Source organism: Siphateles boraxobius, unplaced genomic scaffold (assembly GCF_051911475.1).
Source record: "Siphateles boraxobius isolate OS27281-9 unplaced genomic scaffold, OSU_SipBor_1 35, whole genome shotgun sequence".
Lineage (NCBI taxonomy): Eukaryota > Metazoa > Chordata > Actinopteri > Cypriniformes > Leuciscidae > Siphateles > Siphateles boraxobius.
This window is the reverse complement of record NW_027508975.1, coordinates 13,233,928-13,522,285: the sequence shown is the minus strand read 5'-3', so window position 1 is coordinate 13,522,285 and position 288,358 is coordinate 13,233,928. Positions and strand designations below refer to the sequence as shown.

The window sequence follows — 288,358 nt, the reverse complement described above, 5'->3', positions numbered from 1 at the left end:
ACGCATTCTCATCCTTTGGCGTCATATGTGGTTTAGGTGTGGGGTAGGGTCTGCGTCTCATATTCACGCTAAAGGATGCCAGTCAACTTTATGACGCCTTGGGTTCGCGTGTTATATTCACGCTAAAGGGTGCCATGTGCGTAGTATTTCGCCGTTTTGTCATATGGCGTCACATATGCCGCCAAAGGATGAGAACGGGCTCAAATATCGTACAATTTTGCCATCTTTTATGAATTGTTATGAGTTGTCATGAGAACATGACAGACGGTGTCGGTGGAACATGTTCTTAGATCAACATCCTAGTTGGTCCTGGAAATCTTTGATCAGATTTCAAGGTTAGCTTTAAGTTATGTCAGGTTTAAGACTGGGCACTTGAACACATTATCAACAAATCATCTCCCTCTTATTTTATGGGTTAATAGTTAATGGTTAAGGCAGTGGTTTTCAATCCAGTTCCTAGGGAACCACCACTCTGCAAATTTTCTATTACTGCGTGAATGCGTCCCAATTCGCCTACTTATACTACGCCCTAAAAGTTTGTACTGTTTTTTGTGAATAAAAAGTACATACTTTTGAGTGTGTAGCAGAATAGTAGGCAAGCTTTGAGATATTTTTCATCATAATTGCATCTTTAACAGACCACTCTGTCGCTAAGCTGCGTGCATCCTGTCACCATTTAAACTGCACTGTCAATCATCTTGTCACAGTTAAAATCCTCCACATTCAATTTAATTTAATTTCCTACCGTTTCGTAGAAATATATGTAGTAGCACATTGATCTGCCAGTCGTGGATCTTTCATGCGGAGACTCTCCTCATGTGTTTGCATAATGATGCATTTAAAAGTTAATGACTAAACATATCTTTACAAAAGTTCACAATGCTGTTGCAGATTAAATATTATGTGGATAACATTGAATAAATATCTTTTCATCAGGTTAGATACTAATTATTAGTCACTCAAACCTTTTTATTTTACTTTTTATTTATGTTTGTATTTCTAAACAAATCCTTATCCAACGCGCAATGGCTTGTGGGCAATATCAGCCGTTAGAGTGTGCCCGGATCTGCACTTCGGATTATAACCGGAATAAGTAGACCATCCATGTATCTTTGGAACAGGCCTACTCATTTCAACATACTGCGGTATGGAATACACTAATTCTAATTTCGAATACTATTTAGGACGGATAGTATTCGAATTGAGATTCAGATTATCAGCTCATTGGGAGAGAGCATCATGATCCATTCCCAAGACCGGGATTGAAAACCACTAGGTAAGGGTTTTCTTCAGGATCACTGTTTGTTGGACAGACAGGACTGTTCCATGACCAACAAAACATGGTCAATCCTTATGAAGGGCCCCACTCTCTACTCCTGATTCTGAACTTGATGTACTGGGGTTTCGTAAGAGCCTGTGAAAGCAGGCAATTAAAAACGAGACATCACACTTCTTTTTTAATTAAAAAATGATAGCCATGCAGAGACTAAATATGACAATTCTTATGATACTGAAAGCATTTCTCAACCCACTGAGGGAATTGTGTGTATATTATGTGTCCCACAGTGTCACTAATGTCCACTAATTCCTCTAAATGCTAGACATAACAGTTCAGAGAAGTAATGGATACCCGTCACCACCTGCAGGGGTAAAACAAATATAAAAATCCCCAAGTTCACACCACCCTAACAGAGGCTCTGCCAGTTGTCGCCAAGTTGAGTGTCTCTTTATAATTGCCAAGGCAGTTGAAGGGTTGTCTATATCTGAGATATTCTTCTGGAGTAACTTCAGAAAAGAGCAGATGGATGGAGCTGTAGGGATAAGAGTTAAGTACCTCAATCAGGTGAGTTCTAGATTGGCAAGAAGCTCCCGTGGCTGGAAGATTTGATGATAGACCAGGGCTGATTTTCTGGACTGAAACCTGAGGCCTGCACTAGACTGACTGTGTCGGCAGGAGAGAAACAGCATGTCATGTGCAATAAAGGACTGCAGCTCTAGTTCCATGAGGCAGCCAGATATATATGATTACAGTCCTTGTGCTGGATGGAGGAAACATGTAAAACAAGGAGGAGGGAGAGAAAACTGGACTAAAAAGACAAAATAAAAAAACTGCAAAGAAAAGGTAAAGCAAATGTACTGGACAGAAAAGAGTCAGGGACACAATACTGGAATAGACACATACATTCCTTAAATCTCTTTCTTATTCTGATTCTGAACATTTCTGACTAAATACATATTCTATGAATGTATGCTTGTAGGAACAAAGAAATGTGATTTTCAATTACAATTCTGAAGGAATGAAATTGTGTAATATGACAATTACACTCTGAAGGAATGAATATGTTCTTATTGAATTTTCATTTTTATATAATAATTATTTTAATTGCAACATTTTTATAGCTAATTGCACTAAATTAAACATTAAATGACAAATAAATGCAATTATGATCACAGTCCATTAGGGGTGGAACGGTACATGTATTCGTATTGAACCGAAATGGTATGGGCGTCACGGTTCGGTGCACGAATTCACACGTAGAATACACGGTATAGAAATAGATAAAACTCTAAATAGCGATAAAATTCGCTCAATTGGCGTTTGGTCAGCATAAATGAAGTTTTATTAACTAAGTTCGGGAGGAGCACGTTCAGATAATTAACACGAGTGGACAGCAATCAGCAATCAATGATCAGAGGGTACATATAGACTCAGCAGTCTTACCTCGATCCATTGACAGTTTGCAGCATCCCCCCTCCACCCCTTCTCCACACTCCTAGTTCTCCACACTCCTAGTTCTAAAAATCACTTACATACGGGGGAGTACTCTGGGTTCGGGCTGAATTCCGAGCTCGGAGCCCTCCCTCCGGACAGCACGCCAAATACGCATTAAATCTTACTCCATCAAAATTATATGTAAGTGTGAACTCGTGAATGAACAGACTGCAATGTCAATATTGCAATGCTGAAGTGTGTGTGTGCGCGCCAGAGAGAGGGAGAGGCGCGGGCGCGATCGAACTGTGTGCGTGTGTGTGTGTGAGAGAGAGAGAGAGAGAGAGAGAGAGAGAGGCGCGGGCGCGATCGAACTGTGTGTGTGTGTGTGTGTGTGTGTGTGAGGGAGAGAGAGAGAGAGAGAGAGAGCGAGAGAGAGAGAGAGAGAGAGAGAGAGAGAGAGAGGCGAGATCGAACAGTGGAAACAAAAACATACTCTGTAAACATATCATTCAAACTGCAAAGTGTTTACATATATTTGTTTAGGCCTACACTCGCAATAAAACCAAACATGTGCTTTTGTCACACTCTCTTGTCAAACTGTAACCTACAACTGTCACCCAACCAAAATCGCACACACACACACACACACACACACACACACACACACACACACAGTTTTACTTTTAAGTTACACATTCTACATTGATTAAAAAAGAAAATCAAATGTGGTTGTTAATGGTAGCCTAGTATTATTTTATACGGAAATCAATTAAGATGATTTAGATCATTACTTTTTTCTATAGCCAGATAAGAATAATTCAGATGAGAATAAAGTTAGGGTTAATTAAAATAAGGAAAACAAATGTATTGATCTGAAATATAGCAAATTAATTTTAAATTCATTTAAACATACCTGTTACGTTGGTCAGCCTGTTGGGAACAAGGTCTGTGCTGTTCTTTCTCGCTGTCTCTCCCCATAGGTCACGTGACGTCTCGCCAGCTGCGAGTGGGCGGGGCTTGCTGCTATAAGGACGCCGAGATCAACATCCGCTCTCTCTCACACCTGGTTGACGCTCTCACTTTCATTCCTGAGTCGTCTCTGATGGCAGCGCGCGCGCCCTTCAGAGTGCTCGCAGGCGCTCGTCTCCACAGAGGCGTCTACATGGTCAGCGTCATGTTTCATGTTTCTTTCTGATGCCGTTCTTAGCGGGACGCTTGTGTATGTACTACGTCTTACCCGTTTTTCTTTTGTTTCGAGCTGGTGGTATTGGTGTTGGGTTATCACGTTGTTTAGTGTAGGTTTAGCTAGAACAGCAGTCAGCGGACACGGAAGACTCACCGGAATATTGTCTTTCTTTTTGGACGGGAGGCAGGAGAGAGCTTTAATCCGAAAGACAGCTGTGAGCAGGGTTTTTCTTTCTGTTTGTTTTACTATTCATTTTACCACCATGCTTTCTTTGTGACTCAATTATTTATCATTTAAACCATTGACAATAAATTGTTTTTGTATTGTCATTTGACGTTTGAGGTGTGGTTTTTATGTGTTATGTTGTCCCTGTTCAAACTCATTCAGTGGGCACGTAACATATAAATGGGGGCTCGTTTTGCCGGGTTTTGGACCATATTTATTTATTTGTTCTTCTCGATTTTTCCTTTCGTAAAAATCTTTTTCGGTGGTGGTTGTAGCCTACTGCGCGCTGTGGGAGAGCGCCTTTTGTTTTGTTTTCTCTTTCGACTTTTGCCCATTTAGGGAATTTGGAATCACTCGCAATGTTTGATTTAGACGCGTTTATCATCGCTCCTTCGCAAGAGTTGTTGTTAACGATTACACGTGATGACCTTGTTAGAATCGCGGGCCACTATAAACTTGAAGTGAGTGGTAGCCCTTCCAAGGCTGATCTGCAGGATATGCTTGTGGAAAAGTTGCGAGAACTGGGTGAGTTTGGAAAAGTGTCTCCTGAAGTATCTACATCACCTGATCTGGGTAAGCGTCTTCTTATTGACTCTTCACCTACTAAAGCAGCACTAGAATTGAAACGTTTACAGTTAAGAGAAAAGGAAATTGAATGGGAACGCGAGAAAACTAGATTAGAGGCTGATAGACAGACAGTACGAGAACGAGAAAAAAGAGAACACGAATTTAGATTGAAAGATCTTGAATTTGCACAAGCGTTACGCATTAAAGAACTTGAATTGAAGGCTCGTGAGGCTGGTGTTGCATTTAAGCCAGATCAGTTAGACATAACTCGTAACATTCGCCTCGTTCCACCTTTTAATGAGAGCGAAGTTGATAAGTTTTTTGCGCATTTCGAGCGCGTGGCTACAACATTTAAATGGCCTAAAGAAATTTGGACCATGACGTTACAATGTGTCTTCACGGGAAAAGCGCAGGAAGCTTATTCCTCATTAACTCTCGAAGACGCAGCAGATTACGAAAAAGTTAAACATGCTGTTTTACGCATTTATGCTCTTGTGCCTGAGGCTTATCGACAAAAGTTTCGCAGTTATCTTAAGCCTGAAGCTCTCACCTATGTCGAATATGTTAGGGAAAAAGAAATGTTATTTGATCGTTGGCTTAGTTCACAAGAAGTAACAACTTTTCAATCTCTTCGTGATTTGATTATTCTTGAAGATGTTAAAAACGGTCTTCCTCAAGCTGTCGCTACCCATGTTAGTGAGCATAAAAATCTGACTCCTGCTCGCGCAGCCGTGTTGGCTGACGAGTACGTGCTCACACATAAGCGTGTCCTTCCTAATTTAAAACTTTCGCAAAATGTCTCGGGCCATTCAAATATGTCTAAAATGTCTAAAGAGACCGTGCCTGCTTCTGCTCGCTCTCCAGACCGCCGTCCGTCGGGGTCTAGTGTTACCGTTCCGGCCTGCGCCTACTGTAAGAAACGAGGTCATGTTCTGTCTGAGTGTTATACTCTAAAGCGTAAAAACAGGGCGACAAGTCAGCCCGCTTCTTACAGATCAGAGGTGGGGTTGTGTGTTTCAAATTTATCGGTGAGTAGGAACGACACTAAGTTGGATAGGCACGGTTTTGGGCCGTTTATAATGGATGGTTTTGTCTCTTTGCCCGGTGAGCGTGTAAAAACTCCGGTAAAAATTCTGCGAGATACTGGCGCTTCACAGAGCTTTATTTTACGAGATGTATTGCCTTTCGGTGATGAGACTTTTACTGGTGATAGTATTTTGGTGCGTGGATTCGAAATGGGTCATGTTAATGTCCCTCTGCATGAGATTTTTCTTATGTCTGACTTAGTTACTGGCAACGTTACCGTGGGTGTACGGCCCTCCTAGCCCATTGAAAATGTAGCGATGATACTGGGTAATGATTTGTGTGGGGGAAAAGTTTTGCCTTGCCCCATAGTGTCTCATGCACTTCCAAAAACGTGTACAGATGACTTGTCCATTAGCTTCCCTGAAGTTTTTTCCTCTAGCGTCGTTACTCGAGCCATGGCGAGAAATGAACTAGAGAATGGAATTGAGGAACAGCTTGACCTTAGCGATACTTTTATTGCTCGACCTTCACTCTCAAGCGATAGTGAGTTACTTTTGAATTCTGGTTCACTGTCGTTTCCCTCTGATGTTCATAATTTGTCTATGAGTCGAGAGCAGCTCATTAAGGAACCGAAAAGTGACCCATCTCTGTCTTCTTTTTTTTCAGAAAGTTTGTCTGAAGAAGATATTGAGCATACGCCGTATGGCTATTTTTTACGAGATGGTGTCTTAATGCGCAAGTGGAGACCTCTGATGGCCTCAGCGCAAGATGAGTGGAGAGTTCTTTTTCAAGTTGTTGTCCCAGTTGCTTTTCGGGATAAGGTTCTGAGTTTGGCTCATGACCATCACTTGGCAGGTCATCTTGGCGTAAATAAAACTACTGATAGAGTTCAACGCCATTTTTTTTGGCCAGGTATTAAGAGAGACGTTGTGAGATACTGTAGAACATGTCACGTGTGTCAGGTTACTGGTAAACCTAACCAGGTGATTCCACCTGCGCCTTTACAGCCAATTCCGGTTGCTTTTGAGCCTTTTGAAAATATTATACTGGACTGTGTTGGTCCATTGCCTCGAACAAAGACTGGGAATCAATGGTTGCTCACCATAATGTGTAGCTCGACTCGTTTTCCAGAAGCTGTCCCGCTCCGCAAAATCACAGCTCCGGTCATTATAAAAGCCCTGATGGGTTTCTTCTCTCTTTTTGGCCTCCCAAAAACAGTTCAGACAGACCGCGGCACCAATTTTATGTCTCGTGTGTTCGCACAAGTTATGCGTCAGCTCGCGGTCCATCATGTTACATCCAGCCCGTACCGTCCGCAGACTCAAGGTGCACTCGAGAGGTCCATCAAACTTTGAAGAGTATACTCAAGTGTTTTTGCCTCGAGTTCCAGCGTGATTGGGACGAAGGGGTTCCGTCTGCTCTTTTTGCTGTGCGCGAGGTGGTACAAGAGAGTTTGGGTTTTAGCCCGTCGGAGCTGGTTTTTGGGCACACAGTTAGGGGACCTTTAAAGCTGTTGAAGGAGTCTTGGGTTGCTGAGCCTAAAGATTGTCTCAGTTTGACGAATTATGTGTCTAAGATGCGTAGTAGACTCAGTCGTGCATGTCAGTTGGCTAGAGATAATTTAGGGGTCTGTCAGAAGAGAATGAAGCAGAGATTTGATCAGAGGGCTGTTTCTCGAAGTTTCAGTCCTGGGGATAGAGTTCTCGTGTTGATTCCTGGGTTGGGTTCTGCTTTGCAGGCTCGTTACAGTGGTCCCTATCGTGTCGAACGACGAGTGGGTGACTTAAACTATGTTATCTCTACTCCAGATCGAAGGAGAAAGACTACGTTGTGTCACATTAATCGTCTGAAGCTGTTTTGTGATCGAGGAGAAGGTTCAGTTACGGAGCTCAAATCGCCTTCCACTTCAGTTAACAGAACTGATGTTCGCTTGCCAAAAGTGGCGCTGTCCAAGAAGTGGGGTGCTGAAGTTGCTGCTTCGCTGGCGGTGACGGCGCATGTTGAGAATGTGTTTCCGTCGGTACAACAGGGCGCTGTGTTTAGTCCTTTGTTGGAAGATGAAGGTCGTATTCCCTCGAGGGAGGTTATTGAAGGAAGAATGAAGAATTCTGAGGTTCTTAATGATTTAGATTCATTTTTGTCTAACTTGTCCACCTTGGAACGTAACGACTTAGTCTCTCTGTTTAAGCAGTATGAGAACCTGTTTTCTGATGTGCCGCATCGGACAACGAAAATTGAGCATGACATTGATGTGGGCGCTACATGCCCAATTAAACAACATCCGTATCGTGTAAATTCACATAAAAGGTTGTTGTTTTCAAATGAGGTGAAGTTCATGCTGAGAAACGGCATTGCAGAGTCTAGTAATAGTCCGTGGAGTTCGCCTTGTTTACTTGTTCCAAAGAGTGACGGCTCCACCCGGTTTTGCACGGATTTTAGGAGGGTGAATGCTGTCACAAGGCCTGACAGTTACCCATTACCGCGCATTGACGATTGTGTTGATCGTCTGGGTTCCGCTGTATTCGTCAGTAAAATAGACCTATTGAAGGGTTACTGGCAGGTTCCGTTGACGCTCCGTGCCAAGGAGATCTCAGCCTTTGTAACACCTGATCACTTCCTCCAGTACACCACTATGGCCTTCGGCCTTCGTAACGCTCCTGCCACCTTTCAGAGGCTTATCAACGGCGTTCTTGAAGGGGTGTCCAACTGCGAGGCTTATTTAGATGATTTGATCATCTATAGTGACTCCTGGTTTTCGCATATGACCCATCTTTCTACTGTGTTTGGCAGGTTGTCTGAAGCTAATTTGACCATTAACCTGGCTAAGTGTGAGTTTGGCCAGGCCACTGTGGTCTATCTGGGTAAAGTGGTTGGTCGGGGGCAGGTGCGCCCTGTCCAGTCTAAAGTGGAGGCGATTTTGAATTATCCTTCTCCAACAACCCGCCGCGAACTCCGCCGCTTCCTTGGCATGGTCGGCTACTATCGGTCGTTTTGTAAAAACTTCTCTGCTCTTGCCTCACCTCTCACTGATCTGCTGAGTCCGAAGGTGTCTTATATCTGGACTTCACGGAGTCAAGCTGCTTTCGACTCTATAAAAGCACTGTTGACTACTGCGCCTGTGCTAGCCGCTCCTAATTTTTCTCTGCCTTTTTCCATCGCTGTTGACGCGAGTGATCTGGGAGCGGGAGCCGTTCTTTTGCAACAGGACGGGGATGGTTTTGAACACCCTGTCTGTTTTTTTTCGCGTAAGTTCACCCGCTGTCAGCGTGCTTATTCGACAATAGAAAAGGAAGCCCTTGCTCTTGTGCTTGCCTTTCAGCACTTCGAGGTCTATGTCGGAGGTGCTTTGTGTCCGGTGGTGGTCTATACAGACCACAACCCTTTGGTTTTTCTTGATCGCATGAGAAATTCCAACCAACGTTTAATGCGGTGGAGTTTGATCCTTCAAGGTTGCAACTTGGAGATTAGACATATTCGAGGACGTGACAACGTAGTTGCAGATGCATTGTCTCGGTCCTGTTGAAAATTGCCAAATAAATTGTTTAATTTTTTTTCTCTTCCCTGTTTTAGTTCAGCATGTTTGGGAGTCCTTGCTGTTTGTGGGTTTGTAAATGTTATTTATAATCTGTTTATTGGTTATTGATTTAATCCCAATTTATTTTCTTTAAGGGTGGGGGTGTTACGTTGGTCAGCCTGTTGGGAACAAGGTCTGTGCTGTTCTTTCTCGCTGTCTCTCCCCATAGGTCACGTGACGTCTCGCCAGCTGCGAGTGGGCGGGGCTTGCTGCTATAAGGACGCCGAGATCAACATCCGCTCTCTCTCACACCTGGTTGACGCTCTCACTTTCATTCCTGAGTCGTCTCTGATGGCAGCGCGCGCGCCCTTCAGAGTGCTCGCAGGCGCTCGTCTCCACAGAGGCGTCTACATGGTCAGCGTCATGTTTCATGTTTCTTTCTGATGCCGTTCTTAGCGGGACGCTTGTGTATGTACTACGTCTTACCCGTTTTTCTTTTGTTTCGAGCTGGTGGTATTGGTGTTGGGTTATCACGTTGTTTAGTGTAGGTTTAGCTAGAACAGCAGTCAGCGGACCCGGAAGACTCACCGGAATATTGTCTTTCTTTTTGGACGGGAGGCAGGAGAGAGCTTTGATCCGAAAGACAGCTGTGAGCAGGGTTTTTCTTTCTGTTTGTTTTACTATTCATTTTACCACCATGCTTTCTTTGTGACTCAATTATTTATCATTTAAACCATTGACAATAAATTGTTTTTGTATTGTCATTTGACGTTTGAGGTGTCGTTTTTATGTGTTATGTTGTCCCTGTTCAAACTCATTCAGTGGGCACGTAACAATACCAAACATACCGCAAGGTCTTTTTGTCTTTTTATTCATTTAATTAATAAACTAATTAAATTATATAAAACTATTGTCAGTGCACTACAAATAAACTGGTTCTAAGCCTTTATTAATAAAACTAAAAAATGCAAGGCTTAAGACATTTATAAAAATGCCTTCTGCATTTTTGTTTTGCTTTTCACTCCATTGTACCGAAATCGTACCGAACCGTGATGTCTGAACCGAGGTATGAACCGAACCGTGACTTCTGTGTACAGTTCCACCCCTACAGTCCATGCATATTAGCTTATGTAGTAGTATATGTACTATGCAGTTCTCTTACGAGAGGTTCTCTCGTATTGCGTAAGTTTAGCTTACGCTACGGGAAAGATTCATCTTCTCGAGATACTGAAGCCAAAAAATTATCCTTAATTTTGTATTCCTTGTCAACGCAGTGCAGCAGCTAGCAGACCTAGAGCAGGCCATCTCGCGTGCTCATTGGCTGCCCTGCGGGCAACTGCTGCAGCCTACCAGTGAGCCCGGCGTGACGTCACGCCCAATGAAGGGCGCCCGCGCCTTCATAGCGTCACAGCCCGCCAGAATGGGCGTGGCTTAGCGTATAACACTAGGGGCTGTAGGCTGAATTCCCTGATTTTCATCTCTTCAGCGAGCTCTTCGCATCGCTGGATCTGAGAGAAGCCACCGCCGCCGTCGAACAGCGGACAGCCAGCTTAGAGCGCTGAGGAAGCCGGCCGTCTTCGCCACCTTCAGCCATCCGTGCGAGCTACGCTATCCGGCGACGTATCCTTTACCTTGCTAAAACCTATTCTAAAACCTATTCTAAAAGAGCAGCGAGTGTCTTTTTTAAGACGCCTCGCACTTCCGGCTGTGAAGCGCTTCCGCTGTCGACCCTGCGGGCTCGACTCGAAGCCTTCAACACCCCCCGCCTCTCCTCACCGACGCGCAGCTGCCGCTCACGAGCCTCACTGCCGTCGCATCTGAGAATGAGGCCGAGGGACATGTACGAGCACGCGGCTAGCTCTCTTTACGTTACAAGAGAGCTACCCCGCCCTCGTGTCCCCGTTCGCGCGTCATGCAGAGCCCTCTCGAGCTCTCTGCATGACCCGGACGGGCTTGCGCGCCGCCGTCGAAATGTCTCGCCATGTCAGTCCCCTTAGATAAGGCTACTGCAGTGGTGTATTTGGCAGCCAACGAGCCGGTAATGCAACCCGCTCGCCTGCACACATCCGCGTTCTCACGGCGACCCAGAGAAATCTCAAGTGAGTATAATGTCAGATTAAGAATGTAAGTTACGTGCCCGCTCACGAGCGCTCACGCTTACTAACAGACACATCGCCTCAGAAAAGACGTGCGTGTTTAAGTTTATTCCCTGTCAGTCCCCTTCAAACAGGCTACTGCAGTGGTTCAATTAGCAGCCAACGAGCCGGTCTGTTGACCCTCTCGCCTGCACACAAACGCCGTTTTCACGGCGACCCAGAAAAATCTCAAAATGAGTAAAATGTCTGGTCCGGCTCATGCCGTCGGTGTTGTAAGTGTAATGAAAGTGGCCACGCCCCAGTGTTCACCACTACACATAAGCACTCCGAACCTCGCAGAGCACACTCTCATGAAGGGCAGAAAAGCCACTCGAGTGTTGAATGTAAGAAATGTGTCCACAAGTCTGTGCCCACTATCTGCCCGCTCTGTTACACGATCAAGAAAGCAGGTTATGAATGTAAGTCTCGTGCCCGCCAGAGTGCGTTCACGCTTGCTAACACAAACCTCCCCCCGGGCTCCGCCCGCGCGTTTAAGCGTTATCACAAAACGCAAGGCATTAATAAAACGTTCCCCATCCATTATGATCGGGGCGTCAAATACACTTGTAAGTCTAGTGCCCGCGCTCACGCTTACAGGAAGCTTTTCCACCCGGAGCGCTGCTCGCGCGTCAAAGAGTGAAAAAAGAATGTTCCCCATCCCTTATGATTGGGACATCTCACATAAATCAGCCCGTCTCGGCTTTCAGCGAGCAGCCATTGCCCAGGACCGAGAGCGCGCGCGCCGCGTTTTCGGCTCCGGGTCAGTTTCACAAAAGAAAGCAGGTTATGGATGTAAGTCTCGTGCCCGCCAGAGTGCGTTCACGCTTGCTAACACAAACCTCCCCCCGGGCTCCACCCGCGCGTTTTAAGTGTTATCACAAAACGCAGGGCATTAATAAAACGCTCCCCATCCATTATGATCGGGGCGTCAAATACACTTGTAAGTCTCGTGCCCGCGCACACGCGCTCACGCTTACAGGAAGCTTTTCAGCCCGGAGCGCTGCTCGCGCGTCAAAAAGTAAAAAAAAAAAAAAAAAAGAATGTTCCCCATCCCTTATGATTGGGACATCTCATATAAATCAGACGGTCTCGGCTTTCAGCGAGCAGCCATTGCCCAGGACCGAGAGCGCGCGCGCCGCGTTTTCGGCTCCGGGTCAGTTTCACAAAAGAAAGCAGGTTATGGATGTAAGTCTCGTGCCCGCCAGAGTGCGTTCACGCTTGCTAACACAAACCTCCCCCCGGGCTCCGCCCACGCGTTTTAAGTGTTATCACAAAACGCAGGGCATTAATAAAACGCTCCCCATCCATTATGATCGGGGCGTCAAATACACTTGTAAGTCTCGTGCCCGCGCACACGCGCTCACGCTTACAGGAAGCTTTTCAGCCCGGAGCGCTGCTCGCGCGTCAAAGAGTGAGAAAAAAAAAAAAAAAAGAATGTTCCCCATCCCTTATGATTGGGACATCTCATATAAATCAGACGGTCTCGGCTTTCAGCGAGCAGCCATTGCCCAGAACCGAGAGCGCGCACGCCGCGCTTTCGGCTCCGGGTCAGTTTCACAAAAGAAAGCAGGTTATGAATGTAAGTCTCGTGCCCGCCTGAGTGCGTTCACGCTTGCTAACACTAACCTCCCCCCGGGCTGCGCCTGCGCGTTTAAGTGTTATCACAAAACGCAGGGCATTAATGAAACGCTCCCCATCCATTATGATCGGGGCATCAAATACACTTGTAAGTCTCGTGCCCGCGCACACGCGCTCACGCTTAGAGGAAGCTTTCCCGCCCGGAGCGCTGCTCGCGCGTCAAAAAATGACAAAAGACTGTTCCCCATCCCTTATGATTGGGACATCTCACATAAATCAGCCGGTTTCGGCTTTTCAGCGAGCAGCCATTGCCCAGAACCGAGAGCGCGCGCACCGCGCTTTCGGCTCCGGTTCAGTTTCACAAGCCCGCAAATGGCGATTTCCCCCCTAGCGGCTCACATAGCTGCGTGGGAAACTATCCCAGGGATTTCAGAATGGGTGTTGAGCACAATAAAGCAGGGCTATACACTTCAATTCATTCGCCGTCCCCCGCGCTTTCAAGCCCGGACCGCGACGATTGTGAATGCGTTAGTAGCACGCCTACTTCACGCAGAAATAGCAAAGCTGCTGTGCAAAGGGGCTATAGAAAAGGTACCGCCTTCTCTGAGCGAGTCAGGCTTTTACAGCCGATATTTTCTCGTACCCAAGAAGGACGGAGCCTTCAGACCTATCCTAGATCTGAGATATTTGAACTAAGTGCTTGCGAAAAGACCGTTCAAAATGCTTACGACCAGGAAAATCCTCACGCACGTTCGCCCGAGGGACTGGTTTATTTCTCTAGATCTGAAGGATGCCTATTTTCAGATTCAGATAGTACCCCGTCACAGGCAATTTTTGAGATTCGCCTTCGACGGTCAGGTATATCATTACACCGTCCTGCCGTTCGGCCTGTCCCTGGCACCCTGTACATTTACGAAGTGCATGGACGCGGCGCTCGCCCCCCTGAGAAGTCAGGGGCTGCGAATAATGAACTATCTGGACGATTGGCTGATATTGGCACAGTCAGAGACAGAACTGCTATCTCACAGAACAGTGCTTCTCAGTCATCTGGAAAGCTTGGGTCTCACAATCAACTGGACCAAGAGCTCATTACTGCCCAGCCAGTCAATTTCCTTTTAGGAATAGCACTGGACTCGGTGACCATGACGGCTCGTTTATCGACACAGCGCGCGCGCCGTGTTCGCCACCTAGCCGCATCTTTCCAGAAGGGCAGCTTTCTCCCTTTGAAAACATTTCAAAGGATGTTGGGCTGTATGGCATCAGCTTCAGCGGTGCTCCAGCTGGGCCTACTGCGCATGCGCCCGCTCCAACGCTGGTTGAATGCTTGCGTGTCCCGCCGGGTGTCTGGCGGCCAGAAAATCAGAGTGACTCAGGCCTGCATAGCAGCTCTGCAGCCCTGGTTAGTGGCCGACTGGTACCAGCAGGGAGTAATGATGGGAACCATCTCTTATCGTAAAGTCATCTCGTCAGACGCGTCCAACTCGGGTTGGGGCGCACTGTTCGAGGGCAGACCGGCCTTTGGCCAGTGGTCAGACCAGGAGAAGGGTTTTCACATAAACTGTCTGGAAATGATAGCGGTCGAGAACGCGCTGAAGTGCTTCCTCCCGTTCATACAGGACCAGCATGTTCTTGTCCGCTCGGACAACATGTCTGTGGTATCCTATGTAAACCGTCAGGGCGGTGTCAGATCCAGAAATCTCTGCAATCTGACGGAACGCCTCCTTATTTGGTCTCCGATGCACCTGCGCTCGCTGAGGGCGGCGCATGTGCCTGGCCATTTGAACGACGGCCCAGACAAACTGTCCAGGGACAACGTTCCCCCAGGGGAATGATCCCTGCACCCCAAACGGTCCAGAAACTGTGGTGCCTATTCGGCAGAGCGGAAGTCGACCTATTTGTGTCAAAAGACAACGCTCAATGCCCGACGGTCTGTTCGAAGGATGAGGATGCGCTGGCCCAGGTTTGGCCCAGCCTCCCGCTATATGCTTTCCCTCCGGTCTATCTGTTGCCACAGGTGATCAAGAGAATCTGGGAAACGCACCACTCGGTGCTCCTCATAGCCCCGTGTTGGGAGAATCAGATTTGGTTCCCGGAACTAGCAGGGCTGTCACATACAGCTCCGTGGCCGAATCCGGTGAGGGCAGATCTCCTCTCTCAGGCTCGCGGCACGATCTGGCATCCCGATCCAGAGCGCTGGTCTCTGCATTTATGGTTGATCAACGGGTACTCGTTGCCCTGCCAGAAGGAGTGATGAACACGATCACGCAGTCTAGAGCCCCTTCCACGAGAAGGCTCTACGCGTCTAAATGGTCGGTGTTCTCTGGATGGTGCACCGACAGAGATCTGGAACTGCGGACATGCGGGGTGGCGCATCTGCTCATCTTCCTACAAGAGCTGTTGGATAAGGGAAGTTCCCCATCCACGCTCAATGTATACGTGGCGGCCGTGGCAGCGTTCGCAGTCGCACGGCCAGTCACTGGGAAGACACGAGTTGGCCATCCGCTTCCTTAGAGGAGCTAGAAGGATGAATCCGCCGCGCCCCCCGTCGGTTCCCATGTGGGATCTTTCATTGGTCCTCGAGGCCCTGAAAGCTTTTCCATTTGAACCACTAGACACCGTGGGGTTGAAATATCTATCACTGAAAACCGTCTTTCTGACTGCACTGTCGTCAGTAAAACGTGTAGGGGACCTGCATGTACTGTCTGTCAGCGCGTCGTGTCTTGAGTTCGGACCGAATGACTCTAAAGTCATCCTCAGACCTAGACATGGCTATGTCCCTAAAGTGATGGGCACTCCATTCAGAGCGCAAGTTATTTCGTTGTCAGCTTTCCCAGCATCTGACAGCGAAGGTGATGTGAATCTCCTCTTCCCTGTCAGAGCGCTGAGGTTTTACATTACGCGCTCCGCCTCCTTCAGGCGTTCGGAACAGCTTTTTGTTTCGTTGGTGGGCGCACCAAGGGTCTCGCCTCCTCGAAACAGAGCCTGTCCAGATGGATAGTAGACGCTATAGCGGCCGCTTACGCGTCAAAAGGTCTGCAATGCCCTCTGGGCATCAGGGCTCATTCCACGAGAGGCGTGGCCTCTTCGTGGGCATGGTCCAGTGGAATTTCTATCCATGACATATGTGTAGCGGCGGGCTGGAGCTCCCCGTCTACCTTTGTCAGGTTTTATAACCTAGAAGTTCCTGCCTTGCAGGCTAAACTGTTGTCAGTCTGAAGGAGAGGTGTATTCTGCCCAGATCTCCTGCTCAGATCACTCTCACATGACTCAGCTCTCCTGGTTGAGCTGCACTAAGTAGGGTATGTGCCATGTGCCTATACAGACCGGCGCGCTGCTCTGTATTCCCTATGTGTGCTTATGTACAAGTGATGGCCCGCGTGGCTGGCCACCTTATTTTTTCCACTTATGGGGTTCCCCTGAAAGCTCGGGGTCTCATGTGGATGCGTGGCGCGCACGGCGTTGACAAAGTGTTCCCGTAGCGTAAGCTAAACTTACGCAATACGAGAGAACCTCTCGTAAGAGAACGATACTCGGTTACTAACGTAACCTCGGTTCTCTCTAGAGAGGGAACGAGTATTGCGTAACCGGCCGTGCTCGCGCCACGAGCGAATTCGCTTCAGTCGACGAAAACCAGGGAATTCAGCCTACAGCCCCTAGTGTTATACGCTAAGCCACGCCCATTCTGGCGGGCTGTGACGCTATGAAGGCGCGGGCGCCCTTCATTGGGCGTGACGTCACGCCGGGCTCACTGGTAGGCTGCAGCAGTTGCCCGCAGGGCAGCCAATGAGCACGCGAGATGGCCTGCTCTAGGTCTGCTAGCTGCTGCACTGCGTTGACAAGGAATACAAAATTAAGGATAATTTTTTGGCTTCAGTATCTCGAGAAGATGAATCTTTCCCATAGCGTAAGCTAAACTTACGCAATACTCGTTCCCTCTCTAGAGAGAACCGAGGTTACGTTAGTAACCGAGTATCGTTTTCTGTCAGTGGTGTGTACTATACGAATATGCAGTTTTCTGTGAGACAGGAGCAGGAATACTGTTTGTCTGAAAAAATAAATACGGGGAGAGTGTTTTTGAAACATCTTGCCATTTCAGGCCTAATTAAATATATTTTGGTATTTTCTTAACTACCTATGAAAGTAGGCATAAATGTTATTTGGACACTATTATAATTCACAACAGTACCTCCTAAAAACATTTGTACTAAAAAGCAACTGGTTCACTTTTTTGAATCACACTGTCATTAGACACTTTAAACAATTGAAGGCTAAAACATGAGGACATATATTACTGCCTGCTATTTTCCTAAAGAAAACAGCCTGAAGAGACGAAAACTGTTAGTGTTTTTCTCCTTTAGACAGGGAGCTAATTATCTATGGAACACTTAATAACATCAACCTCAACATTTCTGGTGCTGGAACAGATCCAGTCTGTTGTTCAGCCTTTCTTTCCACGTTAATTCCGTCTCAGCGAGTGTAGCGCCTGCCACGCAAATCAATCTGAACACAAAGTCTTGTGCAAACAGAGTCCATGGTACAGAGATACTGGAGACACAATAAATAATTGTGTAAACACAAAGCATGTTTACGTGCTGGCTTCAGAGATGCAGATGTGCGTGTGGAGAATGTGAGGAGGGAATACTCTGACTGCTCTAATAAAGCCATGATTACTATCAGACTGCTACACGCCATCACAAATAACAACAACAACAACAAAGCAGAAATCGATTGTGACTTCACGCTTTTGTACACTTGTCTGCAACCCGCCAGAAGCCCACCCCCCAAAATGTGCTGCTTCACGGAGCCAAAGGAGATGGGAAGAAACGAAATATCATACATTATTAATATAAAGACAGCACAAGATATGTACCCGATACAAAATCAACTGTCTTTTCTAAAGCTAACACGGAACTCACACTTGTCTTAATCAATATTGCAACACTTAGCTGTATTTAGCTCCTGTGACATCACAAATGGCCCCCTTCTCTTACATAAAATCTCTAGTTACCCATAATGCAGCGCACATTCTAAACCCGGGCATTCTAACATGTATTCCTAATAATGATGGTTCCAAAAGGGGCTTTTCACAGTGCCATAGAAGAACAAATTTTTTTCTTAGTGTGAAAATCATTTTAATAATCCAAATAATCTAAACTTTTTGCACTATATAGAACCTTCTGTGCATTTTTTTTTTGTTTTTGTTTTTTTTGTTAAAGATTATGCATAGAATCATGCCAATAAAGATTCTTTATTTTGCGAGTTCGGAAGAGCATATTGCCTTACTAGTATGCTATTCTAAATTTGGCCATGGGAAATATTAAGAAATTAATACTAGTGTACTGCTCACTGTGGAGTATACACTGATTTTTAAAAATAGTATCGTAATGGTCTGAGTGCATTAACTTAAGGCCCATGTTTGGGGTGTCCCAAGCCCTGCATTTACAGGGTACCTACTTTAAACAATCGTTAACAGTAACCTGTCATGTGGATCATTTATAACACACTATAGGTTACAGTTTGCTAAATAGTAAGCATTAACCAATAATAATTATTAACAGTAGTGTGCTACATAGCAGTCCTTAGCATGGACATGTTTGCTTCAGCAGATCGTGTCCAATTATCATTTTGAAGAAAAAAAAAAGCCTATTTTGCATTTTTTTAAATCAATCCTTCAAATATTAAAGCATCTTTTTTATAGGCAAGTGCTTTGCATTGTGGGACATAGTGCCTAGTGCAGTATGTTCTTTTGTACACTGCTCATTTAGGCAAATACACTAAGTCAGATAATTTACTTACTGAATACATTTTACATACTACATACTGAAGAAAATATATACACACTACATACTATGAACAGTATAGTAGTATGCGTTTTTGAACATCATGTTCAGTCCTTCTTGTCCACTGGCCGATTTTTGTCCAGCAACACACACACATACACAGTCTTGTCATACAAAAGCTGTACACCAGGGCTGAAAATTCATTTTGACATTAAGGCCTCGTATGAATTGAGTGTGATGGAGGGGTCATTTTTTCATTAACCATGCATGACAGGGACTAACTTGCCTGTTTATTGTAAATATTTGCTGGTAGGTGCCAGTATTTACACCCTCATTCCTGCACAACCTCACTGACAAGTGCACACTGAATTAAATTGAGAAGATAAAATAGGCCTAAGTTGTATTTGTTTGTGGTGTAATCATAAGGATTAAGCTGGTGAAGAAATGCATTAATGTCTAATCCCCCTCTGCGCACATCCCCTCCTCACCTCCAGCTCCGTGGGTGCAACCCGCTTTCAAAAAGAGAGAGGGGGGGGGGGGTGGAAAGGGGGAAATGGAGGCACTCGTTTGGAGCAGCCTTGAGCTTCAGCCAAGCTCTCGTTGGCATTGTGTGCTTACAGCTGGGCTTGCTTTCCTTTTATCTTACTCACTCTTTCTCTGTTTTCCTCCCTCTTGTTCTCTGTGAAGTGCTTTTCTTCCTGGCCCATCTGACAGAGGGGTGTGTGTGTGTGTATGGGAGGGTCAGGGCTCTTGTGTAGGTTGCCACTGGGCCAACTCCTGCAGCTTCCTGCCCATTACAGCCCACAATGACAGACTGTAAACAGAGAAAGAGAGAGAGAGGGAGAGAGGGACAGAGAAAAATCTCTGTACGTCTCGATTCACAGAATACAGCGTATAACTTACACCCTGAAATTTTCTCTTGTGTTCTTTTTTGATTTTTTCTCGGACTGTGCTTGATATAGCATAAACAACTAGCATAGCCTATAATATTACGCATGAAAGAATTATAAATAGTATTGCAGAAATTATTTGTTAAGTGCCAGTGTTATTGTAGTATTATATGCTATTATAGTATTCATCATATTTATTCAGTCGCTCAGTGTTCATTTTAAGTTTTAGTTATTTTGTAATGTTCTTTTTTCATTTTTATTAGTTTGCTCAAAATTACATCTAGCTTTATTTTTATTTTATTTTTGGTAAATTTATTACTTAAACTTATTTATAATTTACTTTAAAGTGGTACTTCACCACTGGCAAAATTTGCTTTCAATAAAACTTGGCTGCCGATACAGCTGTGGGGGGGGGGGGGGGGGGGGGGGGGGGGCAATGAAATCAGTGATACCTGACTAGAGAAAACAGAGAAAAGACGCTTTAGTAGTGCTTCAGTAGGAAATACTTTTAAGCAAACTTTTAGGTGTCGATTAGTATTGTTCCCAGGTACAAGAATTCAGAGTAAACGTTAAGTTATTTTCGTTTTCCAGTGAAGAATTCCAATACGTTGTAGGCTGTAGAAAAAAGCTGCAAATAATCGTAAATACGAAGAGAACTGTAATATGAAAAACCTTTTGTAAAAATCCAGTAGACAAAGTACGATACAAATTTCAGTGATAAACCTACCATATAACTGTTCTGTTAATAACCCTCCGTCAATCCGACTGATCGTGGGCGGGGATACAAAAATACGGAAGTATAATCTGTAGTTTTCAGCCTTTTGGCTGAATTTTGCTGACAAATAAGGTAGGCCCAGGTAGGCTAGGTTAATTTACATATACTACCTACATTGCAACAATACAAAGCAGGTTTAAAATCGACAAAGTTATACTTAGTTTTTCATCAAAAATGTATAATTTATTTTATTTCAGATTTAATGCATATACATTTTAACAGTTTTTAGCTTTAGTTAATAATATGTGGCATTGTGAGAGAGTATGTCATAGAGGCAAGGTATGTGCCATCTAGGTGGTTGCAGCAATGGGGACTACAAACCAAGATGGCCACCTGGTCCCGGACTACAGTTACCAGGATCCTCAGCGGTGGGGACACAGCTGTTGCGAGTGAAGGAGAAAAGCTGTTAATGAGCTGAGAACAGAGAGACTGGCTGTTTTTTGTTAGAGAGCATAGAGAGAAGCTGGAAGAGTGTTTTGGTTAAAAAGGTTTTGTAGTTTTGAGTTGATTATTAAAAAGAAACCAGTGACATGATCCCTGCCTGGACTCGATTTGTGAAGTAACCCACACTTTGGTGATTCCCTTCCTCTCACAATGCCACAAATAACAAAACTGGTCCATGTCTTTGAGGTCATGTACATGCTCATTTACAGTACTATGAGAATTGAATAATTGAACTTTCAGCAGATCAAATTTTAAAGAAAAATGGAACATTCTTCATGCTCTTTTGAATGACCAACCCATTAATATCACCTGACTCTGACTAACTATAGCAAGTAGCAAATCTTTACTCATAAATATAACATAAGGAAAATGCTATTAGCTATTTTAAAAAGGGAAGGTCCCTTTAATAGTTACAAAATTTCAATATGAAATATGTCAACAAAGGAAAGTAAACTGTGCTTGTCCAGCAATTTCTTAGGGTCTGTAGCAGTATCACACAGGAGAGTATACCAACATTTCTTCTACACTGTACTTTACAATATGAAATTATAACCACATAATATTATATATTGAGTTAGTAACCTTAGTTGAAAGGAAAAGTTTACCCAAAATGAAAACTGTCATCATTTAATTTCTTAAGAACTAGTCTGACCAACTTGCAGTTATCCAAGCCTTAACCAATCTAACTTTTCAGATTCAAATTAGACCAATATACCTTTTTAAGTAACTGACATTTAAAAAAAAAAACAGATGACTTGTTAGATGAATATAAGCCTTTTATGCAAATGGCCACAGCTTTTCACAGAAAACATTGCCCTTGTGTATATACTGTAGCTCTGAAATCTTGGCATCTTGATCAGTCACAAGAGACGTAAGAACCAATGGCATTGTGGTATAATTGCCATCAAATCTAGTGCAATGCGTTGTGATGCAAAACACTGACATAATTTTATTTTTGGAGTGAACTATTGCTTTTACTGAAAAGGTTAGTGGTTCATTTGATTTAAAAAAAAAATTCAATTAATTAAATTTAAAGTGGATAACACACGTTTGTGCCAGTAGAGTTATACGCAAAAGGATGCAACATTATAGCGTTTTTGGCCTTCTCTCCTTCCACTTTTTTGGTCTTTCCTCTACATAAAATTCATAAATAAGTAACTACTGAATATTTGAGGGGAAAAAATGTGAATAATATTGGAAAAACTATTTAAAAATATACAATAGAGTACAAAGTACGCAACCATAAATTATTTTGTGGAATATCATGCGTTATATACAGAGTGCGCCGTGTAGTTTTCCCTTTCTGCATATTGCCTCTCTCTGTTCTCTCTACCTTTACAGATGATGACAAACTGTTTGATGTGATACAGAAAGAGAGTGACAGCTGTGAACTAACAGAAGGGAGACGCGGAGAGTGATGGAGACAGTGAAGGTGAGGTGGGTGCAACACCACAAGAAGACCGAAAAAGAGAAAATGTCATCTAAAACTGAATATAATAGAGTGATATGCATCATATCCTGTTCATGAAATTACCATAATTCACACATTTTAATGTTGACTGTTCACTGATGTACACTGATATAAATCGTCTCGGTTACGTATGTAACCCTAGTTCCCTGATAGGGAACGAGACGCTGCGTCAAGCTGTGGGAACGCCCCTGCGTTGTGCGTCATGAAGCACGTATGGAATCAGTCCAATGGAGAGACGGAACGTCATAGGCGGGTGACGTCATCGACCAGGAAACTATAAAGCACCCCCAAAACACAAGCGCGACAGCTTCTGATAGGCCTGAAGGAAGCGCTAACGGGCATGCTGGGAGTATGGCAGAACGACGCAGCGTCTCGTTCCCTATCAGGGAACTAGGGTTACATACGTAACCGAGACGTTCCCTTTCAAGGGAACTCGAGCTGCGTCAAGCTGTGGGAACGGCAATACCCACGTCGCCATAGGAGCAAATGACCGTCATGTGGGAACTAGCGCACAGAGGACGAGAGCACCTGCGCCCCAGGAGTGGAACTTAAGTCCAATTCATAGAACTTAACAAATGTATGCGCTGAGGACCACCCAGCCGCATCACAAACATCACTTAGCGATACTCCTGACAACAAAGCCTTAGAAGCAGCCATACTCCTAGTAGAGTTGGCTCGTACAGCCAAAGGTGAAGGCTGACCAGCCGACTCATAAGCAAGTGAGATGGCCTCAACCACCCACTTGCTCATTCTCTGTTTAGACGCGGGATACCCTTTCCTGGGTGGCCCAAAGCACACAAATAACTGTTCTGATTTCCTCCACAGGGCAGCTCTGTGGACGTAAGCGTCTAACGCCCTAACCGGGCAGAGAAGGTTAAGTTTCTCCTGATCTGATGACAAAAAAGGAGGAGGATAGAAAGCCTGCAGAACTGTAGGTCTAACAGCATTAGTAGGGACCTTAGGGACATAACCTGGTCTAGGGTATAGAAAAGCCTTAACCATACCAGGCGAAAACTCCAGGCACGAGGGTGCAACCGACAGGGCCTGCAAATCTCCGATTCTCTTAAGTGAGGAGATTGCAAGCAGAAAAAGAGTTTTATAAGTGAGAAATTTCTCAGAAACTTCCTCAATAGGTTCAAAGGGGGCCAAAGAAAGGCCCTCTAGTACAATGGCCAAATCCCAAATCGGCACCCTCTTACGAACTGCAGGCCTCAGCCTCAAAGTGCCACGAAGGAAGCGAGTTATAAGTGGGTGTCTCCCAAGAGAAACTCCACTGAAAGGGACATGGTAAGCAGCTAGTGCCGCCACATACACCTTTAGTGTGGAGGGGGATAACCCTGCAGAGAAAAGATCCTGCAGAAACTCCAGCACTGCACCCACTGGGCCGTTAACTGGGTCCTGCCGGTGTTCTGCACACCAAGAAGTGAAAAGTTTCCACTTCAGGGCATATAACTTCCTCGTGGACGGAGCTCTGGAGTGAAGGATGGTCTCAACAACCTCAGTTGAGAGACCAGATTCTATGAGCTGGGCCCCCTCAGAGGCCAAGCCCACAGTTTCCACAACGCTGGGCGGGGGTGAAATATCGTACCACCCTCCTGAGAGAGTAGATCCCTCCTGATCGGAATCTCCAAGGGAGAGCCGTCCAGAAGAGATATTAGGTCCGCGAACCATACTCGGGCCGGCCAGAACGGGGCTACTAGAAGTAGGCTGACCCCGTCTCGGCGAACCCTCTCCAGAACTCCTGGTAGCAGAGCAACCGGGGGAAAAGCATACAGACGTGACCTCGGCCACGGCTGTACCAGAGCGTCCAACCCCAGAGGGGCTGGCTGACTGATGGAGAACCACAGATGACAGTGCGTTGTCTCCTTGGAAGCGAATAGGTCCACCTCGGCGCGACCGAAACTCAACCAAAGGAGCTCCACCACCTCGGGGTGGAGCCTCCATTCCCCCGGCCTCGGCCCCTGCCTCGACAGGGAGTCTGCTACCACATTCAAATAACCAGGAAGATACATAGCTCTCAGAGACCGTAACTTCCCCTGGGACCACAGGAGGATCTGACGGGCCAACTTGTAAAGTGGACGCGACCGCAGGCCCCCCTGATGATTTATATACGAGACCACCGACATGTTGTCTGACTGAACTAGCACATGATGACCTCTGAGGTCTGCTAGGAAGTGTTTCAAAGCTTGGAACACCGCCAACATCTCTAGACAATTTATATGCCATGATAGATGATGGTCCTGCCACAGACCTTGGGCTGGACGACCACTCATGACCGCCCCCCATCCTGTGAGGGAAGTATCCGTCGTTAGCGTTACGCGACGACAAAGAGCCCCCAACACAGGCCCTTTCGATAGGAACCAGGTTTCTTTCCACATGACCAGAGCACAAAGGCAGCGCCGCGTGACTTTGATCGTGCGGAGGGGATTTCCCCTCGGGGAGAATCCCTTGGTCCGGAGCCACCACTGCAGTGGTCTCATGTACAACAGGCCGCAAGGTATAACGTTGGAAGCTGCTGCCATCAGACCCAACAGTCTCTGAAACTGTTTTACAGTGCGTAGCTGGCCTAGCTTTACTTGTTTCATAGCTGAAAGAATCGAAGCGATGCGGGTCGGAGAAAGTCGCGCCCGCATCGAGACCGAATCCCAAACGACGCCCAGAAAAGTGGTCTTCTGAGAAGGAGATAATACACTTTTCTTTGCGTTCAGCCTCAACCCCAACTTTCTTATATGAGCGAGAACGACATCTCGATGCCGAACCGCCATCTGCTCTGTCTGAGCTAAAATCAACCAATCGTCGATGTAATTGAGGATACGAATGCCCTGAAACCTCAGGGGCACTAAAGCTGCATCCATGCATTTCGTGAAAGTGCGGGGAGATAAAGCTAGGCCAAATGGAAGAACCTTGTACTGGTACGCCTCGCCCCCGAAGGCGAACCTCAGGAACTTCCTGTGTTGTGGAAGGATGGAAATATGGAAGTACGCGTCCTTCAGATCTATCGTGACAAACCAGTCCTCGGATCTGATTTGTGACACGATCTGCTTGATAGTGAGCATCTTGAATTTTAGCTTCCCTACCGAGCGATTCAACAGGCGCAGATCTAAAATTGGACGCAACCCCCCATCCTTCTTTGGAACGATGAAATATCGGCTGTAAAAACCTGACTCCAAACTGGGAGGAGGAACCCGTTCTATAGCCTCCTTTTGAAGGGGCGCTTTCACCTCTTGTTCCATTACCAGAGCCTGCTCGGGGCCAACCACTGTGGGCAGAACCCCTCTGAATTTTGGTGGACGACACCTGAATTGGATAGCATAACCCTTTTTTACTGTGTGCAGAATCCACTGAGATATTTTTGGAAGGCTTTTCCACTCTGCCAGAAATACTACTAAGGGTACCAGTCTCTCGAGACTGGCCTCTGGTGTAGCTTGAGCAGCAAACACAGCGCCCTGTAACGGCGCACCGGCAGGGAACGACTGGCTTAACTGCTCTGAGACCCTCCTCAGAGGGGGCGAGTGTCCCTCGGGAAAGCGCTCGCTGGGACCGTCTGTGCCCCGGCATGAAGGCGGGGTTGGCAGAACGGGCCCCTGAGGGCACCGAAGAAGAGCGGGCACCGTGTAATGCGGTGAACACCTCTCTCCCATGGCAGGGACCACCCTCAGCATCCTGACGCCACTCTTCTTCTTTGCCGAAGCCTTCTTGGCCATAATAACTGTCCTCAGATCAGTTTTGCCAGAAGACTTCGGCTGAGAGTGCCGCGTCTGGTCCCACTGTTTGGAAGGGGGAGCGCGAGACGCCACACTCTGCTTCTGTTGCGCCCTATGTGAGGAGCTGACTGACGGCCTGGACTGCTCCCGCCCAGCAGTACCGAGGACCTGAATTTTAAGAGGCATAAATTTCTGAAACGCTGCCGACTGTTTCTTCTCTTCCTGAAATCTATCTATGACAGTATTGACAGAATCACCAAAAAGACCATGAGGAGAGAGCGGAGCGTCCAAAAGAAAAGCTTTGTCTTTTTCTTTCATGCCAGAGAGATTTAACCATAGATGCCTCTCTGCGGCCACCAGGGCTGCCATAGTACGGCCCATTAGCTTGGCCGACTCCTTGGTGGCGCGCCGAGATAAATCTGCAGCCTGACACAGTTTGCGAACTACGTCAGTGCTGACCTCTTGAGTGTCACTCACATCCTTTAATAAGTCAGCCTGGTATGCCTGCAAGATGGACATCGTTTGCAGGCACGCCGAGGCTTGACCGGCCGCCGAATACGCCTTACCCACTAAAGCTGATGTACTTCTAAGAGGCTTAGAGGGTAAAAGTGGTGCTTTAAAAGAAGATGCAGCTTCAGCAGAAAGGTGACTAGCAAGCGCCTCTTCTGCTTTGGGCATCGCCCCATAACCATGAGATTTTGCCCCCACAATGTTTGAATAAGTGGACATTTGAGGGCTAAAAACACGATAAGAGACCGGCTTTTTCCACGATCTCGAAACCTCTGTGTGGAGATCAGGGAAGAAGGGCAAGCACCGGCGTGGAGGTTGAGAACGGGAAGGCAAAAATCTTTCATCTAATTTAGATTTTTCTCTTGACTCCTGCCTAACAGCTGGCCACTCGATGCTTAACTTAGAAACAGCACGAGTGAGCACCTCCATAAGCTCCCCACTTTCGGGAGAGTGAGATGGCGAATCATCGACATCTCCCGCATCCAGACTAACAACATCCAGATCCTCAGAACTGGATAGTTGCAGTACTGGGGCCTCAGTTCGGGGGGAAAGAAACCGCAGAGCGTGCTTCCGAACTCGAGACTGAGGCACTGGATCTAACAGGTAAGGGCTGAGATAGGGCAGAGCCCGTCTCAAGCCCCGCTGTTAGATCCATCTGCGATCCCCACGAATGACGTCGCCGCTCAGCCTCGGCATAAGCGGGACCCGATCCGCGGGGATCGCGAAACGAAACCACTCTCCTCAAAGAGTGATCGGCGGGAGCGGAGCGTTCTAAGAGGCAAACGCTCGCAATGCTCACAATCAGCCCCCTCGAGAGCTGACTGGGCATGCTGCACTCCCAAACAAACAACACATAAGCTGTGTGTATCCCCGCCCGTTAAATAGCGCGAGCAGGGAGGAACACACTTCTTAAATTGTTGTTCGCTCGCCATTGTCTCTCAATATAACACATATATATATAGTTTTTTGAAATAGTGAAACTCCTGCTTAGTGACAGACAAAAACACTTGAGACAGATCCACATATAGCGCTTACTGAAGGCATAGAAGCTGTCGCGCTTGTGTTTTGGGGGTGCTTTATAGTTTCCTGGTCGATGACGTCACCTGCCTATGACGTTCCGTCTCTCCACGTGCTTCATGATGCACAACGCAGGGGCATTCCCACAGCTTGACGCAGCTCGAGTTCCCTTGAAAGGGAAATTATTTTAAGTCAACATGAAATCAAAATAGAGCCTATACTTAATCCATGTTACTGGTGCATTTATCATTATATACAGTATATAATAAATATATATATATACAGGTATATATTTATTCTTTTATTTTATTGCCACCAGATTTTTTGTTTCCCCACTTCCAAATGCCCATTTTAAGTGCTTGTGAACGGGTTTCACGCTAAAGTTAAAGCTCAGAAAAAGAAAGTTTTTTGAGACTGAAGAACACGGGTCACTATTCTAATAAATATAGAAGCTTACAAATTCTGATAAATGTAGCTTTCATTCCAAACCTGTAGCACGCAAAACCCACCGACAGCACTTACAGCTTGTCCAATCCATTTTCTTCTCGCTAATCAAAACCAAAATTGAATATATTTGACAGCATTAGCCACAGCTAATGCAAAGCAGCCTGGTGCAAATTCATTTTTAATTTGAATAACAAATGAATCCTTTTAGTGGCCGTGTTGTAATTTTCCAAGTGTGCACTGATAATGATCCGACTTCCACAGGATCACTTTTAGGACAGCAAAGGTTGCATCTCCATGACAACTTAAAGAACATGGAAAGGAGAAGAAACAGGCCAATCAGAGCACAAGAACATGCAAGAGCTCTTTTGCTATTAAAATGCTCATTTTTACAATCCTAAGAATTTCATTTACAATCCTAGAAATGTCATTTTCATTCTCAACATGCATTTAGACATCATGCCAAGGCATACAATTAAACAAAAGAAATGTAATAATGTTTTAATGTAAGTATATGGGACTGGCAGCTGTTTTATGGACCACCAGGCAAAAATAGTCAATCTAATGGTCTAGTCATGTTAAAAACGTATAAGATGTGAAATCTATGGTCAAACGGTGTGGGAAGAGTTACAAACCAAAAGTTTAATATTAGTATTAGGAGTCTTAATATTAGTATTAGGAGTCAAATCCCTAACCCTGTTCAGCATACTTTTAAAAATAGTAGGCTACTTATTTCGGAAATAATATACTTTACAAGAATATGCTTGAATGTAATGTTTTTAAACAATTTCTTTCACGTTAACCGCAATTAAATGTATTGATTGTATGAAAATGTATTGTGGTTTAAATTTAAATTTGATTTTTGAGTGCCTTATTTGACCAACTTAATAGGACTTAAGTGCATCTTTATATGTAATTTCATAATTACTTCAATTGTTTTAAAAATATGGTTAAAGTATGCTGCCTAATGTACTTATAAGCATTTATGGTAAACTATAAATGTCATTTAATTTGGAAGTTGTGTCATGTATTTAAATACATTTGTAAAAACAAATGGTTACACTTTATTTCGATAATCACTTTAGACATTCTACTAACTATAAGTAACTTTTCAACTACATGTCAACTAACTATCATTAGAGTATTAGTAGACTGTAATAGACTGTCAGTAGACTGTTAGGTTAGGGTTAGGTGTTAGGGTATGGGTTAGGAGAACAAGTTGACTTGTAGTTGCTAAGTTAGGACCAACAAAATAAAGAGTAAGCAGATATTAAGCAGACAGTCTACTAATACTCTAATGACAGTTAGTTGACATGTAGCTGCAAAGTTACTTATAGTTAGTAGAATGTCTAAAGTGGACTATCGAAATAAAGTGTTACCAAACAAATTTGTAATGATTTAGTAGTTTGCAAATTAGTTCATTTCAAGTATATACATTTTAAATGTAATACTGAATAAATCTAGTTAAAATTGTAATCAAGTACTTGTTACATGTGCTTTATTATGTTAGTCAACACATTAAATAAGAGTACTACTTTAAAGCACGACAAAAGATCATCATGTACTTTATAGTAAAAAGTTCAATTTGACATTATTAAAAAATGTACACAAGTTTTAAGAAACATTGTCATGAAAGTGTACACACTTTAAGTGACAAATTATTTTATTAATATTTGCAAATACAGTTTTTTGTAAATACAATTAAGCATACTTTTTTCACAAGGGTATGAACAATTTTGCCTTGAAAGCCTTAGCTAGAACCACTAACAATATTTATGAACTCTCATAAGCTTTGATCCATTCTACCATAAACAAGGCTTTGAATTTGCCAGTAAAAACAGAACTAAGTTCACTTATGAACTAAAAAGAAACAGAAATCATCCAATATAATAAGTCCATATTAAATCTCTATCAAAAACCAACTTGCCGGATCTGAAGTAGCGCATTACTAACAGAAACCGGGCACGCTGACATTGGTTTCTCTTGTGTGTTGAGCTCTGTGCTATCATGAGACTTGCACAGGAAATTGCAAGTGTGGGGGTGTTTGTAAGGTAGTCATACACTTTGTAAACCTTTTGGCACCTCCAGCATAGCAAGTCACACTTCCGGAGTTAGTTACTCCTTAAAAAGGTATCAGTGTGAGCTGTTTGAACAATGAGTGTTTGGTTGCAGTGCACTGTGATTTAGAGTACCGGTATCTCTCGCTCACTCCCCCTCAGGGGAAAAGAGTTATCTGGGAGGAAGGACGACCTTGCAGTGACTCCCAAATCTCACTCCACGACCTGTGTGCCTGGGAAAACAGGAAACTGCCATCTTGGAAAATGCAATGTTTGGAGCCATTAATATGGGCCCAATGCCCTGCTGTCTGCCTCTGATTAAAGGGAGCTGTGGCACGTGAATGATCAAACAAGCCAGGGCAGGAGACGGGTTTACTCTCTACTAGCTATTTTGATCACAAACAAATTAAACCAAGATGACTTTAACAGCTGTATCGTCAACACTATTGTTTGAAGAAAAGGTGTGCATGCTATTTTTCTACAAAGTGTCAACTGTCTCCTAAAATTCATCAGGAAAAATAAGAATAGAAGCAAGAGACTGAGAATCTTAGACTTAAAAGCAGTAAAGAAAAAATAAGAGGGGAAGAGAAGGGGAAGTGTTTTCACTGACCAGATTTGAATCTGCATTTTCTGCAAAAGCGCCAAGGCTCGAAATATCTGGAGCACAGTACATGGCTCAGACAAATATATTTTAACTCAAACTCAGACTTCAGCCCACCATGCTGTTTTCCTGCCTGTCAATGAATTTAGTTCAACCCATTTCCACTCCTCCTATCTGTTGGCTTCACCTAAATCCATCCCTGCCCATGCACATGCTCACTTTTTAGTCTATAAAGCTCATTTTATGGATTGTGGATTTCCACATGCCCCATGCACACAGAGACTTATGACAGGAGACAGGACATGGTGAGATTGGGTAAGATTATCCAAGGCCTGGGAGAACTGTATGTGTCTACTGAGGGATTTCAAAAAGAAAGCAAGGTGAAGACCCACCCAGACCATTGTGGCCATGCACTACCAACTTTCCTGTATGCTCCAATAGAGACTTAAGAGTGTACTTGCTCAAAAAAAAATCAGTAGCAGACTCCGGTAGAGGGGATATAGGCTATGTATTCATGTCACATTGTGTCTAAAGCACCAAAATCACAGCCAAATTTTAGGGTTCCCAACTCTAAATTCTTGAATGTAACAATAAGTGTTCATTCTAGTAAATTGGTTTCTTCAAATGCTTCATGAAAGCTGAATTTTCAGCAGCCATTACTTCAGTCTTCAAAGTAACGTTCACATCTTTATTAAGGTAGTTATCTACTTTTTTTGCAGTGTTGCAACTTCTACAAAAGAGTAACTTGACTGTAGCTGAACTACTGCAAATTATGAGTAGTTTGAAGCTTAGCAAGCTACATTATCAAAGCACATTCAACACTTAAGCCAATGATATGAGGCTCAGTGTGTTTGTAAGCCTCTTGGTTTACAGGCCTTGAGGTAATCTTCAACTTCACAAAGACCTTGGAAATGAGAGGATGGGAGGTAAAGCAATGTGCAGCCAGTGGATGAATGACTCTTACTGGGTCACCACAGACAAATTGACTTGTTTAATAACATAGCCAACAAATGCAAGGCCTTTTACAGCCCTGTAAGGCCACTGACCTGGCCAGTACTTATGCTGGAATATAATGCACCAAGGCTAGAGGAGTCAGTGCTATTCACTCCTTCTTCCCCAAAGAGACGTAGCAAATAGATGGAGGGGGAGGGGTTTGACAAAGACAGATTTAGGAGGAAAAAAGAGGGGCTGGGGTGACCATAGACAGACGTTTATGGCCGATGCACAGGAGGCTCCTGGGATACGTGACGGACCCTGTGATTAGAATAAAAATGCAGGCAATCTTGAAGCTAGCAGCGGGAGGTAGGAAGGGGGTTAAGTGGCAGGCTTTTACATGGTTTAAACAGCAAGCTTGATTTACCCTGGGCTGTGTGGCAAGCTATCATTTGCAAATCACACCATGTCTCTAGGGCCTGCTAAGACGAGTCATGGGCTTTACCCTGAATGTTTGTTGTGGCCTTTTTTGGAGGTTTCACACAAAATTAAATGAAGTTAAACGAAAAATTGCTCTTCTGGCATGCACCCTTGCCATGCATGACTTAAGGATGTGAATGTGCATCATGGCTAGCTACGTTTCCATGTAATGACATGATTTGGTGTGTAAACATGTCATGAACCCTACTCAGATATTATATGTGAGATCAGAAAACCTGTCAGTTCAAGAAGCAGAATGCTTTTTCCAAAAAGACTACGGGGCCGTTTACACAACACCGTTTTCCACTAAAAACAGAAAACATTTTGTATGTTTGGCATGTTTTTACATGACAACGCCGTTTTGGATGTGCATGCATATTACGCAGTCTTTACAAAGTGACCTCGCCAACTATTGGCCCTGCTTGCATAATATAGCGCCTAGGGATCTACCGATATTACAATTCTGTCTGATAAGCAGATTATTTTCACATTGTGGCCAATGAACGATAAATAAATAAATTAAAAATAAAACACTTAAAAATGAAATCATCTGTTGTTTTAAAGACTAAAGGTAATCAAAACCTATTAATAGGGGACATTTCTTCTAAAACTCCGGAGAAAGGGCTTCTTAGGCTATGTTCAGAGGTGCGGACAGTCTGCCTGAAAATAGCTAATTTAAGAAAAATTCTGATTTGCCCGCAGTCTTAAAATAACCTTAAAGTCACCTTTCTCTCCTATTGTGACTTATGAGACGAGACTAGAAACCAACCACCACCCACCCGAATTGAATTAAAATATTTGTTTTCGTCACGTCATCCGCCCGATCCGCGGTTTATCCGCGGAGTCCGCCGCTATAACTGCCAACCGCGCATCTCTAATGCACACCTCATCAGAGATGGTGAGAAGAGAAGTTAATGTTTTTGATTAAAGTTTTTGAGGGCACATATATTTTTTAAAACATAATGGTGTGCACAGATAAATAATTTAATAAACAATGAAATATAACATAAAAAAAAATAAGTGTCAATTTTGATTTCAATGTGACTTTAAGTAAAAATATCCAATGGCTCCCCATTTAATCTCGCTGCTGTCTAGAAACAATTGTAATATTAAAGAGATCTGTTCGTATAGCATCCCTCTCTGTAAAATTGTGCGTTCAAAGTGCATGGCAACCCCCTCACCTTTAAAAGGCAAGAGATGACTCATACAGTTTTTGCTTATTTTCTCACATTAACACAAACTATAGTGAAGAAGTATAGAAGGCATAGTTCACCAAAAATAACTTTCTTCAGCAGATCACAAAATAATTTATTTTGAAGAATGTTGATAACCAAACAGTTTTGGTGACCAATTGACTTCCATTCCATGGACAAAAAACACTGAGACTTCTCTTGAAATATCTTACTTTAATTTCCAGAAGATAATGACAAAATTTTATTTTTAATCTACACTGAGATTGCTGAGATATCCTTCTCGTAACCTGAACGTCAAAGATCTTTGTGAGTGAGAACATTCCCCTTCATTTCATGGGCTTCTTAATGTGACTGTGTCACAAAATGCTCCGAAACACGAAGGTTGAGGATCAAAATGCAGTATTTATTGAACAGGGTAATCCAAAAACGTAATCCAGATAACAGGCAAGGGTCATACTCAAACAAACAATCCAAACAATAACAGATCAGGGCTGAGGCACAGGGGGAAATCCGAGAGAACAGGCAGAGAATCAAGAGACTTAAATTACTGTTAAGACCACGCCAAGTTTCTGAGTTGCAGGCACTGTGAGGTAGCGTGAGCCCTTCTTAAAATAATCTGAAAACCTCTGGTGTCAAGACAGGAAGTTCCACAAACAGTAGTCATCATATTTAAATAGAGCAGAAGAATGGGCTGAGATAAGGGCGAGATCTTCACTAGGAGTTCTTTGCACTGTTATAAATAACCTCTCTCGATTTCATTCCCCACAATGGGCATGCGGTCATAACACTTACCAGCAGATAATTATCTTTCCAGTTTTGACCACTTCACCTTTGCTTGTGGGATTTGCTTTATCCAGAACTATGTTCCAGCCAATTACACACATGAAAAGTTTTATTTATACATATACATATCTATACACACACTGAACAAAATTATAAATGCAACACTTCTGTTTTTGTCTCCATTTTTCATGAGCTGAAAGATCTATGACTTTTTCTATGTACACTAAAGGCCTATTTCTCTCAAATATTGTTCACAAATCGGTCTAAATCTGTGTTAGTGAGCACTTCTCCTTTGCCAAGATAATCCATCCACCTCACAGGTGTGGCATATCAAGATGCTGATTAGACAGCATGATTATTGCACAGGTGTGCCTTAGGCTGGCCACAATAAAAGGGCCCTCTAAAATGTGCAGTTTTATCACACAGCACATTGCCACAGATGTCACAGGTTTTGTCCACCAGAGCTGTTGCCCATGAATTGAATGTTAATTTCTCTACCATAAGCCGTCTCCAAAGGCGTTTCAGAGAATTTGGCAGTAAATCCAACCTGCCTCACAACCGCAGACCACGTGTAACCATACTTGTCCAGAACCTCCACATCCAGCATTTTCACCTCCAAGAACGTCCGACACCTCGTCTGAGGTGTTGTGTGGGTGAGCGGTTTGTTGACGTCAACGTTGTGGATCGAGTGGCCCATGGTGGCGGTGGGGTTATGGTATGGGCAGGCGTATGTTATGGACAACGAACATAGGTGCATTTTATTGACGGCATATTGAATGCATAGAGATACTGTGACGAGATCCTGAGGCCCATTGTCGTGCCATTCATTCACGACCATCACCTAATGTTGCAGCACGGTCCCGTGTTGCAAGGATCTGTACATGATTCCTGGAAGCTGAAAACATCCCAGTTCTTGCATAGCCAGCATACTTACCGGACATGTCACCCATTGAGCATGTTTGGGATGCCCTGGATCGGCGTATACGACACCGTGTTCCAGGTCCTGCCAATATCCAGCAAGTTCGCACAGCCATTGAAGAGGAGTGGACCAACATTCCACAGACCAAAATCAACAACCTGATCAACTCTGCACTGCGTGAGGCAAATGGTGGTCACACCAGATACTGACAGGTTTTCAGAATGTATGCGCTGAGGACCACCCAGCCGTATCACAAACATAACTTAGCGATACTCCTGACAACAATGCTTTAGAAGCAGCCATACTCCTAGTAGAGTGGGCTCGTACAGCCAAAGGTGAAGGCTGACCAGCCGACTCATAAGCAAGTGAGATGGCCTCAACCACCCACTTGCTCATTCTCTGTTTAGACGCGGGACACCCTTTCCTGGGTGGCCCAAAGCACACAAATTACTGTTCTGATTTCCTCCACAGGGCAGCGCTGTGGACGTAAGCGTCTAACGCCCTAACCGGGCAGAGAAGGTTAAGTTTCTCCTGATGTGATGGCACAAAAGGAGGAGGATAGAAAGCCTGCAGCACTGTAGGTCTAACAGCATTAGTAGGGACCTTAGGGACATAACCTGGTCTAGGGTATAGAAAAGCCTTAACCATACCAGGCGAAAACTCCAGGCAAGAGGGTGCAACCGACAGGGCCTGCAAATCTCCGATTCTCTTAAGTGAGGAGATTGCAAGTAGAAAAAGAGTTTTATACGTGAGAAATTTCTCAGAAACTTCCTCAATAGGTTCAAAGGGGGCCAAAGAAAGGCCCTCTAGTACAATGGCCAAATCCCAAGTCGGCACCCTCGTACGAACTGCAGGCCTCAGCCTCAAAGTGCCACGAAGGAAGCGAGTTATAAGTGGGTGTCTCCCAAGAGAAACTCCACTGAAAGGGACATGGAAAGCAGCTAGTCCCGCCACATACATCTTTAGTGTGGAGGGGGATAACCCTGCAGAGAAACGCTCCTGCAGAAACTCCAGCACTGCACCCACTGGGCCGTTAACTGGGTCCTGCCGGTGTTCTGCACACCAAGAAGTGAAAAGTTTCCACTTCAGGGCATATAACTTCCTCGTGGACGGAGCTCTGGAGTGAAGGATGGTCTCTTCAACCTCAGTTGAGAGACCAGATTCTCCCCCTCAGAGGCCAAGCCCACAGTATCCACAACGCTGGGTGGGGGTGAAATATCGTACCGCCCTCCTGAGAGAGTAGATCCCTCCTGATCGGAATCTCTGTGTGGAGATCAGGGAAGAAGGGCAAGCACCGGCGTGGAGGTTGAGAACGGGAAGGCAAAAATCTTTCATCTAATTTAGATTTTTCTCTAGACTCCTGCATAACAGCTGGCCACTCAATGCTTAATTTAGAAACAGCACGAGTGAGCACCTCCATAAGCTCCTCACTTTCGGGAGAGCGAGATGGCGAATCATCGACATCTCCCGCATCCAGACTAACAACATCCAGATCCTCAGAACTGGATAGTTACAGTACTGGGGCCTCAGTTCGGGGGGAAGAAACCGCAGAGCGTGCTTCCGAACCCAAAACTGAGGCACTGGATCTAACAGGTAAGGACTGAGATAGGGCAGAGCCCGTCTCAAGCCCCGCTGTTTGATCCATCTGCGATCCCCACGAATGACGTCACCGCTCAGCCTCGGCATAAGCGGGACCCGATCCGCGGGGATCGCGAACCGAACCACTCTCCTCAAAGAGTGATGGCCGGGAGCGGAGCGTTCTAAGAGGCAAACGCTCGCAATGCTCACAATCAGCCCCCTCGAGAGCTGACTGGGCATGCTGCATTCCCAAACAAACAACACATAAGCTGTGTGTATCCCCGCTCGTTAAATAGCGCGAGCAGGGAGGAACACACTTCTTAAATTGTTGTTCGCTCGCCATTGTCTCTCAATATAATATATGTATATATATATATATATATATATATATATATATATATATATATATATAATATATATAGTTTTTTGAAATAGTGAAACTCCTGCTTAGTGACAGACAAAAACACTTGAGACAGATCCACATATAGCGCTTACTGAAGGCAAAGATGCTGTCGCGCTTGTGTTTTGGGGGTGCTTTATAGTTTCCTGGTCGATGACGTCACCCGCCTATGACGTTGCGTCTCTCCATTGGACTGATTCCATACGTGCTTCATGACGCACACACGCAGAGGCGTTCCCACAGCTTGACGCAGCTCGAGTTCCCTTGAAAGGGAGCACATTTTTACTCAAATTAATCCAAATGGATTTATTGCGTTTTGGAACCAAACTCTTCATATGTATATATTAGTCAGTCACAAGCCGTCTATTTTTATGTAGTGCACACTGCACTAGTTCTATTCATGTTAACAAGGTAAGTTGCTAAGGTGCTAAGTGCGTGCTCCAAGACGAAGTGGAACATGGACAAGCAAAGTATACTTTGGGCTTTGGGTTCACACCTAAACGGTCAAATCCACACGGAAATATGTCAAAATGCCCAGACAAGTAAACACAGTCAGTTATTTCTTAAGTGAACATAAACAGAGGGAAAAGGAGGGAAATAATTAATTGCATGTGTATCATGTGTATATTGGATCTGTGCATTAGGTCCTACAGTGACAGCAGCCTAATATACCTGCTGCTACTGTGTCAGTAATGTTAATCAAAAAACAAAAAAACAAAACAAAAAATTACTCACTTTTCTTTAGTAGATTTAATAGGATTAATCTGTTTAATTACTTTGATACTTTCTTATCTCTTAATTTTAATACTTAATATACATTGTTGTTAAGAATAGCTGAATAAAAAAAATAATACTTCATGGTAAATAGAAGTGATCAGTGTCGGCCGATACTGCTTTCACTGACTGGCCACAAAATCCTAATTGGAGCACACTTACGGTCTGACATGCTGTAGCAAAAATATGTCAGGGACAAGAAAAGAAGTTGTATTATCATGTCACTGCATGAGGGTTTACAGCAATGGAAAATGCCCGCAAGAGGAAGTATTTTATATTCAGGGTGAATGACATTTGTTTGATGACCCTTATGGTTTGAGCCAGAGCACCATCATCTTCAAAGCGTGCATGTTTCCTTATGAGTTTATTCCAAGTTCCTTACCACATAAGTTTAAGCCTTACAGACTCAGCCAAAGGAGGAAGAAGAAACATTTGCACAAGCATATGAGACCCAGGAAAAGGCTGCACTTCAAACGACGGGACTTCATCAATGTTATCTGTAATCGTTTCAGGCTGCCCCTCTGGTTTAATCGCTTCCAGAGAGACAAAGAAAGAAAGAACGTAAAGTTAGTAAAGATTCATTGTAAGACCATCACAAAGCCCATGAATCCAGATGTGATCATGGCTCTTAAGACCTCCATAGAGAAACACAATAGGTACTAGTGAATTGTCAATAAGCATTTATGAATTATTATCATTACAGTTACGTATACTTTAGACTTCCCTGGATATATTGTATCAGTAGATCTGTAGAGTACCAATTGTTCTCATAAAACTATTGTGTGGCCACAACACAATGAACCGGCTGTGTGACTTTCAGAAGAAACGTTTGGTCTGGATGTCACAGATAAATGAATACATTAGTTAGGGCAGGACAGGATGTGTGTGTTGAGCTGTGTGGACTCACTCTATGTGGTAGAGTTAATCTCTGGGCAGCAGCTATGTTGGGTGGAGGTTTGGGATGAAACTGGCAAACACCCGTCCAGCCACACTGGATACCACTAACACTCACACATCACTATAAACACACACACAAAATACTTCATCATTTCAAACACTGGAACACAACATCTCTGCACAAATACAACATCAGCTAAAGTTGAGGTGTATCACACCGACGACTAAAAACCCCATGAAATCGCATGACAAGCAGTTTTATTCATGTTGACATTTTGAAACACCTCAAATTGCAGAGCAATTAAATGACTCCAGGTCGCTTTGATGTTGTAATTTAAAAATGAGAATTCCCCTCATCCCATGCAAACCAATCATTTTCCACATTTTCACAAACGTATAAATATATTATTAGTGCTGACAATCAATTAAAAATGAAAAAATGTTTCTGATTAATCACATCTAATATTAAAATGTGCCACATATTTTTGACACATGTAACATTCTATTTTAATAAATAAGTTTTTGACATTTCAACTCATGTGACTGTGCTCACAAGGACCCTCGTCAAAAAGGTCGGTTTCACATAATTTTGTGTTTTTGTTTGTTCAAGCGTGCCGCGTGTGGTATTGTGTGTTTAATGTGTGTGTGCACATGCAGCCAATTCAAAAACAGCAAGCTAATACCGAATTGAGCTCTCTTTTGCATCTTATCACACTTAAATGGTTATGAATCACACGAATGAAAGATTGGTTGATCATATGATAGGCCTAGATCCAGACCATCCTCAGTCAACTGCTCTCTCTTGCTTCACGGAGCTGGTGAGTGGAACCCAGAGAGCATGATCATATATCATATACTGTAATTACTTAAGCCCGATGATGCCAGAAAAAACAAACAAAACAACAACACTGTTGTCACGTTTGTGTCTGTCTGATTCTGTTCTGTTAAGTCCTTCTGTTTGTTTTCAGTATTAGTCACATGTCTTTTGTTTTCCCGCCACTCATCTGTTGCCATGTCAACCTTCATTAGTCCATCTTCATCACCTGTGTCTTGTTAATCACCTTCATCTGTGTCACCTGGTTTATGTTAATCAGTATCTGTATTTAGTTCCCTCTGTCCAGTCAGTCTTTGTCCGTTCTCGTCTGTTACGTTGATGTATTGTGGCTCCTGAGTTTCTTTTTCATTAAAATCCTGTTTCCTGTTCCTCATCCACCACGTCACCTGACAGTGTAAATTGCATTATATATTTCTAACGAATTAAACAGAAAATAATAATCACAGAAATGAAAGCCTTATATTTGACAGCACACATACTCAAATATACATACACATACATACAAACAATGTTAAATTATAGTTTTACACAAATTCAATTTAAAATTTATTTATAAAGCGTTGTGGAATTTTTTGGTTCGCGTACCTACCCAAAGTGATAAGATAAAATAAAATTCTGCATCAAAATTTATAGACAAGACAAGTAGTTTGTTTAGGCATGGTTTGTAAGGAATTACAAACCTGCGCACATATATTCAAACGCACATAACTATAGAATCAATTCTTAATGCGCATGTGAACGCCATAAGCGTCTATCACAGGTTCACGTTTAAAGTATGTTTAGAGAGAACGGTGTCGTCTTAGCGGCCCCTAAGTTAATAACAAATGATCATTTAGACGGAAGTGAATCAATCAAAACTAACTTTAGCTGGAAAAAACATTTTTCAAGAACCATTATAAAACCAAACCAATCTCCGTAACCTTAAATTATATGTTAATCTCTGTAAAGCTGCTTTGAAACAATCTACATTTTTAAAAGCGCTATATAAATGAGGATGACTTGACTTGACTTGACTTATAATTTACTTTCTTTTTTTTCTTTTTTTTTTGGCTGTGTTGATTATTACTGTAAAATTTATATTTTCGTAAATGTGTATCGGAATCAAACCAGGAAATGGATCCTACATGCATAAACACTGGTTATCACAGCTTTCCCATGCACTCTTTCAAGCCTTATTCACAGGTTCAATAAATCTCCAAAAAACACATTTTCATATGAAGCAAAGTTAAGGTACATTATTAATGACATCCCTTCACCCCAGAGACTGAACTCTAGGCAACACTGTGAGGAAATGTACCAAACCCTGGTTTCCAATTCAAGCTCACCACACTCAAGCTCACCACACAGAGGTATGACAGCATGCATCAACACTGAAATTTCTGAAGGTATAACTGATAGTCTGAGTTCAGTAAAGTTGCAAATTTCTGAAGGACTTCTCTCATTATTGCTATTCATAGTAAAATTGCTGAGTCAGCTGTGACACCTCACATCACTGTAAAGGCTTTGGATTGGAAAGGTCTGGCATCACTGTCCTCATAAAGTGCATATCATATGCACGCGAAAACTGCGTAGCCTATCATATGCACGCAAAAACTATTTTTGCCGTAAAAGACACGAGAAATAAAATTCGTTCTATAGATATGTACTTTCATGGGATCGTGGCGGGCTTAAACGAGGACCAGGGGGTCTGAAATTTTAGGATGAGCAAGCCAACCTTTGATATGTTGTCAACGTGTGTCCATATTCCTCTCCTACGACGACACAATGTTTTGTTGGGCTATGCCATCCCTTTGCAGATGCGGGTCGGGGTTTCTCTTGTCATTAAACCGCGGATGCGTAGCCTAATGCATCAGAAAATCCTATCTGCCTGTTTACATGACAGTCGCATTGGTACATATCTTCATTTCTACATATGAACGAGGCCTGAAACCGATCTCGAATTATCCTAAAGTATGCATTTTTTTACTGTTTACACTGTCATATATAATACATCTGATCTGTGTCACATATAAGCAAAAAATCGGAATTGGGTCACATTTCATTTCACAATTAAACGAGGCCTAAGTCTCTAGCACACCACTGATGCTTTATCACTCGAACATCAACAAATACTGCAAACTCACATTAGCCCCAAGAAGCAGGTGGGCAGTGTTAGATAATATGACTCATCCAGGATGCAAGATTTTTTTGAGTTTGCCTGCTAAAAATTGACATGTCAGACAGAAAGACAGAAAGTTATTCAACTGAGCAAACCAGTGAAGATCGACATGTCTTATGCCGGGCGTACACCAAAGGATTTTCACAGTCCCAGACTAAAGACCGGCAGCCTTTAGGAATCTTACTGGAGTCTCGTCACGCTCCCGTCGTCTTGATCGTTAAATGTGAGGTGATAATCTGCAGTCGGCGACCCGATTTATGCCAGTCTTTCTCTAGTCTTTCATATCAAACATGTTTGATATTATCGCAAGTCTTTAAAAACTGTGAACCCAAGTCTTTAGATGTGAGCTGATAATCTTATAAAGTATTTTCTAAATCTTTTCAAAGTCTTTAGGTGTACAGAAAGCATTAGTCAACTTTTCTTTTACATCTCTCTTTATCTCTCTCAAACATCTCTACATGAACTATACAATCATCAGTGAGTAGAATAGTAAAGTGATCATTCTTCTGAAAACTGCTGAGAGATGCATGGCAAACAGAAAACTGCGGACACTGAGAAAGTGGTTAATTCAAAGAACCAGCCGTAAATGTATCTTCAAGGCTACACTATTTTCACACCAACTGACTGTTCACGCATCGTTTAATGTATACTGTACACTAAAATGACAAGGACTGGAGCAGTCCACCTGTTCCCAATGTGTCTGGCAACTGTACATTTTCTGGGAAATTAAGGTGTACAGGTTTTTATCAGTCTATCATGAAGCAAAACTTTGCTTTCTGTCACAACTAAGGATTCTAGGAAAGAAATACTTGCTCGAATTGCTGGAAAGATGTGAATGATGGAATAAGTGGTCAGACAAGAGAGCACACTGTGGAAGACGAGTATGAACAAACTTGTATCAAAATATTTTAGATCCTGTTTCTTTTAGTGCTGACCGCTTGTGATTCAGATTTAAACTATCAAAATACTGCATATAGTGTTGAATATGATGTATGATAATGCAATGGGGGGAATTGCAATTTGTTGGAGGTAATGCCTAATGTATGATTTTACCAGTAAAAATAGTAATATTATTTTACTGGATAATCATGCACTGCAATGACACTTTTTTTAAGTGAAAATAAGTGACCATACTTTTAAAAACGTACTTACATTATATATATGTAAGTACGTTTTTAAAAGTATGGTCACTTATTTTCACTTAAAAAAAAGTTTCATTGCAGTGCATGATTATCCAGCAAAATAATATTACTATTTTTACTGGTAAAATAAAAATAAATTTATGTAATCAGTGACAGAGCATGTGTCTAACATAATTTTGTATTTTCAGCTGAGCAGAAATATGAATTGCTCTGTTCTGGTGTCACCAGGAGTCCAAGTCTATTCAAGTCCACCTCCTGCTAATCATATGTCTTAAAAGGAAAAAAAAAAGAAAGAAAAAAAGAACCTTCATATTTTAACTCTTTTTTTTTGGCTTTGTTATGATACGAGTATTGAACTGAACCTAGTGATGAGTAAATGAATGAGCATGAATAATATGAGTATATGTACAAGCGATGATGATCGAGGGAAAAAACAAGCGTGTGATAGAGTATGCAATTGAATAAATGAGCGAGGGTGATCAAGAAAGCACATGTCCTGGTGACTGTCTGTAGCTGTGTGTGGAGCAGAATATTGATCAGATTTAGGAGGTGAGAGCTGTGTCATGAACAAGTCATTCTGCACACCACACACTGCAGTGGGAAGAGCTTACATAGACCCGTCACAGCACACTGAGGGGCATGTGACTCAACCCTTTTACAGAGCCTATCAGCCTGCACTGGCCCATTCCCACAAACTTTACTCAGAAATGCTCAGTCATTGCTTTCTCTCCCAGGCTGAAAAACCTCCTACAGGATGATACATCCATCATACACTCACCAACTATTACATAGTCAAGCACTAGCAAGTTCTCGGTGGACACCTGCAGCGCCAATGCGTAGAAAACACAAACTCTTCAGTGTAGTGTATACAGTGGCTTTCTTCCCTTCCACTCTCACCATTTCATTATGAGGCATACATAAAGTCCTGTATTTCACCATTAACACTGGACTATGTTAAAGGTAGCTTGGAGATTAGCATTCCCTCTCACCTCCCATTGTGTCAAGCTTAAGAGCAGCCGCTCCCTGCTGGAGAGCTCACCGCCGAACCCGCTGACACAAACCCCACCACACGCCTGTAAACTATTCATGAGCACTCCATTTTTCATGGGCAGAGAGTGATGTTTCATGTAGGGCAGGATATGATGGCAAAAGAAGGAGGGAGGGAAAGAAGGAGGGAGGGAAGGAAGGAGGGAGAGAGACTTACATGGATGGCAATATTTCCAGTGGGGAAAATGTTTTTTTCTTTGAGTATCGAGTTCCTGAGTTCTGTGCAAATTAAAGAATCATGGCAAAAGCTGATTCCAACATTATACAAGTTAAGTTCCAAACTTGTACGTTGCCATGTCCTCCTCCTCCCCAGAACCACCGGTCTAGATCTGCTACAAGGTTCTCCCTACTTTACCTTGCAGCAGCAGCACATTTGTAATTCCGAGTGTGCCATCCCTGTAATTCTGAGCAAGTAAGTCTTCAGTAAATCCTACACACACTCCATTCTAATCAATAAATCTTATCTTATTACTGCTGTCGATTGCAGAACAGACCCACTATCATGCAAAGTTTTATTCTTTACACAAGTACTGACCTGCTTCAAAACACCTGGCTGTTATTTTTAAGCCAACCAGAAGACCTTGATTAGCAGGTTCAGGTGTGTTTTATTAAGGCTGGAGCTAAACTCTGCAGGGCAGGGGTCTCTAGGGGCTGGTTGCACCAACTGTGCATAAATTACTTAGCCTAGTTGCTACATAAAAGGGGTTCAAAGTTACAAATTGTGCACTACTAAATATTTTTTGATGCACCATTAAACTTTAAATTTACAATTGAATTGATTGGATTGGATCAGTAAGCTTATGTTTAACCTGGAAGTTTGGCATTCTTAGACATATTTGTTGAGATTTACATTTTAATAGAACATTATGTGAATAAATGACGTTACCTGCACTTCAACAAAAAACCCGATCTAAACAGTGCACCTCTTTAAGCATTCTCCATGTGCATGCCAAATAGAATTATAAAATAAATACATATCTTCCTATGTTTTTTTTTGTATTTGTATTTATTTATTGCTATTAATTACAAATACAGTTTAAAAATTACATAAATACATTATGCTATAATACAATTAAATATCGTATTTCAGCAGAAACTTATTTTTACCGTGAGTTACGCGAGGTGAAAAAAAAATACATTTAAATTCACAGTGTTTCAACAACTTCTACTCATGAATTTGAAGGCTGATAGAATCACTGAATGTAAACATCATATTATTGAACAAGAAGCACAATTTATTAGTATGCAAGATGCATTAGTTTACAGAGGACTTAGCATCTATTATCAGCATTCTGACTTAAGAAGAAATGGTGCAACCAAATTAAGTACAGAGTAGGTTACAAATTAGCTAATAGTTCCTAAACCTATAGGCCTGGTTTCCCAGACAAGGCTTAGATTAAGCCAGGATTAGGCAAGTTCAATTAGTAGTTCAATCAGTAGTTCAATAGTTCAATTAGGATATTTAAGTAGCTTTTATAAACGTGCTGTAGAAAACCACATTAGCCTACTGGTGTGCATCTTGAGACAAAACAATGTCACTGACATATTCTTAGATATGTCAGTGCAACTTGTTTTCAGTTAAAACAGCTAAATAATGCATTTTAGTCTGGGACTAGGCTTAAGCCTTGTCTGTGAAACTGGGGGCTAGTGTTCCCGTTTAAGTAAGGACAGCTGGCGTAGCCCTACAATGATGCAGAGTTGAAGATCTCTGGTCTCAGAATATAGTGCATGATTCACATGGACTACTTTCATTTTTTATGGTATAATTTGGTCATTTTTGGAGATTCTTTAATTTTTAATTTCTAAATCTACAATAAATAAATAAATAAATAAATAACAGGTTTAAATCATCATGAGGGTGAGTAAATAATTACTTAATTATCATATTTTCAACTGTCCCTTTAATCATACCAATTCCAGACAACCCACACACATATTCTACACTCCCCACGTTGAGCAGTGTTCTGCTAGACTCCTGAGTTTTTATTTAGTGTTGCTGGCAGTAATGGACTTGAGATTCTGATTAGTTGTAAATGGGCGTGAGGCGAGGTATAGCGCCGTGCAATCACACCATGCTTAATGATGCTCCGCGGACCCTTCTTCTCTGCAGGGAGCACCGCCTCAGAACGAATGGGTCTGCTCGCCACGTTTCTAATTGAAAGTAATGATAATTAATATCATCATAATCACAGTTTGTTGTTGAGGATGTTTATGGGCTTTTGTGACAGAAAAATGAGGAAGCACTTTATAAAATGGCTCTTGTTAACCTTTTAGCTTACTGCAGTCTCATTTAGCATCTGGAGCATCACTTCCATGCTGGCTGTGAGCAGAAAGTAAGATGGTAATTTGTATTCAGTGCCCGCTTCTCTCTTTGGGGTGGTGTGACAAAGATAAATCCTGATAAATGTAGGCTGATATCTACTTTAATGAGCTTGGATTAGAATACGTTCTGAAAACGTGGAAGTGCTTTGGTGCAAAGGACAAAGCAATACCTCTGAACATGCACTCATGAGCTCATGAGGATTGATAGCACATCAAAACTGCATTTGACAGGCAAATCACCCTCACGTTCCACTTGTAACTGATAGGAAGTGTTACTGAGTCAGACATTTATAGGCCTATGACTATGACCTCTGTTGAACTTACTGTAGATATTGTCTTTTATGATGAATGATGAACGAGTAGTCTTGGAAGTACTGGATGAAAATGTTATTATGTAATTATTGATGTAGAAATACTTAGGCCTATTTCAGTTTATCACTGCAAGTCATTAATGGAATTTTACCTCAAAATGGGTAACACTGCTTTTTTGTATACGAATCATGATTAAACCAAACTGAACGGCCCAACCAATGGTGTGAGTTTGGGCCAGAACCATCAGTTTATCCAACAAATGGCAGACAGGAGTGTTTGGGAAACATAAATCACTGCTTTAAAAAATTTTTTATTATAATAATAATAATAATAATAATAATACATTTGTTGATGGTAGTTCCCCTCTGTACCATTAAGCTTACCATTTGAAGCTCCATTTCACATATTTTACATTATTTAAATCCATTCTAGATCATTTTGCAGATTGACCACCAAAATTGATGTGAAAAGTTTCACAGAAATCAGTTTGAAAGTAAAGAGGTGATCCAATTAACATTCATTATTTTCACAGCACTGTCAAGAGTGGACTTAACAGAGTCCTAAAACATATGCACATAAAAGTCGAGCTAAAATAAATGTGAACAGAGAGAGAAGTTTGCAGGGAGCGGGCAATAATGGCCAACACCAACGAATTCCACTATTTTGCTCAGTGAATGCTTATGACAGTCACAATAAGACGTGAGATTCCCATATCCAACGGCATGGCGGACATTCAAAAACCACCTTTCCTCTCCACTGTCCTCTCTTCAAACCAACCCTGTGCTTATTCAGCTAGTTCAATCAGTCCCTTTCAATTGCAAATAAGGCTGGTACAGCCATGGACGAGACAAACAGGGCATGTACAAAAAAAGCAACTCTTACTGTAATGAAAGAAAGAGTGGGTGTGGGGGGAGCAGCTTCTAAGAAAAAGGACATATGTAGCTAAATTACAAGAGCCCTGAGGATATGCAAATGAGAGGGACCTCCCACAAGAGTTACTTTTTTTCTTATGCACACCATGCTGCTCAGATAAGCCCTGTGTAGAAGAAACACAGTGAGGACTGGCCTGTGTGTCAATGCCCCTTTTCTGCTGGAGAGTTATAAACTATTCTTCACAGAGAACGCACTCGACTGACCCACCATTAACAATCCTTGAGGATTAATTAACATGACTGCTCGATGCTTGAGGACAACAGTTGAATTCAAACGTCTATTTAAATGTCCCTACAGCTGGGGCCACACTAAAAGACTTTTAAAATCTTATACTATTTTCAAATTGTGAGAGACCACAGACATGACGATAGTCATAGATTTAACTGTTTTGTTCCTTTAGTGTGTGGAGTGCCGCGATGTGACTAGAAAAGCATACCACACACTAACAGATTTCATTCACAAACAACCAGAGTCCCATCTGGGAACGTGGCAAATCTCGCAAAATCTCTCGCATTAGTATGTGACTTTAGAGTAAACAAACATGGCGAACAACCGGCAAGAAGAAATGGCGCTTATAGTGTATGGACTGCTTTGCGGAGGGGACAAACTGTGAACGGTAACTGTTTAGATGAAGCCGCGGATACGGTGTGAACATGGTCTTTACATGTTACAGCACGAGCTGGAGAAGAGTCTTCCGTCAGCTCGCTTTCTGATTGGGTAGTTTCGTTTCACGTGATCTCCAGAGCGATGCGTTTGTTCTCGAGGTTCCCCCACACAACAGGATTTCTGATCATAAATATTCAACATCTTGAATATTTACGATTTGAGATCGGGGCAGCTCTGACGTTCTTCCGAGCAGATTCAGTCACTCTAAATTTGAGTCATTGGTTGAGTCAATGTTGATTTTTTGGGATGGTTGGGACAGTCAAACAAACAGGGCAATGTTTTGATAGCACCACAGTGTTTACACTTTTCAGGGAAATCAACCTACAAATGATTTACTTGTAGTTGTCTCTCCATATTAAGCTAGGTTATGAGGAAGTATTCTGACATCAAAAATCAAATGGCACTTCAGCTTCAACTTTGCACATAATGGAAAGTGTGCTATATTGACCTAATTTACAATTATAGCATACTGAATTTAGTATGTGTCTTTAGCTGTGATATGTACCATACCGTCTCACACTTAACCTTGACTTGAAGTGCTCTGGCACTGAAGCATATAAAAGGTTTCATCAGGTACTGCACTTTAAGCGCTTTCTTGGCTGTTCTAGTCATTAGTCGTATCTTTACCTCTCTCTCTCTCTCTCTCTCTCTCTCTCTCTCTCTCTCTCTCTTTCTCTCGGACCACCCACACTGGTGTCCATCACTCTTCTCTCCAGCTGTGGCCTGCCTATGGCCCATTTGTGTTACTTTGTTTCTTTGTGGCTGAGGTCAGAAACACACCAACCCCCTTCTTCTCTCTCCTTTCCCCAACACACTCTCTCTCTCTCTGTCTATCTCTCTCTCTCTCTCTCTCTCTCTCTCTCTCTCTCTCTCTCTCTCTAGTAACTCCAACAAAAGCTCAAGCTGGCCTTTGTGCCTGATGCAGGTGTCCAGGGCCATGAAAGGACTCGGGCTCAGAGTGGGAAAGCTGAGGGGTCCATTCACCCAAACACCCACCTGTAGGACAATCTGACCCAGATGAGTCACTCTTTTACAGGCTCAAATCGCTTCCTGACAGACAGCCGGTCCCATTACTTGTGTGGGTGGAATCCGTTCATTAATCTGGCAGAAATAATTTGGCGGAGCTTCTGTTAAGTGGCTAAAGTTATAAGGTCACAGATGGCATTGAAGTATTAAAACTTCATCCTTGTTCCTAATAGCACGTCCTAACCAGGCATGCCATGATAACAGGGCCTAAATTTAACACTGTACCGGTACCAAATGTAAGTAAAGTTCACCTGTTCACATCAAGAATGATAACTATAACCATAAAGTAAAAAAAAAATTCCTCAAGCCTTAAAAGAGCGGAGTCCACACCACAACAAATGATAATGACACAAAAGAACAAAATTAATAGAATCACTTTCAGACTTTCAGCAGATAATCAATAAAATAGCTTGACATCCTGTCAAAGAAGCACAATATAAAAAAGCAAAATAATCCAATGTCATAAAGGTATGATCAGTTTTTTTTTTAAATTATTATGCCAAAAATTATAATTTTTACTCAATTCCCATGCTATTGGCAGATAAAGTGATAAAAGCATCTCTTCCAATGTTACAGTCGCAATGAAATGGAAGTATAGCAACTAGTAGCAAATATATTTTTTTATTGAACTTAAAACATTTATGTGAGCTTTGAGTCAATGGAAGTCTGGCACATGTCACCAGAGTGAAGTCTGCCGTTTTCCCTGGAAGTTGGAGTTATCACAATTTTATTAAACATTACAAGGTTAAAAATAAATAAAAAAATATTAAAATGATTAATTGTTTACAATACGATCAATAAATACATAAAAATAGATGGGGTAAATTCTAATTTAATGCCTAATTTAATTTGACTTTTTGTTTTAACTACCCATCTAATTCTATTTTGTCAGTTGTTTGGTTTCTGTTACTGCAATGTTGTACAAGGCAGCCCCTCCTCATAGTTATATAATAAATAATTATTACAAATTAAAACATCAAATATACTCTGATTGGCTGTGATTGCCGCATCAATCTGCACTTTCAGCGTGTACAGACATCAAAGTGTATGTCTTTATGACAACTGATCCCTCCATTATTTGACTAAGGCCTGTTTCTATGAGACTGCAAGCTGTGTCTTCCCAGAGGATCTAGCTGTAAAGTAGAGATATGACTGACACTCCTCCCTCAATACTGATCACATGCCAAAACTATCCTGCACTTGAGCTATAAATGTAGATAATGGTGATTCACATCTCAGTACTTGGTAAATTAACTGTTATGAAGGATTACAGAAAATCAAAACAATCCCTTTTTTCTTATAAAAAGTAACAATGGTTTTGTGAGTGCATTTAATATTGTGCATTTCAACTTGAACAACTCATATACTACTCTATAGAGACCTTTTTTTTTTTTTTGCAGCGCAGCCTTAGCTCATGATTACAAATGTTTGCATTTCATTTACCTGATGCAATTACCCAAGGAGAGTATATTTCCAGAGGGGATGTTCTTATTCAAGGTGTCCAATTATCATACACTGGGACTGGAGTCCCCTGTGCTGGGGCGGTGAGCTGTGCTAAAAACCCAGCATGTTTGTGATCTTGACTGCTCTCGGTAGTGCACAAGGCTGGATAAAGGAGGGCCTAACACCACTTTAATGAAAGAAGCAGAGAGAGTTCAGTCTCAGCACTGCATCGTTGCAACTTTGACCTTCTTACACCATCTTGTTTTTACATTTCTGGGGAAAAGTGACTTTAAACAGTAACACCCTCTCCCAGCTCAGCTTTGCACTGCAATTGCAGTCTACAGGAGTTGATTAGTACTCAAGGGATGCCTTATCCTTATCATGAATGTTGAACAATTTACTCAAAGCAACAGTTTGCCTTGCATAATGACATTTTTCTAAAACAAAATGTATTGTCTAATTACAGACAACCACCAAAACTGATGACATATTTCCCCACAAAAAATTGTGCTTCAAGGAGAGCCTGATTTATGCCGCAATTTATTTCAATTTAATCTTTTAACATGAATATAGATTTTATGCTTAGCTCATAAATCAATCTTGATTCAGTCTCTGTAATTCGCCCTGCTCCCGGTCGGCGAACATCAACCTGAATTAGCCAGTCTGCTCAGCCTCACCGTACAATTAGTTCTATCAAGAGTGAAAGCTTTAATCAATGGCTGGCTTGTCCTTCACTGAGCCCTGTGGCTACAGCCGCCGTAAACACGCATATAGGCAATAACACCACGCTTAAGCCTTAGATTAACAGTTCTGTGCAGTGTCATGGTGGGAACTTTTGATAAGACAAAAAAAGAAAAAAAAAGAGTGAAATGTGCTGCAACCAGAATGCTGGTAAACTCCTCTGGGTGTGACTATGTGTGTGTGTGTAGCTGGCTCTGTCGCAAGCGGTACCTGGGAGCGCCAAAGCAGTCTGTCTCATTGATTCAGTTGGGTTTAAATGTCACTCACAACAGAGTCTGGGCAGCCCTAGAGAACACAGCAAACTACAAGCAACAAAAGGGGGAGAAAATTACATTGGTGTTCCTCGAAAACAACTGTTCTCTATGCTGTGACAAAGGCGGTGGGCAGAAAACCAAAGAATTATCTTCACAGCTTAAATTTTCAGAGTACACTTGATCCTTGAATGGTCTTTTTAGATATGGTGCTATATAGTAGGCATGATACTGTAACATTTGGTCCTAACAAATGCCCCTAAGCATTAAAGTGAGTTTAAAAAGAAAGGATTGCTGTGATGTGTTTTCTTGAAACAAAGTCGTTTTAATGTTTTACCCGAGCCATAACTCGTTTCTCTTTAAAAGACATGAAATTCTAATGATAATCAACATGAAGACACCACAATTGTCTGGGCCAGTACTCAATTTAGTAATCTAATATTATCTTTCATGCCTTTTAATTAACTGCCTCCTTTACCAGCTAGAAAAACCACAGAAATTTGCCAAAATTTGTAAATATTTCATGATTGAGTAATTATAATAATGTGGATTTTGTGCTTTTTATTTAAATGTAATGTTGACCACCTCAAGGGCATTTGAGACTCATCTATCTCTGAGTACTAAACAGTTTTTTTTCACATGACAGTTGTCCTCATTGTGGTTGTATTGGATATCTCTATGTTGACATATAGCTGAGACATCTAGCTCGCTCATTGGCTGTGCTGCGGCAACTGCACAAACCTATGGCGAGTCGGCTAAGTTATAGCTATATAAGCCCCCATTTTCGCCATAGAATTCAGTATAATCTCCTCCAGCAAGTTCCACTTTGCTGACCTCCTTCGCTGACCTCACTGCCGCTGTTGAAAAGCCTTCAGCGGAACAGAGCGACCTGCTAAGCAGTTCTGAGGACGCCGGCTTCCTGGTCTTCCGCCTTCAACTCGCCGTTTTGATGTGCCATCTGGCGCGCATATATCCTTTTAAAAGCAAATCTAGTGTGTTTGCCACTACGAACTGCGCCTCGTGCAGAGGCCCTCTCTTCGGTGCGGATAGTCACATCCTGTGCGCTCCCTGTCTGGGCCGCGACCACGCTGAAGCTGCACTCTCTAAGAGCGGCTGCCCAGAGTGCGACGAAATGGCTCTCTCCACCCTGCGGGCTTGACTGGCCAGCTTTGCAGATGACGACCCTGCGCCTTCCGCTTTCCCTTTGCTCGGGCAGCGCAAGAAGAAGCGCCGCGGACAAAGAATGTCAGAGCCGACAGATGTGAGCGAGTACGCCCCGGCCCAGTCCCCGCGTGCCTCGCTCTCACCCAGAGAAACCCCCTCGCCGGTCCTGTTCACACAGGCAGACCAGCTCCCCTCTCAGTGAGCGGTGGGTCTCGTCTCTTTTGGGGGATCGGATGAGGAAGAAGAGATGGATGACAGCCTTTCACTTGCTGCATCCGAAAGGGAGGGGTGGACGGGCTCCATGACTGACCCCGCACCCTCAACACAAGCCACGCTTGCTTACACCTCCAGGCTCGCGCTGGAGGTGTAATACATGTAGGATGTGTGCCCACGACATAGTACACACCCCTGCACATATGCACTGTTCCCACAGTATCAGTTTGCCCTCTGGCTCACACCGGAAGTGTAATAAATGTAGACGGTGTGCCCACTATGAAGTATTCACCGCTGCACATAAGCAGTGTTCCCACAGTATCAGTTCTCCCTCCAGCTCGCACCGGAAGTGTAATAAATGTAGACAGTGTGCCCACTATGAAGTATTCACCCCTGCACATAAGCAGTGTTCCCACAGTATCAGTTCTCCCTACAGCTCGTGCAGGAACTGTAATGAATATAGGCTGTGTGGCCACTTTAAAGTACGCACCCCTGCACATAAGCACTGTTCCCACAGTATCACAAACACAAAACAACTGGGTGGCCGTGTCCCTATCACAAAGCGGCCCGTCCCCAGACTTCATTCAACCCCTATGTTGAACATAATAAAACAAAGCTACTCACTACAGTTTGCTCGCAGACACCCACGCTTTCTAGCTGTGGTCGAGACATCGGTGAGCAGAGACATGGCTCACGTCCTTTCGCACCGAAGTGTCAAAACAGTCTTTTACAGTGGCTTTTACAGTCGGTATTTCCTCTTTCCAAAGAAAGATGGCGGCCTCATGCCCATCTTAGATCTCAGACACCTGAACAAAGCGCTTATGACGCGTCCGTTCAGAATGCTGACAACCAAACAAATCCTTGCACAGATTCGCCCAGGGGATTGGTTTTTCTCAATGGATCTGAAAGATGCTTATTTTCACATTCAGATAACACCCCATTACAGGCCATTCTTGAGATTCGCCTTCAAGGGGCAGGCTTATCAGTACACTGTCCTACCATTCGATCTATCCCTATCACCCCTAGAACATTTAAGAAGTGCATGGACGCAGCCCTCACCCCCCTGAGACAACGAGAAGTGCAAGTGTTGAACTCCCTCGGCGATTGGCTGGTTATAGCCCAATCGGAGGCGCAGTTAATAACTCACAGATCCTAGCTCCTCAGCTATCTAGAATGCCTAGGTCTCAGGATCAATGCTTCAAAAAGTGTACTGTCTCCCAGCCAGAGTATATCTTTTCTGGGGACAGTCATAAATTCTATACAGATGAGGGCGCAGCTTACTTCAGAGCGCGCGCTCACCATCCAGCGTCTAGCAGCATCATTCAGAGCAGGCGCTTGTGTGCCTCTCAAGAGATTTCAGACTATGTTAGGCCTCATGGCCTCAGCATCAATAGTACTCCAGCTGGGTCTACTGTATTTGTGTCCCCTCCAGCGCTGGTGTGCCGGCTCACGTATGGCGATCTGGCCACTTAGGCATCAAAGTGAACCACGGCTGTGTCAGAGCCCTGGCTCCTTGGAAAGCAGCCGACTGGTATCAGTCCGGGGTGAGTATGGGCGTGATTTCGAAGAGGAAAGTGATCTCGACAGATGCTTCCAACAGATGTTATATATAACCCTATACGAGGGCAGGCCCATCTCCGGCCTACACATAAACTGTCTAGAGATGAGAACGGTCGCTCTATCACTAAAAGCTTTCCTCCCATACATAAAAGGTCACCACGTCTTGGTCAACATGTCAGTGGTTTCCTATATAAATCGCCAAGGTGGGCTCAGGTCGAGCAATCTGCACACCATGGCCAAACAACTCTTGCTATGGCACTATGCTGAGAGCAAGTGTGCAGTGCTGTTGATAGCCCCTCTCTGGAGGAACCAGCTATGGTTCTCAGAGCTGACTCAGCTGCTGGAATCAGCCCTATGGCCGATACCGCGTAGACATCCTCACGCAGGCGAATGGGACGATCTGATATCCCCGTCCAGACTTGTGGGCCCTCCATGTATGGCCCCTCAACGGGTATCAGGGAACCTTCCGGAAAGGGTGCTAAATACCATTACTGAAGCAAGAGCACCTTCAATTAGGCATCTTTATGCTCCAAAATGGTCAGGGTTTTCAGGCTGGTACACAGCACGGAGCCTGGACCCCTACTCATGCGGAGTGACATGTGGCCGGGCAATCACTGGGAAGAAACGACCTAGTCGTGCGCTTCCTCAAGGGGGCCAGAAGGCTGAACCCGCCTCGACCCTCCTCTGTACCTATCTGGGACCTCTCCACGGTCATGGAGGCCATGAAAGGGGTCCCTTTCGAGCTGCTTCAGTCTGCTGACCTGAAGCCTCTTTTGCTCAAAACTGCTCTCTTCCTAGCACTAGCATCAGTCAAGCGAGTTGGTGATTTGCAAGCACTCTCAGTGAGCGCTTCCTGTCTTGAATTCGGGCCCAACGACTCAAGAGTCGTTCTTAAGGCACGGTTATGTTCCTAAAGTGCTCTGTACTCCGTTCAGAGCGCAGGTCATTTAGCTGTCAGCTCTTCCCTCATCAGAAGACGAAAGAATCTACTCTGCCCTGTGAGGGCTCTCAGAGTCTATTTGGAGCGTTCTGCCCCCTTCAGACAGCTCTTTGTATGCTTCGGTGGCCGCACCAGAGGTCTCGCGGTAACTAAGCAGAGATTGTCACGTTGGATAGTAGATGCTATCTCGTTGGCTTATGAGTCTAAGGGCCTCCATTGTCCCATAGGCATCAGAGCTCATTCCATGAGAGGCATGGCCTCGTCATGGGCATGGTCGAGTGGAATACCAATTGAAGATATTTGTACGGCGGTCGGCTGGGTCTCACCGTCCACATTTATGAGGTTTTATAACCTTGAAATTCCCGCTTTGCAAGCACGGATTCTTTCCATACAAATAAAGTGTCTAAGCACAATTTCCACAACTATAAGGCCCAACGTCTAACTGGTCCTGGGTGAACCTGAATGTCTCGGTTACGTATGTAACCCTCGTTCCCTTAGTAGGGAACGGAGACGTTACGTCGGATGACGACGAATGGGGTTTCGCTTAGAACACCTATCGACTTCGAGTATTACAAAACGAGCCAATGGCAAAGAAATGCCATGGGTCTGCGGAATTTGCATGGCGTAACTCCGCCCCACCTCGTGGGTATAAAAGGAGGAAGCCGGCAACAAGCAGATATGTTTCTTCGCTGAGGAGCCAAGACTGAGCTCAGGCGATCCCCGCGGTACAGCGGAAAGTGGCAGGCAGACGTAACGTCTCCGTTCCCTACTCAGGGAACGAGGGTTACATACGTAACCGAGACGTTCCCTTTCGTTGTCACTCCGAGTTACGTCGGATGACGACGAATGGGGTTACCAGTCTAATCACGCCACCTTCTCGGCTGTCTTCCAGTGCCCTGCGTAAATCTGAGATCCTTGTCGTGAGACTGGCACGGATGAAGGACTCCTATTTAGCACAGGAATACCAAGGTACACTGGGGAGCATATCCCATAGCTTAGAGGAAATATGCAATTATTGCCAACCCAGAGGGGGGGTCTTAGAGAATACACATGTGACCCGAAGGAGACATGGAGAACACTGGGGTGTCCAGCCGCAGGTGGAATATTTCAACCCCAGGGGTGGCAAGGTGGCTTGCAAAGGGAAAGACACATGCTCAAGAGGCTTACAGTGGAAATACACATGTGGGGGTCGCTCAGGGGAGGGACCAGCACACGGGAGGCACCTAGCCGACGCACAGGCAATAGACACTGGCGCCAACGTCAGGAGTGCTGGAGGAACTCAGGGCTTTCGGGGAAGCTCACCTGAGGAGAATATCGCACGTATCCAGTCCGTGGAGTGGAATGGCGAGCAAGCGAAGACACCTGAGCGGGTCCAGTACTAGCTGGTTGAAGCGAGTACATGAGAGGACACTGGCTCCACTCGGAGATTGTAGAATCTGGCGAATGTGTTAGGTGTCGCCCAGCCTGCAGCTCTGCAGATGTCTGTTAGCGAGGCGCCATGCGCTAGAGCCCAAGAGGATGCCACACTCCGGGTGGAGTGGGCAGTCACACCAAGGGGGCACGGTTGACCCTGCTGCTGGTATGCCAAAGCAATGGTGTCCACTATCCAGTGAGACAACCTTTGCTTGGAGAGAGCCTTTCCCTTCAGCTTCCCACCATAACAGACAAAGAGCTGGTCAGAGGTCCTGAAACACTGCGTCCTGTCTACATAGGCGCGGAGGGCGCGTACTGGACAGAGCAGTGCCAAGGCTGGGTCTGCCTCCTCCGGGGGCAGCGCTTGCAGGTTCACCACCTGGTCCCGGAACGGAGTGGTAGGAACCTTGGGCACATATCCAGGCCGGGGTCTCAGGATCACGTGAGAGTAAGCCGGCCCAAATTCCAGGCACGCTTCGTCAACGGAGAATGCGTGCAGGTCCCCCACCCTCTTGATGGAGGCCAATGCAACCAGGAGCGCTGTCTTCATAGACAGGAACTTAAGCTCCACTGATTGCAACGGCTCAAAGGGAGCACTCCGCAGGGCAGTTAGAACCACTGAGAGGTCCCAAGAGGGAACGAGAGGAGGGCGATGAGGATTCAGTCTCCTCGCTCCTCTCAGGAACCTGATGATCAGGTCGTGCCTTCCAACAGACTTACCTTCGACCGGGTCATGGTGTGCGGCAATAGCGGCAACATAGACTTTCAGGGTGGAGGGAGACAGCCTTCGCTCCAGCCTATCTTGAAGGAAGGAAAGCACGACACTAATCGAACATCTCCGGGGGTCTTCTCGGTGAGAAGAGCACCAGTTGACGAAGAGGTTCCACTTCAACGCATAGGCGTGTCTCGTGGACGACGCTCTAGCGGAAGTGATGGTAGCCTCCACCGCTGGTGGTAGGGTACTCAAACCTGCCTCGTCCCGTCCAGGAGCCACACGTGGAGGTTCCAGAGATCGGGACGAGGGTGCCATAGGGTGCCCCGTCCCTGAGAAAGGAGGTCCTTCCTCAGGGGAATCGGCCAAGGAGGTGCTGTCGCGAGGAGTACTAGTTCGGAGAACCAGGTCCGGGCGGGCCAGTATGGCGCGACCAGAAGGACCTGCTCCTCGTCCTCCCTGACCTTGCGCAGGGTCTGCGCAAGAAGGCTCACTGGGGGAAGCGCATATTTGCGGCCCCGCGGCCAGCTGTGCGCCAGTGCATCTGTGCCGAGCGTGCCCTCGGTCAGGGAATAATACAGGTCGCAATGGGTCGAGTCGTGAGAGGCAAACAGATCTAACTGTGCGTCCCCGAACTGGTCCCAAATCAGCTGAACCGACTGGGGATGGAGTCGCCAATCTCCCGGGAGGGGCTGAAGCCGTGAGAGCTCGTCGGCTGCACAGTTCAGGGCTCCGGGGATATAAATGGCATGAAGCGACCTCAGATGCTTCTGACTCCATATGAGGAGGTGGCGGGCGAGTTGCGACATACGGCGGGAGCGTAGACCACCTTGATGGTTGATGTACGCTACAGTGGCGGTATTGTCTGAACGGACTAGTACGTGTTGGTTCTTGAGCACGGTCCGGAAGCGGCGCAAAGCAAGACGTACGGCCAGCAACTCGAGGCAATTGACGTGCCAGAGGCGTCGGGGTCCTGTCCAGGAGCCCACGGCAGCACGTCCATTGCACATGGCACCCCAGCCCGTGGAGGAGGCATCTGTCGTTACAACAACATGCCGCGAAGCTCGTTCCAGGGGCACTCCGGCCCGTAGAAAACTGAGGTTCGACCACGGGGTGAAGGTCTGACGGCAAGTCGGAGTAACTGGTACTCGGAGGGTGCCGTGTTGCCATGCCCACCTCGGGACTCGGTCGCGGAGCCAAAGCTGAAGCGGTCTCATATGAAGCAATCTGAGCGGCGAACCGCGGCTGCAGATGCCATATGCCCCAGGAGCCTCTGAAGAAACTTCAGTGGAACCGCACTCTTGTGCTTGATAGTCTCAGGCAAGTCAGCAATGGCTGAGTGGAGAAGGCGACCAAGTCCAAACCGAGAAAAGAGCTCCTCTGCACGGGGCAAAGTTTACTCCTTCCCCGGTTGACCCGAAGGCCCAGACGAGCTAGGTGCCGGAGCACTGGGTCCCTGTATTCGCAAACCTGGTCTCAGGAGTGAGCTTAAGACAGCCAGTCACCGAGATAGTTCAGGATGCGAACCCCGTGTTCCCATGGAGGAACAAAGGCAGCCTCAACAACCTTGTGAAGGCGCGAAGAGACAGGGCTAGCCCGAATGGGAAAACAGCGTACTGATATGCGCGCGCCCTGACAGCAAACCGTAGGTATGGTCTGAGTCGAAGGAGAACGGAGACATAAAAGTAGGCGTCCTTCAGGTCGATCGCTGCAAACCAATCCTGTGGCCGCACACATCCAGAAATGCGTTTGGCCAGGAGCATCTTGAACGGCAGCCTGTGAAGGGAGCGGTTCGGACCAGGATTGGCCGTAACCCACCAGACTTCTCCGGGACAATGAGGTAGGGGCTGTACACCCGGACCTCCTTTCGGCTGGAGGGACAGTCTCAATCGCACCCTTCGCCAGTAGGGTAGCAACCTCCGCTCTCATGAAAGGGCATAGCCATCGACCAAAGTGGAGCGGACTCCCCTGAAGTGGGGAGGAGACCGTGCGAACTGAATCGCATAGCCGAGCCGATGGTTCGCGCGACCCAGCGGAACAGATAGGGAAGCTCTAGGCAGGCTCCCAACTGTGCCAGCGGCGTCGAGAACCACAGATGTCCCCCCGGTGGTGCAGCGAAGCGGAATGACCGGCCCAGACGTGGACGGCATAGCGGCCCGGTGTGGGGGCAAGGTCAAAACCGCACCCTGACCGAGGAGGCCAGGGAAGGACCAGCGTTCCACGGGGGCCTGCTCTGTCAAGGGTCTGGCGACAGAGGGGGACAGGGGCGAAGCGGTCGTGGACGGCACGCCGTGTCAACCACCTCCGGGACAGAGGGGGACGAGGAGAGCACGGCATTTGGGCGGCGCTCTGTGATGTCCGAACTCTCTGTGCTCAGAGACGGGAGAGTCAGTTCTTTGGAGAATAAGGATTCTTCCCCGGCCCTCACCCGGGGAAAGGAGTGGTCCTGCTACCAGCTCCTGGAAAGAACTGAGTCCCATCTCTGAGGAGCCCATCCCAAGAGCGCCGCTTAACCCGGCGTGTAGCGGGGGGCGGGGCTGGAGAGGACTGTTTTGGCGTCCGATCGCGGCCTCCAGAGCCGGCCCAGCTGAGCGGGCGGGGTGGGAGCCGCGGGGGGGCGCCCTCGGCGGTGGGCAGACCGAGGGATCTGAGCGGACGGCGGGGCCGTCGGGACAGAATCAACGTCAGTCTGCTCATGAACGGGTGAGAGCTGTTGGTCAAGCCCTCAACCGCACCGCCGGAGAGGACGACCTGGGATATGGGAATGTCGGACAGACGGGTCCGCGCGACATCCAGCACATCAGACAGGTTCAGCCACAGTATGGTGAGCATCACCTGACCCAGGGAGCGTACGGCCACTTTCGTCGCTCGGAGAGCAAGGTCAGTGACGGTGCGCAGCTCAGTGAAGAGCCCTGGGTCAGTCCCGCCCTCGTGCAGGTCCATGAGCATCTGGGTCAGGTGGACCAGCAGAATGACCATGGCATGCAGTGAGGCGGCTGCCAGTCCCGTGGCACTATAGGATCTCGCCACAAGCGTAGACGAAAAACTACAGGCCACGGGCGGGTGCTTAGGATTGCGCCGAGAAGAAGCACTCTGAGGACACATAGCATCGCAACAGAGCGTTCAGCCGGGGGAACCCCAGTGTACCCAAGGGCAGCGGCCCCATCGAGGGGAGGAAAGGCGAATGAGATCAGCGAGCGGTCCTGAGAAGACAAGGGGGTCTTCTAGGACTTCGAGATCTCATCATGCATGTCCGGGAAGAGAGGTATTGGGGTTTGCCGCGGACGAGGGTCGGCGGCCTTACCCAAAACCAATCGTCCCAGGAAAGCATGGCCGTCATCTCCGGATCAGACTCAGGCACAGCCGTATGCACACCGGAAGGTGGCAGCTGTGACGAGCCCTCACTTCCAGAAGACTCAAGCCCACCTAGTGATGCTGCAACAGACATGGCATCTTCCTCTGTAGCTTCAACTGAAACACGCGGGCCACCAGAGGGTAGACTCGCGGGAATCAGCAGTTCACTAGCGGGCACCGTCATTGAAGAGGGGGGCTGGGGTCACGGACACATAGTCGGCGCCTTGTTCCAGACCGTAACCCTCAGGTCACCCTGGCCACCAGCCGAAGATCGGGGGGTGGATGAGGGGACTCTCACTCTTGCGAGTTCACCGAGTCTCGACCTATATATGACGCGATGATCACGTTCCCTTGCTAGAACATGAGTCACCCACGAGCGCTGTTCAAGCATGATCAAACACACTAGACAGCGCTCGTGCCCATCAGAGTCCGATACCAGTCCGCTGCAACCAGAAATGCACGGGCGAGCCGTCTTTAAAAAGACGAGCTCTTTTATGAGAGGAGAGAAAAAACTCTGCGATGTTGAAGCGCACAGGGAGACACACACACACTGGCAGATTACTGCACAGATCAGCAGGCACTGTGAGCTCGCTGCAGATCGCCGTCACACCAACACCGGAGAGAGAAGCTCGTCTCGTAGAGCGAAGTCAGAGATGACTGTGGAGTGAAGAAATACTCTTGGCTCCGAAGCGAAAACATATCTGCTTGTTGCCGGCTTCCTCCTTTTATACCCACGAGGTGGGGCGGAGTTACGCCATGCAAATTCCGCAGACCCATGGCATTTCTTTGCCATTGGCTCGTTTTGTAATACTCAAAGTCGATAGGTGTTCTAAGCGAAACCCCATTCGTCGTCATCCGACGTAACTCGGAGTGACAACGAAAGGGAACTACAGTTCTATATACCTATACAGTATATCTATATCATAAGGCCCATTCTATATTTCCCTCTATGAGGCTCATTACTGATCTGGCCTCTATTAGGACTCATAACTTTACTCTTCTATGAGCCTCAGGCGCTTGGCCCTAGGCTATAGTATTGGGCGAAGTTTTTAAGCACGCACGGCGTTTTGAAAGGGGTTCCCATAGCGTAAGCTAACTTACGCAATACGAGATACCTTTCGAAAGGGAACATCTTGGTTACTAACATAACCTCGGTTCCCTGAGAGTAGGGAACGAGTATCGCATAACCCACCGTGCTACTGTGATTCGATCAGGGGATCGCTTCAGTTGATTTAACCTGAATTCTATGGCAAAAATGGGGGCTTATATGGCTATATGCCACGCCCATACTGGCGGGCTCTGACGAGAAGCGACCTGATTGGTTCGTGCATAGCCGACTCGCCATAGGTTCGCGCAGTTGTCGCAGCACAGCCAATGACTGCGCTAGACGCTCAGCTATATGTCTGCTTTGCGTTTTAAAAATTTGGCTTCAATATTCTTGAGAAAACGAGTTTTCCCATAGCGTAAGCTAACTAACGCAATACTCATTCCCTACTTTCAGGGAACCGAGGTTACGTTAGTAACCGAGACGTTCCTGAAGCTCTCCTGAAGGCAAAGTGTAGCCATAATTTTTGCTAGGTTACTAAAAATCCTATACAGTTATTATGGACTTAGCAAGAAGCATGCACTGGCAAAAAAAAAATGCAGCTGCTGCATGACAAGGAAGTGCTTGTGTTTCACATTTTCTCTGTCTGTCTTTTATCCTTGTATCTGGTGTCGCTTCCAAATAAAAAATTAACAGACCTATGTGTGTAATTATGTTCCCCCAAATATGTATTATTGATTGAACATGCTGAAGTGCTGCCAACACTATTGAAAGATCTCCATTTGAATTTTGGAGGCTAGGCGATGAAATTTGATATATGTGAAAAAAGAGGGCTAAACTTAAATTATTCATTAATTTATTATTCATTATTATATATTGATCCACCATGATCCCTGTTCATGCAATTCATCGGCAAGTTGAGGCTTTGATCAGCAGGATTTGTAAAACAAATCTACAGAATGAATCATGCTTCTCATGTTACTATATGGACGATAAAACTACACCAAAACAGATATATCCTATCCATAACATGTTAAGACAACATTTACTCTGTCTAAAAGATGAACTCTAAATTAGATCTAAGATTAACAATAAACTGCTTGATTACAGACCGGGCTGAATTCATGTATGCACTAAAATAAATAAATAAATACATAAATACACACACATTCAGGCATCATCTTACAATGGAAGACAGCTGTAGGCTAACATCTTGCATTATGCACTCACGAACGAAGACCAGGAGGTTTTTCTTCATCTGTCATGTTTTTTGTTCCCATGCAAGGGTTATTCCACCATCACCCATGATGACGAAAAATGTGAATATTCCGTTTGGTGTGACAAAATTGTTTTTGTGAATCACTTGTGCAGTCCGTTCAGATTCCTGTCACTGTTTCAAGATCTGATTGTGACTCATTTCTAGAGATTCATTTCACTTTTGTGCAATTACCAGAAGTGTTTTAGTATAATACACTATTGCCTGGTTTCACATACGAGGCTTAAAGGTGCTCTAAGTGATGTCACGCGTTTTTTAGGCCAAAAAACTTTCTGTCACATATAGCAAACATCTCCTAACTATCCGCTAGCTGCCTGTCCACTGAATACACTGTAAAAAAAACAGGGTCTCTGCAGACACCCCAGGCTCCACAAAATGGCAACAAAAACATTTTGGGCTAACCCGCAGAAACTGTTCCAGCCAGAAGGATTTTGGGGGTTAGTACGCGGATGAGGAGGAGGGAGGGTCTTTACCATTATACTTTAAACATCAAAAAGTGACGTCACTCGACATCGCTTAGAGCACCTTTAAGCCTAGTCCCATCTAAATGTCAGAGCCATTGTTTTGTCTCAAGATGCACACCAGTAATGTTTTTTTCTAATGCATGTTTATAAAGGCTACTTAATTGTCCGAATTGAACTAAGGCCTAATCCTGGCTTAATCTAACCCCTGTCTGTGAAACCAGACCTTTAAGTCTAGTGCACACTAAAAAAGCGTGTAGCCATATTTTTTTTTTCTAGTTTGTGACCACAAGATTGTAGTCAAGTTCTTATATTTACGTGTATTTGTGACACAGGCTTCAACTAGTCACAGAAGCGCATTTCAATTCGTCTTTATTTATTTGCTGATCGTGGTGCGCACATTGTCCAGACTAGCAAAATAGTAGTAATGAGCAACATGTTAATGCAATTTTGACAGATTGAAAGAACACCAGAAGGGCAAGGCAGGGAAACTGGGAGCAAATATAAAAAGTAAATTAAATTAAATAACTAAATACATCAAATTACTGCCCAGGACTCCAAAATTATGTTTCGTCTATATACTTTTTCTTTGAAAATCAGCACAAAAACTGACCAGGATAAATAAATATAAATATAAATATAAATATAAATATAATATATATATATATATATATATATATATATATATATATATATATATATATATATATATATATATAATTTTTATTTTATTTTTTGCTATTGCTTAAAGTCCAGTATTAGTTGTTCATTGTATGAACCAATGACAGAAAACTGCGAGTCTTTAAAATGTGTTCTTTATTGTCTTTATTAAGTTGAAAAATAAAATACTAATTTAGGGCGTTTTACCAATAATGCACAGTGCAGAGTTAACTAGTGGTCTAATCAATTCTAAGATGTTCTGTAACAATTAGCCAAAACTGTTTAAATTTGAAAACGGGCCTATCGTGCAGGAAAACCCGGCCCGCGTGCTTCTTTTTCCCCCACGATGAACACAAACATTTCTAGAGAGCAAATGAGTATCTTAGAAGGGGCGCAGTGAAAATTGTTCTAGCTATTTAAAAACGCTCCGACACAAAACGTGCATCTACAACTGTCTTGAATTCCTCGGAGCTGGAAAAATTTAAACTCTCTTCCCTGTCCATACTGAACCCATGTTGATTAAAACGCTCATTCTTTTATTCGGTAACTTTTAAGTGGTGTTAGTTTCCGTGCCCCTGCACGAAGGGTCATTTCGCGACGCTCCCTAAGGCGGCAGTCCTTTTAAAGTTACCACTGAGCGTGCTGTCGGGTGTGTGTGATAGGCTGCTTAAAGAAAGAAGCTTCGCCTTGTGTTCAGATGAGCCCGTGGTTCTGCTGGAGAGTTCACTTACCGTTTGCTAGATCCAGCCAAAACGGACCACGAACCCTTTGCTTTTTTAAAATTGTATTTATTTCATCCTATCATCGGATAAGCCTTTTAAAAACAAGATGTAACTCACGACCGAACATTTAACGTTACCTCCTCACGTGAATAAACCTAACGTTACGTGTTTTAAAGAGCCGGGATGAACATCACTGATGGAAGTTATTGTGGCGAATGGTTTTAACTATGGTATGCCGATTCGATTGTTTATTTTGCCCTTTACCCTTGGCGATGGATCCCTAATTTTGGGATTATCGGTAATTCCACGATTCTTCTAGGATTCATCACCGATCGAAGAGGGAATTCTACACAGCCAAGCAAACTACAGGGGATTTAAATCGCATTGCTCCCGGAAAAAGGAAAAGAAGCAGGAAGAAAATTCATGTGGCGATTCTCTCCTTAACAGTAAATCATTTTGGATTGCAGAATGAGCAAGGAAAGACCTAAGAGGAATATCATTCAAAAGAAATACGTAAGTATTGATCGTTTGTATGCGGTTGACCTTAAGTTTGTTTGATTGTCTCGCGCTTGTGTCGATGTTAAATGCGTAAACTTTGATCACGGATGGCTCTTGTTGTGTTTACGTTAGTCTTCAAAGCAAGGCGTAAATGCATCCACTGTTCACAACACTTAAATATATTAAAAAGGTTTTTATTCCCCTCAGACGTCGATTTTCCTCGCCTTTGCCTTGGTATCCTCATTGGGAATGCTTATGTTTTGCACGACAGATGTTATCTTACAGAACTCGTTTATAAACCTGGATGTGTTTTGTTCGGTGTTATTGTTACACAAACTCCAGCGTTAAAGCACAATTGTGACTAGAATGGCTTTGTTTGCTCTTCATTGCTTTCCGTCTCAAAGCCGCGAGGACAACCATGTCTCCTTAATTCTTTTATCCCGAGAATTGTTTTCCCGAACTGAAATCTGCAGGAATACCGTCATAAATTCAACTACCCCAACTACACCGGTATATTTGATTCGTGTCTATTGGATTTAACTCGTTCTTCGTGTAGCCTAAGCAGTGGAATCTTTAATGTATTTAAAGTAGCCTAACTGTGTAGGGAACTTGACAACTGAGAAAGCTCGAAATTGGTGGCAGATGTTATCTTTGTTTTAAAAGATTTAGAATAGTGGATTGTCCTCAATCTTTACAATTTTAAGTACAAACGCCGAATAACGTTAGTAAACAAGCTTGTGCAGCAGCCAGTATTGTGGGTATCACTGTTCCTGAAACTCTTCTTTCTTTTTGTCTGCTTTTCTCTGAGAGTTTCTGCACGTTTTATTGTGTAAGCAGATTAAACCTTGAATGTTAACGTATCGTAATATTACAAGATTGATTAGATTAAGCGCACGGAATATCGTTTATAGTGGAAGATACAGTCGCATTGCAGAGGTTCGCGTGCAAAAGAAACCGACCATTTTACTATCTCCACCAGTACGATGGGTCAGTGAACCGGCGAGCTTGTCGTGGTATATTGGAGAACATATAGGGCTTGAACTTCTCTGGATGGGGATTTTATCTCCTCAGGAGCGGAATTAAGCAATAAGGCTACCATAACAAAAAACCGAGTCTCTTCAGAGACAGCCGACCAAACCCCGTATTAGTTAACCCTCAAAGTACTGGCTGACTCTTAACCCAAGTTTTCCAGTCGCTTTACCTGTAGTTAAGAAGTTTCTTTATATCAGAGTTTGTGAGACTGTTGTTACATCTCGCACTGTCCGCTTCCTTACTTTAGTTTCTTCTCAAACCAAGCCTGCCCCGGGAAATAATTTTTTGTTGGAGCGTGAAAGGGTTAGCTCGTGCAACCAATTTTGTCTGCAGCTTGAAGCTTGTAACGTGCCATCAAATTGAACTTTTTCGTTAAAGTGCCATATTTTGAGCGGAATTGCTACATGGAAATTACCTTGTTGGGCGTTAAATATATGTTTTAGTGATATTTTTGTTATTTCAGTTCATCGGCAACAGGTTAACAGGAATGAAACAAACATTGGGGGGGGTATAGGTTATGATGACGCAACACGGGGGCAGTTTCCACGCACATTATAGTGCTCGAGCTCCATGACATCTTATCGAATTACATAAAGGTGATGGAAATTGTCTTAACTTTGTGTACTTTTGTTCAGTGTAGCTGTAGTGCAATGTCTCATATTGACATGGTAGCACAAGGGAAATGAAAGTGATGACAAAAGTAGCATATTACACCACGTGGTGACTTGTTATCCCCAAGAAGAATAATTCAGTTCAACCCACTGTACTACTATTATTTTAAAAAGCCTTACTTGTATAAATTGTCAAAATATTGTCAGCTTAAGTTTTGGATTGTATTATAATGTATACATGTTTTGTATTCTATTAGTTATTTGGTTTATGACCAATTCTTATTTAAAAACAAATTTTATATGTACAGCTATCCCACTCTCATGGAAATCTGGACATGTCTTGGAAGTGAATAACATCTTAAATAATGGAAACATTTATTTGGCTGAAAATTTCAGTTTAGAGTGCTCTATTTTGAGAAAAACTTTACCTATGTAATCAAGAGTGACTGGGAATGTGAATGAAATGTATAGGTCAAAAAGGTGTGAACCCCCCCCCCCCCCCCCCCCCCCCCCAAACACTATGTTTAGTGTTTTTTTGCAATTTGACCATTCATCAAGTTCATTTGAATTATGTATGGTTGCATGTCTGACAGAGATCTGCTTCATCTCATAATGACCACACGTCTGTATGATCAGAGTCAGGAGCCTCTGTGTAGGATGTGTGGAATGGACCTGAACCGTTCAGAACATGGCTGATCATGTCACATCTGTGCAGTGCATACAGCTGTGCTAAAATCTGGTCAGGCAAACAACAAAAACAACCTGAAGGATCTGTCCCCCGGGCCTGCAAAACTCTTGGCCCCTTGGATTCAGCCTCCCCTTAATTAGCGTAAGACAATTATACATGCTTGGCTTAACCATATCCCCTGGAACATGAGTGCAAGGTTTTTTTCTGTTGTTTTTTTTCTTTCATTTTTTATTACCCCCTTTTCCTTCACATGTGCTGTGAATATTATTAAAATTTATTTAGTGGAAAACGAGAGAGGGAGAAAAAATTATGATAATAGATGTTAATAAGAGCAAACAAGAAAATGCAATTAGACCGTCCCTGATTGATAGACGTGTGTGAAAAACAGGGGGGGGGGGGGCAAGTAGGCACTTCTGCTTACAGAAGAGATCTTTTTAATGGCTTTCAGGCCATCCTGACACTCTCTGAAACAAGTTCTCTGTATAATTATTTTTGAGGGCTGTTTTTAGAGCAAAGAGTTACCCTGGTTTTGATTTCAGACTTTGGCTAATGAATGCAGCCAGAAATCGCGTTTGTGTTCCTGTTCTGTTGAAGTGAACATGGCACATGGTTTGGGGGGAACGGGGGGTTACCCATGGCTATTCTTCCTCTCTCGTTCTCCCTACCCCACTCTCTGTCTCTCTGCAGGCCCAGCTGGGGTCGGGCCCTGATTCATAGACGTGTGGTGAGATAGGCACAGCTGCTGTAGGGGTCTTTACAAATGTAAAGAAGCTGTCAGTGTTTGTTTCATCAGGCGTACAACTGATGAGGGCCAAGTTGAAAAATCCACTGCAGTGTGTGGCGCACAAAAAAAGCTGGAAACAAAAATAGAGAGCAGGGCCAAGGCTCACCGAGCCCTCCCTCTGACCCCTTCACCCGCTCTGAGTCCTCCAGCTTTACAATGTAAATCGTCCATTGCGAGGCTCTGTGTGTGAGAGATTGTATGTTTGTGTTTCAGCGCCTGCCACTAGCACCACTGCACTTCATTTAACCCTCTGTTTTAATGCAAATAGTATTTTTCCCCTTGCATTTTCTAAGGATGTGACAGCAAAATTCATGGATCATACCTCATGGTGCCAGCTGTTATAAAAGACCAGAGTTCATTTTTTGAGTTTGTTAGTAGAGGGTCGTATTTGAATAAACTAGACATATTTAAATGAACCACTTTCAATATCCTAAAACAGTCTGTACCTACTTTGCATAAATGTCACTTCATCATAGACTCATTATAGATAAGAATAATATAAATTCTGATATGATAAAAAACAGCCTTTTATCTTCTGATATCTGATATTTATTTCTGATATTATAAGTGATTTAATGAACCACAAGTTAGTTGCAAATAAACTGTTTTTGCATGGGTATAATCAGAATGGTCAAGGAAAAGCAAGAACATATATTTGATTGATTCTAGGGGATACTTAATAAACAACTCTTAATAATAACAACACTCAAACTCTTTAATAACATTTTAGTTAATTAGCTGTGTGATTACTTGATGTTTAGGTGTATTTGTGTAAATGTGTGTATGCAGGTATATTATGGTCTTTTTCACATTGACAAATGTGGGTAATTTACAAACAATTGTACAAAATTGCATAGCTGCAGAGGCTATGTGTGAATATCTTAATGTAAAATGCCAGATCACTTGGGCAGAAAGGGGCTGGCACCAGTGACAGGTTATTCATTTTATATTAATCCTTTTCATTTTCCAGATGGAAATTTCCTCCAAAGCAGGTTGCCATAGTCCTCTGCCAAGTGACGATGTCCTCACGACATCATTACGAGAATCAAGCCTGGTGCAGCTATGGATAAGTGTTGCTTTTCTCCTTTATGGCTGTTGCGTCACCAGCTTGGTACATTATGCAATGTGACCTTTTACTTATCGACCTTTACAATCATATGTGATGATTGTGATCTAACCTTCACAAGTGTTGGGCTCCTTGGTCAATGTGTGACTGCTTGCACAGGACACACTCCCACATCACCAAACATGCACAGGCGGTTACATACGGATGTGCCCACGTAATGTGAGGAATTTGCTCTGCTGACATTAAAACAGGTGCAGCAGCGCTTTGATAAGTGGTACAATTGTTAAATGTTGCGCTTAAAAAGAATGTTCTCACTCCCTGCCTTTCATTCCTCTGTCCTGAACTTTGTAATATGATGAGATAAGAGGGCAGGGCAGAATATCAGATGGAGGCTTTCTCAGTCAGTGGTTAGTAAGCTGTGGTGGTGGATGATGCAAATCATGCATAATTGGATAGGTCTTGGGCATGAACTTGCCTTTGGTCTACATTTCCTTACTTGATGTATTGTTTTGGACCAAAAAAGTGAAGTATTGGTCTTTGTCAGGATCTTGGCATAAGGTCTCTTACAAGGTCGCTGTCAATTTCCAGCTTACTGAAGGTGAGGTCACATTAGCAAAATTGTCTGGCTATTGTCAATAGTGTAGCATTTTATGAAGCACAGCTCGCACAGAAGTCACTTTCAAACCAAGCAGTTTTCTGTTGGTCAACATGGCAAATCCGTGAACTTGAACCCTTTGTAAAATCTGTGTGGGTAAATCTTCTGCCCTCACGTGTAGTGGTCGACCGATATGGGTTTTTTGATGGCCGATGCCGATATCTTAGAGAGCAGGGTGGCCGATATAAAGCCGATATTTATATATATATATATATATATAAATATACACACACATATACACATTATATATATATATATATATATATATATATATATATATATACTCACACACACTTTATATTTATATAAATCAATATTTAATACATTTGATAAATGTAATACATATTTAAAAACCTTTAAAATAAACATGCTTAGGCCCTATACTAGATGGCAACTTCTTGAATCTGCAATCCTATTACAGAATTTTTCACAAATAAAGTAGGCTAATTGTTTAAAAATATATGAATATGTGAATAAAAAGGAAGTAAACAATGTAACAGGGCACTCACTAACCTGGTAATTAATCAGTAATCACTGATAATCATATTTTTTCAAATAAAGACTTTTTTTTACTTTGACTTTTGACAAGGTAACGCTAATTTTACATACAGCACACAGTAAAAACGACATGAATATGACACAGTGGGCCACTGGATATAGCACAGCATATTTTAAAAAGAAGGATTTAAAGTGTTTTGATCGCATCTCCTGTGAAGCTGATCTTCTGTTCGCATTCACTCACTGCGCATGGACCGTCACTCGCAGGAACACGTTTATGCAGGCTACAAACGCACACTTCACAAGATATCACAGCTGGATTCGATTAAATCTGCAAGGTTTGTGAAATTAAATGTTTATTAGATATTCAGAGATTTGTTTAAATTATGTAGATGCGCATTTGCTGAATGTTGACGGTAAATGAGAAAGTATTTTAGGCTGATTGTTTGCCTTTTCGGTTACAAATAATATAAAAAGCAAACAAAAATACTTTTTCGCATACCATTTACTTTCTTTGACCAGTTCTGTAGCCACCGGTTCTGTCTAACAAAATATTAGATCTGACTGACAGAGATCGTAAACTAATGAAGACGGAGAATGGGAGTGAGCGCTGTCTTCTCTTCTCAGGTGCTGGTGTTCTCAGCGCCGCCCGTCAAAATAAAAGTCTGTAGTGCCGTCAAAATAAAAGTCCCTCTTCCAACACATCGGCCAATCAGAAAAACTTATCGGCCGATGCCGATATTTAAAAAAAAACAAATATCGGTTCGACCACTACTCACGTAAAATTCTTGATTATGTGGATTTCTATTGAAATGACTTTCATCTGTTAAAATGTGAAAGTTCCGTGAAAAAGGTGAGAATGACCTTTACCAGCTCCATCTACTTTGCCGTTTTTATTTAAGCTTCTTTTTAATGTTGCAATTAACTTCTAAATTGGGCTGGGTCTAGATTTTAGGGTTAAGTCTTCAACTAGATCTGGACAAAAGGGTAGAACTAGATTTTGTTTAAGTTATGCTAGGTTCACACTATACAATTTTGGAATCATTTTGCCATCTGAGACAAATGGTGAAGATTTTTCTTGTCGTAGGGCAAAACACTGTCTAAATAATTCCAAATGTAAATGTAATTCCCTGCTATAACGATTGTATAAACCCACAGACTTCTTTCTGCAAATCTGAATTCCAAGCACCAAGCATTTTAATCCGGAATATCAAAGGTGTTGGAATTTATATCCCTTGAACTATCCAAGCAATAGAGGAAGTTGAAATGGTGAGATCCACAGATTCAGTGGACCAGTATTCTTCAGTAATGGTAATATTTATTACATCCATTCTAATAAATGGCAGAATTTGCACATCAAGGACGTACAATGATTTGTTCCCCTTTCAATCTGTATTTCCAGACATGCTCTCTCGGTTCCTTTGTATTTTGTCTTGCTTGCACTTGGCTCAAGGCAGGGTAACCTCACTGATGTTGTCGTGAATGCTGACATGTGGCCAAGACGTGGCAGCAACAGGCAGAACTCTTGGCAGTAGTACTTCCCTTTCACAACTGTTACCCTCTGTGACGCTGACGGACCATTCTGTTCTCTAGAGGTGTTTTTTGTCTTTGCTTCTTTTTTTCTTTTATGAATCATTGTGGCAATTTTCTTCGGAATTGCAGAATATTATCAGACGCGTTCCAAATGCGCTGATCAGGTGCGGACTGGAATCGACTGTACGTTGTGAAAGCAGCCATATTGAAATCATTTACTGTAATGAGGAAGTGGCTTATACCGTAATCATTTCAGGCTTTTAAAAAATCAGCCTCTGTGGTTTCATATATGTGTGTGTGTAAGCGAAAGAATGAGAGAGAGAGAGAGAGAGAGAGAGAGAGAGAGAGAGAGAGAGAGCGCTTTTAGATGGAAGACCTCCCCCTAAGAGCGATGTAATGGAAGTGTCTTTGGGTACGCTAACCCTCCTGCCAGAACATTTGTAATTCAGTGCTGCATCTCTCATTAGCCGGCGAGATGCGTGCCACTGGGAGCCATGTGGCTGCTTTTGTGCAAGTTCAGCTGCTTGAGGAGAGGCCAGTGGGGCCTCTCATAGGCCTGACACTGGGGTTAGTCATTTTGTTTAGTGTTGAGGGCCCTAGCAAGACATGTAGTGTTTGACTTGCTATGACGACAAAGTGTGCTTAATTTTGCAAAGTTGCTACTATGTTAGGCCAAGGATGTTAGATCTGTTCGAGGTGTTGTGATGACACGAGCACAGTGGAAACCACTGTCGAACTATTTACACTGTGTACATTCGGCTTCGTATACAGCATTAATCATTTGTTTTGTGGCTCATCTGGATTGCCAGACATCTGTGCTTGATGTTGCTGTCGGCCTGGTGATTTTCTTTGGTTGGTGCCAAAGGAAAGTTCCAGCAGCTAAATCTTTACCCATTTGAATTCATCCTCATCTCCACATTAATGTGACCCGGATAATACTATAAGCAAGATAACTAAAGATGTGATTTTAGAAAATTATAGAATCTTCATTGTGATTTTGAAAGTTGTGCACTATTATTTGGACAGGTTATGTTAAGAGACAAAGTACTTTGGTTTTTATATTGGATGTTTAATAGAAGATGCTATTTAGACTGAGTAAAGAATGTTTGGAGCCAAGTGTAAATGGCAACAAATAGCATATTTTTTTACACCAAGTGCAAGATGGATGCTAGTCACACAAGTTTCATTAGTAGTGATTTGGTTTTTGTACCAAGAGTAAATTGTTGACATGGTAGGCATGGTTACTGAAAGGCCTTTGCTCTTTTATTTATGTTGTAGGCTAGTCCTTTTTGAACTAAATTGACTTGCTAAAAACTGCAATGGTGTCTCTAAAATAGATGTTTAGCCTTAGTCTCAGGAAAAAAATGTACATCAGGGCTCCAGACTAACTTTTTTCAATAGGAGCACAGTGGCCCCCAACTGAAAATTTTAGGGGCACAACCAGAAAATTTAGGGTCACACACCGTAAATCAACATGCTGACCAAATATTCACATTTCTACTAATTTCCACTGTATTAGGCTACTAATAAAAATATTTGATAATAGATGCAGAAATTACAATGTGCTGTTTCAAATTCAGTGTCATTTTATTGTGCACTTGCAACATTCGCAGTTCATCGAGATCGTCTCCTTACAGTACTTCAACCATCTGAATTCTAATAAAACAAATTCATAAAATGGTGAATTTTGGCCTTTTTCGCCACGGATTGGCCTCTGAATCACCATCCGACTGTGACACTGTAGACCAGGGCTATTCAATTAGCCTCATTCGAAGCCTGGGTTAATAAATCGACAACCCAGTTGAGGTGTGGGTTTATCTTATTTATTGAAACATAACAGTATCAATAAGTAAGCTAAAGTAAACATAAAAGTATTGTGTTTACTTGGAAATGTGGTACCCAGCAGTATGCAGATTTATAAGATTATAATAAATAACTTATTTACAGCTATGTACAAATATATGAATTATACAAGATCATAGCTATTGGTAAGAATTATTTTATTATTAATTATTATAGGCTTTAATTAAAATATTCTGACAGTGAGACTTTGTAACCATAGGTAAAACCATGCATGGCTACTCACTCACTCCCACTGTATAAAAAATGCCTAAACAGGTAAAAACTATACACACAATTGATTATATATTCCTCTAGCCCCCTAATAAATCTAATGCAATATAAATGACTAACATAGTATTCAATATAAATATTCCACATGTCTGCCCAAACCATGGTAAATTACTACAGTAGGCCTACATTCACGGTAAATGTTTGTAAGGGTGGTGATTAGGGAATTTATAGTCTTATCTAACTTCGTTCATGGCACAATGTTTCTGCTATATACCTCATCAGTCGTGTTGGGAATGTTGAGGCTGCTTCATCCGATTTAAAACTAGTGTGTCAGATTGAAACGCTTCTCACTGGATGTCGCAACACTGTTTAATAATAGTGTCCGGAACCGGGAGTAAACGCAACTCCTTTAAGCTTGCATTCCGTTATCCACTGGGTCGTGCTGCGTAGTTCAGAGTAAACTAGTGAAACAACTGAAAACAGCGCTATTTGTTCTCTGTTTGTTGTTCCTGATGGAGAAACCGCTTCAGATGATTCAGTGACAGAACGGTCCGAACGAATCCGAATCGTTTCATGGTGCGTTCACACCGGACGCGAATAGAGCGTCCAGCGCGAATGATTTCAATGTTAAGTCAATGCAAAGACGCGTTACGCGCGTAAAATATTCCTGCGGCGCGAATGAGGCGCAGAGCGCGGCACGGTAGACGCCAATTCGCCTCATTCGCGCGTCAAGTTCACGCGAATGGCGCGAAAAGCGCAAATTGAGCGTCTGGCACGTTACGCACGAATGATTTATTTAGTGCTTTTTGTGCATTCACGCGTTTGACGCGAATTCGCATCTGCCGCCCGAGTTGAAAAATCTGAACTTCTTCGTCAAATTCGCGCCGCGTTAACCAATCAGGAGCCAGCTTGCTGCTGTCACCTGGTGAAGTAAATATTTTACCACATAAAAACTTGATTCTAATATACGAGAAATTAATTTTGTATGTTATTTATTCCATATCTAATCTAGATTATATGAAACGTTATTATTATTCTAATGTAAAGAGAACCAACATACTTTAGTGAAAGAACATAGTTCGTGTCTGGACAGTGTTGTGTGAGGGGAAAAAAAACACATGACAGTTTAATCACTTTTGTAGTAGCCTAGGCTAGCTCCATTTATCATCAAAACAAAAATAAATTACAGATTAGGTGGGTGAGCTCGAGGGTGATCCTCACTCCGATGCGGGACAGCAGGTCATTGAACTGGGCGCGGGACAGGCGGAAGTACCACTGAAAGTCGTCGTCATCCAGGCGCAGCTCTTGGAGCAAATGGTGAAACTCGCCGAACTGGGTTCGCCTCCGAAGGGTCTGGTGGACCCAAATACGGCAATGATGATTCCTACGCCGCTGTTCTGCTCTCCAGAGCAAATACAGAGCGGTGACTCTCTCGATAAATGACCCATCAACAACAGACATCTTGTAAAAAGATGGCCGCCAACGGGGTTCGAAACTTTTGAAACTTTCGCCTCTGACGCGCGTAAATTTCGCAAATTTGACGCGTTATTCGCGTCCGGTGTGAACGCACAGTCAGACCGTTATGCAAGCGCGTTTGGCCAATTCATGGAAAGGAAATAATCGAACCAAAGCATGATTAATGATTGGTATCGCTGGTTCAGTCTACAGAAATACGGGACACGCATAATAATGATGAAATATTCGGACTGAAAACGTTTCTCAGGTCAGTCGGAGCGCTCATACACAAACAGTCCGTATAGCCGTACAGCTGCAGGCGCCACTGTGGCCACGCGCATATCTAACCAAATTTATCCGCACCGCCAGGAAAAGAGGAGGAGAGAGGTTGAGGTGCCCTCGAGCCGGATGGAGATGATTGGCGGGTCGGACCTGGCCCGCGGGCCGCCAATTGAATAGCCCGGCTGTAGACTCTGGCACACTAGCTGCAGGTCGGAAGAACGAGTCAATAATTCGCTTGCTCATTGCTCAGACGCACATAGATGGTTGTGGTATTTTTCTCCGTATCCTTCCCACAAAAAAAAAAAAAAAAGGGGGGCAAATTTGCTGGTCGGTAAAATTCAATACACTCTCAAATTTTGGTGGCAAAATGCGACCATTTGGTCGCAGTCTGGAGCCCTGTCTAAGGTATTATTATGGGGTGGGATTAAAATATATATATGGGATTTTATATAAATAAAAAATGTCATGAATCTTTATTTACTCTTCATTTGCTTCTTTCATTTATAAATCCTTATATCCAATAGGTCAATGGAAAAAGGCATTAAATCGCACTTTGCTAGACTCTACCATCTTTTTTGTTTTAAATTACTATTGCTTGTTCCTTTTGAATGCACAAAACATACATTTTAAAGAAACGTATAATATATTTTAATATATTTATATGCCTAATTGTTTTTAAGCATAAGCTAACCCTTATGGCAAGGATCTCCGGTGTCTGTTTAACACTGTTTGAGGTCCTGAAAAGCAAACCTGTCCATGGATTTAATGACAGTCTCTTGTTTAACGCACAAAACCTTTTGACAGTCAAGGACAAATCTGACAGGATCCAGATAATATCATTAAATCCAGTTCCAGATAGAGTTTCAGCCATGGTGACTAATGGTGCTGTTAGCTCTGTAAAGTGATCTGAATTTAAATCACTTTTTACACCACAATAAGCTCATCAAAGTCATTGGCTCCAGTCCTCTTGGCACGTGTCCGTATACAACATTATAGCATTTATTTAGAACTTCTCCAATTCTCACATTTATTGTCAGGTTGGAAATGAGCTTCTCTAAATGAGCTACTTGCTGTTATTTCGAGACAGAATTTTCAAATTAATGAACATGGAACAAACAATCACTTTACAAGTAAATATAGCCTAATTGAAAGTATAATTTAGCGTTTCTGCAGTGACTAAAAACAGTGTCTTGGAAATAAAGGAACCTTGATCACACATGCACTTTGCCATCAGAGGGGCCTAGCCACTATGTTTCCATAGTAACCACCCCAGTGCCAGAACACAGAGTCCCTTTTTTTTTTTTTTTAATCACCACTTGAGTGTCTTAAAAATAGTGGTGCTCTGCAGATGCTGAGAGCTCATAATGAGCTCTGGCTGCTTCCGGGGAGACAGAACAAGCTTCTTAACTGCTCACTCATAATTCAGATATTTTCAACAAATCCACCTGTGCTTTTTTTGCAACATGTGAAAGGAGAAAAAAACACTCAACTGACCAGACCAACTGAGGTTTCGTTTTAATGGGGCCTATTCACACACAAATGCACGCGTGTATGTTAACACTGAATGCGTGTATAATGCCGTCTGTTTTTATGCAGGTACTCAACAGCAAGGCTGGGCTGATATTGATTCTGTTGCTAAAAAGTAGTGCTTTAGTCCAGACTTGTGGTTAATGGCAGCGTCTGTTAGTTGTTTGTCTGCTGAGCTGCAAGCTCCTCTGATCTTCCTGTCGTTTTTGTTTTTATATTATCTCACTGCTGCTCTACTGGCCACTGAGAGCAGCAATTGAATCAGTATTGCTCTCATTGGACATACATGTACTTATCGGTATCTGCAACTTTGTGTTTGAAATCACATGTAGCCGCTTATACAGCTCCCTGCCATTCTGGGTATGAATTACGTGGGTGGTGGGGGTCTGACTGCCATAATTAAAGGAAGATTGAAAATTGTTGATGAAATTTGTTTCTTCACACAAGGAGATATTATGAAATTTGTTTCAGCCTTTTTCGTTGATGCAATAGAAATAATTTGGGTCTGATACAACATTGGACCTCACTGACTTTCAATGAAACAAAAAGTACAATATTTTATTTAACATTTAATTTCCATTACATTTGCAACATTTAATTTGCAATAATCTGTATGGTTTAACATGTATTTGCATGAGGCACCAAAAGACCATTTGGTTGGATTACATGAACCTCAATCTGAAACATTACCTATAGGAAAGCTGGCCTGATTAAAAATCATAATATAATTCAGATGTATAATATAATAAGAATAATATAATTCAGGAGTCTAGGTGAAGTTGCCTCGGATATGCGCTGACAGATTTATGAGCAAACACATATTATAGGATGTCAATCCTGTCACAGTTAATGCAATAATATTGAGTGACAGCATCATGTTTCCAGTAAGCATGTTTTAATGTAAACACACAAGGTAGAATTTACAGATTTAGTCGGCTGTTTATTTCAACTGCTATACTTTAGTAGGAATGAATGGGCTCACAATTTCTTGCGAGCTGAAGCGTCAAATTAGTCATAGTCTCGTATTTGGTGTCTGTGAAGGGCCAGAGATTCTAGGCTGGCTTCTTCCTGTGGAATGTCTTTGCCACAGGCGTGGAGAAAAAGAACAACTTCTGTTTTTATGCAGCCTCATTCATGCACAGATGTGGGAAATCACCTTGTTTTTTGGCCTTGAATATTTCAAGTCAGCAGCTATTTGTGTTGTATTAAAAATGAGGGATGTAACCTTTTTGTAGATTTGTTTTGCATTTTGACTGGAAAAATCTAAATCTCCCCCTTTCCACCATGAGCCTTCAAGTGAATGCTGGAGTTATTTAGTGCTTTTTTTCCCTCCCACCTGTCAGGATCTTTCTTTCATTTTGTACACCATCACTTTAGACATATGCTGATTGCTCTACTAGCCTACTTTCCTGGTCACCTTTTTTTTAACCCTTTTATTGTTCTTTTTTTTTCTGTTTTCTTACGTTAACTGGCCTTTCCAGTGCCTCCCTGCTGACAGACTGTGAAGGAAATCATCTGTGAGAAAGTCACAGCAATCCATGAGGTGAAAATCTGTGATTTAGGCAGTGACCTGCTTGTGAGAATGGGTTTAGTTTGATCTGAAAAACGCCCTGAGCGAGCTTCTAACACCTGGCTGTCTGTCTGAGGCCCACACTATAATCGGGCCCAAAAAAAAGCTGGTTTGGTAGGAGGAAAACAGCGGATGCTTTGTTTGGCTGTAGCTTGTGTGTTAGCCTAAATGGGCGGCTTGAACATTATGATCTATTTTCCTCTCAGACAGTATGGATTTTTTTGCTCTGCGGTGTGATAATTAATGGCTAATGTGTAGAATATAATCTGCTGCTCTTCTATTTATTTAACACGCCTTAATGAAACATGTTCAGAACAGGCTCATAGATAGACCCCAGTCACCATTTCAAATGATTTTAATTTTCTCTTTGTAGTCATCTTGTCTTTCTTTTTTCTTTCTTTTTTTAAACTGGCATCTGGGAGACTTTGCTGTAGTCTAACATTCTATGCTCTATCTAAAACGTTTTTATGGTACAGTTATTGTACATGCTGTTCTTTGTTAAAGTGTTTATATAGTACTGTTCAAATGTTTGGGGTTAGTAAGATTTATTTATTGTTAAAAAGGTGAATAGTTTTATTCAGAAAGGGCACATTAAAAAGTGAGGGTACATATATTTATAAAGTTACAAAATATTTATACTTCAAATATATGCTGTTCTTTTAAACTTTCTATTAATCATAGAATCTTGACAATTTTTTATGAAGCTGCACAACTGTTTTCAACATTAAAATAATAAGAAATGTTTCTAGAACACCAAATTATCATATTAGTATGATTTCTGAAGAATCATGTGACACAATACTGGAGTAATGATGCTGAAAATTACATCCCAGGTATAAATTGGATTTATTATTATAAAATATATTGAAACAGAAAATATATTGTAGATTGTAATATTTCACACTATAACTGTGTACTATATGTTTGATCAATGAGGCCTTGCTGAAGAGACTTATTTAAAATTACAAAATCTTAGTCTCAACTTTTTTAATGGTAGAGACTAGACAATATGTAAAATCTCAAAAGAATAAAATAAAAAGATTTAAAAATAATACATATTCATTTTAACTAAGTAAAATGTTAATGCCAGCTACTAATCTGCTGTTTTGCATTGCTGAAGTCTTTGTGAGCTGTACTTGTAGAATATGAAGAGATGGAAAAATTGAGAACGATGAGTGCAAAGTAGGAGAGCTCTTATTTTTTTGCATGCTACTCTATTTCTTTTTTGGTGTGGTGGAGAGACAGCAGGTCTTGCGCAGTGCCTGTCTGTGGTCACCCGGCCACTGTGCTCCTGTCAACTGTCACTTTCTGCTGTGGTTGCATCCTTCAGCACCGGAGTAACTGGTAATCTTATCTCACTGTCAGTTCGCCTTACTCTCTGCCTGCCATCTGAGCCCCCTTTAACCCCTCGAACCTCAAGCTGCGGCCAGTCTGTCACCTCCCCTCTGTCTTACGAAGAAAGATTGAGAGAATGAACACACATTGAACTCCCATATTTGACCTTATTATTCTTTGACAGTTTCTACGCTAATAAATCCAGCTCTGCTGTGCTGACTCACAATTCTGTTTATACTGGCCTAATTGTGATTATTATTAAAGAAGTTATTAGACAAGCATAGCACTTAACCATGGTAAAATAACTAATGTATTGCTTTGAATGGTTCATTGTTTTTCTATATCAATTACAATATAAGGAAATATTTTTTAATAATAATAAACAAAGTAAACTGTATAACCTGTATAACTGGCTACTGTATAACCTGTATAACTGGCTACTGTAAAAAAAAAAAAAAAATGAAATGTACCTCATCGGAATTTAGAGCTCATTTCAGGAAAAATTGTGTCCAGCTACTAAATTAAGTCAGTCCAGGCCCCAAATATGTTCCATTGCCTGCAAACCCAACAACCCCCACCCCAACAATGTCAAAAAACAAAACAACAACAACAAAGTAGGTATAATCTATTCAGTGCCTGTTTAGAAACACAAAATCACTTTGATGTATGTGGTCTGAACAATGTTATTACGTTGAGCAATCTCTACTGAAAGACCCACTCTAACCAAAAAAAGGCTTAGCAGGTCTGCTGACTGATTTTTGAGGGGTTTGGGCATTTCCGAGAAGCCAGATTAAACCAGTAAAGACTTACTACCATCTTAGGCTGGCTTTAGCCGTTTTGTTAGCAGGGATTTCCTTTTAAATCATAAAAACCTGATTAAACCAGTTAAGACCAGCAAACCAGTTTAGGTTGGTTTTAGCTGTTTTTTCAGAGCGAAATATGGCTTTTAAATGATATGCTAGCATACAATTAAAGCTATAGATCATAAAAGCAGAGCTGTTATCTTTTTTTGTCTGGCAAAAAACGTTTGGCAAGCTAACTCATTGACGTGATGCTAGCACAGCATAAGCTCTTTTTATATAATTCAAATAAAACATCTCTCAGAGTGTATTTTTAGAAACATAAAAAAAAGAGTCCTTGCTGTGGTTGTTTTTTTATTTTTATTCTACGGGCGCTTTTTACAGTCCTTAAAATAAAGATGGTCAACTAATAGCAGGCCAGCTAATCGCTAGTGGTTTGTCAGCCACAGACCAGTGGCATTGAAATCCCGTAGAGGAGAGCCCCTTCCAAACTTGAGATCAGTTTTCAGCCTAACTCTTTTTGGCTCTGTATTATCCCACCAGATTGTCCTCTTCCTCTAGCTAATGCACTGTTATTTGATGTAGGCTAATGTAATAAGGATGTCTCGGTGAGAATGGTCAACTTTCTCTGCCTCTTTTTGGAATATGAATGCTGTTGTCACGAACTGTCCCCTTGATGTTGCATAACATGTGCAGTGCGCAAACCGTCAACCCCTCTCACAGGGGAAAGACCATAAATCAACCAGGCACTGTGGTGACACAAATGGTCACAATGGCTTGATCTTTCATGCTTGACGACGTGCCTGAAAAGCGCAAATTGAATTTGTGCTGAGCGTTCACGTAACCACAGTTCCTGAAAAAATGGTGGGCTTGCCTTGTACCTTTGAACTAGTTGACCTTTTAGTGGGTGTTTACCTCGGAAGAACAAAGCAGTAAAAGGCCTCCACTTAACACTCTCTTGCTTTCTAGCCACAATATGGCCTGGCTGGGTACAATGTTGCATTATGGAACATTGAGGTAGAGAGGGAACTGTGTGTTCTCCTCACCCTGGCTAGTTTTGGTCACTGTGTCTATGATGTTTGGGCCTCTCCTTCAATTTAAAGGAATGAACATTCTGTCATGTACTCGCCTTCATACTATTCCAAACCTGTAAGACTTTCTTTCTTCTGCAGAACACAAAATGAGATGTTTTGAAGAATGTTTCATTCTGTCCATACAGTCAAAGTCAAATGGGTCCAAACAACAGAGCCCATTGACTTTCATTGTATGGATAACCACACAGAGACATTTTTCAGCTTTTGTGTTTCACAAATGAACAGTAAAGCCCCTTTCACACACCGCGTTGATCCCGGGAAATTGCCGGGAAATTGCCAGAACGCCTTCTGTGTGAACGCAAACACGACCCGGGATTGATACCGGAATCGATGCCGGGTTGGGGACCTAGTAACATTGCCGGAATCAGTCCTGGAACGCGCGCTGTGGGAACAAAAGCCAGGACCAATGCCGTAAGGGGTGTGTCATAGTGATGACGCTCGTGCCATCGTGCGACTCTGTTGCTCTTAGAAGAAAGTTTGTGTTCGTCATCAACAAAGAAAGGACGAACAAATGTCTGCAAACTGGAACGAAGCAGAGACCAGGAGCTCCTCACTATCCGTGCTGAAGCTGAGATCGTTCGCCAGCTTTGTGGAATGGTATGTGCGTGTACATGTTTTCGATGCGTACATTACACGTCTCATCCTGACGTTATTGTCTTTACGGGATCTTTGTGGGTTGTGTGTGAACGCACTCACAGATCCCGACAAATAACTGGCACTGTGAATGAACCGAAATAAAACAGTCCCGGGATAAATGCCGGGTCACATTATCCGTGTATTTTCCGGAATCTCTGTGTGAAAGGGGCTTAAATCATACAGGATTGCAATGACATGTAGGTGAGTAAACTTTTTTTATTTTATTTTTTAATTGCCCACCAGGTAAAATATCATCTTATCACAAAGAAATGTAATAGCACACTTTTCAATAACATTTAGGCACCATTCTGTCTGTGGCACAAATGGTGCAAGATAAGTTATGCACTAAAATTTGACAGCTACGTTTAAAGGACTGAATTCCCCAAACTCCAAGAATGAGCAATCATAATGTGTTGTGTTTTTCTCTAAAACGGCTTATTATTCTTTTGAATACTTACCTCAGATGTGAAGTTTGACCAAGGTTTGTAAATTTGAGTGGATTCCCTCTCATGTACTGTTCATTTGCTGCTCTCCTGGCAGGAGACCAGATCATTATACAGTTAGGATGATACACTGAAGGTCTGTTTTGAAGAAAGCCATTAAGTCTTCCTTTAGTGTGTTTTTACTAATGGCTAAATTGAGGCTTATAGCAGAAGAAAATAGAGTGTGGAGGTTTTGAGGTTTTTACTTGACGGGCTCTTCTGGGAGATTACTGGCACACTTTCAGGGCCTGCTTGTTTTTCGTCTGTCAGGGAAAGATTGGACAGATTGCACTAATTTATAATGTTTTCCCATGTCTTCTCCAACAAAGGAACTTGTAATGCTAAAATAAGAGAGAACATGCTCAAACCAACTCTGCTTTTCTTTACTGTTGTGAGGCAATCTGGTAGGTCTAAACGGTGGTATTCGCAGGTGGGGCTGCTTAACTGTCAGGTCAACCGTGCATGACTGTGTAGAGACATCCTGTAATGTGAGCGCCTCAATCACGCCATCGTTCTTACCACTAACGTCCAGTTAGTATCATAGAGCGGTAACTGTTATGATGGAAACTACCATGGTTAACATCATGGATATTGAATGCTATCAGTTTGCAGGCGTCATCAGTAATGACAAGGAATCAATTCCTGGACAGATCATTTTCCATGAGTTGGAAAGTACCTGGATTTGCTAGTTTCTCTAAACTTTTTATCACATGTCGTTGTGTATTTTATCAGATTAATGAGAATTTTACACTCACAACACTTATTGTAACATTGAAATTAGGACAGGAAATGATGAGGAGAACAGCAGTGATGCATTGATCATGATTTTTGATTGTAGATTCCGATATTTTTAAGCAACTGGGCCGATTCTGATCCAGTGTAAAATTCTGGAACAGAGATCAGCTAATATAAAACAAAACAAAAAAACGTCCGGTTGTTAATCGGGTGTTTTAAGCAAAAACTGCCCATTTCCTTTGGCTGGTTGGCCGGTGCATCTCTAGAGAACAGGATCAGGAAATGTTGGAAGTTGCATTACCTTTATGAACACCATGGCTCAATGTATTGGAGAACATGCTTTAACAATTCTAGATGGCATGCGTTATGTATTAGGCCAGAACATATGACACCAGTTTTGTTAAATTTCCCTGAACAGGAAAATGAATTGGTGTTCTTGGCCATGAGCAACTGTGTCTTTACCCTTAACATGACTGTTAGGTCATGCTCTGAGAGACCCATTTAAGGTCCCTCTGAAAAATCAGAAGCACTGATGCACAAGTGTGCCATAATTTCCTGAGGAAAATAATGTGTGGGGAGTAGGGTTTGGCGGTATTACGGTAATATCGTATACCGCGGGGTCTTATAATAGCAACGGTATCAGTTTCAACACCGTCATTACCGGCACTTATATAAAATATATAAATATAATTTATTCAATGCCTAAAAATGCTTATGTAGTTGTCATCAAGTGACAGTGTGGAGGAGAAAGAGAGAGAGAGAGAAGGGAGAGGCGGTAAATACTGACGAGGCAATTTGTAAATGTTGCAATAAAAAAGGTGACTGCGAGAGATGGAAACACCTCTAACCTAATGTCGCATCTCCGGAACAACCACCCACTCACTGCTGCGAGCATGCATTTTGCCCCGAGTTCATTAAATAAGCACATTAGTTTATATTTGTTAAAATATTATAATGTAATTTTTTTTTACGTTGATAATGAAAACTGAACAGCACGAGTAAGATGGGATGCATCGGGAGTCAGACATTGACCACTTAATTAAGTTTCAATATGTAAAAGGCCTTTCTTTAAAGTGAATTTCGTTTTGTATAAATTGTATCTTAATTTTAATAATTTTTTTATCAACCAATTGCTTGGATTTTATAAATACGAATCAAATATAGCAGACAACAAAATCATGACATGATCGTGCGCTGGCGCGCCGCGGTCACTTGCATTGAAATCTCATCATAAATTAACCAAAACTCAGTGTATGTCTCACAGACATGACAGATAGGCCTATATCTAAATAAAGCTTTAAATTTCATTAAACAAAATAATTCAAAACGAAAATAAATAGTCCACTCGCTGATTATTTAATCCATGATGTGCATTTCTCTCTATGCGCGTTCATACGGAAATGGCGATCATGAAATTCATTAAACGAAACTATTCAAAACGAAAAGAAATAGGCTAGCCTACTCTCTGATTATGTAATCCATGATGTGCATTCATCTCTATCGTACATTATGGAGATGGCGATTCGTCAATTGCTTTAAACGAAAGAATTCAAAAGGAAAAGAAATATAGGCAGCATACTTTCGGATTAATCCATGATGTGCATTTCTCTCTATAGGCGCGTTCACTACGGAGATATCAATCGTCAATTTCTTTAAACGAAACAATTCAAAACGAAAAGAAAAAGGCTAGCCTATACCTTCTGATTATGTAATCCATGATTTGCATTTCCTCTATATATGCGCGTTCACTAGGAGATGGCGATCGTCATCTTAATCTTTGCAGCACTGACAGAAAAGTTGTATTAATAAAAATCAATGGACGCGTGTCACCGGATTTACAAATGCACTTCTTGCTTGTTGCTTGTTAATTTAATTTAAATTAATTAATAAAATTAATACTTTAATTGTCATAATTAAAATAATTAAATATTATTAAGTGTCCCATTTTTTCTCATTTATAAATAGTATTTATATCTACCACCCCCTCAGCACCTGGGTTAAAAAATTATTTGGCGCCACTATATTATAACGGCCCAGGTATTGAAAATAGTCGAGTCTAAATAGGGCTCCGGCTCATAATTACATTTAATGCCGTCAGCCGGGATCAGACACAACATGCACGGGTTGGGCTTGATTTTTGTTTTGTTTGTTTTTTGCCCGATCTGGTATTCAGTTTCTGAACGGTGTAGGCACAAGCCAACAGTTTGGTGACGCTGTCTGAGCCTTATGTCATAATTTTTAATTAGTCACGGTAATACCGTATACCCCGGTAAAATAGGGAGGAGGTGTGACGGTATCAAAATGTGGATACCGCCCAAGCCTAGTGGGGAGGAGTGTGTATTACTCCAATAAAATGCTGGTGTGAATTCAAGTGCAAGGATCCACGTTATAAAGGAATCATTTGCATACAGGAATACAGATAGTTGTTGCCTGTAGTCAGAACTGAATTTAAGATGGCCTCTGAAGGCTCTCTTCCTGTCAGGCTGCTGTTAACACCTCTCCCCTGCTCATAGGGGGGGCTTTCTTTGTTGCATCTCACCAAGAGAAAAAGAAAAAGTGGAAGGAGTATACAGAGCCTGAAGCGATAAGAGCCGTGATGACAGACCCATCACTCCACCCAAACCCACACTTCTTCAGAAAGATACATCGGCTCATGTTCAACACCATTAATATTTTTTCCTCTTTCAGACCTGTATACTAAGGAAGTGCAAAATTACATTTTCAAAACTGATTAGTCAGTGGGTTTTTTGAATAACTAGTTGACCACAGCTGACTTGTTTGGGCTTCTTTTGATGTGAATGCACACGTTTCTTAAGGACCATTTAAGTTTAAAAAATTTCTAGACATGCAGCAGGGAACAGGAGCGTAGGAGTCTCGAAGACTCATTCTAAATGGACATTTTTTTAAAGGAGATGCATTTAAAGATTCAACTTTCCAAGAGAGTTTTACATTATGCGTCCAATAAAAATAAATAAAAAAATGAACAAAATCTTGATCAACGATTTGACCTCTCTAATCAGCTAGTTGCGTTTGATTGCTAGTAATTTCTAGCATATGGAAGTTACACACTTCTTTGGGTCATTTAAGGGTGTTTTAAGGGTCATGAGAGAAATTGCAGGACTTAATTGTTAATAGAAGAGAGAACGCATTTTACTTCCTGCATAAACCAGCCTGACCTCCCACGGCTGCTGCCAGATTAGCCAGACGGCCAGGAGGCAGCTTGTGCGAGCGTGTATTATTTGTGTATTCATTGAGTGTGTGCGTTAGAAGCCATTCAGTCTCTCAGTCTCCCGTGTGCAAATTTCTGTTGCCACATTGCTGGTTACCTCCTGTGAGTAAACATAAAGCTCAGAGAGGTTAAGAAGAAGAGTCACTGTGTCTCCTGCACACGGAACGAGTTAACTACTCACGCAGCAGTGAAGGAGAGTGTGCGAGCGAGCAAATGGATGGCTGTGAAAACGAGCAGCATGCTGTTGTTGTCAGGCTGTAGGAGGGGAAGATAGGTAGGCGGAGCTATGCAGATGCCTGGCCAAGTCTGTGGTCGCTTGCTGTCACTCGAGGGCCTCTGATTGGCTGGCACTACATTTGGAGAACAAAGTGCTTTTGATGGGTATGCTGCACATCCCTGGGTCTAATGGGGCTCTTGGGGGGCTGCTAAGAGGCCCTAGCATTGCTGTGGTAATTGCACACAGGGCAATGTTTGAGATGCTACCATTTTTCTGCAGCGTACAATGTGTATACTATTCAAAGCACGCACATTTTCTGAATGCATAGTGGAGTATAGAACCAATATACACTGCTCAAAATACTTTATCCCACAATGCAAATGCACTTAACTTGATCTTCCATTTCCAATGTGACTAATGAACCAGAAACAATGTCAATTGTGATAATGCCAAATAACCACATCATTTTATAGATAACAACTGGGCGCCACTCACAGAATTAAACTTACTACAACATGAGTTGTAATGAACCCAGTGTTGCTGTTTGAAATGTTTATTGTTCAATAATGTGCATTGTTAAAATAGTACACCATATTCTGTATTGTGCACTGTCATTTTGAACAGACATTGGTAAATGCACTGATGCTCAATCCAAGAAAAGTGTTTTTTGGCCAAGAGGCCTTAGTTTTCACAATTAGTAGTAAATCTCCCTATTTGCGTACTGTTCCTTATTTGACAAGTATTGAGGGATTCTTTGAAGCTTTGTCATTTTCAGCATCTTATTTTCACTGAGCTGAATGCCGCAGCAAACTTTGAAATTCCTGCCAGTTTACATTTTGCAAAATTGCCTTTTTTTGGCCTCACTGTTAGCGACATACAAATCAATTTTGCTTTCTTGCTGTGTCTTTTTTTTGACACTCAACACTTTCCCCCCGTGCCAAACCATCTGCCATTGTTGAAATTTTCTTTAAACAGCCATAAACATTATTCATTCAGTTCATTTGACTCCAATAAAAAACACTTATCTTCACACAGTAGTGACAGAAGCTATAAATGCACCCAAATCAAAGGCTCTCTGTGAAGAGAGAGTGAGCGAGTGACACTTGTAAACATGCCGAAAGCTTGACGTTACAATTTGCTTTCATAATAAAAACAGGAACATTCAAAAGACTTATTTACCTATTAAAGGAGGAACTCAAGCCATATCTAGAGAATTGAAGCTACGGTCTTTTAGCTTGATTGAAGTAACCTTCTATTAACACTGTAGCAACCACCAAGAATTTTAGCAACTAATTAACTATATTCTAGCAAACCACCCAGAGCACCTCATAAACCACATAGCAACACTTTAGCGTTGTGATAACGACTTCTGTACAGGCAAGGGCCACTCGTGTTTTCAGCAGAAAACATGTAGTTTCACCACAGTGCCCAGTCATTTCTCAGTAGTTTCCATGGGATTTAAGTGCTCATACCTCAGGAAAAACTCATTCAGATTTCCTCATTTTTTTCTATGTCATGACCTAACACTACTGTTAAAAGGAGAGAGTGGAGAATGATGGTAAATTCTGAGCATTGATGATCTGTGTTTCCCCCTCCCTCTATTTTTAATCTGCTTCTCTATTACAGTCACTGTTTCCTCTCAGTGAAAGTGTCTGAGTCACCGGCACCTGAATGATCGCTCCGCTTAACCTGGATATTTAAATTCAGCGTGGCGTTAGCAGAAGCAATTGCCTGTTATTGGGGAGAGACATTGTTTCCTGTCGTACCTTACCCCCACCTTGTTGTATTGAGAATGTTATTGTGAGTCACTAAAACATGTTGGGATCCTGAGCTAGTTTCAGATCTTAATCTAATAACCTAGCCTTTACTGAAATGCATGCTAGCCCATTTGCACCTTATATAAAAAGGGGTAGGGGATATTGTAGACGTTGTTTTTAAACATCTGTTATGATTGACTTGGCTAAAATTTTATCTGTGGTTCCCTGTAAATTTTTACTGTACCACACCTCAAGTGGTGAGTGTATGTGGAGTGAAGGGTACTCGTGTTTAAGGTTAAACTTCTGTAAGCTTTGCTAAGGAAATGGGGTTTCCCTCTGTGCTTCCCTATCTGTGTCGTTTACCAGGAAGTTAGTGTTGCCTGTCTGAAATCAGTTTCATTTTGACTTGTACGGATTGTAAATATATGCAGATTACATGTGAAGAGTGGTGTAGAAATCAGTTTGGGGTTGAGCAGGCTCTAGCCTAGAAACATGAGTTTCCATTTTGTTTTTGATGACCAAAGCAAAACTAATTTTACCGTATACACCAAGATTCAAATGTAAACTTTACATGTTTAGTTTAATTAATCACAGTCTTATTGAACCGTGTTATGAGTTTGTTCATAAAATAAAATGGCAGAAAATAAATATAATCTGCCATGCCAACTGTAAAGTTACAAGGCTTACTGGATGTGTTTGTAGCATTTTTACTTTGACACTTTTATTTTGCCACTGTTACTATTAACCATGGATGATTGTGGGTGGTTTGTGACGTTTTAAAATCTCTCATGGAAGCTTACATTGCCGCTGTGCATTAACTGATTAAAAAGTACAGTTACACATGTTTAGGTGGAAGTGAGTAGGAGTAAACATGATGAAAGGCTCATGCACGCAGCGGAATCTAATCAGCACGGCTTCCTGCCGTTTCATTGATTTTCTTGAAGGCACACATTGGGGGAAATATCTAAATGGATCTCCGTGTGCGTAATTAATTTTCCGACCGAGGTTGGGTAAACTTTTGGGGTTAAAATGCTAAGGCTCTAAGGCTTTTTTTAACCTTTTCATTTGAGTCATTATATTTGGAATAGGATGTTCCTTTTGACATTTTTCCATTTTATTATTTTGTATTTTGTACAAACATCAGAAGTTTTCTGTTCTTCCATTACAAGTATCTCACCCAAGACTGATCCGAAGTGATGTGGACATGTTCTGTCCAAATCCAGTTGCTGTAAAAGATGTTGGTTATTGTCCCCTTGCTGCCTTAAACATCAGTCTCTTTTCCACAATCTCGCTCATACCTTGGCCAGCTCCATCCCACTTATGGTTCAGAGGTTCAGTCAGTGGTGACGGCACATCCGTTTACCCCCCACATCCCCATCATTCTTTTCTTTCCACGTCCTTGCAGAATGGGAGCATTTGTGTCAAGTTTCTCCCTCAATCACGTGTGGGTGACTGGCCCTTACAATGGGAACACTGTAGGCTCGGTTCCCAGCAGAGAACTCAGAAGTTCCTGCCGCTGAAGGAGTTAGAGATTGGATGGGAAGGCTGGCTGATACGTGTGATCCATTCCTCCCCCAAGTCAGCTTGCTGAATAGCACTGTGTCTTTGGTGAGAAAGCCGGGCTGTTTTGTAATTCCAGCGATGTGACTTGCATATCGGGGCATTACAGACCTATTCTCATCTTGCACCAGTGTAAGACTTTTGCATCATCTTATGTTAGAGCCTTAAACATTTAGCTCCAAGTTCTGACTTGTTTGAATCTTTCTAAGTCTTAAACTTATCCTGCATTTCACAGCAAGCTTTGTTGAGTTATAGTGAGAAAAAAGTGTTTGAGATTTGTGACTTTGAGGCTTTGGTATATCAGTAGGAAGTATTATAATTTTTTTCTCTGAGGGCTGTGTATCCAAGCCAACCATTTGACCAGCATATCTGGTCATCTGAAATACTAGGCTGTGACCTCTGGTTCCTGTAAGACCGTGGCAGAGATTAATGAATGCTCTCAAGACAACAGATGTTTGGCCAGGTCTCACTGTTACTGCTATAGTTCACTTTTCTGGTCTCTGTAAATTAGACAGTCCGCTATACCAGTACATTGTGGAAACTGGTGTTGTAAGAGAAGGAACAATGGTTTAAAAATAAGGTTGCTGTGCTTCCTGTGAAATGTCTGGTGATGCCAGAACAACAGCTTCAACACAGAAGAATCAAGCATGCACAACTTATCTATAAACTCTTTCATGCATAGTATGAAATATCTAATAACAGTTATGTATTGGCATACAGAGCTGATCGTCAGAAGCCCGGAACACTTCTCCTGTTACTGTATTCAGTCGGCAATAGAGCCCATGTTCTCAGTTTACCTCAAAACAGAAGACTGTATGGTACTGATGGTGTTAGATGTGTTTTAATGTACGTGCCCGGGGGAGGGAGAGGTTGAAAGAAGAGCTTGTGAGAAAATAATCCAATTAGTCAAGACACTACAGTAATTGTGATTTCCGCAACCAACTTTTATCACAACTCTAGTGTCATTGTGCCAGTTTAAATGACAGAAAATGTGCTCGTCTCACATTGTTCAGCGTTAAATTTCACTTTTTGGAATTTGATGCTCAGCGTTCAATGGCTACGTCTGGCGTTAGGAATGTGTGGAATGAGAGTTTGGAGTGTGTCAGTGTAACATCAAGAATTCCTTGGGATGTTACCCATGACCTCATGAATGACTTAAATAGCTTCCTCCAGCACCCTTAGTGGCACACAGCATATTTTTAGCCCAGTAAGAAGTTAACTGGCCTGATATTAAAAAATGAACCTTTTAATGCTCGGTCTTAATGGTGATAATTTGGATATTTAAGTCTGAAAGGGCACAAGTCATGTGCAACTGAATTTTCACTGAAAGTTTTAAAAGGCTTATGTGGTGGAAGAATGAATTAAGTGTCTTTCTCACCTGAGGCTACAGTATATCAGTGCTGCATTGACCACCAAGCTGCAACCTTTCTGTAGGCATGGAGTCTTTAAACCTAGAGGAATACATCTCTGTAATCTGATTCTTAATGGGCATTCCCTGTTAACAGATTCCGATCAGTACCTTTACTGCTGCTTTTCAGGTTGCTTTGAGATAAGGCTAATGTTTGGAGTCCAATTTCAACTCCAAACAGTTGTGTGAATGTTCCAGTTATGGTTCTGCTCAGACCTGGTTAGCGACCTGTCAGGACCTTGAAACATGAGTTGTCCCAATCAACATATTGCCAGGACAGAACAAGAATAAAAACAGGGACTTCGAGGTCTGGTGGGGACAGGGAGGGGAGGGATGTTTGTTGAGATAAGGCAACGTGTGATTTGGGATTTAGTTTAATGTACTTATCTAAGACTTTTCCAAGGAATTGTTGGAGCACTCAATCACTTGAAGCTGAGGTTGTAAATATTATCACTTTTTTGAGGTTGCCTTTCAAATGATGCATATCTGGTTACGAGATCTATAGTAATGTAGACCTATGATGTTTATTTTCAGCCATCTCCCCAACAAGATACAATCGAGCTGATAATCATAGTAGTCTTATCCCAAATGGTCACCCTCAGCCCTTGAAATCCTCGTTCGAGTTCTCACTTACTGGTTATGTAATGTTGCATTACCTGTCAGGTAGTTGTCCATTGTGAAGTCCACACCAGTGCACGCTCAGCGATATGTTGGAGCGAGGCATCATAGCAGCTACATGGGGCCTTCATGAGCACCCTTCTGAATCATAAAAGTAAAAGATTTGAAGTCCATTAAATTCCCTTTTTCAGATGGGGAAAATTTCCTTATAATCCAGGGCTCAGTTCTTCAGTTTTTTTTGTGTGATAGTGTTTGATAATTAAAATAATGTTTATGAGTCATGTGCATTTTGGTAAATTGTTTTGGAATTATTTGCTTGAAATGTATTTAGATGTTTCTCTAACAAAATTGGTCTTCCGTTAAATTCTTGTATCTGTGTTAGCAAAAGTGGAAAGATTTGTTTCCAGATGTTGAGCCTTCTTTTGTCATTTGCGGCTCCATGACATCATCAACTGGATGATGTTTTTCTGTGCATTCAGACACAAACTCTCGCTACTGTTCTTTGACTCATCACAAAAAATGTTTCTTTCATGTCCGCTTCAGTGATATGACTCATTAGTAGCATAGAAATGACTTGTGTGATGTGGTTCAGTGTTTGAGGCTATGACTTCATTACTGCTAGTGTCTCCACTTGTTTATGAGGGGAAGTCTGTACAAAGCAGCTGGGTAGACCTCCCGTACGCTGTCCCAGGGTGGCTTGGTCCCAGGTTGTGGTTGAGCTTGAGTAAGGGTGACTGGGAGAAAGACATCTGGGTGGGCAGAATTATATAGGACTGAGGAGACGAGTCAGATGGTGGTGCCAATTGGACAAAAGCCTGGCAAATCCTGAATGATAAAATGTCACGCCAAACACCATACTGGTCATGTACACCTTTAATGACTGAGTGAGCCGAGTGAATCCACCCATGGCCACCTAGAGACAGTGTTCACTTAATCACAGTCATTTATTTACCCACCCCACCAGAAAAAGCCCCCTGTGATGAGTGAATGTATATTTAAGCCCACACAGTGCTTTCGCCATGACAGCTCCAAACAGTAGCGGTGTATTAAGGCAGAGCCGTGGGCTTGGGTTCAGTGAAAAGTGAACAGAGGATGTTTGAGCTCAGATGTATTTTAGAAAGTGCATCCTGTGCATCTTCAGCCAACATGACTGTGGACAGGACCATGTCCAAGATACCTCCTCCATGAGAAAAGCAGCTTCAGATGTTTCTTGAAATGGGCAAGCTAGATATGTTTAGACTGGCACTTGATAGTGAAGGGCAAGTATGAGGTTATGGACCAGCTCTACTTGGCATTCTCCGTAATTCTCCTTCATAATATCTAATTCTTACACTCTCTCCTTCCTTCTCTCTCATTCTTTCCCCATCAACCCTCTTCTCCTTTATCTCTGATCTGCCTTATTCCAGATTATGTTCTTTTTTTTAGTCTCATCCATTCTCCTATTGTCCTCATCCTTTACTTTCCTGGTTTTCCTCATTCTCCTCTGTCTTTAGCTAGTTCTCCATCATTCTTGTTCTTTTTTGCACTCCTTTATTCTTCTTTCATGTCTTTTATTTCTTCCATGGCCCCTTTTGTTAGGTCCAGCCGAAGACCACAAAGGGCTGGGTATCGTGAGAGAGTGGTGAGAACTGAGATGTTTTAACAGTTCCCCTCATTATTTATGTGTATGGTTAAGCATTCCCTCAAACCTCACTACTTCTCCCTATTCTGAATGTCTGCAGATGAGGGGGATTTTGACGAAAGGCCCTTTGAAGTATTATAACTGTATTGAACAACTCACACCATGTTTAATGTTGCCCTGCGTCCCTTTTTGAACTGTTTACATTAAAAAAAAACTTTGAGAGAGAGGAAAACCCTCTACCTTCAGTATAGTGTCCTTTTTATTTTATTTTTGCTGTATTGGGAGTTATCCAGTATGAACACATTAATGCCCACAGTCACCCCCCTACACTGCACTAGAAATCCTTTCAAGTGTGTAAGCACAGAAACTCTATCTTTTAAGCCAGTGTAACTGCTGAGGGTGAGTTCTAATGCATTGGGCCACTGCTCACTCTTTGGAGAAAATCTTTCAATCTTTAGATATTCACTGGATTTAGGTTTTTAGAGAGTCTGTTTTACTGAAGGAACCATGTAAAAAATTTAAGGGCTTGTTTAGAGTTAATTATGTCATTGTTCTAAGATCAGCCTGAGCCATAATCTCAACCAGTGGCATGGTCTATTTCTTAGCCATCTATGAGCAAAATGAGTTGAGGTTGTTTTTTACTGAGCGACGCATAGGAAACTGTTAATATTTTAACAGTGCTTGTATGTGTTTGTTTGTGCAAAAGTCACTGAAGGAGTGTTTTTGTGTAATGTAGGTCAGTAAGAGTGGAAGTGGTCCATGCCAGCTCATATCATATAATTGTAGAGCTATCGGATGCTTCCATAATTCACAATGCTGCTTTTATTTTGATATAACCTCATTTTGACTCTCTACACATTAGGAATACTGCTGCCTGTATTGGCTTGTCTGTACACACTCTCATGAATGTAAATCCTAGCAGACTAGTGTGTGTGTGTGTGTGTGTCTGTCTGTCTGTCTGTCACTGGGGACACACCCTGCCCATATATTTGAGTGCATAATCAAAGCAGAGTTTCCAAACAGAAGCTGAGAATATAATTACATGCTTTCTTTCATCCTAATGGAATTGTGGCTGTACTTTTTGAAGCTGTTTTGCTTCTACAAGATTTCTGGCAGTTTAGCTGGTTTATGTGATGCTGTTTGTGTTCTGAAGATTTTCAGACGCCTGTCTTGTGACACACTGACGACGAGCGAAAGAAAAAAGAGAACTCTCATAGTTCTGTACTAAGTGTTTTTTGTGTGTCCTTTTAGCAGAAAATCTGATCATCTGTTTCATGTGCTCTTTCACTGTCTTGCACCTCAGGCCGTGTGTAGAGGTCTGTGGGAGATGCCAGTGTCGGTGGCTGTTGATTCAAGCCTATTGAGTAGCACGGGACAGGATGGGACGTGTCCGTGCACCTTAATCAGCTGACATTAGCACTACTGTTCCTGCCAGCTCAGCTGGGTTATAAAGAATAATCGATGGCAGATTATTTGCGGTGACCCTCTGGGCTTAAGGGACAGACTTTAATCCTGTTCGCGTATTGGCGTCATTGATCAGTGCACAGCTAGCACTGACCATAGGTGTTTCTCAGTTAGTGTGCAGCGCAGGCCAGCGTGCTAGAAGAGAAGTGATTATGTGAGGGAAAAGGTTGCCAGACGCTCTGAAAAATAACAGTGCAGCTATTTTAAGAGGCTTTGATTAGACCAGTGACTGTGTGTACTGGAGAAGATGTGTTCTAGCCTGACCGCCCTCTCCATGTCTTTTATATTTTCTAACTTTTGTCCTATATTGTCTCCACTGTTGTGTTTTAATGTTTTTGTTTTGACTTTTGGTTCTTCCTGACTTCTAAGCATTTATTTTCTCACTTCAGCTTTCTCTTCGCTGCATCTCATGATTTTCTCTCTAGATTTTCTGCACGCTCACCTAAATAAAGTATTGACCTCAAGAAAGACTTTCTCTTTCACTCTTTCGAACACACACACACACACACACACACACACACACACACACACACACCGATCCAAATTCTTATGCTGTTTTAGTGTTTTTTTTTGTGGATCTCAGAAGAAATTTTGAATAATCTTTATGCAGCTCTTTTCAGTATGACTCTAAAAGCTCTTGTGCTCTTTATTCAGTCATCTGAAGCCATAGGTTTTTGTTAGGAAAAGAGATAATTATCTCCAATTGCTTTAACTGAATCAATGAGGCAGTGACTCAAAGTGAGAGTCTGATCAGCTAATGAATGATTCTTTTCAGCTTTTTTTTCAATAAAGTGAATTATCCAGTTTACAAATCAGACTTTACAAAGCAGACTTTTTTATTTATTTATTCACAGTTTTAAAACTGTGTGAAGGAGTAAATAATGATCTTATTCTTGTTTTTGGGTGAACCATCCCTTTCCTCCTTGCATTCATTAACAGGACTGGTGTGTGTGCCTGTCTTGTGACCTGCTGCTCTCTCTCTCTCTCTCTCTCTCTCTCTCTCTCTCTCTCTCTCTCTCTCTCTCTCTCTCTCTCTCTCTCTCTCTCTCTCTCTCTCTCTCTCTCTCTCTCTCTCTCTGCGCCCTCTCTCTCTCTCTCTCTCTCTCTCTCTCTGCGCCCCTCTTTCTTCTCTTGTAGACTGACGTGCTGTTGTCCTTGGGCTAAATTAGGTGAGAGGGGCTGGAAGGACTACTTCACTTTCTGTATCTGCTCTCTCTATATGTTAACTCTATATTTCATGCTCAGGGTCTTGTCTGTCAATACTTGATTTACATCCACAAGGGCTTGTTTCGGTTTGGGCCGAATAATTTAGTTATTGATTGTTGTAACATGCAGTGTATTGATAACTGAATCATTGTAGCTTCAATGTTCACTTCTGTTTAAAAGTTTGGGGTCTCTGTAAAATGTTTAAATGTTTTTGAAAGAAGTCTCTTATGGTCCCCAAGACTACATTTATTTAATAAAAAATACAGTAACAAAAGTAATATTTTGAATGATGGCAAAGCTGAATTTTCAACATCAAAACATCATTCTAATATGACGATTTGATGCTCAATAAACACTTTTTTTATCTTCAATGACGAAAACTTTTTTTTGTGGAAACCGTGATACTTTTTTCAGGATTCTTTGATTAATAGAAAGTTTAAAAGAACCAGCGTTTATTTGAGAAAAAAAATATTTTGTAACATTAATTATAAATGTTGTTACTGTAATTTTACTGATCAATATAATGCACCCTTGCTGAATAAAAGTTTTAGTTCCTTATACTTACCTCAAACTTTTCATATTTTTAAGTTAAGGTTCCTATGTTCTTTTTCAAAATCTACTTTATGTAAGATTATTTGTCATCAAGTGGTTGTTTTAACTCAGTTTCATCAATCGGATAAAGCACTTTAAGATTTTAAATGATTGTGCAAAACACGTGATTCTATACAGAGCATAATGTGGCAGCTTTTCTTTCGAGCTTCATTCATTGTCCTTTCAAAGGCAGTTTAACAGAATTTGTCTGCATGTGATTTGTACTCATTTGGAAGTGGAAAGTAGAGCATTCTGGGAATTAAAGATATAGCCTATTGGCACAGACTGATATGTGCTTGAGAGGATGTAGCTTGATGACCTCAGTCTGATTCAAGCATCCACTATGCCTTCTCAGAAGCCGAGTTCATCTGTTTCAGTGACAAGGTGGATATAACTCATCTTTCCCCGTTTGTCTGTCCATCTCTTTCAGTTTTAACAGTATCATTTATAACCCTGAATAGCTGTGCCATGTCAAAAAAGAGGCAGTGGACCACTTTCATTCTTATAACAGCCCAATCCTTCCATCCCATCACTGCCCGCCTGTCCAGAGTAGATGTGTATGCTGAGTTATGTGTGTGTTTTCTCCTGGTCTCTGTAAACTCATTAGACCTTGTCTCCTGGCTCTGCTGAATGGATGGCTGTTTTTCTAAAGTACCCTCCTCTCACCCCAGTGCACCATCAGCAGAACAGCACTCTGTAAAAGACTGGCAGGACCAAGAGAGCGGGGCCGCCTACAGTCCTGGCAGGCGCCGGCTGCATTATTGGCTGGCTTAATTGTGGACAGGAAATCTGGGAGTCGAGTATCCCATGTGACCCTTGTGGGATGATGTCTGGCACAGTAGAGCATTGTGGGAAAGGGGAGGAGCTTTGACTTGTACAAAATCATCAGTATAAATAGTTTTTCTAGGTTTGTTAGTGCTGGTTTACGGTTAGGCCGCGGTTTAACCAGGAGTGTGACTGACCCATTAAACACTAGTGGTGGTTTGTTGTTTATTTGGTGTTTTCAAAGATATTTCACTTCTACATGGTGTTTGTTAATATTTGTCATTTTCACCTCATTGATATCTTGCTACCAATGGTTAATACAGTGTATATATATATATATATATATATATATATATATATATATATATATATATATAAAACAACAACAGTCAATATACTGCAACAGTCTGGTTCTGAAAGTAAAAACGTAGTCATACATTTTCTTCATTGGGAAATAGTTATTTTTTTTAATGTGTAGGCCTACATAAATTGATTTTTAACTTATAAACCTATAAAAGACAGACCTAAATCTATGGTATGCGTGTTGAAGGCATTAGTTTGTATCATTTTACATCATTTTAAGATGAAACAATTGTTTAGTAGCTTTAATCGTAGTGAAAAACTACATGACCTGTGATGCTGTAAGGAAAATTCCACCAATCAGAGAGTCGGAGCGCTGTCACTCCCATGAAACACCATGAATTATGTAATCGAGTCGTTCTTACTATGCTCTCAAAATACTTAAATATTTGTAAATATATGCATATTTTGCAATTAACTAAAAAATTGTTTCTATAAATTAAAATCAACTTGATTAATAAATAGTTATGTATTTCTCCATCATTTTAATTTTCATTGTCATTGGTAGGCTTGGGTGTCGAGTATCGATTGGAACCGGGACTAGCTTTGTGATTTTCCCGGTATCGTTCAAAAGTTTAAATTTCGATTCCTAATTTCGATTCACAGTCCGCCGACCGGAAGAAGAAGCCGCTCTACACCAACAAAGAAGCTTCCACTGGAAGTGTTGGCATAACCGAGCGAAGCAACTCAAGAGTCGTCCTAATGCTGCTAATAGCGCGTCAAATTCCCGCCTACCGCGTCTAGTTATACGCTTGAACACTTTGAATCCATTTGCGCGTCAAGAGCGAAATTGACACACGTAAAAAAGGAGTATTCGCGTCTATATAAACAGACATTATAAACTTAAAAGCGGGCCTGTCCCCATTCGCGCCGCAGGAATTTTTTAAGCGCGTTACGCGTCTTTACATTGAAATCACTCGCTCCAGACGCTCTATTCGCGTCTGGTGTGAACGCAGCATCAAACCAAGGCATGGATATGTTCCAAAAGTGCTCTCGACGCCGTTCGGAGCACAGGTTATTTCGCTGGCTGCTCTCTCCTCGCAAGATGACGAAGGTTTTACAAGTTGTTTCTTATTGTTTATTTGCTATTCTGCACTAGGTTAGCCCATCAGTGGGAGCACGGTAACATGTTTAAGTACCTGTAGCATCATACACTCATGTGTAAATGTGTTTGCATGAGGTTTTCAAAAATAAAGCTCTCTTGAGGAAAGTGTACCCCTGTGAAAATATATTCATAATTTATCATATTTATATTCAAGTTCATAGATTTGATATTTATATTGTAGTTGAAAACAACCCTGTGAGAAATTCATAGTAAAGTTCATAAAAAGTAAAAAGTTCATAGAATTAAAATTGATGGAGAAGGTTAGACTATTTCCTTCAGAAAGATCGTTGGTTAGCTAGCTCATTTAAAATATCCTAAACTTTTTTGACCCTGCCTCTTAAAAGAATCGGAATCGAGAATCGTTAGGAACCGGAATCGAAACAAGGAATCGAAATCGGAATCGTTCAAATTCAAACGATACCCAACCCTAGTCATTGGCAATGCTTCATGGTATTGTAGTTCCCTATTAAAGTTAAGTACACAGTCCACCTTTGTACCTTTGTCCAATTAGATGCTTTTTTGCTTCAAATAAAACGTTGTAGCTGATTTGTTTGGTTAATGGCTTATGGCGCATTAAGACTCCTTTTTTTAAATCCCTAAGGAAAAAATTAATTTCAGTGCTCAGACTATAGAGTGCATTAATTCCTAAGATACTCTGCTAGTTCCTACAAATCCTAAAAAATAGCATCAGTGCTAAGAGGTTGCTTATACGGATCCTCCATGAATGGTGTCTGTGGACTGCTTTGTTTTCTCTACAGGAGTAAACTGAGGCTTTTTCTTTTTTCTTGAGCAGTGGCACCAGCTGTCTTAACAGCTAATCTTTCTGTAATGGAAATTGACAAGCTACCAGCATGACTCTGCTATGCCGTTATTGAATGCTTGTCATATTTCTGCCTTTTTTTTATCTGCACGAGCAAATGTGGATTATATATAGCCTGGTAAACAATTTTTCCCCAAAAACTTTTCTTCTTATATGCTGAACTAAAAATATGTGCTTGTAACTACTGTGAGCTCTGTTAGCAAATAAAGGGAAGTTATTGCAAAGTTTGGTTACAGAAAAAACAAAACAATACAAAGGAACTAAAATTGATTTATGGTGAACAATAAATCATGTCGAACACATTTTAAAAGACTGGATTTGAATTACAGACTTGTAGAGTGCAATTATACGCCTCCAACTCATGAACACTGCTGGCTACGATTTACTAGATGGAGTACTAAACATCATTAATTGTTAATGAACATTGGATTTAAGCTAGAACAAGGATCTTGCACCTTTTTTAACCCCTGTAGTAATGGAGCAAGTCTACCTCCATTTTAAGCCTATAGTAACTTGCCCATAGTACCAAACTAATGTATGTACAGTACATATGTCAATGCATATTTAAATTGTCTTTTAACATTAGTTTTTATTTTTACCTTCGGTTGAAGTTGAAATATTTTCTCCAACCCTGTCTTAAAACACAGAGATGTAAAGTATTTGTTGGTTGATTTGCTGAAAATGTGTAAGAACTTGGGTGCAATTCCAACCAGCCATCACACACAAACTCAACACACATTCACCTCATCTGTTCATTTCAGGCCAACTTTGCTGATCTGTTTGTTTCTGAAGTAGATACCTCTCCATGACTGAGGCCCTGTCCACACGGAGACGCGTTTAGCTGTATACGTACACATTTTTTATCGGATCGGCATTTCGTCCAGACGGATACTGCGTTTTGGGAGACTGAAACCGCTATTTTTTTTAAACCGGGTCCCAGGGTGGATAAATCTGAAAACGACACCCTTTATCGTGTGTACGGCCAATCCGTATATTTTATGAAACGATGATGTCATCACCCCACGTGTCGACTAGTCAGACGCGCTAAATTAATTGGCTAACAGCAACAACAACCGCGACTACTTGCTTGAGTTCATGCTTCAGAAGCTACTGAGCCTCTTTTATTTATTTATTTATTATGTAGGCCTACTTTAATGTATTTTTATTTTATTTCTTTATTTTACTTCTTTATTTGTTTATATTTCTTTCTTATACTATTATGCTTGCATTTTTTCTGATTAAGACATTTCATATTTTGTAGGGATGGCCATTTCAAGCAAAAATAATCTTTGACGATCACTGGGAATTATTTGATTATTATTCAAAAAACGCACCTCTGCCCCCGCATGCTTACCGGTAACATGGCGTTCGCTCCGACATTAAATTTATCTGTAGGCCTACATGTTGTAGCCATTAAAGAAAAGTTAGTTTCATATTTATGTTTAAATAATACATGTTATTTTTTCCATTTCATGTATGTTGATTATATGAAAAGTGAACAGCATGAGTAGCCTATCATAAGATGTGCAATATCGAGACATCTTTTTGACCACTTCATTAAGTTTTGTTTTATATAAAGCCTTTCTTTAAAGTGAATTTCGTTTTGTATAAATTGTATCTTAATTTTAATCAATGTTTCATCAACCAATTGCCTGGATTTAATAAATAAGAAGCAAATATAGCAGACAATAGCCATCAGGCGCCGACGCGATATAACTTGCATCCCACGTGACCTGGAGCTTGTCTCATAAATGAACAGAAACTCAGAAATATATCTAAGCTTGAAATGTCTACTTTTAAACAAAACAATTCAAAACCAAAAGAAACCCACAACTCTCTTATAAACCGTATGAAGTGTGCATTTATCTCTATAAGCACCTTCACCTACTGCGAAGGTGGCCAATCAGCATCGTCACAGAAAACATTAGTTTATTAATAAATAATTAAAATGTCTCCTTGCTATATTTGACACATTCATAATGATTAGGCTATTTGCCGGTTCTTTGTGGCAAGCTTTATGCGTCTGCTAACTAATCGAATATCGTGACTCATTCCTATTTTGTACCAGGCCATTTATGGTTTTTCATATTGTTCAATAAAGTTCTTGGTTAAAAAGAAAGAAAAAAAAGAAGCTACTGTTCCTCAGGGGCGGATCTAGAAAAACATTTATGGGGTGGCGAGAGGGAGGCAGGAATTTTTGAGGGTTGGCAACATATGGCAGACGTATATACTGAATTTAATCACAGTTATCACTGTTTGATGAGAAATGGTATGTACACACTACAAAAGGGCACAGACTGCCATTTACAAACTCATAAATCAAACTCCGGTGTGTACCCAGCATGCAGGGTGCAGACCCTGACCGGTGCTCTCCCTAGGGGGGTCCGGGGGTATGCCCCCCCGGGATTTAAAAAATAAATAAATAAACCATTAAATGGCACTTTCTGGAGAGTTTTGTGCAAAGAAATGGAGAAATTGAGTATTATATGATATGTGAAAAACTGCAAAAAATGGTTAAAAATGGTTAAAAGCATGTACTTTGCATTGTTGTAGTATCAACAGGCATTAGGACATTTAGCATTTACATTACTGTTAATCAGTCATCACTTGATTACAAATTGTATTACCTTATGATATAGTGACCCATACAATGTGCCAAACATAAAGTGCCACATGAAGAGACAGTGCAGCATATGACACTAGCAACAGCTGAGAAGATTTGGGTCTGTGGTGACCAGGTCCACCTCACACACACTTCCTTCTCCCATTCTCTCTCTTTACTACTACACACACACACACACACACACACACACACACACACACACACACACACACACACACACACACACACACACACACACACACACACACACACAGCCTACTCTGCATCATTTCACATCCAGGTATGCACAAGTCACAAAAATTTTAATCAATCTATCCTTGTGGAAAGGTTGCTTGGTAGCTAAAAGTAGGTCTAGCTAGCAAGTCTTATATTTCTTTAATTCACAAAGATCAAATACAAATATGCTGACTGAATAGATTGTTAGTTTATTTTGAGTAGCCAGCTAGCAGTTCTCTTGGCAGTTTGCTGATAATCCGGTGTCTGAAGTAAAATGCTCAAAACATCTCCTGAGAAAAATCATCACATGGTCAACCTAGTCTTGGTTATTTAATTTTTATTTAATTTAATCTTATTTTCCTTACCTTGTCATTCAAGGCCAGGGCACTTTTTGTACATTTCTGGAACTTTGCGCGCTTCCACATCCCGCGCAACTACGGATCTCCCAGGAACATTCATTACATATTGCTGCGTACATTTATCCGTGTCACCTAGATGCGCGTGCGCGATCATGGTCGACTGACAACGAGATTAAGCCCCGGCCCAATTTAACCACTGGGAATAAGTGACCATACAATGCAATCTCACGTAATAGGAGATAGAAGTATGATAGAAATAAGGGGCATTATCACAGGAAAAACATTAAGGTAAGATACGGGTGATGAGTGGCAGATGTGTGAGAGTTTTCAAATCAAATCAGTCTCTTGCCGCTCTGACGTAATCTCGTGCTGCATTCACTGCAGTCGGACATTGGAGATTCGTGCTCGTAAATTGTCAAATTGGGCACAAATTTTAATTTGTTGCTGCCATCTGGGGTGGCAGCAAGGGTGGCAAGGCTTTCTTTTAGGGTGGCATTTGCCACCCCGGTAGATACGCCCCTGCTGTTCCTAATATTATTGTATACAGCGCGCAAGGTTTATGCGCAAGTCTTCTTCTCTGTTTTTAGTGTATCTGTGTCAGAAATACAGCCCCTCATACTGGTGTGGCATGTATACTACATCGGTTTCAGTGGCAGATATTTCTTGAGGCGGCGCCGTGTTTACGGAATTTTTTTTTTAGAACGTGTGGACGTGGCCTGAGAGGGTTGTGGAGGCCGGTGTGTACCCAGCATGCAGGGTGCAGACCCTGTATGATTTCAGCTGACAGGTGCTGGCCTCGTCCACAACGTTTGGCTTCCACTGCGCTCATAAATCAACGTGTCACATCACACCGAAGCGTTCCTACTGCTAACGTGTGAATTTAATAGGAATGGCATGTGCTTAACCCACATGCAAAATTGTTCATAGTTTACAGTGACGCACAGACGTGTAGTGACAAGGAGTAGTTTTGCTACATCAGTAGTAGGCTATTCTGGTTTGACAAGTAAAAGTGGTAGTGCAGATGCATTGCTTACAGTGTTTGTGTTTGGAAACAGGCTTTTTTGTTTTATTTATTTGTATTTTTGTTTGAAGATGAGGTAATGGTATCCCAATATCCAGGTCTTTATAATAAAATAATTTCAAACATTAAATAATCGTTAAGTTTTAGGTACTGAGATAATCTGAATTTTAATTACTATATCATTTTTTTAATGTTAAAATAATTTTAAATGCAACAACTTTATCTCTCCATTCATAAATTACTACTGCAAAAATGTGTTTTGCTCCTTTTTGTTTGAACACCATGACCAGCCCAACATGACAACACAACCAATGACATGAGGACTATCTGTTTGTCCAACCAACAGTTGTTATTGTTTTAATTTAATTCCTTTTGAAATTTCTAGATAATTCATTTGCGCATATGGTTAAAACACTTTGCACGCTTTCCCAGTTTCCCTTGACATTGAGCTTGTGCCTGGACTGGTTTGGCAGGTTGTTTATGTAATGATGGTGTGTTGTGTGTTCGTACTGTACTGCTGTATTATAATCTCCCCTGTAGATCAGTTTTGCTTACTGAAACTCCTCAGTGGTGTCTCATATGAGTAATGTAATAAGTAACAGGGATGGTCAACCTTTTTAGCCTACATTAACATTTGGTGCAGTCAACATTAATTGTCCAATCAGGACCATTGGACAATTCACCTGTATAGATGCACAGTGTGTTTTGGCAATGTAGAGTTTTTGTTTGAGATCCTGCCTGTCAGAGTTTGGAAAGCTCTTTTCCACTGGTTTTAAGTTAAAGCCGAAGAATCCGCAGCTGCGCAAACACGCATCAGAATGAAGGACGTGGCAGCAGAGATGTGGCTCGGTGCTTTGAAGTCCTGTCAGCTCTGCAGGGTCCGGTTTGTGTCGGTCTCGCCAAGTGCTCATACATAAAGAGATTTTTTTGAGGTTAAAGGTCGAAGGAATGCATTGAGAAAACAGATTCAATTGGTTTAGGGATTAGTTGCTTGCATTCATTTACAGTTATTACTATTCCACTTTATTTATGTTATGGTTTAGGTCCAACATTATTCCTTACATTGTATGTGATTTGCAAATGCTTTGTGTATCAGCCCAGCCATTAAAATTAACATTCTCACTTGCTTAAGAGACATAAGACCCAGAAAAGAGGTGACTCTGGGTGACCAGATATTGACAGCCTCATTTTCCTCTTGAACACTGCAGGCTTTCAGCCTTCCCCGTTGTGAAAAAGATGGCAGTCATGTGCGACACCTGCGATCGAGTGGAAAGCTACTTATCCTGCTACTGGCTCGGCCCTGCTGCCAGCAGCCGCTGCTGTGGAATAATGCCGGTGTGAAACTGAGAGAAAGGGACACAAAGTGAGAGAAGAAGACTTTCAAATTTAAAGCTTATTTGCAGGAATCTATAGTTAGCTTTGTACATTTTTGGGGTATTGTGGGTGTTTTCCAGGGTGTTGCGGGGTTTATGGAAAAAGCCAGTCAGGATATCTCACTTCCAACGGTAGTTAAGCAAATGGTTTATTTGCTCACTCTTGTTTAAATGTGGAATATTTAAGCTCTGACACAGATCATCACTCAATGCTCTGCTCCAGATAAGAGAGGTCAGAGGTCATGTGAGCTAGGGTGACTCAAAAGGCATCTCCTTTTACACCAGAGAGAGAGAGAGAGAGAGAGAGAGAGAGAGAGAGAGAGAGAGAGAGAGAGAGAGAGAGAGAGAGAGAGAGAGAGAGAGAGAGAGAGAGAGAGAGAGAGAGAGAGAGAGAGAGAGAGAGAGAGAGAGAGAGAGAGAGAGAGAGAGAGAGAGAGAGAGAGAGAGAGAGAGAGAGAGAGAGAGAGAGAGAGAGAGAGAGAGAGAGAGAGAGAGAGAGAGAGAGAGAGAGAGAGAGAGAGAGAGAGAGAGAGAGAGAGAGAGAGAGAGAGAGAGAGAGAGAGAGAGAGAGAGAGAGAGAGAGAGAGAGAGAGAGAGAGAGAGAGAGAGAGAGAGAGAGAGAGAGAGAGAGAGAGAGAGAGAGAGAGAGAGAGAGAGAGAGAGAGAGAGAGAGAGAGAGAGAGAGAGAGAGAGAGAGAGAGAGAGAGAGAGAGAGAGAATTTTTGTATTCACTGGCTCTTTCTGCCATATGTTGGAAAGGATGTTGTTTGGTAGGGCTTTTTTCCAGAAGAACCTCAGACAGAGGAAGTAAAGGTCTTCACCGCCAGTCATTCATAACCATCAGAACCTGGCATCAATGTCCTGTTGATGTATTAATGCACCGAATGAGAGCTCTATACAAAATAAGTAAACTTATTAATACTATTACTCATACTAAACTTGAGAAGATATAACCAAGTGATAACTCCAATCATACAACTCACTGAAGAGAGGTGTACTTAGTCACCTTGGAATCAAAATTGACTTTTTTTTATGCAATATTGCAGAATTTATTATAAATAATTCATCCGTGCACATCCTTTTAATTAATGTGCCCTCGTAATCTTTAACCAGTTGCAGCAACTTTTCTCTTCTCTTCTCTTCTCTTCTCTTCTCTTCTCTTCTCTTCTCTTCTCTTCTCTTCTCTTCTCTTCTCTTCTCTTCTCTTCTCTTCTCTTCTCTTCTCTTCTCTTCTCTTCTCTTCTCTTCTCTTCTCTTCTCTTCTCTTCTCTTCTCTTCTCTTCTCTTCTCTTCTCTTCTCTTCTCTTCTCTTCTCTTCTCTTCTCTTCTCTTCTCTTCTCTTCTCTTCTCTGATGATGTTATCGGTCACTCACATTGAGATCACAGCAATGGCAAACCACTATTCAACGATCCAATCATTTCAAGATGAACAAAATCAAGTCCTGCCCTACAATATTTCTTGTCCGAGAAGCCGGTTCACTCGGTTATATGTCACAGTAGGGAAAAAAGATTAGCGCAACTTTTCCTCCGTTTAGTCCAGACTTTAATTGTATTGAATGTGCACTTCTGGTTTACTTCCAATCTTAAAAGTACATAAAAAAAAAGAACTGTTAATGAAATAAAACAGCCCTTGAGTGTACTTAAAGTGAATAGCCTACACTTTCATGACCCAGTTTCTTAACAACATATAATTTGCATAGCAAAGAAAATGTAAAATTGTAGTTGATGTGTGTATATTAAACAAAAACAGCATATTTGGCAGCATATTGTCAGTAACATGGCCATTTGTTCTTCAGTGAAATCTGAATTGCAGCTCCCAGGAAATCCTCTCAGCACGGCTATTTCTCTTGATAGCAGGGAAGTGGCTAACGGAACCTGAATCGGGTCTGGCTTGCCCTCACACACTGGTATTAAGCGCCGTTGTTTAAACAAGGTGAGCATAATCGCTCTTGTCACGGGGGCTTCGACACAATTCAAACTCAGTGTTATTGTAATTGGTTCAGTAGTAGAGTGAGAGAGAGCCAAGCAACGTGTGTGTGTGTGCGCGCACGCGTGTCTTATGCTAATCACACATTTGCACCACATTTTTTCACTCTAGTTGTTTTTTCTTAAGGTGCTGATTTCCCTCTCACTGAATACTTAGTTGAAGTTAACACCTGCAGCGTTGGTGATCGTACCCTCCGCTGAGACCGTCGGATCCTCCTCGTTTTGCCTCTGAAAATCAACAAATGCCGTTGTTTATTAGAAAGCAGCGCAGTGACTTTCTCTGACATTTGAAGGCTGAATGCGTCCACGTAATATATTGGATAAATGTTGTGGGGGGAACTCCATAGATTAAATAACGGGTAGGGGTAACCTTTCCAAACCTTTCTTTTATTCCCAAAGTCCATCCTTTTGGGATGTATGGGGGTTTGTGGGACCCCAAAGGGATTCTTTATTTCATTTTCTCTTTCTTTTCTTTCTTTCTTCATGAAATCCACACCACTTTGTCATGCAAAGGCTCTTTTCTTTAGCGGGGGATGAAGAGAGGGCCGCGGGGGGCGAGATCAGCCCGGAGTGGAGGGGCAAATTCACCCTCTCCTCATAATCAATCTTGATTGACAGGCTCTTTGAGCACTGGAGCTTAGCCATTCGCCGCAAGCTGTCTGGTGGGTGTGACCTCTAACACCAGGACCACCTGGCTGCCCTGACCCCTCACACCCACGCATGGACACCCCAACACGAGCGTGACTGCTACTTCCTCCCTGCTTAATCATGCTTTGTTTGTTTCCAAACATATTTGCTTAAGTAAATGTACGGATCATATGATAGGTTTCCAGGGAGTGAATGAACAAGACACACCCAGTGCTAAAATTCTTGCACAGTAAAAGTCAGCATGAAATGAAAATTGATTGAAATTGAAAAATAATTTTCTAAAAGCAAGACACCTCAGGTGAACAGATATCCCTACTACCCCAGTTGATTGATTACATTAAGAGTCACAAACGTTTTTATAGTCTTCTACAAGTTTTCTGAAATTTAAATAAGTTTAAATAAGCAAATGAGGCACCATTTTCAGAACCGGAATCTGAACACTGGATAAACCCAGGTTAAAAACTGTAAAAGTTTGGTATATGTGAGTGCTACTGAAGTGGAGATTTCTGGCTTAGGGCATTAAAAAAAAATGAATTTGGGAAAACTGCCTTTTAAAGAGATTTTCTTTCCACTAGTAAAATGCATTATGAATTGCAAATAAACTCAAATCTCACAATTGACCTGTGCATGAAAAAAGTGCTTGCCTGTTGTGTCTTGCATTAAATGTCTGTTTTTGTTGTACCCAATTTGTCAATTTACATAAAAATAATTTTAGTTGTTGTATTAAGGTGGTAATGGCTCCATGGTGTGAAAACTAGCAAAAAATTCATTATCTAATAAAAATGCGATGCCCAATTCCTGCCAAATATGTGATTTCACTCAAAAACCATGCTGCAGAAGTTAAATTCAAATGTCATTTCATGTTGTATTGAACTTATAGTATGGCATTTTGCCAAGTTCGTCATTTCTAAATAGTTAAACAAGCCTTACTGTAACTACAAGACGTGTGTCAGACTTCACACCCAGCGGGGACTTTTCTTTCCTCACTCGTTCCTCGAATCCTTCTCACTGCATGCTTCTGCACATAGCGCTATATCTTGCAGCCCTTGGCATGCTGTGAATTTGTTTTGTCATGTCTTGTAACTACCCGCTTTCTTTGACAATTTAATAGATGAACGAAAAAGCCACAATACTTGAGAGAGGCAGATTTTATTTTCTATTGGACTGAAATTGGGTTATGTCAGAGAGAATAAAGGCATGTCTTTGGTTTGTGATAATAAAATGGCCACAGCGGCGATTTAAAGCACACAGCTGCCGCTATTTTCTCCCTCTCACACAGTACGGGTCTTTTTATGTTTGTGTGTTTCTCTCGTAAAATTATTAATTTGCTCCATTCAGCAGTATTGGTCCTTTTTTATGTTCAGGTCAAAAAATTTTTTGGTTCGTTGCTGTCTGGGATGCTTGGTCAACTTTATTAATAGTTATGAAATCACTAGTTGCACGTATATATTGTAAAGTTACCCTTAACTGTATAGCTTTGTATTTGATTCAATAAAAGAAAGTAATATTTTTGTTTTGTGTTTTTGTGTGTTTTTGCTTTGTTAGTTTTCTTTTTTTTATTAATTTTTTTTTTAATGTAGATTATTTTTCATCAAATATTGACCTTGGCAGTGAGAAAGAGAACAGGAAATTATGAGAAAAGAGGGCGGATTTTGCAATTGTTTCTAGCTGGATTCAATCTGACTTGTGCTTACAAGAGCACCACAGCTCAATGAGCATGTGCAGTATCTCCGGAGTTGTTCAAGGCTGGTTTTAGTGTTTAATCAGTCTTTCCAAAGATTGTTTTATTAAGAAAGATTGTTGTCCGTGTGTTTGTGTGTGTGTGTTTGTGTGTTTGTTTGTGTGGCCGACATATGTTTACCTTGACCCCAGTTGGTCTCAATTAATGCTTGCCCATATGTATCCAGGGTGAATAATAGAAGCTGCTAGCATGTGTGTTGTCGTGTTAGTCAGGAAATGCTTCATATCTGTGTGTGTGTGTGTGTGTGTGTGTGTGTGTGTGCACACAGCACACATGAACTCTACAGGATCTGGCTGGCACTTCTCCTGTCTGACCTGTGCTGGGTTGATGGGGCAAGAGAGAATGTAATTACATCACTCATAAAGGACAGAATGGAAGACCTACAGTAGATGTGGTTATGGAGTGTGAGCACACATGGTGGATTCAATTACAGCACTCATAGGTTAACTAAAGGGAACAGGAAAGGTTAGTTGATCTCAGACATCTATGACTAAGGGCCCTTTCACACCTACCTTGTTTGGTCCGGACTTGCGGACTTTTCAGTTTGGTCCGAATCAAAATTACAGGTGTGAAACCTCCCCCGGACCACGGTCCGGACCAAACAGATGAAATTTGGTCCGACGAAAAGAGGTAGTCTCGGTCCGGATCAAGCTGAACAAAGGTTTAGTTCGTTTCTAGTGTGAAAGCATTTCTGTATGGTTCGGATTTTCAGACCTTTTACAGGAAGTTCCGGTGGTTCCCGCATAGCCGAAAAAACAGAAGGTGGCAGGAAAAATGAGCCGTACGCACATGGGGAGAGGAGGAGACGAGGTTTTTAATTGAAGTATGGTCTGATGACATAATTAGAAGTCAACTGGAAAACATGCACAAAAAAAAGAGCTTGCATGATTGCTTGCAGTCTTCTCCTCCTTTCCTGCCGGCGACGATAAAATGTTCAAACGACGAGGACGTTCATTTGGCGAATTTGAACTAGCCTTGTGTATAGTTGGTGCTGCAGGTAATTGTGCCATAAAAATAACAATACAGTTGCAACGATATGCGTCGGTTCATGTTGTCAAAGTTACCCGCCGCATTGACAACACGCTGACGTCAGACGCACTTCCATTTACAAACCAATCAATGTCGAGATGCAGCCCACATAGATGATGACGACAGGACGCAAGTATGTCACGTAAAGTTCTTTAGTGCGCTCGCATAATTGCAGTGTGAAACCAAACCAAAACTTTCTGAAAGTATAAAATGTATCAAAATGTGAACTTTGGTTTGGACCTTGGTGCGGACTTTCAGGTGTGAAAACGCCCTAAGATCATACCCATTTAACCTACCACATACTGTGCAGGTTATTCAACGACACTGTAGTCCTGCGCTGTAAAATACTTCTGTGGCAGCTGTAACTATCACATAAAGTAGACTCATTTGCATTTAAAAATATAGGTCATGGAGTGTAGATGATTCCCTGTTAATTATTGGTAAGGCTAATCAAGTAATTAGCATGTCAGTGAAGTAATATTTGTGTAAGGTGTCCATTGTGTAGCCTATTTATTGGTGGACAATAACCGTTATTTGCCTGGCGCACTGATCCTTTGAAACCTTTTCTATGTTTTTTTTTAAGCATAAACGTATTTTGTAGTATGATATATATAAGTTATTAATTGTAAGAGTTCAAAATTTTATTTAAATTTTTGAAATGAATTGGACATTTAATCTACATTTTGTATTTACTCATTCAATCAAAAATAAGTTAATCTGCTAAAAGGTTCATTAATATATTTGTCGATAATGGGCTAATGCCAGTGGACGCTATGACCATTATACTTTTATATCACAGCGAGTAATTTTATATCACAATAAGTGCTATTTTTTGCTCAAAATGTAACCCTCGAATGTTGTATATTACATAACAGTATAGTAATGTATTTTTTTTATTTTTCTAGTTAAATAGATACTTTATAGAGAAAGAAAGGATCTATTTATTTATGCATGTATTTTAGATTTATTTTATTTATTTTGCATTTAAATTTTTATTTAAAAAATATATAGGGGTCCCTAATATTATAATACTTTTCTCGTGGACAAACCATTATTTTTTTAATCATAAATGAATGAAAGGACTGGGATCATTGCTAAATTATTTACATGAATGTAATGCTTTATAAACAGTATAGCTGATTTTCTTAGGACTGACACTGACACATACACACCGTTGTTGTATGGTATAGATCGTCATACCGCACTGCTCGAAGTCACCCTAACCGAAATATCGCTCACATTTGTCCCCGTCTCCTGTATGCTTGCTGTGTGTCTTTAAGGTGCACTGTTTCATCTATAAAGAGAAGGGTGTTTTAGGTGCTTCGACGCCGAGCCGAGTTTCCCCCTTCTTTGTCTTGTGATTGACATGTGGCCTGGTGTGATGCACCATGCCAGGCATGTAGGTAATGAAGCGGGGAAACGCTCCTGAAGGGATCGCTTGTTACTCCGTGACAGTTAAAGAACCACTCGCTCTGCCTAGGTGTCCAAATAACAGAGCTGATGTATATTTATGAAGCTTGTTAAAGGTGGAGTGAGAGAGAAAATAGAGGTGAGCGAGCGGAAGTGTCTGTTCAGAGAGAGGGCTGGAAGATTGTCATAATGTTTCCCTAGGATTGGGTTGGACGACTTAGTGCATCTTTAATGTTTATGGTTGAGCAAATAGACCTGGTGCTGTTTGCGTCCCTATTTGATCATTTTTATTCTTGTGTGGAAATATAACCTCAAGCAGTTTATTTTTAAAGATTCTGCCACACTAGGCTCTCATTTGAATCAATAGGTACCACTATTTTCCTCCACCATATACAGGTCCTTCTCAAAAAATTGGCATATTGTGATAAAGGTCATTATTTTCCATAATGTAATGATAAAAATTAAACTTTCATATATTTTAGATTCATTGCACACCAACTGAAATATTTCAGGTCTTTTATTGTTTTAATACTGATGATTTTGGCATACAGCTCATGAAAACCCAAAATTCCTGTCTCAAAAAATTAGCATATCATGAAAAGGGTCTCTAAACAAGCTATTAACCTAATCATCTGAATCAACTAATTAACTCTAAACACCTGCAAAAGATTCTTGAGGCTTTTAAAAACTTCCAGCCTGTTTCATTACTCAAAACCGCAATCATGGGTAAGACTGGCGACCTGACTGCTGTCCAGAAGGCCATCATTGACACCCTCAAGCAAGAGGGTAAGACAGAAAGAAATAGGCTGTTCCCAGAGTGCTGTATCAAGGCACCTCAGTGGGAAGTCTGTGGGAAGGAAAAAGTGTGGCAAAAAAACGCTGCACAACGAGAAGAGGTGACCGGACCCTGAGGAAGATTGTGGAGAAGGACCGATTCCAGACCTTGGGGGACCTGCGGAAGCAGTGGACTGAGTCTGGAGTAGAAACATCCAGAGCCACCGTGCACAGGCGTGTGCAGGAAATGGGCTACAGGTGCCGCATTCCCCAGGTCAAGCCACTTTTGAACCAGAAACAGCGGCAGAAGCGCCTGACCTGGGCTACAGAGAAGCAGCACTGGACTGTTGCTCAGTTTTGCATGTCATTCGGAAATCAAGGTGGCAGAGTCTGGAGGAAGACTGGGGAGAAGGAAATGCCAAAATGCCTGAAGTCCAGTGTCAAGTACCCACAGTCAGTGATGGTCTGGGGTGCCATGTCAACTGCTGGTGTTGGTCCACTGTGTTTTATCAAGGGCAGGGTCAATGCAGCTAGCTATCAGGAGATTTTGGAGCACTTCATGCTTCCATCTGCTGAAAAGCTTTATGGAGATGAAGATTTCATTTTGCAGCACGACCTGGCACCTGCTCACAGTGCCAAAACCACTGGTAAATGGTTTACTGACCATGGTATTACTGTGCTCAATTGGCCTGCCAACTCTCCTGACCTGAACCCCATAGAGAATCTGTGGGATATTGTGAAGAGAAAGTTGAGAGACGCAAGACCCAACACTCTGGATGGGCTTAAGGCCGCAATCGAAGCATCCTGGGCCTCCATAACACCTCAGCAGTGCCACAGGCTGATTGCCTCCATGCCACGCCGCATTGAAGCAGTCATTTCTGCAAAAGGATTCCCGACCAAGTATTGACTATTGAGTGCATAACTGAACATAATTATTTGAAGGTTGACTTTTTTTTTTTGTATTAAAAACACTTATTTTATTGGTCGGATGAAATATGCTAATTTTTTGAGACAGGAATTTTGGGTTTTCATGAGCTGTATGCCAAAATCATCAGTATTAAAACAATAAAAGAACTGAAATATTTCAGTTGGTGTGCAATGATTCTAAAATATATGAAAGTTTAATTTTTATCATTACATTATGGAAAATAATGAACTTTATCACAATATGCTAATTTTTTGAGAAGGACCTGTATATACAGCATAGTATAACAGCATAACATAGCATAGCATAACATAACAACAAACATGTAATAGCCCTGCCTAATTTTTCATGATCCACTCAAATCCTGACTAATAAAATCAAGTCATGTCCTATATTATTTTTTAACTGAATATTCGGTTTAACTTTGGAATATGTTACAATGCTGTATGCATTGTTAATGGCAGTATCTTCAAAAATGACTTCATCCCTAAAGTAAAAAAAAATGAGAAAAGTTGATTTGGAGCATATTAGCTGAATTTTTCCTAGTGCAGGGTGGTCTAGCAGTTCATACCGGCTTAACCCGGTAAACCGACTGAAAATCCAATTATCTATAGGCCAGTCAATGATCATAAATAACCAGTTTGGACCAGCTAGAAAACTTATGTTTCACTAATTTTAGCTGGTTTTTACACGGAGTATTCTCGTTTAAGTTACAGCTCAAGTTCACGATCTCTGAAGTCAGATGGTTTGTGTCAGTCTGTAGAAGTGCAGTCTCGAGAGTTAATAATGTGTAGTCTCTCACTGTTCAGCCCCCAGCTGTCCAATTTGTCTCCCAGTGCATGAGTCAGGAGTGTGGCCTGGCATAAACACCTCTGAAATCTGACGAGATCGTGCCAACCTCAGGAGGGCATCCCAGGACGTGGTGCTTTGTTTGCCTCGCTGAGCAACATCATGGTGTTAGCTAGCGCGCTCTGCGCTGCAGTTGCTGCTTTCTTGCCAATGGTTTGGAAAATATTTAAAGCAGCTGTGAGCAGAGAAGCTAATCCTTGCACGACGTGCTGCGCTCTCATGCCTCTCAGCCCCATACAGGGTATGCATTGTCCTTGCCCTGTCTGTTTGCTGCTTTTCGTCGTTCTCTTTTTTTTTTCTGTTGCAAAATGTTTTTCTCAAAGTTCAATCAGTAGTTTTCTTAAAAACACTTTTAAGGGGGAGATAGAAAAAAAAACAGTAGAGCTCAATTTTGCCTCCATTAACTCTTAGCATTTTCTTTGTCTGATGACTTTGTTTAAAATGGTTTCCAATTCTGTCACTGAGGTGTAAGTTATGACTTCAGATATGCCTGCTGGCACGCTGTGACCTACAGAGGCTGATGTCAGCAGCACGGCAAAGGAAATCGCTTTACTTGAGTTTTGTTGTGTTTGCAGTCTGGATTAAGTGTGATGAGATCGACTATAAATAAAACACGTTTGCATCAGTCTAACAAGATATTAATTAACATCAGAATAACTGACTAGATGTTTAAATGGCAACATAGTTATACACATTTGACAAGTGTTCTTGAAATAAATCATATTGAAGAGTGAAATTTCACTTAAATTTAAAGACACCGCAAATATAAGAATGAGATCAGAAGAGAAAGAAATGGTGTATTAAAACTACTTACTCTTTCATTTCCACAGCAGAAATTATCAGAAAAAAACATTCGACATGAAGTCCGATCAAAATTAAAATATTAAGTCACTTTTTTATTTTTTATTTTATTTCGTAAAATTCCAGTTTCATTGAGAGATGAAGAGCTCATCTCACATATGTTGCTGACACCAGTGTTATTTTAGTATTATTTATAGTATTTAATAATGTTTTGAATTGGCTTTTTAATTTCAGTTCTAAAGTTTTAGTAATTGTTTTATGTGCTCGTGTCATGTTTTCTTTAAAAGCTTTAATTTCAACTTATTTTATTTCATTTAGTTGGCCAGGTAAATTTTCTAATTTTAGTTTAAATTAAAATAAAAAATATTAGATGAAAAACTTAAAAGATATAGTTCACTTAAAAATGAAAAATTCTTAAAAAAAAAAAAAACATTTTAATAAATACCCCTCGCACACCTGGATGGTCTAAAAATAACGCAAAATGCAGTTTGAAAATAGGCCTACAGCAGATTTCCCAGTTCATTCTGCATTGGCATAAAGTTAAATTTGCCCCCTGCCGTCCCTGTTTAATAAATTCAACTAGAGTTTCCAGGCATATTCACTGTTGTTGGCTTGCAGTGGCATATTCTTGTATTTTGCTGATGCTAGTTGACGGGACCATTGTAAAAAAATCTCTCTCTAAGTGCTTAAATGCGAGTCCCCAAGTATTTTTAGTGCTGAACTGTCAGAATCGACCGATAATGCTGGCGATTGCAGTGGTTATGAGTTTATGAGCATAATTCATACATTTTATGACTCTGGTTTATAGACTGAAATAATGGTCTAGTTCTTCTGTTATTACTCTGTAAATGGAACTGAGATGTTTTAGAAGGGACATTTATGTTGAGTTCTGACTGTCTGAGACAGCTTTGGCCAGTATCAGTAGAAATCTGCTTTACTGTCCCCTCACGTTCTTACCTCAACACACACACACACACACACACACACACACACACACACACACACACACACACACACACACACACACACACACACACACACACACACACACACACACACACACACACACACACACGCACAAGCACACACACACACGCACACACACACAATGGGAGGACGGATGGAGATACTGAGAGGAGGAGAGGTCAGGGCCACGGAGAAGTGCATGTAAGACATATTGCTGTGAGGAGGACACTGGCTTCTTGCTCACTTATCCAGGGGGGAGAAAAAGTAATTTGGAGGAAAATTAAAAAATGTTTGTGCATTTACAACGGAACATGACACATCTCCCATGTTTTGTCAGCTTAGGTAATAAGTGTTTGACAATTGAATAATAAACCTAAACGTGATGTCACTGTTAGTAGTCTGTATCTTCTGTAGTAAAACTATCCCATGTTCTTTAGAGGAACAGTTTTAGATGTTCCAGATTACGTTGTAGTTTTGGGATTTCAGAGTCTTGTATGTGTACAAAGATCTCATAAACAACTTGAAGCAGATTTACTGATCGCAGATCCCCAACAGAACCGGAAGACAATACAATGCTGAATAAAGTCATAGTTTTTGTTATTTTTGGACCAAAATGTATTTTCGATGCTTCAAAAAATTCTAACCAACCCACTGAGGTCACATGGACTACTTTGATGATGTCTTTATTGCATTTCTGGACAAGGACAGTATACCATACATAGATTTTCAATGGAGGGACAAAAAGCTCTCGGACTGAATCTAAAATATCTTAAACTGTGTTCTGAAGATGAACGGAGGTCTTACGGGCTTGGAACGACATGAGGGTGAGTCATTAATGACAGAATTTTCATTTTTGGGTGAACTAACCCTTTAAGCTGAACATCCACTGCCGTGTGTGCCAGTTGATGGCCAGAGTTAAATTGCTTTGTGGACGATTTAGGATTTGCTTTTGTCTCTTTCTTTCTGAAAATAATAGCTGCATTTTGTAAGTGAAGGAGTGTTTTAACAGCTGACTTTTGCTAAGCGGTAATAAGCATGCTGTTTACTTGTTTTGACTTCTCTGTAGTTACTCTGATTTGAGCAAAACCATGTGTTTCCTTACATAGATTCCCCAAACCCTCCGCCGCCAGCTTAAACTCTTACATATGACTCGGAGAAATTCATGTTTGTCTGCGTGTGTGTTTCAGCATTAAGAGCTTCCGCTAACTCTGCACATGCTCTTTAGAGGCCCAAACTGAACAAGGCATTAGGATGCATGAAGGGAAATTACTGTTGACAGCTCTAGAAGCTGAGATGTTGCAAGATGTAACCTGTTTTTGAAATCTTTTGTGGTCCAAGGTGACGTAGCAGCTTTAACCAGTGTGACCCAGATGGCATACCAGGTCAAAACTAGGTCCACCAGCTGGCAATCAATACCAGTTTAAACCAGCCATGAGCATAAATTACCTACACTATTGAACCTGCCAGAAAACAGCAACTTCCTTGCGTTAGCTATAGTTGGATTTGAGGTATTGGGATATATGATCAGATCTTGTAAAATTTGATAATTGTTTCTGTTTGTTCTTTTTTCAGCAGAATAAATAAATTTGTTATTTTTTCAGCAGAATATATAAATATATATTTATATTTAGGGAGCATTTTCTGAAGTCTTTCATCTAAATGTTTTTTAAGGTCCCCTATCATAATGCTTTTATCAATCAGTTAAGCCCAGCCTTCTGCACAAACTGGTTCACACACTTCCATCTGTGTGTGTTTGTGTTATGGTGGGTGGCATGGCTGTTGTGGGTTTGTACACATCTTCCTGTGCCACCCAGGAGAAACAAGAGTTGCATTTCCTCTTAAATCCCTCCATGTTGATTACACTCTTTGATTTTAGCTTTGTTCCTCTCCAACTGCTGCCGGAGTGGAGAAATCTCTGTGTTTATTTATTAAAGGCTTGCACAGGCTGTAGGGCGACCTGTCAGGTCCATTAGACAATCTGTCATCAAAAGAAAGAATGTGAAGGAGAGGTTTTATAAATTGTGGAAAAGGGGTGTTAAAGGCATGGAGAGATGGGGGTCTAGGGTGTTTGGTTACGATGTGGTGCTATAAACGCGTTTAGCAGAGCTTCATTAAGACTTCACACAATGCCGACAGGAACTCTCCAGTTTCATAAGGCTGATCTATGAACCAACTCCCCAAGGCGTTTTCTCCACAAATGTCATCTAAAAGAAAGAAAAAAAAAGTTACATTTAGGGGTAGATTTACGATTTAGTAACTAGGCTTTGTTATAAAAACAATAGAAGTCTGATGCGTCCTCATTTAGATAAATGTATATAGGTAAACGTACAGTATACGTGCATGTGTAATCTTTTACTTTAATAAGGTGTGTGTGTGTGTGTGTGTGTGTGTCATTGAAAGCTACATTACAATCTCCCTTCATTGTACTGGTATCGAATTTATTGATCCAGTAAGACTGTGAGCTCTGAGATCTCTCATGCTTTACACATCTAATGTGTGGGGTTTCCTTCCAGTCACACATTGCTGCCTCTGTCCAGAGCGCTCACACTCCTGCTAATGTTTGTGTGTGTGTGTGCGTGCATGTGTGTTATTCTGCACACTTTAAACCAGAGGTGTGAGTAAGTCACACATGTTCAAATCACAAGTAAGTCTCAAGTCCCATACCATCAAGTCTCAAGCAAGTCTAAGTCGCATGTACACGCAGTCAAGTCAAGTCAATGGTTCACTTCAAGCAAGTCAAGTTTATTGATTTAAATTTAAATTTAAATCAATTAAATTTAAAGTTAAATTTATTTTTGATTACCTTGATTACCTTTCTCATACATGTATATCGTAATATTAATAATATTCGTATAATTTATTACAGCATGTATTTATGATTATCAAAATTTGGAATTATGATGATAATAATAACAATTATATGAAAAATGTTGAAGATAAAACATTTGAAGGTAAATTCACAAGTGTGATGCATTAATTATATTGGTTTTATAGTAAATGTCATATGTTTAACTTTGCTTATATATTTGTTTATGCAATATTCCCCAGACATTAACTTTCCCATTAATAGCCCATATTTGACCCCTTAAATTGATTTCCAGGGGCATTTTTTTCTAACTATGTTATAACCATTTTTTTTTCTATCCATGCATTTACACTGCAATTAAAACACTATAAATAAAGTTATGAGATTAATTAATTATTTAAATATAATAATTTTAATATAGAAAAAATTAGATGCTAAAATATAATAATTTATATTTTTTTAATTATGAAATTAAAACCGCCAATAGGTGGCGCCAAATCAACGTCTTAATGTACGAGTCATAGAAGCATTCATTCAACTGATTTGTTCAAAGCGGCAGATTCAATCTGGAACTAAACAACTAGGTCACTCAATCACAAAACTACTATTTTTCTGTGGCTTGTTTGAAACTACTGTCATTGGAGAAATAGAGCAAAACAGAGAATATTTACAATATTACATCTAAAATTTCACACCACAATATTCACTCTGTTTACTGGACTGTTGAATAAAATCATTATCATCACATTTGCAATCGCGCCAATATTCTGGAAATATTTTTTAATATCATTTGTTATAAATTAGAGGTGGGCATAGATTAATTTTTTTTAATCTAGATTAATCTCACTGGAATCTTGGAATTAATCTAGATTAAAATGGCTCATTTGAATTCTGCCGAAGGCATTCAGAATATGTGTGCTACCCAAATAATGACTAAAAGTAAGTCTTTGAGAATAGTTCGCCTCGCGTAGGGATGTGAATTTCTGCCAAAAATGCCATTCGACAATAGAGGAGCAAAAGTCGAAAGTCGAAAAATTATAAAATAAAATAAATCAATAAAACGCACAATGACAGAAAGGGATGCCAATTTCATCTTGAGCGATTTCTCATCAAACAAACTTTATTAATTGAACAAGTAACATGTTTTCGTCGTTTTTTTTAACATAGTAGGCTAATTGGAAGAAGAAGAAAAAATAAGCACGACGTAGCTCCGTTTTTGCATCGCCAAACCAGATGCTCGTTAGATCAAAAAATAATGTCATAGGCTATGTCATATGATTTTATGTGAACCTGCCTTTACCCGCAATAGCCTCCTCCTTTTTAAACAAATTAGTTTCAATCAATGTAAACTATTCGTGTGACTATATGCCCCTGCGCAATACACAGACATTACCGCGGGATGGCGGGTGTTCATTTCATAAACTGTACACAATGGTAGCTTATTTATTTTGTAGCCTATAAATTAATGTATATGTCCAACGGATAATGTCATACTTTTTAGTAGTGCTATCGTTGCGTAATAATCTGTTTGATTTTAAAATGTATTACCTGAATGAAATGAAATCGAATGTATCGTCCTGTGGAATCATTCATTCACAGACAGCTTACGAAGATGTTCAACTAATAAATATCTTCATCGCTGGCAAAAATATGATGCATTTGCAGATTTGCTTTCACTAAACTAAACTGTAGCCCTTGATGTTCTTAAATCTTCCTGTTACGACTCCGTGTCGAGTGTGATTGAACGCGCTTCAGAGTTCAGACGATTCAGTGCGTGAGGAACTGAACAGAACTGATTCGCGAACCGATTTAGACAGATCTGCCAACTTGTTTGATGAAGTCTTTGAACAGAATCGACCCAAAAGAGTGATTAATTTGTAAATTGAGCATCGCTCATGCCCATAAAAAAGATATACACCTTGTGTACCTGACAGGAAAATACCCTGCTGCGCGATTTGCGCGAAAATATAACGATATTCGAAAAAGCTATTTTATGATCCCAACCCAACTTTGAGAATAGATTAACGGCGATATTTTTTTTATCGCCCGATAAGAGTCTCACGATAACGCAGCACGTTAACGCCGATAACGGCCTACCCCTATTATAAATATAAAAATAACTTGTACTAGGGACATTTTTTTCTACATCTTGAATTTTGGGTGCACATTAATTCTGCTCACATTGCCCCCCAACCACCTGATAACATCTGACCCTGCTTCAAGAGAAAACATCAGTTTTCTATGCTGTTTTTCGTCATTGGAAAGAGCGACATATTTGGCTTTAAAGCATGATTTGAAAGAAACTGTGGCAAATGTCAGCGTGAATTCATGCACTTTATACAAAATATATGCCACAATTATCATTTGAATCTACTGACAGCCTTAAAGCTACATTTGAAAACATAATATTGTATAAAGAGGCATGCTGTTTTGACCACTATTCTCTCTAGATTTAACGTTAGTCAAATTAACTATAACAACAAGCCACATAGCTTACTTTTAGACGTGGTGAATGAAGTTCGAGATTGTGATAATCGTGTCCGATATCCCTTGCCAGTTATTATGCGTACAGCAAATCTTCTTTTATGAATATGGTCAATTTCTAGTGTTTAAAGCCAAAAAGAAACGAAGCTGGGAGATGTTTTTGTATTTAGCGCGCTCACCGCGCTGTATGTTTTTCTGTGCTCTGTGCGTCACGCAATCGAGCAGAATCTGATGACTGGCGTCAATGGTTCCGTTGCTTCATTTTGGTCATCAATATTGCGATGATTTATATAATATTGTATGAAGTCATTTTCGAGTCATACAGTTCAAGTCAAGTCTCGAGTCTTTGGATCTCAAGTCCAAGTCAAGTCATTTTCTTAATTTAGTCAAGCAAGTCTCAAGTCCTTAAATTTGGGACTCCAGTCAAGTCATGTGACTCGAGTCCCCCATCTCTGCTTTAAACGCACACATGTTGTGAGTACATGACGGTAAATCTGCACCTGCTGAAATCCACAGAAAGCCATGATCTGCAGAACAGTCAGAATTCCCAAAAATACAACACTTTCCCAGCCCAATTATGTGTTTATTACATATTTTTGTTTTAATGAATTGGCGAATTAATCATTGGCTAATTAGTTTTTCACATTTCGATACATTTCTCTCAAAATCTACCCACAAAATGTGGAAAAAAAATCTGCAGGTCCCATCTGGGTCTAAATGATCTTTATAAAATATATCACATTGGTCCTACAAAATGACTGATGTCAGTCTTGTTTGCTTTGTGGCAATGAGACTTAATGTTTATTAATGTAATTTTGTGGGGAATTGTAGACAATGCAGGCTTTACCGCAGTGTGGTTGGTGTCTTCAAATATTGAGCTATTTTAATAGATCATGTTAGCCTAATTTGGGTTCTTCAACCCTTTTGGGAGACTTTGGAGCCGTTTGCACATGCGTGTTTGGAAAACTCTGTGTGTGTTTGTGGTGTGTGTGTGTGGGAGAGTAGGTTATGGTCTTCAATTCTGTTCAGTTAATTTATGACATCACATCAGAGGAACTTGGTCACAAGGCCACTGTGCTAAGTTCAACATTACATCAGATACACAACTCCCTGTATCACATGCAAACAACCATTCATGTCCAGCTCAAGGGGTCACATGTCTGTTATGGCGCTTTTCCATTACCAGTACCAGCTCGACTCGACTCGACTCGCCTTGGCTCGCCTCGACTCGGCTCGCTTTTCGTTCCGTTTTCCATTGCAGAAAGTAGCCACAAATAGTACCCGGTTGTCATAGCGACGCCTTTCGTTCCTCGTTGCCCCATCAAGCTCTCGCTGGATCCTCTCTTCGGCAACCAAACAAAGGAATGTCTGCACCTCCTCGTTTGACCACGGCGTATTCTTCCGAGTTGCCATAATAATAGTAGTAAGTTTAGTAACTATCTCTGGCTAAACTATTTTAAAAAGGCGGGGTTATTCTGGATACTCCATCTGGTGCGTGCAATGATGACGCAGTGAATAGTGACGATTCTCTCTGACCAATCAGCAGTCGGCATTGTTTTCACGTCACATTTTAGTATCGCCTTAGCTCGCCTCAGCTCGCTTAGAACCTCGCCGGAGGTGGTACGAAAAAAAGTACCCGAAAGCAGATACAGGTACAACTTTTACACAGTTGAAAACCAAACAAAGGCGAGTCGAGCCGAGCCGAGGCGAGCTGGTACTGTGTAGTGGAAAAGCGCCAATAGATTTGAGAGAGTTCTGGTGGACCACATGCTCTTCTAGCTGATTCTGAGCTCGCCTTCCTGTTTCTGTCGTATGGTTTAATATTGATCAGTCCTAATTGCTCATGACTGTATGGTGCTATCCTTTTAAACACATGGTCCTTGTTGCATGTTTAAAGTGCAGCTTGAGGCTTCTTCTGGTGTGTGGTCTCCTGCAGCCTGTGACAGATATCAGGCCTGCTCGGACTCAAACTGAAGGAGAGCATTTGGTTAGAATTACTCTGCATTAATACCCTGCATTTAGCCTCTCCTATGCTGTTAGGACATTTCATCAACCACAGCAGAGAGTTAGATCTATTTTAGCCCTCTTTTTTATGTGTGAAACCATAGTGATAAAGGCTCAACGGCTAGCCACAAGAGAATACCAGTGTACTGTGAGCGTTGCTCCAAATTAATTGTTGTGTCTTGCCAAAAGATGGTGTTTGCAGTGCTTTTCATTCACTCATTTAGTTGACTATATTTGTGGAGTAATGTAGCGAATAGTGAGTTAGGGCATAGGGGCAATTTCGTTTACAGCCTATGAGACCTTATTTAGCTTGTTCAGGTGCGTTTAATTAGGTTTGGAACTAAACTTTACTGGAAGGTGGCCCTCAGGAGCAGAACTGGACACCCCTGGCCTATATGATCTTTGATTTACTGCCACATGACTGATCATCATCTCAAGCACTGCTCTCTAGATGCTTTATCTCTCTGACTGTGTACCTTTCCATCTTGTTTTCCTTCCCCTCTTTATCGTTGTCTGCTTGTCAAGAGGCTGCTGAGGTGCAGATCTGTTGTGTTAATTCATCAGCAAAAGCCTGGCCAGCTCCTGTCTATTGGTTGCTTGTAGAAAAAAAACTGTGGGGCCCCAGTCTGGGTCTGTCGTGTATGGAGGTTTTGTTGATAAAGCCTCTTTTTATTGGACCAGCTGTAGCACTGAAGGTGGCCAGCTCTCTCCCATAACCTGTAATTCAGTTTGGCATTTATTTATTTCTGTAAAAAACGAAAACGCACTGCTTTCTTATAAATCTATTACATTTGGCCCGGACTCCGCACTGGACGGCAGTGACTGGCGATGGCAATTTGTCACTCAAGCATGTTAAGCTCGGTTGTGCTGTCCATATGCGGGCTGCCCGCGGCACAGCACCAGTGCCAAGCTGATCAGCGGAGTTGAAATGATAACCGCTATCCTGTCTCGACACAGACTTGCTTTTGCAACCTTGCACAGTCGCTGCAAGCATACCCACTGGACAGAATGACATGGAGAGGAGTCAGGGGTCCAATCTTTAAATTTGAGACGATGTGTGTCACCTATAAGCAATTCAACGTCTTCAGGATCACCTGAAAGCTACAGGCAAATGATTTTGGTCAGGGTTGGAGCTATACTCTGCAGGAAAGTGGACTTCGAGGGCCAGAGTTGCCCAGCCTTGATGTACAGTGTCCGTGTAACATGTTTTTTTTCTAAAAAGCGTCTTTCTCCATTTCTGCTAAAATATGGATGCAGAACCATAAGCAAAGTTGCAAGGTTTTCAGATAGCTTCCGGAGGATCATACTCCAGCTGAGCAAGTCCAATGCTCTAGGTTCCCTTGGCTCTGCAGTAGAGTGTGTGTTGCGCAGACATTCCAATGCAGTGAAGTAGAGGGTGTAATGGGGTGCCTCTATTGGCCTCCCGCACTGGATCACCTCTCTCCCTCTCTTTATCGTCCCCTCCATTGCTTTTGCTCAGAGCAAACCAAACAAAAGGACTTTCTTGTCATGGCTGACTCTAGCTGTGCCTCGTTCTCAAACCAATTACTCTCAATCTGCATACGTCAGACCAAACAAGCGTGGACATACGTGCTGCGGTGCTGACCCAAATCTTAGGCAAATACCTCTATGTGTGCTTGTTTCTTTTATTCCTCCAACATCTGGAGGACACGTGTAGAGGGAGGAAGAAGCGCTTTAATATTTTTGCTCTTCAAGGCCCCCCCCCCTGCCCCCCCAACCCTGCTCTGTCCTTTTCGAGGAATTCGTGTTATAACAAATTTCTTGATGTTAAGAGAAAGATCTCAGTTGGCGCTTGGCCTACATTCTTTGTTGATAAGATCCAGGACTGTGGGGCTATATTTAGCGTCTTTCATCTGAACAGGCTTCAAGTGCATTTTTAAAAGAGCCCATTCGTGAAAGTATAGTCCCCCTCCCTGCCTTCTCCATTGTCATTACATATTCATCTGGGAAAGAATACACATGAACTTCCTACATGCAGGTAAAGGAATTCTTCTTTTGTTCATTCATTCTTCAATGTTAATATGTAGATTCACTCTATGGTCTGATTGACTGATACTTGGTAGAAGAACTCTTCAGTGTTCAGGTTTCTAAAGCAAAGATTTTGTCATTGGATAGCATTTTTAGAGTCAGTTCATTTTTGCTGAAAATTGTTTTATTTTATAATCTAGTGGATTTGTTACAAACTAAGTGTTGATGGTTGTAACACATTTAGCATGTTTAGCAGATTGTTGGCTGATTGTGACAGTTAACACTCTAAAGCATATCCAGCAAGTAAAATTTTGAAGTCACATGTTAAATGAATTCCCTTTAAAGAACTACTGCTAAAAATATTAAAGCTAAATATAGTCAGCTTTGTTAATCAACTACTTAGTCATTTGATGCTAACAGAGCTTTGCCTTTTCCATTGTGGTGTGTGCACGTGCTTCTAGATTGTCACTCTCAGGGTATGCTAATGCTGCTGAACAGCCTGTCTGGAGGGGATGTTTGCAAAAAAATATTGCAATAAAAAGAGAAGTTTCTCTGACTGTACAGGTCAGGAAATGCATGCTCAATGGCGGTTACAGACAGATGCTCTGTGTTCATTTAACCTCTGTTGGGTCTTTAAACCTTTCGAAAAGAAACTTTGTATTTACCTAAAGCAAGTGATGTGTGTCTTGTTGGCTAGTGGGGATCTTCCATCCTCATTGCGTATGCCCTCATTGGAATGCTTGAAGTATGCTAGGAGCCCCAAGTCTCACTTGGGCCGTCTATGTGATGGGTCTGTGTATGCATGAGTGTGTGTGAATGAGAGACACTTCTCTTCGCTCTGTCACACACCCATGTGCTCCTGGTGCTCATTAACGAGGCTCAGAGCTCCTCCGGGATGGAGCAGAGGGGGTTTTGGGAAGCAGGGTGAGTGTTTGTACGTGCAGTGTGGGTAAGTGGCGTCTCTTAGCTTGTGCCAGCTCTCGGTGTCTCGTCACATATGAGTACCGGTGCTGCCAACCAACTCTGCCAGTCCATGAATGAGCCTGGCATCATCACAGACAAGCATCAGAAAACTGTTCCTGGCAGTTACTTTCTTACAAGTTTTATTTGACAGAAGCAAGTTTGTGTGTATGTGCTTGTGCAGATTAGCTTCCTGTATATGATCCTTAAGTCCAAAGTATACTTCAGTTTTGTAACGGGCGCTAGTGTACAGCCGGACACATAGCATTTCAATGTGTACTTAATTTGATAGCATGTGCAAAAAGCACACAACTTTGTCCAGTTTCTGCACTATTTCTTTCTGGAAGTTATGACCGATTGCAAAATATCTTCTTTTGTGTTCAGTAGAAGAAAGAAATTAATGCATGAATGAGTAAATGACAGAATTTTCATGGGTGACCTACACCTTTAATGTTAATACATGTATTATTGTTATCTTGTTACAAGTCCATCTGATTCTGATCTGTTAATTTTATGTCTTATTTAAGCATTTAATTTAATATTGTACGTTTTGTAATTAATTATATATATGTGTGTGTATATATGTGTATGTGTGTGTGTGTGTGTGTGTGTATATATATATATATATATATATATATATACATATATATATATATATATATATATATATATATATATACATATATATATATATATATACATATATATACATACATGTGTGTGTATATATATATATATATACATATATATATATATATATACATACATGTGTGTGTATATATATATATATATATATATATATATATATACACACACACACATATATACATATATATACACACACACACACATATATACATATATATACACATACACACATATACATACGTATATATATATATATGTGTGTATATATGTGTGTGTGTGTGTGTATATATATATATACACATATATATATATATATATATATATATATATATATATATATATATATATATATGAAGATACTGTTTATCTAAAGTTATTTAGTTAATTGTTCTGCACATTTGCACACAATTTTATTTAAAAATTTTTTAATCAAAAGCAGGTTTGCTGGTTTATTTGGTACACCACATTGAGTATACTACTCAGTACTGTCAGACTTTGAATATTAAAGTGCAAAATAAGAGCTGGGTTTGCTACTGTTACAGTTTGAAACCATAGAAGGGTAAAAACATGCCAGGCAGACATTGATGTTAGCAACACAGCTACAACTAATAAAATTGATAATTGGTGTGTTTTGTAGTCTGCGAATAATCAAGCATTGACAATAGTCAATCATATCGGTGGCACCATGGGCCCCCAAATAAAATTCTGCTTAGGGCCCCATAAAGGCTTGGCCCAGCCCTGAGTACACGTGTACTATGCTGATAATGAAGTTTATGGCACAGGCACTGTACACACCCTTTACCTTACACGTAACAACAAACTGTATAACAGTATAAAAAAACAGTATACTTTGGGTCAGAAAACATACTACATGCTAGTATGCGAATGCTTGGTCAACACATTGCATTCGTGTATCGCTGTCTGTAACAAACCAGTGTACACAAGGAGGGGCAATAGTGTAACCTTCAAATGTTGAATTGAATTTTGTGTTGTTCAGTTAGCTAGCTATAAACATGTTGACAGTTTGATTAAAGTTTGGATTACTTGCTCAATGAAATTCTCTTTGACCTGTTGTTCTGTCAGTACAATAGATGAGTTAAGTTGATGAAAACAAGTTGAACATTTTATGCTGATACCCTCTATAAAGGCCACTGCGACTAGACTAAGAATGCAACACATACTTGTTTTACATTTACATTATGTACATATACTTTTGTTCATACTTGAATTGTTTTATGACATTTCAGATTCTAGATGCAGTTTACATACTACTTACTATATACTCTCATACTATATGAAAAAAATGTGTTTGGATTCACAATTAAAATTACTATCATGACAGGATCTATAGTAAATGTGGGCATTTCAATTCATCCCAGTTTTTAGAATTCTTAAATGCCAAACTGTCACTTCTAAAGGAGAAGTGTAAAATTAACATTAAATGTAAATTTTATATCTAGTTGTATGCCAGGCTATATGTTCCTGAGAGATGGGTCTCTTCTGAGATCAGCAGGTGTATAACATGAGAAAGGTGAATTGCCATATGTTCAGTTATCAAAACTTTGCAATTAGCTTCTACTCTGACTCCTAGAAGCCTTGGCAGTTTGCACTTCAATGGACGCCACAAAACGCAATCTAACACTGAATATCTGTAGTTGTGCACAGCCTCTGAGACTTGTCATTTGTTTTAACATTGAAGGCTAAAATATGATTGCTCCATTCTTCTGATCGTTGTTTTTATTGCAGACTAGTGAGTCGTACTGCACTCCTACAGCTCTGTTAACGCCAGTATCCAACTCAGCATTTTTTTTTCCGAGCTGTAATGCTATATGTAGCGCAAGAAGGAAATAACTGTGGCGATTTGCCAGGCATTAAGAAAAGGGGGGTGACGGAGAGGAAGGGTGGAAAGGAGAAAAGAAAACAAACTTGAAGGCAAAGCGTTCGTGGTCTGCTCCCAGAGTTGAGAGAGGAGTTTTTGAGACGGAGAGGTGTGTGCGTGCTCTGAGCAGTAATACTCTATTCAGAGAGCAGCGCTGGCTCGACGCCAGACCGCGAGGTGATAGTGAGCGCGGGGTAATTGCCGCCTACCCAGCAGCCTGCTGGATTGTGCTCTTGGGATCCAGTGACAGCATCACGCCTCCTGAGCGCTTCAGCCCACCTTGCCGTCTGCGCGGAGCGCTGTACGCACAGTCGCACGCTGTTATTATTGCCGTCTCTTGGCATAGGACCCTGGCCACAGCGCATTAGAGCAATATTATGTAGGTGATTCTTTAAACTGACTCATGGAATCATTTGCTAATTCTTGTGTCTGTGAGAACTGTGCTGTGGTTGTGCTGCGGCTTTGCATGCAGGCTATTTTGAACCGCGCTCTGTCTGTGTGCAGGTTTGTGTGTGTGTGTGTGTGTGTGTGTGTGTGTGTGTGTGTGTGTGTGTCTCTAACGAGGTGCTCTGGTGGTTTCACACACCACACGCCCAATCAGCTGCTGTCAGGCTTTTGCAGCGCATCAGTGCGTAGAGTCGTCTCGAGGTGTGTGTGTTTGTTGACATGTCTGCTGGGAGATCTGATGTTCACCTGTCAGTGTCAGCCCCCGCACAGGAACTCAAGCACATGCACACACTCCCATGTCTTTTGTTTCACTAAGCCCCACCTTCTGCTTAACCCCACAGGAAACAATGCCACAGTGCAAACCTTACATTTCTAATTGAGCATTTTCTCAAGATTTGGCAAGGTTTATGTTTAGAAATCATTAAATTGGCAACAACAAAAAAAAGCACTATAGCTTTCAGTTAGAGTTGGCGGAGCTTGCTGAAGGTTTTGTGTCTTTTATAATAACTTAGCATTAGTTTATTTCAATAATTTTGTTACCTATTCCTGGGTTCAGACTACTCACTATTTTTGTCTGTTACGATAGTCAGTGTGTCAGATTGTGCAGTTTTGACTCCTAAATTCTTGTCATGTCGTGGACAAGAAACATGTCAGACTATATGTTGCTTCCCGACCAATCATCACTTGTCGTCTTTAACGATGTGCGTGCAATCAGTGATGTCATCGAGAAGACTGAACTAGTGACTGACTTCCGGAAACAAGAGCATAAACAAACAATGGCTATACTAGCTTAATGCTAATTCCATTACTCACTGGGTTGCTAAAGAATTTCCAGCAGCCATTACTCCAGTCTTCAGTGTCACATGATCCTTCAGAACTCCTTCAGAAAGAACGCCCTAGCAAACACATAGCAATGTGCTAAAAATCCTTCTGAACACCATGGCAATGGCATAGCATCTCCTTGACATCCACCTGCTACACCGTAGCATTGTGGAGGCAATTTTTGCACATGCAGTCACCACTTACATTTCCAGAAAAGGATAGTCTAGTTTGGTGTTTTTGTTTTTTGTCGGACATCAAAGCATCACACAAAGAGATCTCTTTCCCGGATTTAATTTAGTAACAGTTAACCAAGGTATTTTTTTTTTTTTTTGTGTGTGTGAGTCTAACTGACATGCTTCTCTTTTAGTACAGTGACTGCGAATAACACAACGGCACGGGAATGTCTGTAGTTCCCCTCTCGAGGCGAGCGCTCTGAGAGAGAGAGAGAGAGGAAGCAGTTATTGTCTGTGTGGGAAATAACAACGGCTCTCCGAATGTTAACAAGTGCATATATGTGCAACCTCTTGTGTCTTTCATCTCATCTACGATGAATTCCACTGAAACTTATGTACTTACTATATTAAAATATATAATAATTTGCTACAGTGTTCTCCCTTGCAAATCTAGCAGATTGAAAGTGAATGATTGAATCTGTTTTGGTTGCCTTGTCTTGATAGTGTATTATAGCATAATATATAAGCATTACTGAAATATACAGAACTTAGAAATTTACTCAAGTCCTTCCATATAAATTCACCATTGCTGTTTTGTGCCAAATCCTAATTTTTGTACATCAATTTTATGATCAAGTCATTCTGTAATGTACTACAGTTACTGTCTAATGTCTAAATATTTGATCTATTAAATATAGTATAATTTTAATTGTTCCCATCCCCAGAACCATTTTGACTTCAAACAGAGAAAATTGTGTTGCGATTCATATCAGTTCCTCTTGTCTGACAGCAAAGACATTGCAATGCCCATTTCAATCAGTCCACAATTTTTGTACAGGATTTTGAACAGCTTTTATTACATGGGTATTCACAGCTTTCTGGACCTTTTAAGACCTTTAAGAGAAGAATCCTGATGATTCCTGAAACAAAATTCGCAGAGCGCACTACAGTTTTAATTCTATACTTAACAATACTACCGTTTGGGGAAGGTGTACAGTTAAGCGCATTTAAAGAATTACTTCTATATCACACTTTTGCTATTTATAGAATGCCTGTGAGAACCTGATCTGTGTGAGTCATGTTGCAAACGATTCTATAGATAGATTCAGAATTGTTATCAAGGATTGTTGTCTCATGCACTGACCTGTGTGAGTCTTGTTGCAAATGATTCTATAGATAGATTCAGAATTGTTATCGAGGATTGTTGTCTGGAAAGGAAATTGTATTTTTTGGAAAGGAAGTTCTTGTCTTTGTTCCATTTTTTTAAATCTCTCTATTAGATGATGCACTTTTTTTAAATGGTCCAAGATCAAACAAATAATTGATTCTAAAGAATAGGGGAAATTATGTAATCAGGAACCATCACAATAACACCATTTGATATTTGGTGTTGAAGCGTATGTTTGTGCGCATTTAAGTGTGAGAAAAGTGCTGTAGATTGATTTTATTTGTTTACTCAAGCAGCTGCATTGATATTTTTCTCTACTATAGTGCTGATCATCTCTCTCTTTACAGGATGATAATGATGGGATGCCGTGGTCGGAAGAGCGAGTGGTGCGGAAGGTGCTTTATCTCTCACTGAAGGAGTTCAAGAGCTCACAAAAGCGCCAGCTCTGTGACGGCCTCAGCAATGGGAGAAAGGGACCTAATGGTGAGACACACTTTCAATGTTTTCTTCACTGAGCATCTAAACACTCAGATTAAACTGTACGTTTTTGTTCAGTTTTTCACCAGTTTGGTACCATCACTTGTTAAAATGTTAAAATCTCAGTTATTAGAGCATTTTAGCATTTTACCTTTCAGTACAGTGTAAAAAATGACTTTTGTCTGGTCAAAGGAAGTTCCTAAGGAGGTTTCCAGTGAGTATGTGTAAAAGTGCCATATGATCCAGGTTACTTCAGAGCTTTCGAAGTCGTCTGATAGCAGCGTGTCTGACGTTGCAGCTTGGCACTGTGGGACTTCACTTCACACGGGCCTCAGAAAGCCAGAGCTTTCACTAAAAAGAGCTCTGAGACTCTAAAAGGAACAAAGAACAGGCCTCATACGTATGAGTCTGCACAGCCAGACAGAGACGAGGGGGAAAGCCTTTTCTTGATATGGGCTTACCCTTTTTATCACTCAGTTGGGAAATGGAAAGAAAAATAAAAGAAATACAACAGATGGGAGACTTTATTCCCTTTCACCACTTGATGGCTTCTGTCAGAAGTGAGAGGACTCTTCTCAAAGACTTTACTTGGAGAAGACAGCGCATTTAAATTGATGTTAACAAAACAAGGCTTTGAGAAATAGAAGTTCAGTCTACATAGTATGTCAAAATGTATTACAATTAACCTTCTAGTAAAGTATTCTTTATTTTTAAACTAATATTTGTGATCACGGAGGTAAAACTGTTGCAAACATGGTTTCATGTTACTTTTAAGGTCTTGTTTTGTTTTAGAGTTAGTTGTCTAATGCAAATATTTTCGAAATATTTTTCTCAGATATTTTCAGTGCATCGTCTGCTAAACGATTGATGTCGAAAAACAGCATATCAAATGGCCTGTAGTTTTTTTCAATTTTCTCAACTACTCTGAACAAAGTTTATTGTATCTGATCTGGTGGTCGGCTGGTGACAGGTAGAGCTCATCCCAGTGGCACTAGCAACAGCATTTCAAACCCCCCACCCCCCATGTAAACATGCAGAGAGATCAAGCTGAAGGGGTTTCTGTTGAGACTATGGCAGGAGGCTAGATATACAGACTCTGAATAATCTCTTAAACTGATAATGTGCTCGTATCACAACAGCTCTTAATCTTGTTTTCTTGTTGTCGTACGTGTTAACGTTGCGTTGCTACCTCAGGGTAGCAGTAATCCCTTTGAATGTAGGGTGTTTAATGAAGGGTGATACACAAAGTCTTTGTTCACAGATGCAAAAGCTCAGCATGTTTTGACATGAAAGGATCAGCATCAGATTTAGCTTCCATCCATACATTAGCATCTATCTGTCTGTCTGTATGTCTATCTGTCTGTCTATAGACACTTTTTTTGTCTGTTGAATCACTTCACTGTCACAAAAACCCCACTTGCAATATTAGTCAAGCAGTTGTAATTTAATTATACAGGATCGTCTCCCTAACTCTCTACAACCCTTAAAATTAAACCATGTGAGTATTTCTTTTTTAGGGCCCGAGCACCGATGGTGTGAGGACCCTCTTGGAATTTCTCTGTTTATTTTTCTTTTGTGTCTTTAAGACTAAGTAACAATACACCTGACATAATTATTTGTAAAATTCTGTGAGGCAAACAATGCTAACTAGTCAGCACAAATCTTTTTTTTTCTTCAAATATGTTGTTCCTAGAATAACATAATAGTCAGTTTAATATATATATTTTTAATGGAGCAGTTTATTGAACCTTTAGACAATTTTTGTTGTTGTTGAGAATCATATACATCAGTTTTTTATGATAGCCTACATAAATTATTATAAAGTGTCCATATGGAGCTCATTCTTGAGGAAGGAAAAACCCTCAGACTGATCAAAAGTATGCAATTTGGAGTAGTTTCTTATGTTTAAATGGCAAGTTTCATAATACTCTTAACATGAGGTATTCTTATTCGTACTTTATAACAATCAGTAAAGGTTTCAAAGCAAAAAGGAACGGGGGGCATTTTGAGAGTTAAACTTAAAGGTCTTTTACTTGTTAAAAAGTATTAACTATCAATCAGACGAGAGAAGGCATGTAGTAGATTGTGTAAAACAGGTTTTTCTGCAAAGTTTTGATCACGTTGATAATTTAGAGGCCTTAGAAATTTGTCAAATATGATAGGGTTAATGAAACTGGGAAGTGTAAACATATATAATGAATAATGGTACATGTCTTTTTTGAATTCTCGGATCAGTTTAGGGCTGGGCCAAGGTCACCGGCCACTGAAATAGCTCCTAACCAGGAATGATGCAGCAGGTTTCCAGGGACAAGCAATTTGTGTCCTTTAGTGTCGTAATGCAGTCTAGATGTGCTTTGTGTTGTGAATACATTTTGAGCATCAGATCTGAGACTGTACACTTCTATACCACATTTCTACATTCTTTCATCTTCTAAATGAACTAATGGGCTGCACATCATAACACCACACTGCTCACGCAACATCCCGCTCTCTGTGGAAACCAGGAGGTGAACGTAGACACTACGGGCTTAGTTAAACACGCATAAAGATTAGAGGCCCTGAAGGACAGACGGTTGATAAACAGTCACGCGCTCTCCCGGCCTATATAGAGAGAGAGAGAGAGAGAGACAGGACGTTTGGCTCCGCAAGACTCCGACTGTCTTTCACACAGCCACTCAAGTGAGACCAACATATGTAAAACACGGCACGGGAAGCGAGCAGCCCGCGTTAAGCTGTTTACATCTGATCCCTCTCCACCCACGTTGGCTTGGCTTGGCCGGCTCTCTCGGGTTTTGGCTTCCCGTGTCGTGATGAAGGCAGAGGCTCGCGAGCTTGTTTGCTCTTGCACTTGAGGAGTCGATTTGGATATAGGACACAAGTTTTTTTTTTTTTTTTTTTTTTTTATTCTGCTTTTCTATTTGGAATTAAACCATCCCAATTTTAAGACAATGTTTGACCTTATGAGAATAGAGCTCTTAAGACTTCACTTGAATGCTTTGAAGTTCAGCCATGTTGGTCCGTATATGAGAGAGAAGCATTTTTATAGCGTTTCATGTATGCGTTGGATTGCAGTTGTATTGTAGTTTCTTTCTTCTCCAGCTGTTTTTCCCGGCTTGTTGGAGATTTGATGTCGCGCTCTGGGAATATTTGGTGATTCTGGATACTCGCTTAACGAATGTTACTAAACACGGAAATTAAATCATCTGACCCGTATAAAGGAAGGTTTAACTTGTAATCCTGGTTTCTCTAGCGTTAATGGCCAGAGCTCTTTAGATGTTGTATATTACCCATTTCCCAGTGTTGAATACTGACCCAAATAAATATTTTTCTAACTCTTAATGTGAAATATTTATTATTTCTTTATTACTTCTTTTTGCTCATTTAATTATAATCATCATGTCCATTGTTTTCAAGACCAATATCAGTTCCAGACACGTGAAACAAAAGCTTATGTTATTAGTCAGTGTTTATTTGCCAGTTGAAACCCAGTAGCGTTGAGATGGAGTGTGGAGACAGAGAGACCTAGTCTTCAGCTATAAATATAAATTATTGTATTAAATAAATAGAATAGTAATGAAAACACTACTCTACTGAATTGCAACTAATTATAACCAATACTACTGTTGATATCCTGCTTACTTCACCAACTTTCTCCCTAATTGTTTGTGTAATGATGCACCGTCCCATTTTTACAACCTGGAATTTGCACGTTAACTCATTGGTGAAAGCACAATTTCAAAGTCTTAAGTTGACTTTTGTCAGAAATACTGGAACATTACAAAATGTTCTTGCTTCTACAGTTGGACTCTAAAGTAAACCATCTCCCGTTTCCCATTTGCTCGTGCTCAATTTCAGTTCTGCATTGCATGATTAAAATAAAACCATGCTGTGCTGATATTTCATCTTATTGCATTACATCTGTAGGTTGTCACCGTTTCTTATATTTTTTTTGCTTTTTCTTTCTCTCTGTACAGCTTCCTTGTCAAATGGGCAGCTGAATGGATGTGGGTCTAAGGGAGGACATAAAGAGGACGGGTCTCTCTCTCGCACAGATGGAGGCAGCGAGGGCGGCCCGGCCAAAAAGAGGTGAGTGACCCACTCTCGCTCTCTCAGAGGTCAGTGTTAAAAAGTCGGTTGGATCCCTGGCGAGAAAATCCAGCTGAGGCAACAATTTTAAAGACAGCTATGTAGAGAGTATTAAGAGATGTCATTATTATGACCCAAGTATGGCGTTCTCAGACCGAGATATTTCACTTACTGAAGATGTCAGACTTCCTGTTTTTAATTTCCCTTATTTGTTTCTATTTCTGGCTTTATTTAGCAGAAAATGACAGTCAGAAAAAAGGAGTCTGAGGACTTTATAACAAGTAGTAATTCTTTGAAATGAATTGCTGTCATGGTCGTTTTTAATTAGTCACTTTAAGAAGTGCTTAAACATTTTTTTATTATTAATTAAAAAGCAAGAGAGTTAATGTGTCCAAGTGCAGTCAGTAATTAATTATTCAGCGTGTAATTTTTTTAGGATGTTGTAATCTGTGATTTGGAAAAGCTCTGAAGAGAGAGGAGGGATGCTAGCAGCTTGGTGAAGAAACATACTAGACAGGCTTTTTTTTTTTTTTTAGCTGTGCCTTTGAGGCAGAGGCTGGTTGGAAAATGGTGAGAAAGACCAAGTAATGGGTCTTTTTCATTTGGAGAAATATAAGCTGCTAATTTCCCTGACCACACTGAGCTTGCAGTGCACTTTGTGCTGTTGATTCATATTTTTCATCAAATTGCCTAGTTGTGTTTGGATTCCGACAAAACAGCTTGTCTTGTGATTTGTGTGATATGTATTGGTGGAGTGGAGGACTCAAAGGAATTGTTCACAGAAAATGAAACTTCTATCATTTCAAACCTGTATCTTTTCTTACCTGCAGCACAAAAAAGAGAAATTGAGAATATTGTAGGCTACTAGTTGTTTTTTTCCCCTGCATTTACAATTGATTATGAAGTTTCAAAAAGGACGGAAAGGCATTTTATTGCTTTGTTGGAGAAACAGGTCAAAATGTAAGTTGTTATTCTATGACAATCTTGATATCTGCTGTAGTTCTCTTTTTTGGATGTTCATGAAAGAAGTGACTGTTTCCATTTGTGTAGTCTAATGAGAACAAAACGCCTTTGTTTGGCCAGATTCTACAATATCAGATCTAGTTTTCAGATCATTCAATCCCAGAATGCATTGTAGAAATCTCAGTGAAATAAAATCATCCAAGATGGCTGACATTGAGAAATGTCAACTGTAAATATATTTAATTTACTACTGAAAAGTATTGATAAGAATATATATATTAAACATGTTTTACCTGTGAAGCAGCTGACTAAGTGTTTATCTCATTCTAATTCCTATATTTTATGTTGTACTTGGCATTATAACTCTCTATTTGAGCTCATTGCCCATCTCCTTTCAAACAGGATTTGACTTTGATCTGAGTGTAAGGCCACATTCAATGCTCAATCACACATTAACATAGATGGGTGGCATTAGCATTATGGAAGACCTATTCATCAAGCCCACTGTTTAATGGCACAACTTTCATGGTGTGCCATAAACCCCCTTACCAAACAGTTGCGTAGGCTCGCTGAAGAGGCTTTTCTTCCTCTCGAGAGTCTGAATTAATCCCACCACCGGCTTCGAGGGAACAAAACCGCTCTAAGCACAGGCGCCGCTTCAAAGACGACGCTGCCCAGCGCCCACTGAACGCCACAAAACGCAGCACTTCCACATCGCAGCGGCCAGACCCCAGCAGATGTCCGTTTCAACCCCCTCCTGAAAGAAACATTCACAGAGACCTTCTGTTGGGTGTTCTGTCTATCAAGCCACAAGCACCTATGGGAGAACGCAAGAGAGTAATGGCGTGTGTGCGGGCGAAGAAGCACCTGCTGCTGCTTTACCTGTCACTTAATACCCTGTTATAATAGTTAATAAGGGTGCTGTCCTCTAGACATCATCATTAAAACAGATTTTTGTGGAGAGACAGATCGAGTGGGAGGCGAAAAAGAGGCAGAAACAGTTTGAGATGGGCAGTGCAGAGATGCAAGTAAGGACAAAGAGCAGCAGATGCAGTGTAATCGGTAAAGCATTGTGGGCTGTTAAGAGCTCTGCGTGCAACCTGGTCTTAAAGGGACAGGTCATTCAAAAATAATAATGTCGTCATTATTTACTCACCCTCATGTTATTCCTATCCAGCATGACTCCTAAAGAACATGAGAACATTTTTAAAATGTTGGGGATTTTTCATGTAATTATAATGAATGTACACTTTCAAGTTTCAAAAAGAGCTTGACACAAAAGCACCCTACAAATATCTTAAAAATGGTCCATATAGCTTATGCATTATATCCCAAGTCTTCTGAAGCCATATGACAGATTTGAGGAACAGACTGAACTTCTAGTTGTTATTCACCTATATTCTTGTTAACTCTAGAACTGCTTATCTTGATTCAGTAAGTTGAATTCAAGAAACAGATCAATGTGATTCATGAATGAATCGTTCAGATCTGTTCTGTATGCAAGATCAAATGAGTAATTGAAATGATCAGACCCAAAAGACTGATTTGTTCACTGACTGGAAATCACTACTTCTCCCATGAACTCTCAAAAGTTACAAACTTTTATGGAGCTTTTGAGTATCCATCCTTTTGAGTTTTATGAGCATCCATCCAAATCTACTTCAAAACTTAATTCCCTATTCATTGTAACTGCACGGTAAAGAGCAACCAGCACATTGTTCAAAATACCATTTGTGTTCCACATAAGAGAGACTGCATACAGGTTTAAAACTAAATGAGGTTGATTAAATTGTCAGAATGGTAATTTTTTGGAGAACTTTTCCTTTAATGAATCACTCCTTGTCTGACATTTGGCATCCTATACTGGACATTTCAATGTGTTGGAAATTTTGTGTACTTGTGTGTGTCTGCATGCTGGGCAACTTATTAGGCATCTGCTGCCCACATAAGACGACAACAAGGAGCCTGATTGAGGCAGTGCCAACGTCTGTCACACCTGGCCTACAATAAACCCAAAAAAGAAAGTGAGAGAGAGAGAGAACGAAAGGGAGGAGAGACAGACAGAGGCACAGGTGCAGGGGCTGGCCAGGTTGCAAGGGGAGGGATGTGGAAAGCCGTTTGGGAGAAGACTGCTGTTTGCATTCCCAGGATTGGGAAATAGAGAGGCCTCCAAGCTCTGCCAAGTGTCAAAGCAGCAACTTCCCATCCTTCGTTTAAAATCTCAGTCGCCTAGACGGGCTGAATACACACAAACCCCCAGTTAGAGGAGACAAGGGGGCACCAAATGTGGCAGGCGCTTAAGAGGCCTGTCCTTTTTAGTGTGTATTTGTTTACTTGTTTGAGAACCCTTCTTAAAGAGAGAATTGTTTGAATCGTTTGTGTAGTGGCTGCTCAGTTGCTGCCAAATTACTCTTTTGTGTTGGGCCAATGCCGCCTTTACAAACATTTCTTTGCTGTGTTGAGAATAAAATACTAGCGTATTTCTTAAGGTCCTTTCACACTATTCATGTCAGTGTTCACCAGTGCAACTCTACAGGCAGCACATTGCTCCTAGGTCAAGTGTTATAACAACACTCAAAGTTTAAATGTGTTAAAAAGTCAAGTTGTAGCCTATGTCTATAACTGATAAGTATTGGGTCAGTAGATCATTGTTTTTTTTTAGACTGAAAGGAATAGTTGTTTTCAGTAACGATGCATTCATGTTGATCAAATGTGACCGTAAAGACCATGAATCACTCTGATATCTCTACAGTAGTTTAGAGCATTGCAGTGTTTTTAGGTTGTATACTATGTTGGTGATTTGTTGTGGAGTTTTCCATGCACACTTGGCACAGTATACACATTGCATACTATATTACTTTTCAAATGTATTACTTTCATTTTAAAAATGTCATATTAATGCACACATCATGCCTTCAGTACATATGGCTCTATAATAGCCACATTGATTTTCCTCTAAATCTGCTGGTTGTGCTACATACTCAAATCTACTCTAATGGTACAGCAGATCAATGTCTGCGATAAGCGGGCGATTAAACATGATTGGAGTGTGACGCATGTTTTCGGAGCCGCACACAGCGATGAATTGAGAGATATAGCATGAGAAGAAGACACTCAGGTAGGCAGTTTGGCTCCAAACTCCAGTTGATTCACAGGGCAGGAATGTCCCGTGTTTGAGGTCTCAGGCTGAGGTATTTGCACAGCAGACAATTGTGGCTGCCGATTGGTTGAGGCTGGATAAGTGGGAGCAGTGGGCCATAATCTCAGCTGCAGTGGCCAGGTGTGTTAGGGCATGTCATTTTAATGTTACTGATAATGCTCAATGGTTTGAGTGAGTTCAATACACATCGGCACTTATGTTTTTCTAGATATGCTTTTGCGGTCGTTCTGATTCCTGTCTTTTGATTTGCTCTAAAACATTTTGCCATGTTGAGAGAAGTGTTGAATGGCAGCCATTCTCCATTAGCTGTGGGTTTGTTTTGGCAATGCCTCTGAGTTATGAACACTGCTCTTAAAGGGATAGTTCACCCAAAAATTCAAATCCAGTCATTTGAATTCATTGTACTCATCCATCAACCTCATTCTGTTCCAAATCATTATGACTTTTTTTTTCTTCTACCCCGGAACACAAAAGAAGATATTTAAAAAATATATTTAGCTGAATGTCTTTACTCTCTTTTCCATGCAATGAATGTGAATGGGGAATGGGGCTGTAGAGCACCAAAAAGACAAAAACTACAATAAAAGCTTCATGAAAATAGTCCAAATGACTTGTGCACTATATTTAAAGTCATATGATAGCTTTGTATGAGGAACTGACTGAAATTTAAGTCTTTATTCACTGAAATTATTGCTTGACTGGCCCAGTTCCCATTCACTTTCATTTTATGTAAAGCATGGATATTCTGCTAAATTTCTCCTTTTGTCTTCCACAGTTGTTGTCATACAGGTTGCAAAAGACACAAGGGCCTATCAATTTAACCCCTTTTAGATTGATGTGTTTGTTTGTATCTGTTTGATAAAGCCAATACATTTAATGTGTATTCTTTTAACATTTCCACTTCACGTCCACAGCATCTCCACAAGTTTGTACACTATTGTTCAAAAAATTGTGAGGTGGGTGAGTTAAAAAAAAAGTTTTTGAAAGTCTGCTAAATCACTCACCCTAGCAATTGCTTAGAAACACGCTTGCAACTCTCTAGCAAACACACAGAACACCCTAACATTTGTTTTGCGGAGACACATTTATGTGGCCAGGTGTAATTGGTACAGTTTTAACAAATCAGATAGCTATATGATCAGTAAAAACACATGAAGTGACCAGGTGTAAACAGGCCCATAGTCTCACTCTTCACGGACCATATGATGCATACTGACAACAAACACAGCAAGGAACAAAAGTTCCATCTGATTGTCTGGCTTTACTCCGTTCCGAGGATTTATGTTACACAGGTTTTTGTCAGCCCACCGTAGAAAAAATCATGTTTACAAGGTGCCAGGCTGTTATGATGAGCTAAGAACAACTAGTCTACAGATTTTGCCCAGGTTTACAAGGGTCATAGCATTGAATCTGTTAAAGAGTCTGATTTTTGTTTGAGACGCTTGGTAGCATAAATTGATATCACTGAACAGAACTGGATGTTATACTTTGCTGTCTACGAAATAGTTTGTACATTATGTCTGGACTAATGGAAACATATACATATGTTTGGATACATATTTTCTACAAATGTTCTTTAAGTATTACCCGCACTGTGGTTCATAAAGTTCAAAAAGATTTTAATTATTTAAATGAATTCACTATTATTTAAATGAGCTACCATTTCTACCAATTTGTTGCATGTCGGTCTACTATGGTGTAATTGATTTTACCATAGATTTACTGGCTTTTAAAGGGATAGTTCACTCAAAAATGAAAATTCTGTTATTTTTTACTCGCCCTCAAGTCGTTCCAAACCTGTATGACTTTCTGTCTTCTGTCAATCACAAAAGAGGTTATTTTGAAGAATGTGGGAAACCAACCAGTTTTGATGACCATTAGCTTCCATTCTCAAAGTCAAAACATATTTTTTGTTCCTTAGAGGAAATAGTCATACAGGTTTAGAACCACATGAGTGTGAGTAAATGATGACAGATTTTTCAAATTCATTTGAGTGAACTATCCCTTAAATGGCACTGTGGTTGCTTTGTCAGTTGGTCTCTTTCTGTTTAAGATGGCAGTTAAGGCTCATAAAAAAGCTGTATCTGACTTTATAATAACAGTCATAACAGTCAAAACACTAGAGATGATCCAGCAGAAATCTCTTTCTGATTTTATGCATGTAAAGCTCCCTGTGTCCTTGTGCTCTCGGTCTCCCTTTCATCTTTTTGTCTCGAAGCGTTCTTCCTGTGCACAGTATTAATGATGCCCAGCAGTGATTGACAACGTCCGGGTGCATCAGTGTGACATCACGCATGAGCAGCAGACGGATGTGTTCAAACAGAGGGGAGGGTGGCGTGGGCCCTCAGCATCTGGCTCGGTGCCAGTCGAGACCACCTGTCTGAGCGCAGCACGTCTGCTCTATTGTTAAACCACATCGGCTGGGTTAAGTTGCAGCCCTATATAAAGAGTGACAGACATCTTAAGTGGGGACACAGGATTTAGACAGGGATTTTATAGGAGTACTGGTATCTCTGTCTGTCTCTTTCTCTCCTCACTCCACAGCCTCAGTGGCTTACGTTTTCTGTTGCGTAACAAACAGCCTTCAGTTGCCTTGTGAAAAACCACAAGCGATTGAATTATGTAGACTGGTATCATTTCGGGCACCTGTCCAGCAGCAGCTCCGGGCAGCCGTTATCGTTCAGGAACTTTTATAGTAGCACCTCCCAGAGTAAATGTAAGTGCCGCTTCGGTTGCAAATGCCTCCTGAAGCCCACAAGTCATATAAACACACTCATGACTGCTTTTAAAGCAACAGGGTGCTAAAATAGGCCTGTAAATAGAAAAGACAGTTTATGGCTGAAATGAAAATTCAGTAGTTTCTGTTATTACACTTAGCTGGTTTAAATGACAGAATTCATTACAGTTATCGGTCAGGTCCTGCTCTCTTTTTTTTAAAGTCTGAAATCTGATGTTGACTCAAATTTGCCTTGGTCTCTGCATGTTTCCTGACAAGTCCATGTGAAACACTGTTCACAGCCCATTTTATTTCTGTAATGTGTAGGGGTGCAACGGATCGCAGTTGATCCGTGATCTGTACAGACCAGGCACCATGGTTCGGCACTCATGTGATTCGCGGATTAACTGCAAAGTTTAACCATCAAAAAGTTAAACTTTATCATTTGCACATCTTTTGTCCTCCCAGTTAACACATTCAAGCGATTTTAAACGTGGAAGTAGACCCGAAAAGTGTTTTCAAGTGTTTGTGAAGAAGTTAGCAAGGCTTACAGCTGCTGTAAGTTTCTTACTGTCAGGCTGACATTCTTAGAAGCTGATGTAAAATGATTGTGGTCCTGAGCGAAGAGCTGATATTAGGCTTTTAGTGGTTGCATGTTTAATGGTGATGCAGTGCACTTAAGCTAAAACATGATGGCGTAGAAATATCTACCTTTATAATTGAATCTCGTGTGTGTTTAGATGCTAAGGGCTTTTTGTTGCACAAATCCATATTTTTATTCTCCTGAGCTGAATGTTAATGTCATAGCTGTATTTTTTGTGATGAACGGTGCCATTTGTAGGTTACTCCTGAGGAGTCAGGTTTGTATTTGTATCCTCATGACCTCTGTGACCCCACGTCTTTGGGCTTACCTGACTGATGTGATGATGTATGAAGGCAGCGCAGTAGGGTGCAAGGTGAAAGGTCAATCCAATACCAAACCATCTTACATGGTTCTGATCAGAGAACTTGACTCAGTTAGGCAGAAAAGCAATAAGAAATTAGCTGGGGCGTATTTTTTATTAAGGTCTAAAGTTTATTCTGATGTAGAGCGCTCCACAGGGAGGTTTCATCAAAATCACATTAATTTATTCCCCAGCCCAGGGTCAGAGAGCATCTTTCACTAGTGTTTTTACTGAATCAGAGTGTCTCAGCTCTCTGTATTCTATCAGAGGGCTAACACAAAGAATATTTGAGATTCAATTCATATTTTCCTTACCGTTCAAAAAATTGGGGTCAGTAATGAAATGAATGCTTTTAATCAGCAAGGACACATTCAATTGATCAGAAGTGATGTTACAAAGATTTCGATTTCAAATAAATGCTGATGTATCATGGTTTCCTCAAAAATTAAGCAGCACAGCTGTTTTTAACATTGATAATAAGTGTTTCTTGAGCAGCAAATCAGCATAATTATTAGAATCATGTGACACTGAAGAATGGAATAATGACGCTGAATATTCAGCTTTGCCTTCACAGGAATAAATTGCATTTTAAAATGTATCCAAATTGAAATTTATTTTTATATTTAATATAATATTTATATAATAATACTATAATAGTATTTTATAATAAAATAATAATAATATTTTTTAACCATATTGTTTTTACTGTTTCAAATCATTGCAAATTGTGAGCACATTTATATACACATTAAAAATAATCTTACTAACCCCAAACTTGTGAACGTTAGTGTAGGTTTTTTTTTTTTTACACCATTAGCCAAAAAACTGAATGCTCCACACAATACTTAAGATTAATTTTAGTGAATCAGTTCATTCAGGTGGCTCGTTTTATTCAACAGGTTAAAAAATGATTCATTTAAATCGTCACAAATAAAATAAACATTTTGTTAAAAAAAATTATTGCAGCACATTTTCACTTAAGCTAATATAAAATGTATGAACACATTATTTTACAGAATCCATGTAACTTGCTGAGCGTTTTCCACCGTTTTACTCTCAAATAAAACTTTTACTACTAATTTGAAAGGACAATTTGTTTACAAATATTTAGCCTATTTTTTTATTGACCATCTAACCCAACCCATGCTCCATTTTTCTGCTTTGTCACCATTTTGTAGCAATTATCATTTCAGCACTGTTTATTGGAGCGGGCTCATGAATGACACAGAATCAGGGATCCCCCTGCGTTCTCTTGGCTGCCCGGCACATGTGCCGCTGGCTCCTCACCGTGCTCTCAGAGCCAGCTGCTCCGCACTGGCAGAGGCTGCTGAGAGACTTTATCAGGACCATGTGGCCCATCTGGAGCTGTTTAGTTTTTCCAGAGAGCAAGAAAGAGCGAGAAGTTAGCATGTGTACTAGAAGCCAGCGAGAAAATGAAAGATGTTTGACTTTATGGAAAAACTGGCCATTCCTCTTTATCATTCATTACATTCTCCCTTCTCTGTCTGCTAACATATTAGTAAGAATAGTTTAAATTACAGCTGTTATTTTAGCACTAAATGTTTATTTAATGTGATTTATTATAAATAAAATGAAGTGATTAAAAAATAATGTTATTAATCATACCACCACAATAAGGAATTTACTTACCATCAGAGCATTATTCATGTTTTTCAAGTCTACACTGAAATGAATATAGCTAAGGGTATTTTATTGTCTTTATACTTTGCATGCCGTTTAATTTTGTTTTGATTGACAGGTGTTTGTGTGTGTGTCTCCAAGCTGTTTTAATGAAACTTGGAGCATAGAGCAGCTGGGCATGACAGAAGATGGATTTAACAATGACTGGATGTGTACTGAGCAGATTTGAATGAGTAGATTCAAAGTAAACTATGTTAGAGATCACAGTCAATCTACAGTGCTTGTTTATCTCTAACAATTAAAATTAAAATAGATGGCATGTTACACATACACTTGCTGTATGCTGAGAATTTTGAGTGTCTGTTCTGCAGTCACATAGTGTGACGTCATGGTATGGTCATTATCAGAATATCAAAAGATTATAGGATTTGTCAGTTAGGCTTAAAATTAGGCCTACTGCTTTGACCATATAAAAATATATTTTTAAAATTAAACTAAAATCTCTATGGACACAGAGTACTTGGCTGTTCTGTCTTTTTTATTTGTGGGCTAGGTGTTTTATTTATTTAGGCTGAATTATTATTATTATTATTATTATTATTATTATTATTATTATTATTATTATTATTATTATTATTATTATTAATAAATATATTTATAAAAAGAAGATTTAGCCTAGCGTAGGATTTAGTTGTGATCCATACCAACACATCAAATAGATACCTTTATTTACTGTGTGTTCCGGTTCATTCTTTTTCTACAGATCATTATGTTGGATCCACGAGGGCTGTGCTTCGCATCTGATTGCAATCCTGTTATCTTAAAGTTTCCTCCATGTTAATACATGCACATGACGGAAAAGCTGAATGAATCAGTAATGCACACAAAGGGTTTTTATACACCCCTCCTCCCCTTTCTTCCCTCTTAAAACTCAAACATCTCTGCCCCCGGGGTCTATCAGTGCCTGCCCTCTCTTCATGGCTCCATCCATCTCCCTCCTGCAATCATTCATCTCTTTCTCCCTCCCTGTGAGCTTCTCCCCTGCTCCACTCATCTTATCCGGAGAGAGCCAGAGCCTGCTGCTGAGATTAGGAGTGACTCCAGCCGCTGTGGAATGCTTTGATGCTTCGTGATCTGTAGGGGGGAGGTGCTGACACCAGAGGGGTTGTCCCTTTTACCCCTGGCGCCACCAATGTGCTATTGTTTGTGGAAGCCCTCCAACTCTTCCTCCTGTTCGGTACGATTTGGTGCTCTTTTAGAGGAGCGCCATCCTTCAAAACAATCGCACACTACCGATTGCTCAAGCATTCAGTAGATTCCCAGACTGCTTGCAGTACCTGTGTTACTTTATTGTCATGCTGCACAATTATGATTGAGGAGAGAGATCATCTTACCAAAGATTTCAGATAACGCCAGCAGATATCACAAAATGTGACTAGCCCCCCAGCCAGAAATACCCCTTTTCCACCAAAAAAGAACTGGTCCTGGTTCAAAGTTGGTTCAGAGTTGGTTCAACTTGCGAACCTTCTCAGAACCAGTTTGTTTTTCCACTGACTAGAGCGCCCAGCGAACAACGTCGTTACGTCACTGTGTACGTTGCTATACGTCTTAGCTAGGAACGCAGGCAAGTACAACATTGCTTTGGGATTATCTCTAACTCGTGTACCAAGAAGGCTTTAAAAACAATTGAAATATGTAAGTCTTTTAATAATTTCCTTTGATATGTAATATTTTCTGATTAGTTATGTACCCGTCTTGTCTTTTTTTTCTTTCCGTTTATTTGTTCTATATTGTGACTGTTTTCTTCTTTGCTTACATAATGTTTTCAATAAAAAAAATAAAAATAAAAAAAAGCTAGAAACACTTGTGCCAAATTCAAGCATAACAATTACAATGGCGGAATACATCGTGTTTCTGCAAATGTTTCTCCTGGCTTAGCGGTCAGAAAAGATGTTTAGAACACATCTAAACCTGCCCCCAGCCCCCGCCGTAAGCATGACGTGGTAAAAGAACGGTTCTCTGGTTCTAGTCCAGCAAAGAGTTGGTGCCGCTTTGGAACCAGTTTTCCTGGCCGAGAACCGGTTCTTTGGCTGTCGGAACACAAAGAACTGGTTCGCGAGTAGGCACCGGCTCCGAACCGGCTCTCAAAATGCTTTGGTGGAAAAGGGGTAAATGAGGCTTGTGTAATATCCATGTTCTCTACTGTTGATGCAGATGGGACAGCTTCATTTATTTAATGTTGGAGATTGTAACTGGGTCCTGTGATTGGAGGCAGATACATTGAAAGTGGAGGAAACTAGAGACAACTTCTCAACATGCAAATGATTAAGCATTAACATGATTATTGTAAACCAGTAAAAGTAGCTTAACTTAATCTCATTGTGCATGTGCCCACATGCCACCATCATATTAGACTTCTTGCATATATTTCAGTGACACCAGTCTGTGTCCTCTGATTGTTCACTCCAGCTCGCAACAGCTGTTACTTGTAAAGCAAGGTAACATAAAGGTTACCAAAGCATTTTGTCACTCTCCTTCACCTCCTTTCCTAACCTCCATTAAGCCCCAGGGATCCGATCGCTTTTTCTTTTCCTTTCCGATGGGGCTAACCCAACTCCTCTCTTGTTGCTGTCCTAAAAGCTAATCAGTGAGTGACACAGAAGAGCTCCACATGTATCATCAGAGTGGGGCATTCTTTGAAGGGTGAGGCACAGGGATTAGAAGAGGCTGAATCTGGACATCCTGCCATAATCCCTCCCTCCGTGCCTCCCAGCAGGTGCTCACCCCTCGCTTTTTTTTTTCCTTTTGGTTTTCACTTGACTGCCCGTTCACTTTTCACTCCTCAACTCCTCCTCTGTCTGGCTCTCTCCACATCTTGGCCAGCTGGGCTGATCTCCAGGAGGCCCAATTTGCTCTGACCTCTTTGTTGTCCCTCTATCTTAAGCACACCCTTACACACACAGGTGGAGGAGAGAGAGCCAGATTCATTGAAACTGAAAGCAGATTTAGATGCAGGTACTTTGACCAAAACTGTAGACCAGTTTGATATTCGGGTAGTAACTTGAAATCTGTAGATTGATTAAGGGGCACATATCTTGAAACTGCAAGAAGATTTGACAGCATACAGTGCATTAGAACTAGAGGCAGATACTTGGACAATAGTGGCATCTGTTGTGTACAGATACATTAGAAACCTGAGGCAAATTTGAATGTAGATATGTTGTCAGCTGTAGACTGAAACTTTTGAAACTTTAGACTGATTTGAAAGCAAATACATTTAAACTAGAGGCAAATTTGAAGGCAGCTAAATCTTAAGCTGGAGGTTGTTTTGGAGGTAGAGACTTGGACACTAGATGCAGATATATTGAAACTCCTGGATGCCTTCTAGTGATCCGTTTATACCAGTCTGCTCCCTTTTTAGATTTACATAAATGCACTAAATACCCTTTAACCTTGACCTCAGTCACAGCTCTTCATCATAGGTTTTTGGCCTCCATGAGCTAAATGGTAATTAGATCATAGCCCTTGTTCCTGTAGTGACCTTACCCTGCTGTGGTTTTTATCAGCTGTAAATTATGCATGATCCTCTTGTTAAAAGACTGGCATTGTAAGAGAACCCATATCTGTCCCATTAAGGAGTGCTCAGGCTGGGAAGCTCCATGGGCGTATTGTGTTGCAGTGTCTCTTGATCATTGAGGAAGGGAAATAACAGCGGAACCGGAATGCCCAGATCAGTCAATCCCATGGCCCCTCTTTACCCATCCCATCTGGAGGATGTGGTTGGATCCCATCTCCACTCTCCATCACTCATGTTGCAGTTTACAGACTGACTTTATATATATATATATATATATATAGAGAGAGAGAGAGAGAGAGAGAGAGAGAGAGAGAGAGAGAGAGAGAGAGAGAGAGAGAGAGAGAGAGAGAGAGAGAGAGAGAGAGAGAGAGAGAGAGAGAGAGAGAGAGAGAGAGAGAGAGAGAGAGAGAGAGAGAGAGAGAGAGAGAGAGAGAGAGAGAGAGAGAGAGAGAGAGAGAGAGAGAGAGAGAGAGAGAGAGAGAGAGAGAGAGAGAGAGAGAGAGAGAGAGAGAGAGAGAGAGAGAGAGAGAGAGAGAGAGAGAGAGAGAGAGAGAGAGAGAGAGAGAGAGAGAGAGAGAGAGAGATTGAGAGACTTCTCTGTCTAAATCCAGATACATTAGAAACTTGAGGCAAATTTTAATACTGATATGTTGATGCTTGTAGACTGAAACTTTGAAGGTAATTACATTGAAATTGGAGACAGACAGATTTTGAAGACAGATAAATTTAAGCTAGAGGTGGATTTGGAGGTAGAGACTATATATATATATATATATATATATATATATATATATATATATATATATATATATATATATATATATATATATATATATATATATCTTTGCTCCCTGGTTGACAGGGGTATCTTGAAATTGGAACTAAGTTCCTTTGGAGTCTGGCTTTTTTTTGGAGTACATCGTTAATTTGTATAGACATGCTATAATTGGGGACAGCCACAACTCCTTCAATTATTCCTGGGAAAATATGCAGAGCTTCAAAAGACTGGAACTCTAAAACCTAACAAGTTTGTGCTGTCTCCTGCTTTCTTAGGCAACTATCTTCTAGAACAACATCTTAAATGTCATGAACCTTCACAAGTTGCTGAATTGGAACACTGTACATTATGCAACAATGCCTTATGCCACACAAATGGAATTTAACACGTATGAGTCCAATACAGTTTGACATTCGCATGGAGGCGAACAACGAGATACTCTAAGTCCAAATATGCATTGTGCACAAATATTTAATGAGATGTCACTATTTGTATAGAGAATCTTCAGTATACAATGAAACATCTTTTTGCTGAGTTTGATGCAATGCATTCTGGGTTTGTTTACAAAAGATAGATGTGATTCTGTCTTAGAATTTGGCCAAAATGAGAAGGCTGAATAATGTTGTTTCCTACCTTTTAAAAAGAGCTTTTGCATTTTGTGTGCCTTCAATGCTTTTAAAAGCCAGGCAAGGAATTCACTAGGTTTTTAAACAGAACTATCATTTAATTAAGCTATTAATGTTTAGAGTTGGAGTCTTAAGTGCACCAGAGTCAACAAATGTTTTCATAGCCATTATATTTTCAGAGAGCTCACTCATTTGCATGAAGCCAACAACATCCCAGGAAAGTTGTGGCTCATAGCATCTTCCTAGGACTTTTCCCATTTCTGTTTGGATTCACTGTATTGTCTCTCTCTCATCTGTTTAAGTTTACTGTATATCATGTGAGGTCTGTATTTAGACTGTATAGATGTGGTGAGAAACATGCATTAAGTTGTAAAATCACTTTCTACATCATATGTAGGGATTACACTACATCATGTCGACTATCCCAGCATGTCACTGGATACTTCAATGCCAAACAGTTGGCCATTATACCCTTTAATGAGGAACAGATAGGATAAATAGTCCAATAAAAGCAGGCCGTCTCTGAAATTGAGAGCAGTCTAGACTGACTCGATGAACTGTGACATCCATCTTTGTTTTACTGGATCCCTTTTTTTTTTTTTTTTTGCATCAGAACTACTCTGGTACTTGGTTGCGTTAATACTTCTAAAGCAGCAGTTCTCAGCTCCTAATAATATTTAGGTTTCTTATGAAAACCATGGCAAGAAAAGGTGATTGTTTTCTTTATTTCTCCTGCGAAGTAACAATCCCCCCCTGGACCAGTCTAAATGAGGTTAAACCTCTGCCTGAAACACTTTAGTAATCAATAAATAATGGGGCAGTTGGCCGGCTTGTAAGTGCTTTGTTGAATATCTAGCAGCAATGTTTTAAAGTCAAGGGATTTTTTTACGCTTGTGTTTGTTGGCTGAAATCTCTCTCAGCTGTCATTTAGTCCTCTCATCTCAAATGTTTCTATGAACTTTTTGCCTGTGTAATCGCCATTAATTAATGTCAGTGTTTGGGTGTGGAGCTGCAGTTCCCTTTTTAACAGATGATGTGGTTTTAGAGGGTGATTATGTGTCTTTTTGAAACATAACACGTTGTATTTTAAGCTTGTCCACTTATTTTTTTTTTTTGTTCTGTAAATAAACTATAGTTCACTGTAATTTCTTGTTTATATCCATGTCTTTGAGGCTTTGTCTCATTCTTTCCTCCTCCTTCCTGTCTTCTTTCAGACATAAGCACATTTAATTGCTTGACTCATGGTTCACTATCACAGTTTGGTCCTTGCTCTATTTCCTATGTGGAGCCTTTGCTATTACAAAAGGGGTGTTTTTAAAAAGTACAGACTTAATGAACAGCTTAGCGAACAATTCTTCATAAGTGCTTCAATAATGGTTTTGGAACCACAAAATGAAGATTCCAAATTAGTCAGAAAGTGTGTTAGCACCTTGTTCAAAATAGACTTGAACAGTAGTTGCAGCATTTCTCCTATTTTGTGGCATAACGGAGGTGCCCGTGCCATCAGTCACAGTCATGAGAGACTGGAACAGATAAAAAAGAAGGAACAATCTGTCTGCAAAACATAGCGCTGGTGAAAATTGATTAGCCATGCCATTGCAGCTTCGTCAGAGCTGCTGGCGGTTGGCAAACCATCTCAGGCACGGTCCTCTGATTGAATGAGATTAATTTGTACAGGAGTGAATGATGTTTGTCTTTTACCCATCCCCCATTATTTTCTTTAATTCTATGTGGGGAGAACATATTTGGCAGCAAACATCAGGCGTGGACCGAGGGGAGTACGTGTGGGTAAAATGATGAAATGCAGCTGAAATGGAAAGTGCGTACACGCGTGCCTCCTCTGGCAGCGCACAGAGGGTGGAGGAGGAATTGAGACGTACGACTTTCCACTGTTTTTAGTATTCCATGCTGTTTCCCGTGGAGAGTTGAACTGAAATGTAGAGTCGGTGAGTTGGATGTATCCAAAAGGAGAAGCTGTAATGAGTGAGTGTGAGGCCTTGAATGTTAGCAGTTTGATTTATCATTAGTGCTATTTATCAGTCATCAGCTGCTGCTGAAGTCTTCACGGCACGTAATGGAGAACTTAATTACATTTCGAAGCCTTGACGTGAATCAACATTCAGAGGTCGAGTTAGACAGAATCTTGCAAGTGCTAAAGAAGGAAGCACAAGTGTCTGCTAGAGTTGTCTCAAGTCACTCACTCATAGAGACTGTCTACTCTGATTCTTGAGACATTTGACAAAAATAGCATCTTTTCCACTTTGAAATGAATCAGAGATTATCCACAATAGTGTTCACTACACATTAACCATTTAATTTGGTTACTTTTTTATATATATTTTTAATTAATTATGACTTGATTAATAACGTCGTGAAAAACACTTATGCATAAGCTTATTTATCTTTTTTTTGATTACTACTGTGTGATAACAGAGAAAAGATTCATTTTAAAAATGAACCTCTGTTTCCATTCTTTTTGAAAACACTGTCAGTTTTTTGTAAAATATTTGAAAGTCAATCCTTGTCATTAAAGGCACCTTTTCATACTTCACCTGCTATCAGATCATCAACAAGGTCAAATATGGGTGAATTTTTTTTTTTTCTTTTTTTTTTTGAGCTGTTATTGTTCCAGTACTTAACCCAGTTATCAGCATTTGGATAACCATCAGAAATTGCAGCTCTTGTGTGCTAATCGGACCAAAAACGTGTTTGAAAGGGTTCCAGATCGACTGAATTAGTCATGGCAACAGCAAGGCCCTGAGTTTTACCATCACGAGAGCAAATGCGTTAAGAGAAATTTATTGCTCTGGGCAACGTTATCCGAGTCCCAGTGCCAAGTGGGGATTTGTAGAAGAAAAGTTTTTTATAATGTATCCATAAAGTCTCTGTTATATGATAGGATGCAAGTGTATTTAAAATCTGTTGTTTTCATTTTCTCTCTCTCTCAGGCCCAGACTGCATGCACAAAGGAAGTTTGCGCAGTCTCAACCCAACTCCCCCAGCACCACGCCGGTGAAGATGGCCGACCCCTCTCTTCCCACGCCGCTCACACATATCACATTCCTCTCCAAACGCAAACCCAAGACAGAAGACTTCCTCACCTTCATATGCCTTCGAGGTATTGCCTCATTTTTCATTTCGCTTCCTTACAGGGTTTGTATAGTTTTGACTTTTGAATTTTTTATTTTCTTTGTATTTTGTTTTTTAATTTAGTCTTTAGTTGTGCATGATTTTTTTAGTTGAAAATAGATTCAGGACCATTTTAGTTTTCCTCTCTAGTCTCTAGTAACAGCTAACTATGATTACGAACAACACTTTATTAGAAACTGCACCAAAAAAATGCAATCAAAGTTAAAGATTTAACACAGCGCACTACAGTCCAAGTGGACAATTAAATGTGTTATAAATGTGTCATTGCCGTTACATTTAGCAGTAAATTGTAACTAACATCATTATAGGGCATCCAGCCGTATGGACTGTATCCGCTCAGAGCAGCAACTACTTGCTGAATTTGCCCAGTTACGGCATGCCATTTTGGAAAATATTCAGGAGTTACTGTTGTGGCTGTTTAGACCCTTTGTTTTGTGGCAGTTCAGATTAACTAAAGAAGACTAATGTGTTTTGTGTTAGTTTTGCAATGTTTCACGAAGTGAGCTGACCCATTGTATGCTGTATGAGGCATTTGATTTTCACAGTTATTTATTGTGGTTTTGACAATGTCAGATTTACTTGCCCCTGAACATCACTTGTGATACAGCAACAATCAGAATTCAGGCTTGGGAAATTAGTTCAATCAAACCACTCAGCATTGATGAATTTTCTTAGATTCTTGTTTTCTCCTTTTGGGTACTCCAGTTTTTAGTTATTTTAATGCTAGTGTTTGTCTTTTGTTCATGATAAACTTTCTAACAGCTTTCGCCCAACACCTCTGGCCTGCTCACCTGCTCACCTGGTGCCCAGGAACCGTAGCACCAGTGTCTGGTGTCATGGCAGAGGTGGCATCTGAACTCCAATGCTGCACAAATGTTGACTCTCAAAGCTAGAAGGTATCAACACCAACTGTTTCATGTTGAAAATGGTGTTATCAGCCTGAAGTGTCATGAACACACACACTTTTACAAACACACCCACCTCTATGAACCAGGCTATGCCTTTCACAAGGGATTATGGGAACCTCCCGCTTTCAAGGTCGGTACACAGTGTTTCTATAGAGTGAATCTCAAATATTAGTTTTACCACAGAACAGGTAAAACTAAAAGCTTCAGGGTAGCATAGAGCCTCATAGCCAATTCGTGTTGAATCTGAGTTTAGAGAAAGTTATTTCATTTAAATTAAATGTGATATTTTCAGCTAACAATTGTTGCTTTGTATTAAATGTTTTACCACATGTCAGTCCATTGGTTTCCCCCCCAAATCTGTGTTGAAATCTGTGTCTACTCCTAGCTCTGTCTGTAGACTTTGTGGCCCTTTTTATTTTACATTACTATTTATTTGACTTTAAATTAATTTACTAGTATCGCACGTTAACGACCAAAAAAGAAAAAAAAAAACTCTCCCGTTTCATGCATGTCCTGAGATGTATAAAATGTAGGAAAAGTGAAAGCAGAAAGTTCTGTTTGTACCGCTCAAAAAATTGAGAGCAAAGACTTGCTGGACTTTGAATTTATTCTCTGGCTGGAGTTTTTACAACATAATAACTTAAACCTTGCGGGAGATGGTTTAGACTGCCTCATTTCAGTATAAACTTTCCTTCCTCACCGGGATTTCAGAATATCAGCCAGAACTATCCTGTATCATGTTTTCCGAAAATATGACATTCATTAGCCGAAATGTATGGTTATGAACATTCACCGCTTCTGTAAAAGTAGTCTTTTAATCCATTTGGCAAGTTTTTTGGTACCATATGAAATGTTAGCTAGTTGTATCAGATGCGTTATTCCCAGTGTATGCGGTCTGGTCAGCTCAGGTCTCCTCAGACTTTGCCGTAACTTGACTTGGCCTGGTGTTTGAGGTCATGGAGAGGCCAAATCCACGTGTTGCGTATCAGCCTCAACTCTCAGTGACTCTTAGCAGTTTTTTCCACAGTGGCAATTAGATGATGGACCGCACCTCAATAACTGTACACCAGCCTCGACATTATTTATAGATGATCCTCCCCTGCTGAAGTGTGTATATTTGTATGTGTGGAGACTAATGTTGTCCAAATGGCAATACAATACAGTGGTGTTATGAGAAGTAAAGAGTTGTCATAACGCCATGTGTCGTTTTATCCTTCAAAGGATCCCTGACTTTCAATATCTTCCAGAGTTCTCTTTACTTTGGCATGTCTGTTCCAGCCATCAGAAGAGGCGGTCGTAAGCAGGCGGTGCAATGTCCCCTCTAAACTGCGCGCGTGCGCGGCCGCGCACTTCTGAAGCCGCGGCCGCACAGAAAATAATAAAATACCACGCAGAGGACTGACGTGAAATGTGTGGGGAAATCCATTTGATTGTAATTTAAGTGAGAAATAATTTCAGTGCTCTGGTCAACCGCTATAGAGTGAAAACTGGTGAATGCAGTTTACAGGTTTCATAGAAAGAGAATGATGTGAGCACATGTGATTGGCAGTGAGCCTTGTGTGACGGACCAAATTGCTCAATACGAGAGGCAACGAGAAACGCAAAGACATGTGAAATAAAATCACATCATAATGTTTTAAAGAAGAGTGGTTTGATTAAAGTGGTGAAAATACCGGTTGATGGACACAGAACGGTAACAATTGCTACACACCCATCCGCGTGCAAATTCAAAAATACATCACTAGTTTAAATAGATAAACATGGTTAGATTACTATTAAGAGTTCACATATTCACTTTTCTTGAAAATATTTAGCTATTACATCTATTTAAATGATTCAGTTTGTTTTCATATTATAATAATATAATATGTAAACAAATTGAAGCATTTAAACTGATATATTATATCAATTCAAATACTTCTATTCGTTTTTTTTTTATATTAAATTATATTAGGCCTATATTTTATTATATTATAAGCCTAAATAAAGAATCTCACAAGGGTATGATTTAGGGCTCATTGCCAAAGTTCAAAATATTGGAAATTCATAAGAAATAAACAATCATTTAACTTTGATGGTTTAATGCTTCCTGTACACAATTAATTGACTGTACAAAAACACTTTATGGTTTTCTCAAACCATCTGTGTAACAGCTTACTTTTCTTTCATACTATATTCTATTATTGTAAAGAATTGAACTGTCCTGCAGAAGATTTTGTAAACTATTTTGTAAAGAATTGAACTGTCCTGCAGAAGATTTTGTAAACTATTGTTCATAGGATTTCTTGGTAAAGACTGTACAGTTAACAGCACTGTGAAAAAAAAAATATCAGGTACCTAAAATGTGCTTCATTTAGTGACTTAATTAACTGCTTGTTTTTCAAAAATATGATTTAATATCAATAAGTTACATCAAGGGTCAAATAAAATAGAAATGTTACATTCAAGTTAAAAGTTACAACTGAATGTTGAAACCATTGTGTTTCTACGTATGCTGTACAGGTCAGGTGTAAAGAATATTTTTGCTCAGGTGGCGAAAAATGTCCGCCCAATAGAAAAAAGTTTTGCTCAGCAAGAAAAAAAATTAGAGGGAACATTGAGGCGGTGTTGATCTTTCAGAGGGGTGGAGGTAGAGAGGATGGGTAAATACAGATCAATGGATTCTGTGTAAATATAGCCAGGGTCAAATGGGCAGTCCTACAATAGCTCAGCTATGGCTGACTGCCAGTGAAACGCCGCTCTTATCTGACATAGAAAAAGCATTTAACCGGACCGCTGGGTGCGACTGCTGAGTAGAGTGCAGGCTCTGATGTTGTGATGTGTCTGACGGTCTTCTCAAAAGAAAAGTCTTGAAAAGGTATAATCTATAGGGTTCTACCTTTTAAGACAACAACATAATAAGCATGGTTTTGTTTTTTAAAATGCATTTTTCTAACATCAGTATTGCGTTTATATACGCGTTCTAATGCAATGTAAAGTAATGCGCTGCAAACACAATGCAGGAATTATGCTCTGACGTAAGCGGTTTCTGTTTTCACACTACATGCCACTTTAAATCCTGATGAGTGTTTCATTGCATGGAGAAAAATTGTGTGTGTGTGTGTGTATTCTACTTGTCAAAAACTAAGATTTAAATCAATCTAGATGATGATCTGTGGATGCGACATCCATGCCTGTGATCCTCTATGGCCTGTAAGTCTTCACTATCTTTAGTAGTAAAGAAAAATGATGGAAAAAACATTACTTTCAAATTTTTATATGTTTAAATTATCATATGCATAGAGCTGGGAAGTCTTGAGTCATTTTTGAGACTTGAGTGTTTTTCATAGTGTACGTCAATGAACTGTTCAAGTGACCCGTTTACGTTAAGAAAACTGCAAAATATGTCTTAATTCTTTATATATATACATACATAATAAATTCTTAAAAATGTATATTCAGTAAAAAATAAAACATTTTATTAAAAAGTGATATTAAATTTTGTTCAGAACCTCTGCCATACACATAAACTTACGTAAAAAGGTAAGGAGATATGGGTAAATGAATAATGTACTCCATTGCCCGTGCTACATAACAGGCTGTTGTAACTGTATTTTAATGTGGATTTGAATGTCCTCATGAGCATTTAGTTCAATTCCAGTGTCTCTTGGATATCGTTGACTGTCTTAAAGTCCTTATTTATGTCTCTCAGGCCACAGCAGCCGCATTCAAGCCACAGCCACGTGTGTCGGCGTGAAGCTGTTGCACTGGCGCTGCGCTACGAAAGAACAAAGATAGCTGATTTCAATTCAATTAAGTGTGTTGACGTGTGCGGCTTGGCGGTGGGCAGCAGGCTGATTAAATTCACCCGCCGACTCCTCAAGCATAGGGCAAACTGGGTTAATGGATTTGCAGACATTTAGGAATGTAAATTAGTGGAGATATAATCCATAATCCCTTCGCATTCTTGCTGCCGCCATAGCCCAGAGACAATGTTTTTAATGTCCCCTCTTATTCCCCTCACTCACCGCTCTCTAGTGCACTCCATAGTGCCATATGCTGTCACATAGAGGGGATATAGTGCCAGGCAGGGGGGCTGCTAACTGTCTAGCATCTCTCCACTCAATTGCCATGCACCTCGACCTGATTGAAAACCTGTTAACCTGACAGGAGCCCTGACAACATTGGGTTACGATGTGCGACCCATACAAAGCAAGGATAAAAAAGGATAGCTAAAAATTAGTTCTCTCATCATTTATTCACCCTCAATCTGTTTCAAACCGGTATGGCTTTAAAAAAAAAAAAAAAAGCCGTCGGTTTGACGTCAGTGACCCCACATGACAAATTTTAATAAGGATAATGGGCGAACTTGTACAAATATGGTGTAGGTAACCTATTTCAGTGAATGTCAACTTTAAAATAATTTTATGATACTTTTAATGGTGCTTTTTGACCTTTTACAAGCTTGAAATAGCCTAGCCCCTGGTCATTATATCCTTGTGAAAAAGAATACTTATTACAGAAATATTCTGCTTTAAAAAATATACTTGAGTGTGAACTAAATGGAATTTTTTTTCAGACACGCATGCTAATTGCAATTAAATGAAAATGTTTTAGTTTAAATTAATATTAAATTCAATTAGCTGAATTTTTAGTGATATTGAGTGAGAATGTTGGTAACCAGACAGTTGATGGTCCCCATTAACTTCCATAGTATAAATAAAAATACTATGGAAGTCATTGGGGTCCATCTGGTTACTGACATTCTTCAAAATATCTTCCTTTGTGTTCAGCAGAAGAAAGAAATTCATACTGGCTTGAAACAACTTGAGGGTGAGTAAATGATGACAATTTTATTTTTAAGTGAACTATTCCTTTAAGGACATCTTTACATGGAATTTCAAAATTACTTCTAGTGTCTTTTGAGATATGATTAAAATATACTGCCAAATGAACTGACAAGCATTTATGGGTAACTAAAATATTCTTTAATGTAATTTCTATTGAAACTTGCATGTCATATAATAAAATAATCGTAAGTTTGTAATAATGTTTTTGCAATTCAGTACATTTAAAATAAATTAAGTACTTAGTGTAATTTCGGCACACTAGAGTTAAAATTATAATCAAGCACTTTACATGTATGTTTACTTTAGTATGTTAGCCAACACATCAAAATAATTGTATTAATATTATATAATCTACAGGTACAGTTTTTGTTTAAATGTACGTTTTCACAGGGGTGTGCTTTAGTTGTATGGAAAGAAAAAGATTGGAAAGTACTTCAAAGCTCGTAACCTTTTGTGTAGCACGGAAGAAAGGAAGTCATACAGGTTTGTAACGACATGAGGGTGAGTAAGTGATTACAGAATTTTCAGTTTGGGTGAACTATTCTTTAAGGAATACTTCCTCAATCCCTCTAACCATGTTTCTGATCAAAACAGTCCGCACAGCAACCAAACATCCAATCAGAGCGAGGACATATGCTCTGGCACATTTGATTGGTTCTCCTTGAGCTTCAATTTTAACCTCTTTTGCTTTATAAAATGGGACAAAAGCAGAGCATCCGAAGTAGAACACTTCACTTGTAATTATGTCTGTGCTTGAATTAAATCTGACAATTGTAATGGATGCCTTCATCTTTAATTATGATTTGTGTCAGCCTGTGAATATGAGAGCGCATATAATTGGGGATTGGGGAAGATCTGTTTTTTATTTTCTTTCTCTCTGGGAGACGACAGATTTAGATTTGGCTCCAGAGAAAGAAGCTGAGGGGAGAAGCCGTGACAGACGGCGCATGATTGCGATCAAAAATGTGGTTTCTGCACCCTTGACGCCAGTGACCGGGAGCTATAGTTGGGCTACTCCCTACTCAGCATCCCCTGGGGCACTCGCAAAACCTCATGAGCCTGAGACTGATTACATGACAATAACATCATTTTTGCAGAGCATCTAAAACTAGGAAAAAATGGCTGCCTTCCAATGCCAGCGGTTTCCCTCCCCCATACATGACCCAGGCTGACCCTCAAGTCAGTGAGCTATTGGCGTTTTGACCTTTTCCTCCCACAGCATGGGAGTGCAAGATAATGATAATGGCAGCCATTTTCTTAATTAGTTGAGCTGACATTAAGTGGCCCGATTTGTTTGTTGGCACCTTTGTTCAATCTCTGCTTGTGATTTTAGGAATTTGGCTTGTTCCATTTGGAGTAACCATCATATGTGCTTTGTTTCAAAGCAAGCTGTAGTCCTGTTTTGTATATTAATTGGTATATAGAAGTTACATTATACATGTCTTTGTGAGTAGTTTCTTTCTTTAATTCATGTCACGAATGTCATCATGCATATTATATGATTGATAATCCTTGAAGTGGACAGTGGGATTTGTATATGTGAGGTGGTTAGAGCCAATATTTCAAAGTATTATAATATCCATCCATTCTCCAAACCACTTTATCCTCTGTTGGGTCACGGGACTGCTGGAGTCTATCCCACCATCTTGGGCCACAGGTGGGGGACACCCTGAATGGATAGATATTGTAATATTTTACCTAAAAATTGTATCAATTTAGCAATATTCCACCAGTCCTAACACTGGCATTAACATGCACTGGCATTAACAGTAACCCCAAAACGCGTAAGTTCTGTAACCATGTTATATTTTAGGATTATTTTTACATTATTGTAGTATTTATTAATATTCCGAATTAGCTTTTATTATTATCAGTTTTCATTTTAATTTAAATTTATGTTTTCGTTACTTTATTTGCTAGATTTTTTGTTTAAATATTTCTATGAAGCTTTAATTTTTATTTCAGTTTATGGTTTAAGTTTAGTCATTTTAGTACTTCAGCTAAAATTTATTTAAAATAGTTACCAAAGCTAAATGTCTATTTCTATTTTCAATGTTAAGTTGAATTTTTTTTGTAATATTTGTTTTATTTTATTTCAGCTTTATTGCAATTTCTGAAAACAATTTTTACTAGTTTTATTTTTAGTTTAACAATAACAAAAACCCGTTTTACCACTTTGAAGTGAACACTAGTGACGTAGAATTCGGTCTCTCTGCCCTTTTACAGAAGTTCATTTAATAGCATCTCGTTAATATTTCTACTTCAGTCATTTTATTTGTTCCCCAAACTGTCAACATGTCAACAATTGCTATCATAAATCTTGTCACACGGACCATAACTATTAATGTGGCATGTCAAATGCTACATGTATGCAGTGACATCATCACCGCAGCCACGCCGGCTGCAGCTTCACGTTAATAGAGAGCTAATGAGAGCACATTTGCAGGGCCGTGGCTGACACACTCATGTTTCATTCATGAGGCTGGCGGAGAACAGCACTAGGTAATGATAATTGTTGCCTGGTGTAGTGCGGACGAATCGCAGATGTGCAGTAGTGCAGGTTTGTGCGCTGATAGGGCTGGAGAAGGCATATTTGGCAGCTAATGGGCAACAGGCATTTGACATGCATCACTTGACTGTTTGTAAGAGAAATATTGATGTTTCCAATGCATGTTTGGCTATTGCTGGACCATCTGTGTAATGTGGTGTGTGTCCACACTGTAAATGAAATCCTCACTATTTCGAAGCTGTAAATAAAACGAGGATTATTACAGTATTTTTTACATGAAAATATTATTTTAGTCTTTCTACTTCAAAATTCTGTTTAGTTCAGTGTTACTTACTGCTTCCGTAATTGTTTGTGAAATTTACTAGCAATTTCTGATTTAAAAAAACAACAAAAATTTATAGTGAGTTTACCATGGGTAAGATGTTAATAATAACTTTATAAAATAAAACCAAATCAATTAAATGCATTGGAATTATGACTGTCTACATCTGTTTTTGTTTTATTTTTATTTTAGTTTTTTTCCGAAGGTTTCATGTCATTGTTTTTTGTTTTGTTTTGTTTTTTGTTTTGTTTATTGTTTTTTTTATTTTGATGGTTTCATGTCATTCCTTGGTGCCTACCTTTTTCTCTTTCAAGCTTTGTCTGATGAAGGTTTCATGTCATTCCTTTTTGTTTTGTTTTTTTGTTTTGCTCCTAAGGTTTCATGTCATTCCTTGGTTTTTGCATACCGTGTGTAGTTCGTATACCGTGCCTAACTTATTTTTATCTTTCAAGCTTTGTCTGATCCAGGAGCAGTGGTGTATTATGGGGCTGCACATTTTCAGTGTGCTGCTGGTTATCAGCTGGTGTTATTTAAAGCGTAGTTTCTCTTGAAAGTAGAAACATCAGTCAGACACTGTCACTTGTGGCTTCAAATCTCCTCTCGGCACAGACAGAAACAGAGTGTAATGTACTCAGGCTTCTGAGGAGCGTTCCTACGGCTGCAACAGTCTCGACTAATCTCATCCAGAGCAGTAGCTGATTTTCAGGATTACAGCTGCAATATAAAATGAGATTACAGAGTTGTGACGGTTTATCCCATTTTCTTCGGCCACTTCTCAGTAAATGTGATGGGCCTGTAGCTTCCTTTAATGCTTTCTCTTTCCCGCCTCTCCTAGGCTCACCGGCATTACCCAGTAACGTGGCCTACTTCGGCAGCTCTCAGGATGAGGAGGAACTGGATGATGAAGATGAAATTGAGGAAGAGAAAGCACCCAGTGTGGCATCCACGTCATGCCAGTCTACACCTAAGAAGGGCAAACCCCCTGGCAAGATCAACGGATTCGGTAAGAACAGAGGATGAAAAACAATCGCAGCCAAATAGAGAGAGTTTGTCTCTAACTTACGGTGTGATTGTTTTTATGATTATAGTTTGCAATTACGTAGTATTCAATATTATCATAAATTGCATTTAATAGTATCTTCATTTAGGAGATCTCTCTGCAAATATTGATAAAAGTTCATTTTCAAAAGTTAGATTCTTTTTAAAGAAAATAATACTTTTATTCAGCAGATGCATTAATCAAACGTGATAGTAAGTACATTTATAATGTTACAAATTATTTTGATTTCAAATACATGCTGTTCTTTTGAACTTTATTCAGCAAAGAATAGTGAAATATAAAAATATTAAGCAGCTGTTTTCAACATTGATAATAATAAGAAATGTTTTTTGAGCAGCAAAGCAGCATTTTAGAATGATTTCTGAAGGATCATGTGACACCGATAAATTGAGTAATTCAGCTTTGCCAACACAGGAATAAATTAAATTTAAAATATATTAAAATAGAAAAGATTTATTACAGTTTTAAATAACTATTTCAGAAAATTGCTGTTATTACTGTATTTTTGATTAAATAGAGAGGGAGAGAGAGAGAGAGAGAGAGAGAGAGAGAGAGAGAGAGAGAATTTCTGCTGCTTGTATGGAGACGGGAATCTTATATTGGAGTGGGACATGACGCTTCCATCTTTCCACTCCAATTATCACTCTAGTAGGAAACACGGTAACAAGGTGTTTATGCATTCAGCCCACAGCTGTGCCGAGTAACGGCGGGCAACGTGTCGCTTTACGCTACACACACTCACACACTTCCAACAAATGAAGGAAAGGCAGTCCTATAAGACAGTTTGAACACTTTGAGACTCTCAATAGATGCTGTGTGAGTTTTAAGAAGGGCGGCAAAGTATTGGGGGAGCATATGTGTTAATGAAACATCATGTTAAACAAAAATAGTCTATCAGTAGATAATTGAAAGCCAAAAGGCTCGTTTAATTTAGTGTGTTGAAGTGTCTTTAACAGCAATCAGAGGATACAGCTGCCATCTATATATAAACACAAATACACACTAGTTGTGTAAGCATTTGTCTTTAAGTATTGTAGTTCTATAGCAGTGTAGCACACATCATTTGATATATTTATTTTTCATAAATGGTCTGAAAAGTCCCTCCAGGATTTCACGATCACAGAATTTTATGCAAAATCAAGCAAACTGTGTTATTTGCAGCATCTTTCATTTTTGTCTTATTTCCGCAATTTGTCCACAAAACAATGTTCTCCTGAGAGGGGAAAAAAATGAGTTCATGAAAACCCTAATTCAGAGTCCAAACAAATAAATCAATATGTGTTCAACGGCATTACGGTGAATTCCATTGTAAAGTGAACTGGGATGGACCATATGGAGCACTGGTACGCTCGGTTATATGTAAGCGTTATAAAAGAAAAGAAAATTTCTGATATGAGGCCGATTTGAGGAGCGTGATCCAAGTGATCGTTACAAATCATTCATTAACCAAACTTCACTTGTCTATTCAACGTTTTCGCATCCAAACCGAGAAAGACACGGCTTTTTCAGCGATCTAAAGATGTTTATATGTATGTGTGAAGCACAAGGGGCGAAATTGAGTCATTTTAATGATGCTATTAAACTACCACATATAGTACGTTATTTTTCATAATGCTTGATTTCACTATTAGATTTAATGCATTATTTTACTGGATATGCACTTTTAATATTTTGAGTGAATGCTAATACTATGCATTGTAATTTTAGAACAATAGACAATGATATAATTGTTCAATTGCAAAAACATGAAGTAATAATTTAAAACGTACAGTATATAAGTGTCCCTGATTACATGCTGCACAGATTCAGTGACAGTGTGCAAGCTATTGTGTCTATACTAATTTTGTCTGTTCTTGTTCATGCATAATTTAGCTCAGTTTTATTCCTCTCAAATTGATCTTGCTTGCTCCAGATTGGCCCAAATTCAGAATCAGCTATTTGCGCCTTGTTCTTTACCGTCCTAAAGTTTTGTGCATGTAGAGCACCCTGACCGCCTGAGGTGTTTTGGTGCGTGAAATGCACACTGTCCCATGTTCAGGAAAGGAATTTCCCATCTCTCTCTCTCTCTCTCTCTCTCTCTCTCTCTCTCTCTCTCTCTCTCTCTCTCTCTCTCTCTCTCTCTCTCTCTCTCTCTCTCTCTCTCTCTCTCTCTCTCTCTCTCTCTCTCTCTCTCTCTCTCTCTCTCGGTCTGTCCTCAGCTTATCCTGGAGACGTCCCGTTGTCAGAGCTGTCCCATGTCAGATGTTAATATGGAGCACAGGCAAAGCTCCAGTCTGTCTGTCTCTCTCTCTCTTTCTGTCTCTCAGAGCGAGAGAAACCACAGTGCTCGGCTTTCATTCGCTCATTCGCTGAACCTCAGTAACCCAGAGGCGTGTTTACATTTCTAAATTAAACACCTTTTATTGAGTTCAGCTGTCGGTAGCAGTTCCAAGTGCAAGCCTTACAGCGCGAAAGCCCGTCCGTTTCCCCTTCGCTGACACGCTCTGCTGCCTGTTGATATTTAAACACTGTAAAATTAAAGTGAGCAGTCATAAATACAGAGAGCAGTTTGAATGTGTGTTAATTAGAGCAGTCCAGAGGGCCTGATAACAGACAGACTACCCTGTCCAAAAATGCCGAAAGAGTTATTCACAGCCTTATCTATCGAAAACATCTACAAATGCATATATTAAAAACAAACTTACAGATGAGGAGGAGGGAGGTTTTGTGTTCCTTTTTTGTTTGGTTTTTCTTTTGGGTTTGTTTTTGCTTTACTTTTGTTTTGCTTTGTTTGTTTGTTTGTTGTTTTTTGTCCTTTTTTTTAGTTCTTTTTTTATTAGTTTACTATATGATAGATGTTTATATGTACAAAAGTGCTGACAGTTGTTTTTCGCCTGTGCATGTTTAGTTTTTTTCCTGCGGTGGCATTTATTTCTCCTTGTAGTTTTTACGCTTGACAATTTCTGTCACTCACATGTCTGTAAGGGCTCTTTCTCTGTAGTGGTTTTGTTTCTGTCACAGCTATAGACTGCCTGTACATCTTTTGTGTTTTATAAAGTAGTACTTTATAAAGTAAATGTTCAGAATAGAATACTAGTCTATAGTGTGTGTATGTATAGGTGTGTATATATATATTTATTTATTTATATTTAGCAACTTTACCTAAAGGCTATGCCAGTTCACATACTTCTAAGTATGAAAATATAAAGTACACAAATAAGTATGAAGTATGGCAAAACTGCAGTTTTCAAAATTGTTCTGGCACGGCATTCGATAAAATTCATAAACCAACCCTCTTGCATAGCTTAATGAGTTGTGCACAAGATTATACTAAAACACACTGCTTTCGCACACAAAAAAAGACTGCAAATAGTATACATAATATTTTTAGTGTGCGATTTGAAACAGTCACTGCATGCTAACAAGATGCATGAATTGAATGTAAAATGCGACTGAGAAGGCAATGAAATACAATATTTTAATGTATTATCTTTGCAATTAATAAAGAATAGTTGGTGTCCTTGTTACAGTGTAATTATACACTGTAAAATAATGTTACAGAATATTTTTGTGTATTTTAATAACCCTTTTATTTCTGTTCTGTTCCCTAGTGCTAAATGGCCATAAGGTAAACAAGGACAAAGAGCTCACTCCCAGAACAAGAAGCAGAGATTTGGCTGTGGGAAGAGATTGCAGCGAGAGGTGTGATGCGTCTGGTGACATCTCACACAAGCACACGGCGGCCACCGCCAAGAGCCACAACACCAACGGCCACAACTACAGAAGAGCCTCAGAGGAACTCCGCAAGCAGGTACAGCCTTCTGTCCATCCCAGTGTCAGTAAGAGCAAAGGATTGTACAATGATTGGCCATGTAAGTGGCTTTGCACGCTGACAATCTGCTAGTCAGTTGGGAACATCGATCCTATGTGGCCCTCAGACAATCAGACCACCACCATCTCTGGCATTAACAAGCCTGACGGGTTTGAGGGCCACAAAACTGATTAAGAGAACAATGAACCTCAGAGAGCAGGGAAAGACAGATCACCTCATCAGCCTCTCAGTTTCTTTCTTTCTTTCTTTCTTTCTTTCTTTCTTTTTGGCAAAATGACTTGTACTAACTGAGAAGTGTAGGGCTAGCTTTGGAACTGTTTTAGGCATTTTCCACATGGAGACATGTTTAGCTGTATACATAAAAATTATGAATCGTATCGGCATTTTGTCCTAAAACCGCTTTTTTTTTTTTTAAACCGGGTGTTTGAGTGGATAAACCTGAAAATGACACCCTTGCGTATTCGTGTGTACAGCCAATCCGCATATTTTGTGAAACGATGATGTCATCACCCCACGTGTCGAAAATTTTATTTTTATTTTATTTCTTTATTTTACTTTATTTATTTACATTTACTTTATTATGCTGTGATGCCTGCCTGTTGTCTGGTTAAAACATTTAATATTTTGTACCAGGCCATTTATGATTGTTTATATTGTTCAATAAAGTTCTTGGTAAATAAAAAAATAAAAAGAAGCTACTGAGCCTATTATTATTGTATACAGAAAACCAGGTTTATGCGCATGCTCCAAGATTTTTAGTGTATCTCTGTGGCAGAATTACAGCGCCACATACTGGTCTGGCATGTAGACTACATCGTTTTGAGTCGGTTTCAGTGGTTTCGTGTGTACGCAGATATTTCTTGAGACAACGCCATTTTACGTCTTTTATTCTTTTAAACTTTTAAATCTATGGCTTATTGTGGATGTGGCCTAAATCATTATGAATCCGCATTTAGCAGTGGCACCTGTACGTGGCGGATTAACAGTTTAACCGCAATGACTGACCCAATGTTAAACCCTTTAGTCAGATAAATCTTGTTATTAAAGTGACATGAACAGAAACATACTACCACTCATCTGCTGTAACAAAAAACAACTCTGATAGATGTGGCATAATCCACAATACTTTGAGAATCTATTAGACAGCTGTTGACCTGTCTCTCTTTAAAAGCCAATTTTCTGAAGGGTGTTCAGGTCAACACCCTTCAAGAGCTATAGCCTGTGCATGACCCTTTGCACATGAGCTGAATGTTTATCATTCTGGTTTCTATGTTTTTGCTGAGCTACTGTCCATTTTAGCAATTAGCAAACACTTTTTTTGTGTTTGCTAAAAGACAGTCTCACATGATACACTATTTTAAAGTAAGTATTTACTTTAGTAGTAAAATAAGTAGTGGAATATGGGTTTTTTTATCATTATAAATTTGTATTCATGTTATTTATTTATTTTGAGTGTTTGCCATTGCATAGACTTGCTGGATCAGGGAATAAGAGAGTTGTCATGCTGTGCACAGCAGGTGCAGGATCAGGTTCGCAGTGTCATTATTGAACCGATTTGCCTTTGTATGCGTGTTAATTGTTATCCCAGAGTTACGGCTATAATCATTTGTTTCGTTGTGTCCATGGCATCTATTAATGAGTCTTTTGATATTTTGGCTTTGTCTTTGAAGTTTTCATGTACTTTGTGGTACTTGGTTGTGGGTACTTTGTCTCCAAAGATAAAGTGTGTTGAAATGTAATGTTTTCGAAAGCATATAAATATACATTTACAATACTTTTTTTTTTAAATAATAAAAAAAAAATACAAGTAAATAAACATATAGACCAAATAAAACAAATGAATAAATTGATAAAACAAAAGTGACTTATTTATAGTAGGCCTATATTTTTGTTGATAGATAAAAAAACGTTTTCTCAATTGATGTTTGTGCCAAATTTATATTATAGACATTAATCACTACTAAAAGTTGTCTTAATTTTTCTGAATGCAAATAACTGATATACAACTTGATTCTATTTTATTATGCGTTTACTCCATGTCTGTTATTTTAATTTATTTGATCTAATTTGCACTAAATTCAAAATGGAATTGAGAGAGAGAGAGCCTTCCTTATCTTAACAGATAGATAGACATGTACTCTGTTTGTGTGTGTGTGTGGAGGGGTGTTGCGCGCTGCAGATGTTCTCAGTTAATTATTTTGCTTTGCTGCAGCTGGCCTATAGCAACACATGATGTCATCTGTCCTCCCTCACGCTCACATGCAAAACACAGCTCCACTTCAGAGAGCTGGCCTGGCCTCTGTCTGTGTGTGTTCTCTTGTTTTCATTTCTGGCTGTTAAGCAGGTTTAATCGCACGTCTCTGGCCAGCCGGCCTTTAACTATTCCATCCTTCCTTCCATTCTCTTTCCTTGCTTTCTTCCCTGTTTCCTCCAGCCTGCTCTCCGTTTCCAACTGGTTTCAAGGGGTTGCCCACTGGGGACAGTCCAGTGAGCTGTGTTCTCTCGCCTACGCGGTTTCTCTCTCATTTCCACCTTTTCAGGCAGTCTAAATAATAGCTGGCAGGGGCTCGTTTGCGCACTCCTGCTGTGTTCTGGGATCAGTGAGCTCTCTAGTGGTCATGGCGTTCATTACACCGAACCAGGCGTGGGATTTCTGCTGCACACAAGCTCTACTCAGCATCCAGCACACTCGGACATTATGCTGAGTGGGATTATCATCACAATCACATTCTGCACTCTCAGAGCCCTGAAGACGGGATGGGGCGTGCCGTAGACCACTGACGTGTTATTTCGAGAGGGGGCGGGTGTGATGACGGGGGCTACATAGACATGGCCGCAGCTGACATCATGCTACATTTGCTTACTCTACCTGCAGAGAGCATCCATCATGCCTGCCTCTGGGGCTGGAGTCTGTCGCTTTCTTTTATATTCTCCCCCTCCCCTCCTGCTGCTTTTTTATTTATTTTTTTATTTTTTTACCGTCGACAAGGGGAAGCGATTGATGAAGGAGGTCACATTTCAGTCCCCCTTATCTTTTAATAGCCTCTCTTTGTTGTTCGGCTGCACCTGATAGGAATACAATACAACCGATGTCTTATTTCAAAGACACTCAGCAATCTCCTCATCTGTCCGACAGCGAACCTCTGGCCCAGAATCACCGCAGTCTGGACACTGTTCCCAAAACACTGCCTCTCATTAAGAGCGTTCAGAGATTTTAAAGAGAAAAATAAAGTGAGAGGGATGGGGAGGGTTGTAAGAGGGTGTGGCACTACATCTAAAGACCTTTTCACAGAGCGTGAATTTATCACAACAGGCCTCAGACAAAAATCTAAACCCTGCAATTAAATGAACCCCTTCAGACCAGGTGGGAAAATTCATATTGTGACAAAAGCAACTTTTGGCAACTTTAGTCATCTCTGTGTAGGTTTTTGTTTTCTTTTGTTTGGTAAATGACTGACCAGTTAGGCATTACCTACATTCCAGATAAACGCAAGTACAAAATTAGTCCTTGCCAAATGGCATATAAATGCATATGAAAATGTTATTATATTTCAGTAAACATCTGCAGTACATTCCTTGAATTTAATTAAAAGAAGAGATAACAAAATTTATTACAAGCCATCTAACAAAGATAACTTTTATCATCACATTTTCTTAGCTTTTAACTTTTTCTTCAGTCGATAGGTTGGATTTCTATGGAAGCTTGTTTCCACCACAGAATTTAAAATAGTTAATAAATTACTTTTTATCTCAGAATTGCATGTTATAAAGTCCCATTTGCATGTTATAAAGTTAGAATTATAAGATATAAACTCGCAATTGCGTCTTTATAACACGCAATTCTTACTTTTTTTCTCAGAATTGCATGTTTATATCTCGCTAATCCGATTTTATAACACGCATTTGCTACTTTATATCACACAATTCTGAGAAATAAAGTCAGTGGCGGAAACAAGCTTCCATAGCTTTGAGCCCTGCTTGGGGCTATTGCCATTTTTTTGCCATGTATAAAATATGCATCACAAACATTATGCAAAGAAAACTTTGGATACCTGACTGCACCATTCATGTGCTATGCTATTGCACTGTTTTGATTAAAGGCTTGTCGAGAACTTTAAGCCAAATGTCAAGACTCATCCTCCTTGTCCAATGAGATTCTTCTAATGTCAGGAAGCACATTGGTTTATTTTACCTGGAGTTTTTAGCCTACTAAAACCCTCCGGGCGTGCATCTTCTTTTCTTGCTTTTGTGAGAACACACACATAGGAAATCAAACCCATTTCTGCCTTGCCAGAAAAAATAGAGCCAAAGAAAACAATGTGAAGAGAGAAGTCGAGGCTGACTATGTTTGTAGCCTGGCATAGTCTAATTCCCATGGTGGCTGTTAAACAATGAGAGGCCGGGCGTAGCCCAAGCTGCATCTGCTCTGCTGTTAAGTTTATTGGGGGGCTCAGATCAGCTGAAAGCACAGATCCTTTTATTTGGGTATTAAAGCCAAATGTGAAGAACTTTTGTGTACTGTGCTGTATAAAGCCAACTATGAATTGGTGTTTGAATGAGATTTTATGATTAAACTTTACTTCTAAGGTTTCTTTTTTGCAGCTGTTGGCACTGAAATAAAACATTCCTCTCTTTTTTCTCCCTCCATCTAGTACATTTCCCCTCCCTCCCCCCCCCCCCCCCCCCTGCTGTTTTCTCTGTTTTGGGGTTTTTAGAGCTCTGTTGTGGTCTGTATTATTGTGTATGCAGAGACATGCACTGTGACTGTCTTAGTATGCAAATAGACGTTAGGAGCTTATTCTTTGCAGTCAGGTTTGAGAATCTCAGTTCCTTAAAGTTGCATTGATCCACTTTATATAACATGATGATAAAAATGTTGTTCTTCTGTTCACTTAAGGTCTCAAAAGTAAATGGAGTCACACGGGCATCATCAGCTGGCACGCACACAGCCGGTGCCAAAAAGCAGAAAGACTTCCGTCTGCCGTCCAAAACTGTGAAGTACACAGCCACCGTGACCAAGGGCCACGTCACCTACACCAAAGCAAAACGAGAACTGGTAAAGAAAGCCAAACTCAACCACAGCAAACACGCTGTTTCTGCTGGCCTCCGTGCTTACAGCAACAACCACCAACATCATTCTCATCATCCAACCAGCAACGGCCATGGCCGGCCTCAGCTCTCTCACTCAGGAAAAGCCAAAAGTATCAATGCAAAAACCCGCAAACAGGTGCTATTATCGAATGGGGTGCATAAGATGACTAACGGTGGCCGGCTTAACGGCAGGCTTAATGGACGCCACAGTGCCATGGAAGAGGAGCAAGATGGCCGACAACTGCGGCAGGGACTGCGGAACTCTAAACGCAGAAGTGAAGTCATTACGATCCTTAAAGCTGGAACTGAGAGTGATGAAGCTAAAACTAAGCTGCCTGTAAATGAGGTTAAGAAAGCTAAACTGCTGACTAGCCCACTGGAAACTCGCAGCAAGAAGGCCCTGAATCAGTTCAAGCTCCCCAACACTGTCACTATTGCACATATTATCACTGAAATGGCTGCCTCCCCTACTCAGAAAACGGGTCCTGCCCCTCCTCAATCTCCCCCTGCTGCTCCTGCCTCCCCAGGCATGCCCCAGAACCCCGCAACCCCTGAGCCAGCACGTCAGCGGCCCAAGCGTGCCTCTGCTGGCAAACTGATGTTCATCAGACAAGCACAGCAGAGGGCCCAAACTAACCCCGCCCTCAATCGGACCACATCCACTACCTCAGCCAGCAAGTCCTTCAAACCAGCAGAGCCCACACACACACCTCCAACACGGTCGGACAGGGAGCGTGAAAGGAGCAAGGCAGGGTGGGCGACCCTGGGGGAGGAGGTGCCCATTTTCAAGCCCAGCTCCAGGGAGTTCCAGGACCCTTTGATTTATCTTGACTCCGTACGGGAACGGGCCGAGTCATGTGGACTGTGCAGAGTGCTACCACCTCCTGACTGGAGGCCAGAGTGCAAACTCAACGACGAGATGCGTTTTGTGACACAGGTTCAGCGCATCCACAAGCTGGGTCGACGCTGGGGCCCCAATGTTCAGAAACTGGCCTGCATTAAGAAGCACCTCAAATCTCAGGGCATCTCAATGGACGAGCCACCTCTTATAGGTGAGTCCCTTTAAAATCTTTTGAATACAGCTACTTTGTTGGTATAAGCCAGAGTTCCACAAATCCGGCCCTAGATGGCCGCAGATTTTAGTTCCATACCTAATCAAACATACCTGAACAATTTAATCAGGGTAACTTGAAAATTGGCCATTTCTCCAGAACTTGTCCAGCACCATGACAAGGTTTTAAAACTACTTTGAGCCATTGCTTTGCTTCAGAATTCTGTTTGAGGATCCAGTCAGAATATACGGATGAAATAAATGTCTAGTGAGCTTGCTAGAATGCCACCGGTATGCTGCAATAATTCCTATGAGAGTTTTAAACGTGGTCATTGACCTTTTTTGGTGCTCACTCTGTCGGTTTCTTAGCTCACTTTCTCTAGTCATTATGTTTCAAAAGACAAATAAAGATATCACACCATTTCTCCTTCAACATATTTAGAGAATTAATGAGCTGTGAAATTAAATGAATTTTAATTCTGGAGCTGTCAATACTCATTTGGCCGCAAATGGTTCAGTGTGTCAGTTGCAGTGGTTTAGTTGAGTTATGTTTGGAAATGACACATTAACTGTTAATATACACTTCTAACATACAGTTTTTGCATTCAACATTAACAATAATTTCTTCCCTCTCTCTGTCACCCCTTCAGGTGGCTGTGAAGTAGACCTGGCTCGTTTTTCTGAGCTTGTCTGCGACATGGGTGGAATGCAGCAAGTGATGGACCTGAAAAAATGGAGCCGGCTGGCCGACCTGCTTCGCATTCCCAAATCAGCACAGGATCGTCTGGCCAAGCTTCAGGAGGCCTACCTCCAGTACCTGCTCTCTTATGACCTGCTCTCTCCTGATGAGCACTGTCAACTAGAGCAGGAGGTGCTAGGAGAAAAGGAAGTTCTGGAACGCAAGCGGGGACCCCTGGAGGGCCACTCGGATAGCGGCCAGCGGTCTCTGGTTCTTCCTCGTTTTGAACCCAAGAATGGACTCACCGGCCTTAACCACCGCAACGGCTTCCACAATCACAACAAAGAGCCAGACACCCAGCGACAGGCCGGCCGCCGCAGACTGTTTGCTCAGGAAAAGAAAGGGGGAAAAGTGGATAGTGATGAGGCAAAAGAGGAGGCAGAAGAGGAAGGTGTTCTCAGTGACCAGCACAAATGTATATACAAGGTAATAGAGGCACATACTGATAATAGCTCATCTGCAAGCTAAAGTTATTGTTTCCTTTCTGAAATGGCAGTATTATGTGTCAAACTTGTTTTATTCACTACATTCAGTCAGTCAGATTAGCAGATGTGCCATTTCCTCAGGTAATGAAGTGTTTAGAGAGAGCAAAAGGGCTCGCCACTGAGCTGCCAGAGAACGTGCCAGAATATCAAGCCTGATGTCTGTACACTGAACACAGTGCCACACCGCTGGGGAGTAAAGGAGGAAGGCTTAATATGTGATGTGTTTTGGGTTTTAATGCTGCCAATGTTGGCTCTGTGGTGTGTGATGGATGTGTCTCTGTGCTGTGCTCTGCATCACAGATCTAAGCTTGATTTCAGAGCTATGTATTTGTTCCTCAGACAGATTTACAGGTACAAAACATTGTAGATCTTTTACAAACTTTAGTGAGCTGTCTGCCTAGGCAATAGTTTAGATGTGTTTCTGAATTGAAGCAAAACTATGGTGCTTAGAGATATCTCATTCTGGCCAAAATTAGTCCCAGCACTTTTACTCAGTACTAAAACATGTCAATAGAAAATCCTTCATCTAATTTAAAACACAATTTCACCCAGCATTCGTGTTATGCATTTGTTGCGTTCATTAGAGTATTAAGTTAGCTTAGCAACTTGCTTGGATCTGACTGCATTAAGATAGACCATGTGAAAAGCACTCTTCATGTGAACCACACCAAAAAAATTTCACAGTTGATTCTCAGTTGCTGCCTAGGAAGAGTGTGAAAATTCAGTCACTCATGAGGTTTCATTTTGGTTTGTATGCTGCTCTAGAAGGTAGCTTGCTAATGTAGAAATTGAGGCAACTCGTTCAAATATGGGGCAGAACTTGTGTGGTTCTTGCGTTTTTGTGAGGACTGGTGGTAAAAGAAAGAGAGAACTATAACTGTGGGTGGGTATCGGTGAGAGTGTCTGTTTTGTGAGAGGGCTTTTTCCCAGGCCCCTCAGCTCCTGGTGTACGTGAAGCTGAGTTCTTAGCCATAGTCGATGTAAGGTGACTCCGTCTGCCTCTCTAGCCCTATAAAAATACCCCGCTGACTCTTATAGCACCCCGTCTGTCTGTCTGTGTGTTGTTGTCTGAGGGTAACACTCTCTGCTGGGCGGTACTGTGAGAGTGGGCCTCTTTACAGAATGGTGCCTGAATATAGGTCACAACTCAGCTTCACACACACATAGCACTTTGTTCATTTCCAGTGCGGTACCTGGCAATTGTCGTTGTCTATAGTTATCTGTGCTGTCATGCGGTTGACGAGTGAGTGTTTTTTTTTTCTTTTTTTTTCTCAGTTGTGTGTAGTGCTTAAGAAGAGGAAATAGACAACTTGTAGAACAATGAATGAATAAACTGCAACTCTTAGTTAAAAGTGTCAAAAAGCACATAATGTGCATTTAGCTGGACCAACACATAAATAACAGGTTTATATATACATATAAAGAACATTTAACATATATGTAATTGAGTCGTAAGCTTGTTTTTGAGAGCTACCTGGAGCGGTTACCTATTTGATTATTTTGCAATTTTTCTTACTGTGTACTGTTATTTGTTTATCTTTTTAACAGGGGAGATCGGTATCTTTGACCACCTTTTACAGAATAGCAAGAAATACTATGATGATGTGCTTCAACAAAGAGCCTGGGGCTGCTGATGTTGAGGTACACATACTTCCTGTATTTTAACCATTCACCAGATAAATGTGTACAGGTTTAGTATGTTACTTTTATTACTAGTGTAAAATGTTGATTCTGATCCTCATAGGTGACAAATATCCATGCTAAAAAAATTAAGTATTTCAGGGGGATATAGTCTAAAATAATAATAGCTGTTCTATTACTAATTGTCTTTTAAATAGCGTGCACTTTCCATGTTGGATGTTTTATAAGCATGTCCCATGACAGCTGTATCCTCGTTTTCTGTCATATTTCCTTGTTACCTTAATCCTGCCATTTTTCTTCATCTCCATCTGTCCTGCTTTTGTTTATATAGCAAGATTACTGGCGGATAGTGGAGCAGAGGGACTGCCATATAGCAGTGCATTATGGGAAAGTGGACACAAACACACATGGAAGTGGCTTCCCTGTTGGCAAGTCTGAACCCTTCTCCAAGTAAGCGTTGCATACATTTGAGATGAATTATAGGCATGATGGGAAGATGTGTTACTGTTTATAAAATTGAGGCTACCATAATCTCTCTTTCTCTCTCTCTTTCTCTCTCTCTCCTCCTCTCTCTCTATCTCCCTCATTTCTCTGTTTCGCTGTAGGCATGGATGGAACCTCACTGTCCTTCCCAATAACTCTGGATCCATTCTGCGCCATCTTGGTGCTGTGCCTGGTGAGTTCACTATTTTCGTCTGTAGCAGGAAGTACACTTCTCTGCACATCATATAAAGTTCCTTTGTTGAATAAGTCATCACCCTCTCTCTGTCTCTCTTTCTCTTGTTCAGGGGTGACTATTCCCTGGCTAAACATCGGCATGGTCTTTTCTACCTCATGCTGGTCACAAGACCAAAACCGCCTTCCATACATTGATTACTTACACACTGGTGCTGATTGCATTTGGTAAGGTTTTTTTTTTTTAGATACTCGGGCTACATTGACGTTAAAATAATTTGAACAGAACATTTGTCAAATTTGTTGTTAAGAGGAAAACCCCTTGAGATGTGACATCTCGTTTTTGAGGGGACCTCAAAGGACCACAAAACGTGCCCCTATAAAACGACATTGGGCTGTTAGACGATGTTCATATCAACATAGAATACTTACAATTAAATCGTTATTTACATTATTAAATTAATCATTTACATTATTATGATCTATATTATTATGTTACCACATTTGTTATATATATATATGTATATATATATATATATATATATGTGTGTATATATATATATATATGTGTATGTAAAAATACAGTAACATGAACAATGTATCCAGTCAGCAATATTAAATTTGTATGTATGTGTGTATATATATATATATATATATATATATATATATATATATATATATATATATATATAAATTGCTGACAGTGTATATATTAGTCATGTTACTCTGTTTTTACATAATAAAATGTTTTATTATATAATTTATTATTACTTAGTTATTTTAATTATTATTATTTTTGTAGTAATCTAAAAAATCTGAAAATATTTCAGAATAGAACAGAGCACTATGCAATTTTGCATTTTGTAAACATTTCTAAAAATGAATTTTGTTAATTCTTTTGGCACTTAATTTTAAATATTTTGATTCATTAAATGCAGAGTTGATTTAATAATATTTATATACTATTAAAGTATTTATTCATAATAATTTATTTAGTTTATAGTTTATTAATTTTGAGTTCACTTCTGTCCGTATATTTTCAGCTTTCATTTTCATGTACTTTTTTCTAATGTCTAAGGTTTTGTCATTTTTATCAGTTTTGTTCTATATAGCTTTTGTTTAATATTGTTATGCAGATTTATTTTTTTATTTTTTTCAGTTTTAGTAATTCATCAGATTCATTTCAGTTAATATTTTTCAGCTTTGTCAATTAACAAAAATAATTTTAGTTTGTTAACACTGATAACAGTCATATCAATGTAAAAGTGTTATGTTCTATCAATGTCTTTCTTTACTCCGCTGTATTATAAAGTGCTTCCTCTAGAGGGTGCTGTACTCTGTTAAACACTCCATTTATTACAGTGTGTATTCCACTCAGAATAGTGTCAGCTGTGTTTTTGATTTTGTTTTGGTTTTTTTACATGTATGACTCAACATGATAAAGCCAAGGCCGGTTTTTATGGCAACAAAGCTGGTTTAGGAGCCAGCAGACAGGGTTGTCCCCTTATGTCATCCAAACAATGACACTGACAGGAAGTTTTGCCTGTCCCATTACAGGTATTCTATTCCTGCTGAGGAAAAGACAAAGCTTGATAAAGTGGTGCATACACTGCTACAGGCCAACGGCACGCCGGGACTGGAAATGCTGGAGAAGAATGTTATGGTAAGATACTGGGAATAAAAATAACATTACCTTTTTGTGAGTCTGCTGACATTGCTTATTGAATGTAATGCTCTTGTACAAGGAACTCAGGAGTGTGTATTTCTCCAGATTTCTCCAGAGGTGCTTTGTCGCGAGGGGATTAAGGTCCACCGTACGGTCCAGCAGAGCGGGCAGTTCGTGGTGATCTTCCCCGGTGCGTTCGTGTCCAGGGTGTGCTGTGGCTACTGTGTGTCTGAAACTGTGCACTTTGCCACACCACAGTGGATGAACCTGGGCTACGAGGCTGCTAAGGTGAGACAATTTCACATTTTCCACATTCACCTGCAGGACAACATATAGACATTTACAAGATGTTTAGAAGACGCTCTACATGTTTGCACTTCTCTCGCAGGACCTGAAATGCAGGCACATAGCAAAACCCTTCTCTATGGAGAAGCTCCTCTACCAGATCGCCACAGCCGAGGCCAAACGGGAAAACAGACTTGTGCTTGGTACAATCTCATCTCTTCTCAAAGATCTCAGGTGAGCACTGCAAACCCATCCTGATGTGGAAACTGTGAAGTTATGATTTTTCTGAAATGACCCATATATATTATTATTATTATTATTATTTAGTGTGGAACGTTGCTGTTTGAGCATTTAAAATATCTGCAAAATTACATAGCACAAAGTCACTCCATTAGGAGAGTTATCTGTTATCAGTTAGCACTGTTTCTGAACTCCCTGAAATGCTCTATTGTAGTCTTGAGTTTTCTTCCGGGAACGTACACATCACAATATTCCTCATTTAAATAATTCCCACCCAAGACATGCACAAAAAAAGGGATGAGGCCTGGTTGAGGTGCATAAGTGGTTTGTTGAAACTTCCGGTTATGGTTAAAGGTGTGACATTTCCGAAACATGCTCAAAGCGGCATGTTTATAGTGAATACCAATCACAAACTGGTCCAGCTGACCAATAAGAGCATGTTGCGCTGTTCAGGAGGAGGGGCTTTATAGACACAGAAACTAAACGGAGTGTTACAGACAGACTGGGAAGAGAGGTGCTGCAATAATGTAACCCCATTAATGCAGCATTCGTATTTTTTGTCATCCTTTGGCTAGCATTACATGATATGATCACGCTCCTATTCATGCAAATGTTTTAATCTATTCAAGTGCCACAAGATAAGAGAGAACAAGCTGCCTGTGAATGTCCCGTCTATGTGACACACACACACACGACACTCAGAAAGACGCGTGCCCGTATCGTGCGTGCACATAGACGGTCGCCAGAATCGAGTTCGCTTGAACGAACAATAACACACAATTATGGCAAAATGTCAGTTTTGTCGACTATCCTCATAAGAGCAGTGTTAAATTAGTTAAATAAAGTCTTAAATGAACGTAAAGAGTTCCGCATGAGATCTGTGTCTCTGTCAGCATCGGCAGGTCTTAAAGTGACAGCAGCCACTAATTCTGTCAGTAAATAGTCTCTGCTATTGAAAAATTACTCGCTGCTATTGTCTAAAGAACCTTTGTAGCTTTAATAAGGATTATATGTAATTTATTTAATAATTCATGCTGTGCAGACTGTTTGATAACTTTATTCAATTTCTTATGTCCTACCTTTATTCAATTTCATATGTCCTACCTGTTAGACCGGTAGGAAGTGCACAGGTAAGTATGACATTTATTATGGGTTTATGTGAAGATTGTTTGAAGTTCACATTTTCAGGAGACATCAGTAGCTGTATTAGTATCAGTGATCCTGGCCTTCATTTATAAAAAAGATTCCATTAAACAAGTATTTAAAATGTACTGTCTTTGTTGTCTCTACATTAATTTGGAGATGAACTGTAAAATTATTAGATTACAACATATATATGAAAAACTTATAAAAACAAGTGTTTATTGTTATTTATCTAGTTAATTTTTTTAATCGATTGACAGCAATATATATATATATAAGCATGAAAAAGGGCATAATATGGCCTCTTTAAACATTATAACCAATGGCAAAGCAGTTGTGAAGAGAGTGTGCTGCTGTCCTACAGGAACATAGAGATGAAGCAAAGGCAGGAGCTGTATGAAGCAGGGCTGCTTTCCTCCGCACGCTACTGCACTCACGACAACAACCAATCGCCTGCTGACACCAGGAAGAAACCACGCAAGTGGCTGGCGCTGGAGTCATCCGAGAGACGCTGCCAAACGTGCCAGCACCTCTGCTACTTATCTATGGTGAGATTCAGTTAAGATTATATAGAGGGAATGCATTAACGTCACTTTCCCGCCGGAACACGCCCCCTCAGCCGGACTGAGTGGCAGAAGAGCAGCTGCGTGACTGGATTTAATAGGGGAAACTGCGAAAACGCAAGTAAAACAAACGATTATCAGTTTAAACTAAAGATTGGACTCAATATAGTGTTCCTTACAACTTACTAAAGACCCAGTGATCATGGATATTGACATGCAGCCAGGAATCGTGTTTCCTGACATTTATATGTGCCTGATTTTGACACCGGGGAAATACATACAGCAAATTTGCCTGTGAATGCTTTATATAAATACAATATAGGCAGGTCTAAATCCAGGTTATCACTTATATCAATGTAATATATATCATCATATCGTCTAGACTTAAAACTTGTATAGTTTTTTTGTCCGTGTTTATTTAAAAATGTCAAATTATACAGAATATACAGTGGTAAATATTTGATTGATGAGTTGTCACTGCAATATATAACAATACAATATATAGAGAATGATTTTACCACTAAATTCAGCATATTGACACAAAAATGATAACTGCAAATCCACCTTTCGCTGCCTGGAGTCCAGTTGTTTCTATGAATTGCAGCGATCTATTTGCTTCTCTGTTCTGTAGCTTTATGTAGTCTGTAAAAATATACCTCATATTTCTTGTCAAATCTAGTTGTACAGTCAGTCTCAAAGCTCTTTCCCGTTTTAGACGCGTTTTGTGTATTTTTCCGCAGCATTCACGCTGAAAACCAATGCTGCCGCTCAGTCTTTTTGCCACTTAGTGGGCGTAACCGCAGTCACTCCGGCCAACGGTGACGTCACGCGCATTCCCTCTATTGGACTGTAGAGCTCAGTGTAGTTTATACTATACCAACAAACTAAGGCTCTGTCCTAAATTTGAATGTTTGTTTTGTGTTTTTAAAATTTGAAACCATCACAAACTCCCAAATTAGTCCATATAAGCCCAAAAACATTTCTATCATAGTATACTGTATCATCTCGGCACATTTGACAGCCCTATTGTCAATATACTGTGATTTGGGATGTACTAATTAATTTCTCATATGCTATTTAGAATCAATAGTATGCTTATTGGGTCATAGTGTTAAAACTATACTGTACTTTAGCAGTCAGTACAGTCTATACTATAATGATATTAAGGTCCTGTCCCAAATTGCTCTCTAAACACTCGCGGTCTTCCTGCAATCTGCACTTTCGTGACATAACGCCTCTTTGATTGTCGGGAAGACACCTTAAATCACAAATAGGACACCCAACGGTCTCATGGACTCTCAATGAACACCGGCACTCGACAGCCGTTTCAAGTCCACAAGACCGAAACTGTGTAAGAAGTGTGCTATTTGGGACAGGGCCCAATACTTTAGTGCTTTGTATGGTCTATACTAGTCATTCTCAACCAGAGGGCCAGGCGCTAATGTTAACATTTTCCACAAATTTTAATTTTAAAATGATTAAAAATAAGACGAAGCTCAAACATCTCAAATGCAATATAAAGATCACATTTTATTTCTTATTTTAATGTTTTCCCTCTATAACTCTCATTTTTGGTTCTCAAGGTCTTGGAAAAACCTGGATATACAGTACAAGGAAATGTTAAAAGTGTGATTTCTAAACCATGTAAATGAATAAAACCTTCTAAAGGCATGGGCATTTTTATAATGAATATAGATTTGTTCAGTTAGACGGTTTGTTGAGCTCTAAAATATTTTATAGAGAAGAATTTGCTCAAATTAAAATGAGCAGTTTTGTCATTAATAGCAGAAATATTTTGAGGGCCTTTTTAATGTTGTCTTTGACAATGGGTGGCCTTGGAGTCAAAAGGGTTAAGAACCCCTGGTCCACAATTCATACATGTTATATTAACCATTTAAATATATACTGTAGTGCTCTATAATATTATTTTTTCTTAGTATACTGTAAAACACTATTTTAATTGCCATAGTAGTATATTTGTCCATGTGCTTTATGTATCTTTTGTAGAATTTGTCATTGTTACTGTGTTGTCAGACACTTCTATAGTTCAGTCATAGCTGTAATTTACTCCCAGTGCTGATAATTCACTTTCAGTCTTCGCTAACACGAATTACTGAGCGTTTAAAATGAGTTATGATCTAATGTAGCTAATGGTTGTTGTTAATTCCTGCAGGTAGTGCAGGAGAATGAAAATGTTGTTTTCTGTCTGGAGTGTGCGCTGCACTATGTGGAGAGAAACAAAAGCTGCCGTGGCCTCAAGATGATGTACCGCTATGATGAGGTAAGACCACATGACCAGAAGCACACCTGCAGGTGGCGCTGTTGTGATGCTTTTGTTTAGAGGACCCTCAAGGGTTCTAACTGTAGGGAGAGCCGGGACGGTTGAAACACTTTTCAGATAAAATTTCTCTTAGTATCATGTGTTATTCGGTAGAAACATAGAATGATTTAAAAAAAAATGTACTTTGAATGGGAGTTGGGCTTTGTTTCAATCGTCCCTCCAGAGCAGGACAATTGAAACACAGGGGTGGGACGGATGAGTTTAAACGGTAACTATTCATCTATTTCTTGTTTTTATGACCAATACCTGACAAGTAACTTATGTACATATTGTTAAAAAACATATTTGTTAATTTATTTTCATTTTAAGGTTCATATTAACATTTTTGTTCTGTCGCCCAATAAACAATCGGCGATAAGCCTTTGCGCATTTTGCGTAATCCTTCTAATAGGCTATTTTGAAGAAGACAGACAAATCCGTTTACAATTAATTCTTACATTTATTCCTTGAGTCATATTGAGTGATTTAGTCATATTGAGTGTTTTCCTATGACCAGGTTTAACTGGCACAAATCACTGTTTCGACCTTCCCGACAGCGCCTCCAGCCATTTAAACCTGTTTTGTCCTTAAACTAAAAAACTCTGATATTATACACTTAAGGGTGTGATGCAGTACTAATACACCTGCTGTATTATTATTACAATGGCACATGAAACAATAAATACAACTTGTCAGTCAAAAAACAGTACCGCACGAAAGATTTCACTAACCACACTCAAAAACAGCTTTCCGGCTCTAACTTTAAAACGACAAGACGTAAAGAAGAAATGTTTTCGCGGGTCTGATAGGCATTGCGTGCTGTACGTGCCGACGAAATTTGACGTACATAACGTGAGTGGTTTTCAAGAAAATCTCAATGTTTCATCCGTCCCAGGTTTCAATCGTCCCGGCTCTCCCCTACTGTTGATGTCCCTTCATACAATTTTTAATTAATCACTGTGGCTCAATTTTGAAATTGGAATTTTTTTTTTCCTCAAAATAATACGTTTCAATCTCTGAACAATAAGTTTCTTGCTCACACCAGATTTGAATTTCCTATTAATTTAAGCAAAATGCATGCGATTTGGCACACGTGTGCAAAAGAGTAAGTCCAAATATCTACAATTTGCACACTTACTAAACGGTTTGCTGATCAAGTTTATTTTCAGTGAAGTTGTCATAACTCTTCACAACTTTTAAAGTCTTTTATCGTAAGAGTGATCGCTAACTATAAACAAAAAATAGAAAAACTTTACGCTTTCTCTTCATCCTCGTCCTGCTTATTGCATGAACACCAAATCACGGGCTTCCACAGTTTCCACACTTTTGCGCATGTGTGTCAGCTCGAGACCTTGAACAATTCACACTCAAATCTGATATTGGCCACATTTAAAGAAACAATACATCAACAATAAATCAGGATTGAGCTCTAAGGCTTGCAGTGTTTTTCATCATGGTCTCTCATTGTGTTTGTGTCCTGTGTGGTCCTCAGGAGCAGATCAACAGTTTGGTGAATCAGGTGTGTGGTAAAGCCGTGGTGAGAAGCGCGGCAGACGGCGTTAACGGCTTCAGCCCCATCAAACCGCCAGGCAAGCGCGGCCCCCGCAAGAGAGCCACTGTGGAGCTGTCCCTGACCCACCTGTCTAAAAGTGCCGCTGCTGCCGTCTCGTGAGGAACGCCACCCGGTTGCCTACGTCAACCAATCCATTTTCCTCTCCCTCTCTTCCTTTCGTTTCGGTCTTTTATCAGCCTCATAGCAGGGCAGAGTTTCCTGTGTTGAAAGCAGGCTGCCTTTTTTTGCACTAGCGCACTAGTTTTGATTCACCAGATGTTTGATAGCATTAAGAGACATGGTCCCAGGTGTGCATTTCACTGACAGGTGTGAGTATGATGTCATCTTTTCTGCCTGGACCCTCTTCCCCCTCGCCTTCGGCCCCATTGACTGCACACATGCTCCTCCTGAACTGTGAACCTTGGGACAGATGGGTGTTTCTCTCCTCAATTTTCCTGGCCCCTTTCCTTTGAATGTTGGTGCTTGATGGAGCTGCCCAATAATGGTTTTGTTTTGTTTTGTTTTTTGTTTGCTTTTTGTTTTGTGTTTGTTTTTGTTCTGTGTTTTGTTTTTCGTTTTGTTTTATGACATTTGTTTTGATATCAATAAATTTACTCCCCATGCAGCTCCTCTGCGGAAGACGCAGCTCTAAAGATGGTAAACACTTGAAATTTGTCTTGTTTTAATGTGTTTTGTAAGAGGAAGTACTGTGTTTTTTTATTTTATTTCATCTGCTTTTCATTTCACACTTTCCTCTGTGGATTCGGGGAACGGTGGTTTCCATGGCAGCGGGTCGGGCTGTACTTGAGGAAGTGGGTGTAAGGGAATGAACGAGTGGGTTCCGTCCCGGTAGTGAGAGGGGTTTCTCCCAAGCTGACGCTTACGAGCGATAACTGTGCCTGATGTTTAGCGGGGAGATCCTTCTTTATTTTTGGTGCTGGTTTTTTCCCCTCCTTTTATTGTATATCAATACAAAAATGTAATAAGAAAGAAGTGCTGTCCGCTAGCCTTCTTATCCCACAGGACGGAAGAGCCCAGTGGCTTTTTCCGCTTCTAGATGTGCAATCGTGTCAACATTCCATTCTTCCAGACTTTCATCTGTACCAGTCAACATTAATTATTATATTATATTATTGTAATTATTATATTTTGTGTTTTTGCCTTTTTTATTTGATCTTTTGTTCTGATGTGCTATCTCAAGGTAGAGCCACTATTCAGAGGGTGTAAAATGTGAAATGCAAGTCCAAGGTTTTTCTTTATTTTATTATTATTGTTGTTTATTTTTGTTGCCTTTTCATTTTGCAGAAGTATCATTGATTTAAAGAAACTTAAGAAAATCACCTTTTGTACATAATCCTGTAAATGTCTTTAATACTTGAGCCTTTGTTGGAGTGACAGAAGGAAAGGATAGATAGATGGATGATGTCAGATGAAGAAAAGCCTTACATTTCAGTTTCTTCAGCTGTGGGAGTTTGATGCATACAGGGTTGCTCTGGTAATGTGTATACATTTTAAGTGCTGCTTACATCACTGAGGACTAAGATAAGGAGTTGCGATTTCCCCCTAGTTTTGTTTTTTAGGTTTACTTTTTTAAAGAAAAGGGAAAATACTTTCACAAAAAAAAAGAAAAAAGGTTTTTACATTTTCATTACTGAAAATTCAACATTGTAGTAGCTACTCATGTTGCACTGAGCTTGCCAGTGGTGACTGTCAAGGAAAAAAAAAAACTATAATTCAGTTTGTTGGTTGTTGTCCTTAACAGAAGACTGAACTGTTTTAGGAGTATTTAATGAAAACCAAGTCTGGTGTTTTCAACAAAAAATGGCGGTTGTCAAGTTTTTATGGCCTTACAGTGTATTTTACTCAGACTTTTTTGCTGTTTTTGGTTCCTTTTTCTACAATATGAGAGATTTGCTCACGGTCAGGCGAGTTAATTTATTAGCACTGCGTCTCAACTCTTCCTCTCACGGTAAACTATTTCGTGTGGGTTATATTGCCAGTTTTATTTTGTTTTATTTTGTTTTTTACTTTTTCAATTTGTACTTAAGGTTTAATAAAAACTCATGGACAATTCACTGTCAGTGTGTCTTCATTACTGACTTTTATACTGGTTTAAAGGGGAATGTTTTTTTGTCCAAAAAATGATTTTACTGATTAACCACATTTAAAATACATTTACAAATAACAATTATTAAAAATAATGTTATTATATATACAAATAATACTACTTTAATACTTCTTTAAAATATTCAATTAAAAAACTATTTAGTACTACTAGTATTAGTAGTAGTAAAATAAATAAAAATAATTTGTCTTTATTAAATTATTTTATACATTATTTAGTCATTGTATTAATGAATTGTTGTCATACTCTTTAAATCTATTTAGCATTACTTGTATTAGTTACTATTATTACTATAGTTATAATAGTAATAACGATAATGAGAGTTAAGATAATTAAATTCATTCAAATATTTTTACATTTATATTATTTTTATAAAAAATTCTCTTTTATAAGTATTTAGTAGTGGTTTTAATCTATTTTAACACTTTAAAAGTCAAGGATCCATAAGTGATTTTTAAACTGAATTTAAATGTTACAATTTTAATTTTGTTAATTTTAATTTAGGTCCTCTACATGTCCACATTATGTTCCCTGGTGTAGAAATATGCTGACAATTTGAAGAACTGAAGCTCGACTCTGAGCTTAAATGTTGGTATTTTTAATGAAAGTTGTACTCTGGTGAGCCCGAGGCCTCTAAAGCATTATTGATTTTATACACGAGACAGGCATGTACCTCATAAAATGCATAACAGTTTTAAATACATTTTTGAACATTTGTTATCTGAACCCTTTTTAAAAGCTGGAAATACTCCAGATCTGGATTTACAATATAGAAACCAAATTGACTAAACTAGTTTGAGTGAAAGCCATATAACTAGATTAGTAGTGTGCATTTTTTATATTGCTGTCACTGACAACAATGGCACAGAGGGGCAAACAGTAGACCAGCAATATGCAGTGAACGTCCCAACAGAATAAAAGAGATTTATTGATTTGTGAGGGCAGGCACAGGATCGGGCTTATACTGCACAGCACAAAGAACTTCTTTACAAAAACCAAAAGGGTGTCATAAAACACAAATGTGTACTCTTCCTTTTGACGCAAATGACCAGCACACCGCTAAATTACATCACTTCCACTTAGTCTGTCCTTCATCCTCTGTGTTTTCAGGATGAGCAACTGCTCTCACAGTTCTTGATTGGCCGGTTTTGTTCTCTTTCGAGTAACCTGGCATCCTCCTCCACCTCTTCTAGATCTGGCTGGACGACCAGAGAGCCACGGTTGGCTGCTTGATCCCTCTCATCATCTTCATCATCATCATCATCATCGTTATACTCCTCTTCCCCCGCCTCCGTGTCTTGGCTGGCTGAGTCCGTGCAGGTGGAGGACAGCGATGCGAGCTTGTGTCTTAGGTCGGCCTGTGTGGGCACCTGAAGAGTGATCTCAGAGTTGAATGACTCCACATCTGGACCTGACAAAGAATCATACAGACAGGAAGAACAAAAGGGATTAGAATGCAAATTTCTCTTTAAAAATGAGACATTGGTCTGACAACATTAAGGGTTCTGAGAGACAGGAGATCTGTTCTAAAACCTTGTAAGCTGCCTACCACTTTGTCCATTGTAACAGAAGTCACATTAGAGAAAAGTCCATTCTCATTAAAATATCGATGCATGAAGCATTCTTATTCAGTGGTCTCTGTCAAACCAAGTAGCTTTATACGGGTAAACCCGGCAAATTTGCGTGTTAAAAGTTAAACAAACAATGTGGGGAAAAAATCATATTAGCCTACGTGTCCCTCACGCAAAATTCCTTATCGTGTAGATTCCTGATAGCATGACTGCATTTCGCCACTGGAATTTTAGCAGCTCAAAGATAAATGTGACCGCACATTAAAGGTCCTTGCACACTGAGTCCGAAATTCTTGTCCGAAATTTTCGCACGTTAAAAAATAAGTACGACCTCACGTTGTGTCAATCACGTTTGCACAGTCCGTCATAAAAAAAATTATTATCTGCGTTTTCGCACCCTTACCAAGGATTTTGACGTGTTTTGACAATTCAGAGCCACCAAATGATGAATAAGAAAAAATGCATACGAAAATTGAGGCATCATAGGTGAGACCCCACTGTAAAAAAATAAATTAAAATAGTTGCTGCCTTAAAGTCATCATGGAATCAAATTTTACTATTCGTATTTTTATATGTAATATTGTAGTGTTTATTATAAATGATTTATCTGTGCACTTCATTATTTCTAAAAAAATTCGTGTACCCTTATAATCTTTAATCAAATACGTTACCCTTCCCTCCCCCCTCGAAACAACTTCTCTTCTCTTCCGGTCATCTTGGTTCGTGGGAGGCTCATATAAATGGGGTGATTCCTTCCGGAAAATTTGGCTCCTCGTTCTCATCGTCGGGTTCCTCAATTAAAAATGCTTCATGGGAGGGTAACGGTGGTGAGTCCGGTGGAGAGAAATCCTCCACAACTGACTGTAAACTGGCATTCAAATCTCCCTCCATTTTGTTAGCAACGGCCAACCTCCAACGATCCAATCAATTCCCTAAGGAGAAATCAAGCCCCGCCCTACATTTTTTTTCTAATTTCAGAAGCCGTTTCACTCGGATATCCACCTTATTCCTGACGACCTTACTGCGTTTTGAATTATGGGTGGCACTTCCGGTTTGGGGAACTTCCATACAAAAAGGCTGAAACGAATCATTTCAAATCATAAGTTTGCCCTTCAAATAAAGCTGATCCGTCAGTTTGACTGGATGAGCTGTCAATTTTCCTTCATGATTTATTTTCAGACATCATGAGAATAACGTTATACTTGGTATTTTAACGTGACATGTTATAACAAGAATATCTATGGCAAGAGCTCTTTTCAGTCGCTGCTTTCTTTTCCTCATGATGATTTTTACTTTTTCCTTTGCAATCCGCTGTAAAAGTATGAAAAAGTACAACATATACGGCACATTTGTGGTCTGTTCTCCCGAATTTAATTTACGTTAATAATTCACTGGAATGCACGAAGAATCTCTCGTTATTTTCCTCAAATCCTCACGTTTCTTTCCAGGTTTGTTTTCACAGGTAAATGCAATTTATAATCTGTCAAAATGACGGAAATCACTTTGATATAGTGTCACGTAATGCTGAAGTTAATGAACATTTTTGATTAAGGCCTGTTATACAGATATATATTTGCCTACTACAGTGATATTTACCAAAGACTCGCACTCTTGGGGCTATTTTTGGTCTGTTGTTGACCTTGTTGATTCTTTTAAACTTTTAAATTTCATTTAATGTTCGATGGTTGAAGGGCGAGTCGATTAATGTCATCTCATTGTGACACTTTTTTAACGTATTGCGTTCATAGAGCGAGCCTTTCACTGATTGTTTACAGCTTAACGGAAGTTACACCCATAATTCGCGCAAAGCGTCATGGGGCGTAGGAATAAGGTGGATACGTCACAGTAAGGAAAAAAGGACAATCTCAACTTCCGTTTCTTGACGACTTTAAATGTATAAGTACAATCAACTTGGATGTTTAAGTTATTTCTACTTAAATAACATTAAACTGACTTTTAAATTTTAGTTGAATCCTGTATAACAAAAAAAGTTGAAAATTGTTTAACTATTAAAGATAAAGATAGCTGCATAAGTAGATGGTAGACAGCAAGCCAGTGCACTTGTTTTTGGAACAGGAAGTCAGTGTCCTCATGTTGCCTGTATCATCCAGAGAACTTGGCTTTTAATGCAGCTCAGTGTAATTAGCGAGAATTGTAAAACCTGTTTGGTCTTCTCTGGATGCAATCAAACATTACAGACATCATCTAAGTGTGTTCTGCTGACGGTAGCAGTAAATGTCAGCATTAATTTAATGGTATCTCAACATCAGTGAAGCTAAAGAGTTCTTTAAACATAAGGAAGGACGCCACATCAGGAAGCCATATTTGTCATTAGCTAAGAGGGGTTTAGATCTATAGAACTCAATCAGGCTCCACTTGAAAACCAAAAAAGGACAAAAACACATACAGAGAGAGTAAATCTATAGATTGATGATTGTGAAATGTCACTGTATTTATACCCAGCATCGGTGAGGCTACGCTGTTGTCCTCGCCACCAGAGTTGAGAAAGACATCCAATGCCTCGTGGTCAGACATATCCATCAGATCCATTTGCTCCAGCATGTCCACGTTCACCTCCATTGATGACATGCTTCCTATTGTCTCTGAGAACCAAAGGACGAGCAACAGCATCAATAACTGCTCACTTCAACTCACACTTCAATCATTATTATGTATCAAGGTATTGAGTCCAGGATGAATGCTACAAGGAGTTCCCATTTCTGCGGACATAGTTCTTGAGTCAACTCTTGTCAAATAGAACAGCAAATTTGGTTATGTCAGATCTCATCTGATCCACTGAGCTATGTCCTGGATTCGTCACCTTGCAGTCATGTCGACTCCGTGATGTCATTAGCACATGCTTCACAAACACAGACTGCGGCGTGAGGCATGCCCATCACATGTGCGTGTGTGAGCGTGAGCGTGACATCAGTAAGCAGAGCGGTGAACTGCGTACCTCAAGGTTGTGTAAGATCGCAGCGGCACAGGGAGATGGACAACAAAGAGAGAGACATATTAGCTCCCCTTTTACAGTACTGACACACAAACACAACTGCACACTCATACACTCAGTCTGTGTCACACTTTGACAGATATTCCACCAAAATACTATTCCAACACAATTCTAGTCCATACTCAAAAAATAATACCCTTTAAAATAAAGAAGATTGACATATTCTCACTTTGCTGCCCTTATCCCCGCATTCTTAATGATCTACTGGCCAATCCTAGCCTCACCTTCGTTATTATCCGCTTGATGATCCAAGCCGTGCCTTATTAAGTACCCACTGCCTTGTTCCTATCTTCTTTATGACCTGATGGCCAATCCTATCCCCGCCTTCTTAATGACCAGCTGGCTGATCCTTACCTCACTTTCTTAATGACCCACTGGCTGATCCTAGCCTATGGGTGTAAAACTCAGTTCCTGGAGGTTTAGCTTCAACTCTAATTAAACGCACCTGATCCAGCTAATCATATCCTTTCAGGCTTATTTATAAAACTTCAGGTCTGTCTTTTGGAGCAGGGTTTGGAACTAAACTCTGCAGGGCTGTGGCCCTCCAAGAATTGAGTTGTGTACCCCAATCCAAGCCCGTTTTCTTTATGAGCCTAGGGATGATCCTTTATGACACACTGGCTGATCCTAGTCCCTCTTTTCAATTACCTGCTGGCCATTTATAGCCTGCCTTTTTTATGACCCACTGGACGATCCTAGCCCCGCCTTCTTTCTGATCCGTTGGCTGAGCCTTGCCCCTTCTTTTTAATAACCCCACTTGGCTGGTCCTAACCTTGCCTTCTGTTTGACCCGATAGCAGATCTTCTCTCTGCCATTTGAGGGGCTGTTTGCATGACAACGTTTTCAACTAAAAACATACAACTTTGAATACATTTTGGTCGTTCATTTACACGACAATGACGTTTTGGTGGCCTGAAAACGCAAACGTTTGTAATCTGCTTTCAAGCGGCAAGTTTTCAAAAACAATCTCTGTGTAAAAAACAAAAACACTAATCTCTGAAGGCGATGATGTCATGCACATGCGTAATTTACATGTTCAGTCTATGGTGTTTCATCGCCATCTAATGGCCTGGCAGCAGAATACAGGGTTTTTAGTTGTTTTCTCTAATCCATGTGAAAGGGCATCGTTTTGACAATGGTGTCATCTGTATGCGGAAAACTCAAATGAAAAACTTAAGCATATCATTGTCGTTTAAACGTACCCTAAGTCATCTACTGGTTGAGTGATCTAGTCCCACCTCGTTAGTGACCTAATTAACTATCCTAGCCCCGCCTTCTTAATATTCTGCTGGTTGATCTTAGCCATGACTTCTTATTGACCAAATGGCTGATCGTAGCCTCGCCTTCTTTATGACCCAATGTCTGATGTTAGACCTGATTTCTCAATAGGTGTTTAACTTCTGCTGGAAAGATTTGCCTCTTGCAGTCGGTGACGAGTTGAAAACTGAACCGAAGTCGAACACTTTCTGTTTCCCATAGTGACGATTGCACAGTGTTTGTGTACTGTATCACAGACAAAATGGATTAAAATGGATTAGACCTAAAATTTGTCAGGTTAACATATGTTTGAATTTTACATATAGAAACCAGAATCACATTTCATCCAGTAGGTATCTACTGCATAATACATTGCCTGTATGTACAAGAAGGTCAAGATTTCAAACTGTATGATTTCAATACCAAAAAAGTGGAGTCTATATTTATATCAGTTTTATTTTGATCAGTTATTTATTCAGTTTTTGCTGGTATAAAAATGCAGATTTGTGAGCAGCAGCAGAACAGAAGGTGTCAGAATAAACATAAAACCAATGTCATTGTTGTCATCAGTAAATCTGCACAATATTTGTGTGGCCACTCTGGAGAAACTGCAGCATCTGAACCAGTCCAAGACTTTCAAATCATTTTGGTGGTACTTTGATGGCATACATCTCAGTGACAGTGTCAGCGCTGTCTCAAGTCGGACAAATCCCCGCCTTTCTATCCTTCCATTTGCTTTTTCAGTATAGTTTATCTACCATTATTAGCATTACCCATTGGACTTGTTGTTCCAACTCCCTTCTGCTGTTTTTGGACATTACCATGCACCATGTGTCTCCTGAGTCATTTTAGACAAATTAAACGGGTGGAAGATGAAAGCAACACTTCAGGGCTGGGAACAGCTTTCCCAATCGAATATGTTGGGTGCTTTGGAGCTGGCACTCTTATTTGTAATAATGACAGCTAAGTTTTTTGTACCAGATCATCTAAAGAGACATTTCACAGGGAAATAAAAAGGTATGTTAAATTGTACATAGGGATAGAGCATATGTACATGAGCATTTTGCTAAACAGCATCTGCTTGTATTAGTGTCTGGCACATTTTGATCTGGTTTAGGTTTGAGGCGAGAACTTGGGCATAGCTCACCTCTTCTCTCCGTAATCTGTAGGTATCCTGTGGACAGGTAGTGTTCCATGTCCTGCTGAAAAGCCTCTTCAAAGAACTTTTGCCTGTCCTTCAGTTTTACCTGTGGCTGGACAGGCTCCGTCTCCGGGACTCTCTGAGCATGCTCCTTCTCCGCTGTGATTGGAGGACAAGAAGAAAGAGGTGATAAATGTTAGTCAACAATGCAGGATATTAAGAGTTTAGGGATGTAATCTAGCATTTCAAAAGACTTGCATTAAACGCATAACCCTGTCATAAAAAGTGTCAAACTGGTATCAGAGATGGCTTCAAAGGATATAAAAATAAAGGTTCAGATTAAATCACAAGTTTTTTTGTTTTTTTTGGAGCTACAACCATGAGGCAACATTCTGAAAATGCAAACTGTACACTGTGTGCTTTCCCAAGAGCATGCTGGTCCGGACAGTACAGCGGGGGGTTGTCAGTGCTGTCCAGCAGTGATTTTCAGATCTCTGCTCAGCTTGAACTGAATCACGATCAGCATATTCACAGGTAAAGAGGTTTTCTCCTGACCGGACATAACTAGCCCACATTTCCTAAAATTAGGTCTGGCAATCATATGCCCCCTTGACTGTGCTATAGAATTTACTGTAAATCTTGCTGACGGGTCTAATGATTATAATAATAGCTGAATAGCTTTTTTTTTATTTATTAACATTTTATATTAATATTTTATATATAGACCTATTAAAGGTGCAAACAGTAGTTTGGGGCTAATTTAAATAGATTTACACATTAAGAAACATGGTGTTTTTGTGGAGAGGTATCTGAATGGTGTAAACTCATATGAGTTGAAGACTGTACTCATAATAGTTTCCTAAAAAAGTTTATTTATTTTTATACAGGGTCGATGCGTCGGCCTCCTTAATGTATTTTGCCATGGTGAAATGACATAACCCGCAGTGTTTCACTAAATGTCAGAAAGAATCCTCACACTTTGCTGTTATGTAAAAATTAGACATTGAAAACGCATATTATCGTACCAGTGGAGACAACGAGAGAATGAGTACCTGTACTACTTAAGTTAATAAAAGTTAAAAAGTTAGAAGCCTGGATAAGACTGGATAAAAAAGAACGACCCTACACATCGCTACACCATACGTTTGGTGGAAAGATTTGACAAGAAGATCTTGAGAGGTGATGCGCAAGCTGCATCTGTTTTGTTGGATATAGATAAGGGAATTAATTATTGTGTAGACGGTTCTCTAAAACTCAGTTCACCAGGGCAGTGCAGCGTCTAACACCATTGCGGTTGTAGCCTACATGGAAAAACTAGCTAAACAACTACTAAATGTACCTTAAATAACAAAGAAATGCAATAAATAATAACAAAAAGATGTAAGAACAAAAAGAACAAACCTGTGACTGCAAGTTGAGTCATCAATAAGAAAAAGACTGTAAATTGTCTGCTAAGAGATGTTTGTCAACTTACAGTACTCTAGAGTATAGAGTATATAGCGAATAGACAAAAACTAAGGGCACAAAATTCCCATTTTTATTTTATAGGATTTTTAAAACAATTAATTTAGTGGAATCAATCGTGTGTTTTTTTTTAAATTGATTTAAATATTTAATATGGACATTTAGTGGTCAATTTAATCGTTGTTATAGTAGTGGCACTTCCTCAGTCTGAACTGTAAGAATCAACCACATATTCATTAATATCTCATGACTGTGCTGGTTTGGTGTTTTTGGGAAGAGGAGACCTCTGTCCATCCCTCATTTACCAGATTCCAGAAATTCCAGGCATCTGTATCTCTCTTATCCTTTGTCTCAATTTCTCATATTCTGTTGTTGTTCCATCAATTTCACTGGTTCTTTAAGCTTCTCTGTGGGCTGAGTGAATGTGGAAAGCTACAGCTCCTTTATTGGGCTGACATTTTGGTTTAAAGTGTTTTAATTCTACAATATATGGTGTAAAAACGTCTGAGTGCTGCCCGCTTCAGGTTGAACGGTGGCTACTGCAGTTCAATTTTCCTATTGGAAGTTGTGGTACCCTCTGACATCAGAGGGTACCAGCTAACCACGCCCTTGCCTACAGAGAGATGCGTCTCAGGTGCACACACCCCATCCACTGGGCTCTGCCCACTTTTCCAGCATTTTTCAAATATTGCCAGTGCGTGGAGTCAGGCTCTGACCAGGGGTTCAGTTACCCTTTAATGATACAGGGCTAGAGAATACTTCAACTTTTATTGCAGTGCTTCTCAACCTTTTTGACTCCGCCCCTCATTGTCCACTATAAAATTCAAAGACTCCATAGCCCTAGTTTTGTTTTCAAAACTTATTTTAAAAAGTTACTAAAATGCTTAAAAAATTAAAAGAAAATGAAAATTACTACATTTCAGGATTCCAGAAGTTTTTATTTATTTTATAATAAATATACTATACAAACAGCTTCTGCGAGAAATATTTTAGAGCTTGGAATAACAATTCAAATCTATATTCATTATAAAAATGCCCATGACATTTGAAGGTTTATTAAAGGTGCTGTATGAAAAAAAAAATGTGACTGTGCTAAAGCATAAATCAAAATGCCGGGTTGCCAGTTGGCGGAAAACACAGCGTATATTGCAGCCATGGAAGCCAGCAAATGAACTGGATCAGAGATTGCAGATTCTATCCAACCTAAAAAACTTGGCATCCATCTAAAAAGCTCTATGACCAGAGGCATATTAAAACATGGATAAATTACAGTAACTCGTCAATTAACTGTGTCAATTAACATTGTCAATTAAGCGCTTTCATGTTGTGTCTTCAATCTGGCAACCTGCGTGAGGGTCGAGTCTGAGCAGGAGGGGGCGGGGGAAACAATTCTCTCCAATATTTTGAATTTGGACTGCAGTACCCATTTCAATCACTAGCTGTTAATATTACATACTGCACCTTTAATTTACATAACTTTTTCAGGTCAAGAAATCAAAGTTTTAATATTAGGCTATACCTCATATTAAGGTTTTCCAAAACAGTGGGAACTCTGGTTCTTCTTATTTTTATGTGTATGTTGTCATCCTGAGACCCTATTTTGCCTAATGCTTGAGAACAATTGTTCAAGTGGACTCGTCTAAGTCACAGAAGGGTATAAACAAGGTCACTTCCTGTTCTCAAAGCCAATCTAATCGTAGCAATTGGGACGATTAAGAATTTCAATATTGGACGCTAAGAACTAACTATAAAAATGATTGTATAACTATACACTATGTACACTATGTAACAACTATAATGATAAATTTAGCTGCAAGCAGCCATTACCGGGGCCAAGCGCAAGAAGCGGCAACAGATGCCATCATGGGTGGGAGTGGCAGACCAACTGCAGCAAGGAGCAATTAAAGACATTTTAAGAGAATTTGGCAAAATGGCTGAAAAATTATATATACAGTAACTTTTAAGATGATTTAATGGTTTATCACTTTCGACAAATAGGTGGCGCAGTTATGAAATTGATGTGATGTGGTCAGAGTGAGGTGACAATGACACATACAAAGTTTGGTGTCAAAATGTGAAGGCATTGCAGAGATAAAGACTTAATAGTCATTTTGCCAGCATGCCTCAATTTTGCTGCTGCGGTATACGAAAACGGTTTCGTCTATCGTCAGGAAATCCATAACTTTTAGTCGGCATGGTCTGCAGATGATATGATTCGATTTTGGTGAAAAACAGAAGAATGGTCTAGGAGAAGTTCGAAAAAGAAGGTTTTGAAAGTAAATAAAGATGGCGGACAGGAAGTTTGTCCAAATGCGTCAAACTTGGTATCTATGTTCTCGGCATGACCCAAGGAATCTATTAAGACTAATGTCATTACAATAGGCATATTTTTTCAAAACTTATTAGCATTTTTGGAAATATAATTTTAACTTTTGACCAACAGGTGGTGCTGTCTCAATTTTTTGAGTACCTTCAGGGGATGGTGCTGGTGGCAAATTCTGAGTTTCATAATGTTACAGCAATGCATTTGTTAAGTATAGCATTTTACATCACAAAACTGTATTGAAGTCAATGGGAATTTCATGTTTTGTTCTATTATAGCGCCACCAAGAGGCAAAATCTCAAATTTTTTTCCTGTGTCCTCGGAATGAGCCCATACATGTGTGTCAAATTTGGTGAAAATATCTCAATTCGCTTCGGAGTTAAAGACATTTATATGAAAAAACACGTCAAAAATAACTGACAGGTGACTTTGATTGAATTTTACTACCCCGTACTATCAATTTTGTTGGCATTTGGGCATTTTGCATGTAATTAACCAGCTATGATTGCAATCTTCTGACGTGGGTTTCGTCTCGATCGGACTAACGGTTTCGAAGATATCGGCAAATGTTTTTTAAGCGCTAAATCACAACGCTACACAAAACGTAAGGCAAAACCTAGCATGTTTGGTATCTGTGGACTCGGCAAGGATTCAGGAACCTAACGAGATGACTCCCGTGAAAATAAGTCAACCACACCCAGAGTTATAAGCATTTGAAAAATAACATTTACCACTAGGTGTCGCTGTTTCGAAACTTCTCAGGCTCCTTCAGGGAAATTTACTGATGACCCATACCGAGTTTCGTAACAATTCGTTCATGCGTTCAGAAAATACAGCATTTTAGCACATAATTCAAAATGGCCGACAGCCAAAATGGCTGATCTGGGAAAATTGGATACCGCTCGACTCATCATGATGCCCTGAATCTAACGAGACCACTTTTATGATTTTTGGACAAACCTTTCAGAAGTTATAAGCAAAAATAGCCATTTTCTGTATCTCCGGACCAGTAGGTGGCGCTGCGCCGAAACGCATCATGTAGCCTCAGGTCATGCTTGTGATGACATGGACCAAGTTTACGCTAAAGCATTGCAAAGATACAGCCTTACGACTGTTTTTGCAAGCGCTACGTAAAATTTGTTCGAGTGTTTATCAAAAATGATTTGACGATTCAATTTGATTTTAATAATTTTTGTCAGCACTGCCTGAAGATGATCTGGTTCAATGTTCGTGCAAATCGGACAAACTGTCTAGGACGAGTTCGAAAAAGTAGCTTTTTGAGAAAATTCAAGATGGCGGCCATATTTTTATGACGGAAAATGACGTAATGGGGTGCAATCGAATCGTCATGAGCTCAGGAATCAGAGGAAAAAATAACTTTGTTGATTGGCCTTACGGTTCAGAAGTTATTAGCAAAATAAGAGTGAAAATTTGGACAGGTGGTGGCGCTAGAGGGAATGACTTAGAAACACCAAAATTGGTGTATTTAATGTTGGGACTGTCCTCTATCAGAATGTCAAACCAAAACAACTTTCCCGCAATCGGTTCTATGGGCTGCCATAGACTCCAAGAGCGGAAGAATAATAAGAACGGGAACAGATACAATAGGTACCTCCGCACCTTCGGTGCTTGGCCCCTAACTACATATAGCTGCATATTATCCACACCAACGGACAATAGTTCAAAATAGCTGAACACATCAGAATAGTGTATTTCTTTTAAACGATGATTTAAAATGTAGTTTAAAGTAAAACGTTTCATTTGATATTATTACAAATATGCTTTTTAAAAAGTACTTTAATGTGTTAAGATACCTAGTCATGAAAGCGTACTCTCTTTAAGTACACTTTTAATATAATATTATGTACCTCTTTTTTTTAAAATATACTTGTAAGGTTTGTAGTTCACAAATGCATATTCAATACAATTAAGTGCACTTCTTTCTCACCAGGGCTGTGAATGCTCAACTGTTCAGAAAATGATGTTTAATTATCAGCAAATTCAAGCAAACTTCTCACCAGTGCCAGAGTTCGCAGGATGCTCTTGTGTTTAGGCCTTATCTGAGACCATGAAGTTTCTCTGTGTACTAAGGCTTGTGGCCAGACATTTGTATTTTCTTTCCATATAAAGAGAAGAAATTTGTTGAAAGACCTAGAGGTGAGACGCAGGAATGAACGAGCAGGTGTTGACCTAAAGACTGTAATGAGATGTTCCCCAGAGAAAGGGAGATAGAGAGCAAAGGATGCTTAATAGGCATCACTCTGATGGCACTCATCTGGCTCTGTTTAATGCCGATTAATTGGATCCACTTATTGACTGCGTCATTCCCCAATGAGCACATGAACGATTGCCCGCAGATACCCCTACACACACTCCATCTATCTTGGTTTGTGTTCTTGTAATGGCTTCATTTGTGTGTAATTGCAATGACAGATTGTAGGGATGTAGAAACAACAGACTCATGCTGCAAGCGGAGTGAGCACTATTGAGTGGAAGACGTTGTGCTTGGTTTGCCATATGGGCTGTTGTAAAGACTCATTCACACCAGCTTTAGTTCACGTCTCAGTCTTTGTGTGGCAACACCTGCGTCTCTTACTACGCCATGCTCCATCTAATGTAGCCTCATTCAGAGCTCTGTAATGGCTTGTTGTAAGATCGCAAGCCATTTTGTATAATACGTGAGGGGTTTTAAGTGTGAAGTGGCAAGGATTGACGCTGATAAGGTAGAGCGAGGGAGAAAGTGTGGCTGTTCAAGAGAGAGAAATGAAAGCAAAGCAAACCTACTGTGAAAAATCTTTTTGCACTGCTACATTTGATAATTGCAAATGAATAAAACTATATGAGGGTTCTAATGTTGCATAATACAATGCAGGACCAGAGATGATTCTAGGATTTCAGGGTTAGGACGACTTTTTATCAGTAAATAGTGAACAGTGATGAATCTGATTGCATAATAAATATAATCAACATAAACATATAGCAACATAAATAAATACATTAAAAAATATTCACACATACAACTTAAATGTCTACATACATTTTCTGTAATAAAATAAATGTAGATTTTTTACATTTAGTCAAAAAAAAGTCAAAAAGGGTTAGGTGATACAACTGTTCTGATAACAAAATGAGGCTATTAAATAGTATTAAATGGTGTTAGTGATACTAATTGCTGAAATATGGATGTCAGAGAAAATGATAAGACAAAACAATACTCGGTTACTAACGTAACCTCGGTTCTCTCTAGAGAGGGAACGAGTATTGCGTAAGTTTAGCTTACGATACGGGAAAGATTCATCTTCTCAAGATATTGAAGCCAAAAACAATTATCCTTAATTTTGTATTTCATTGTCAACGCGGTGCAGCAGCTAGCAGACCTAGAGCAGGCCATCTCGCGTGCTCATTGGCTGCCCTGCGGGCAACTGCTGCAGCCTACCAGTAACCCCGCGTGACGTCAGGCCCAATGAAGGGCGCCCACACCTTCAAAGCGTCACAGCCCGCCAGAATGGGCGTGGCTTAGCGTATAAACGTAGGCTGACTTCTCTGGTTTTTCGTCGACTGAAGCGAAGTCGCTCGTGGCGCGAGCACGGCCGGTTACGCAATACTCGTTCTCTCTCTAGAGAGAACCGAGGTTACGTTAGTAACTGAGTATCGTTCTCTTACGAGAGGTTCCCCTGTATTGCGTAAGTTTAGCTTACGCTACGGGAACACTTTGTCAACGCCGTGCGCACCAAGCATCCACGATGAGACCCCAAACTTTCAGGGGAACCCCATAAGTGGAAAAATAAGGTGTACATAAGCTTGTACATAAGCTTGTACATCACTTGTACATAAGCACACATAGGGAATACAGAGCGGCGCGCCAGTCTGTATAGGCACATGGCACATACCCTACTAGTGCAGCTCAACCAGGAGAGCTGAGTCACGTGAGAGTGATCTGAGCAGGATGATCTGGGCAGAATACACCTCTCCTTCACACTGACAACAGTTTAGCCTGCAAGGCAGGAACTTCTAGGTTATAAAACCTGACAAAGGTAGACGGGGAGCTCCAGCCCGCCGCTACACATATGTCATGGATATAAATCCCACTGCACCATGCCCACGACGAGGCAACGCCTCTCGTGGAATGAACCCTGATGCCCAGAGGGCATTGCAGACTTTTTGACGCGTAAGCAGCCGCTATAGCGTCCACTATCCATCTGGACAGGCTCTGTTTCGAGGAGGCGAGACCCTTGGTGCGCCCACCAAACGAAACAAAAAAGCTGTTCTGAACGCCTGAAGGAGGCGGAGCGCGTAATGTAAAATCTCAGCACCCTGACAAGGCAGAGGAGATTCACATCACTTTTGCTGTCAGATGCTGGCAGAGCTGACAGCGAAATAACTTGCGCTCTGAATGGAGTGCCTATCACTTTAGGAACATAGCCATGTCTTGGTCTGAGGATTACTTTAGAGTCATTCGGCCCGAACTCAAGACACAACGCGCTAACAGACCCCACACGTTTTACTGACGACAGTGCACTCAGAAAGACGGTTTTCAATGATAGATATTTCAACCCCATGGAGTCTAGTGGTTCAAATGGAAAGGCTTTCAGGGCCTCGAGGACCAATTGAAGATCCCACATAGGAACTGACGGGGGGCACGGCGGGTTCATCCTTCTAGCTCCTCTAAGGAAGCGGATGACCAACTCATGTCTTCCCAGTGACTGGCCGTGCGTTGATTCTGCGAACGCTGCCATTGCCGCCACGTATACTTTGAGCGCGGATGGGGACCTCCCCTTATCCAACAGCTCTTGTAGGAAGGTGAGCAGATGCGCCACCCCGCATGTCCATGGGTCCAGACCTCTGTCGGTGCACCATCCAACACCGACCATTTAAACGCGTAGAGCCTTCTCATGGAAGGAGCTCTAGACTGCGTGATCGTGTTCATCACTCCTTCTGGCAGGGCAACGAGTACCCGTTGATCAACCATGCGTGCAGAGACCAGCGCTCTGGATGGGGATGCCAGATCGTGCCGCGAGCCTGAGAGAGGAGATCTTCCCTCACCGGAATCGGCCACGGAGCTGTATGTGACAGCCGTGCTAGTTCCGGGAACCAGTCTGATTCTCCCAACGCGGGGCTATGAGGAGCACCGAGTGGCGTGTTTCCCTGATTCTCTTGATCCCCTGTGGTAACAGAGAGACCGGAGGGAAAGCATATAGCGGGAGGCTGGGCCAACCTGGGCCAGCGCGTCCCCGTCCTTCGAACAGACCGTCGGGCATTGAGCGTTGTGTTTTGACGCAAATAGGTCAACTTCCGCTCTGCCGAATAGGTGCCACAGCTTCTGGACCGTTTGGGGGTGCAGGGACCATTTCCCTGGGGGAACATTGTCCCTGGCAGTTTGTCTGGGCTGTCGTTCAAATGGCCAGGCACATGTGCGGCCCTCAGCGAGCGCAGGTGCATCTGAGACCAAATAAGGAGGCGTTCCGTCAGATTGCAGAGATTTCTGGATCTGACACCGCCCTGACAGTTTACATAGGATACTACAGACATGTTGTCCGAACGGACAAGAACATGTTGGTCCTGTATGAACGGGAGGAAGCGCTTCAGCACGTTCTCGACCGATATCATCTCCAAACAGTTTATGTGAAAACACTTCTCTTGGTCTGACTACTGGCCGAAGACCGGTCTGCCCTCGAACAGCCCGCCCCAACCTGAGATGGACGCATCTGTCGAAATGACTTTCCGATAAGAGATGGTTCCCATCATCACTCCCTGCTGGTACCAGTCGGCTACTAACCAGGGCTGCAGAGCCGCTATGCAGGTCTGAGTCACTCTGATTTTCTGGCCGACCAGCATTGGAGCGGGCGCATGCGCAGTAGGCCCAGCTGAAGCACCGCTGCACCTGATGCCATACAGCCCAACATCCTTTGAAATGTTTTCAAAGGGAGAAAGCTGCCCTTCTGGAAAGATGCGCGCGCTGTGTCGATAAACGAGCCGTCATGGTCACCGAGTCCAGTTCTATTCCTAAAAAGGAAATTGACTGGCTGGCCAGTAATGAGCTCTTGGTCCAGTTGACCGTGAGACCCAAGCTTTCCAGGTGACTGAGAAGCACTGTTCTGTGAGACAGCAGTTCTGTCTCTGACTGTGCCAAGATCAGCCAATCGTCCAGATAGTTCATTATTCGCAGCCCCTGACTTCTCAGGGGGGCAAGCGCCGCGTCCATGCACTTCGAAAATGTACGGGGTGCTAGGGACAGACCGAACGGCAGGATGGTGTATTGATATACCTGACGGTCGAAGGCGAATCTCAACAATTGCCTGTGACGGGGTATTAGCTGAATCTGAAAATAGGCATCCTTCAGATCTAGAGAAATAAACCAGTCCCTCGGGCGAACGAACGGCCTTTCCGCAAGCACTTTGTTCAAATGTCTCAGATCTAGGATAGGTCTGAAGGCTCCGTCCTTCTTGGGTACGATAAAAATATCGGCTGTAAAAGCCTGACTCGCTCAGAGAAGGCGGCACCTTTTCTATCGCCCCTTTGAACAGCAGCTTTGCTATTTCTGCGTGAAGTAGGTGCGCTACTTCTGCATTCACTATCATCGCTGTCTGGGCTTGAAAGCGCGGGGGACGGCGAATGAATTGAAGTGTATAGCCCTGCTTTATTGTGCTCAGCACCCGTTCTGAAATCCCTGGGATTGTTTCCCACACAGCTATGTGAGCCGCTAGGGGGCGAATGGCATCCGGGTTCAGATTGCCGCCATTTGCGTGCTTGTGAAACTGAGCCGGAGCCGAAAGCGCGGCGCGCGCGCTCTCGGTTCTGGGCAATGGCTGCTCACTGAAAAGCCGAAACCGGCTGATTTATGTGAGATGTCCCAATCATAAGGGATGGGGAACATTCTTTTGTCACTTTTGACGCGCGAGCAGCGCTCCGGGCGGAAAAGCTTCCTGTAAGCGTGAGCGCGTGTGCGCAGGCACGAGACTTACAAGTGTATTTGATGCCCCGATCATAATGGATGGGGAGCGTTTTATTAATGCCCTGCGTTTTGTGATAACACTTAAACGCGCGGGCGGAGCCCGGGGGGAGGTTAGTGTCAGTAAGCGTGAACGCACTCTGGCGGGCACGAGACTTACATTCATAACCTGCTTTCTTTTGTGAAACTGACCTGGAGCCGAAAGCGCGGCGCGCGTGAACGCACTCTGGGGGGCATGAGACTTACATTCATAACCTGCTTTCTTTTGTGAAACTGACCCGGAGCCGAAAGCGCGGCGCGCGCACTCTAGATTCTGGGCAATGGCTGCTCGCTGAAACCGGCTGATTTACGTGAAATATCGCGTCGGTGAGGAGGGGCGGGGGGTGTTGAAGGCTTCGAGTCGAGCCCGCAGGGTCGACAGCGGAAGCGCTTCACAGAGCTTGCAACCCCGGAAGTGCGAGGCGTCTTAAAAAAGACACTCGCTGCTCTTTTAGAATAGGTTTTAGCAAGGTAAAGGATACGTCGCCGGATAGCGTAGCTCGCACGGATGGCTGAAGGTGGCGAAGACGGCCGGCTTCCTCAGCGCTGTCCTAAGCTGGCTGTTCGCTGTTCGACGGCGGCGGTGGCTTATCTCAGATCCAGCGATGGGAAGAGCTTGCTGAAGAGACGAAAAATCAGGGAAGTCAGCCTACAGCCCCTATGTTTATACGCTAAGCCACGCCCATTCTGGCGGGCTGTGACGCTATGAAGGCGTGGGCGCTCTAGGTCTGCTAGGTGCTGCACTGCGTTGACAATGAATACAAAATTAAGGATAATATTTTGGCTTCAATATCTCGAGAAGATGAATCTTTCCCGTAGCGTAAGCTAAACTTACGCAATACGAGAGAATCTCTCGTAAGAGAACTGATTTTATTTGCTCATGAAAATAGTAAAAGTGCTCAGCATGTTCTTCAGGATTTAACTGCTGCTGTTACTCTTGTCATTCTTAATGGTTCCAGACAGAGATAGAAGATGTTTAATAAATGAAGTCTATGCAGAGAGAGTTTGATTGAAGTGTTCCCAGGTGAGCTTCAGCCCGGTACTGATTTCCTGTCAGCGTCTGCCTAGTATACGGACATATCGTGACTGGATTCCTTCACACATCAATAAACCACGTTACATTTGGAGTCAGCAGTGAATCTTACAGGGCTCATTTCCCCCCTCTCTCATAGGGAGAGTGGGAGATATTTACCAATGAAATTCCTACAAAACTTTGGATTTTATTGGACACACACACACACACACACACACACACACACACACACACACACACACACACACACACACACACACACACACACACACACACACACACACACACACACACACACACACACACACAAAACACAAACACACACATACACAAGGAAGTCCACAGGCTGCATTTTTCCATCTTGCCATTGTTCATTTAGCCTGATGTGTCTGCTGTTGTGTCCCAGCATTCCTGCATGCCAGCACACTTCACTGTAGGATTGTAGGAGTGTGAAGCATAGTGGACTGAGTCACACTGCTCCTGTCTGGACCACTCTCTATCTAGTGCTGATAAATAGGTCATATTCATTTACATCAAGAAACCTCAGCTTTTGTTTGGAGAAAGAGCTTGACTTCCCTCATCCCTCAAAGAACACAAAAACACTATTGCTGTCCACTCATAGCACACCATTTACACTACACAGCTAGAAGTTGCAGGTTTATTGACCACATTACAGTTATTACTATCTATCTATCTATCTATCTATCTATCTATCATCCATCCATCGATTAATCTAGATAGATAGATAGATAGATAGATAGATAGATAGATAGATAGATAGATAGATAGATAGATAGATAGATAGATAGATAGATAGATAGATAGATAGATAGATAGTAATAACTGTAATGTGGTCAATAAACCTGCAACTTCTAGCAGTTGGAAATGTCTATCGTCTGTCTGTCTGTCGGTAGCACTTTATAATGAGATTCAGATTGTTAACATCAGTGAATTGGTAGCCCATTCATAATTTTTCATTCACTCTTCCAGCCAGTCAATCTTCCAGCCAGTCACTAAGTTCTCAGCAGTCAATTAATGAAACCATTAATCAATATGATTGATTATCATAGACTTTTACATCAGCCAAATAACTCACCAAAGTCTCACAACATATCAAGTGCAATTGCCTGCATCACCAGAAAACTGTAACATCTCGTCTATGCTTTAGTAGGGTTAATTAAAAAAAAACGGCACTTTAAAGTCATCTTTTGACATCTTAACCAAGTCTCAGTTAAACCGGGTATAAAAATTTAACAGCCTAGAGCTTCGATCAGTGTTATTTAATGTGCCAGTCTGAGAGAATGCTTTATCCATGCTGAACAGTTGTAAACGCCTCCGCCCAGGATCAAAGGACTGCCTCAGACTATTACTTCACTATTCTGTCAGAGCTATACAAGCGGTGAGCATGTTATGTCTTAATGTGTAATGGACCCATGATGCCCGCCCCAAAGCCAGTGGGTATCAGGCTGGTGAAGAGGAACAGGAAGAGGAAGAACCAGACAAATCCTTTGCTTACATTTAGGATGACAGCTTCCCTACCCTCAGAATTACTGGCTGTTACACTTTTCAGAAGGCCTCCTACTGTAATCACTGCTTTTACACTGCAAAATCATATGAGCGCAACCATTAAAGAAACAGTTTGGCTTCAATACAGGTTAAGCTCAAGTGACAGCATTTGTAAAATAACGTTGAATACCACAAAGATCTTGAGGGGAAAAAAATATTGATTTACTGGTTTTGCTGTAAAATTTGAAATGTCACAGAATTTCTATATTTAGTAATAACACTGAATATAGTGTTAGTAAATCCATCCAAAACTTGCACATCCATGCACATTCACTCATTAATGAGAAGTTATTGATTATTTTCAATATGGTTCTCTTACGAGAGGTTCTCTCGTATTGCGTAAGTTTAGCTTACGCCACGGGAAAGATTCATCTTCTCGAGATACTGAAGCCAAAAAATTATCCTTAATTTTGTATTCCTTGTCAACGCAGTGCAGCAGCTAGCAGACCTAGAGCACCTATTATGATCGGGGCGTCAAATACACTTGTAAGTCTAGTGCCCGCGCACACGCGCTCACGCTTACAGGAAGCTTTTCAGCCCGGAGCGCTGCTCGCGCGTCAAAAAGTGAAAAAAAAAGAAAAGAATGTTCCCCATCCCTTATGATTGGGTCATCTCATATAAATCAGCCGGTCTCGGCTTTCAGCGAGCAGCCATTGCCCAGAACCGAGAGTGCGCGCGCCGCGCTTTCGGCTCCGGGTCAGTTTCACAAAAGAAAGCAGGTTATGAATGTAAGTCTCGTGCCCGCCTGAGTGCGTTCACGCTTGCTAAACACTAACCTCCCCCCGGGCTCCGCCCGCGCGTTTAAGTGTTATCACAAAACGCAGGGCAGTAATAAAACGCTCCCCATCCATTATGATCGGGGCATCAAATACACTTGTAAGTCTCGTGCCCGCGCACACGCGCTCACGCTTACAGGAAGCTTTCCCGCCCGGAGCGCTGCTTGCGCGTCAAAAAAAAAAAAAAATGACAAAAGACTGTTCCCCATCCCTTATGATTGGGACATCTCACATAAATCAGCCGGTTTCGGCTTTTCAGCAAGCAGCCATTGCCCAGAACCGAGAGCGCGCGCACCGCGCTTTCGGCTCCGGTTCAGTTTCACAAGCCCGCAAATGGCGGCGGTCTGAACCCGGAGGCCATTCGCCCCCTAGCGGCTCACATAGCTGCGTGGGAAACTATCCCAGGGATTTCAGAATGGGTGTTGAGCACAATAAAGCAGGGCTATACACTTCAATTCATTCGCCGTCCCCCGCGTTTTCAAGCCCGGACCGCGACGATAGTGAATGCGGAAGTAGCACACCTACTTCACGCAGAAATAGCAAAGCTGCTGTGCAAAGGGGCTATAGAAAAGGTACCGCCTTCTCTGAGCGAGTCAGGCTTTTACAGCCGATATTTTCTCGTACCCAAGAAGGACGGAGCCTTCAGACCTATCAGATCTGAGACATTTGAACTAAGTGCTTGCGAAAAGACCGTTCAAAATGCTTACGACCAGGAAAATCCTCGCGCACGTTCGCCCGAGGGACTGGTTTATTTCTCTAGATCTGAAGGATGCCTATTTTCAGATTCAGATAGTACCACGTCACAGGCAATTTTTGAGATTCGCCTTCGATGGTCAGGTATATCATTACACCGTCCGGAAGCAAAAGTGCATGGACGCGGCGCTCGCCCCCCTGAGAAGTCAGGGGCTGCGAATAATGAACTATCTGGACGATTGGCTGATATTGGCACAGTCAGAGACAGAACTGCTATCTCACAGAACAGTGCTTCTCAGTCATCTGGAAAGCTTGGGTCTCACGGTCAACTGGACCAAGAGCTCATTACTGCCCAGCCAGTCAATTTCCTTTTTAGGAATAGCACTGGACTCGGTGACCATGATGGCTCGTTTATCGACACAGCGCGCGCGCCGTGTTCACCACCTAGCCGCATCTTTCCAGAAGGGCAGCTTTCTCCCTTTGAAAACATTTCAAAGGATGTTGGGATGTATGGCATCAGCTGCAGCGGTGCTCCAGCTGGGCCTACTGCGCATGCACCCGCTCCAACGCTGGTTGAATGCTCGCGTGTCCCGCCGGGTGTCTGGCGGCCAGAAAATCAGAGTGACTCAGGCCTGCATCGCAGCTCTGCAGCCCTGGTTAGTGGCCGACTGGTACCAGCAGGGAGTAATGATGGGAACCATCTCTTATCGTAAAGTCATCTCGACAGACGCGTCCAACTCGGGTTGGGGCGCACTGTTCGAGGGCAGACCGGCCTTTGGCCAGTGGTCAGACCAGGAGAAGGGTTTTCACATAAACTGTCTGGAAATGATAGCGGTCGAGAACGCGCTGAAGTGCTTCCTCCCGTTCATACAGGACCAGCATGTTCTTGTCCGCTCGGACAACATGTCTGTGGTATCCTATGTAAACCGTCAGGGCGGTGTCAGATCCAGAAATCTCTGCAATCTGACGGAACGCCTTCTTATTTGGTCTCAGATGCACCTGCGCTCGCTGAGGGCGGTGCATATGCCTGGCCATTTGAACGACGGCCCAGACAAACTGTCCAGGGACAATGTTCCCCCAGGGGAATGGTCCCTGCACCCCAAACGGTCCAGAAACTGTGGCGCCTATTCGGCAGAGCTTAAGTCGACCTATTTGTGTCAAAAGACAACGCTCAATGCCCGACGGTCTGTTCGAAGGACGAGGACGCGCTGGCCCAGGTTTGGCCCAGCCTCTCGCTATATGCTTTCCCTCCGGTCTCTCTGTTGCCACAGGTGATCAAGAGAATCAGGGAAACGCGCCACTCGGTGCTCCTCATAGCCCCGCGTTGGGAGAATCAGATTTGGTTCCCGGAACTAGCAGGGCTGTCACATACAGCTCCGTGGCCGAATCCAGTGAGGGCAGATCTCCTCTCTCAGGCTCGCGGCACGATCTGGCATCCCAATCCAGAGCGCTGGTCTCTGCATGCATGGTTGAAGCAACGGGTACTCGTTGCCCTGCCAGAAGGAGTGATGAACACGATCACGCAGTCTAGAGCCCCTTCCACGTGAAGGCTCTACGCGTCTAAATGGCCGGTTTTCTCTGGATGGTGCACCGACAGAGGTCTGGACCCGCGGACATGCGGGGTGGCACATCTGCTCACCTTCCTACAAGAGCTGTTGGATAAGGGAAGGTCCCCATCTACGCTCAATGTATACGTGGCGGCCGTGGCAGCGTTCGCAGAATCGACGCACGGCCAGTCATTGGGAAGACACGAGTTGGCCATCCGCTTCCTTAGAGGAGCTAGAAGGATGAATCCACCGCGCCCCCCGTCGGTTCCCATGTGGGATCTTTCATTGGTCCCCGAGGCCCTGAAAGCTTTTCCATTTGAACCACTAGACACCGTGGGGTTGAAATATCTATCACTGAAAACCGTCTTTCTGATTGCACTGTCGTCAGTAAAACGTGTAGGGGACATGCATGTGCTGTCTGTCAGCGCGTCGTGTCTTGAGTTCGGACCGAATGACTCTAAAGTCATCCTCAGACCTAGACATGGCTATGTCCCTAAAGTGATGGGCACTCCATTCAGAGCGCAATTTATTTCGTTGTCAGCTCTCCCAGCATCTGACAGCGAAGGTGATGTGAATCTCCTCTGCCCTGTCAGAGCGCTGAGGTTTTACATTACGCGCTCCGCCTCCTTCAGGCGTTCGGAACAGCTTTTTTGTTTCGTTTGGGGGGCGCGCCAAGGGTCTCGCCTCCTCGAAACAGAGCCTGTCCAGATGGATAGTAGACGCTATAGCGGCCGCTTACGCGTCAAAAGGTCTGCAATGCCCTCTGGGCATCAGGGCTCATTCCACGAGAGGCGTGGCCTCTTCGTGGGCATGGTCCAGTGGAATTTCTATCCATGACATATGTGTAGCGGCGGGCTGGAGCTCCCCGTCTACCTTTGTCAGGTTTTATAACCTAGAAGTTCCTGCCTTGCAGGCTAAACTGTTGTCAGTCTGAAGGAGAGGTGTATTCTGCCCAGATCTCCTGCTAAGATCACTCTCACATGACTCAGCTCTCCTGGTTGAGCTGCATTAAGTAGGGTATGTGCCATGTGCCTATACAGACCGGCGCGCTGCTCTGTATTCCCTATGTGTGCTTATGTACAAGTGATGGCCCGCGTGGCTGGCCACCTTATTTTTTCCACTTATGGGGTTCCCCTGAAAGCTCGGGGTCTCATGTGGATGTTTGGCGCGCACGGCGTTGACAAAGTGTTCCCGTAGCGTAAGCTAAACTTACGCAATACGAGAGAACCTCTCGTAAGAGAACGATACTCGGTTACTAACGTAAACTCGGTTCTCTCTAGAGAGGGAACGAGTATTGCGTAACCGGCCGTGCTCGCGCCACGAGCGACTTCGCTTCAGTCGACGAAAACCAGGGAAGTCAGCCTACAGGCCCTAGTGTTATACGCTAAGCCACGCCCATTCTGGCGGGCTGTGACGCTATGAAGGCGCGAGCGCCCTTCATTGGGCGTGACGTCACGCCGGGCTCACTGGTAGGCTGCAGCAGTTGCCCGCAGGGCAGCCAATGAGCACGCGAGATGGCCTGCTCTAGGTCTGCTAGCTGCTGCACTGCGTTGACAAGGAATACAAAATTAAGGATAATTTTTTGGCTTCAGTATCTCGAGAAGATGAATCTTTCCCGTAGCGTAAGCTAAACTTACGCAATACTCGTTCCCTCTCTAGAGAGAACCGAGGTTACGTTAGTAACCGAGTATCGTTTTAGTTAAAAGTTATGGCTTGTAAGCTCATAAAACTGACCCAGGAATGCAGAAAGTATCAGCAGTTTTTAAAGGCATTAGGAAGTTTAAGGTCCTTTCATGTGATTCTTGTCAGTGTTCGCTATTGTTTCAATTTTAATTTTGACCCCATTTACATTTGAAATTTGTATTACCCATGATTAGCGGACAATTCAAATGATGTACCATTATCATTAATGATGTGTCATTAAGGGCAGTGCTATGAAAAGCTAAAACAAAATGTAAGAAAGACAAATAAGCAAGTTGAACTGAAATCTCCAAAAATACGAATTGACTTTGTAACAGCATTACGTTCTACAGGTGCATCTGTTGCCATGACTTTAGATTATGTTTTTCTTTTGATTGCTTTCAAGGCTGTTGAAGAGCATTCTGTAGGTTTGAGTAGGAGAGAGACACAGGGAATGACACTGCATGATGTTCAACAGGTAACCAAGCAACGAGCAAACAACAAAACATCAGCCACGAGCTGCCCCTGAGCTCGCCCACTTCATCATATCCTCATGAGTTTGTTAAAACGGTGCTGCACAAATGGCTGGACGCTCACATGAAGATCACTGACTTGTGCTTTCAGAAGCTTCAGCTGGCTTCTTTTGAACACCAGAGTAACATTCAGTGGGAGTTTAATGTCTTGGAAAGGATACTGCGATCTTGAAGAGCATATGGGATTGTGATTGAGCAATACTGTTGAATATGGGTCAGTTATGGGCTACATCCCCAGTAATCTGATGAATTTTAATCTTTTTCTCTACATTTTGGTCCTTTGTCCACACTGAGACAGCATTTTTGTCCAGCAAAAACTGAGGTTTCCGAAGACACTTTCCCAAATGTATACATTTGGAAGCACATTTTTTTGCGTTGTATAGTGTGTGGACTGTGAAATGGTATTCTAAAATGACGCATTAAATGTCATGTGACACAGATTGTACCCATATATATCTATGGTTGACTGCCATTGTTGTGCCTGCTATTCACTTTGATAGAGTTTCAAAGATAAAAAACATTTTACATATCACATTATTCTGCATAGATGACCGCATTTTAACTATCAATTGCTGTCCTTCAGCAAAACATGTTGACAGTTTTGTTTTAGATCAAATGACGATTTTGAATGCGACCTCTACACATCAGTAAGTGTTGGGATATTTTACTAATAAAATATGCAAGAAATGGTGTGAGTAAATTGTTCTGTATGGTCTCAGTGAGCTTTTTTTATGCATATAAGTTTTCAGATTCACCGTGGGCGAGCACGTTTTAAAAAAACGCTAGTGTGGATGGAGAGGGTTTTGAAATGAAAATGCTGTTTTCAAATATTTCCGGACTAATGTCGATGGGTGGCTGAGAGAGCTCAATGCACTGCAGCTGAAGAAAACACATGCAAATAGAAAAAACACCAGCAAATTAAGAAAACCTTGTCATCAGTTTGACAACATGTGTGCAGCAAATACTCACAATGCAACCAAATACAGAAATGCGCTGCAGGTTTAGGCCTCCCAAGTTTCACTCATTATTACTGGGCATCAAATATTCAGAAAATATTATTTTGGCTTCATTGCCCAGAAACAAATTGGTGTTTAATCGAAGCACAAACATGTCACGCTTCCTCTCTCCCTGCTTTAGTGTATCCTACCTTTGAAAGCTTCTCGATTCACATCCAACTCAGTGGTACTTTCTACTCTTAGGATCTTTAATCAGTTTCACTGTCACTATAAAATTTACATCAGCATCAGTTTTGGGTCCTATTTACAAAAATCATTTATTCCCTCCCTCTACAACAGACTCATCATTTAGACAGTGGGTAACTTCTGGTCTAATATGCATCAAATAATTATTTGCTGAGGGTTTATTTAACAGTTTCGAGAACCTCTGCAGACTGTTTGACATCCTACTTTTTTTTTTTTTTTTAGCCTTCATTCGCCATTAGCTTTTGGCTTGCTTAGTTGGGGAAATTTAACATTTAATTTTGAATTTAACAATACTATTACAACTTTACTTTCCTGTTATCTCTGTAAAGCTGCTTTGAAAGAATTTGTATTGTAAAAGCGCTATATAAATAAAGCTGACTTGACTAAGCCATTTTTTTAGATACCTTCAGATTCGTAATTTTTTTAAGAACAAATTTCCACCTTTCCCTGATTTTCCTCCTACCTCGCCCTTAGATAGTCTTACTCTCAATTTTAATAATAAAGGATTGATTTCCATATTATATTCCCCAGCTCATGTCTTTGAAAGGGTAATCTGGATAAAATTAAATCCAAATGGGAAGGTGAACTGGGCATAATGTTGTTTGAGGCTTTTTGGAGGGAGGCATGTAAAAGGGTCCACTGATCATCATCCTGTCTTAGGTTAGGGCTCATTCAATTTAAAGTGCTTCACAGGGTTCACTTGAGCAAGGAATGGTTAGCGAGAATATATCCTGGGTTAGATGCAGCCTGTGATAGATGCTCTTTCTCTCCAGCCAGTCTGACACATACATTCTGGTCTTGCTCCTCTCTAAATAGTTACTGGGAATTGGTTTTTAAGACTATCAGTGAGGCTCTTGGGGTGACATTGCGGCCTTGTTCCTCAATAGCTTTTTTTGGATCTCCCAGTGACACTATAACAATTACCTTAACTGCAACCCAGAGGGACATCATTGCACATACTTCTTTATTGGCCCGCAGAAGAATCTTGTTAAGTTGGAAATCCCCTACCCCTCCATCTGCAACAGTTTGGCTAGAAGATGTGATGTTCTTTTTAAAATTAAAAAAGATGAAATTTACATTAAAGGGATCTGTGGACAGATTTTATTTGAAATGGGAACCTATTTTGTCATATTTTAAAAATCTGGAAGAATTACCCAGTTAACCTATTTTCCATGTATCTCTCTCTTTACTTCTTGTTGTGTCATTGTATTTGCTGCTTTGACCTCAATGTAGTTTGTCTCACAGAATGGCAAAATTATCATTATTATAATTTTTTTCTTCTCTCTCTTTTGTTTATGCATTTATACTGTAATAGTGATATTTTTATCATCATTACTTTTGTTTTGGTTTGTATGCATGGGTACATGCCTTGAAAAGGGTTAGTGGCATAATGGTTGTATTTTGACTTTCTAACCAGACGCTATGTTATTATGTTGTATTTAAGCTGCCTAGGGATGTTTTGGGGGTGAGGGGGGTTATTATAGTTAAAATTAGAAGGAGGGAAAATGTAACTTTCATGGTTTCACTGTATATTGCTTTACTCCTTTCAATAATAATAATAAAAAAAATGCACTGCAAATAGTAAAAAGCTCAGCGTGGTGCAATTTAAGATAACACGCAAATAGAAAAAACACCAGCAAATTAAGAAAACCTTTTTATCAGTTTGACAAAACATGTGCTGCAAATACGCACAATGCAACCAAATACAAAAAAGGTACTGTAAATACTCACAACGCAACCAAATACAGAAATGCGCTGTAAAAACTCACAACACAACCAAATACAGAAACGTGCTGTAAATACTCACAACACAACCAAATACAGAAACGTGTTGCAAATACTCACAAAACAACCAAATACAGAAACGCGCTACAAATACTCACAACACAACCAAATACAGAAACGAGCTGTAAATAGCACAGACCACAATGGAAATGTTTGAAGAGGAACCCAATAAGTGACGAACCTGGCTGGGAAATGCTTATTGTTCAATGTCTAGGCTACTCGTCAGTGGTGTTGTCAATGACCTCAAAGGTGAGTTTTATTGTTTGTTTTTATAATCCTGATTGTATGTGCATTGTGACTATTTGCAGTGTGTTTCTGTATTTGGCTGTTTTGTACGTTTTGCAGCACATTTCTGTTTTTGGTTGTTTTGTGAGTATTTGCTCCATATGTGCTGCCATATGTTTTTATCTATTTGCATCTGTTTTCTTCAGTTGCAGTGCGTTAAGCTCTCTCGGCCACCATAGGATGTAACCATTTACACCCACAAAATGTAAGTCAGTTTTTTCTTTTTTTAGATAAAATGACCTGGTTCAAAGATAACAATTTCAAAAACTGTAAGTGTAAGACTTTTGGACACTGATCATGGTAATCCCTTGCTATTCTTTGAATTATCTTGTAAACACCATGGTATATTTTAAATTGACATCTGATATACTTTTGGTTTAGTGTCTAATTCCTTAGATATTTCTAATTGTAGGTAACACTTTATAACAACTTTTGTTAAATAAGCTATTAACAAACTATTTACCTGTACATTATCAATATTAAGCGCTGAAGATTAATATAAAGTACTACTGAGTCATTTGATATTTTCTCACAGCTCAGAAAAGGGGATTCCTTTTAATGTATTGATCCGATGTGGTGTGAGTCAGATTTACACCCATCACACATGAGTAGCTAAGTGTGCTCAATGAATATATCCAATGGCATAAAACCTGTAATATTCCGATAATGACATTAAGCTGTCAATCAATCATGTGCATTAGTGAAAGCCAGCGGAGCTCATAATCCTCCTCCCACATCCACATGGGAAAAATCAGAGGTGTCAGCTCTGGGCAGACCAATAAGATTAGACTGTACCAATGGAAAGACAGGGGTGTTTTCCATCATACATTAAGCCAATGATATACAACAGCAATAGAGAATTGTATGTGTAGTGGACTAACCTGATGCATGATTTTATACAAAAGCTTAATATATTACAATCTATTATGCATGCAGGTGTGAAAAATTGTTTTCCACACATATTAGCAAGTTTATTAAATGACTAGAATAAGTGAACTAATAAGACCAAATTATGTTTATCACAAAACAGCAGGGACTTTCATTAGCCGTGTGAGATAATTTTTTAATAGGGTCTGCTCTTTTCTCCGAATTTATTCTCCCAGTGTTGGCAATTTCAGCACAAAACTGCTGTTGAAAAAAGTGGAGACATGGTAGCTTTAATAATCCTCTTTTTGTCTTGCCGTTATTTTTATTCTGTTCATTAAGGCGAGACACGGTAGGCAAAAACATCGTTTTTTTTTCACTGGTCAATTTTGAGATTTTAGGATATTTGTCTTCAATAACATGTCTTCTTTCAGACTTGTGGTGAAAAAAAGTCAGAAATACACATTTAGGTCTTTATTTTACTACACTTTGCCTGTTTGCGTCTGTAGATTTCTCATAAACTCATCAAAAGTTGTCGTTATAAATCATCCTTCTGCTCCGCGATCGCGATCTGCACTCTGTCATCACACACACCGTTAGAAAGCTTGCTCTCTGCTGTACAATACTGCCGGATCCAAATATGGTCATTTCCTTTTTATCAGCAACCAATCGCGAAAGTAAAAGGGGGGATTTTACTCTAAATGCGCGATCTCATTGGCTGATGCTAATTCTTTAAAGCCCGTTTTCTCAAAATGACTTTTCTCTCTCACTCCAAGTCCGAAATCTCCACGTCAGTAGCACCTATATACACCAAACTTTCCAGTCTTGTACCTAGTTATATTATGAAGACATTTACAGAGGGATTTGTAAATATATTATTCTTAGCCTGATTTACATAACATTTTATTCCAAAAAACATGTCGAAAATCATTTTTTTAAGGCTATTGGCAGTATATTCTGATTTAGAGGATAACAAAAGTAGATATCCATAAATCCCTCTGTCATTTTTTTCCCATCTAATATGTGAACACAATGAAAAAATAATTTTGAACCTGGCTTTATCCAATACTCAGATTTCGTTTTTTAAAATATATGCAGATTTGCGCATATTTAATTAGATAATGTCTAATTTGCATATTTAAACATTAAATTACAGAAAACTTGTAATACATTTTTTTCTCATCTTAATGTAGGTAATCAACTGGCAAAGTTTCATGGTGATATCTGCTAGTTAAAAAAAATACCCTATTCACCTGTAGTGTCTCGCCTTAAAGGAAACTCTCTCTGGTACAGAGCGGCTTTGGGAAGTAAAATTCCATTAATTTTCTTCATATGGTTTAAAAACAACAACAATGGAGGACAATAAAATGGTTTTAATAGGTGAACTACATTACATAAGAAATGTCGGGTATATCTTATGGGCGATGCAATTTACTTATAATTATATATATATATATATAAATTTATAAAATTGCATGTGTATAACTACATTCCCCATAAGAGATATATATTTCTATGCAATGTAATGCATGTGTATATACAAATAGTGTTTACTGAAATAATTTGTGGACATTTCTATGAAAAATGACTAGTAAAGATACTTGCTACTGAAACAGTATGTGGTCACTCTATTGGTAAATATTATATAATGTCTAAATGTGTCTCTGTGTGTTTTCCTTTCCTTCTTTCTTTCTTTCTTTCTCTTTTCAAGGCTAGCAAAAATGTGTAGTTTTCTTGTGCTATGACCCCAAAATATAGCTTGTGAATAAAGGCCACACTCATGCATTAAAAGCCTTTGGCCACAAGCATGAGAAAGAGAATGAAGGGGGTGGAAGACACTAGGACAAAAATAGATTCAAGCATTTATGTAAGTGTGTTCCTCAAGGTCGAGTTTTCTAACCCCTTAAGATTTGTTCATCTTATGTTGAGTTGATTTGACTGGATGGGCTTGTCGGTGTCTTTTCCCCTTTGATAAAGGTAATATGGTGTTATGTTAAATATGTGCCATCCCCATGCCAACCCACAGATTTTACCAGGGTGATTGTTAGAGGAAGCTGCAACAATCCCAACATATCAAGGTCACCGTAAGCAAATGAGTCGGTGCAAATTAAGACTAAAGAAAGATGAAGAATTTACAAAATGACACCTTTTTGGTGTGCTTCCTTAAGTAAAGTTTATTAGTTTAATAGTTTAGTTTAATAGTTATATGTTACAAATGCATACTCATACACTGTTTACAAAAACGTTCGGCAAAATATGGATTAAATGTTGTCACAATAAAACATCAGTCACTGTGTATTTTTTCCACTTAGATAAGCTAATTTCAGCTTTTTAAAAATATTAACTGGCATTCAGCAAACAGATATGTTTGAATATTTGCCATCGTACATGGTAATGTTGTATATCAGCAGATTTTCTTTCACTGCAGTGGATATGTATACTGTAAAAAAAAAAAAAAAGCGGTAGTAACATTTTAGCTTTTACGGATTTAACTTAAATTTACAGTAAAAAAAATTGTACATGTCATTACCTGATATTAAAAATAACCTGTTAAAATGCCATTCTACTAAAGTACTAAACTCTGTTTTGAACGTATACTATGGTAAAGAAAAAGTCACATGATGAATCACAGTAGCTTTTCAACAAGGTCAGGTAAATAATATAGGAGCACGGTGACACACACACACACACACACACACACACACACACACACACACACACACACACACACACACACACACACACACACACACACACACACACACACACACACACACACACACACACACACACACACAAAACAGCATCATGGTAACTTAAACATAATATGTAACATAAAGTCTTAATGTACATAACTGATTAGAAAAAAATTATAAGAAGAAACCGTTATTTCAATGAAATACCATAAAATGTGAAGTCACACAGGGAATTATGAGAATATCAATTTACGTTTTTTCATTGTAAATTATAAAATGACTTGTTCCTTTTCACTGCCAAAAATATACATTTAACAGTATTTTACTGTAAAATTACATTAAATGTCTTATTAGATATATATATATTTTTTGGTATACTGTGAGGGAACTTACCATTAACCAATTAAAAGGTTTTTACTGTATACTTTTTAGTCTCTTACCATTGAAGCTAGAATATTTGGTAACGCTTTAGATTACAGCCCAGAAAGTACTGCGTAATTAAGATGAATTTACAGCGTAACTTTCTGTCCATGAGCACTAACTAGGCTGAAGCGCAAGTGACCCCTTTCTACATACTGTAGAGGCTTTTTAAAAATTACAAGGTACATATCTATGCATTTATACAGGGTTCTTTGTTGTTGTTGTTGTTGTTGTTGTTGTTGTTGTTGTTGTTGTTGTTGTTGTTGTTGTTGTTGTTGTTGTTGTTGTTATTTTTTTATAGCAAAAGTGCAGATGTTTAAGTTTGGGGTTACATGTTTCAAGGCAAGTAAAGCTAAAACTATTGATTTTTTTTAAAAATACTGGGAAATATTCTCTTGTTCCATGTACAGTAGTTACAAGGTAAGTGTACCCTGTACACCACAACTTCTTCATTCAAGTAGGTTCGTCATCCATAACTCCATCAAAGTCAGCCAGGAACCTTGGAGTTGTGATTGATGATCAATTGAACTTTACAGACCACATTGCTAGAACTGCCCGGTCCTGCAGATTTGCCTTATACAACATTAGGAGGATCAGGCCCTTCTTATCAGAGCATGTTACACAACTCCTTGTCCAAGCACTTGTTCTATCCAGGACTGGACTATTGTAATGCTCTCCTAGCAGGTCTACCAGCTTGCACTGTCAAACCTCTGCAACTGATCCAGGATGCTCCAGCTAGAGTGGTCTTTGTCACTCGTCACTCCTCACAAAATTGCACTGGTTGCCAGTTGCTTCTCGCATAAAATTCAAGTCACTGACTTTTGCCTACAGAACAACCACTGGCTCTGCTCCCTCCTACCTAAACTCATTACTTCAGACTTACGTGCCATCCAGAAACTTGCGCTCTGCAAAGTGAATGCCATCTTTGAATGATCCGCCCAACTCAACCAGAGCTGCTGAGTCCGTGGCCATTTTCAAGAAACGGCTGAAGACGCATCTTTTCGGCAACACTTGATCTATTAATACTAACACTTTATCTTCTATTCTATATCTATTATTGTTATAAAAATAAAAATAAAGTACACGTACTGCATTAGATTAAACTAGGAAGGGTCATAGCACTTGCATATTTTTGTCCTATTGTTAGTTTAACTGCTTCTATTGTTCATATTTGTAAGTCACTTTGGATAAAAGCGTCTGCTAAATGAATAAATAAAAAATAAAAAGTGGTGCTTGTTACCCTCTTGTTTCATGTAGTTACAGGGTAAGTACAATAAAAATACATACACACAATCTAATATCACTGACTCGGAAACCTTTATTTGAAAAACAACTTATTACAGTTGGTCTGAAATGTCTACAGTTTAAAAAGTTTAAAATATTGTAATTTTTCGTAAAAACACCTATCGTTTCACTTCAGAAGACATTGATCCATCCATTGGGGTAGTATGGATTACTGCAGTTATTGCAGTTTAGCTGTTTGATGCTCCAACTTTTAGGAACACATGACCTTGCATTATATGTATTCCCAGATATGTATTTTTTTCATTTTTCTAAAAACCTTCATTTGTTTTAATCTGAAGAAGGAAAGTTGTATACATCTTGGATGGCATGAGGGTAAAAGTTGAGTAAATGGTGAGGACGTATTTCTGGGTGTACTGCATTTTTTTAAATACATAATACTGAAAAGCAAGAGACATGATTTCTTAAGATTCATCAGTGGAAAGAGAAAAAAGGAAGAGGAACAAAAGGAAGAAGCCAAGAAAGAGAAAAAAGGGGGGAAAAAACGTGCTACTTTCTGTCAAGACTTGAAAATTTGAAAATCATTTTTGATAAAAAAGAGCAGTTTTAAACGAAAAAGAAGTGTTGTAAATCTGTTTTGAATTAAGTTATTTTTCAAATAAAGGTTTCCAAGTCAGTGATATTAGATTGTGTGTATGTATGTTTATTGTACTTACCCTGTAACTACTGTACATGGAACAAGAGGGTAACAAGCACCACTTTAATTTACGGCCTGCAATGTCACATTCACCCTGTAACTACAAGGAACAAGAGGTTAACAAGCACCACTACATGAAACAAGAGTAGCTTTACGATTTAAGCTTTAAGATTACTGTATAAATATGTACCCTGTAATTTTACACCATTATTTCAAAAAGGTACGCAGTTTATGTTCTTGCTAAATTGCTCCAAAATGTAAGATTGTTGTATCATAATAGTATAATAAGTACCTCTTAGTTCTATAATACTTACAGTATAAATAGTTATTTAATTGTCCTGGTTGTTACCCCTTTATTCTCCAAACTATTGCACATAGTCCCCTTATACTTACCTTATACTAACATGCAAGTACTTTATAGGTACACCATAATTAACAAAAGATACACTTTAAAATCGCTTTAATTACGCAGTATTTTCCTTTATTTCTTTTACAGTGTACCATTATTAGTGCAACAGAAAACACAGCCAAATCATGAATTGATATAGTTGGAGGCATTTTAAATAAATTGACATTTTAAGTCCACTTTTAGGAGAACACAATGCATCAAAGCTAACACACATGGAATAAAAAAAAACCTGTACATTTCTTTATAGCTGTCATTAGTAAACACTGCTATTTGTGGGAGTTCTGCTAGCACAACCACTGGCTAAATCAGACGCATGTCTCATAGTGGGTATCAATTACAGTTGTCTGCATTCTGCCATGTGTCTTAGTATCGATAAAGCTATAAATACCACTTTAACCCTGAAATATGATATAATGGTCTCAGAAGTAGTCTGATGGTGCAATGATAGCCTGTCTGAAAGGACTAGGCAGCCTGACAAGATGATGAAGATAAGGCTCTAAACAGAGAGTTCCCTTAAATTGATCAGAATCCTCTTTCTGTCACTTCTCTCCAGGTCTGAAAATATCCGAGTGCTTTCAACCATAAAACAGCAGGGCTAATGCAGGGAAACACCCCCTAAAATAAAAGGTACAGTTTTGTGGATGAAATAGTCGTACAGATATGCAACGACTCAAGGGTGATTAACCCTTATTTTACCTTATTACACCTAAGTTGCTTCAAACTTAAATTGTTTCAAAATCTTGAAATATTAATAACAACATAAAAGTTATTCTTTTGGGACTAAATTTCAGAGTTGACTTTTACTTACTAAAAAAACGGTAAAAACTATCAATCAGACAACAATGTTTTTCAGCATAGTTGATCATGATAATTTAGAGGCCTTAGAAATTTGTGCATCAAATATGATACTGTCGTTTACTTATCAATAAACGATGATATAATTTAGATTTTTGGGTAAACTACTCCTGTAAAAAGTGAATTATGCAAGGTTTTCAATATGAACATCAGTGTGTACATGAAAAGGCTTTGATTCCCCAGGCTGTTGTTCTCTAAAGAATGAGAATACACAGACTTCCTGCCCAACGAAAATGCCACTATTCGTTATATCTACAAACTCCACTGCCTTAACATACTCCTCACAAATAACACATGAAACACCCTGCAGGAATCCATTAAACTCCTCACTCAATTAAAACAACTGCCATCGAAATGGAAACAATGAGGAAAACAATGAGAATGACCGGTGTGATGTAAAATGTAAATTAAAGTCCAGTGTTGGCCATTTGAACTTATTATGGTTAGTATCTGCCTTATTAATGAGGCGGCCTAGATAAAGGAAATGTATTTGTGCATACGAGTGGAAGAGTTGTATGTCAGGCTGAATGAGAGTCAAACCTATGATGCAATGGAAAGAAAGAACGAATTGTGGGAGTGAATCTCCAAATAGACCCCTGAAACAGAAGTCTTCCAATGCTGTTGTCATAGAAATTTTGATTTACAATACCATTTCAGATCACACAGGTCAAATAAATTCTCACAGTGCTGTGTTCATTTCTCTCAAGATCATAAGTTGACATTCACTGTGAGACGCATTCAATAGTGACCTCAGACCTCCTCATCCACAACAGAAGATGTGACTCCTGTGCACAATCCGGAGGGTGTCATTGTCTGACATCAGCACACAGATGCTGCTATTATATTAGATGATAGATGTGTCCTGTGTCCTTGAAGATAGAAGGATTTTTCAGGATTCTTTGATGAATGGAAAGATGTTAATGAGAAAATGTATTTTAAATATAAATATTTTGCAGCATTTTTAATGTCTTTAATTATGTACAATATTATTGTCTGAATAAAGGTTAATTCTTTTTTTAAACTGACTTGTTTCAGATAAGAAACCTTTATTAAATTAAAAATAAAATAATTATAATAAATCAAAGACACTAACATGAAATAAAGATTATAAATGCTTCTTGTTTTTAAATAGATACCATATTGATTTTAGGCAGAAACTATGCTAATGGTATGTTTTACAGTTTTTTTCGATTGCTAAACGACAGTGAGCACAACTGGAGCTACATGTGCAAAACTCTAAGTCTGCACAGCAGCAGTTCATGTGGACCAAACTCTAGTTCATTTTTCATAGCTTGAACACAGTTTTCAAAACTCTACACGCTTATCCCATGACTTAAACCACAACCTGCACAACACTGTGGATTACAGCACTTTGTTCAAATGCTAACACACTGCTGTCAAAACTGTGAACCACACATTCAAAACAGAATAGATTTCAGCCTTGTGCCTTTCAAACACTGCTGATTGCAATTTCAGCTGAAAGGCTAAGCAGTGTCTTGTTTGTTATTTGTTCGAATTAGAGTATATACTTTTAGTTTCTACCTTTTCTTTTCATTACTATAATTCTGTAAATTACTACAACCTATTGAAGCAAACTGCTAATTTTCATTTACCTTAAAGAATTGTTATGTTCTATAAATTTTAATAAATCATGTGAAAGAATGTCACACTTTTCTTTGAAGAAAATATTACTTTGTATGAAGTCACTGAAATTGTTCAAACTGTAAAGATGAATCGTTTGTATTTTCTGTATTGGTGTTTGATGCTAGTGTTTTTACTCTCAGTGTGTTCTGAGTGACAGTGTGTGTTATCTCAGTGAGGGTTGTGCATAGTGTTTGGCTGCACTGAGCCTGCACAATGTGGTTTTCTTGCTTACACTTTTTTAACACCAGTAATACATCAAAAAAACTGTACACAACTGTAGCACTCCTTGGTCCATTTGGACCCGGTGGAACATAAGCTTATGAAACAGTCATAACTCCACATTCTTTTTCTGTCAAAACATCATCAAAAACACATCAACAGTCCTCTGAAATGTTTCAGAAAATATTCATTTTACTTGCATAACCTTTTTCTTTCAGATGAAAAATATAGATGACAAACAGCCTGAATGAAAAAATGAAATAATAATAAAATTATAAATGATAAAATAATAAGAATTAAAACGAAACAATGAGGTTCTGTATAAATCACAAAATTGCTAAGCTTACTGGTAAAACAAAAGGACCTTGAAGCCTAAACTTAAACATTATTATGGAGAAATTCAGTACATACATCATAAGCATTGGTTTAATCTGGAAAAAAGGCTTCTTCCTGTCCTTTTGCAGATGTGCTTCAGTCTCGTTCCATTAGCCGTAGTGTTAGTGGGATGGCTGACAGGGGAGCATGCCAGAAATGAAAATACAAGCGTGTCTTTGAGAATGACAGCCTCAGGGAGATGTTGGCGACTCGGGTGTCAGTTTGGATTTTCCATTGGTCTGACAGGGGTTTTGTAGCATCTGGAGTGGCCACAACATCATGAGAGATCCAGTGTGGAATGAACCATTTTGAGTGGCCTCTGATAGGAGAGGCATTACGAGCTGAACCATCAAAGAAAGTAATAGTGCAGCACATCAAAATGCAAGTAACACTGTAGAATGCTGTTACTGTTATGAAACATCACTTGAACATCACTGGATTTGAAATTAGTTGAAATTATTAGGGCTCCAAACTGACTAAAAGGGTCACAAATTGGACAAGAAAAAGATCCACGATAATAATTTAAAATCTAGCCACCATTTAATGAATCAGAGATGAAGTCAGGGAGTTTTCACTGTTTGTATGACTCCACTTGCAGTTTGCATGTTCAGAAAGGCTGCCAATCTCTGATGGATATTACTTTCTGAAGGTTACATCATTTAACCAAATATGCGGCAAGTGAAGTCTAAACAAGTGGCTTCCTGCCTTCAAACATGCTTATTTCCCTGCCATGTAAGTGAAAAGAGTAGTATCAAAGTCCAAATTTACAGTATTCATAAAACAGTAAGCAAATAGTCGGATGACCTACTACTTCCGGTGAGATTCTGAATAGTGCATCTAATGGACACTTTACTATCCCATGAGGCCATGCGAGAGAAGTTGTGAATGGCAGGAAATCAACGGAATTGAAGTAGATCACATGACAATGACCTATGTTAGATGTAGTACATCTGGATTTCCTTCATATTATTCAAATATAGTTCCTTCTCAGTATGCAATTCAGGATGCAGCTATCGGCTTTATGAGTAAGTCACTGAATCATTCATTCAACAGATTTGTTTAAAAACAATGATTCATTCATGAATGCAACTACTGTGTGTTGCTCAGAGATTCTTGCTCGGTTAATTCTCCTAGGGCTTTGTTTGGAAACATTTTTTGTTACTGATCAAATATTGTGTATGGCTCCCTGGTCATTTCTATATTCTAGAGCTGTGGTATTTTAACTGTGCCATTTTATCGTTTCTACAGTTTAACATGAGCATCATGACAAAAAACAGAGCGGTTCACAACACAAGCGCTCAATGTCATTTACGGCAATGATCTTTCGCCACTACGGTAATAATCTTTCGCTGCTACAACCCCTATAATATCTATATCTAGAGCCAAACGCGCCTCATTCAAGCCCTTTCCGCGGGACAGTTAATTAACTGTCCCGCTGAAGACGCTAAAGTGTTACATTAAGAGCTGCAGATGCCGCAGTTATATTAACAACAGTAGCAGAAACACGATGAGCAGCAAAATAGAGACTTTTGTTAAAACACTAGAAAACGAGCATGCAGCAAATACAAATATTTATATCTGTCATACAGATGGCTCCGACTGTTTGATTAAGCCAGGTTTGTGACAAGTTGACACGTGGCGCCTTTTTGTCCAGAGTGTTTGTGATTTTTTATTTTACAAACTACTATGGTTGCCCCCATGGAAATGTATAACTGTTCCAAAAAAGTGTTGTCCAGACCTCCACTGGGAGGAAATAAAGACCGGACCTCTTGGAATTTTTTTTTGAATACCCCTGTCTAGAGCCTTAATGTTCCTCTCTTTCCCTCAGACAGGAGATAGAGCACTGTGCCTAAGTGTAAGCTATACTTAAATTATTAAAAGACATTGATACAGTTAAGTAGAGTGTGTTTGTTTAAGCCAGAGGGAAATTGTAGCTCCATCTACTGACTGTGAAAAGCATGGCTCAGCAGTCTTACCATCCCCCTTTATTGATGTTTCCTTTTATTGTGGCCCTTTACAATACGCTAGATGTTCACTCTGGCTGTCAAAGTCTTTGTGTGCTGTATGATGTGGGTTGAATGGGCTAAGGTGCTATCACAGCTCTCTCTCTCTTTCTCTCTCTCACACACGCACTGTAAAGGAACTTCTACCTCTGATTTCATTTTTACAGGACAGTAAATTATAATCCTGCAGAGCTGCTTTACAGATAGGATGTTACACTTTATATAATGCTGAAACTGTAAAAGCACTCTCTTCAAACGCAAAGAGAGACGGACACTGTACTATAGGGGGGGGGGAACTGCCTCTATGTACATACTGGTCGAAAAAAATGAAATAATTAAAGATTAATCTTTTTGAAAGAAGTCTCTTTTGCTAATAGTTAAATACAGTAAAAATTATTTGAGATAATATTGAGAAATTATGACCTTCCCAGCATATAAGAATGATTTCTGAAGGATCATGTGACAGATGATGAATGCAGACAAAGGTAAAATCTGAATAGAGTTTATTGCATAACACACAGGATGATAGCATGTGAGTATCTGGGTTGCAGAATGTGATGGAGATACTGGCATGTGAATGGTTAGTCTTATCTGTAGCAGGTAGAGCTGAGAAGTGGCTGGTGGACTGAAGTCTGGCAGACAATGACACACTGAACTGAAGATGACAAAAGACGGGACAGTTCAATGCACAGGTAGTAGTCATGTTTAGGTTCAGTGTTGAACAACGAGACCAGACGCTGATGCGCGTGTGTGTGAAGCAGGCTTAAATGGAGTGGAGCAGATGAAGGTGAATGATAGCAGGTGTGGATGATTCAGGATATAGTGCAGGTGATGGTCAGAGAGGATTATGGGAAGTGTGCTGAGGTAACTGGTCTGGGGACGGAGATTGTGACAGGGACCCTGAAAAGTGATGTAAGATTCACCTTTGCCTTCTCAGGAATAGAGTCATATTAAAATATATTAAAACAGAAAATAGGCCTATTTTACATTGTAATAATATTCTACAATATTATTGTTTTTTCTATATTTTAGATCAATATATATATATATATATATATATATATATATATATATATATATATATATATATATATATATGAATTAGTGCTGCACGATTTATCATATTGCACTTTCTGTAAAGCTGCTTTGAAACAATATGTATTGTGAAAAGCGCTATACAAATAAATTTAAATTGAATTGAATATTGCAATCGCAATCTCGATCTTGGATTTTATATGAAATAAACAAATTAGGGCTGTTAACGCAATTAACGCAGCATCTGTTATTTTTTGTCATCCTTTGGCTAGTGTTACATGATCCGCTCTTATTCGTGCAAATGCTTTTAAACCATTCATGCGCGCTGCCTGTGAAAAGAGAGCACACTGCCTGTGAATGTCCTGACTGTGACTCACAGAAAGAGGCACGCCAGTATCATGCATGCACAGACTGCGCGCCAGAATACAGTTCTCTTTCGCACTTGAACGAACAATAACACATACAATTATGACAAAATGTTGTTTTGTCGAGTATCTTCATAACATAAGAGCAGTCTTATGATTAACGTAAAGAGATGTGAGAGAATGAGGCGCGTTATTAACGTTTAGAGTGTGTGTGTGTGTGTGGGGGGGGGGGTATTGATTACTATAGGTGTCATCAATCATCTAGTTGTTGTTGTTGCTAGTCTGAGTTGAGAAATATACATTTCAGAATTATCACTATGTGTGCATTTTGCTTTAGAATCAAGCCAGTTGACTCATGAAACCATTTGTTTATTATATCGCAATCGCAATATTGACCTCAATAATCGCAATATGACATTTTCCCCAAATCGTGCAGCCCTAATCTGAATTATTCCAAACTTTTGACCGGTAGTGTGTAGCACCTACTGCTCTGCACATTTCTCTTATGGATCTTAAAAAACATGAGTAAAGTTTAGTTTTAGCAAGATCCCATCATTTCAATCTTAATCGAGGGGCATAGTTAAGCACATTTTTTGTCGTAACTGAAGAATGGGGAAGTTTGACCACATTTGACCAGCAAACCCACATTCAGAGTGAAAGAGCACCAAAGTGCTGATGCTCATTTCAGAGAGTTGGTCAAAACAGAGAGTTTAAAGAGAAATTCAAATGAAATTCAATGAGGACAATCATGAGAATAACTAAGTGTGTGTGTGGGTGTGTTTGTGTGTGTGTGTGTGTGTGTGTGTGTGTGTGTGTGTGTGTGTGTGTGTGTGTGTGTGTGTGTGTGTGTGTGTGTGTGTGTGTGTGTGTGTGTGTGTGTGTGTGTGAGTGAGTGAGTGAGTGAGTGAGTGAGTGAGTGAGTGAGTGAGTGAGTGAGTGAGTGAGTGAGTGAGTGAGTGAGTGAGTGAGTGTGTGTGTGTGTGTGTGTGTGTGTGTGTGTGTGTGTGTGTGTGTGTGTGTGTGAGTGAGTGGACTCTCTGTGAATAACCTGCAGAAGGGACACTAATCCGGCTCTCATCTGCTAGGAGTCCAACTCAAACAACACATCTAATTTGCTTAAAAGGCAGTTTACTACAGACTGGCAGCTTGCTTTCCCAGTCTCCCTCCCTGTGTACATGTACGTGCGTGCGTGTGTGTGTGTGTGTGTGTGTGTGTGTGTGTGTGTGTGTGTGTGTGTGTGTGTGTGTGTGTGTGTGTGTTTTTGTGATTTGTGAGGACACAAATGTGTATAATGACATGGATATTACACTGGTATTACAACTTGAACTGTGTGTGTGTGTGTGTGTGTGTGTGTGTGTGTGTGTGTGTGTGTGTGTGTGTGTGTGTGTGTTTGTGTGTGTGTGTGTGTGTGTGTGTGTGTGTGTGTGTGTGTGTGTGTGGTGTGTGTGTGTGTGTGTGTGTGTGTGTGTGTGTGTGTGTGTGTGTGTGTGTGTGTGTGTGTGTGTGTGTGTGTGTGTGTGTGTGTGTGTGTGTGTGTGTGTGTGTGTGTGTGTGTGTGATTACTCTTTCACACTCAAGAATGGAGACCATAAAGCAAAACAAAAATATCTCTGTATTCCTCTAGGCTGAGACAGGTTAAGCTAATGACAATATAACGTTTGTACATTTGCTATGTTCGTATGCTGAATTATTCAAGTCATTATACGGGGAACAGGCTTTATGCCAAACATCACATGAACAAACAGGAAAACAGGTCACATAGCATCCGCTTGTCTGAGAAAGTTTTTAAGGGCAGTACAAACTGATGACGATATCTATGGAATTTTAAGGTATTTAGCTAACCTAGCTAGTTCTTTTTATTTTGGGTGTTTTGATTGATTTAAATATCTATATATACAAATAATGTTAGTGAGAATAATAATTAAAAAAAAACTTTTAAACATCAATCTGCGATAGACATCGGTTATGCTCATCTTTGCTCGCTCCTTTGAAGGTATGAGTAAAACGGCTCTACATTTATTGAAGCTCATAGAAAAGACCCGAACTGGAAGCAATGCGACCTGTTTTTCTGAATAGGAAAGCTTGTTGCACATAACCCCCATAGGATGCATTTATGGTCAGTTGGACGTATCAGTTAGGAATATCCGTCATCAGACTTGAGATGATGTCCGGTTAAGATTGGCTTCCTTTCTGTTTATGGTCCCAGAGACCCAAGTGCAATATTGTAAAACAATGATAGTAATTATAAACCTATTCAATTCCTTTCAAATGTGTTTATTGTTGCTTTGGGTTAATCAAAACCCAGTAAACAAACATTATTGAACATTAAAAAGTAGCTGTTGAAGTCCATTTGGCAAATGACTTACTGTACACAATAAAACGTGACAGCTGTGATTACCAGAAAATATAATGGCAATTTGTCAGGTATTACAGGATGGCATATTGTTGCCAGTATATTCTAAAACTTAAAACCATATTTTTCATGATCATGGTACCGAAATCTGATTTTTACCTTAAAATATACCGATAACCACCATGGGAATGACATTTTATTGTTTTTCTCTGTAAATTATAAGTTCATTTATAGTTTTTACTTGCAAAGCCTATAAACATGATAGTATTCTACAGTAATTTCAAATATATCAAAGTGTTTAGTCATTTACAGTTCTTCACCATATTTGATACAGTAATGTACAGTTAACCAATTAACAGGTTTTTTACAATTATTTTCTGAAAAAATTACAAACATTTTGTAACAATGTATATTTACAGTGTGTTCACCCAAAATTTTTAATTCTGTCATCTTTTACTCATCCCACACGATTTTTCAAAAGAATGTTGGTAACAAAACCACTTTGGTTCCCATTGACCATTATACTTTTACTGTATATACAATGGAAGTCAATGGGAGCCAAACATTCTTCTTTTGTGTTCCAGAGTATGAAAAAGTCATACATGTTTGGAACTTCATGAGGATGAGTAAATGATGACAGAATTTTCAATAAACAACAATCCATTTAAGTATGTTTTTTGAGCTATTAAAAGGGTCTCACACTTCAAACATGCAGATTAAGTGAGAACAGAAAAAAAGCCTTAATAAAGATGCTAGCAGGCTGACGTCTTCAGCATTGATTGAATCGTCTCATCTCAGAATTGTCTCTCCTTTGAACCTCTTTGAGGTCCCAGGGCCATGGTTACGTCTCATCTCATCTGCCTGCACTGGGACCCAGAGGTTTGGACTTGAATCGAATCACAGTTCTGAGGGCAACTTGATTTGGGGGGAACATTATTTGCAATATACACCAACATACCCTTCAGGTTTTTTGCCTAACTTCAGATCACTTGGAATAAATCATTTCTAGACAGTCCCAGATGGGGATTGTGAGCAGGTTTGTTCATAAAAAGTTTGAGGAGAGAAAACGCTAGTATAAAATGTCGTTCAGAATAACAGATTTGAACATGTGTTTATTTGCATTATCCCAGCAAGCAAGTTAATCACGTATAGACCTGTTTGATAGCAGAACTGAAAAACAGATTTACAGTCCACATACACGGCATAAGCCAGGTAATTATCTACCATATTTCATTTCCATTTCATTTTGAAAAATCCAAAACACAAATTCATGGCTATTCAAAAACACATTTGTATAGTGCTGTGTATTGTAAATCCGTTTAACACCGGCATCCCTGGCAACACTGTAGCAGTTCGTGGGACAGTGATGATTTCATACTGAATAATTACTGAATAATTACCCTATACAAGTACAATGCTATTACATGGCACTCCATGGTAATTCAAAGAAAATGGTTGGTAACGTAAAATTGCTACCATAATGATTTATTTCTACTTTATTTCTACTGGTATTTTTTGATAATGAAGTACTTAAGAAATATTCTTAAGAAGATAAGAATATTATCTTCTTAATATTCTTTTAAAAATAATAATATTAGAAATACTATCAATAGAAGTAATAAAAACTTAAAAGTATTAATGATAAACAATAACAATATATATATATATATATATATATATATATATATATATATCAAAAGCATAACAAAATAAATACATAAATAAATAAACAAACAGTATTTATTTTGAATCATTCCTCTTGACTCAATTTGATTACATATACAAAGGCTTAAGGCCTGATCACATAAAGATAACATTTCCACATGCGATTTGTCTGTTCATTTTTTTTTTTTTAACTGCAGACAGACTCAGTGGAAATTCACTTTGACTTTAGGCTTATAAAAAAGGCTTCCTGACTTGCTCTGACTTGTAATACTGGTTGCTATTACCAACAGCTCATATCATTTAATCACTCCAAGAAAAATGTAAATTAGCATAGCATCTTCATTCACAAGTAACAGTACAGTTCCATTTTATCCCCATATAAAGCTGCATATAGAATATGGGTCAGTCCCAGTTCAACTATTATATCTAGACATCCATGTGTGTCTTCTACACTCTCACACACATATAATAATTCCCTCTGAGCGAGTCTTCCTTTTGCGCTCTTAGCCACATCCGCCACCAATTAGCAGCAGCACAGATTCTACATCAAAAAACATTCTCTCTTTTTGCTCCTTTACTTCCAGCTCTTGTTCTGAGCATCCATGTCCATTATTCCCAAATGTTTACATGCCCCTTTAACCTCCGGAAACCGTCAGCACACTTCACTGCTCACACAGAGGTTAAGTAGTTTGAGCAGCACAGGTCTGTTTGCCTCTGTACAAGCACCTGTTTAACCAGGTGCTCTCCGAGTGTGAGCGTGCTGCTGTGCCAACCTCCCTAGACTATTTACTGTACTTGTGTAATGCAGCATGAAACTCAATGATGTATTCCCATCACGATTGCTTCTGTAGCGATGTTGTAAAGACATAATCCTCCCTTCATGTAATGAACAAAGGGCACATTAATAGTCCATTAAGACATCCTCCATTATATTTTGTAATATTTACAAATATTAAAGTATTTTGAGACCATGTAGGGAGACTACTATATTATGTCATTAAACATGCAAAATGACTATGCTAAATAGCATTACACTAAATTTTCAAAAATTCTTCCCTGTTTATTTATTATAACTAGCGTTCTCGTTTTGTTGTGGTTGTATTACATGCTTGCAACATAAACAGCTTTGTTGATTATAACAGTAGCATTATAAGCAGCATAGACTATCTGGCAACCCACTGATGAATGATATGAGTCAGATCTGCTCTGAGACCTTAGAGATCTAGACACAATCAAGACTCAAAACACTGAACAGTGTGTGACTACATAGCAGACCAGAAAGAATATTTGTACTGGATAAAGAAGATATAAGGGCCATAGATGTGCAAGATTTCTATGCATTTAGTCACTTTACAATCATACTCATGTAGTAGATCATGTATAAACATGACAATCACATACATCGAATTTATGAAGAGAAGCTTGACCTGCAATTTTCATTTTTCTATACGTGCTACTGTCAAAAACACGTCAGTAAACAAGCTTTCACCACACTGCCTTGTGTTCGACATCAAAACACACACACACACAAACACTCACCTCAAAATCCAATCCATGTCTGCAGCTGTCATCCTTATGAAATAATTGCTGTGTAAAAACACAGAGCAATGCCAGGAAGAAAGAGATAGAGAGAGCAAAGCCTATAGCACACTGCCAAATTCACTCCATACAAAGACACTAATCATTTCTGTTGCATGCTAATTTAAACAATTTTAATATTTAATGTAAAAGCAAGTGAATCTGGCATGCATAAAGTAAAATGAACCAGAGGAGAGACAAGCGAGAAGACAGTGAGATTAGAGCCCAGCTCTCTGCTGAATTCTGCTCAATAGGCTTTTAATCCGCACCTCTGTCATCTCACAGACAGATGGGTTTTAGCTGTCAGCAAAAAGTTCTGTGTGTAAATCCAAAACAGGACTATCCAACAATAGTTCTCACTTGAGCATCATCTAAATCCTCTTCAAGAAACATTCACTGAGAATTTAAATTATGTTATTATTTAACTCATTATATATGTCCTTATTTGCATACATTCAAACATGATGCATTAAGATGAGCCGTATTACAGATTTGATGTCAGTAAAGTCAAACAGAGTGTTTTGTTAATAAAAATCCAATTTATCCATAGGGAAATTGATTTTTAAAGATAACTTACAAACCTTAAAGATAGAAATACTGTGAGCTATGAGGTATTTAATCTGTGTTAGATGCTTTTGTTAAAGCCATCTAACAACGCTCTGTCCAACTTTTGTGGCCTTGGAAGGATGCAGCCTCTGAAGTCCGATTCCTTTAAAGGATGCAGCCTCTAAATTGGGACAAAGCTTTTTTAGGTCCTAGTAATAGGGTTGAAGACCTCTGTGTTATTAGTTCCTGTTGCAATGAAGTCCCTCCTTCCGAAAAATGCAGTGTACTTGGTTGGCTGGACAAGTGTGTTGTGATTGGTCAACCACTTTAAGTTATTTTCAGAACTGTCACGACCCTTACCATAACCGCATTAGATCCGGGAGGGGTTGGGGCATCTTTTGGACATGGCAACAACACACTACCAACGCAACTCAACCTGGCATCACCACTTTTTTTGCATATGTCTTGGGAGTAAATTATTTAAATGAAAGGAAGCAAATTACACTAATCACAACAACAACGTTTTTCAGGCGTCTATGTCAGCTGAGGAGATAAACGTTATAAAGATTGTTGTGTTTTATTGTTGTGAGTGTTTTATTATATATCATAGCAATTACTAGGTTTTGTTTTACTCTGAAACATGAAATGTGGAGTTATTTGCTTTTGCCAAAAAATTACTGGTGGAGTTATCTGCTTTTGCTAAAAAAACAAACTTACATAAAAAAACATTCTTTCAATGAACTTTAATACGCTAATTTCCCAGGATTGCTGTGTGAAAGGGGCTATTGATGTACCATATGCTACTAAGAATAAGATTTTGTGTGGATGCATGAACATTCAAAGTTTCTCCTTTTGTGTTCCATGGACAAAAAAGAAAGTCATACAGGTTCGAAGCAACATATGTACATTTTTATTTTTTGGTAACTATCCCTTTAAGATCCAAATGAATAGATTAACTGAATGGCCTTATTTAAGCCAATTTGTGTCAAAACACTGAAGAGACAAAATAACCCTCACATCTGATGCTGATTTGAAACCTAAATGCATTGAGAGTCATTGAAAGCTGGTTGGTTTAGTAATTTAATGTTATCTGGGATGAGGTTTCCAGGGTCTGAGAGAGCATTGACTGTAAATCACATCCTGAGGAGGAGAGACGGACGGGGGGATGGGTGGGGTCGTCATAATAACGAGATTTCGAGACCTCTCCTGCAGTAATAATCAACATGAAAAGCCAAACAGACTCAAAGGCACTAGAAAAATGGCACATAGAGATGCGAGGTTTTGTTTTTGCATGTGTGTGCGATATCACAGTGTGCCTCTGTGCTTCATCAATACTCAGTACTCAAGTTCGTCCCCTGAGGATTCTCCATCACACAGCTTTCACACTGACTCATACATGCTGCTATTATTCCTCTCTGCTGCACCAATATCTTCAAACCCAATGAAATATTAATGAAAGTTTTACTTGTGGAAAAATAGCACTGGACAAAGCTATAAAACTGCAGCTTGGAAACAGTAGCAACAGTGCTTAAGAGCAGTGCTTCTCAACTTGTGAAACATACAAACAATGTTAAATGCTAATAAAAAATGCAAACATATAAGCATACATTGTTAGAATAACTAGATAAATAGGTTAATCAACATTTAAAGATGGAGAAAACATCCATTTATTTTTAAAGTCATTGTTGCGTTAAAGCAGTCATCAAAACCTTTAGTGATGCCAAAGGCTGTGGGTCCAATAAAATTCTGTTGAACTTTGTTGCAAATGAATCTGTATTTGGTAGAAGCTAGCCAAATTGAGCAGACGAAAAAATGGACAGGCTTCATTATACATTTATGCATAGGATAAACACAGTTTTTGCAAAACTAGAGTGTTCTGCTGCTGAAAGCGGGAAAGAATCGAAATTCAAGAGGCACAATAATTAGCAAATAATAAAAAAACAAATTTTTTGCATATTGTGGTTCATGGTAATGTGATTAAATTTCAATGTTTGATTTTAAGGGCACATTTGTTTACTTTTACAAGATAGACAATATGAAGTCCAGTGTAAATTCTGGATCCTGAAGCATGAATAAACATCAGAAATAATGAGACATTATAGCACTCCACCAAAATAAGCCAAGTCTTATCTGAGATCCTGATCAACAGCTGCCCTGTTCCAGCATGCACATCTATAAACAGCCCATACGGAGTCTGAAACACTGCGGGTCAGAAAAACCATCAGCAATGAAAGAAAGAGAGATGCCACTTACAGGAATTTCTCTTGCTGCCACTGGCGGATCCTGGGGAAGCCATCCCAGAGCCGCTGCTGAGTCTGACCAGGAGCCTTGCAGTGGGAGAGCCGGAGTGGGCAGGGGGTGTTGTTGTTTGTTTATAGCACAAACCACCTGCCACACATCCTGAACGTCTAGACGAGCAGCACTGGAGGCTTAGACACACACACACACACACTTACGACGGCCAGTGATGCTGTAGAGCAGTGCAGCGTACAGCGAGCGCTCGGCTGTCTGATGGACTGAGAGGCAGAGCAGCAGTGAGTAGTAGATTGGAATGTACCACTCAGCACCTCAGGAGGGGAACCGCTCAGAGAGAGAAAAAAGAGACTGCATTAATGAAGCAAGGAAATCATGAATAGAAGATGTAGATAAACACAGAAGATAAAAAGAAATAGTGAGAGTTCTTGAAGTACAGACAGAAAAAAACCCAAAAATATTCACAATGTCCAATCAAATGTCTGTAGACTAAGAATGACTAATACCACCTGCCACTGGCTAGTAAGTAGCAAATCTTCTATAAGCATTTCAACTAGAAAATAGTAATGTTCAATTCACTTGGCTGTAGAACCTTTTTACTTGGGCCAGTAAGCAACCACATAGCAATGCTCAGGCAAACACCCGAGAACACTCACAATTTCTTTAGAACATGTAAAAATGTGTTTAAATCTGATAATAATAATACCATAACATACTCTAACATGAAAAATAACATGCTACATGTAAGATTGAATGGTGCTTCTCCATCACAGTTACAGATGCAGCAGCTAAACTCTTCAAAAATTGAATGCTACTGTGCACTTCAATTGTGATATATACTGTATTGTGTTAGTTAATGCATTAGCAAACATTAAATAACAATGAGCAATACATTTGTTACAGTATTTATTTATCTTTGTTAACGGTAATACAAACACAACTGCTCCTTGTTATATTAACAAATATAATTTTTGATTTTAATAATGTATTAGTAAATGTTGAACTTAGAATAGCTATAACTAAGATTAATAAATACTACAAGTATTTTTTTTAAAATTGAAGTATTTATTTAACGTAGTTAACTAATAATAACAAATTGTAAAGTGTTACCAATTAACCTCTAACTAAGATTAATAAATGCTAGAAGTATTTTTTTTTTAAATTGAAGTATTTATTTAACGTAGTTAACTAATAATAACAAATTGTAAAGTGTTACCAATTAACCTCTATTTTATTTAAAGTAATGAAAAATGGTTTTAATTAGTTTTGTAATAAGTGGTAAGTAATTAGTTTAAGTTAAAGGCAGGCTAGGTGATTTGTTCCAGAAACATTTTTTGTTATGCTGGTTGAAAGTCTCTTTACATCCTGACAGCAATCACTAAGTTAAAGTGATCTAAATGTATTCATATGTACATATAACGTATAAGGCGTAGGACCATAAAATGTTAGTCCAATCTTTATATTCAATCCGAATGCAATGATAAAAAGTTCTACCTGCCTGTCAATGTATGTATTTTCATATGTCTGTGCACCCTGCTCATGCAGACATCACACATCAACAGCATGTTTCATGCTATGCAGAGTTAGACAGACGTCAGTCACAGAGCAATGCAACCGAAACACCAGCCACCTTTTACAGTTCCTCCTGAACCAAAACAAAGAGCTTATACTGCGTTCATGCCATACCTACAGCAATTTGGAAGAGATGGAAACCAGTGATGTTATTCTTGGAGGGGTTTTTGTGGCATTTAAATTGCAATTCTATCAACGCTGAAATGAATCTGCAGCAGTAAAGTGGTACAGGTTAGTTGTTTATGTTTATTTTTATTGTAATGTTATGTTCCTTGAGACATTAGGGAAGTTTAATGCTGTCTCTCGTCTCTTGATGCTTTGCAGACTCTGCTGTGTGCGTTCATGTCTTTTGGAGGAAGCATGGTTTTGTAAATGCTCTAAAGGGAGGGTGGGATCTCATGCTTTCAAAGCTAGCTTGCTATTGCTACCTTTAACTGCATTTCAAAAGCCTTCAATGGAGAAATGCTTTATGGCATCAGAAAGATGTAGTGTCAGCATCTACCAGCAGGGTCAAGCTCATACTAATCAGCCAAACCTAGATCATTGACTGTGGAGTACAACCAAATCTCAAGCGTCAAGTTTACATAGAATTAAAACATGAGAAAATAATTATGACAAAATGTATATATTATGACCCTTCACAGTCATTTTTAAATCACCTGTTACCTGCAGACCACTTCTGCACAACAGTATGTTTCATTTGTCAAAGGACCACAAAAACGCCACTACATTTGCCAGTTAACAATAGCATTACTGTGTGAAAAATGAAAGCTGCCAGTACTAGATGGATTAGCTATTATTTTTCATTCGACATGAATGATACACCCTGGCAGTCAATATGAAGCTAATTGGATATCATAACGAATACATGTAATTGATTTGAGAGGCAGGGAGCCACAGCTCTTCTTGATTGCCTCTCCAAATGATTGGACGCAAAATGTAGCACCATCCCAGAGTGAATCATTTGAGAGCTCAATAAGCAGAAGATTAGATTATCACAGCTAAACACAAATCTACTGTTATTCAAAACAGTCATGTAGATGAAACATATAGTTTTATTATAAACAGATAAAATAAAGCCATACTTCCATTCTCTAAACCGCTGTCCTATAGGGTGTTAGGAAAGATAAAATGGTTTCTATATTTAATTGTTTAAATCTGTTCCCTTTTGAAGTAGAACTTTGACACTGTGTCTTGGATTGACGCTATGGGCAACAACATTTACATTTATTCATTTTAGCTGACGCTTTTATCCAAAGTGACTTACAATTGCTATGTCAGAGGTCGCACACCTCTGGAGAAACTAGGGGTTAAGTGTCTTGCTCAGGGACACATTGGTGTCTCACAGTGGATTCGAACCCGGGTCTCTCACACCAAAGGCATGTGTCTTATCCATTGCGCCATCACCACCACCTGCATGATTAACATACCAATTTATTGGCTGACGACAGTCCATGACATCACAAGCGGAGTGTTCGTAAGGACGCCTGTAAAACACGCCATCAGCTTTTTTGTCTTCAAGAGCCGTTTGTATGCGTGTGTAAGATAAACACTTTTGGAGCACATTCAACTCCCGAAGGAACTGGGTGTGCTCATAATAATGCATTTGTGTTATCCCTGGAGCTAGAAACTCTGTTCTTGTTGATTCTCTTCCAAGGGATAGGAATCTAGTGTTTGCACGAGCGTGTTCGGCTCTCAATGGAGTTGGAGGCACTCATGCTGATGCATTCACGGTAAGAAGCTACCTCGAATCATTCCTCCTTTGTTATCTTGCACTCTATAACTTAAGAATGGTGTCTTTTATGGATCGTCGAGAGTACAGATCGTCGTGAGCGCTTTCCCATAATTTTTCTAGGGTATTTAAGTAGAGCTGGAGCTCCCCTACAGATTCCCTAGGGGTTGAGTTTTGATGGCGAGAGTTTTTGCCAATTATATTATGCCACTCTCATATTTGCATCCCTTCAGATGAAGGAGAGGGCTGCGTACTCCCCTGGACGTAGTGGTAATATCGAAGGTTGTAGTTGATATTCCAACGCTTCCTCATGACCAATTCGTACGACCTCACTCGTAAAATATGTACGATTTAGCAAACATTTTATGAATTCGTACGAGTGAGGTCGTATGAATTTGTACGAATTAGCCACCTCATTAAATACGTATGAATTGCCGTGAGATCGGGTTGGATATTCTCCCTTTTGTCGCTATACTGTTAAGTCTTTCTCAAGACAAAAGAAGCTGACATAGCTGAGACATTTTTTCTCTGCCTTGACAAATTTTGCACAATAAGGCCCCAAAATGCAAGTATTAAGAAGAAAGTAAATCAATTTTATTTTCATGTTAACTTAACACTTAAAATACATTCTTAACAAGCCCCTAAACCACCCAAGAGGTCATTCAGGGTTATAGTAAGAAAGCGTTATTTGTACGAAGCACATTATAAAAAAACGGATTCACTCAAACTAATCCCAGCAGCTGTGGAAAATAGCCACGTCTGCAGGAATCCTGCACTCCAGGCAGAAGCAATGCCTCTCAATCACCATAATGTCAATAATGACCTCAGCTATGATTCTCAATCGCCTTTAGCTGCAGCCAACATTAAAGTCTGTAGTGCTTACATCGATGGCATTATAACTACAACTGATCTCAGAAGGATCTGGGATATATATTAAACCATAAGCAAAGGTTTTTGGGTAACATACAGAAATATCATTCAATAAAGAGCAGCCATACTAGCGTGCCAATTGATTTAGACTATGTAGCAATTTAGAACACAGAAATTGTGTTATGCAACAAACGGCTCATTATGAATACTTGTTTTACAGACAAAGCATTTCCCATTCAAGTGTTGCTCTGTGAAATGCAAAACTCTCTGTTGTGATCCAGACAGGCACTGTAAATGGCTTTTGATTAACTACCCCATATCTTTCGCGCTGCTGTTTCTGATCACTAGAGGTCTGCAGCAACAAAAATAACTTGATTTTGTTTATTTAATTTTGCGGTTTGTTTATTTGGAGAGCACAGACACATGATGAACCTCACTGTGTCTCTGGAGATCAAAAAGCTGGAAGACACAGTCTAGCTGGATCCATGAAGTTCAGCCTCAGGATAGATATTGGAAAACATGTTTGATCAAATAGAATGTCCAACTACACCCCACCCACCCCTATCTAATCATAATTTATCACAAATAATATTATTTTAATATCAGTATTATTTAATTATTTTAATAGTATAGTAAAATGTTGTATTACAGTAATTTAGTAGTAAATATTAATATTATTAATTTTATTAATTATATATAAATATTTTTAAAAGTCAAGATCAAATCAATAAAATGTATTTTTTTATTTAAATAAAAATCATATGCCCCCAAAAAATCTCTTTTTATCCTTTTGAATATCACCCAATAGGATTGTACATCCCACCATAGGATAATTGACGAGAATCAGATAATTTACTAAATAATGTAATTCATTCATTTATTTCAATCCTAATTAGAAAATGTCTTAGAAAACTGTCTGTGTCTGTTTGTGTGTTCCAGGTATTCCCCGATTAAATGGATAATTATTTAGAAAATGTAAAAAAACAAAATGTTTTCTGAAAGGGTTAGATTTAAGGTTAGGGAAAGTTTGTACAGCAGTAAAATCATGTCATAAAACACAAAATGTGTGTGTGTGTATGTGTGTTTGTGCATAATAAAGATAAATAATATATATAATGAAAGCACAGGTCTGCTATTGTTCCCTAATTAATTGAAGTCACACTGCAACCCTTTAAAGCCTACATCTAAAACACTCTGTAGTAGCCTGAGCCTGTAGTATCCTAGGGCAGTTGGCAATCATGTTTGATTTGCACCCAAGTAAATAGTAGAGAACAGAGTGAATGTGAAAAAAACAAAGTGAATAAAATCGCCTCACAGCAAAAAAAAGTGAAATATTATTGTTGAGGTGCAGTACTTATTCAAAGTCATCTGCTCTGACTGTGTGCACTTCTGCCCAGTAACTGCGGTGAGCTCATACTCCAGCTTTACAGATGTGCTAGATCAGCAAACTGGATTACTAGATTCTTTTCCCTTTTCTCTTTAATGAGACTTGACAAGTGTGTACATTCTGTGCGTAATGAGGCGTAATACTCTTTGTCTATGAACATTTTACCAAGGGGAATGAACTATTGAGCTCTCAGATGATCATATAATATTTTTCAACTGCATAATATACTCACTCCATTAACATGCTACCTGTACATGTGTTGAAATGAACTCCATGTGTGCTTATGATATTTGAGCAGGTCATTGCAATTCATTACGTTAATTCAGACTGTGACCTGAATTCATTCAGATACTTTACATCGAAGGGAATGATTTTAACAATGGTGCATTTTATGGAAGAGCTTTAAAAGCTTCTGAACCGAAGCAAACTGTCTCGCCTGTTCTCCACCTCGCCCTCAATCCCTGAGCAGGGAGATTAAGAAACAGAAAAGCTGCATGCACTTGACATTTGACTGTGTAATTTAAGAGCCAGGGTCAGCACCAGAGACCTCTGGGCATGTTTGATGTCAGAATGTGTTAGTTGTGATGGGCCAGCACACAGATTAGCATAAAAATCTGACATGAGCTTAAGCATGAGGTTTATACAGGGTTTATGGGGAAATGTAAATATCCTATTACAGCACTAATGACTTCAGTGGCCACAGCTAATAAAGAACATGAACTGTAGCCAAAAACTAATTTATGAATTATAGCACACAGACTTTAGTTATAAATGTGAGGTAGTTCATGTGTTCTACATAAGTTACACTCCAAAAGTTTTTTGTTTTTTTTACAGCGATGCCAAATAACCATTTGTGGCTCCCCAAAGAACCTTTCATGGAACATTTCTTACAAGAAGATTTGTTTTCTTTGTTTGAAGAACACATCAAAAAATCTAAAGAAAAAAAACTTGTTTTAACTGTAAAGAACCTTTTGTGAAATTGAAAGGTACCATGGATTGTCTTTTATGAACCACATATGACACTTGTATTGAACAGGCCTCTGTGTATGTGAAGTTTTAGCTCAAAATACCCAACAGATAATTTTTTACAGCATGTTTAAATTGTCACTTTTTTGGGCTGAGAAAAACGCACCATTTTAGTCTGTATCCCTTTAAATGCAAATAAGTTGCAGCTGTCGGCACAGACGGCGGAGCCTCACCCCCAATTTCCACCAACTGCGGAACGGCTGCGGATCCGCTCCAGAATGGCGGTGGAGTCAATAGGCTTGTTTGAGATAGGCCTTGACTCACCTGAAATGTAGTCGAGATGGCTGCAGTGAGAGGAGGAGTGTCTCGCTTCTCGCAGTGGATCTGACACCTGCGAGATCAATGATGGATATCGCGGGATTCACGGGATTCACGCTAGTGCACAGTGTTGCTAATAAACTGGATATAATTTAAGTTCTGTTGCTTTTATATGAAAATAAATATAATGAACAAGACACCCAAAGTACTTGTTATTTAATTTCATTCCAATTAAGTGTTTATCAATCATTTTTTATTTAATACAGACATAGGCTATGTATGTGTGTGTGTGTGTATGTGTGTGTGTGTGTGTGTGTGTGTGTGTGTGTGTGTGTGTGTGTGTGTGTGTGTGTGTGTGTGTTTGTATGTGTGTGTGTGTGTGTGTGTGTGTGTGTGTGTGTGTGTGTGTGTGTGTGTGTGTGTGTGTGTGTGTGTGTGTGTGTGTGTGTGTGTGTGTGTGTGTGTTTTTTTGTTTTTTTTAATAATAAAATTACATTGCATTACCCATAGAGATCGCACTGTCCGAGAGTTTGGGAATATTCACACATAACACATTATATCCGAGTTTTAAAATCAAACATTTTAAAAGAGAACAATACATCACGGTTGTTAAAACCAATCAACATTAAAAGAAAAGTTCGTTATTTTGTGTGAGCATTTCAGTGAACACCCCAGACCACTCGGTGAGTTTCACGTCTTTGTAAACTAAAGTTGAATGCGTTTTATGAATGATTCTTCCAGTGCCCCTATGAAACCATTGTGGAGGTGGGTGGGTGCTAACACAGAAGCCCGAAAATTCTCGGGACAGCAGCATTTGTCCAAATTTCAATCTTAACTGTTCTATTTCATCAGAAACGATCTTAAAACAGGGCTTTAAGTGTAAAATACCGAACTTGTCCTTTAAGCTGTGTCGTCAGCAAGTCGTTTCCCATCATGCTTTTGATCAGCGCAGTCAGTGGAGAGCAACTGCGCGTGACTGCAGAATCCGACACGTGCGCCTTGCGCTCGCAAGAGTTTTTTGACACATGTCAGCATGACATCACAGCAAGGCGGACCGCACTCGGACACATTTCTAACCCCGGATTTCCACCAACTGCGGGATGGCTGCAGATCGGCTCCGCTACGTGTCGGCTCCGTGCTCAGTCGTCCTTCAATACCTACCAGATCCGGATTTGTTGTGGAACGGCTGCGGCCATGACTGACAGCTGAAGTCACGAGGATGTGCGATATCTCGCGAATTTACGTATGATCGAGTTATATAATAGGATGTAGTTTCTATAAACAGAACCACAAAACCAGCAACAGTTTGTTTCCATCCAGAGGAGTAGAGGGGAAACAACTCTGTGCTTACCTGCTGATCTCCCTTTTTTGTGGAGCTTATTGTGATTCCACCATGGGTAAGTACAATATTTATAATTCTATAATCAACTTAGAAAATGCTAAATGTGTATTTTGGGTTCCTTTTTGAATGTATTGGGAAAGTAGTAGGCTGTGTAAATAAAGTTAACTATTGTTCTTGTTGGAAAAGGAAAAAGTATATAAAACAAAATCTCCGCCCATTATGACGTTTTCGAGGTGTAGGGCAGGGAAATACGATCCGCCTTGAGTGGATCGTTTTGATCCGCCTTGAGCGGATAATTTTATTTTGAAAATTACCAGATGTTTTATTTTGTTTCTGTGCTCGACCTCCTGCGGCGCTCTCTGGCATCTGGCAAAATTAGAAACTCTGCGTATCTGCTCCGGAGGATTGCGTTCGCCGGAGCTGGGACGGAGTCGGAACGCAGCGATTCCGCAGTCAGTGAAAATACACACTTGACTTCCGTCCCCAAGATTGGTCTGCAGCGTTCGACCTGAGAGACATATACTTCAGATCTCTATCCTTCCGCACCACAGGCCATCCTGTGTTCATGCGTTCGAAGGGTGTGAAGTATCAGTACAAAGTCCTACCCTTCAAGTGCTCACAGCCAGTTGGGTCCTCAGGTCAACTGGGAAAGAGTAAACTCGTCCACGGGCTGAGGATCTCTTTTCTAGTTTGGAGATGGATTCGGTCCAGCGCATCTCTGAAAAAGAGTGTGTGGATGGTTAGTGCTGTATAGAAGTGAGAAAGGGTCCCACTGAAACTCTTCAGAGGCTCCTGGAGCATATGGTAGACGCAGCCGCTCGGCTTCCTCCATATGAAGACCACTTCAGCACTGACTTCACGGCCGAATCCCGAGGTGGCTGTGGCAGAGCGGCACGTTCCGTGTGAAAGCACCCTAGCCTGCCGCCAAACCCTCAATCTGTAACAGACCTTTTGTTCCTCCGGGTCAACGGTCCCTAGAACGAGTGTCAATCAATACCGGCTGAGGGGCCACATACAAAGGGCATGCAGTAACGGACGTCTGGGCGGCCCTCCGACTGCGTTGTCATCCATTGCCTCGAGTTGCTTGCAGTTCATCTCGCTTCGAGTCACCGCTACTCAGCGAATTTGTTCTGGTCAGAAAGGACAACATTGCAACCGTTGCGCTACACTTCCCTCGCATGTCACAACTAGCCCGCCACCTCCTCCTCGGAGACAGAAGCTTCTGAGGTCGCTTCATTCCACTTATTACTAAAGGCCTGCTCAATCGCGCCGCTGACGAGGCTCATGACATCCTATGGCCCAGGGAGAGTAGAGTCTCCCTCCCCAGGTGGTCCAGCTGTTTGGGACCACTTATTCTCAGAATATTGAGACCCCAGCCTGGATATGTGCCCAAGGTTCCTACCTCTCATACAGAACCAGGTGGTGAGCCTGCAAGAGCTGCCCCGGAGGAGGCAGACCCAGCCCTGGCTTTTCTCTGTCCGTCCGTTCCATTGCGGTTATACGTGCTCAGAATGCAAAGCCTGGACCTTAGACCAGCTCTTGTCTGCTACGGAGACCAGCAGAAGGAAAGGCTGTTTCCAATCAGGGGTTGGCCCACTACATGTGGTTGCCTTCATCTTGGTGATTTTCCAAGGTGCACGTGCCCACCTGGGTGGTGAGCTCCTCCCAAGTGAGTGTATTGCTCCCTCCTAGGCGTTGACACAGAGTGTCCCGCTGAACAGATGATAGAGTTGGGGACTGAGTGACACCTATCCTGTTCGCTGAAGAAACTAGACTATGTGTCGAACCACTGCTTCCCGTGGGCTCCCTTCATATGAAGCCAGTTTCACTGTAAGCCCGGTTCGAAGTGACAGCTTGCTGCGCCATTCCCCTCCTATGGACTGGATATGTGCGCAATTCTTGCTCCAGTGAGTTCCCCTTATTAGCCGAACACTTATGCAGGTCCCCCAAGGTCTGGAATCGGTCATTCTCCACAATCTTCCTCAGGGGTCCGGTCACCTCTTCTCGTTGTGCAGCGTTTTTTTGCCACACTTTTTCCTTCCCACAGACTTCCCACTGAGGTGCCTTGATACAGCACTCTGGGAACAGCCTATTTGTTCAGAAATTTCTTTCTGTGTCTTACCCTCTTGCTTGAGGGTGTCAATGATGGCCTTCTGGACAGCAGTCAGGTCGGCAGTCTTACCCATGATTGCGGTTTTGAGTAATGAAACAGGCTGGGAGTTTTTAAAAGCCTCAGGAATCTTTTGCAGGTGTTTAGAGTTAATTAGTTGATTCAGATGATTAGGTTAATAGCTCGTTTAGAGACCCTTTTCATGATATGCAAATTTTTTGAGATAGGAATTTTGGGTTTTCATGAGCTGTATGCCAAAATCATCAGTATTAAAACAATAAAAGACCTGAAATATTTCAGTTGGTGAGCAATGAATCTAAAATATATGAAAGTTTAATTTTTATCATTACATTATGGAAAATAATGAACTTTATCACAATATGCTAATTTTATTAGAAGGACCTGTATATATATATATATATATATATATATATATATATATATATATATAGAGAGAGAGAGAGAGAGAGAGAGAGAGAGAGAGAGAGAGAGAGAGAGAGAGAGAGAGAGAGAGAGCACATGCTCTCGCATGCTCTTTCGGTCACAACACAGTAGATGGCATGGAAACCCTATATATAGCTCCAAGTCTCCAGTGATCCCACCCAGCCTCCCTCTCCCACATCTTCTACCAGAGACAGCCAGTCCTTTGTCACCGCTGGCTCCTTTGAGTCTCTCAGCTCCTCAGTTGACTCCAACCAGCAACTCGGATCCCAGTCTCCAGCTCCGCCTTGAAACGAGGATACCCTGTCTCCGTCTCAGACCTCTGAGCTAGTCTCTCCAACTTGGCCCGTCGACCATTCGGCTCCGTCATGGCTCCTCCCTACCTCGGCTCCACCTGGGACTATTGTCCTGAGGACTCCACCTGGCTACCTCGTCCCTCCGGCTCCGTCTTGGTCAGTCATCACTCTGCCTGCGACACGGACTTTCGGGCCTTCGGCTGTGCTGCATCCCTCCACCCCTTTAGCTCCGTCAGGCTCTGCCTTCAGTATGTGTGCATGATGCAATAATATGCCTTTAGTCAAATAGTCATATAATGGTTGCTCTTTGTATGTTTGTGTATGCATGCTTTTGTGCAATGTTATAATAATACTGCATACTTTTTTAATAATGCATGCTCTGTGTAATATTTGTTGTCACACTCTATTTAGTGTGTGTAAATATGCAAATGTGTGCTTTTTGTCAAGTAGTCATATAATGCTTGCTCTTTCTGTAATGTTTGTGTATGCATTCTTTTGTGAAATAATTGTATGTGATATTGCATGCTTTTTGTTTATAATATGTGTAATAATTCTGTTTGTGTAAATAATAATAATGTATGTTTTTTGTGTGTATTTTGTATTGCAGTAAAGCATGCTGTGTTTACAAGTTGTTCCACCATATATGTGGCTGGTAGGATAATAAATTTCACTTGACTTGATGTCTGTTGTTTTAAATTTGTGCAATGATGTATGCTCTTTATGCAATATTTTGAGCTCTGAACATAGAGACCCTTGCTTAGGTCTCTGTGAAAAAAATATGTTTGTGAGATACTGATTTGAATATAGAATCTCAATCTTACATCTTCGAAACGCATTTTGAAGCAAAAGGCAAAGCAAAAGTAAATGAAAGGAAGGTGCTGAGGCATGTGTCCCAATAGACTACAGTGCCCAGGCCTGCAGTTTAACTACTCTGAAACCTGCTACCGGCTACATGGCTGTGAAGGTAGGAGGCAGTTGCTAAGCAACACTATGCTCTGGGCAACTTTCAAATTTTGAATCATAGCTCCCTTTGGCTTCTCCTTAGAATCTGTGGTGAGTGAGAGTTTGTACAAGGCTTTACAGTTACCGCCAGAGGAAAAACATACATTTACAAGAGTATTGCACTGATGTCTATGAAATCAGAAAAACTGTAAGGCTTCACGGGGTGTTTGAAGATGGCTATACGAACAGCCAGAGAGATAGGAAGCAAGCAGGTGCTTTGACATGTTCTGGCAGGTGTTCTGTCACTTTGGCAGGTGCGTTCTTTTCAACAGGCAGGATAGTTTGCAACCCAATCTGTCAAATGTCCATAGTCGAGCATAAGTACAGAAAACATGGACTTTCCACAGCAGCAGGTGACAGAGTCAGTTCAGACCTGTGTCAAACACTCCTCAGCAGGTGTTCCTGCCATGAGATGAGGACACACACACACACACAGTTTTTGCAGTATCTCTTGCAGGCCATCTGTTCATTCTACAGTCCTCTTGAAGAGACACGAATTTCTGCTTTTCAAAGATCCAGAATGCCCCCTCAGTTTTTTTTCCACAGTTATTCAATCTTTTAGTTCAAAAAGAGTTGATAAGCAAATTGTTCAACCCCAGGGGTGTCCAATCTTGATCCTGGAGATCTACACCTGCAGAGTTTAGATCAAACCCTGCTCAAACACACCTGTCTTTAATTATCAAGTGGTCCTGAAGATCTTAATTAGCTGGTTCAGATGTGTTAGATCAGGATTCAAGCTGAATCTCCAGGAATAGGATTGGGCACCCCATTACTACTCTATAAAGTTGTGTAAGACAGATATTTTCTGTGTCTTTGTGATGGGATTTATTAGATGATGTTCAAGTTCAAAACAAGCTAAGCTATATTGACAAGATCTGTAACATACTGTCATTTACTTCAGAAAACAGTGTTTACACAGAAGTTGTACAAGCAGACAGTAAAAAGATGGCTACTAAGTTCCAATACGGGCTGCATCTGAAAATTGAATACTCTCTGAGTAGGTATACTTCTTTTGTCATTACTTTGTGACCATTAAAAAGGTAGTATGATCAAAAATGTAGTATGGTATGAATGTAATCCGGATTTACTACATCCATCGTGTTGTCAGTTATGTGACCTATAGAGTTGCATCACTTTACTGTCATTCACAACTCTTCTCCTGTTCCCTCATGGGATAGTGAAGTGTCCAATAGGTTGCCAGTTTTTGGATATAGCCTACTGTACTACTCTTTTCACATATAGTTTTTCGCCTACTACGTATATGAGAGGGAATATTCAAATGCAGCCAATGTCTATAGGAGACCCCTGGCAATGTGAAGAGCCAAGTCTGCATGTTGTACTTGGTTGAAATTTCTGCCAAAATAGTTTAGCTTGTTTTGAACACAAAAAATTTCTTAGAAATGGCTACCTTCCTATAGTATGGTGTCGCTAAAGCACTCAGAAGTACAAGTTAAACATTTATTTATTTATTTATTTTAAATGTCAATCGGATGGTCTGAAATAGCTCTTTCTTGTCCTCCATTTCTGTGGACTCTGATTGTATTTTACTGTAATGCCCATGTAATTGGATTGGCCTTCTATTCTTTACTGTATACTTTCCAAATTACTATTAGAGAGATTTAGAGTGGTCATTTGCTCAGATAACAGCAGACAGCAAAAAATAACTTTTAGTTGTTCTTTATAAAAATGTATTGTAAGTCCTGATGTATAATATTTTTCTACTGATGATAATCCATTCCATGTTTTTGCAGCCTGAATTTCTGGGTGGTTGAAACAATCAAGCGCTTTGTATTGAAACTGTCTGTATAGGGAAAATTGCCGAACTGACAGGCTAAATTTGAACTTGCATCAGTCAGGCTTAATTCATCTAAAGCCAACATTTAGCCTAGTTTCCCAGTCTTGTCAAAAGCACAAATCTAATGAATACCACAGCAGTGACATAAGTGTTGCAAACTGTTTCAGATCTTTTAACTTGTACTATTGAGCTAAAATTATATAGGCTGCAAAGCTGCCTTTCCGGATTCATTTACCTTCACCACAAGGATTGTCATATTAAGCTGATGGTAGGCTTAAGAGTGATCAAACATGCAGTGTGGCAGCAATCTAATTGCTTCTCAATATGCATTTGCACATGCACACTTTGTACCAGGCTTGGGATGAAATATCCATTACATATCCCAGCAAACACATAACGTTGGCACAACGTACCCAACCTTCTAGCAACGTTTTAACAACATGGCCAAAAGGTTGCTATTACAATTTTGTGTGGTGAAGGTTGATAGCGTTGACATAATTTGGACATTAAACCACTGTTGAGGGCCATTGCTTAAGGCTGTGCCTATGGTATCTGGACAACCACTGAACGACGTGTACTCGTCACTGCCCTGAAGAATGAAAATCAGCCTTTTAAATTTCAACCGCCCGTTGGACTTGTGTTGTCTCATTCTTCATCGAGCAAGGATACATGAGTATTGCGTTGAATGTACCTCAGCTAAATAAGATACGTAATTATTCAAACACAAACTACAACTTCATTTTTTAAATTGACTAATGTAGCCTCGCTCGCACTGTTTAGTTTTTTCATTTGATGTGTCTGATATTTAGTCTCATTTGTTTCTTTGCTCCTCAGTATTTGTTGATGTCTCCTGGACTGATTCCGGTTACCGACCTTTATCAGCGGGCTTTCGACTACGCTCCCCCTGTCTGCCATGTACAGAACCCGGTTTTGTTCATTAAATGTTCTGATCTTTGCTTTTTATGTTTTATTTATTATACTTAAAATAAATGTGTATATTTGTTTACTTAGTTTTTTTCTTTTTTCACAAATGTATGACTTTTGGAAGTGAAATTTGATTAGGCTACCATATGCAGTTTTAATAAAGTTGAATTAACGTAACCTTCTGTACTTTTTAGTCTTCAAAGTGTACACTTGCAGGTGTTGATTATAATTAGGCTAATTTACTGATAGCCCCATTAAATACTCATAAGGATAAAAATTATTTAAAAAGTATATAATTATCTAACATCTAATTAAAAATTAACCTCAACACATAAAATGCTAAATGGGGGATATCTATAGGCCTATCTAGCATTAAAAAAACAATTGTCTGAACGTCATCTCTCAGTTGCTGAATGTCGCGCAACAACGTTGCTACAGCCCTGTCGCGTCTTACTATTCTACGTTGTTACAATGTTGCGAGCACGTAGACAGTGATGTTGCTATAGTAGAAATGCAACGTGCCACAGGCTGGGATGCTGTCCATATCCAGCTTTATTCTTGACTTTGAGGAAATGAAATCAGACCATATCTGACTGGATTTTCTTCGGAAAACAGCTTTGACTCTAATTGCTTGAGCCATGCTGGAAGCCATGTAAAGAGATTGATACATGCACACTTAGTCTGTGTGCCAAATTTGGCATCCATAAAGAAACTATGGTCAGGGGTGCACATAACCTTTTTGGTCTGATTTAAAGGGAGCACCTGGAGATGCTGCTTGGTACTCACACTTTACGGGGAACACTTATCCTACAATCTGTCATCACTTTCATCCTGACTGCTTTCCTCACCATCTTCTTTTCTCTTGAACATGGTAGATGATAAATATAAGTTTTTTTTTATGACACCGACAACAGCAAGAATATTAGGCTGCTGTCGCTTTAAGACCGCATGTATATACTGACACACATCTAGTTTCTTTCTAAACTGTTCATGTTCACTTATGACATAACCGAGAGAATACTTGCCGAGACAGATATTTTGACATCATTTTGTGTATGTGTCTAAGCGTAAGTAAGCGCGAAAGAGGAATCAATCCGGTGTTCGAGCACTGTCTGAAACTAACTATAGTATTATTATGGTTCTTGTGTGAGTCACGTCTTCTTCAGTGTTTAAAATCGTTTCAATGTGTAAATTTGGCAAAACAAAACACATCCATATGATAAACATTCCCTCTATGATGGTTAAATTTAGCAGTTAATCTGCAAATCACATACATACTGAATTGTGGGGCTTGGTCTGTACGGATCACGGATCAACTGCGATCCATTGCACCCCTAATAATTAATAAACACAATTATCATCATGATTGCTATCTTACCAGAAATGGAGAAAAATCCTACTCCAGTAGAAATGTATTTATAGGATGGCAAAGAGATGGCATGAGGACTATAAAGGGTGGCAATACCAAAGCATGCATCCACGCATAGATTTTGTTGATTTATGACATAGGCTACACATTTGTGTTCATGAATATGCAAAATGGTTCTATTGTCACAAAGTATAATAATATACTTTAAAAATATAATTAAAAATGACAATATTCAGGGCACCAAGTCAAGACAGCATATTAAACACATCTACAGATTCTAAATGTCTCTGAGCTCATTATATTAGATCTATCATTACTACTTAAGACAAGTTGTTTTATTAATATTACGCAGCAAAAAGGTTACAAAAAGTTAGGCCTATATATTTGATGAAAAAGGAGCGGCCATCTTAGAATTGGGCTGCATTGGTTTTCCTGTGTGTTTTCATCAGAGAAGAGATGTTGCTGGAAGAGGGAGGGGAAGTTATTTTAATTGAAGATTACAATGGCACATGAGTTTAAAAAGAAAATAATGATGTGCACGGATAAATCTTTAATAATTAGCGCTGCAGTATTTAATAAAAAACAAGAATTGTCCATTTTGATTTCAGTGACTTTAAAACAGAACAGTGAACACTGTCCTTCTGTCGTTGCACAACAGGACTTTGCTCAGTGTGCTTGATAACATGTGACTACATCTGCTATCCTTCACAAGAGCATTAGTTTAGCAGGAGAGTGTGATGTATGCAGTAATGATAACATAGAAATGGATCCGTTGGAGCACTGGAGCAAAAACCTTCATCTTTAGCCAGATAGCAGCACACAGCACTCACAACACACACTGTGCTTTGATGGCCGGCCATGATCAAATCTCAGTCTGGAACTACATTACTAGAGCAGGGTTCAAACCATTGCTCTCATACATCATAAGGATCTCACCTGAATCAACACACTCTTAAACAGCCTAGAAATATCATTGAACGATGATTGCAATTTAAGGGTCTTTGATGAATGAGTCTGCACAGAGCTGTATAAAGTGAAAATTATAGCGATTACTTTTAAGGCTTTTTTTAGGCACCAGTGGCCATTCATTTTTCAAAGTATGGGGAAGAGCATTATGAATATCCTGCTAACAATAATTGTAAATGATTACAGATGTTTCATTTTTATTTGGTGGCTTTGGATTTGTTCTCCTGTTCCTTTAAGAGCAGCAAGAACAAATGATGAAACTAGGGCAGGACGCAGATGAAGGGAATGTTTTGACAGGTCAAGTGAGAGTAAACTGAAGGAGGCAGACAGAGGGAGTGAAGTAAAGTTGAGGAACTGAAACGTTGGAGAGAGAGCAAGGCAGTTGTGGGGTGAAAGCAGGAAGAGAAAGTGCATGTGGAAGAGTGACTATAGCAGAGACAGAGAGATACACATGAATGCCAGCTGCATTTTAAAAGGAGTGTGTGTGTGTGTGTGTGTGTGTGTGTGTGTGTGTGTGTGTGTGTGTGTGTGTGTGTGTGTGTGTGTGTGTGTGTGTGTGTGTGTGTGTGTGTGTGTGTGTGTGTGTGTGTGTGTGTGTGTGTGTGTGTGTGTGAGAGAGAGAGAGAGAATTTTTTAATTTAAATACACCTTATTTATTTTAAACAAAGTGTTCACAATAATATTACAAACTCACATAATAATACCATAATAATACTATTCATGTTAAAATGAGAAACATTTTAAAAAGCAAGCATTAAATCACCATCATCATCTACTGTGCAAAGGACTTCATTTATCCCCCAAATGTACATGAAAGATTCTACACAATTTACCATTTTATAATAGGCATGCTCTATTCTAAGCCGAGCCGCCACCAAGCCTTTGAAGGTCATCAACACATCCAGAGAACCCGGTCCTAACAACTTATTCTTTCTGGATTTCCATAGAGGCAAAGTTTAGCTGTACCAGACAAAAAATTGAGTAAAATCAACTGACTTTTCCTTTTTTCTGTATACCTTGGAACATTGGATGCCTTCACACAGGAGATATAGAGGGCCTTTTTCCCCACTTCCTCAAAAACTCCAAGCTGAGGGGTTTCAAAAGACAGTTCTCATCATCTTGCCATTCTCCCACAGCAATATTCACATTCAGAGAAGGAAAAACATAAGGAACCCCCTTTCTCCAATGATCAATTGCTATAGAGTCATTTGTAAAAAACTTATGGTCCGCATGCAAAGACTTTAAAATTCCAGTTTTAGCTTGTTTCAGCAGCCTCAGAGATCTCACTCCAGTCCTTTCACTCAATTCCTCTTAAGGTCTTGGTCAAATTATGTCCCAGCTTTGTGCATCCCGCAGCAGTGAAACATGCACGCAAACTGGGTCCAGACACAAGTCTTGATGGTAAAAAATCATTAAGAAAAATTGGCTCTTCAAAAAGCCATAATCCAGCATGTGTATTCGGTGTACGTGAAATGGTAAACACCTTCCATGCCTCCAGAACTGACTTATAGAAAACAGTCAAACTCGCACGGTCCTCATTCTGGAGCTCCATTAAGAACAGATGTTTGTCCAATCCCATACCTCTGACCCGCCTTAGAAGAGCAGAAGCCGTCTTTTGCCATGAAACATCAGTGTGATATAACAGTCTCTGAGCTGCTTGCAACCGAGAAAGCCATGATTCTGGATCTGATATCAATCAAACCTTGACCTCCCTCTTGAACCGGACGGTATAAAGCAGCAGTACGTATCCAGTGTTGTCCAGACCAAAAAAAAATCTACAAGTTGCCTTTGAATCTCCTCAACAAGTCCAAAAGGTGGCTGTAACACAGTTATTTTATGCCACAGGGTAGAAGCAACCAAATTATTGGTCACTAAAATCCTCGCCCTATAGGACAACTGCGGCAGCAACAATTTCCATTTAGACAACTTGCTGCACACTTTCTCCACTAGCCCCTCCAAATTTTTCTTTTGATAATCATTTGACCCCAAAAAAACTCCCAATAATTTAAGTCCCTCTCTGCCCCACTTTAGGTCTCTGGGTAACTTTGGGAGACTCTCAAACTCCCCTTTACCAGCCCAAAAAGCTTCACTTTTTGCCCAGTTCACTTTAGCTGATGAAGCTTTCTCTTAAAGACTCATAAAGTACCTCAGATAGACAGTTAATAATCCAGCATTTTTTACAAAAACTGTAATATCATCAGCATAGGCAGAGAGATACATTCTTGAGTCTAAAGAAAGACCAAGCACATTAAAACCCGACAGTCTATCTCGAAGTCTAAAAAGCAGCGGCTCAATTGCTAAACTGTATAGTTGACCAGACAATGGACGGCCTTGCCTAATACCCCTTAAAATAGGAATTGGCTGACTCAAAGTGCCCCCTATCTTAACCATACATGATGCACCATTATATAATACCTGTATCAAATTTAAAAATGTTTCGCCAAAACCAAAAACCTTCAATTCATTAAAAAGATAATTGTGATCCACCCGATCAAAAGCCTTTTCTTGATCCAAGGCAATTAACCCAACATTCACATTGAAACCATTACAAATATCCACGATGTCTCGCACTAAAAACAAATTATCAATAATGGACCGTTTTTGAATGCAATATGACTGATCTCTATGTACAACCGAACCCAAAAATTGTTTCAATCTATTTGCCAGACATTTTGAAAATATTTTATATTCTGTTGTAAGAAGGGCAACAGGACGCCAGTTCTTTGAAAGGGCTAAATCACCCTTCTTTGGGAACAGTGATAAGACCGCATATTGACAGGAAGTTGGTAAAAGACCTTCTCTTAAAGATTCACATAAAACATCAAAATAATCGTGCCCAATGCAGTTCCAAAAACTTTTATAAAAGTCTGCTGGAAGTCCATCTATTTTAGGAGATCGTCCTGAATTCAGTTGTCCCACAGCGGCAGTAACTTCCTCAAATGTTATACCAGCATCCTAGGCAGTTTTATAGTCAGAGTCCAGCTGAGGAAGACCCTGAAGAAGCTGTGTCATACATTCACTATTTTCACAGTTCTCTGCAGCATAAAGGCTTGAATATAACTCCACAGCATGGTTTCTCATTTCTACAGTCTTAGACGTTATCCTCCCATCAGGGAGTTTAAGACATGGCATTTGTTTTTGTTGAGCCGCCTTATATTCCAGGTTAAAGAAGAAAGAAGTTGGGGCATCCATTTCTGCTAATGACATGAAACGGGACCTTATCAAGGCTCCTTTAACCTTCTCATTTAAAACTAGACCAAGGTCTCTCTTTTTTATCTGCAAATTATTGTACAATGTAGAATTATGTGCATCAACCAACTGCAATTCCATTAAATGAATTTGCTTTTCAAGTGTTTCAATCAAATTCTACTATTCTTTATTCTACTACTACAGTTGGCTGTATACTGCTGACAGAATTTTTTATTTGAGTCTTACCTACATCCCACCACTGTTTCAAGTTTTCAAAAGAACTCTTTTCCTTTTTCCAATCATCCCAAAAGAAAACAAAATTTTCACATAACATGGAATCCTGCAGCAATTTCACATTAAAATGCCAATAAACAGATTTTCTAGGTGTATTTGACATGTTCATTGTCATAATAATTAAATGATGATCAGAAAAACCCACAGGACAAATGCAACACTCAATTACTCTACTGTTAAAAGATTTTGACACATAGAATCTATCTAGTCGGGCAGCACTAACTCGATTATTAAAAGCCTTAATCCATGTATACTGTCTATCATTTGGGTGTTTAATTCTCCACATATACAAAAGCTGGAAATCTTTAATGAGTTTTGACAATGCACTTGAGGACTGTATATGAGGTTCCTCAGTATTACGATCTATAGTGAAATTAATAGTGCAATTGCAATCTCCACCAATAACAACGAATCCTTCACTAAGGCACTTTTCAAGACTCTCACTAAGTATATTTAAAAGCTGTAGGCGCTCCTGTCCCACAGTTGGTGCATAAATATTTATCAGAAAAACAAGCATCTTGAACTTGAGCTTTAACCACCAACAATCGACCCTTCACTGGTTCCTCTATACTTATAATATCCACCCTTATTTTTGCAGGAAAAAAATGCCCACACCTCTAATTAAATTTGTACCATCCATGACTGAGTATTTTATGTCCTTTCCACCACAAATTCCACTCAACTTCATTCATCAAAACACTATGAGTTTCTTGGAGAAAGACGATATCAAGCTTTTTTTCTCAATTATTTCATAGACTGTAGCACGCTTTACACAATCCCTCCCACCATTATTATTTAAAGAGCCCATCCTCAAAGCCTCCATATACAAAAATAAGATGGGAAATAAAGAACAAAGCATGATAGAAAAGCAAAGAAAAAACACCGTGTAATACAAGGTTTACAATTTTTTAGATTTTCTCTTTCTCTTACTCATTGCTTTACTTTTTCTGATAGTGGTAAGAAGCTTTTTCAAACGAAAACGCTTCTTCTCACAAAGTTCATCAACTCCAACAGTCTTCTGATAAAACGTTACAGAGCGAACAAACTTGTCTACATCAGAGAAGAAATCATTTATGTTGATTTGTTTAGCCTACCATACGTTTCATCCAAAAAATTGTTAATTTCTTCCAGACTATACAAATCTTTATTGTAAACTCCCGAAAAACCTGTCTGAGATGCATTAAATACACTTCCCTGTGAACTACCATCATTTTCACACATAGAAACTTGTGACTCAGTATCATCAGACTCCTCCTCCATTTCCTCATTATTCAAGATGCTTGAAAACGATTGAATTCTATCATTTGCACTTTCCTTCGTTTTAGTACCACCGGTACTAGCTACTTCTTTGTTAACATCAGAAACTAGATCAGTTATGCTAATCTCCAATGCTTCAGAGCCGGATGTTTACATCCAAGCGCAACAGTTTTAAAGGGACTGACAACTTTTCCAAAACGCGATAACTCACGTTGCAAAACGTCATTGGATATGAAAGGCGGGTTTTTCGAAATTGTTACCTTTGTTGTCGATATATAGGCTACATTGGAGAAAGCATCTTTAACAGTAAGGCCATTTACTATCAAACGATTCACTAAATTTTGTTCCTTCAAAAAAATTACGACAGCCTGATTTATCCGTGATGCAGACACAATGTTCTCGTGACCAATTTGATCGCCAACTGCAATTAACACATCCTTAACTGTGGCATTATCCTCAGGAACACACCTAAAACCATTGCGGAGTGAAAGCGCCTCATCAAGAGACGCCATCCTGCCACACAACTACCACTATATTTACAATTCCTTTCCTAACCCATGTATTTTCTGGAAGGAAAAAAGAAAGTTCTCACCCTCTCACAACAGCTCTCACCACCACCACTATCCCCAACTCCCAGCATGCGAGAGAGAGAGAGAGAGAGAGAGAGAGAGAGAGAGAGAGCATGTGTATATTAGACTCAATCTTATGTGTAGTGGTTGCTGAACTCAATTAGAGGATTAAAGGCAGATTAGCTTTGCCTCTGCACACATACTTTATAAACTAAAAAACAGAGATTCCAACTTGATCTTATGAGAACTTTTAAGAGGATGCATTTCACATAAATTCATCCAATGTGGTTTGATCATAAATTTAGGATTTTTAGAAGAAAAACAAAACAATCATGAAGCATGGTAGCAAGTAGAGCATTTTTTCACACTTTAGTTTGGGAAACATATATTCAAAACTATGGTACACACTAGTAAGAGGGGGATTGAAATCTTAGCAAGCTGTTTCTACCCAATAAACCCTTGAACTTAATTTTATCACTGTAACCAAATGTACAGGTTGAGTCAGTGTTGAATAAAATCCATTGATTTAGATGAAACACACGTTTAGTTTTTTTAACCTTGGATTTTAACGCATCTATTCTATCTATTCAACATAGTAATTTAAGGAATAGTTTTGAGTCTTTCTCAGTCTTTATGTGTGTGTTTTGTTGTAATCACATACTGGAAATTTAAATAGATAATTAGTGCACATCATCAGTCTGTAATGTAACCTAAACATGCTGATGGAAGCAGGTTTAACAGAGCTCTGTGTGTCAAACCAACCCTATCTCACGGGGAACTCGTACTAATTTGCACAAATTAGCCAAGTGGCAAAATCGTACGAAATCCTGCTCTATGAAGCATTTTGTTATCATGTTTAGTTGTCATTACATGGATCTGTCTCTTCGTTGTTTATGACCATGATCCACCACCACCCACACCTTAGAAACAACAGACCATGCAGCAAACTGGTACTTCTAAAAAGCTGTATTTTTCCATGAACACTCACCCAATTGTTTTTAATAGCATTTCTCTGGGAAGCTAAATTGCACAGACGTGATGGCCCTGATCACCCAATCTCTATGATAATAATCTAACTGTGAGCGTAGAAACCACTGCCTGCCTACATGAAGAAGGTGGATTAAAGATGTTTAGTTTTCCTAATACTTTACCTTCCAGCTTAATGAAAAATAAGAACTCTCTGAGGGAGTATTTAAGTGAAAATGTACTCTTTCATCCTTCCATGTAAATTAAGTTTTATAAAAGCCTACAAAAATCTCTTTACTGGATTTGTTTATGTCTTATATAATAGTTTTAAAAGAAGTTTCTTATGCTCACCAAGACTGCATTTATTTGATTAAAATATACAGTAAAAAATTGTAAAACTGTGAAATATTACCACAAATTAAAACAATTGTTTTCTATTTGAATATATTTTAAAATGTAATTTATTCCTGTGATGGCAAGCTGAAATTTTCGCAGTAATAGTTTTGTGCTCAATGCTCAATGCTCAAAAACAAGATACTTTTTTCATGATACTTTGATGAATAGAAAGTTCAGAAGAACAGCATTTATTGGAAATTAAAATGTTTAATTGTTTAAATATAAAATGTTACTAATGACATTATAAATGTCTTTACTGTCACTTTTGATCAATGTAATCCTCGCTGAAGGGTTAGGGTTTGGGTTTGGATGGAAAAAGCCTGGCCTGAAATAATTTAAAATAATTTGAAAAGCTTGAAGTTTGAGGTTGTGTGGTGTCACTATATGATCTTGATTCTTGTAACTTTGCTAACTTGCTATTCTGCCTGGTTGCTAGGCATTGATAGTGTTATTTTGTCTTGTTGCTATGTGTTGACAAACAAACAAATAAACACTGCTAATACTACATCTGTCATTTACCTTTGCATCTTTCAGATGTGATTATGAGATGATGTTTTGAAAAAGTCACAATCGATGTCCTCATTTGTAGTCTATTCGATTCCTGGGTCATGGTATTAAACAGACTCAGAAATGCTGTCCTGAGACATCTTTGTGTCCTCAGACTGGATTTATTTGGGTCAATGTTACTATCTGCATGATAAGACCATTAATGATAAAACAAGCAGAGCATGTGAAACAGCATTAGTCAGATTGTTTCAGTAGCCATGTTATAAGCAGCTTTGTGAAGATCAACTACTAGAGAATATGAGGCAGGTGAAAGGACACAATTCATCAGCCTTTTATGCCATCTTGTGGTAAAAGGGAGTAAAATGCACACTAGAATTTAAAGATAAAAGATCATTGTATGAAATCAGCACATTAGAATGATTTCTGAAGGATCGTGTGACACTGAAGACTGGAGTAACGTCTGCTGAAAATTCCATCACAGGAATGAATTACATTCTAAAATATATGAAAATAGATATAGATAGAAAATAGTATTTTACAATACTACTTTTTAATTGTATTTTTAATCAAATAAATGCAATGTCTTGGTGAGCATAAGAGACTGTTTTCAAAATTATTGAAATATATGAATTACTCCAAAGTTTTGATCAGTAGTATATATTTTGCCCAGGCAGTCTTCTGTCTGTATTTCATGTACTTTAATCTGTACCAGCCAAGTGGCTTGTTGTTAGGATCACAAAATGTGTGAAAAAAAAAAAAACAATTCTAAGAAATTTTGCCTGTCTGCCTCAGTGGTATAACATCATTGGTCAATATCAAAGTGACTGAGATGTTAAAAAAATAATATTCAAGACGTGGTTATGGCCTTCATGAAGCCCCTCATCAAAGAGACTCTCTCCTTTAAAGACCTTTTCCAATTCTGACTACTGCCATTTATGCAACTTTCTCATTCATTTTAGTTGGTTCACTTATCTTAATGGATTTTACACCTTTTGAGATGGTGAGAAAAGGAGGGGGGGAGGGGGGGGGGGGAGTGTAGGTCTGGGTCTGGGTCTGGGTCTGGGTCTGGTGTGCATCTATGACAGAGTGTCGCCATTTTGAATACAAACATAATAACGTTTTTTATTTTCCGATCCTGGACAGACCTGAGAAAACAAACTTTTGTACTGGTTGGAATATGAAGTGGGATCTTGTTGGGTGGTGAGTCGATTAGGTTGTTGTGTGGGATAGCATCGGCCGACGGCCTATATAGGTCGGGTAGCAGTGCTGTCTCACAGCTTCTGGTTGATCATTAAACTAATAACTTAGCTGGGATGGCAGGGAGGCAGGTGGATGGTATGGATTATAGTGAACTAGAGGGGAATGGCAGTGATGAGAGCAGGGAAAGTGATGGGAGGAGGTAGGGAGAGTGCGCATGGATAAGTAGGAGGCTAGTTGTAAAAGAAAGAAAAAAGGTTGTGTCACAGGTCGGGGCGGGGCAATCAGGCTGCACCCGCCCCTAAGACCCCTACCACCCTTGGGGAGTCGGACAGAGGCCAGGCAAGGAGGACAGACAACAAGACTTCAAGTAAACAGTATTTTATTGAATATAAAATTGAATAGAAGCTTTAAAATGGTGAGTCTTGTATGTACTCTTCTTCGCAGCGAAAAGCAGACAGAGAACTTACGGCTGGGGAGCTTCACTGCAAAGCCGTCGGGTGAGTATACAGGCATGAATTCCTCTTGAAGGGCCGGCAGACACAAAGCTTACGGCAGGAGAGTTTCGCTGAAAGGCAGACAGGTGAATATACAGGCACGTAATCCTCTTCTTCTACAGGTGACAGACAGAGAACTTACGGCTGGAGGGCTTCACTGCAAACCAGTCAGGTGAGTATACAGGCACGTAATCCTCTTCTTCTTCAGGTGACAGACAGAACTTAAGGCTGGAGGGCTTCACTGCAAAGCGGTCAGGTGAGTATACAGGCACGTAATCCTCTTCTTCTACAGGTGACAGACAGAGAACTTACGGCTGGAGGGCTTCACTACAAAGCAGTATGGCGAGTATACAGGCCCGTAATCCTCTTCTTCTACAGGTGACAGACAGAGAACTTACGGCTGGAGGGCTTCACTGCAAAGCAGTCAGGCGAGTATACAGGCACGTAATCCTTCTTCACAATAGGCTGTCAGAATATACACTCAAATGTCTGTGGAGTACAACAGTGTTAGCCTCTTCTTATGTCTTTAGAACATGATAGAAAACTCAGGTAAGTAATGGACATCCAGCGGGTTTAAGTTCACACTTCACACATCAAAACAGTGCATCACATCACTTCATCTCTACAATTCAGCACTCAGTGGAAAATCCATATATAGATGGCCGCCGCCCATTTTCTGACCTGGCATTCACATCAGGGAGTCCAACAGACACGAGAGAGGAGGATGGAAATTGATTGGACTACTCACAAGGTGTTTCTCAATCTCAAGGAAGGATCCTCGGAAGCCGTTATTTCGAGGATGCTACGTCATCGACATCCGTCGAAGGACTGTTCCAATGTCGAGGATCCTCAGAATTTCAACCAAGGACTGAGTCCTTCGTTCGAAAAATATCCCATACACAGGAAAGGATGCATATGTGTAGCCTTCGCGCTCTCAAATCACCCACAATCCTATGCGCCAGCTTTGCTATCTTGTTTAAAAAATTAAAAAAGTCAGACGTTAGCGGAGTCGGAGCAATAACGGGGCACTATGCTTGTACATGTAAGTTACCATACATTTGTTATAACCATTGTACATATAAGTAAAGTTTAACATTTAAATGCCAGTACAAATTACTATCGTATTGATATTACAAATATATACAAATTACGTTATTGATGGCTAACTGAACCGGACCTGTCATTTAGCTTGGTTGCCGTCACCGGCATTTCTTTTATAAATAACTAGTTAAGTTGTACAAAGTAATTTAACATGATTAGCAGAAGATAATTATTTTAAAAGCATTTAAAATCGTACTGGCCCCAAATTTTTGAACGGTAGTGTACATCACAACTTTTTGATCTTTTTGAATTTTTGCAGCACCAAAAGCGGACCTTTTCACTGACGTAATGACGCAATGGCGTGCACTTGCTAGCCTGTTCCATTTACGTGTTCTCCGAATGCTAAAGAGGAGCCTCGCCTAGCCTCTGAAGGAAGTCACTTGGAAGGATCAATCCTGCCAAGGAAGTATCCTTGACATTGAGAAACGGCTACAGTTTCTCACCAACGATCTTACTATCCAGCGATTCCCTCCTTCCGGTTGAGTCTGCGTGCTCTTTCTCCCAAACTCACAGTGCCGCGCCCTTTTGCCGCCCCCACTTCCTCTTCTCCACCCCACCTCCTCTTCTCCACCCCCACCTCCTCTTCTCCACCCCCACCTCCTCTTCTCCAGAAGAGTTATTAGATGATAATAAATTAGTATGTTTAAATGATGGAAATAAAACAAGGATAGAGGTTAGTACTGGGAAGGAATCTGCTCTTGACCTCACACTGGTTTCCAGTAGTATGGCAGCGATATGTCATTGGATTGCCTATATAGACGGAACAGTAGGAAGTAATCATTATCCAGTATTGTGTAAAATCAATATTTCTTTATCTCAAAGTACAGAAGGAAGAGGAGGAAGATGGTTATTTGAGAAGGCTGATTGGTAGAGGAAAAGTTTCAGAAAGAAAGTGACAGATGTCTGAATCAGATTGATTATAATGATGATATGACAATGGAAAGTACAAGAAAGAAAGGTATAATAACAGCAGCAATAGAGTCCACTCCAAAAAGTAAAGGTAATTTAAAGAGGAAAACAAAACCGTGGTGGGATGAAGAATGTAAAGAAGCAGTCAGAAATAGGAACAAAGCATTTCAAATAATGAAAATAACTCATAATTTCATGCACATGATTCAATATAAGTATATGCTCAGGCAAGAGTAAGGAAAACAATTAGACAGGCAAAAAGAACATATTGGAGGAACTACTGTAGTTCAATTGGGAATACAACTCAGATCTGAGAGGTGTGGACAATGATTAAAAAGATGGGCGGGGAAAGGAGACAATGAAGTTACCCAGTTTTGAGTAGTGGAAATGAAATTGCAGTGACGAATAAAGAAAAGGCTGAAATGCTAGCAAATACATTTGTCAATGTGCACAGCTCTAATAATTTATCTGGAGAGGGGAAGAGAGGAAGAGACAAAACTAAATCTGAATATGTAGAGGCACTTACGAAGATGGGAAATGTGGAGGATGAACAAAATGTACTATTTAACATGGGAGAGTTAAAAAGAGCAATGGCCAAAACTGGGAAGACTGCACCAGGAAAATATGTAATTTGTTATAGCATGCTGAAACTGTTAAGTGAGGAGGGGAAGAAGAAGTTGTTGATGCTGTACAATAAAGTGTGGGAGAAAGGGAAACTACCAAAGAGCTGTAAGGAGGCAATTCATGTCCCGATAAGAAAACCTGGGAAAGAAGCTAGTAAACCAACAAGTTATAGTCCTATTGCCCTGACATCTCATGTCTGTAAATTAATGGAAAGAATGATAAATGAAAGGCTAATGTGTATTATGGAAAAAAGAGGTATGGTGGTTGAATGCCAAAGTGGGTTTAGAAGAGGTATAGGAATAATATGGATTCAGTATTGTGTTTGGAAGATAACCTAAGAAAAGCACAAGTAAATAAAGAGACAGCAGTGGCAGTATTTTTCGATGTAGAAAAAGCATATGATATGCTATGGATAGAGGGATTAATGATTTAATTGTATAATATGGGAATTAGAGGAAATTTTCTTAACTGGATAAAGGATTTCCTTGAAGGAAGAACAAATCAGGTTAAAATAGGGACATACCTATCAAGTGAACATGTTGTAGAGAACGGAACACCTCAGGGGAGTGTTGTAAGACCCACATTATTTTCAGTAATGATTAATGACATATATGCAAATATTGTATGGGAAGATCACTGTTTGTGGATGATGGGGCAATATGGAAAAAAGGAAGAAATGTAGAACATATAGTTTAAAAAAATACAAGAAGGGATACAGCAGGTTGAGAAGTGGGGAATAAAATGGGGTGTTACATTTTCTATAGAGAAAACTAAAGTGATGTTTTTTACAGGGAAGAAAATCAAGGAGAATATTAATATAAATCTCTATGGAAGTGATTTAGAGAGAGTTAAAACATTTTTTTAGGAGTACACTTTGACACAAGGTTAACATGGGTAGAACATGTTAGGAATGTAGACAAGACAAATGTAAAAAGACAAATGTAGACAAGACAAATGTAAAAAAGTAATAAATATAATTAGATGTTTAACAGGACTAGAATGGGGAACAGATTATAAGTCACTGAAGTATATGTAAGTTTAATAAGATCAAGGATGGATTATGGAAGTGTGGCTTATGGATCAGAAACCAAATCTGTACTTAGGAGGCTTGATGTAATGCAGGCTGAAGCACTGAGATTATGTTTAGGAGCAGTAAAAACATCGCCAGTATGTGCTCTACAGGTTGAAGCGGGAGAAATGCCATTGAACATCCGACGTAAACAATTGCTTGTAAATTATTGGGTAAATCTAAAAGGACATGGAGATAGTCATCCAAATAAAAGAACCCTGCAAGCTAATTGGGAAAGGGAGTACACAAGTTCAGTTTTGGGTGGATAAGAGATGAGGCAGCTAGAGAATTGGGAGTGTATGAAAAAGAATTCTGCCCAACTGTAATATGGCCTGATACACCGGTATGGAAGCTAGAAACCATGGAAGTTGATTTTATGTTACTTCGAATCAAAGCAGTAAGCAATAGTACAGATCTGGCAGTGGAATTTTATAGATATATAAACTTTAAATATAAAGAGTGTGTTCAGATTTATACAGATGCAAAGGAACCAGAAACAGGAAAGACTGGATCTGCAGTTTACATTTTTAATCATAGAGGTGAGGTAAGCAGACAAACCACAAATGATCTGAGTGTGTATGCAGTTGAATTATATGCTATTATGATGGCGCTAGAATGGATTGAGAAAAACAAAATAAAAAAAGCTTTAATTGGAAGTAATTCAGTGTCAGCTTTATCTGGTATATCTAATAGTCATCAGGATTTACTGTATACAGTTTTGACAAAATCTACAAAAGAATAAGAGGAAAATGCTATGAGATTCAACTGACTTGGATTCCTGCTCATATTGGTATTGTGGGTAATGAGAGAGTGGACAAATTAGCCAAACAAGCTGTAAAAAAAAAATGGTTCATCCATAGACATCATATAGATAGACGCCCAATCGACCGCTACTGCCTGTTGGCGCGGACGAGCCGTGGGGCCGCCATCTTAAACCGGTCACCCGCTCCGCTCAGTGTAATCTGTTTGGCAGGTGCAATGAGCTGCCAGCGTATTTAATTAATCATATCTCACTGAATACCGAACTGATTTTCACTCGGGTTTTTTTTGCTGCAAAGGTCATACACGTAGCTACGATACAGGACACATTGAATGTTTTGTTCACAAAATACAACTAATAGTACGGTAATGTTAAATGTTAAATCTTACTTGTGTAAAGTAATCCCCGAGTGATGGTCCGCCGATTTTAGCAGGAATATGCTGCACAGTGCTCTGGCATCTACTGCTGCTATGCAATGCAAATAGGAGTATGACCGGTTTAAGATGGCGGCCGCATTTCTTGCGCCACAGTGGGCAATAGGGCATCTAGTCTCTATATGATGTCTATGGGTTCATCACTTCATGTATCGCCATGTTAATGTTCTCTGCCTAAGTCAAGTTTGAGATGTCTGTATTGTTTTTCCCCTCGGGGGATTGTTTTGTTTTATTTTTATTACTTAACAAAAATCCTTTTCTGCACTTGAATCCTCGCTTCACTATTTCACCATTCCGTGACACATATACACAAATCCGGCGAAACACGGAAGTAAAGCAGCGCCGCCATTACTGCGTGCTGCTAAGGAAGTAGCGTGTTGGTCCCGTAGGCGGCTGTAGCAGATGTTAGCTGTACGAATTTACAAATTTTTTAGTATGTAGACTGTCCAATGATGCCGGGAAGAGCGTGTTGTGTGGTTGGCTGTTTTAACAACAGGACAAAACTACAGGCCTGGAAAAAAACCGTTTGTGAAATTCACGAACCTTTGTTGCACATTGACTGCCCATGTTTAACTTACGGCCATACGGAGTTCCTACCTTCCTGGTGTTACATGACGATAGTTTTTCTCAAACGAAGCGGTTAAATGCTCACAAAGTGACTGAAAGAGCTGATCTAGAGTCTGGAGAGGAAGTTCGTGCAGTCGTATCCTCTTAAAGGCAAATAAACAGCTCGAGCGTGAAGCCCCGTTCACACCGCCAACGACACGCAGCGACAAAGCGACATGATCCCATACATTTCAATGGAGCGCTGGCGACTTTCGGCGACACGAGGGACATCGACCGTTGGCGACAGAATGTGGGCGTGTCAAGCGACAAGAGACAAGCGACAAAAGTTGAGAAATTTTCACTTTATGCAAATGAGAAGCGATTTTCGCGAGCGACAACCAATAGGAAAGAAGCCTTTTCAGTGGAGCTTACGTCACCGTCTCGAGTGCAGGCAAGACAGAAGAGTTCGAGGACGATTTCACTGTTTTATATGATTTGACTGTAACCACATATGGATATAATAAAATTATGCATTGAAAAGAAACTGTCGACAGTCTCAGTGAGTTTAATTCATACATTTATAGTTCGAGTGGTGTAATTTTATGATGCAAGTTTAGTACTCCTGCAGTTCATTTTACAGTTTCCCCTGCATTGTGTTGACTATTAGGGACAAGAAAATTGATTATTTGTCAAATTCGAATGACGTTTTAGTAATTTATGACAGTATGAGTGAGTTTAATTTGTTGATTGATCGATCGTTAATCTAGTAAATTATTTAATCCACTGAACACTGCTGTGGTAATATAAAAACACTCTCCCAACAGCATATACTGTTTCTTTTGAGCCTAATTCCTAGTCAAATTAAAATTGTATAGTTGTATATATCACTTGTGATGGTATTTTGTATAGATATGGCCAGACGTGCAGTCTACCAATAACATTAGCGCAACAGCACTACGAACGCCCACAAGCGACTTCACAGTACAGAGCAAAGCGACATACAGCGACAAAGTCGCTGGCGGTGTGAACGGGGCTTCACACATGCTTCAGCGCGCGTGTGTGTTAAATAAAACTGCGCATCGACTGCACCATTCATTCACACAGATCATGTATGATTCGTATTTAACCCCCAAAAAACAATGGTAGGGGAAACACTGAGTTATTTGCAACTTGTGAAGCTTGTGAACATATTAGCAACACAGCTAGTAATGACAATGTTCAGTTTTATTGTTGTCATCAATTAATACACGTCTTAATTACATTAGATTTGTCTGACGCATTTTTACTAAATTACCTTTATCGGTAAGTTTTGGCCACTGCCTGACATCATCTACCCAGTGTTTCCTTTCACCAGACATTTTCTTTCATGAGCAGGATCCGCTTTCATTGAAATGTCATTAGAGGGCACCGGCAAGTGCACTTCGCAGGCACGCAGTAATTGCGGCAGGCAAGATGGCGGCGCCCATAGAGTTTGCGGCGGATTTGTGCTTGGATTGTTCCTGAATATGATGGTTCCTGAATATGAAAGAAATGTGCAATTTATGAGCAATAAAAAACAAAGCGCCTTGGTATATAATCTGTGAATTTGTGGAGGAATGACTGAAACATTACTGGAAGCTGTTCACCTGATGAGGGCAGCACACACTCAGAATTCAGGAGCCTCTGATGATACAAACACTGGTGGCACTCTCTCAGGTTCCTTAAAGGGATAGTTCATCCCCCAAAATAAGACAATTTACTTATGAACTTTTGTACCTTGTAAAAAATAAATTATAGGCCTAATGCACTTTCATAAAGATGCTCTGATCAAGCTCAGGGACTTCAAATATACACATTTTAAACATATTATTTACAAAATAGCAAGAAAATGAAAATATTAAAAAATAAAAATAAAAAAAGAGCTAAAGACTGTTAGACAGACAGACATCATCTGAATTTTTGTTGTTTGTTATATTAAATTCGGTCATGTTTTGGTGATCAGAAAGGACTGTATAATTAGACTGGTCTTTAAATGGTTGTGGCCACCAGGGGGCATCGATTATAATGCAGACAAGATGTTCCGTTTAGGTGTTTTATTAAAATAAAGGTTTAAATGGGTGTGGTTCTGAAAAACAGAGATACAGGCATAAATCAGTAAATGTAGACTCTCTATATAAATGTCAAATAGTTATTACATGCAGTATATAATAAAACAATCAAGATATTAAATTATAGTTTTGTTATGTATGACTTAAATGCAGTGTTATAATAATGCTTATCACTAAGCAAATACAATACTTAGAAATACAGTAGTACACTATATCCCTGTTCAAAGATTAATTTGTTGCACATTAACTGCGACAATATACAACAGGCTAAATTCAGCTGAACATAATAATTATGAACTGCAGAGTTATTCCTTCAAATAAACAATGTTACACATTGTGCAAGAACAACAGACATTATTTAAATAGAGACACGTAAGGCTTGCAGAGCAACCGCGTTAATTTACATCGTTCTCAACGATTAAACACACAGACGGTGAAAAGCTCCGCCACTATAAGAAAACAAGCACTAACGTACCACGACATTATTGAGAGGTAAAACGAACAACAAACATCAGTATACTTACTGGTAGTTGCACACACACAATTCTAGGAACTTATTATAAGTACAGCAACACTATATTATATTCTCTATATCAATATAGACTACACAGTCTTTCAACACCAGCGCTCTCTTTCAAACTTTCCCGAAACTGAATGAAAGCGGTCTTCTTCCGCGAACCGCAGAGCGCAGTGCCGCTCCTGAATGGCTGATTCCGAAGCAGCCAGATTTATCTGCCTGAAGAAGTCATTCTTCGTCACAGCCGCCCCTAAATTTGTTACATTAAATTTGCCACTCTAAGAAAGACTGACCGTATCAGTGTCTGGTATGGCAGGCAGAGCTACAAGGCGAGCGACAGGCCCCGTGTAGAATTTGTCCTTGACCTTGACTACTGCAGTCCTGACTCTTCCATCAGTTCCTGGAATAACCTCAGTGACATGACCTAAAGGCCACTGCGCTCTTGGCAGCTGCGGGTCCACCACCATCACTATGGTTCCAGTTTGCAACTGTGCAGGGTCCTTGTACCACTTGGAGCAAGTCTGAAGAGTTGGGAGGTAGTGTCGGACAAAGTAGGACCAAAACTGGTCAGCCAGCACCTGGGTATGTCTCCAGCGGCGGCGACTCAGGAGCTCAGATTCAGCATACACAGCCTGTGGTAAAGAGGGGTCGAGCCGCCCCATGAGGAGCAAGTTAGGGGTTACTGGGTCAGCATCAGCCACGTCTGTTGACACGTAACCTAGTGGTTTGGAGTTTAAAACCCCTCCACTTCAATAAGTACTGTCAGTAGGACCTCTTTAACAGACCTCACTTCCCTTTCCCAGACTCCTACAAAGTGTGGGGCGCTTGGGGGGTTAAACTGAAACCTAATCTGGTGTTTAGCCAGATGCGCCTAAAGGGGGGGTTTAATGACTTGAAAGCCTCCTCGAGTTCTCTTTCACCTCCCTTAAAATTAGTGCCCTGGTCGGATCAGAGCTCTGCTGGCATACCCCTTCGTGCAATGAAACGGCGGAGGGCCATTAGAAAGGAATCCGAGTCCATACTGGACAGAACATCCACGTGCACAGCACGCGTCGTCAGGCATTTAAATAGTATGCCCCATCTCTTCTCATGGCGTTGGCCAACCTTCACTGTGAAAGGCCCGAAGCAGTCCATGCCCGTAGAGAAGAATGGGGGCTTCATCAGCCGTAGTCTGGACTGTGGGAGGTCTGCCATCTTGGACACAACTGGAGAGGCTCTCCATCTCTGGCAGTCTGGACAGGAGTGCTGGTGGTGCTTAACAGCTTCACGGCCATGCAAAATCCAGTATTTTCGCCGCAGCTCTGCAAAAAGGCGTTCTGATCCTGGATGGCGAAGGCTCTTGTCCATGTCCTGGATGATGAGCTGGGTCACTTTATGCCGATAGTCCAGGACCACTGGGTGAGTAGAATCTGGTTCTAGTTGGTCACTGCGGCGGAGCCTTCCCCCCACCCGGATAAGTCTCACAGTCTTGTCATACTCTTGTGCTAGGGAGATCAGCCTACTGGTGGCAGCTACTGGCTTACCAGTACTCAAGAGGCTGAGCTCCTCAGCGAAGCTTTCCTGCTGGGCTCGTCTCAATACTTCTCTCTCTGCTGCAAACTCTCATTTGTTATCGAATTACTCTTTTGGATGAGCCCCCATTTGTTACGATTCTTAACAAAGATCGCAAACGCCACACAATCGCTGCATAAACCATAAGATTTATTTACATAAAGTAATTAACATGTGGTGTCAAAGGATCAGTATAAATGTTAGTTAGTGTGTCAGCATGTATTTGTACGTGGCAAGCTCAAGTGATGTCAGTTCAACCAAACATAACCAAAACATAATCAAAAAGTCCAAATCAGAAGATCGTCATCAGGGGAAGTACATCAGATCAGCTCTCCGAAGCGATTGTGCTCTCCCGTGACCCATATGTCCTGTGAGCTCTCTGGAAGTTCCCAGAGCTGCAACAACACCCGCGAGCCATCGACCTCCCGTCTCTGTTTGACCCAGTGTCTTTTAAAACACCATAATCTGGTTCAGGTGTAAAGCCACGCCCCACAGCAAACAGCCTATAACTCAGGGACAAAACACACAAGCACTCACTGCACAAACACTCATTAAACCGTCACAGTAGTCATCAGCAGAAAGGCTGACGGGGTTCACTGATGTAACAGAGCTGGATTGTGCAACCTCCTCTATCAACGCTCTGAACGAAGAAAACTGATCAGTATTTGGTAGCAGAGAAGTCTGTATGCTTGTAGTGAAACAGCAGACAGGGAGTTTCCGCAGCTCAGCAGATTTCTCCGTCACCTCTGTGGTTGGCTGTGTAGGCCATACTTCAGGCGACTGTTGTAGGAAAGCAGGGCCCTGACTCCATCTGTTCTTACCAGCCAGTTCCAGCAGTGTTTTTCCCCGCGTTATGTCATCAGCTGGGTTGTTGGCAGAATCCACATATCTCCAGGCCCGGATATCAGTCAGCTCCTGGATTTCAGCTACCCGTGTACCCACGAATACCTTGTACCGACAGGAGTCGGACTGAAGCCATGTGAGTACTGTTGTGGAGTCTGTCCAGAAGATAACATTGCGGATATTCACAGTCAGTTCTCTTTGGAGTAGTGCAGCAAGCTGTGCAGCTGTCAGGGCAGCACACAATTCTAGTCTTGGTATTGATTGCTGCTTCTTCGGGGCTACTCTGTATCTAGCAGTCAGGACAGACACTTCCACACGGCCGTGTGAGCTCTCCGTCCGCAAATAGGCCACTGAGCCATATGCCTTCTCTGACGCATCAGCAAAGATAAATAGGTCTCTCTGGAGGTTTGAAGTGTTCATCTCAGGGCTCACATAGCAGCGAAGCAGTAGAATCTGGGAAAGATGCTGCAATTCTTCCTCCCACGTCAGCCATGACTGCAGCACATCCTCAGGCAGTGACGGGTCATCCCAGTCTCTCTGCTTGTCCCACAAGTGCTGCACCTGGACCTCGGCCCGCGTAGTAAAGGGGAGTATAAATCCCAGGGGGTCGAACAGGCGTGCCAGGACTCTGTATATGTTTCGCATGGTGGGTGTGGGTTGGTCCAGCATACGGTATTTATACCTTAAGGTGTCTGAATTGCGGAGCCAGCGGAGTCCCAGGGCGAGCTCCTGTGGGTCAGTGCCTGACTCGTTGAGCCACAACTCACTGCTCTCAGATCTTGCTTCTTTGGGCAGGTGACTGATAACCTCAGGGGTGTTACTGGCCCACTGGCGTAACTCAAATCCACCTGCAGCCAACACTGAGGTCAGTTTGTCGACCAGGTGATGGGCTTCTTCCACAGATGGGAGGCTTTGCAGACAGTTGTCCACATAAAAGGATCGTTCTGTAGACACTCGAACATCTTCACCTGGCTGACTGTGATCAAACACATGTTTATGCAGCACAAAAGTTGCACAGCAGGGGCTACATGTGGTGCCAAATGGGAGGATTTGCCATGTGTAGATGCTGGGTAGTTCTTCTGTCTTCAGGTCCCGCCACAGGAAGCGCAGCAAGGGCTTGTCCTCTGGGAGCAGCCTCACCTGGTGAAACATGCCTTTAATATCGCTGCTGACAGCAATTGCATGCTCTCTGAAGCGCAGCAGTACACCCAGTAGACTGGAACTTAAGGTGGGCCCAGGCAACAGCAGCTCATTGAGGTTGTTTCCCTTATACATGAAGGAACAGTTGAACACAATCCTGTTCTTTTATGGCTCACCATGTGATGTGGGATGAACCAGGACTCGGCTGCTTTTCTCAGCTCTTCTTCTGACACTTTAACTGCATAGCCCGCCTTTTCCAGCTTTCTAATCTCTGCACAGTATGCGGCTGCTCTTTGCGGGTCTCGCAGCAGGTGCCTCTCTGTACTGTGGAGATTAGCTAACACAGCCTCCTTAGGTGACTGAAGCTGCGGCATGTTCTTCACCCTGAGGAGGGGAGTAGCGTAGCGCTGAATTCCATCAACCTTCTCTTGTGGTCTTCGTCTCCAGCAGGCGGATTGCTTCCTGATCCTGCCTGGAGCGTGTGACAAGTTTTTCACTCCTGTAGGGCAGAACATCCAGCTGCCACAATCTCTCTACACTCTGTAGAAGCTCTTTAGTAGGTGAGGGGGTGGAAACGTGCAGGCATTGTTGTGATGTTGCTTGCTGCTTGCTGTACCTGGTCGGCCCTTGAAGTGTCCAGCCCAATTTTGTCTTCACGGCGGCTGGTCCCCCGTGGGGTCCTAAACGCACAGGCTCCAATGGAGTGATCAAATGGGTATAATCTGACCCGATTAACAGCATGGGTTGCACTCTGTTAAACGTCTGGAGAGGGAGGCCTCTTAAATGTTTGTGCTTCCTCTGAAGTGCCTTCATTGAGTAAGTGTGTTCAGCCAGACCCAGTTGATCAGCAGTGAATGCTCTGTATATCTTGAAGGACTTCTTTGGATGGTCTACTGGGGAGATGGAGAACGACACTGCAGTTCCGTGCAGAACCCTGAATTCCTGTCGAACAGTTCTGAGGATCAGATTTTCCGGCTCACCAGTAAGCTTAAAGCTCTGCGCTGCTGCAGGGAGGAGAATGGTTCGCTCCGACCCATCGTCAAGGATGGCATATGTCTCCAAGGTGTGTTCACCGTTACGCAGTAGCACTTTGCTCCCTTTCAATAGGACCTGGTTGCATCCAGCCCGCCTGTCCATGTACAGGACTTAATTTGTTGTACTGATGAGGCAGGATGTATCTTCAGCTGCAGGTTTTATATATTCACTTCATGCAAAGCTTGCAGGTGACTCCCCTTACACTTATGACATGTAATTTTCAGGCGGCACTGTGCAGCCTGGTGTGTGCGACCGCATCGCCAACGCTGTTATCTGTTCCACTGTAAGATGTGCAAAGTTTGCACACTTATCTAGGAAGTGTTGCGTGTAAGAGCAGTAAGGACAGTATGCTGTCTTCTCTGGCTGCTTGGTGCTAGATAAGGCCTTCTCTTCTGTCGGTTTGCTCTCAGGTTAATCTGTGGTGTGCATGATGTTGGTGCTCTTACCACTCTTAACGTCGCGGCGGCGCTCTGTCCTGGGTCCAGCTCTGCTCTTGTTTTCACCGATTAGAGGCTCATACACCGTCTCTTCCATCTTCAGCTCGTAGTCAAGCCAGTCAGTAAAGTGCAACAGGCTTGGGACTGTAACACGCATTGGGTACAGAAACCTCTTAAATTCAGCCCGTATATCATTAGGCAGTTTGGACAGCAGCCGTGTCACATGTGAACCACAGTGAAGCTCAGTGTTTCCACTGTCCCCAAGCTGGTCTAACATTGCCACAAGTGCTCTCACTTTCAGGGTGAATCGCTAAAACCCACTGGAGTCATCACGTGCAATATTAGGGGCCTCCATTAGATCAGCTATTTTTCTGAGAGCTAGCTGGTGAGGCTGTCCATAATGATCAATTTATGACCATAATGATCAATTAGGCTTGTCATAGTGTCAGTGTAGGGCTGCAGTGAGTTAGTGTATGAGTCCGCTATTAGAAGTGCCTACTCATACCTTAAGGGGTCCACCAGGATCTGGTATTTAAAGCGCTCTGTAGCGTCCACAGGCAGTAGGTTCTCCAGATCGACCTTAAGCCTGGCGAACTCTCTCGGATCTCCTTTAGTGAATACAGGGATTGTGGGTTTAGGCCCGCGGTACACTGTCTCATGGTGGTGGAAGGGTACACAGTACCCTGGGCATTGGAGGAGGGGGCTCAGGGTGACTGGGATACTCCTGCTGACGTGTCATCCTAATGTCTCTCAGTGCTGTTATGAGCTCTGCCATAAGGTCCTGTGATGATGGCTGATAAACGTTGTCTGCTATTGGGGGTGGTGGCAGTGGCCAGTCGTCATCATCCGGAGGCAGAGTGTGACCACCAACTTGCCTAGGTGGCGGAATTGGCGTGGTTTGGTACGCACCGCCATCCTGCTCTATGTTATGCTGCTGTTGGGGGGGGGCTGGTGTAGGGAAAGGAGAAAAGGCTGTCTGTCGCAGTGCTTGTAGGTCTGAAAGGGAAGTGCGGGCGTCAAATCGCCCGTGCATGTCCATTACCTGTTGCTGCAGCCTTTGATTTTCTTCCCTCAGCTTTAAAGAGCTTCAAGGACCTCAGGTGCTTTTTCTGGGGCAGGCATCGATCAATCAGAGGAAGGTGTACTCTGAAAAAGGGTTTCTGTATACTCAAACTGGCGTGGATAGGCAGCTTCCACTCCCTGTATGACACTTCCGTCCTCATGCAGCAGTGGTGGTGTGAGAGGCGTCATCCTGGCGTGTATCTCTGGAAATCTCACCATGCTGTCGTAGGGCAGCTGTGGCTCTGACACGTTAGCCGCTTGATGAAGCGAACGAGAGGACGGCTGCAATGCTTGAAGGGGGATGTCATAATTTTCCATCCAGGCTGGCCGCCGGCTTTCTCGGTGGGGTCGGGCATCTACTGGGCGTGTATACTGATCCGAGAACATCTCTAAACAATCCCACGGTGACCACGCGAATCCGGCTCGAAGAACCAAATGTTTTGGGGATCAGAAAGGACTGTATAATTAGACTGGTCTTTAAATGGTTGGGGCCACCAGGGGGCATCGATTATAATGCAGACAAGATGTTCCGTTTAGGTGTTTTATTAAAATAAAGGTTTAAATGGGTGTGGTTATGAAAAACAGAGATACAGGCATAAATCAGTAAATGTAGACTCTCTATATAAATATAGACTACGCAGTCTTTCAACACCAGCGCTCTCTTTCAAACTTTCCCGAAACTGAAAGCTGTCTTCTTCCGCGAACCGCAGAGCGCAGTGTCGCTCCTGATTGGCTGATTCCCAAGCAGCCAGATTTATCTGCCTGAAGAAGTCATTCTTCGTCACAGGTCATTTTATCAAACAGCTATTATCACAAATCATCACAGAGGTAATCCAATCCAATAATATTTACTAATATTTGTGCTTGTGTAGTTAAAGGGATTTTACAAAAGACTAACACTCGGTCTAATAGTGTGGACAGTGATGAGGATTACTATATATATGATTACTATATTTATTACCAGTTAAAAACGTATTCATATATATAGGTGCAACAAGGTGCTGAAAGCATTCTTTAGAAATGTTGGCCCATATTGATAGGATAGCATCTTGCAGTTGATGGAGATCCATGGGATGCACATCCAGGGCACGAAGCTCCCGTTCCACCACATCCCAAAGATGCTCTATTGGGTTGAGATCTGGTGACTGTGGGGGCCATTTTAGTACAGTGAACTCGTTGTCATGTTCAAGAAACCAATTTGAAATGATTCAAGCTTTGTGACATGGTGCATTATTCTGCTGGAAGTAGCCATCAGAGGATGGGTACATGGTGGCCATAAAGGGATGGACATGGTCAGAAACAATGCTCAGGTAGGCCATGGCATTTAAACGATGCCCAATTGGCACTAAGGGGCCTAAAGTGTGCCAAGAAAACATCCCCCACACCATTACACCACCACCACCAGCCTGCACAGTGGTAACAAGGCATGATGATTCCATGTTCTCATTCTGTTTACGCCAAATTCTGACTCTACCATCTGAATGTCTCAACAGAAATCAAGACTCATCAGACCAGGCAACATTTTTCCAGTCTTCAACTGTCCAATGTTGGTGAGCTCTTGCAAATTGTAGCCTCTTTTTCCTGTTTGTAGTGGAGATGAGTGGTACCCGGTGGGGTCTTCTGCTGTTGTAGCCCATCCGCCTCAAGGTCGTGCGTGTTGTGGCTTCACAAATGCTTTGCTTGCGTACCTCGGTTGTAACGAATGGTTATTTCAGTCAAAGTTGCTTTTCTATCAGCTTGAATCAGTCGGCCCATTCTCCTCTGACCTCTAGCATCAACAAGGCATTTTCGCCCACAGGACTGCCGCATACTGGATGTTTTTCCCTTTTCACACCATTCTTTGTAAACCCTAGAAATGGTTGTGCGTGAAAATCCCAGTAACTGAGCAGATTGTGAAATACTCAGACCGGCCCGTCTGGCACCAACAACCATGCCACGCTCAAAATTGCTTAAATCACCTTTCTTTCCCATTCTGACATTCATTTTGGAGTTCAGGAGATTGTCTTGACCAGGACCACACCCCTAAATGCATTGAAGAAACTGCCATGTATATATATATATTATGAAAAACATAAAAACTTATTTTTATAAGGGAATAGAAAAAGCGAAGAAACATCCAGATTATCTTCTTAATAAACATGTTAGAAGTTAATGCATCATGTAGTCAGGGGCATAAATTCTGAAATCTGCTTAAACCAAAGTAGCAAGATTGTTTAAAGTTCATCCTATGCTATTGTGATGAAAACAAAAGACTAAAATAACTCATATAATATATTTGAGTTTAATTATTAAGAATACAAAATTACCTATAATCACTAAGAATAGGCCTATCTAATATCTAAACAGTTAAAACATGAGTTCATTGCAAAAGAAAAAAAGAAAGCAAACAGGACATGCAAAAATACCCTTAAAATGAGGTGTTTAGTGCACTAAGGTACAATGAATTAATAAAAAGTACATAATTTGTATCATCATGTGCCTTTACTCTCACGGTGTGTACTGTGTCTAAGAGGAACAAATATTTCAGTTTTTTCTGAAAGTTCTTCAAACTCATTATGTGCTAAAATAACATTTAATCTACTTAATAAAATTCCAGATGAATGCACTTGGAGAGCTAATTCAATTATACCATTTTTCCAATGACAGCTTTTTAATTAGGATTCTGACTAGACAATTAATTATAGCGTAAATTATACCATCTGCCTGTACTTTTGCACGGGTCTGTTCCCTGAGGGTGACCCAATCTGCAACATTATGTGTGGTCATAGATAATGAGCATTATTCCTCAGGTAAAATGTGAATGCAGACTCTTATGTAAAGGGCACATGCATTAATTCCACTTTACTCTCCGTCAGCTCTGTCTCTTTTAATTCTGGTAAATAAGATATGAGTTGAACTGGGATAAATAAGAGATGCCTTTGAGCAGCACACAAACCCATATTTCCACAGTGTAGTCTGATTATCTTGAATAAAGTATAAGAATACATAACCTGCTCAGCCACGCAGATGAGTATGAGTTTTTTGTTCAGCTTGGTTGGATGTCTGTTGAACTGTTGAACTGACCTAGAAACAAGAACACTTAGAGAATGCAAATCTCATCCAATGTTCGTAGGGAATTGTTCTGTTGGAGGGATCAATATATTTAAAGACACCATGAAATCAAAATTGACAGTTCTTTTTTTATGGAATACTGGAGTTTATTATAAATGATTTATCTGTGCTTATTATTATTATTATTTATTAATCTGCCTTTGTAGTATTTAATCTTTTTTTTTTTTTTTTTTTTAAATCTCTTTATTAGTTTTTCTGCTTGGAACATCAAGTCAACAGATAATAACACTGAATTGATGAGATTATCATTCCACACTGTTAATACCCCAATAAGACCCTCCCTCAGATAAACAACCTACAGCTTCCAATAAAAAAAAAAAAAAAAAAAAAAAAAAAAAAACAACCGACACAATATTGATATCTTAAACAAAACATTTGCAGAATAAAATAAAATAAAGTAAATGCTCAGCTTAAGTGTCTTGAGAGTTAGCAAGTAAATAATCTAAAAAGGGGCGCCACAGTTTATCAAAGGTTTTTAAAGAACCAGTCTGTGACAGTATAATTTTTTCCAATTTAATGCAAGTGAACACTTCTTTTAGCCAAGTATCAAAAGAAGGGGGTGAGGCATGTTTCCACTTCAAAAGTATGAGACGTCTCGCTAATAAAGTAGTAAAGGCTAGAGCCTTTTGAACCGTTACTTAAAGGTTAACATCAACAGTCATCCCAAAAATGGCCAGAAGTCGATTTGTATCAAGATCTATGGCAAAGGCATCCCTCAAAGTTTTGAATATTTTAGTCCAGTAATCAAATAATTTAGGGCATCCCCACAACATATGAATGAGATCTGCTGGTGATTGCTTGCACCTATTACATGCATCGCTGACAGAGGGGTATATTTTAGCAAGTTTAGCATTTGTATAGTAAATCCTATGTAGAATCTTACACTGTATCAGGCCATGTCTTGCACATATAGATGATGTGTGAGTGAGATCGAGAATACGTTCCCAATGTTCATCAGAGATCTCAAATCCCAAGTCTCCCTCCCACGCACCTCTGGCCCTACTTGCCTAGTCTGGATTAATATTGTGAATCAGATTATAAATTAAAGAAATACAATGTTTTGAATGTGGTTCAAGCTTTAAGAAGTCATCCAATGGAGATTCAGGGGGGCGATTAGGAAAGTGAGGGAATAGTTTTTGCACAAAGTGCCTGACTTGAAAGAAACGAAATAAATGGGAATTAGGTTGGTCAAATCTTTTGGAAAGGTTATTAAAGGATGAGAAAACTCCACTCTCATAGAGGTCATCAATGGTCTTTATGCCTTTATCAAACCATATTCGAAACGCCTCATCCATATTAGAGGGTGCAAAACTGTGGTTTTTGAAAATCGGAGAGAGGGTAGAGGACCTATGCAAACCAGTGTGCTTTCTAAATTGAGTCCATATCTTAACTGAGTGAGATACTACTAAATTTGAACTAATGTTTGTAGGCAACGGTAGTTGAGAGCATATAACTGATTGCAGAGAGAGGTGTGCTGAGGACTGTTCCAGGTAGGCCCAGCAAGGGGGTTCAGAATTCAGATTGTTCCTCCAGTATAAAAATTTCTGGATATTGCAAGCCCAATAATAGTGCAAACAATTTGGGAGTGCAAAACCTCCCTTGTTTTTAGGGAGCTCCAAAATTGATTTCTTAATTCAAGCTGACCTATTTCCCCATAAAAAGGAAATTATTCGTTTGTCCAAATCCATGAAAAACTTTTTCTTAAGGAAAATTGGAATATGTTGAAATAAGTACAAAAACTTGGGAAGAACAGTCATTTTGATTAGGCTTATACGCCCAGCAAGAGAAAGAGGGAGCTTAGCCCAACGTTCCATGTCAGACTCAACCTTTTTAAGTAAGGGGACAAAATTTGAAAGATACATTACAGTTAAAGATTTTGTCACAATAATACCAAAATACTTAAATCCATCAGCCGCCCATCTAAATGGTAGGAGTGAATGTGCAAGGTTATTCGCCAAATAATTTACAGGGAACAACTCACTCTTATGAAAGTTAATCTTATACCCTGAAATTTTGCCGAAATGGTTTAGAATGTTCCGAATAATAGGACTAGAAGTCTCTGGATCAGAAATAAAGAGTAAAAGATCGTCCGCATATAGGGATAATTTATACTCTCTACCTAGCCGATTTATACCTTTAAAATTTACATCCTCACGAAGCCAGATAGCTAGGGGCTCGATGGCAATGGCAAAAAGCAAAGGCGACAAAGGGCAGCCTTGCCTAGTGCCCCTCTGAAGCAAAAATCGTGGTGAAACCACACCATTAGTTAACACAGATGCCTGTGGAGAGACATACAATAGTTTGATCCAGGAAATAAAGCAATCATCAAAACCAAAGCTTTCCATTACACGAAATAGATATGTCCACTCGACTCTATCAAACGCCTTTTCCGCATCTAATGCCAGAACCACTTCTGGCACATCAGAACTAGGCATATTGAGAATATTGAAAAGTTTCCTTGTATTAAAAAAAGAGTGTCTTCCAATCATAAAACCTGTTTGGTCATCCGAAATTATTTGAGGCAACACTTGTTGTAAACGCAACGATAAAATCTTAGTTAAAATTTTATAATCCACGTTCAAGAGTGAGATGGGTCTATAGCTGCTACACAGTAAGGGGTCTTTGTCTTTCTTGGCAATCAAAGTGATTGACGCTAACGACAGGGTGGGAAGTAGACAGCCTTTAGAGAAAGCCTCGTTAAACATATTCTGTAGTGCAGGTGCTAGAGATGTAGAAAACGCTTTGTAGAACTCGGTAGTAAACCCATCAGGGCCTGGTGACTTGCCATTCTGTAAAAGCTTGATAGCTTCTACCACCTCAAAAACTGATATTGGGTCACCAAGGGTCCTAGCCATGGTACTGTCAATGTTGGGAAAAGTGATCTTATCCAAGGGCCATTCCCCACAGTCAGAACATAAGGGAAGCTCAGAAGTATAAAGGCCTGAGTAAAACTCTAGGAAAATGCTATTAATTTTATGTGGATCATGAAACACGTCTCCCTGTTGTGACCTTATTCCATTTATCAGCCTTGATGCTGCTGATGATCTAGCTTGATGAGCTAATAATTTACCTGCCTTATCACCCAGTTCAAAAAAACATTGCTTAGATTTAAGCAACTGTGCTTCAGCCTTATTCGTGGTCAAAAGATCAAATTCTGTTTGTAAACGAAGGCGTTCTTTATATAGATCTTTATTTGGATCAACAGCATACTTACTATCTAAACTTTGTAGGTCCTTAAGAATTGTATCTAATTTAAACTTGTCAGCTTTATTTTTACCAGAAAAATAAGAAATGATCATACCTCTTAAATATGCCTTAGACGTTTCCCAAAGAGTCCCTCTACTAATAATTGGCATATCGTTGACCTCAAAAAATAGGGCTATTTGCTCAGTCAAAATTTTTTTGAAATCCTCTCTAGCCAGAAAAGAAAGAGGGGAAGCACCACTGTTTAGGAAAAGATGTAAACTGGGAGAGATTAACGTCAACAGAGGTGGGCGCGTGATCCGAAATAACAATGCTGTGATATTCACAGCTCGATAGGTTTGAAAGAAGTCTTTTGTCTAATAAGAAAAAATCTATTCGTGAATATGATTGATGAACATGGGAGAAAAATGAGTAGGCCCTATTCTTGGGAAATTTTGATCTCCAGGGATCGGACAGGCCCAATCGCCCAGCAAAGCTATTCAAAGTTTTGGCTGAGTTAGTTGATACACAAGGTTTGCTCGAGGATCGATCTAAAACAGTATCTTGAACAAAGTTGAAATCACCCCCTATTATAACATATCTTCTATCAATATCAGGAATGGATGAAAAGAAATTAGATATAAACTTGTCATCATCCCAGTTAGGGGCATAAATACTTGCCATAACGATAGGCACATCTCCGAGTTTGCCAGTAATTAGGACATAACGCCCATTAGGATCGGATAAAACATTAACCAACTCGAAAGGGATACTTCTGTGAATAAGAATCGCAGCACCTCTTGCTCGAGCACTAAAATTTGAGTGATACAAATGGCCCACCCATGCTCTTTTAAGCCTATGAATGTCACTTGTCTTAAGATGGGTTTCTTGGAGAAAGAACACATCACCCCTAAGATGTTGGAGATGAGACATAATGCGGCTAATTTTAATAGTATTATTCACCCCTTTAACATTCCATGATATGAAACGAGTACTGGAAATCTCTTTAGTCTTAGCCATTATCAATCTGCCACATGACAGTTTCATATCTGAGCAAAACGCAAAAGAATAAAGGAAAAAAGGAAAACCTTAAGGAAAATAAAATAAAACACAATAAAGCAGGGTGGAAAACCATAGCAAACAAAGAACAAAACAAAACAAAAACCATTTCGAAATCCTAAATCCCATTCCTAACATATCAACCCAGAACCACGCAGAGAACCTGCTAAACATCAGCATCTCAATGTAATTTCTCAAAATTACAAAATCAGATTGCACTGGACCCCGGCTCCACGAAAATATGTATTTTAGCCCATGAATGAAAAAAGAAAAACTGATCAAATTCAGACGATAAGTAACACAAAGCAACGTTGCATGACAGTTAACAGTCTGCATTAAAGTTCTCGTGGGCAGCATATGTAACGTTACAAAATTACGGTCTTGTCAGTCTTATGATCATCCAGGAGCAAGATGAGTAAAAAGAAAAAAGAAAAACCAATGCACAGCACCAATTCAGTAAGTCCCTGTACCCCCAAAAAAATGAGAAAAATAACGCAGCGTGAACATCCTTTGGCTTAAAGAAGTACAGGGGTAAACAAACGATGCATCTTATATATTATAACTGGCTACGAACTCAGATGTTCAGATATTGTATTCTAGATGATAAATGAAAATAAAAATGAAATCTGAAAAACAACATCGGATGAGTAGAGAAGAATAGTCAAAAACAAAAAAAGTCAACTGCTCACGTAGCTTCTGTCGTCTCACGCCGGCGGGCTTTGATAAACTCACCGGCCTCATGAACTGACGACAACTGCCTCTTCTTGCCATCCGATGTCGTGATGAAAAGTTTAGATGGAAAATGAAGAGATGGTCTCAGACCAAGCTGGTACAGCTCCTTCATCACCGCTCGGTATTCGGCACGCATCTCCAAAACTTCGGGACTATAGTCCTCATTGATAAAGATCGGGTTGCCACGATATTGAAGCTTTCCTCTGAGCTGGCGGGCTTCGCGAATCATCAAATCCTTGGTCTGGAACTTATGGAAGCGAATAATCACGGACCTAGGTCTCTCCCCTGGTTTCGGTTTCGCTGTGAGGGCGCGATGAGCACGATCCAAATCGGGAGGAGAGGTAAATATGCTTGCGCCAAATACTTCCACTAAGAGCTCCGAAAAGAAAGTGGTCGGTCGAGGGCCCTCGATCGTCTCAGGTAAGCCAAATATTCGTATGTTATTCCTGCGGCTCCTCCCTTCAAGATCCATAACCTTGGCTTTGAGTTTAGCGTGTTCGTCAGCTAAAGCCGCGAACTTCGACTCCAGGGTTTCAACGCTCAGGCCGGTCGTGTCCGCGTTTGCTTCAAGTGAGCAAAGTCTCTGCTCGTGGTCATTCACCGTTGTATGTAAATTGTCCAGTCTCGATTCCAAGGTGGAAAATGCTGATTTAAATTCCGAAGACAATGCCGCCCTGTGTTCTTCCAGCAGCGTCGTCAGAGTAGCAATATCGAAGTTCCCACTAGCCGGTGTTTCGTCTTTCTTAAGTTCGTCTTTCTTGGTGTTTTGTCTAGATTTCGAAGCCATTTTCCCAGAAAGTTTTAAAGTAATAAGCTGACTGATAAACTGGGTAATCAGGTCCTGATGGGCTAACAAATAAACTTTAAAATGAAAACTGTGGGAGCACAATTCTCATTCGAGAAGCCGTTTTACTCGAATATTACTCAAAGTCTGCTAAGGGGTAATAATGTAACAGCAGTTTTGATAAGTGATTTTTCATTATTATTTATAACTGAATTTTCATGGGTTTAAAGAAAAGATTTATGTCACACGAGACAATAAAAACAATAAAACCATAAAAATCTTGACCTCACTCCTAGTAATTAGTACGATTTTTGCTAAATTGAACATATTTTACGAGTTAACCAATATGAATTTGTACGAATGACCTATCCCTGACCCCGCCCCTAAACCTAACCATCACGTGGGTTTAGACAAATCGTACGAATTCGTACGAATTAGTCACGTTTTAATCACTCGTGAAATAGCGTTGGAAGACACTATTTAAAATTTAAGAGTGATAAAAAGCAGTTGCAAATGTACAAAATACACATAACCTACTCATCTTTGCACCAATAAAAGACACTTTAACAATTTGTTTTACTACCAAATTACATGTAATATCTAATTAATTTAACTTACAGTGGAATATTTTTCCTCACAATTTCGGAGCATACAATTTCCTGAACCTAATGCATGACGGGATAGCCTCGAATACTGCTCCGATGTGGTATTCAAGCTAGTGTGCGTTTAATTTGCATTCAGGGCACTGCACTTTTAGACATGGGACAGTTTTGCGTAATTACTTGCTGTCACCTGCAAGTGCTCTCAAGTGGCCAAGACCGCAATGTGGCTATTTGGAAAGGCCCTTTGTCAACCTACTCAGAATTGATTGAACGAACTCAGCTGTTCTGAAACCTAAAACTAAGAGGTTCCCATCTCAGAGTAAGTAAACTCAGAGTTAAAGTTTTAACAGAGTTGGTTGAACCTCCTCATAGAAATGGGCCTCTGACATCCGCCTTGAGATAGCAGTGTTGTTCTTTTGAGTTTAAAGTATATCT

The 288,358-nt window shown here is 40.6% G+C and overlaps 2 protein-coding genes across 3 annotated transcripts; one reads left to right on the top strand and one right to left on the bottom strand.

Moving 5' to 3' along the window:
* The first annotated feature begins 64,919 nt into the window (after window positions 1-64,919).
* On the top strand, window positions 64,920-188,245 carry jarid2b (jumonji and AT-rich interaction domain containing 2b). Its single transcript, XM_077196465.1, has 18 exons — window positions 64,920-65,503; window positions 133,514-133,649; window positions 137,618-137,729; window positions 155,083-155,252; window positions 164,688-164,855; window positions 168,503-168,702; window positions 173,621-174,866; window positions 175,516-176,030; window positions 177,638-177,730; window positions 178,062-178,180; window positions 178,336-178,406; window positions 178,519-178,633; window positions 179,963-180,068; window positions 180,177-180,359; window positions 180,460-180,590; window positions 182,104-182,287; window positions 184,476-184,583; window positions 186,115-188,245. The coding sequence occupies exons 1-18, from the start codon at window positions 65,459-65,461 to the stop codon at window positions 186,292-186,294; spliced, it is 3,882 nt and encodes a 1,293-aa protein (XP_077052580.1). The 5' UTR covers window positions 64,920-65,458; the 3' UTR covers window positions 186,295-188,245.
* A 947-nt stretch (window positions 188,246-189,192) lies between these two features.
* dtnbp1b (dystrobrevin binding protein 1b) lies at window positions 189,193-238,632 on the bottom strand. Of its 2 annotated transcripts, none has more exons than XM_077196466.1 (4): window positions 238,376-238,632; window positions 195,288-195,440; window positions 192,330-192,473; window positions 189,193-189,710 (listed from the first exon to the last, which is right to left on the bottom strand). In XM_077196466.1, the coding sequence occupies exons 1-4, from the start codon at window positions 238,416-238,418 to the stop codon at window positions 189,406-189,408; spliced, it is 645 nt and encodes a 214-aa protein (XP_077052581.1). In that variant the 5' UTR covers window positions 238,419-238,632; the 3' UTR covers window positions 189,193-189,405. The 2 variants fall into 2 exon arrangements, with proteins under 2 accessions (XP_077052581.1, XP_077052583.1); XM_077196468.1 differs by having other exon boundaries at window positions 192,330-192,464.
* Between the last annotated feature and the right edge of the window lie 49,726 nt (window positions 238,633-288,358).

Bases quoted from the DNA above. Each gene is read 5' to 3' on its own strand.
- jarid2b (XM_077196465.1), top strand. From the start codon at position 65,459: ATGAGCAAGGAAAGACCTAAGAGGAATATCATTCAAAAGAAATAC. The intron at 164,856-168,502 runs GTAAGAACAGAG...TCTGTTCCCTAG, and splicing joins TGGCAAGATCAACGGATTCG to TGCTAAATGGCCATAAGGTA. The intron at 168,703-173,620 runs GTACAGCCTTCT...TGTTCACTTAAG, and splicing joins CAGAGGAACTCCGCAAGCAG to GTCTCAAAAGTAAATGGAGT.
- dtnbp1b (XM_077196466.1), bottom strand. From the start codon at position 238,418: ATGGCTTCCCCAGGATCCGCCAGTGGCAGCAAGAGAAATTCCT. The intron at 195,441-238,375 runs GTAAGTGGCATC...CTCCAATCACAG, and splicing joins TGGCAGCAAGAGAAATTCCT to CGGAGAAGGAGCATGCTCAG. The intron at 189,711-192,329 runs GTATAAATACAG...ATTCTTTGTCAG, and splicing joins CGTAGCCTCACCGATGCTGG to GTCCAGATGTGGAGTCATTC.